This window comes from Phocoena sinus, chromosome 14 (assembly GCF_008692025.1).
Source record: "Phocoena sinus isolate mPhoSin1 chromosome 14, mPhoSin1.pri, whole genome shotgun sequence".
Lineage (NCBI taxonomy): Eukaryota > Metazoa > Chordata > Mammalia > Artiodactyla > Phocoenidae > Phocoena > Phocoena sinus.
The window spans coordinates 259,001-489,612 of NC_045776.1; the positions used below are offsets into that span (position 1 = coordinate 259,001).

Genomic DNA, 230,612 nt, shown 5'->3' on the forward strand with positions numbered 1-230,612 from the left:
GAGAAGCCCTTAACGGGACCTGATGGGTCTTTGTTAACCACTGGCCTTGGACTGTGTGATGCTTTGTTGCATCTTTTCATCTCCTCCATACTGTTTATCCCGGATGTCTGAGCCCCATCTCCTCCGAGGGGGCTCCTGAGACCCCATGACCGGCTTAACCGGGTGGACTGCGGCCGCAGCTTGGGAATCTCAACATAGGAGGTTATAAGGAGTCCACACCTGAGAATCACACTAAGCTTCACTTTCCAGAATGAAAACAACTTGTCAACATTCAGCTTCCTGTTCGGGTTTTACTCAAGTCTAGTGCTGGATGGTATTCAAATTAATGCAGAAGAGACACACAGGGGTACTCATGTTCCAAAGGCAAACCCTGAGAGAGAAGGCTGTTTGTGCTTCTGCTTTCCCAACAGGATTTTGGGGTTGCAGAGATGTTGGCGTAAATAGGGCTCTTCAGGTGTATCCTTCGTGCTCTGGGTTCTGATCAACACATTTCACTTCTAACAGGCAGACTTTGGTCTCCTCCTTTCACCTTCACGTCCCAAAGACACGAAAACCCGGCCACGTGTACAATTCAGTCACGTCTGTGGGCCCACCCTGCAGAGGCCCAGCCAGCTCCAGCCAGGGCACCTACAGTCCTGCTCTGCACATCCTCACAAGGTAGACTGTGCATCTCCACCAAAGGACATGACAGAACCAACTGCCCCCCCCAGTCCCTTTGTCACTGAAACCAAAGCCCTAGGAAGGCAGCATCAAGAACTGGGACTCATGGAGCACATACCATGTGCCAGGCTCTGCTAAGTGCTGCCACACGTACCACCCAGGCAGTCCTCCCAGTGACCTCTGAGGCAGATGCTACCAGTATCCCGACCACGGAGAAAACGGAGCAGAGGCCACTCAGCCACCAAGTGTCAGATCCAAGCACTGAACCCAGGGCAGCAGGTTTAAGAGTCAAATGGCCGAAAAGCCCTTCTCTGCAGCACCATTGCCTCTTCCGCCTGTCAGACCTGGATGACCCGGGGCTCCACCCTCCTTGTATGCAGAGAATCGTGTCTCGTCTTCTTTCCGCTTCTCCCACTCACCCTCACACCCAGATTTTTTCCAGTGATCCTCATGCCCACTGTCTGTCTGCTTTCTTGGCTCCACGTCTGTTTCTTCTCTGCTTTTCTCAGGCGCAGGGGGAGAAAGAGCCTCAAAGCCACTCCTGCGTTTGCTGCTTGTCTTCTCTTCCTCTGAGCAGCAAGAACGTCTGTCTGCCTTCAACCTTGGGGCAAACCTCAACAGCAGTCCACTGCTGGCGGATCGACACGCGCTTCAGCCTTGCCTAGCGGGTCTCGAGGACCGTGGCTCTCCCTGAGAGGCTGACGCTCACATTTCAGGGCCTTGGGGACTGGGTTATGGGCATGTGCGCTCTCCACCAGGAGAGGCGGGAGCAGCGGGACGAACGTGAGCCCTGATGCGGCCACAGGAGCAAGCGCAGTGAGGCGCCGGGAGGGGAGGCTGTGCGCAAGCGTGGAACCCGCCCACAGGGCTGTGGCTTGAGTGGCCGCTTGTGCTGAGGGCTCCTGGAGAGAAGCAAGCCTGCAGGCGGGTGACAAGTGGGGGGCTGGGGAAAAGAGGGGTGAATGTGAGTCAAACACTTAGCAAGGAGCCCTTGCCTCTAACAGAGGTAACATCTCAAGGTAAAAATGCAGATCCAAAGCTGACCTGCAGGTGCCCCAGGCGGGGAGCTCAGGCCTCCTCCTCGGCGGCTGCCGCAGGTCTTGGTCTCAGCTCTCCTCTACCGCGGAATAACCTTGCGGCTTCCCCTGCGTGTCTCACAACAGACTTAGCCAGCCCTTCCCAGGGCATCATCCCCTACCACCGAAGTCCTGTTTAAACTCGGCTCCAGGGTCCGGTGCCAGAGTGACGGCCACCCCCGGCCAAGCCGCAGCTTCCATCCACAGCCTCAGCGGCGCGCCCGCCCCAGCTCGGCCAGAACTCAGTGGGACCGCCAGACCCTTTTCACCTAACCCACAATCCTGCGGCGTATTAACATTTTAAATCTCAAACATAGGAGTCTGTGTGTATTCCTGTCAAATTTCATCTGATAGATTTTGGTTCTTCATCGCGAACTGTCTTTAAAAGGCAAACTGGAGCTCTACTTTGTCACATGACGCATTATTCTTTCCAGTGTTCCATTCTACATAGCTCTGATAACCTTCAGTTAAGCGCTGAGCAAATTCTGAAACGCGACCTTTGGATACGGGTGTCCACACCTCTCGACAGACTGGCGTTGAGTCCACAGGCAGGCAGATGATGGGGCGGTTCACTTGCTCAGGCTTCCCCCATCTTTTACTCTAGAGCTTAGATACGTCACAGTTTTGATGGTGATGACTTAAATATGCTTTTTAAAACATATGATGAAAACTACTTACTTTTTATTTAAAAAAAACAACAGAAAACTATACGTATAACAAACTCTTGAACAGAAGATGCCGTAAGAAAATTTTAGGTATTCTGAACTTTACTGATAGGACTTGGAAGGCCAAGACATCAGAGGAAAACTCAAGGTAGAAAAACCCTTTTGAAGAACATGAAGTTTTTCAAGACTAAAAGTAACTTTCGTGGGCAGTGCTCCCCTGGAAGACTGTCAATTTTTCTTTCCTATTGGCTGTTTTTACATGCTTAATATTCGCTCATCTTCAGCTTTGTTCTTTGGCTGCTCAGACGGCCCTTTCTAAGATATCCATAGTCAGAGTCCCTTTGTTCTGTCTTCAGTAAGTTTAAGTTGTAGGACATCTGGTTGCTAATGAGCTCCACCTGCAGGTCACTGGTTTACTATGAAAGGATGTAACCCGGGAACAGCCAGATGGAAGAGGTGCACAGGGCGAGGGACCGGGAAGGGCACGAAGCTTCCCCGGATCTCTGAGCGGCCACTCCCCAGCTCCACGTGTCCAGCAGCCTGGGAGCTCCTTCCATGTGCTCTGAGGAAGCAAAGTTCTATGCCCTTTGAATGAAACGAAAGGTGAGCTGGGTGCGTCCTGTATTCAGTTTTGTCTCTTTTCACATTAAATGTGCAGCGTGCCTGCAGCTATTAGACGGCATCTGCACTTGTGAGGTGCCTGGGGCAGGTGCAGGGCTGTCAGGGATCAGCCGTCCCAGCACCGGCATTCCAGGGCCTGTGGAGGACATCCAGGGTCACGTTCCAGGCTCCTTCCTTTTACACCGTCTGTCTGATTCCTGGCCCCTCTTGTACCCTTACAAACCACTGTAACTCCCTCCTGTAAGAGTATGGAGCAAAACCCAAAACTGCTGGTCTGAGCAGAAAATTCCTGTTCCTGCCACTTAACCTCATAGAGAACTTAGGCTGGGGCACAGGCAGGAAGAAGGGCAAGCGGCATCGCGCACCAGCCTCTCCTACGGGCCCGGCTTCTTGCGCTCACAGGGCCAGTGCGCTCATCGCCTGCCACCATGCTTGCCCCTCGCAGTTTGGGATCTGGGCACTTTCTGCAGTGTAGGCCCAGACGCAGTCAGTGGAAAAGACTGCTCAGTGCTGTCGGGTATTAACCACGGTGTTTATTTTCTGTTATGTTCTGACATCCTGGGGGCCTGTGGGCTGGGGAGAGACCCCTCCGCAAGCTGGCTAGCTCCCCGTGAGCGCACCACTCACACGCAAACCAGCCAAGCCTGAGCCCTCCCCGGCCAGTGTCTCCTCTGCCCCAAGTCACCCCAGGGCCAGGGACTGAACAACTGGAAGCCACCCCTAGAGCCCGGAGCCTGCTGAAATGACCAAGCTGTCCGACCCCAGGCCTGCCCAGACGTGCTCACCCTACCTGGCCCACTCCGTCCTCCAGGAGCCACGAGACAGGTTCAGCCACGCTTCCTCCTCACCCTCGGCCTGCTGACAGACCCTGGCGCTCCTCGTGGGCCCCGTGCAGCGTGGTGCACCCCTCCTCTCGGGAGCTGTGAGTCAAGAACTCTTCTTTCAAGGTAGCAGTTTCCAACTCTGTCATCTTACCACACCTGATCAGGACACATCCCGTGTACATTTTAACACAGGTCAATCCTCCCTCTGGACATTTGTTCTCTGGTCATAAGCGGCTGTGTAAGCAACCCACACTCCCAATGCAGAGAGCCCACACACAGGCTACATGCACCCTTCCGGGGCAGGATCCCACAAGCACCACTCAAACAGCAACATGCCTGGAGCATCCACAGGGTGGCCCGTGATGCCGTCCCTTCAGAGGGGGCCACTGTCCCGGCAAAGACGGAGCTTCTTGGTGCCATATCCCTGCTGGGGCATCACACCTGGTCCCAGATGCCGACAGGGAAAGTGGCACTTGGGGCTTGCCACTGCTGCAGAGGCAAGGCAACGCTTTCCTTCCTGAGACAGTTTACAAGAAGGGAAATTACACTCCCTGAAAAGCCACGTTACAGGTTTCCTTGCTTTAGCTTTATAGTGTACCTTTCTCCAATCATCTGAACTTTATCATTTTCAGTGTTTCAAGGTTAATGATAGTTGGGAAACGGAGATGCCCCAAGCCCAGGACGACGTTTCTGTGTCAGCATTAAATGATTTATTTATTTCCTAACGAGGCTCATCTAACACGTGCTTTCTCTAGGAGACACATCACGGCCTCTTGCACTTAGGCACCATGAGTGAAATCTCTGTCAGAAGGCACTAACGTGGCGCTAACCCGATCAGAGAGGGTGGCTGTTCACAGCCCGAGATGAACAAAGCAGACAGAGCAGCGCCTTGTGTGACCACAGGCCACATGTGCATCCCACTGGTCTGTGCGTGTCCGAGAATGACCATGAAAGTGCCACAAGTATGGATCTGGGGGCCGTGGACAAACTCTAGTGAGCAAGCAAACATGCAAGCCTGGAACCCCAAATATGGAGGGCAGACCATACGCCACCGACCTAAGAGATTTCACACCCTCTCCACAGCCTCGCCCCGTCTCTCACTGCAGCACAGCAATAGGTCTGAAGGGCTCAGAGATGACACCCGCACAGCTCAGCCTGCACCTGCACAAGGGCATCCCGGGGGCACCAGCAGCACGGGTCTCTGTGTGCTCACGGGAGCGGGTCAGGACCCGCGATCCTTTCTCTCTGCCTCTAGTTCCTGCTCTGCCCCTGGAGCCCCCTTGCGTCCTGGGGTGTGCTCCTCGGGAAGGGCCCCGCCGTCCAGGGGCCCGTCACTCCCCGTCTCCCACAGGCAGTCCTTGGGCGGGAGGTCGTCGTCCATGCGGGGCCTGGCCTTCCTCTTCCTCATCAGCTCAGCCGTGGGCTCCAGCCACGCTGGGCCCACGCTCCCACGCCCCTTCTCTCTCCTCTTGTACTCCAGGATCTGCTCGTTGAGAGCCTCGTGGTCGATCCCACACAGACTCGAGGGTGCGGCAGGGCCCAGGGTATCACGCGGCGATGTCATGTCCAGGGCCTCGGGGGTGCTGGAGGGGAGAAGAAATCCACACCATGCACAATACTTCCTACAGCCGTTTGCTTGTGCACTGTCCTAGCACCTCTCTAAGGGAAATTGTGGAAACTGGACAGAAGGGGGGTTTGGTCTGGCGTTCTCCAGTCCAGAACCTCTCGGCCAGCACTCTTGGAGCCCGTGTGTGGCTCAGGCCAGCATACTTCTGGTGCAGCCATGGTGTACTGACATTAAATGCGTTTTCATTTTTTCCCCACTTAAACATGGCTAGTACACTAGGCTAGTTAAACAGAATTACTGGGGGGATGGGGGAGGGTTCTTTAGATCTGTCGCTCAGGTTACTTGATGAACCAAGAGAAGAATCTATTCTGAGAGCAAACCCAGAGCAATCTTTCCGAAACCCAAATCTGGCCACATCATGCCCCTAACCCCAACTCTCTGATCTGGAAGGGCTCCCCACCCGCCTCTCCCCACGTCCACTCACTGCTGATCTGGAACCCGGGGACCCACTGCCTCCTGGGGCCTCTGCTCTAGCTCAGGGGTCTGAGTGCTGCAGCCCATCCCCTGGCAGGCTGGCTGGGGGTCCCCACCCCGAGGCCCTGACGGTACCCATATGATGCTGACACAGTTGATCTATGGAACACAGGCCAGACACGTGGTGCAGCTGCTCCCTCACCTGGAATGGGGCCCCCCCCACCTCCGAATCCTCACGTCACCTTCTCAGAGGCCTACCCTGACATTTACTGTACACAGATGTTCCCTAAGTACGAGAACAGGGCCTGCCAGGCAGCAGTGTGCCAAGGGAGTGGAGAGGATGAACCGCTACTGACAGCACTCAAGAGTCCAGCCCCCAGCACTTCTGTGTGGACCCCCAAGGCCCTCCTGACAGCCTTGCCCAGGTGCTGGGTGGCTCACCAGTTGCAGGCCGACACCGGGCTGGGCCCCAGGGCAAGAGCCAAGCACACAAAGCAGGACCCGCTGCCCCTCGACACCTGGCTGGGGACAGGCAGGGCTGTGCAGCTGCTATGGAGACCAGCACGTCCACACCTGGGTGTCTGCCCGAATCAAAAACATATGCCCACACGCATCACCTGAGATCATTTTGCTCGAAGTCTTTTTCATCCGGGGGTCCAAAATCAGCGATTGCCAGTAACCGATCAACCTGAAAGGGAACAGACAAGAGGGTGGTTCTCGAGCCGCAGCACCGCTTGCGTCGGAGCCGCAAGCCGCTGACGCCAGCTGAGTGTGAGCACCCGCTGCCCGGGGCCAGCCCCACCATGGGCCTCAAGCCCGCCCGCCGCCCTTCCTTCCCGTGCCGCTGCCCACACCCGCTACCTCAAGCACACTTTCTCTGATAATGAACTGAGGCTTTTTGAAAACTACACTTAAAACTTGTAACTGTCAGTCAAATTTACAAAGAAACAGTTAAATATTAGTTGAATTACTAACGCTTACTGGTTTCTAACGAAGTTTCATAAAATGCTTCAATTCTGCCACAGAATTTGCGGGGAAACCCCCCAGTGCGGTAACGTGAGTGTCCCAAGTCTAGCGTGTGGCTCCGGTCCTGCAGGGGCTGAGGGGCCTACGCTGGGGGCAGACCCTGCTCCTCAGCAGGGCCCGTCAAGGGCCTCTCCACCTTCACGCGTCTCTTCTGACTGCCGCCAGGTCGTCCTACTGGGGCCACGCACTGAGACCCGACCTCCTGCTTCAGTGCAAGCCCCGGCGAGCCTGGTCCACAACCGGGCCCTGTCATATGCAGGAACTAAAGCATCATCTCCAACCGGTGACACACCAATCAAACCACAAAGGTGCAAAGAAGAACTGGAGACAAATCAGTCCACAGAAAATACCAGGAACGGGACTGACGATGCTACAAAACAAGGACAAAGTGGCCTCCTCCAAAGATAAAAGTGGGAGAAAATATTCACAATGAAGATTTCTGCCAACTGACTTGTACCAGGTATACAATGAACCCACACAACTCAATAATAAGCAAACCTTATTAAAAATGGGCAAGAGACTTTAACTGATCCACAAAAGGAGGAATGACCAGCAGGCACATGAAAAGACGCTCAACATAATTAGTCACCAAGAAAATGTAAGTTTAGGGGGCTTCCTGGTGGCACAGTGGTTAAGAATCCGCCTTCCAATGCAGGGGCTGCGGGTTCCATCCCTGGTCGGAGAACTAAGATCCCACATGCCACGGGGCAACTAAACCCGCACGCTGCAACTAGAGAGAAGCCCGCAACGAAGAGCCGGCATGCTGCAACAGAGACCCAGCGCAGCCAAAATTTAAAAAAGAAAAAAAGAAAATGCAAGCTTAAGCCATCAGGATGGCAACGCCAGGGGCTGGCGAGGGCGTGGAGGCCCAGGGACGCTGACGCTGCGGTGGGAGTGCCTACAGCACGGCCGTGGTTAAAGCAGCCTGGCAGTTTTCTGACAGTTAAACATACGCCTGCTGCTCCTAGGAACTGACCTAAATGAAACAAAACATACATCCACAAACATCTGTACGCAAACGTTCACAGTGCTTCACTCTTTATAGCCAAGGACTGGAAAAAAGACAAATGTCTATCAAAAAGTGAATGGGTCAGTAACTGCAGTACAGCTGTACAGTGGATACCGCTTACCAATAAAAAGGGAACTACTTACACAGGAAACAACGTGGATGAATCTCAAAAACACTGTGCCGAGCAAAGCCAGAGGCAAAAGACAACACCCCGATTCTATTCGTGTGAAATTACAGGGATCTCAGCAGGCAGAACCAACCTACAGTGACTGAAACCAGACGGTGGTAGGGGAGAGCTGACCGGGGTGAGCAGGGGTGGCGATGACACAAAGGTACGCGTTTGTCAAAGGAGGCACAACTCAACGTAATTAAGCCTCCGTAAAGCTTATTTTATTAAGAACCAAATCCAAACACAACCTCAAACTCTAACACTTTAAACACAGGCCGCCGGGCTAACTTCTTGTGTGGAAGGGGAGCTCTGAGCTCAGATGGTGCGGGCCAGACCATGCGCGGTGGTCACCGGCTGCCCGACCCCTGCTCTCGGAAGCCTGACGGTCAGTGGGGAGACGAGTGTGCACGTCCCACAACACTGGTGTCAGAGTTTACGTATTTCCCTTAAAAAGTCAGATAAAAAAGTTGTTTCCTCTATAGTTACAGTAAAAATCAACATTTTAAAAACCTCTTGACTGAAGTGCAACATCTATGGGAAAGGTACACAAACCATGAAGTGTAGCTCAGTGACATCCCACAAATTGAACACACGTGTGGGCACGGCCGCGACACTTAGAAGGTGAAGCCCACAAGCCTCCTCAGGCCCCTCCTGCTCACTCCCCTCCCCGTGACAGCCATTACTCTTACTTCCAACACCAAGGATTAGCCAGGCTCTTCCTGAACGTTTATGAACAGAAGCTCTCAGCGCGTGGCCTTTCCTTGGCTCCACGGCCGGTGGGAGGTGGGCCAGGGGACTGTTCCAGAGCACGTGCGTCCATTCTGCTAACTGCACTCGCCAGAGACCCTGTGCCAACGTTCCCGGCCGAGTCCGTGGGTACTGCGGGGGGTGGGGGTGGGGGGCCTCGAGGGTCACAGACTCAGCTTCCCTGGGGACGGCCAGTCTAGCGGGGCACTGTGAGCCGCCCTCCCGCCGGCCCCAGCCCTCGGCGCTCGCACCCTCACTCCTGTAAGGAAAGCCCTCACGGAGGGGTGCGCGCTGGAACCCGGTTGAGCGCCTCCGCGTGTGTTTACTGACAGTACCATCAATATTGCTGAATTACTCAGGGTGCAGTTTGGACAGAGCTCATTACTAGTTCTCTTTCAAATGTCCGGACTGGTGACCTGAGGATGCAAGGTAAGCTGCTGAAACTGGCAACATGTTAGCAGTTGCAACTACCTGTGACTTTTGGTGCAACCAATATAAGACAGAAATAAATGGACTGATAGAAGACTCAAAGTTTCGTCCAGGACTCCCAATTTCAAATGTCTGTCTCTAGCCAAGTGCTTTATCAACAGCTGACTTTAAATCTATTAAAAACATACACAGTGTCTGAAAAACACTGCCCTGACTTACGCCAGGGGAAGCAATGACCATGTCCTCAAATGATCACCTACCCAAATCAGAAACCCCTCTGGTCCAGCCTTCACTTCTAACTACAGTGAGGCAGAAACTGCAGGACTCTGAGGCGCCAGCCGAGGCCTGACCGACCCTTGGCCCCCAGGTCAACAGCTGAGCTCTGGGCACATGCAGGACCCACCATCACCACATGGCACGTGTCCGACCCTTGGCCACTTCCCCGGAGCACACGGGGCAGGACAGACGCTAGAGGTCTCCAATGCAAACACCCATCAGCACGGCCTCCGGATCGGCCCTCCCAGAAACGCTTAAGCTCGCATGCACCTCCCTCCCTCCAGTGACTTTTTCTGGAAAGGAACCCACACAGCCAGGCAGGACCTTGCAGCTCTGAATTCTTCCTCCAGAGAGAGGGACGAGCCAGCTGAGGGCTCATCCTCTGAGACAGGGGGGTCCTCCCACCAGCCCCACCCGACGTGCCCGGGCATTCCTGCTGAGTACCTGCACAGCACACCCACGACCTAAACTCCACTTGAGCTGTAAGCGGCACTGCAACTTCACTCCTGTTCCCCTTTCTAGCTAGGAAATCACACATCTATCAAAGTTATCCACATAACGTTTTCAGTATCGCTTGTGTCATGAATAACAAAAGACAACAATGTACAATTAGACTTTTTCCCCTCTGTGAATCTGAATACTACCTAGTCCTACAGTGAGTAACAGCCACCTAATCATAATCCCGTAAATGCTACTGTTTTCTTCGGTAAACTTTTTAAAGGTATAACATACCTTAATAGCCACTAAGTAACCACCACCCAGATTAAAACGTATGTATGTTTTAACAGGTTTTTAACCTTTATAATTAACCTATACCTAAAACAAGGAACATAAGTATGAAACAATTACAGTTACAGGACAGAACGTAAGTGTGTCAGCCTTAACAGTGTAAAGTAACCATAGACAGACTGAAATCTAGGGAAGTGAGAGAAGGAGGTAAGCACAGGAGGGCAGCTCTGACTGCTTCAAGTTTGTAAACTGAGAGAGAGAGGGATCTGCTTTACTAGTTAGGGCTATACTGACAAGCATTAAAACATTAAAGCCATAAAAAGTGGTTACCTCTGGGGAACAGGGCTGAGAACAAGGCACAGGTGCCTTACTTTTCATCATCTGTACCCTTCTATTACCTTTTAAAAACTGTATACATTATCTTTTGAATATTTAAAAATTAAATGTAAAATCTTACCCATATAAAAGTATACATCATAAACAGGTAATTATGTAAAAGTCTTACCTCCACTACAGCTGCATTTTTTTTGTCCTGAACAAACACTATTGGCGGCATGTTCCTCAGGGTCTGCTGGGACATCAGAAGGTGCCTGGAGACAGAAAGAGATTTGTGCAGTCACAGGTGACACTTGGTGGAGGGGTGATGGTGCCAGAAACAGAAAACGTCATCTCACAAAGAGGTGAGGCATCATTTTTTTAAATTAATTAATTAATACATTTATTTATTTGGCTGCATTGGGTCTTCATTACTGGGCGTGGGCTTTCTCTAGTTGCAGCGAGCGGGGGCTACTCTTCGTTGCGGTGCACAGGCTTCTCACTGCGGTGGCTTCTTTTGTTGCGGAGCACGGGCTCTAGGCACGCAGGCTTCAGTAGTTGTGGCACACAGGCTCAAGAGTTGTGGCTCGTGAGCTCTAGAGGGCAGACTCAGTAGTTGTGGTACACGGGCTTAGCTGCTCCGCGGCATGTGGGATCTTCCCGGACCAGGGCTCGAACCCATGTCCCCTGCATTGGCAGGCGGATTCTCAACCACTGGGCCACCAGGGAAGCCCTGAGGCATGAGTTTTGCTTATCACATTCTTCAAAGATGAAAAGTCTTCCTTAGCCAACTGCCACATTTCAACAGGCATACAAAATGCATGATCACGATTGTTTTTAATTCTCTAAATGCAACTTCTGAGATCCTTATAAATAGTCTGACGTGAACTTGGGACATTCCTGGGCATCACTGTGGCCTTGGGCTCTGTGGTTTGGGCACCAACAACCTGCCAGCACTTCGTCCCTCCATCCGGCCGACACTCATCGGCAACAGCGCCACAGAAGTGTGGCTGCCGGCCGTGCTTCCCGGACGTCAGACACAGAAACGATCTTCATATTACCCAGTCATGCAATACATGCGGATCCAGGGGCGACAAGTATCCAGTGAAAATACTGCTGTGACACACAGCACATCTACTCAGTGACGCAGTTATGGGAAAACCTTTACACTAAACCTTGGTGATCAAAAGAATTGGGAAAAGGGACATTCTGTTCAACTGAATTTTCTGTTACCTAAAAACTACTCAGAAAACAGCAGGAACTCCAGTCCCGAGGGCTGCTCTGCCAGGTCTCTCTGCATCTTTAAGACTGAGGAGAAAACTGAGTAGCTTCTTTACTCTCAGCCAGCTCAGCGGTTCTCAAAATCCTTGGTCTCAGGAGCCCCTTTATACTCTTAAAAATTATTGAGGATGCCAAAGACCTTTTGTTTATGTGGGTTACATCTACCAATATATACCAGACTAGAAACTAAAGCTGAAAGTATGTATTTATTAATTCATTTAAAGTAACTTTTTTTTTTTTTTTTTGCGGTATGCGGGCCTCTCACCGTTGTGGCCTCTCCCGTTGCGGAGCACAGGCTCCAGACGCGCAGGCTCAGCGGCCATGGCTCACGGGCCCAGCCGCTCCGCGGCATGTGGGATCTTCCCGGACCGGGGCACGAACCCGCGTCCCCTGCATCGGCAGGCGGACTCTCAACCACTGCGCCACCAGGGAAGCCCACTACTATATTTTAAAAGAAATTAATGAGAAGAGTGGCATTGCTTATGTAGTTGCAAATTCCTTTAATACCTAGCATAATGGAACAGCTGGATTCTCATCTCTGTTATCTGTATTCAATCTGTTATTTTGCTTAAAATAGAAGAAAATCTGGCCTCACAAAGATCTGTAACTGAAAAGTAAAGAGTATATGAACAGCCTTTCAGAAAAGTGTAGATCTTCTTTGATGCTACACAAGAACTCAACAAAGAGTAGTTTATTAAAGATTGCAATGTGGAATCTGAAACCAGATCCATGAACAGCATTCTCTGTACATGAAAATCCACTGGCCCTCTTGCCCTTTGAATCGATCTCTCCCTGTGTGTGATTTTGTAACCTCATGCCTTGGTCTTTTAGAAAATACTGGTTCAGCAGGTCACACAGATTTTCAGAATGATGATGTATTTTACAATACGTCACCTCCAATCTCATCAAAAGGGTCTTATGTACCATGAGGCTGTCAAACTCAGAGTGGTGGATACAGTTTTCTAAAATTCTGATTTTCACTGAAAGCTTAAATTTTACCACTGGCAACAAATATGGTCAGTTGTGCCCCTGAAGTGACAGGTTCACTTTGCTCACTTTGGAGAAAATGTCTGTCCTATACCCACATCCGAATAACCATAGTTATGAATGGATAAAGAAGATGTGGCACATATATACAATGGAATATTACTCAGCCATAAAAAGAAACGAAATTGAGCTATTTGTAATGAGGTGGATAGACCCAGAGTCTGTCATACAGAGCGAAGTAAGTCAGAAAGAGAAAGACAAACACCGTATGCTAACACATATATATGGAATTTAAGAAAAAAAAATGTGAAGAACCTAGGGGTAAGACAGGAATAAAGACACAGACCTACTAGAGAACGGACTTGAGGATATGGGGAGGCGGAAGGGTGAGCTGTGACAAAGCGAGAGAGAGGCATGGACATATATACACTACCAAACGTAAGGTAGATATCTAGTGGGAAGCAGCTGCATAGCACAGGGAGATCAGCTCGGTGCTTTGTGTCCACCTAGAGGGGTGGGATAGGGAGGGTGGGAGGGAGGGAGACGCAAGAGGGGAGAGATACAGGAACATATGTATATGTATAACTGATTCACTTTGTTATAAAGCAGAAACTAACACACCATTGTAAAGCAATTATACCCCAATGAAGATGTTAAAAAAAAAAAAGAATAACCATAGTTGGTTCACTTGTTCTTTGAAGTGAAGTGTCTATTTTGGGTCACAATCAGCAGCTGCAGTGTTCCGAGACAACCACCAGAGCTTCTTGCACACTTCCCACCACAGATACTAAAAAGATGTGCCAAAGGGTCGGGATACGCGTCACGGACACCCTTAAATAAAGCTGGCAGTGCACTAGCACAAGCATGAGCGGAAGCTACAACGACCCAGGACATCTGGGCCAGCAGCTTTACCCCCACAGCTTCAGTACAGAATGTCAACGCGGTGGGGACGGAAAACCACACCTCATTGTGAAGAAGCTCTCACTTCATCAACCTCCCCCTACAAAGGACCCGGGATCACACTTCAAGAACAGCTGACCTAGGTTATGGCTTATATGAAGGCGTAAGTTCTGCTCTGAAATTCAAGAAAATGCTTCCCAAATTTTCCTTAAAAGCAAAAATAGTGGACAAACCAGCTGGAAGGCAGGGTCAAGGAGAGGCCTCACCTCATGTGCGCAGCACTCCTCTGCAGGACGGCCGCCACGTTTGCGTTTTGAGCCTCAGAGACAGTCGTCCTCCAGAACACGCGGCAGGTGGAGAAGTCTGAAGTCAGAGAGACCTGAGCCCAGCCCCAATTACTCTCAGCTCACCTGGGCTCCTGGAGACGGAGCGCGTCAGGAGAGGCGCACTAACTCATGGGCAGTCCTGGCTTCAGGCTCCCACTGCCAGGGCCAGTGCCCCAAGCACACCGCTGGGGACGGGGGAAACGTCCCCTTCCCTGGGCGGAGCCCAGCCTCAACCCACGCACAGCAACGCGTCAGCTGCTGCTACTGCCCCTCGTCCTTTCCCTCTGGCTGCACGCACTCTGCTCTGGGGGCACAGACGGCAGAAGCCGCCTCCCGTGTCTTTACACCAAGATGAAGGCAGATCATCCACCGCTCACCTGACCCCCAGACCTTCAGACGCCCCACTTCATCACTTACTGGGCTCTGAGCACCCTCGGTGCTGTCTGGCCAAACACCACCCGTGCAAAGCAAGACACCTGCTTTTGCACCCCACAAGCACCTTCCTCTCCTTAATACCCAGACGGCCACACTGAGCATCCCTTCCGCCTTTTCTAACTGTCAGGCGACGACAGAGGCGCGAGGCCCGCAGTCCCTCCCTGGCCCCGAGGCCTACCTTGGACAGCTCCACATTCAAGTCGCAGAGCTCCTGGCTCACTTCCGGGGTGCACAGCAACTCAGTCAGCGCTTTGTAGAGGAGGCCGTTCAGGGCCCTCAGGCGCACGTGGTCTTCCCTCCTGGCTCTCTTGGAGGTGCTCTTTGTCAGGGATGCCAACTGAGACGGCTTGTGAGTCTCCGTTAAGAAGAAAGGCAGACACACAGGCAACATTACAACTGTACATAAACTTGTACTTACTGAGGGTAAAGGTCATTCTCGGCCATCTTAGTTTTCATGAAGATACAGTTTCTTTTACAGACCAGGACCCTTCTAGATTTTACCTACCATGCCTTAAAGATCAAAAGTATTGCCAAGCATATATTTTTTTCCAAAAAAAATTTTATTGAAATATAATCCACACAGCATAAAACTCTCCCTCTTAAAAAGTACAATTCGAGGGCTTCCCTGGTGGCACAGCGGTTGGGAGTCCGCCTGCCGATGCAGGGGACACGGGTTCGTGCCCCAGTCTGGGAGGATCCCACATGCCGCGGAGCGGCTGGGCCCGTGAGCCGTGGCCGCTGAGCCTGTGCGTCTGGAGCCTGTGCTCCGCAACGGGAGAGGCCACACAGTGAGAGGCCCACATACCTCAAAAAAAAAAAAAAAAAAAAAGTACAATTCGAGGGGCTTCCCTGGTGGCACAGTGGTTGGGAGCCCGCCTGCCGATGCAGGGGACACGGGTTCGTGCCCCGGTCCGGGAAGATCCCACATGCCGCGGAGCGGCTGGGCCCGTGAGCCATGGCCGCTGAGCCTGCGCGTCCGGAGCCTGTGCTCCGCAACGGGAGAGGCCACAACAGTGAGAGGCCCGCGTACCGCAAAGAAAAAAAAAGTACAATTCGGTGGTTTCTAGTATATGCAGTGTATTTTTTTCTATCAAGAACCATTCATTACATAAACTCTCACGGTACAGGTATATCTCAGAGAGATTGCAGGTTCATTCCAGGCCACCGCAATAAAGCAGATATGACGATAAAATGAGCCACATGCATTCTTCGGTTTCCCAGTGCGTATAAAAGTTATGTTTACACTATACTGTAGTCCACTGAAGTGTGCAGTAACAATGTCTCAAAACAATATACATACCTTAATGAAAAATATTGCTAAAAAATGCTAACATCACCTGCTAATGCAGGGCTGTCATAAACCTTCTGTTTGTAAAAAACACGGTATCTGGGAAATGCAATAAAACAAGGTATGCCTGTGTATCTACACATATTTATTATACACACACAAACTGAATGGACATTACCACATTAGAATTTGATAACAGATACGACATCCCGTAAATTTTGTTTTCTTTTTTCTTCGGCCGCACGGTGCGGCATGTGGGATCTTAGTTCCCTAATCAGGGATCGAACCCACGCTCCCTGCAGCGGAGGGTTAACCACTGAACTGCCAGGAAGTCCCCTAGTGTAATTTTTTTTTTAAGGTAAAAATTCTGTGGTTCCAGTGTATCTACTCCCATCTCTACAGAACTTGTCCCCTCCAATATTGAAATGGAAGGGCTGGAGAGCTGCCGACGTTTGGGGCCTCACACCCACCGAGATTCTCAAGTGGCTCATCGCTACTACTCTATACTTACCAAGTGAGAGCCCAAGGAAGGACCTTCATACCAAAACTTCTTCCTATGGGGAGAAGATAAGAACTATGCTGGATACTGACGGCAAATAAAATAAGAAACAGTTACAAAAGCTAACATCATAACTGTTTCTAAGGGGCTAGCCCTGGACATAGAAATTAGGTTACTAGGGGCCTAAAAGATTTAGATACCCAATGAACAGCAGCACGGGCTGTGGGGACAGACAGACAACAGTTTCAGTTCAAGCTCGTAACTTTTAACCGAAGTCTACCTCCAGTCCCAAAGGTAGAGAACGAGGACCTTAAAAACACACCCGCCAAACTGCACGTGACCACTGTCCTCTACTGAATAAAGCTGTTTCCCAGGGGAGGGTTAACGACTGATACCGCCACACACCAACTGGGACTGAACAGCTAAGTAAACAGAAGGCGGACGGGGGATCCAGGCCCCTCGCTACTGCAGACAAGCAAGGCAAGGAAGTGAGGATGGTTCGCGTGCTAGTGGATTAGGGCTGGAGATCAGTAAACTCAAGTCTCACTTACTACAGCTACAGGTGGTGACACACAGAAACGTTTGTAGATAAGCACAGACACAGGGATTAACATAAACACTATTTTTTTTTTGCTTTGCCAGCTGAAAGGGTCTAAAAGACAGACACCCCAGTAGCAATAAACATACTAAGCTCTCAGATCATGGTTTCTGACCCCCGTTTCCAATAAAGAAACCAGAGCTCCTTGGAGAAATGGCGGATTCTAGGGCCGAGGCAACCTGTGGTGCCAGAAAGTAAGGAAGTGCTAAAAAAAAAAAAAAAAAAGTTTTCTAATTGAAAAACTACTCCAAAACCCCACAACAGGGTGTGTCAAAGGGATATAGGAGCCACCTGAAAGAGCTCGCAATGGTCAAAGCTGGAACAACTCGAGCAAAATTAAGTAGTACTGGATTATAACCCGTGAGTCCATCCTGATGAGTTAATAAATGAAGAGACACATCTCCCCTGCAAAATTTTGAATAATTCATGAATTTCGAATAATTCCCCACTCCTTAGGTGTGAGCTGCATACGGTGACTTCCCCCCAAAGAAGACAGTATGGAACTGGGGGGCTGGGCGGTAACTTTACAGTGGCTAAACCTGACAGATACAGATGACCTCAGTCAGTCATCAAGACCAACATCAACAGTGATACACCATGTTGAGAGCATGTGTGTGTCCACAGGATGTGATGAAAATGGCACTTTACACCTGTGGTCTTCCTCCCCCAAACCAAACCCCAGTATACTCAAGAGAAAAACATCACGCCAATCCCAACAAAAGGGCATCCTACGAAATATCTAACCGGTACTCTTCAAGCTGTCGAGGTCATCAAAACAGGGACAGTTAGAAACTGCCACAGTCAAGAGGCGCCTAAAAAGATGACGACTAAATGTAATGCGGCCCTGGATGGGATACTGGAACAGAAAAAAGACGTTAGGGAAAAACTAAGGAAACGTGAATAAGGCATGGCCTTTAGTTAATAATAATGTATCAGTGCTGGTTCATCAATTGTAACAAATGCGCTGCACTAACATAGGAGGTTGACAGAAGGGAAACAGTGTGCTTATATGGGAACTCCACTCACCTTTGCCAATTTTTCTGCAAACCTCAAACTTTTAAAAAAGTGTATTAAAACAAAAACATACATATATACATATCTACAATTGAATTAAAATGATATGAAGTCAACATATTTTATTATACTTATGTCTCGTCATAAAAAACCTATCGTGACAAGCTTTCTTTATTCCTCAAATTAACCCCACAGAAAAAGCACTAATACGGAAAGGAAATTCTTCCTTCTCTCTTTATGTGATGCAACTACTCTCCCGAAAAACGCTTCTAGTAACAAGAATCATCATCCTTCAGTATCTGTGGGGAATTGGTTACAAGACCCCCAAAGATACCAAAATTGGAGGATGCTCAACGCGCTGTATTTGCATATAACCTCCGTACACCCTCCCGGATACATTAAATCATCTCTAGGTTACTTAATGCTACGTAAATAGTTGCCAGCAAGGCAAGTTCAGGTTTTGTGTTTTAGAACTTTCTGGAGTTTTTTCGGAACATTTTCAATCCGAGGTTGGTTGAATCCGAGGATTGGGAACCTCGGACCCAGAGTGGACTGTAAATGTATACATCACTTTGCTTCATAAATTCATAATGCACTCTTAGCTTTTAGGAGACTTAGAACTTTACCGTCACAGCTGTGTGAAAGAACAGAAAAAAGGTTGGGTGGGAAAAACGTTAACTGTCAGAGGTGGGCTCCCTGGTGAGCTTTCAACAGCCATTAACCTAACAGGCAGCGGCTGCGCTTACTGACGCGGCCGGGAGCTCTGGCGCCGGCCAATGCGCCGGAGGTGGAACCCCTGCGGACCCCCCGCCCCGCCGAGCGCCCCGCTCCACGGAGCCCCCCGCCCGCGGACGCCCCGCCCCGCCGAGCCTCCTGCCCACGGAACCCCCCGCCCCGCCGAGCTTCCCGCCCGCGGAGCCCCCATCCCGGACCACCGTCCCCGGAGCCCCCGCCCCCACTCGGGTAACAGTACTTGGTTTTCGAAGCAAATTTCTTGAGTAGGTTCTTGCCGCAGGAGACAGGCGAGCTGTGCAGACCTCGAGCGCCGCCCAGAAGGAGCCCCACATGGAGACCCCCGGCCCCGCCGAGAGCCGCCCACATCTCAGCCGAGCGACGGCCTACCGGGTGCCGCGAGGCGGGCTGAGGTTGACAGTGAGACGTGGGGCGGGGAAAAGCGGGTCGGAAAGACGTGCAAACGGAACGACGTGAGGCGGCTCGGGGCGACGTGGGGCGAGGCGACGTGCGAAGTCGCCGGGAGACTGTGGGCGGGACGAAAGGACGAGGAGACATCTGGAGGACAGGTAGGCGGGACGTGAAGCGGCGGGGCGGAGCGACGTGCGGCTAGGGCCGGGGACAGGCGTGACGACGCGTGAGGGAGGGGTGGCTAGACACGGCGTGGGTGGGGTAGTAGGCGGGGCCGGGTGACGTAAAGGACGGGACGCCTGTGGGAGGGGCCAGACGACACGTGGTGGAGAGCGGGGCCTGATGACGTAACTGAGGAGCGGGGACGGGACGTGATGACGTTTGTGCGGGGGCAGGGCCAGCTGGTGCGTGGGCGGAGCGACTGGGCCACGCACCCGTCGTACTCCCACGGCGGGCTGGGTTCAGCCGGATGCCGCCGAGTGCAAGGCAGGTTGCGACTCTGTGGTGAGGAAGCGCACAAACCACCCGGATGCCGAGATTGCGGAGCGAGGAATACACTTTACGGAAACGCACGAAGCTAACAGAGAAGGGTGCATTTCGACTCCCTTGCCACGGAATATCAAATGAAGAGCAGGGAGGTAAGAGGTCTTAACTGGGTGGGCGTCCCGGAGCAGAGCTCCTTCTGCCTGCACCACTAGGAAGGACTCGAGTTTCTTCCTCTTTACGCTGCCAGTTCGTTTGCTCACTTCCTGTAATACCTCCTCACCAGTCTACGTGGAGAAAGACACAGCTTCCAAACAACTCCAGAAAGGAGGCATAGTCACCTCAGACCCCTCTTCATGGTCATCCCTGATAATTCCATACTGGGCATTGACAGTGGGGACTTTTTTTCCTATAGCAGCCCCAGGACTTGGCACGTAGAAGGTGCTCAGTAATCCTTTTTTTTTTTTTTTTTGAATAATTGAAACAAATGGATAGTGATTAGAGTATCAGGGGGACTATGTAATCCAATAAAGTATCAGAATTTATCAGGATCGAAAGCAACATAGCTCACTGGGAAATCCGTAGACCTAGTGCAGGCTTTTGGACTTTGGACAAGTAATTCTCTGTGCTCAGTTTCATTACGAATCATAACAACATAACTTCCCTCATACAGCTGCCTTGAGGATGAAGTGAGAGTGTAAGGAAAGCATTTAACAAACTCTCAACGGGTGGTAACTATGATTACTATTCCTTAAGTTTTTCATCTAAGTAGTATTAATTCGATCTATATAATGGACTCTTAACATACAAAGTAAGTGTTTTTTGTCCATTTAATCTGCCATGTTTTCATCCCATTGAATTCTCAGCCCACATAAATCATTTAAATAGCACTTCATTAGGAATAGGAAGGCCATTGAGAGAAGCCAGGATGCTTTCAACCAAATTTTCCATTGTCTGTCGTCTTGCTTGATGAGTTGCACTTCCAATGTGAGGTGTCAGTGTGACGTTCTTCAACTCCAAAGGATGATCTCTGAAATACAGATTAATTGAGGTAAACTATTCAGAGTTGTTTCGTTTCTTTAATGTCATGTTATGGTTTCATATCCCCTACACTGAGATGGGGAAGGCTGTGGGAGCCTTATGGTGTACTCTTAATGACACCAAGGTATGACCACTGCTCATCTAACCCTGGTTTGGGTGACCCAACATTTCTGGGTGTAAAATACATATCCTAACTGCACCCAGGCCATTAGTTCACAATTGCACAACATGCATGATGGATTAAATGACACTGACCCACAGGACAAGAAAGGGCCTTGGGGAATTAGGCATTGATCTAGGCATCATGGGACAAGCTGAATGTGCCTTTAATGGGAATAGCATTCAGAGGGGAAAGATTTATTAACTAGAATTAGCAGATCAGAGGGAGCTCTCGTCCAGGAAGAAGGCAAAGGATGGGAGTTAGCCTGGAAAGATAATGAGGTTTTAGTGAAGTGGGTCAGGCAGACTCAAGCATAATGATGGATAATATTAGCACCCAGGATTGGGAAAGTGCTATGACCTGGCCCAGCGGGCACCCTGACTATTTTAATAGAGGCCAAAGTAGACATGTGGCAGTGGTCCCCCATCATAGATAATGAGGCTCAAGGGGCACACCCTTGAGAATCTTACAGACCCCCAGACCTATGGAAGTTCTCTGGGGGCACCTGTAATTTATATCAATGCAGTTTGACTGCCCTCACCTCCAGGAATGACTGAAGTAAGACATATCCCGTGGTACAGTTAGCAGTGGTAGAAACTATTCTGAAAAACACTCATCCTCCCCTTATGAAGGAGGTGGGTCCTACTATATAACATCACACGCTGGAAAACAGTACAAGGGTGCGAACTGAGACAGGGTGACTGGCTTTGTCCCAACTGACTTGGAACCCAGAAAGAACTGAATCACGGCCAACTGTACAACACCTGCCCATAATAATATCTGGTGTATAGGCAAGAGACAATTTTGTTGAGAAGGCATAGCAAATACCTCTGCAATTGTTATCGATTTGTTATGTAATGAAACTGCATTGTACCACGACAATATTGCAATATGGTATAACACTGGCGTTGTTGGTAAGATTTAAGTACCTCATGTAAATAAGTCAGATGATAATACTGACATTGACGAGCAATGGGAAATGACTGGCCTGAGGAATGCTGGATTTAGGTCAATACCAGCTAATTTATATACTAAATAGTGCTACACAAGTTCATCATAATGTACAAATAGTGGTAGATCAAGGGGTTGGGGGGAACAAGTAATCATGTTGGTACAAAAATACAATGGGTTAGTTTCTTTAAATCTATCCCTGCCCCACATTGGCTCCTCCAAATGTTAGGCGAAGTCATACTGTATGTGTTTTATAAATACTGTAATAAATGTAGATAATCCAATAAAAATCAATTTGCTCTGAGACAGCTAAGACCAAGGGCCAGTGGCTGGCCTGTGTAGTAAAGAATTAACTCAGCAGGCAGGCTTGGAGTTCTGGAACCCTGCACATTCCAAAGACAGGACTGGCCTTTGACTGGCCTCTGGAAGACAACCTGTGAGCCCTTGAGATATACTGCCTGGTAAGAGTGTCTTATACTTGGGGCCTTGAGCAAAGCCAGATAGTTTATGCTAGTGATTTAATTTGTGGTGAATACCTGTTTTTGTTCGCCTAGGGCTCTGGGCCAATCTGTATCAGTTTGACCTCTGCAGGGTCTGGAGACTATGAAGCTAGCGTCGGACATGTGGGCACTCCACACCTACATGACTGAGCCCCTGATACCAACGCTGGGATGAGCTTCCCTGGTTGGAAATACTTAACGTGTGTTGTCACACACCATCGCTGGAGGTGGTAGCACTGTCCACACAACTCCATTGGGGGGACAACTGGAAGTGCAAGCCTGGTTCTCCTCGACTCCCCTATGAGTTTTCTCCCTTTGCTGATTTTAAACTATATCATTTCACTGTAATAAACTGTAACTGTGAGTAGAAAAGCTTTTCTGAGTTCTGTGAGTCTTGCTAGCAAATCATTAAGGCTGAAGGTGATCTTGGGGACTCCTGGCGCTATTGACAAATGAATTTTTTCTTTTTAAAATAATATACAGGGGGCTTCCCTGGTGGCGCAGTGGTTGAGAGTCCGCCTGCCGATGCAGGGGACGCGGTTCGTGCCCCGGTCTGGGAGGATTCCGCATGCCGCGGAGCGGCTAGGCCCGTGAGCCATGGCCGCTGAGCCTGCGCGTCCGGAGCCTGTGCTCCGCAACGGGAGAGGCCACAACAATGAGAGGCCCGCGTACCGCAAAAAAAAAAAACCACAAAACACAGTAAATCCTTTTGTAAAGCAAAGAATACTTATGTAGTATGACTAAATAGCCACAGGTTTCCTACTTTTTAAATTACTTTTTTCACAGTAAGTGGCATCAGAATGTCTCCCTGAAAAACCAGGATGAAAACTCAGACCTATCTGATGAACATACAGATTAGAAATTAACATGGGATCTGAATATAAGTTATTCATAAAATAGTTGTTAAACCTCTTGGCCACAAAAATGATTTCACATGGGACACTGGGAGCGCATCGCCTATGAGAATAAACTAAGCTTTGGGCTATAACCCAAGTATTTGCCTTGTGACTTGTGAGTAGAAGTTCATTTTAGCAGGCAACGGGGCTGATAACGTGACTTCTCCGTTTTTCAGTAAGTTGACAACTGTCTAAAATGGTCATGCTTCTTTATTTATATTGAAATTTTTTGTTCTAGACTAGTGGCTCTCTTATTTGGTCTTTACACTCTTAAAAATTGAGAACCCCAAAGAACATGTGTTTATGAGGGTTATGCCTATCAACATTTATTGTATTAGAAATGAAAACTGAAGAAAATTTAATACAGAAGCACACATTTCATTAGCCGTCAGAGTAATGATGTCATCACATGTCCTTAAGTCTCTGGAAGACTCCACGGTACACTTGTGTGAGAAAACATGAGTGGAAATAAATAACATCTTACAGTATCATGAAAATAGTTTTGACTTGGGAGCTCCTCTCTACTTGCTAGAAAGGATGCTGCCTGATTCATGAATTATCAAATAAATCCAGTTAGACCTTTAAAAAGAAAAAAAAATTAGTTTTGACTTCACAGACCCCCTGAAAGGGTCTCCAGACCACATTTTGAGAAACTCTGCTCTGAATAAATGATTGTTTTTCTCAGAAATGTCTGTAAGTTCTGTGACCAATCTTGATAAACTTAGGTATTAAATTTGGTCATAATGTCAAACATTCATCTGACAGTAATTTGCTTACTGGATAGAAATCAAAGCTGGAGGAATCAAAGTTAGGAATAGCTGGTTTAATGAATGACAGCATCAAGATTCCAAATAAGTGACAGACCAAGACTCCAGTCCCAACAGGCTGGATCACTGGGTCAAAACACACAAGCAAATGAAATTAAATACAAGTAAATGTAAAATTCCGCACATAAACTTAAAAAACAATTGAGAGAATAACAATTTCAATTTTAGCTGACTAAAAACTTAACGAGTTAAAGGTGCAGCGAGGCTTCGAGGAAGGGTGCTGTCAACACAACCTTTGTGTGATTTCTCTACAGTGGTCAGGCCACAACATGAATACTGTGTGCCATTCTCAGGAGCACATTTTCAGAGGACTGTAGAATCTAAAGTCCTGGAAGGCAGGGTGTCTGGAAATGACATCATTTAGGCTGCAACTGGAGGATATGAAGATACTTAGCCTCAAAAAAAAAAAAAGACTAAGATGAAATGTAGTGGTTGTCTTAAAATACATGAAGGTTTGTAAAGAGAATAATCAGAGCTCGCCTTTGACGCTGCAGAAGGCAAACCAGGGTCGGTGGGTAAAGGGAGGACTACTGGGCTTGATCTGAGAACGGCTGTCCTGTGCAGTCTCCATCCGCGGCGTCTGGGGCCCGAGGGCCCCGAGCACCCTGTCCACGGAGGTGCTGAAGCAGAGGCCTGACCCACTGCAGAACTGGACAGGTCACCAGGGGCCTGCTCAGGCCCCTCCAAGGCCAAGACCCTACACGATCACAACACGTGGCTCAACGTGGCCGCAAAAGCCAAAAGCAACAGTTGTCTGAGGACTGCCCCACCTGGATCGAGAAAACCGTAGATCCTGTGTGGCCTTCTTACCTGGGCAGGGGTTCTGGGTACGTCACATCCAGCACTGCTGCTTTAATGACCCCGGTCTGAAGGGCTTCCACCAGGGCGTCTTGACCAACTAACAGACCTGGGTGGACGAGACCCCTCCTCGGTAAGTCCCACAGACAGTGCACTCTCGTCACATTCACTACTGTTCAAACACGTCTTGATCTTGTCACAGGTTTGACAGCACGTGAACTTCCTTCTGCCACTTCGTTCTCAGACACTGAGAGCCTGCTGCATGCCAGGCGGCGCACGAAACCCTTTACAGATGCTGTCTCGCCACCTCCTCCACTTACCCAGCAAAAGTCAATACTCTTTTTACACGTGAGGCTTGTAGGTTACATGCTCAGCCAAAGTCACGTGCTTCTAAAGCATCTACCCAGATCTGAGGCCAGGTCTGTCTGACCCTGAGCCTGGGCCCTGCCACTTCACCACACCGCCTCCCAAAGCCACCGCCGGGTTCCGGGAAACAGCCCCCAGATAGTAGTTTTAGGTACACATTAAAAAACCAAACAGCCACAAACACCACCCATAAGTGCATTTCAAATACAAGATAGCAGCAGCAGCTGAGAAGGAAACCCCTTCCTCCCAGCAGAGACCTTCACGGAACCTCCTTCCCGCTGGTGTGCTGAGCCGCCCTACAGGCCAAGACACAGCACCCAGCCTGCCTGTGCTGCTGGTGGAGAAACCTAGTCCCAAGCTCCTACCTGGGGTGTTTGTTTTTCCAGAATCTTTACTTCGTCACCGACCTCTGACATTACCAAAAGCGTATAATGCACTGGTCCTTCCTGCTCGTCTACAGGGTCTGAATTTTCAGAAAACATTCAAGCGTACTAGCTTGGCCCTGTGGGGTTTCACGGCAAGCCCTGTTTTCCTTGTTTTACAGATGAGACACAGGTGGTTGCTGGTGACGCCAGCTCTCACATGTCTTCTGCCCCCGATCCCAAAGGCAAGCCGCCTGCACGTTTGAGGCCAGCACCGATCCTCACGTGTGCTGGCACCCCCAGCGTCGAGCACTCCCACGCTTTCTTCTTCACAAATGCCACACCAACCCACCAGAAAATCTGGTTATCGCGCGGGGCCTAAAGCCTCCTGTATGCAAACACACAAAGCTCTACGGAAATGTCAGAGAACCAACCAAACTAACACAAAGTTATTTTTTTAAACTGAGGCTCAGAAAATTCATCCCCATAAATTTTGCTTGATTATACATGGAAGGTCAAACTGTGATTCTGCTACCCAAGGAGATGCCCATACTTGGATCTGAAAACCCCACAGTGTACGATTCTCATTCTTTTTATTACTAATTTGAGGTTCAAAATGATGTGAAGACAAAAATCAGATGTATTTCTAAATATAAAGTAAAACCCCTTTAACTCACCACCCAGCCGTCTAAGTGGATTTTTCAGACCATTCAGGGAAAAGGTTTCCTGGGAATGCTGAGAGGATGGCCATGGCTGGAGCCCCCCAGCCTCCACACAGCGGTGGAGCACGCACCGCTGCCGATGTTGAGAGAATGGCAGTGGGCTCCATCCCACTCAGCTCGCGCCTCCCGATCAGGCCCCGGGCCTGGGGCGTCAGGCTCACAGCCAACATCACAAAGTCCGATCGCTGAAGCAGGTCATCCAGCCTCTCACAGTAAGTGGCCCGACTTCCTCCTCCGATTTTCTATGAAGGGAACAAGGGAGAAAAACCACGTTCTCTAGTTAGAAATTCATCAACTCCCGGAAGGAGTTTCTGAGAGGAGCCATGGACTCAGTCTGTCCTCCCGTGGGCCAGACCCCCACCTGGGTCCAGAGGCAGCTGGACCCCGAGGCCAGGGCTCACCCATGGAAACGCCGTGGGCGTCTCTGGGTGCTCTGAGCCCCGTGTCTGTGGGGTGTCACACCAGACTGCAGGCCCCTTGAGGTCAGGAGCTTCCTCTCACTCAACTTCGAGCCCCCAGAGTCTGGTACAAGCCCGATAGTGTCAGACATGCTTTCGGTGACGTCCAGCATTGCTGCATATGGGCAAACACATCTGAATTTCCAAAGAAAAATAAAACGGGAGAGAGCCTGGGAGTGCCATCTGTTCAACAGAGAGCGAGGATCCAAGGGTCCGGTGCAGGCAGGATTGAGTGCTGTGTTTTGGGTCCAGTCCTAACTCCTGCTCTGGGCACCCAGACAGCTGATTATTCAACAGAAGTTCCAAGCTCCAGGAGGTCACAGCATCCCTGGTAGCCACTACTGCCCCACAAACATGGAATACAAAAATATATGAATTCTTTCTACACATCTTGGCCAGCAGAGCACCTGAGGGAAAGAGGAACGGCCAGCACACGCTGCCACTGTGAAAGCCCTGCCCACCTCACACGCCTTGTCCTGGCCTCTGCGGCGGCCCTCACCGCACTGGGAGCTGTGACAGCTACCGAAGCCTCGCCACTATCCACTGTGCAAACAGGGTGACTGAGAAGGGGGCAGTCCTGATGTGAAGTCTCCCAGCTCACCCTGCCTCTGGGAGTGGAAATCTATTCCGCGGCAACAGAAGCCCCTGAAAGGCTGCGAACAGCGCCATCATCTGGCCGGTCTGCAGACGGGGCTGAAGTTCGAGAGCAGAGAGCAGCCCCTTAGAGGGCAGGCACTGCAGGTGAGAAAGGCCGGGGCCTAGGCCGGTGGCAGGTGGCAGCGATGAAGTGAGAGTGAACAGGCAGGTCTGAGGGTTGTTTTGAGACAAAATTAACAGGACTGGGTGTTGGGCTGAATGCTGCTGGTGGAGTATGAGGAAGAGGGTTTCAGACTGAATACTGGGGGGTGGGAAGCATACACCTGTGTGTTCCGTGCGTTCAAGTGTGGACAGCATCTCCCATGATCAGAACGAATCACTGTACAAACTGAAACAGAGCACAGCCGTAGGTGAGCCAAAATCTCTTTTCTCTCTGGTGAAATGTTTTCAATGAAGAGAAGATGATCCGCTGCGTTTCTGGGTGATCGTAAAAACACCAGAGTCCCTCCCTTGGTCATCAGTCCTTTTTGGAGACACAGAGCAGGAGAACGGTATGAGAGGCGGAGGGCTAATATACCTAAGCTACATCTAAGGCAGCGACGCTGCAAGCTCTGCTCGGTCAACTGCAAGTCCACCTTCTGAGTTTTACCTGCGTTTCCTACTGTGGTAGAGAATCTCCATTTCAAATGCTCTGGCCCTCCGAGCGATCTTACAGCCAATGCGCCCCACGCCGATAATTCCCAGAGCGGTCCCTGTCACTTCTTAACGCATCCAGTCTGTAGAAAAGTTCTCCGTATGTGGCGAAATAGCCAAATGATGACCTAAAGTAAACACGATGCAGAGTGGGCAGTGTGGACAGCACCACACACAAAATCCCCACAACCCTCACTGGGCCGCCTGAAGGGGGGAGACGAGGTTACAGGAAGTCCAGGGCGGACCCTGGGCGCTCACTCCTTCCTATCCGACAGCAAAATGTTTCTGCAAGGGAAGAATGACAGGAACAGGGCAGTTTCCTCATAACAAACCCCAGCCTCCTGGCAGAATGCTTTAAAAGAGCAACTTCTGGCACTTCCCTGGTGGTGCAGCGGTTAAGACTCCAGGCTCCCAATGCAGGGGGCCCGGGTTCGATCCCTTGTCAGGGAACTAGATCCCACATGCATGCCGCAACTAAGAGTTCATATGCCACAACTAAGGAGCCCATATGCTGCAACTAAGGAGCAGGTGAGCTGCAACTAGGGAGCCTGCCTGCGGCAACTAAGACCTAGTGCAACCAAATGAATAAATAAATATTTTTTTAAAAAAACCCAGCAACTTCTTTCACATTAAGGGAGGATTCCTGGTTAAAATTTGTTGGTTTTGGTGTGTCCAAGTGTCTGTACATTTGTGACTACATGTATGTGTATGTGTGTGTGTGCGTGTGTGTGTGCGTGTGTCTGTGAGTGTGCACATGTGAACCAGCAGTCAGGAACAGAACCGGCTCTGACTTCCCTGGTGGCGCAGTGGTTAAGAATCCTCCTGCCAATGCAGGGGACACGGGTTCAATCCCTGGTCCGGGAAGATCCCACATGCCGCGGAGCAACTAAGCCCGCGCGCCACGACTACTGAGCCTGCACTCTAGAGCCCGCGAGCCACAACTACTGAGCCCGCAAGCCACAACTACTGAGCCCGCGAGCCACAACTACTGAAGCCCACGCGCCTAGAGCCCGTGCTCCGCAACAAGAGAAGCCACCGCAGTGAGAAGCCCGCGCACCGCAGCAAAGAGTAGCCCCCGCTCGCCGCAACTAGAGAAAGCCCGCGGGCAGCAACAAAGACCCAACGCAGCCAAAAATTAAAAATTAAGATTAAAATATTGGGAAAAAAAAAAAGAAACAGAACCTGCTTGGTTCTTGCCTCCTTTCCTCAAGCCCCTTCACCTCAGAGCTGCACCAGGACGACGGCCAAGTGCTGAAGTGCTGCGCTGCTCCTCGCGGGGCGGGCCCAGCCAGGTCCAGTGTGTGGGGAGCTGGGGTTCTGCCTGCTCACTTGGGGGCCTTCACCCCAGGGTAGCATGCTGACCGGCCAGTGAACTACTCCAAGGGCATTTCCACAGTGGTGTTGAAAGTACTTCACACATTGCGTAGTGAGTGGAATTTGGTGGAGGAGAAAACAGTGTATCGGACAGATCACATGGACTGCATGTGCCTGGGTGCCAAGCTTGGCCCTGACTAGGCTGAAACAACCAAAAGTGGCTCCAAGTCCAGGGCAACAAAGTCCTGGACACAGTGTGAAGAGATCAGGGCCTTATCAGGTGTGATATTAAGTATCTGTCATCTGATCTCTAGAAAACAAGCGTCTCCCGGCTGTTTACCTTCCACGACTCTCCGACTCTCCGAGCTGCAGCCAGCAGCAAGGCCATCCCCAGGTCTGCCGTGGGGTTGGAAACGGCGTGTGGCGTGTTGGCCGCCTTCACACTAAAGCTGGCAACAAGTCCCGGGTCCAGGTGGTCCGGCCCCGCCCCTACGCCAGCGACGATCTTCAAGCAGGGCGGGCTGCGCAGCTCCTGGCTAACGGCCGGCCTTCCGCCCCAGACGTACACGGCTTGGGTCTTTGGACCCAGCTGTGTTTTATTTTCCAAAAACTCTTGCATGGTAATGAGATTAAAGCATTTCTGCAGGTCTCCAGCATGCTCTTCACATATACCATACTGTCCTTCAAGTCCAGACACCAAAACTCCAGGTAGGTCCTGATCGCCCGTGGCCTGCAGAAAGACAGATGCAATTTCTGCTGTCAGAGTCTTCAAGAGAACAACCCATATGCTCTTCTACTGCTCTTTAGATTTTCTAAATTACAACAGGACTGGAATTCATTTTATTTCCTGGAAAAATTCCTGTAAAACCTGTAACACAGCAGAGCTGGACTCTGAAGGTACCCATGCTCCCATCACTGCCACTTTCTTCCCCACCCGACGGGGGTCTTTATTTCTGCCCTTCGGCTGCGGTGGCAGCCTCTGGGCCCCCTCCGACGGCACTCCTCGTGATCAGGCCCTCGTGAGACCCTCAGCCTGGAGTGCACTTCTCGTGAAGAGAATGCAGCAGAAGCGAAGGCGGGTCCTGCTCTCCCCTGCTCCCCCCTCTCCCGGGGGGCCAGGGCCATGCTGGGAGGCAGCCCTGTGCCAAGGCCCAAGTGAGTGAGAGGCAGGACTTAAGAGGCTGGCCAATGGCCTGGGAGCCTGGGGATGACTGCAGCCCCGGCCAGCGCCTTGACTAAAGTTTCCCAAGGGACCCTGAGCCAGAACCGCCCAGGTAAGCCACTCCTGGACTGCGACCTGAAGACATAGCGGGTAACAGAGGTTTATGATTTTCAGCCACTAAAATTTAGGGTAATTTTATGCAACAATAACTAACAAATAAAACTGACCATCTTTTACTGTGAAAGTAAAAGATACTTTTTACTGTCTGTCAAACAAATTAAATAATGTTTTACGTTCTTTGTTCCTAATTAAAAAGAAGATATCTTTAACATTTTATAGCTTTCTTCCAAAAAGAAAACCAGTTGCTTTCAAGAGTTGAGGCTAGTGAATGTATTTTATCTTTGGGTCACAAACTTAGCTAAAAATGTTTACAGTGTGTTCAAAGCTCAGAGCATGATGGGCTAAAAAACTTGTTTACTTTTTGGACTTTCAGTAAAAGATTAATAGAGTTTCGTTCAAGGTAAGATCTCAGTTATTTTGATAGAAAGGAGTCTCAATTCCTGGCTGCTTTAACGTTGGTTATGGAGCAATGACACACATCCATCACACCATTATTGTCAGTGGTCGTACATGGAAAAGATCCAAGATCCTCCAAGTGACTCGTGGCTGCTCCACGAGTGAAGAGGGAGACGGTCCCAGCTGGGGCAGATAGACGCAGCAGGGATGGGAGCACCAGGCACATTCAACAGCTTGCTCCATCCTTGGGCTCTGTCTCTTGCTCTATAATTCCTTTCACGAGCACCAGCCTCTGACCATCTCCACTCACAGCCAGGAGTCCAGCAAAGGAGCACGAGACCGGAAGTGGGACCCACCGTCAGCAGCTTCCTGAGAAGGAGCGTGGGCCCTGTTCGCTGCTGATGCCGAGCCCTGTGCGCAGAGGAGCGGGCAGGGCCGCAAGACGAGAACTTTGGCTCCCGCACAGCTCTGTGGCTGATCAAATGTCTCCCGGGCTTCCTGCGTTCTTGGTGAAACCGGAGTGATATCAACAGGTAGTGCTTTATAGTTGCACCGTAAGATCACATTTCATTCTCTTCCCCTAATTTCTGCATAAAGAGAGCTAAGTGGACATGCCTCTGGCAGGTGTCCTTGCACGCACAGTACTGACACGATGGTTAGGTTGGGGACATTCTGACAACAAAGGAACTCACCACAAAGTAGGTGTATTTTTACACAACTGCATTTCATCTAAGTCAAAAGATAAACCCATGTGTGAAATTTGGAAAAGTCAAAAACTTTACAGCTTTGTTTTTGGTTAACAGAGTGATAGTTCGGACATGAAAATGTAGTTAGACTACGTCTTCTAACTGCTATGTGCATTCTCCTTACACTGTTTAATTTGAACTGCTAGCACAGATTAAAAATTAGTTCTCTCCTTGCGAAATGATTGCTTAATTAAAAAATAAAAGACTATGTATTAACTTTGTGGAAATTGCCTTCAACACACCCAAGGCTCTAAATTCAGGATTTTCTTCTTTTAAAGTCCCTGTAAAATTGAGACCCAGAGAGAAAAATAAAGTAGAATGAACTTCCAACCTCTTCTTTCAAAGGAAAGTAAGACTGATGTTTGTATAGCACTCATGAGAGGGAAGTGTGGCGGAAGGCATGCAGACCCGTGACCAGTGACTGTGACTGCCCAGCTGGACTCTGGGCCCAGAAGAGGACAGGGCAGGAGGAGTTCTGGGGTAACACAAGCACAGAGAGAACAAATTCAAATCACAGAAGGGGCAAGGACGGGGGCAGGCAAGGGGCAGGGGAGTAAGGAAGGTATTTTTAACTTAAAAAGCAAAAATGAAAATAAAAACCAACTGCAACCAATAAAAATATGTTTTAGTTTTTGGGACAGAGAGAAAGAAACAAAGACGGGGTGAGGGCAGCAAGAGGACAAAGCAGGACCGAGTGCAAAGGAGGAGCTGGGCATTGGGTTCAGGCTGCTCGGCCTGGCTGTGCTTCCCTCTGAAACTCACTATCCTCCAACGTAAAGTGAGGGGAACAGACAGCCTGGCATGGTGGCCCTGACAGTGGAAGAGAACATTCAGAGCCTGGAGAACCTACTGCAAGCCTTCAAAGAATGGGCGTTGCTAATGTTTAAATCTGAACAACAACTTAGATATTTACCCAAGTGTCTAGAAACAAACTTACACCAAAGAGGGAGACTGAATTCGTACAACACAGTAACATTTCTTAAAATCCTATTTCCTCATGAAGCTTCCTCTCTTAATATTTGAGAGGTGAGCCCAATACCACCCCCATCATCCTCACATACCCAACGTGCCAAGACTTGCTTCAAACTGGCACCAACTGACTTTTAACTTCTCTCCCTGCCACTCTGTCCTCTTATCCTCTCTGCAATCCCTTTCAAAGTCTATCCTCACCTCACCTACCAAGCAGTTCTCTGCCCTGTCTATGGGTATAAAATTAAAGTTGTTTGCTTTTTGTCCTCTACAGATCCCCAGCCCAGATTCTGCTCCAAAGAGGCTCAGAAAACAGCCTGGAAAAAAAAAAAAAAGAATTCTCCGTAATGAGGGGTAGGTGACGCCATGGTTAGCCCCTCTGCGTTTATAATCATCCTTAGCTTGATATTCTGGATTTGCTGGAGAACAATCTGTTCACTCATGACTAGATATGAGTACCTAAAAGTTTAAGATATACCAAAGGGCATATCCTTGAGGGTGTGTTTGCTAGTTCTAGCTTAATGAAAACTGCACTGTTTACACCCTTTATGTGAGGTTTCTCCAGTCACCAGGTATCAACAAATCCAATGTAATTTAAAACCAATACTGTCACAATGTGTCTCGGCAAAAACAGTTGCTTCCCTCCTAAGAAATGGTTTGTCAGGGCCTGCTAAACATTAAGGGAAAGAAAGACAAGATAAAAAAAAACCTAGGGACTTCCCTGGTGGCGCAGTGGTTAAGAATCCACCTGCCAATGCAGGGGACACGGGTTCAAGCCCAGGTCCGGGAAGATCCCACATGCCACGGAGCAACTAAGCCCGTGCACCACAACTACTGAGCCTGCGCTCTAGAGCCTGTGAACCACAACAACTGAAGCCCGTGCGCGCCTAGAGCCCGTGCTCCGCAACAACAGAAACCACCACCGCAGTGAGAAGCCCGCGCACCGCAGTGAAGAGTGGCCCCTGCTCACCACAACTAGAGAAAGCCCACACAGCAATGAAGATCCAAAACAGCCAAAAATAAATATATTAAAAAACAAACAAACCTGGATTCATGCAGGGGAATAAACTATAAAATCTGATGTGGATACCTGAATCTATTCATTTAAAGCTTAATCTGCCACGGCCTGGAGCTTAGAAAAAAGTACCTGTCCAAAATGATCTTTAGATTCTGGCAGTGTCTGAAGCCGCCTTAAGTCTTCTCTCGAACAAGGCAGGTACAAATAACAACAATGTATTTTCCTTATTAAATTCTTCAGGATCGTGCCCTGCGAGCCCAGAAGGGTCTTAGGATTCTAATGCTGCCCACCTGCCCCAGGTGAAGTTCGAGGTCAGTCACACCACGCGGCAGAGCTCAATCCAGTCTGCCGCCCACACCGCGACATCCGGGTCTTTTAAAAAGACCCCAGATTTAAGGGACGCCCCAGCAGGCCCAGTCTCCCAGGCAAGACCCGGACAGCGAAGGCGCGAGGTCAAAGAGCGTAGTGCCCCCGCCCCAGTCCTACGGCCAGCCACGCTAGAGCCAGGCCCCAAAGCTCGTCGACCACACCTCCCAGCCAAGCCCCCAAACCGCCGGCCACACCTTCCAGCCACTCCCTAAGCCCGCCTGCCGGGCCCAAGGCCACGCCCCAAGCCCCACAGCTTCGTCCTCGTCTGGTAGCCCCGCCCAATCAACTAGGCCGCGCCCACATCTCCGGCGTTCGGTTCGCGGCCGGTAACTCTGGGCGCCAGGAGTGCGCATGCGAGAAGCCACCTGGAGGGCAGGTTGCCGAGGCCCCGCGCCTGGCGGGCGGGCTTAGGGTGGAGCCTCCTTCGAGAGCAGAGTCCGGGTGGTCGAGTGTGGGGACTGTGTGGTGGGGAAGGTTGCTGGCCTGCTTCAGTGTGAGTGTGAAAATTAATACACAGAAACCTCATTTAAGATGGAGCCGGGAGTCCAGAAGGGATAGCTCTGGCACCACTCCCCCTCGATTGGAGCTCCAGCAGGAAAAATGGCACAACCTCGCTACAGGCGGGGAAGGAAGCCTTTCTCCGAGTCTGGAAACAGCCCAGCCAATGGGGAGCTACTACACTTCCAACTCGGGGTTCCCTCCAATGGGCTCTTTGTTTATAACAAGCAGCCACGCCCAACTCCCCCTTCTCTTCTATAAAAGGGTTTCCCCTGCGTTTTTCTTTGCCCTTGCCTGTGGTTTGCTATAGGTTGAGCGTTTTAAATTGCAGTTTTTTGCTGTTCCTGAATAAACCCATTCTGCTGGTAATCAGCTATTTTATTGTTTTAGGTGGTCGGGTGGGGGGACCTTGCGGGAACGCATTTTTGGGCAGGGTCTGCACGCTGGCGCCTGGCTGGCTTCTGTAAAGAGCAAGTCTCACCCTGAGATCAGGACTGCCTTCTTCCCGGGAAAGTGGGCAGTGGATGACGCAGGCCCTCCCTGCGGCAAGAGGCCTCCTCCTTTTTGGCGCTGCCTAGGCCCTGCTCTAAGTCACCCGCGAGGGTTTACTCCTGTGTCTCCACGGTTCTGGGTCAGTGTGTCACAAATTCAGTCGTTTTTCATAGTCACACACCATCTGTGTTGCTATTTACTCATTTTCCCCCCTAAGTAAATTAAAAATCAACTCAAGTGTTTACTTACCTAGTCAAAAATAATACTATCTGGGGATATCTCTGGTATTTTTAAAATTAGACTAGATGGTACTACTGAGAACAGGTAATGAACAGGTATAGTCCTCTTTAGGAAACACTGATGAGCGTTTCATCCAGTGTCCTGGCTTCACTTGCTGCCTTCTACTCTGATGGCTCTCAAATTTTTATCTCCAGCCCAGAACTCCTCTCTGGCAGCTTTCATTACCCTGAGGCTAGTCTCCCTACTTCCCTCTCTTCAAGTACTCCCTTTGCAATCCTTTCTCCTGTACATGGCAGTCTATATGCCTGAAGGACATATAAATCTGACATGTTAATCCCCAGCTTAAAGCCCCTTGGCAGCGCCTTGTTCATATGGTAAAGTACAAAATCCTAAGCACAGAGGTCCCATTATCTGGCCTGTCCACCCAGCAAACCACTTGTGTGTGCTGATCATTTCAGCTGCACATTTACCCAAACTGCCACGCTCCTGGCACTGGACTTGTTCCCTGGCTGCCTGGACTGGACCCCAGCTCTTCCCCTAGTTCTCACTCATCTTGCAGGTCCCCATTTAAGCATAATATCCTCAAGGAAGCCTTTCCTGAACTCCTTAAACTAAGTGTGTTCCTGCTAAATGTTCTCTTAATACCCTAAACTCTTTACCTGTAGGACTTTGCTGTGAATCCAAATTCAGTGTACGATCTTCTGTGCAACGTCAGGCCTTCTGCTAGACTGCACTCCATGAGGGCAGGGACTCAGTCTTGCTATTGTCCTATTTCTCGATAACAGCACCGATATCCTGTCTGGCACATGTACATGCTCAATAAATATTTATTGAAAAACTAAAGAATAAATAAAATACAGATAAGGGAGGAAAGCGTCTTAGAACTGTTTGGAAAGTCTAGACTGAAAGAGGATGTAGAGTTTTACTATTCTATCTCAAGATCATAAAAAAGCTCTTGAGAAAGCATCGCCTTGCAAAAGTGAATACTACCTGTCACAAAAGATTATTTGGAGTTTTATTACCATCCAGCTACCTAGCCAGAGGGCCTCTATTGAATTCGGTCCAGCAAGAAGAATTCACAGATTGCCAGAATCCCTGCTGTGTTCAGTTGGGAGTAAATATAATGAAAAAATTAGAATTTGATAAAACTGGCCTTAATTTTTAAATTAAACACACGTTACAAATACACAATGTTATAAAATACGCATGTTACGAAAACAGCAATAAAATGAGCCCCTGGTTATATACCACCAAACTTAAGAAATATACCATTACCGCTACTTTTGAATTTCCCTGTGCCACTCCCTGCTGCTCCAGATATAACTCCTATCTTGAATTTTATGATATAGATAGATAGATAGATAGAAAATTTGCCTAAATAATATATTGTCTGGTTTGGCATATTTTTGCATTTTATGTTAATGGAATTATACCTTATGCAGTCTTCGGTAACCTGCTTTTTTTCTAAGCTTGTCAGTATGTGAGATTCATCCCCGTTTATACATGGAGGTGTAGGCATTCATCTTTACAGCTATATAATATCAATAAATACACCTCAGTTTATCTATTTTTCTGCAGTCAGATATTTGCATTGCTCTTAGGGTAAGTAAGGTTGAGCGCTGGCCACTTTCAAAGAGAGCACACTGCATAAATTTGAGGGTTTCTCCCAAGAGTTCAACTCTGGTCCCTTTAGCAGGCCTGGATGTAGAAATTTCTTCAGCTAAGCATACAGTCCTGGGTGACAGGGTCTTTTGCCTCTTGACCATTTCCCACCCAAAGTGAGGGGTTCTTTTAGAGCTCCTTTGCTTGGCTTGAGGCAGGATGGAAGCATCCCTCTCTTTCCCAAAGAGAAGAGAATGAGAATGGGACTGGACATCACTCCATAACTTCCTCCAAAGAAACGATGTCACAGTTTTTCCCTAACACATTTTCTTACCTCCTCTGCAAAATCTGGAAAAAGCTGGTCTGCCTTCTTTATTTGGAATATGGCATTTTAAATCATTTAATCTTCAATTTGGGGCCTCTGCTGAAATTTGAGAGGAAAGTCTCACTGTAACATTGTCTTACATACGACTTAAAACATTTCTTCTTTTATTTTTATTTTTATTTTTTGCGGTACGCGGGCCTCTCAGCGTTGTGGCCTCTCCCGTTGTGGAGCACAGGCTCCGGACGCGCAGGCTCAGCGGCCATGGCTCACGGGCCCAGCCGCTCCGCTGCACGTGGTATCCTCCCAGACCGGGGCACGAACCCGTGTCCCCTGCATCGGCAGGCGGACTCTCAACCACTGCGCCACCAGGGAAGCCCCATTTCTCCTTTTAAAAATGCAAATCCCTCTAGAAAAGTTATAAGCCTCTCCAGTGATTTTTTTATTAGTAACAATTAGTTCAGTCAAATTGCCTTCTTCTCAACTTAACTCAAGCCAGTTGCTCTGCAGGAATGGGCACTCTGTTTGGACATGTGTATCCTTTCCCAGTTAGGAGACACAGGGACATCTTCCACCAAACATCTGTCTTGCTCTTACTTGAGAACATGAGACTGCATTATTTAATTCTTATGTTTAGTCATTTTTTTAAATGAAGAATTCAATTTCTAAAGACAAAATGTAATTCAAGGAACTTCCCTGGGGGTCCAGCGGTAAAGAATCCGCCTTACAATGCAGGGAACAGGAGTTCAATCCCTTGTCAGGGAACTAAGATCCCACATGCCCAGAGGCAACTAAGCCCGTGTGCCGCAACTACTGAGCTCTAGCACACCTCAACTAGAGCCCGCCTACCGCAAACTACAGAGCCCACAGTCTGGAACCCGCGCGCCACAACTACAGAGCTCATGCATCCTGGAGCCTGCGTGCCACAACTAGAGAAGAGAAAACCCGTGCACCACAACCAAGAGCCCGCGCACCTCAATGAAAGATTCCGCATGCTGCAAGGAAGATCCTGAGTGCCGCGACGAAGACCCGACGCAGCCAAAAATAAATAAATAATAAATAAATCTTTTTAAAAAATGTAATTCAAGAAGTTTGATTAACTCAGAGATGATTTAGCCTATTTATTCCCATTTTCTAAATGATCAGATACTTTTTGAGGAAATGGAAGTAGAAATGCAGAGTCTTGGTCAAATAATCGATTTTTCTTGTCTGGGCTGGTGACTTTTCAACTCATTCTTTGAGGCCACTATTATCAAAATCAGACAAAGATACCACAAGAAAACTACAGACCAATATCCCTTGTGAGTTACAGACACAAAATCTTCAATAAAATACTAGCAAACCAAACCCAGCGACATATTTTGAAAAGTTACTGTGACCAAATAGGATTTATCCTAGGAATGCAAGATTAGTTTAACATACAAAAATCAATGTGGTACCCCATATTAAGAGAATAAAGGACAAAACTCACATGATCATCTCAACAGATGCATTAGAAAAAGCATCTGACAAAACCTAATAACCTTTCATGATTTTAAACAAACAAACAAACAAAAACACTCAACAAAGTAGGAACAGAAGAGAATTTCCTTAACCTCATAAAGGGCATTTGTGAAAAGCCCACAGTAAATATCATAATAGTGAAAATCTGAATGCTTCCCCCCTAGGATCAGGAACAAGACAAAATGTCTACTCTTGACACTTCTATTCAACATTGTACTGGATGTTTTAGGGCAGTTAGACAAGGAAAAAATAAAAAGCAACCAGATTGGAAGGGAAGAAGTAAACTGTCCCTATTTGCAGATGATATGATCTTATATATAGAAAATCCCAAGGAATCCACTAAAAAACTATTCAAAATAATAAATGATTCAGCAAGGTTGCAGACTACAAGATCACTATACAAAACTCAATTGTATTTCGTGATATACAGAAATAGCAAATCACTATGTTGTGCACCAGGAACTAACATAGTGTTGTAGGTCAATTATACTTCAAAAAACACACACAAAATTCATGGAAAAACAGATAAGATTTGTGGTTACCAGTGGCGGGGGGTTGGGGGGAGGGGGAATTGTAAGAAGGTGGTCGGAAGGTACAAACTTCCGGTTATAAGATAAGTACTAGAGATGTAATGTACAACATGATTAATATCATTAATACTGCTGTATATTATGCATGAAAGTTGTTAAGAGTATACATCCTGAGTTCTCATCACAAGGAAAAAAGTATTTTTTCTTTTTCTTTTCTTTTGCAGCTATATGAGATACTGGATGCTCACTAAACTTATTGTTATAATCATTTCATGATGTACATAAGTCAAAGCATTATGCTGTACACCTTAAACTTATACAGTGCTATATGTCAATTACATCTCAATAAAACTGGGAGAAAAAACAAAATAAATTTAAAAAAATGAAAAAATCGATTCTATTTTGCAGTCTCCATATTACTATGTTTTTTCAGTGTGATAACATAGATTTGTAAAATCTACAAGCATGCAAACATCACTTTCCATATACATTCAAAGATCTTCAAATTGACCTCTACCTAATAGATTCTTAGGAGTAACTGCATTTCTTCATTCTCTTCACAAACCAAGCTGAATGCTCAAGCGGCTCCCTATACATCTGTGCATTTTTGCTGTCACCAGTTGAATTATATGTGATCGAATTTAATCCCAAACCAGTTTATGCAAATTTTGTGGATTATTGAAGTTACATAATTTAAATGTCCCATAAAACTATGAAGTATGAGCGCAAAAGGCATGGAATGCTTATATCTATGACGACTAAGTTATAGGCTTTAGAAAGGCACTAAAGATGCGTCACTAAAAATTTCCATTGAATTATGTGTGGTTGATACAACTTTAAAAGATTCAAAAAATAAAATAAAAATAAAAAATTATTGTTCCCTCCCTCCTCCAAAAATCTATTCTATTTCTATACACTGATTACAAATAATCTGAAAATATTTAAAATAACAATTCCATTTAAATAGCATCAAATGGAATAAAATATTTAGGAATAAAATTAATAAAAAGGGCAAGACATGAATACTGGAAACTATAAAAGTCATAAAAATTAAAGAAGGCCTAAATAAATGGAAAGACATCCCATATCCATGGATTAGATGACTTACTAGTGTTAAGATGGCAATACTCCCTAAATTGGTGTACAGATTCAACACAATTCCTATCAAAATCCCAGATGCTTTCTTTTTTTGGCAGAAATTGACAAACTAATCCTAAAGATCATATGGAAATGCAAGGGACCCAGAATGGCCAAATCAATCTTGACAAGGAACAAAGTCGGAGGACTTACACTTCCTGATTTCAAAACTTATCACGAAGCTACACTAATCAAGCCAGTGTGGTACTGACATAAGGCTAGACATACAGATCAATGGAATTGAATTGAGACTACAGAAATAAATCCTCATACTTAAAGTCAATTGAGTTTCAACAAGGGAGCCAAGGCAATGTGATGGGGAAAGAAAACTCTTTCCAATAAATGGTGCTGGGACACCTGGATATCCACATACAAAAGAATAGAGCTGTCAATCCCTGGTGGGGGAACTAAGATCCCACAAGCTGCGTGGCACCGCCAAAACAAAACAAAACAAAAAACCAAAAGAATAGACTTGGACACCTACCTAACACCGTCCATAAAAATGTATTCACGACGATCATAGACCTAAAAGTAAGAGTTAAAACTTTAAAAGTCTAAGAAGAAAAGAGGAATAAATATTCATGATCTTGAGTTAGGCAATGGTTTCTCAGACACGATACCAAAAGCACAAGCAACAAAGGGAAAAACAGATACCTTGGATTTAATCAAAATTTAAAAGTTTTATGCTGCAAATGATACCAATAAAAAGTGAAAAGTCAATACATAAAATGGGAGGAAATATTTTCTTATCTGATGAGGAATTTCTATCCAGAATATATAAAGAACTCTTCCAACTCAATAATAAAAAGACAACTAATCCACTTTTAAGTGGCCAAAGGAGATGAATAGACATTTCTCCAAATTGCCAATAAGTACATTAAAAGATGCTCTATATCTCTAGCCATTAGGGAAATGCAAGTCAAAACCATAATAAGACATCACTTCACAACTACCAGGATATCATTGTAAAAAAACAAAAACAAAAACACACAAATAAGAGTAGACAAAGACGTGGAGAAATCCAACCCCACCACATTGCTGTTGGAAATGTAAAATGGTATAGCCGCTTTTAAATACCGTGTGGCAATTTCTCAAAACAGTAAACATCACATGATTCAACCATGCCACCTGCATACCCAAGAGAAAGGAAGACTTAAAATCCATACAAAAACTTGTACACAAATGTTCATAGCAGCATTGTTCACAACAGCCAAAGAGTGGAAGCAACCCTGATGTCAATTAACTGATGGGGAGAGAAAATGCAGTATATCCAAACAATAGATTAATCAGCAACAAAAAGGAACCAAGTACAGCTGACCCTTCAACCATGACCCTCTGTGAAGTCAGAAATCCACGCATAATTTTCCAGTTGGCCCTTCGTATCCGCGGTTCCCCATCTGCAGATTTAACCAATTGCAGATCATGTAGTACACATAGTACATGTGTAAGTTCAAACCCCTGTTGCTCAAGCGTCAAGTGTGCTGATGCCTGCTACAGTGTGGGTGAACCTTGAGAGCATTAGGCTAAGTGAACGAAGTCAGTCACAAAAGACTACATACTTATGCTTCCATTTACATGAAATGTCTAGGATAGATTAGTAGTTGACAAAAGCCAAAGGGATGGGAGGGGTATGATACTCACTGCTAATGAGTACAGGATTTGGGGTGATGAAAATTTTCCATAATCAGACTGTAGTGTTCCACAACTCTGGGAAAAACCATCTTATTTGAAATGCGGGAATCACTTTACGGTGTGTGAATAATACCTCAACATAGCTTTTTAACAAAAGAAGTATTTGGAGTGGTGATGGCTGTACAAGGATGTCAACGATGCCACTGAACTATATGGCTAAAATGGTAAATTTTATATTATATATATTTTACAATAAAAAATGTTTAGAAATACTAATTTAAATAAGTTATTTGGGCGCGTGTGAGTCTTACCAGGACTCTTCTGTTAATTACTTGCTTTTGACAAGTAAAGCAACTGTGTTTACGTCTGGAAAGCGTGACCGCCAAAATGATTAATTTGGGGGACTTCGTCTGGGGGTAAACATCTGGGGCCTCTCGGAAGACGAGCCCTTCCTCAGCGATGCCATCCTCTCCGTCCACCCCGGGCCCCGGTGGCACCGTAGGAGATCAGACTCCGATGGACCAACCGGAGAGGCAGCAGGTCTGGACCAGCCCTACCCAGCCGAACCGCCTCCAAGCCTCTCACTATAAGGACCTCCCAGCCACGCCCGTCACTGCGGCGCCCAGTCGGCCCCCAGGCCCCCGCCCGGGGGCGCGCGCACGCACTCGCCGGCGCGCACGCACTGCGGGCGTGCGTACACGCCCGGAAGGAACGCTGAGCCGCAGGGCCCAGTGTGCGTGCCGGGCCGGGCGTCGGAGCGGGTGGCGAGGGAAGCGTGGGTGTACGACCCCCAAGGGTCCCTTCGCCCTGGGTTCTGGGCCGCGGGGCGGAGGCGATCCGTTGGTGGGGTCGGTCGGGGTCTGGGGACGAGGTGGACGCGGGCCTGGCCTTCCCGGCAGCGCACCGACTGCCCCGCGGGGTGAGGCTCCGTGGGGTGGGGGCCCCGCGGGGTGAGGCTCCGTGGGGTGGGGGCCCCGTGGGTGCACCGCGCTGGAGCTGGGAGGAGCTGGCCGGTGGTTCCCTCCCGCAGACCCGTCGGCCCCAAGATGTCGTACATGCTCCCGCACCTGCACAATGGCTGGCAAGTGGATCAGGCCATCCTCTCGGAAGAAGACCGCGTGGTCGTCATTCGGTTTGGACACGACTGGGACCCTACTTGTATGAAGATGGACGAGGTTCTGTACAGCATAGCTGAAAAGGTAACGCAGCCCCGCCTCACAACGCGTCCCGCCTTCCGTTTGGTCATTTCATCGTGTTGGATTGCTTTGCCGGTAAGATTTAAAGAAGAACCTAGGGGTAAGACAGGAATAAAGACACAGACCTACTAGAGAATGGACTTGAGGATATGGGGAGGGGGAAGGGTAAGCTGTGACAAAGCGAGAGAGTGGCCTGTACATATATACACTACCAAACGTAGAACAGATCGCTAGTGGGGAGCAGCCGCATAGCACAAGGAGATCAGCTCTGTGCTTTGTGACCACCTAGAGGGGTGGGATAGGGAGGGTGGGAGGGAGGGAGACGCAAGAGGGAAGAGATATGGGAACCTATGTATATGTATAACTGATTCACTTTGTTATAAAGCAGAAACTAACACACCATTGTAAAGCAATTATACTCCAATAAAAAAAAGAATAAATGTAAAAACTAAAAAAAAAAAAAAGTGCGGCACGTTCACCGGCGAAAGAGAAGCAGTAGGATTCACAAACGGACAGCCTTCCCTTGGGATGTGAGGATGGGCTCCCTGAAATTGGTCAGAATAGCTTATGTTCTTTTCTGGGAGAATTTTCCATATATTTTCAAATTTTTAAGAAGTTCATGATCTCTCCCCCCTAAAGAAGTTCATAATTCCTATTAACTTACAGGGGTTTTAACTGAGAGGGTGTTTTCAAAAATTTTCATCTGTAGTGCCCAGAGCAAAACACATTTGCAGACTGGCAGGAGCTTAGGAGCTTACTTTGAATAGCTTAGTTTAAAAGGATTGTCCTTTTTTTGGTACCATGTTTATTTGTTGCGTTTATGAAGCAGAACATTTATGTTGATAGCCTAGTAGATCCCGTTCTTCTTGGGGTCGGTTCTTTACCCCACCGGTGCTCTTAAGTGACTCGATTTATAGCTTAGAGTGACTCAGGTGCAGGAGACAGTGGGAGAAACTAGAACTATACTTGTTAGAGCTAATTTTCCTAATTCTTAAACTCAGTACACTGGATTGTCTGTGGCCTTTGTTTGCTGACAATCAAGTGCAATTGTAGGGCACTGTTGAATAACCAGGGCTTAATTCTTTTTCTATAATTGTCTCATAGGGATTCTAAGATAACTTTGATTTAGATTTTTGCAGGTGTAGCAATAGGGCAAAAGGCAAAAGGATGCTAATAAAATATTTAACTTATTAATATTCCATAATAATTTGAGAGGTTATTCATTTTAATGAAGAGTAAAAGTAAGAAACATTGAAGCCATCTTTTCTTTCACAGGAGTAGGATATGCTAATATGGGCTGAGTTAAAATAACGCCTTTGAGTAAAGAGTAACAGGTGTAAGGATATATTTTGTATTTAGGAAAGGAAAAATGATCTGACCTGCCATCGGTAATTTCCTCTGTCTCCTATTTGGTGGGACAGGCAGAGTTGGGGGAGGTGGCCTCGTGAACATTAGGGACCATCCTTCTGTGTCTGTCAGTGTAAGTATCGCTTGGGATACCAAAGTGCATCTGAGAGATCCTGATTCTACAGGTCTGCGGCGAGGTCCAGAAACGGCTTTTTAAAGAAGCTCCCCAGGGAATTCTGACTTGCCTTTCAGAATCCCCTCAACGAGGTCAGGGTCAGAGTAGGAGTGCTGTGATTATAGCCGTTCCCCTCTTCTTCCTCTTGGGCGCCTAGACATTGAGGGAGCTTGAGGAGGTGCCTGGGGAACTCAGGAGAGCAGGGTTCTCCCCCGGGGGTCCTCCCAGTCCCGTCAGAGGTCAAGAGTGAGGTGGTGTCGGGGACTCGTGTCTGCGTGGCTTAAGCTACAGTAGTCAAGGGCAGAGACTGCAGGCTTCAGTGAAGAAGGGCAAAGACACTGTTCAGTAAGCGAATCACTGCTGTGTTGACTCTGAGGTAACTTAGGTGTGTGTTCTGGATTCTGCCTTGCAGGTAGCACCAGGGCATGTCCAGACCCGGTTGCCCCCAGCACGAGGCTAGGATGGCAGAGGTGTGAGGGTTGTTTGCTCTTCATATCTGAGCAAAACTCAGCAAGATACTCTTAGCTAGGAGGCAGATTTTGTGTCAGTGTAAGTTTTTAGGGAGTTTTACCAGAACTGTTCCTTTCTAATCCCTATATACCAGTCAGAGAGCAAATCGCTGTAGTACTAGCAGACGCGCTCTTTTGGTACAGTTTAACTGGGCTCACTTTGAGTGCTTTTCTTTGGTCTTTTAAGTTCTTCCATTTCTTTTGTCCAAAACTTGGATTTCTATTTTAATAAACTTTCAATACTATATTACAGTATAGTTATTCAGAATGCAAGCTTGAAATGCATTACAAGACTATTAATGTTTTATTTTCTACTTAGTATAAGGGCAGAACATGAGTTTATAATTCTGGAAGCCCTTTCTGGGGAAGCACAATAGGAATTTTTGAAATTTAAGGTTTTAGTATAAAGAACAATTTAACTGTCTATCTCCCTCTGCAGAAACGGCAGATAATGGGGGATCTTCCTCATCTTGTTGCGAGCCCTGTTTGGATACCCCAGCTGTGTTAAAGTGAGTAAGAGTCCCAGTGCTGAGGCTGGACTTGACCGCTCTGTCCCTCCTGGAACAGGACTCACCGACTCGCTGCTTGGTAGCTCCAGCCCCGCCACATGCTGCGCTCGTTTTGCGCTGTACGGAAAACCTAGAGATATGTTTAAAGATTTGACAGATGCCTGGAGTTTGGTAGAGTGATGACCAAAATAAAGGTTCCCGTTGAGTGGGTGATTTTACGCACAGCTTCGAAGCGAGACTACTTTGTGTACTTCTGAGCTGTCTTGCCATTTTGTAGGAACGCACTTTGCCACAGCTCACCGTTTCTAAATCCCATTGTATGTAAGAATAAGTGGGATGTTTAATTTTGGTCTGTTTAAAAAGCTCATACAGATAGAGTTTAAAATATGCAAAACCTCAGTGATACTATCTCATAGCCGTAAGTGCTAATTAGATTGTACATAACGTAAATGTATTCATGGAAGTACTTAGGAGTGACTTCAGGGGGTCACTCTTAAGCATGAAATAAAGTAGGTTGAATCAGCAGAAATTTATGCTCAAATGAGGAATGTCATAGGAACCGACAGCCAATCAGGGCAAACAGTAATTTGAGAAAATGAAGTTATCGTGCATTTTTTTGATGGTTTTGAAGTGAACTATAAAAATGTAAAAATTGACACTTCAAAAATACATAGTGCCAATTGACAGTCAGGAACATTTTTTCCAGAATCTTAGGTGGGTTCTTAGCTAGTGGAGGAGCTCTGTACAGAAGGGTGGAAGCGTGGCTGGCAGCACCGACGGCCTTCAGCCTTGGTGACTTGCACGAGTTACATTAACCCGGAGGCACCTGGCAGCATGCAGGACCAATGAACTGTGTAATCACTGACTTGCTGAAGAAGCAGCCTGCTTGTAAAATGTGTGGCAGCAGGGTTGGAAAGGACAGCTACTAGTTTAGACGATCAAAAGAACATATACTAGAAAACAGCTTGATAATAGAAGGGAAATTTGTACATCTGGTTCTTGATTTCAAAAAAAAAATACTATTCCACAGCTGCTTAACATTACTGCAGATCTAGTGGGCAAAATATTGTAGATACTGTAGACTCCTGCAGGCCAGCTTCAAGTACCATTTAAAAAGGTAAGACCCCTGTGGATAAATGGGCACAGAACTGGAAAAAAAGAGGAAATTCCAATGGTTAAATAAACTTCAAAGAAGCACACGTTAAAATAGTGTACTGTCATTTTTCAGGTGTATCAAAGGTCTAACTCTTAGGGCGTACGTTGAAAGCAGATCTAACGCTCAGGCAGAAGTGAAGCTGGTACCGCCCCTGGGAAGCAGCTCGGCATTGGGTGAAGAGCCCTAAAGACAGCCGTGCCTTAGGCTCCCCGAGACTCTTGCTGTGATTGATAGCAAAACTGGAAAGAACCGTGATGCCCAGTGAAGAGGGAGCATGCTTATAACCGTAATCCCCAGTGTGTGGCACGTAGGCCCGTCACGGCGGGGTGGGAAGTGGACTCCCGGCGTGGTCCTCACGGCAGCTCCCCGAGGCAGGTGCCATGAAGCAGTTTGTCCGGGCTCAGAAATGGGGCGTTAGGATTTAAAGTGGAGCGTCTTCTCCCCTGGATGGGATATTATTTGACCATTAAAAATGATTTCCTAAGAGCTTTATTTAGTAACGTGGGGAAACTGGTTAATGACATTAGCTGGAGAAAAGCAGAATGTATGCAGTTTTCTCACAAGAGAACATGTGGGTCTGGGGAAAGGGAAACATTTACTTTTCATTTTTAAAACACTTATATACTATTGATTTTATTTGACTGTCATATACTTTTTTTTTTTTGGCCGGGCTGCGTGGCTGTGTGATGTTAGTTCCCCAACCAGGGATTGAACTCGGGCCCTGGCAGTGAAAGCACTGAGTCCTAACCACTGGGCCGCCAGGGAATTTCCTGATTGTCATGTACTTTTAAATTATATAACTTGTTTTAAAAATACTGGGCTGGAAACAAAGCAGTGATGTTTCCATTCCATTTCTATGTTTTCAAAATGGGCAGTTTTTAAATGGAGAAAAGATCATAGACACCTAGCTTATCTCAGTTTTATATAAAAAATACACAAGGGTTATAGTTAATTGCAGATTCATTAATGGATGTGAAACATTCAGGAGAAATAGTTCAGCCCTTGTAGAAAGCATCATGATAGAATCCGTGCAACCGCCTTTAGGACAAGCTCTTCCAGAGGAGAGAAGCTGGGAGGGTCACAGAATTAGAGAAAGGCCAGCTGGTGCTGTGGGCCTTCTCCTCCCAGAGCTGCAGGGGCTGGAGGACCCGTCAGGGCACCTCCTCTAAGGAAGAAGCGGGACCAGACCATCTCTTAATGCAGGTCTGTTTGAACTCAGGATTAGGTAATTAAGTCCATAATGACAATAATATATTTCCTGAATTTTGAAATATAGGTTTATTTCTGAAGTTCATTCTTTAATAAATATCGCAGGTGTGGTTCCCGACCTTGTGAGGCGTCACGTTTACCATGATGTGGTTTACGTGGAGGGAAGAGAAAATGAAATCCTGTCGTGTCAGTTGTTTTTTGCTTCTGAATGAGCTACGGTTTTCTTACTCATCACTGAAGGCAAAAGAAAATAAGGCCTGTTTAGAAAGTCTCACATAAAAACCAGTGTTTACAGTGTGAAAATTATAGACATTGAGTTGGGATAGTTGAATGTCTTCATACGTGAACTAGTTGAGATATATTCTAGTAACTTTTAAGAGACTGTGGTTTCTCCGGTCGATTTCTGCTTTAACTTGGGAGATTTGGAGGTTCTAGGAAGCAGAACCAATTGGCTTCCGTTGGATTGAAAGGTGTCTGGGACTCTTGCTGGATTGTCATTTTATGCTTTAGGAGGCAGATGTGTGTGTGTGTGTGTGTGTGTTTGTGTTTGGTTATACTGTGATGTTAGTATCTATCTTTTTAATTATAATATCTGTTTTATATATAATGTGGGAAGAAATAAAATATGTCTGCTTAGTGAAATTGGATGTGGGCAGAACCTTAAACACCAGCGGGGTAACTTTTGCAGGAAGCAGCTCCGCCAGCGCGTGGCTGGCCTTGCCCAGTCCTCCACCTCGGCGTCCACTGTGGCCACGTGAGCACCTGGTGCTCAGCCCACTGTCCGCCTTCTGCAGGTGTGTTCTCTCCTTTCACCAGGAAAGGGGCATGCGGCTGGGAGAGACACCTGTTCTTCCCTCCCTCAGCACCGAGGTCTGTCCTCAAAAGGAGAGCCCACTAAATGTAAACTTCCTTCCCTCCTTTTTCTGGGTGATGGTGGTTTAAATTTCCATATTAAACGCTTCTTCATATTCCCAAGTAAAGGGGAGAGAACAGTGAATCCCTCTGTACCTGCTGCAATCACCAATACTTGGTCAGTCTTGTACACTTTCCGTGCTGAAGTATTGAAAGCAAATCCCAAACGCCGCATTGTTTCATCTGTAAGTTAGGCTTTTAGAGTTAGTTCTATATGAAGAAACGTTGTGCATTTTCTATGAATTTCCGGGGGCTGCTGGAGCAAAGCGCCACAAACCGGGCAGATTAAAACAACAGAAATTTATTACCTCACATCCTGGAGGTCAGAAGTCCGAAATCAAGGTGTCAGCAGGGCCGTGCTCCCTCTGAAACCCTCAAGGGAGAACCCCCTCTTGTTTCTTCCAACTCCTGGCGTCTTCCGCGATCTGTGGCACTCCTTGGCTTGTAGGTGTGCGTCACTCCAATCCTCCGTGTTCACGTGGCTTCTCCCTTGGTGTGTTTCCACATGGCCCTTTTCCTATAGGAACACCAGTCAGACTGGATTAGGGGTCAGACTCCAGTATGACCTCGTTTGACCTTCACTGATGAGCTCTGCAGGCACCCTTTTTCCAGATCAGGTCACATTCTGAGTACTGGGGGTCAGGACTTCAGTATATCTTCTTGTGGGGTGAAAGGACATAATTCAACCCATGATATAAATCGGTATAAGCTTTCTAAAAGGCGTTGAGACCGTATTTACAAGGAGCCTTTAAAATGTCATGTCTTTTGTTCTAAAGATTCTATTTTAGGTGTTTATCCTTAGGAAATGATGAAGTATGTATTTAAGGGTAATAATGTGCACATGTGAATAATTGATATCAATGAAAATCTGAATTATTTATATTCATGAAAAGTCAAAGAAAATAACAAAAGAATGGTAAAAATAATGGCATAGCCACTTGGTGAACTGTTATGTAGCCATAAAATTTTGTTTTTCTCTTACGTAAAGTATACGATTCATATAAGAGGATGCTCATAATTAAAGCAGGATGCAAAATCTTGTAGTGTGATCACTCTGTGATCACATTTGTTAAAAGAGTATAAACATACATACCAGAAAAAATGGGAAAGGATATAGTGAAAGTATATTCTCAGCAGTCAGCTCTGCGTGTTGGGGTTGAAGGTTGTTTTATTTATGGTTTTCTGGGTTTTCCAGATGTTCTCTGATGAGCTTGCAGCTGTGGAAGAAATGAAAGAACCTTAGTTACCTGCAGTGTGATTTGGGGTGTTAGGCCGTTAGTCTGTGCAAGTGTCCAGACCTCAGTAAGAGGGGAGTGTGTGGCTGAATTCCAAAGGCATGTTTTAAAGCAGTTGTTTAATGCGTGTAATTCAGTATTTGTGAAAGTCCAAATTGGAAAAGTTCACATAGATTATTACTAGATCAGCGTGAATAATGTATCTGTGGACGTCTTCTGCAGGATTCTCATAACTTGCTGTTCTGAAAAACATTAAACGACATGTTAATGGACAGTTGCTCAGGACCCTGATTCTCTTGAAGTAATTTCCTACATGGCAGCTCTACTGGGAAAAAATGTTGCAGAGTCAGTTTGAAAATTGTCCTGTTATACACAAATTCTTCTGTTTTTGTTTTTGAATGTGCTTTTACAGAATAAAAAGTTGATTTGTTATTTTAGTTTTTTTCCCCCAATCTCCTTTACTTTTAGGTTAAAAATTTCGCAGTTATTTATCTTGTGGATATTACAGAAGTACCTGACTTCAACAAAATGTATGAGTTATACGATCCGTGCACTGTCATGTTTTTCTTCAGGTATGTTCTCTTATCTTAAAGTTGTTGTTTAAATTGAATAGATGGTCTGGAAGTTTAATGAGATCAAGAAATCTTTAGATTCTTTTATTTAGGAGGAAATCAGTTATGCAGTCATATTATAATATAGTTTGTATCACCAGGCAATCAATCTTTTAAATAATTTTCAAAGTAACAATTCCAGTTTTAGCATTTACTCAGTAACAAATTACCGTTTTGAAATAACTGCCCAGGAACCTAGGGGAAGTGTTATTAAATGGAAGACATTCTTACTGAAATTTAAGATACCTTTAAATTTAATCTGTTGATGAAAAATGTCTTTAAAATAACTCACTTTTTAAATGTATCAGTGACTCTATTTAGCATCCTTTTGTGATATCCAAGAGGAAAACCTGTACTTAATTACTTTGCTTATAAATACAGAATCTCGTAAAAAATCTTTTATCAGCTGAAAAATTCTATTGTGTACCCTAGTCAGTCAGTCATGGGCTCAAGGAACAGACTTTCCCTAATCACCTTAAATTAATTTGTACCCATGATTGGCAGGCTTTGCATGAAAGGAAAATGCGGAGTTAGGTACACAAGAGTCTGATGCGGACGCAAATACCTTTGATGGTATTTATATAATAAAGTTAAGTAACATCATGCGTGAAAAAAAAATTCTGTTGTGGAGGTTTAGTTTGGAAAGAAATCACCATTTTTTTTAAAAAAATCACTGTTTTTACTTGTCAAAATTTCGTACTGTTTGTTGTTACTACAAAAGTTAGTGAGTAGCAATATAAACATTAGGCCATACTGCAGAAGCAGAGCTCCCTGATGGTCGAGGAAGGTCTGGGTGGAGTGTGCAGGGTGTGTATTCGGTTTCTATTTTCTGTAACAAACTTGGTGGCTGAAAACAACACCATTTATGAGCTCAAGGTCTGTAGGGCAGAGTCCAGGCAGGCTCAGTGGGTTCTGCCTCGGGGTCTCACAAGGCCAGAGTCACGGGCTGGGCTGTCATGTAGGCAGTTGGTCAGGGAAGAATCCACTTGGCTCACCGGGGCTGTGGGCTGGGTCCATCTCCCGGTGATTGGGGGTCTGAGGTCTGTTTCCGCCAGGGCCGCTCTCTGCCTCTAGAGGCCCCTCTGTCTTCGAAGCCCTGAGCAGTGAGTTGAATCCTTTTCGTACAGCTGCTCCGACTTCCTGTTCTGCTTTCAGAGGGCGCTTGTGATTGGATTAGACTCACCCAGTAATCCAGGAGAGTCTCCTTATTTTCAAATGAACTGAGGAGTAACCTCAGGGACATCTGCAGAATTCCCTTTGCAGTGTAGTGTAACTGATCAGAGGCATGGTGTCCCATCATAGCACCGTCCCAGAGATTAGGGCGGGAAGTAGCAGGGGTTATTTTAGCATTTTGCCTACTGCAGCCTGCCCTCCGGCTCCCATAGATTCATATCCCTCCCATGTGCAAAACTGGGTGTGGATGAGGCTTCCCAGGTGACCCATTAAGCACAGCTCCTGGACACAGCTCCGTATCTGTGGCCCCCTCTCCAGGACGCAGTGTGGGACAGGCACAAGAAGCGATTTGGGTTCACCGTGGGGCGTCAGGGTTCGGAAGGGGGCTCTGATGCGGCACTGGGACCATAGTCCTGGCCCAGTGCCTCCCCCTGGGAGGGTTCTACCCAGTTTTTCCTGCCTTTTTTATGAAAGCCATTTGCAGCTGGTTCATTTTTCAACCTGCTTCCTGCCAGCAGCATCTTGGGGTTGCATCAGCCCCTCTCACTGCGTGCTCTGTCCCTCTTAGCCTGAGCCAGCCGGGTTTCTGTCCTTGGCACCGGGGCTGCCCTCTGTCCGATGGCTGCTTCCTGGGGGAAGATCCTGTCCTGTGACTGAACCTTCTGACTTTTAGGTCTTTACTAGGTTTCAGCAGAAGGTGGTGTGGCCTCTGTGTCAACAGCTCAGCAGCCATTTCTGGATTTCAGCATCTTTTGCCATCTGGAGAGGCTGAGAAATCTTTTGGGTTAACGGATCTTACTCCGGTTTGTCTCCCTCCTTTTACTATAAGCAGTACGAACCCAGGCAGCGCCTTCAAGACTTTGCTTACGTGTCCTCGGCTGGTATCCACGCTCATCACTTTGGCGCGTCACAGACATTCTGCCGCTGTGCAGCAAGGATCCCCTTCTTCCACTCCCCGAAATGCATCCCCACCTCCTTCCAAGCTACGTTTCCGCTAACAGGCTGTTTAAGGCAGTCTCGGCCTTTCCTGCCGTGCTTCTCACGTTTTCCCAGAACCCTCCAGGTGGGCCGTGGGCACTGCCCTATGTGGGGCCCGCCTGGGCGGGGCTGCCCTGACGGGGAAGGAGGTTGCAGAAAGGAGTCGAGTGGCGCTGCGGCCACCGTGTGTTTTGATGGTTTAGGACTGATGCTGCACTTGGAAAAGGGGACAAAACCTACTGTTTCTGTGACCCGGGATTCCAGGATTCTAAGACAAGTAGTAACAGTATTTTAATTAATTTATTCACCAAGTATATATACGTATAGAGTCCTGCTGTCTAGTGCTGGGACATTCAGTCAGATAAGACAGGCTTCCTCCTATCACAGACCGTCATCTGATGGCGACAGCTGAGTAACTTAGCACAGGGAGCCAGGGAGATGCAAGGGGACAGGTGATAAAGGGGTTCCCGGGCCCAGTTGCAACGTGTGTGCGTGTGTGCAGGCTTCCCTACGCCAACAGGCGATTCTTGGGCACCCTGCTGGTGGGATCTAGAAGTCACCTTCATTAGCAAACTCACTGTGACAGAAAGGTGCTTATGCACCCGTTTCACCTTTATGGCCCTAAAGTGTCTTCAGGAACGGAGGACTGGAGTCCAAATATCCCATCACTCTTATTGCAGGAAATTCCGAAGGTTTTGCAGCTGTGAGCCAGGATCTGTGGGTGAAGACCAAAGGCACATGAGAAATATATTCTTCTGAGTGACCAAGTATATATTTTTCCTATAAATCACAGTATTGCAACAGGGGTTTACAGAGGCACAAACACTGAGCGCAGCAGGGCGATGGGGAGTGCCCAAAGGCTGCTGGGTAAGGTTGGCATGAGCCACGTGCATCCCAACGGGCGAGCGCAGGCAGGGGCACAGGCCAGCGCAGGCCGCACGTTTGGGGACCTGCGGGGATGAGGGAGGACGGACAGGTGAGGGCTGGGGAGTGGCGGGTGCTCAGGGGAGAGCGTGGCGGGGCCCAGATGCCCGGTTTCCTGGGCCAGTGTGTGGACTTGGAAGGTTCCTGGAAGTGAGTGTTTGCAGCAAGAGAGAAGCATCAGGTCTGCCTTTTGGAAGCTCGCCCTGGCTGAAAGGAGGCCACGCTGTGACCTCAGGATGGATGGGGCACGCACCGTGGAACAGCAGCCGGGGGCCAGACACACAACCTTGCAGAAACAGGAAGCTAAATTGATAAAAGTGCAGCTGGTGCAAGAAGCGTTAATGTCTTTCTTTTATGCAGTGCCCGTATAACTTCATTTCAGAAAGAAGCGTCTCGAAAGGTCAGTCTACGAAGAATTATAGAAATGCAAAATATCATTTATTTCACAGTTAGTATGGCTTTCAATAAAATTTACACCAAGTGCTCATAAGAACACCATGACAAACGCATACATTGCCTTTTTCAGGTAAATTAGTGCAGCCCTCTGGAAAACCGTTTGTCTTTCCAGGTGACTGAAGCTGTGTCCTTTGGCCTTGATTGCCCCGTAGGTTTTTTGTCTTAGGGAGTGCAGAGCACGCGGAAGGAGCTGTGTGTCTCTTTAAGCAGCATTTAGGTGGTTTCCAGCCTGCTAAACAGTGGCGGACCCCCTTGATTGTGCGTGTCCTCGTTCGCAGTGGGAGATACAGGTATGTTTTCCATGGGATTCTGCTTCAGAAGCATTTTCATGAGCACTGACCCCCTCTTGCCCACGTGCAGGAACAAGCACATCATGATCGACCTGGGCACTGGCAACAACAACAAGATCAACTGGGCCATGGAAGACAAGCAGGAGATGATCGACATCATCGAGACGGTGTACCGGGGGGCCCGGAAGGGCCGCGGCCTGGTCGTGTCCCCGAAGGACTACTCCACCAAGTACAGATACTGAGCCCCCGTCCAGTCCTGGTGCATGCAGTGCCGTGGGGTCGTTCTCACGCGGAAACATTTTCAACTATTTAAAGCCTGTGAGAAAGCGTTTGGGAAAGTACACAGAGCTCAAGGAGCTGGAGGGTTCTGCAGTGAGGGTGGCATTGCCTCAACTTCCAGTCTGCCTGGTCCTTGTATTTTTGTATCAGCAAATATCTGTAAATATCTAGCTGAAATAAATAAACTACATGGTGATGGGAACAGTCAAAATCATTTCTTATGAAAAGTAGTGTATAGATTAGTGATTTTGGTAGTCAAGAATTAACTCTTCACTGTCGAGTGAGGTTCAGGTGTGGGTCCCATGGGGCTGCTGTGGTTTGCACACTTGTCAGTGAGAGTCTGTCTGAGTTTCCTGGGTCTCCTGTAATTAGGGACCTCAGACTGGTGACTCGACACAGTTCTGGAGGCTGGGGTCAGGTCCACGTGTCGGCAGGGCTGGTCCCCCGGGGCCTGACGGGGCGTCTGTGCCCACCCCCTGCCGGCCCTGGTGGTTTCTGGCATCTTTGGGTCCCTTGGCTGGCGACGCCTCCCCCCAGGCCCAGCATTCGCCTTCACGCGGTGTTCTCCCCGTGTGCGTGTCTGTGTGCAAGTGTCCCCACGGGGTGGGGGCCACCCTGCTCCAGCATGACCTCATCTCGACTAGTTACACCTGCAACAGCCCCGTCTCTAGAAAGGGCACATTCTGAGGTCCTGGGGGGAGGATTCCCAACATGTGAACTTTCAGGGGGCACAATTCGACCCACAGCAGAACCAAAGGCTTGAGTTCAGGAAAGGGGAAAAATCATCTTTTATTCTTCTGGTTATAAAAACAGTGCAATAATGATTTTTGGACTCCCTTTAAATATAAAAAGTAAGAGGTGTTTCCCATTCCTCCTAAGATTGTATCTAACGCACTGAAATGCATCGTATTTTCCACAGCAACCGTGACCCTTCAGTCCGTGTAGCTAGTTTCCTTATCACAATCTCAAGTTTCTCTCCTGAGTCTCTTACCCCAGCAGCGTGTTTGGTTGGGATCTTCACAGGCACATCTCAGGGCACACAGCCTCTGAGGTGAGAGAGGGGGCATACGGCGTGGAGGCAGCCCGGGGCCTGTGGGGGGCACACCCTGGAGCCCCTACCTGGTTTCACAGCCAGGCTCTGTCGTTACTGAGGACCTTGGGCGAGTGGCCCCCAGAGCTCCGTTTCCTCCCATGTGAAGGGGATGATGGTGTCTGCTGTCCGACCTGTGTTACACGCAGATCAATTAGAACAGGGCCGGTGGGCCCTCCGTGGTGTGAAAACACCCACTGCCTCGTCAGATTGACTCGTTGTTGAAACATGAGGAGTACATACCAAAGAATGAAATTAACCAATACAAGAAAAGCTACACACTCACACGAAGGACTGTACTTTTAAATGGATATAAAATTCAAATGTAAATCTGCAGTTTAATATCTCCAGCTTTAATTTTCCCATTTACAAAATAGTATAATACCATATCAAATGAAGTGCTAATGAAAAAAGTCAACGTGACCCCAAGTACCTGGCATATAGGAGACATTCAATAATATATTTCCGGGACTTCCCTGGCGGCACTCTGCTTAAGAATCCACCTGCCAATGCAGGGGACACGGGTTCGAGCCCTGGTCCGGGGAGACCCCACGTGCCACAGAGCAACTAAGCCCGTGCGCCACAACTACTGAGCCTGCGCTCTAGAGCCCACGAGCCACAACTACTGAGCCGGCGCACCTGGAGCCCGTGCTCTGCAACAAGAGAAGCCACCGCAACGAGAAGCCTGCGCACCACAACAGAGAGTAGCCCCCGCTCGCGGCAACTGGAGAAAGCCTGCACGCAGCAACGAAGACCCAACGCAGCCACAAATAAATAAATAAATTTATTAAAAAAAAATAATAATATACTTCCGACACTTACTCAAAACAAATACTGTAGCCAGTAATCACCTGAAAAGACGCTCACCGTCATTTCTGTGACTATACCAAAAATCATTGAATTGGATGCTTTAATTGGATGATTGTATGGCATGTGAATTATATCTCATTGATAAAGCTTTATTAGCTGTTAACAAAAAATAAGCAAGCAAAACGGTTACACCTCACATTTGTAAACTTACTGTATATTTATTGTAAATTTAATTTATAAGTTCATTCACGTTTGACTTTAATAACTATCTTTTTCACTGGTGCTTTGTAACTGCAATATTGTTGAATTTATAATGATTTGGCCTCTTCATTCCAAGTTTATATCTTATTGTTATAAGCTGATCATTGTAGTAAGAAGCTTATATCTTATTACTGTCTACCTCACCCTGAACCAAGTAACTTATAAGCCATTTTCTCAAATCCTTCCAAGCACCTGCCAGGTAGATAGTTTGCAGAGAAGGAAACTAAAGCATAGATTGCCCAAAGTTACAACCAGTCGCAGAGGACAGGAATTCAAAACCTAGATCTGCGGGGTTACCAAACCTTACCTCACTGCTGTGTGCATATTGCTTGAATCAGATTGAAATTAACTGGCAGAGAAAGTATGCTGATACCCCTGGTTCTCTGGGCATCGAGTGACTTCTGTTTCCCAAGCTTCCCAGGATGGCTTTTATGCAAAGTCCAGGAATTAGACATGGCAGCTGACACAGAGGCAACCAGCCTAGGAGGTACAGAATATATTCAGGACTATAGTAAGTTATCAGGTATACTAGAGAGACTGACATACACACAGCAGACATGCAAGAGTATTCACTGCAGCATCATTTGGAAACCAATGGCAAAGAGTCAAAGGACTATTACACTGAAGTTAGTTACGTTGTCTAGACCTATACATATCAACACAGGCGAATCTCAAACTGCTGAATGGAAAAGCCAGGTCCGGAGGACACTACGGCATGATGCCATTCATATAGTTTTAAGACATCGAAAACAAGATCTGAGACAGTAAGACAATCAGCAGGCTCCGTGTTCGCACTAGGCTGTTACGTAGGTGTCCGAGGGTCTGTGGGCTTGACTGCCCTATTCTGCCCGCGCCGAGCCCGGACGAGACGGGGAGCTTGGGGCACCAACAGAATCAAAGCATCTCCCATGTAAAACTACCCTAGAAAACCGCATCACCGATGATTCCAAAGACCACCCTGAAAGTTTGCTTTCTTGGGTTGCTCAGTTAAAATGCAGGGTGTTCTTGTGACCTCCCCGGATTGCCTGGGAAAGTCCGAGGCCTTGAAAATCAGACCAGGACATTTTGGAAGACTTGCTTTAAGTGGGTATCATTTTGAATTGTTTTTCCTACATTGTTTTTATGAATGGCTTTTAAAATGCATCTGATCGTAGCATTCTTCTGTGGCGTTTTTACATTTATCATCAAAGGTTCTATAAGAACAACCGCAGCTCCCCCAGGAGCTCGGCATCACCTCCCCTGCTCTCTGGGGGCCACATCACACTAGTCTCCTCCAGTCATTGCTGTTGTCCCCAGCCCTCCCTCTGGCCTCCGGTTTTCTTGCTCAAAAAGTGGTCAAGTTTTCACGCATCTCCATGGACAAAAAGATTGCAAAGTATTCTGAAACTCTCAAAATTCATTCATTAATTCAAAGAAAATGTTTGAATAGCATCTGGGCACCTGGGGTGAACAAAATCAATCGAGTTGCTGCCTTGTGGAGAAGACAAATGATCACATAAAAGTAAAATTACAACTGTGATAGTCAGCAAGAGATCCCATAAAATTACTTCAGACCCGGACAGGCGCTCAAGGAAAGAATCTCTGAGGAAATTATTTTCAAGCTGAGATCAGATATAAAAAGTGCTAACTAGGCGCGCGTGCACGTGTGTGTGTGTGTGTGTGTGTAACTCCATTCCAGAGGGTACCTCAGGAGCCAGTGGTGGGAGGTAGCGGGGCTCGTCTTGCGGGGAGAGTGTAGTGGGATGCGGGGGTGGGGGGAAAGGGGGCTGCTGGCAGCTGCGGAGGCTTTGCTTGGGGAAGGAGGTGTAAGGTGATCGAACTTCAGTTCTGAAAAGATCTTTCTTGCCCAAGCTTGGAGCGGCTGAAGGGAGATTTGGGGGGAGTTAAAAATCTATGGTAATAGATCGGGCAATTGTAAAAAAGGAAGTGAAATGTGAGAATTTAAAACTTCAGACAACTGCACCCAGAACTTCTGCCTTATAGATTCATCCCTTTATTATTAAGCTTTATGCTTTCATAAGTTTCATAACAGATACATGAATGCAGGATTGGATATTGAAGTGACTCCATTTTACTTAAGTATTCAACGAATACACTGCTTTCTACTAAAATGTTGTGTTAGTCCAATTTAGATTAGAATAAGAGTATTTAAGTACATGTAAATCCATCTGTTACTTTCCCTCTTTTCCTTATGAAAACATTCTCGTTTCTTTTAAATATATGTAACAGGGTGCTGGAAAAAAGCAATTCTTTATAAAAACATTAGGAAGATATAGAAACAGGTATGATATTATGAAATGCCAAATAATCTCTTTAAAGTTAGATGTCTGTGGTTTGAGTGAGTAATTGAGATGTCAGTCAGATGAGCCAATAAAAGGGGATCAGCCTGGGACTTTCTTTAGAAAGAAGGTAGCATATTTTTGACAATATCAATGTTTTTATTTTAGTTAATAACTGATAGAAGCTCTCTTTTCTACTTAAAGTCCTTAAAAATCCTGGACTTTAAAATTGTGTTCTATATTACTGATGAAGGCTCAAATCTGTTTAGTTTACTTTAATTCAAGTATTTGCCCCAGTTTCTACTAAAATTATAATTACGGCTAAGCTGCTTTGAGATTTTTCACATAATCAAACGGAAATGTCGTGATTTTAAACCACCAAGAATATCGAATTTAAATGATGCTATTTTAAAACTTTGGGTTTGCATCACTGTCGGGGGTGTGAAACGACCCTTCCTTTCTTTCCTTAGGTGCATTCTGTTCAATGTGCTTGGCCTGTGGCCATACCTCTGGCCCTAGTGAAATGTGCAGAGAATTCGTGGATAACACTGCTCATTAAGGCATTATTTATAATAGCAAGGAAGTGAGAAACAACCTCAAAGTCCAAGGAATAGTTAAGGGGATGGTTAAATTATTTCAACCACATAATAGAATATTAGTAACCATAAAAAGTGGGTATGAAACTTTCACCTGGGGAAAAGTGTTTACGATATGAGAACAGGATATTAGATTATAAACAATATGATCAGCTACATAAAAGTGCCTGCCTAGAAAAAAGTATTGACAGTGGTTAATTCTAAATTGTAGAATTGTGAGTGATTTTGACTTTTGTATAAAGAGTATGATTTATTTTATATGCAGGAATAATGTTATTCTTTACAATGAAAGCCTTTTTAGGCGATCATAGCTCTGTTTGTACTTTGGCTCAGAGACAGGTGAATTGAACAATTGTTTGAAAGCATCTCTAACTGACAAAGTAAACTTAGGTGCAATCTTTGTGCATATCCTTGGTAACTACCTCTATGGGGGCTGGAGCGGGTGAGGGTGTCCCAGGAAGCAATCAGGGGGCTCCTGCATCACCTCTTTCTTTGGCTGTCCTTTGATTGGTTTCCTTTGGTTTGGAGAACATACTGTTAGAATTTGCTTGGACTGGGCAGATTAAACCAAGTCTTCCCCAAAACTGTGACTGGAATTATTGAATTGGAATGCAGTTATTAAAAAAGCAACTTCTGGGATTTCCCTGGCAGTCCAGTGGTTAAGACTCTGCACTTCCAATACAGAGGGTGTGGGTTCGATCCCTGGTTGGGGAACTAAGATCCCACATGCTGCGGTGGCCGGAAAAAAAGCAACTTCTATCAGAAAACTGCTTGTGGTATTTTAAAGAAGGATCTATATAGAACTTAATTCTGGAAAAAAAATTGACCTAATGTAAGTCGTGCTTTTCCTCCATGATTTACAAATATTAGGTGTGCATTGAAAAGTGCTCTGCCATTTTACAACCAGCTTTGTTAAGTGGTTAATCACCTCCTTAATTACATTCTTACTGCATTGCCTTTGTTCTTTTAATCCTTTATTTTACTAAAATGAATTCTTAAATACTAAAAATAAGAACTCGTGTTATGTAGATTATTACTCAAAAAGTACAGTTTTCACTCTTTCACATTTTCAAATGACTGGTCTACTGTCTTCAAGTCTGTAAGAAAAAAGTTGAATGAAGTAACGATTGATTTATATATCAATTAATGTACAGTTACGTAAACTGGAATCCAAAGCTATCAATAAAATTAGCTTACTTTCCCGTAATTACTAGAACAGTTTTGTGCAGGAAAAATTTGGAATATAGAAAACCCTAAATGTTAAATGATGTTCATTTTAGTCAGATGGAGTCTGTGTGGATTCACAGCTTAAGGGGTGTGTTCTTCAAGTGACAAAGCATCACTTTGCATCAACAGTGTGGAGAGGTTCTCCTCAGACAACAGCGTGCCTGCTTCCTCACAGCAGGAAAAGGGTTCAGATGTCGGGGCGGCGGGCCAAATCCGCTGGAATACGGAACAGTAGCTCCTACCATCTGGGGGTCATGGACTCCCCTCCCCACAGCAGGAACACAGCCAGTTTAGGGGGTTTGCCGAATCCCCTGAAATCCACAGCACTGTGCTAGGAATCCTTGACCCAGCAAAACCAACAAGCACAGATTTAGCCAAACAGTTTTAGACTCACTCAGGTCCTTCTTTTAATTTAAAAGGCATCATCAGCTTTTAAACGCACTTTTAGATATCTGACCTTCTCTCATGCTGCTTTAAATAATGGTTGTACGTGCATCAAAAAAGTGAAGTTTTGGGGCCTCCCTGGTGGCGTAGTGGTTGAGAGTCCGCCTGCCGATGCAGGGGACACGGGTTCGTGCCCCGGTCCGGGAAGATCTCACGTGCCGCAGAGGGGCTGGGCCCGTGAGCCATGGCCGCTGAGCCTGCGCATCCAGAGCCTATGCTCCGCAACGGGAGAGGCCGCGACAGTGAGAGGCCCGCGTACCGCAAAAAAAAAAAAAAAAAAGTGAAGTTTTGATACCTACTCATCCATTTAATTTGATGCCTAATATATGGTGGGTTTTGACCAAATTTAAAACAGCCAGCTGGAGTCTGGGTGATGACAGGAAGGAACTAAATTACTGGCCGCCATCCCCTTCCTGGCAGCGTGCCCAGAGCTGGGCTTGGTGCCCTGCAGAACCTGGTCCTCAGCACCCAGAGGGTGGAGGGAGGACAAGGCTCCAGGGCAGGTGGACCCGTCTGACGCAACCTCCCTCGGTAGAGCTAAGTATTCATCCTGCAGACAGAACTGGAGCGCCCTCCCTGAGATCTGCAGCTCGTGTGTGCAGGACACAGATTCCAATTACCCTTTCTACCAGAACAGCAGATGCAGAAATTTATAAATAAGTCACTGACAGGTGAACTCACTCTGATTCAGCAGGATAAGCACGGATGGTCTGCCAGCTGACTTGGGATAACAATTGACAGAGAAATAGGAAAGCAAGGAAAACAGCAGCATCTAATTGTTCAACTAAAATTAGAATGTGCTCATAGAATCAGAATATTATGTCAGTGAAACATGCTTGAGTATCTTCACAAAAGACAAAAGGTTTGTGTCTCCAGGTATGTCACACAGATACATATTCAGTCCAAGACCCGAAGCCAAGCATTTATCTGCATCTTCAAGATGAAGTGCAGAAAAAAACCCAAAAACACTAATTCGAAAAGATACATGCACCCCAATGTTCATTGCAGCATTATTTACAATTGCCAAGATATGGAAGCAACCCAAGTGTCCATCAACAGATGACGGATAAAGAAGATGTGGTGTGTATATACAATGGAATACTTCTCAGCCATAAACAAAGAATGAAATTTGCCATTTGCAGCAACATGGATGGACTTGGAGGGCATCACGCTAAGTGAAATAAGTCAGGCAGAGAAAGCCAAATACTGTATGATTTCACTTATATGTAGGAAATCTAAAAAACATAACAAACTAGTGAATATAACAGAAAAGAAGCAGACTCACAGGGCTTCCCTGGTGGCGCAGTGGTTGAGAGTCTGCCTGCTGATGCAGGGGACACGGGTTCGTGCCCCGGTCCGGGAGGATCCCACATGCCGCGGAGCGGCTGGGCCCGTGAGCCATGGCCGCTGAGCCTGCGCGTCCGGAGCCTGTGCTCCGCAACGGAAGAGGACACAACAGTGAGAGGCCCGCGTACCGCAAAAAAAAAAAAAAAAAAGCAGACTCACAGATATAGAGAACAAATTAGTGGTTACCATTGGGGAGAGGGAAGGGGGAGAGGCAACTAGGGGTAGGGGATTAAGAGGTACAAACCATTATGTATAAAATAAGCTACAAGGATACATTGTACAACATGGGTAATACAGCCAATATTTTCTAATAACTATAAATGGAGTATAACATTTAAAAATTGTGAATCACTACATTGTACACCTATAACTTATATACTATTGTACGTCAACTACAATAAAACCTTCAATTAAAAAATAAAACTAAGACTAAAAATTAAAAATAAAATAGTAAAAGAAAAAAGATGAAATGCAAAATTCCACTGGAAAAGAAATATTTGCATTCTGGGGGGTGGGGTGGGATCCTCAGGAACCACTCATGAAACGGGGTGAGAACCTAATGCACATGTGTCTTCTTTAAATCCTTCCATGAACGTCTCAAACAGAAGCCACTAGTTGTCATCCCCAAGCACTCATTCATCATGACTTGTGTTTTGATTGAAAACTAATTTGAGGGATGAGGGTGAAAAGTACTTTAACAAAATCCAATTTTTAAATAATAGTTTTCCTTTAAAATGTGCACTTTTTAAGGAACAACGACAAAGAGTGTTTCTGTTCTATTTAGAAAAGAGCATTTGTGAATTTTTTTTATTATTCCTGAAGGCTTTTCATGTAGTGCAGAAGCAGTAGTTCCCTCAGTGAACAAGTATGGGCTTAAATGTTTCAAGATGAAAGCAGAAGATATGTAAACGGTGAACACCTTAGTGCCTTAATAAGGCCTCGCCATTTGCTCTCGAGCGGAACTTTCAATCCCAGCTTGCACCATCAAGTCGTTCACATTCTTCTGCAAGTCTTCAATGCGACCTCCCATTTCTTCCAGTACGAGGTTAAGGAGAACAGCACATGGAACACGGGCACCCACCCAGGTCCCTCACAGCCTCCACGTAAACTGCATCACCAGGGCTGATAAAAATGCCCTGTGGTGCATCTAAAATGAGGGAATCAAAGGCAGCGGATGTGTACTAACACCTTAAGTCAGTGCACGTGAATCACATCCCTGAGGGTCTGTACGTGCCTTTAATCTTTGCACTGTGAGCCCGGTTCTGAAACCTTGGCTCCCTTTCTGTGGACATGGATTCGGGGAGATGAGGTTGTCTGGTATGTTTATGTTTTAATCAAACTCTAATCAGTATGTAAATACAATGAAAATTAACTGTGTTTAAAACAAACTTTGCTACTGTTTAATTTTATCCTGTTTCAGCATCTCTTTTTCCCTGTAGGAGCCCATCTACAGGATCTCTCTGCAAACAATTTGCACACATTTTAAGACAGGAGTTTAATTGTGTGAAGTGAGTTCACTTGGGCAAGTCTTAGGGCAAGTGTCCCCTTTTCTGGATTTTCTTAAACCGGAAACAAACATTCCACCTAACTCTGTTTGAATCCATGGCTTACCAAATGGCGAGCTGCTGAAGTTACAAAACAAAACAAGGCAAGGAGAGCCACACAGCGTACCCTGCGCTGGAGACCTAACCAGTACCTGTGCAGGGTTGACTGTTTGGGGGAGCATAAAAGCTATTTAGCAGACTAACCAGATTTCTTTAGGGCTTCCTGGGAAGCCCCACTGGGTAGTATGTATTGTTCGTGTGTCCTTGTGTTTTATCCTTGCCTCATGAAATGCCCTGTATTGCTGGTCAAGCAGGAAGTAATTACCTGTGAGCGGTAATTAATACATCAGGATGCCATGTAAAGGCGCAGACGTAAACACCAGGAAGTCTTAGGTCAACAATTATCCACTAATACAGAAAACAACAAGATAGTCCCCGACAGTTCATAGTCCAGAAGCAACTGCAGTATTTGTTATGAGACAGAAAAGGATATTTCTCAGGTTTAACGTTGCAGTCAGAGCTTGAAAGTGTTCTTGAAGTTCCTGAAATAGATTTTCTGCCTGAAAAATGAACCACAAGTGAATATATATTTACCTGTGATGCAGAGCCTTCTAAGCGCCATGGAAGAGAACCATCTATATATACAATTAGTTGGTTCCTGACAAGGTGTTAAGGCCTTCCCACTCAAAGGGTAAGGAAGGTCTATTCAACCAACAGCACTGGAACAGTGCTAGCCAAATTCATAACTCACTAAATAAGCAGGCCCGACCTTTACCTCACACCATTCACAACAATTAACTCAAAATGATCATACACTTAAATATAAGCGATAAACTATCAGACATCTAGATAACGTAGGAGAAAGTCTTATTAACCTTGGGCTCCTCAAAGACTTCTTGAGAAGGCCTGAGACAATCACCAGACACACCCACCGTGGGCCTCTTGCCTCGCCCACACTTGTGGGTATTTATTAGCTGGGATTGGGGTTGCAGAAATGGGTTACCAGGCCATACGGATATATCATCTATGGTGACTGACAGCAGGCGGTATTGTAAGTCGCCTTACAGTTTACAGATTTAAATCTCATACCATTTACGACACAGTTCACTCCTGGCACCCGTGTATTATCTCCATTTTAGAGCCCAGGATATAGAGGCGGATCTCCACCTGGAGCCTGCGTTTACGTATGAAGAAGGCCCTCTGTCAGGAGCTCTTCCCTTCAATCATGTCAGGAAAACGTGGATTCGAGTGTGCACAGCTAACCAATTCTCTTTAACGAGGCAAACTGATCAGTCCTGACCACTGGTTGTCTCCTCTCCGGCGCTGCGGCTCCTTCAGCGAACGGGAAGCAGGACCGCTGGCCTCCCGGCGCTGGGCGGGGTGGGAGGTGGGGAGGGGAGGGGAGGGAGGGGAGGGGAGGGGAGGGAGGGGAGGGGAGGGGAGGGAAGGAGGAGGGGAGGGGAGGGGAGGAGGGGAGGGGGGAGGGGAGGGGAGGAGGAGGGGGGAGGGGAGGAGGTAGGGGAGGGAGGGTGTCCAGCCCGGGAGCGAAGCTTGGCGCGCGCGGGGTCCGACTCACCGCGTCCCGCAGCGCGCGCCCGCTGGGGGCTTCGGGGCCCCGCGCGGCCATCGGGGTGTCCCCCGGGTCCGGGGTGCGGGGTGTCCAGGTGGGTCGGCTGGTCCCGGGGCCGGTGGCTCTGTCGGCTCCGCTCCGCCGCCCGCGGCTCCCGCGGCGATGGCCGTGGATCCACCCGCGCGGCCCGGGCTGTGCGCCCGAACCGGGCCGAGCAGCCGGGCACGGAGGTGAGGCCGTAGCGGGGCGCAGGTGGCCGTCCGGGCGGGGCGGGACCTCGCCGGACCAGCCGATCCCAGCTACGCTGTTGGCTTCGTTTTCATTGCGTCAGAGCTCAGGGTGAGCACGACCTTTTCATTATCATTGTGGCAAAGAACACACAACCTACAAGTTGCCGTTCTCGCTGTTTTTCAGGGCGCGGTGCGGTGGCGTTAGGTACGTTCACACTGTTGTGCAAACCACCCCCACCCCCCCCGCCCCCCTCCGCGACTTCCTAACCTTCCCACACCAAGCTCTGCATCCAGGAGACACCGGCTCCCCAGCCTCACCAGCCCCCAGCACTCGCCCTTCCCCTGTGTCCCGTCGTGTTTTTGCAAGGCTGTCACCCGTCTAATGGGGGATCCTGGAGGCAGGGGTGGGGATGGAATGTGGCTGCAGTCACCACACAGCCCAAGTTCGCACCGCGGTCCTGGGACCTGTGACCATCCATCTAGGAGGCTCGGCCATCTCTCCGGACCCCTGCCATGTCTGCTGTCAACTTTGAGATTAAGAATATTTATGCTCTGGGACTCCCCTGACGGTCCAGTGGTTAGGACTCCAAGCTCTCACTGCCAAAGGCCCAGGTTCAGTCCCCAGTTGGGGGAATTCAGATCCTACAAGCAACACGCTGCATGGTTAAAAAAAAAAAAAAAAAAAAGAATAGTTATGTTCTGTGACCAACTCCAACAGGCTGCCAACACTCGCATCTCTGCTCTGATTTTATCGAAGATCTGGAAGGAAGGCCTCACTGTGACTTTCCCTCCCTCAGATGCCCTTTAGGCCTGTCTGGATTGTGGCTCATGGGGCACTTTATGAGTGATGTCCCAGGACCCTGTTCTTAGCAAGTACCTGCTTTGTTTACATGTCTGTACCCCTCTGTGGGGCAGGGCTGTGTCTGTCTGGGTCCTGTCAACATCCCGGGAGCCCAGCCAAGTGACTACGTGGGGACACCTGGTTGCTGAATGTGTGTGAAATACAGCCTTGCATGCAGAGAAACCCAACATCCTTAGTCATCATGAGAATGCAAATGAAAACCGCCACAAGATCCACTTCACATGCACTGTGATGGCTAAAATCAAAAGAGACAATAACAAGTGTGGACGAGGGTGTGGCAAAGTTGGAACGTCACACGCTGGTGGGAATGGAAAGTCGTGCAGCTAGTCTGGCAGGTCCATAAAAACTTAATAGAGTTACCATAGAATCTCAGTTCTACCTCTAGGTATGTACCCAAGGGAAATGACAGCATATGTCCACACAAAAACATGTACACAAATGTCTACAGCAGCATTATTAACACTAGTCAAAAGGTAGAAACAACCCAAATGTCCATCAACAGACGAATGGATAAGCAAAACGTGGTCCCTCCCCTCGATGGGATATAATTCAGGCATAAGAAGGAATGAAGCCCTGACACATGACACAACATGGATGAACCTTGAGAACGTGATGCTCAGTGAGAGGAGCCAATCACAAGAGGACACGTGGCTGGATTCCACTCATGTGACGTGTCCAGACTGGCAAATCCACGGAGACAGGAAGTTGAGGGGGAAGGGGAGAGACTGTGCCATAGTTAAGGGGTTTCTTCTTGGGGGCAAAAATATTCTAAGATCAAATCGTGGGGGGACTTCCTTGGTGGTCCAGTGGATAAGACTGCGCTTCCACTGCAGGAGGCCCAGGTTCGATCCCTGGTTGGGGAACTAGATCCCGTATGCTGCAACTAAGAAGTCCGCATGCCGTAACTAAAGATCCCGCGTGCCACAATTAAGACCTGGCTCAGCCAAAATAAATACTTAAGGTCAAATCGTGGCGACGGTTGCACAACCCTGTGAATATATTAAAAATCATTGAATTGGGGCTTCCCTGGTGGCGCAGTGATTGAGAGTCCGCCTGCCGATGCAGGGGACACGGGTTCGTGCCCTGGCCCGGGAAGATCCCACATGCCACGGAGCGGCTGGGCCCGTGAGCCGTGGCCGCTGAGCCTGCGCGTCCGGAGCCTGTGCTCCGCAACGGGAGAGGCCACCACAGTGAGAGGACCGCGTACCGCAAAAACAAACAAACAAAAAAATCATTGAATTGTATACTGTAAATGGGTGGATTGTATCGCATATATACGTGAATTACATCTCAATAGGGTTGTTAAAGTTGTAACTTTTTTATTGAAGTATCGTTGAAGTATACAATATCGCGTTAGTGTTCGGGTGTACAGCAAAAGGCTTCAGATATCTACCTCTATCTCTATCCTAGATCTAGATCTATATTCAGATTCTTTTCCATTATAGGTTATTCAAGATACTGAATATAGTTCCCTGTGTTATACAGTGAATCCTTGTTGCTTATCTGTTTTATGTATTGTCGTGTGTATCCGTTAATCCCGAACTCCTAATTTATCCCTCCTTCCCTTTCCCCTTTGGTAACCATAATTTTGTATTATATGTCTGTGAGTCTGTTTCTGTTTTGTATATACATTCATTTGTATTATTTTTTAGATTCCACATATAAGTGATGGCATATAATATTTGTCTTTCTCTGATTTACTTCACTTAGTATAATAATCTCTAGCTCCAACCATGTTGCTGCAAATGGCAATATTTCATTCTTTTTATGGCTGAGTATCTATACCTCTGTATATCTATGTCTCTCTATACAGATCTCACATTTTCTTAAACCAGTCATCTGTTGATGGACACTTAGGTTGTTTCCATGTCTTGGCTATTGTAAATAGTGCTGTTATGAACATGGGTGTGCCTGTATCTTTACAAATTAGAGTTTTCATCTTTTCTGGATATATGCCCAGGAGTGGGATTGTTGGATCTATTTTCAGGTGTTTTTTTTAAGGAACCTCCATACTGTTTATCAGTGGCTGGCTGCACTCATTTACATTCCCGCCAACAGTGTAGGAGGGTTCCCTTTTCTCCACACCTTCTCCAGCATTTATTATTTGTAGACAGTGTGAGGTGATAACTCATTGTGGTTTTGATTTGCGTTTCTCTAATAATTAACGACGTAGAGCATCTTTTCACGTGTCTGTTGGCCATCTGCATGTCTTCTTTGGAGAAATACAATAACTTTTCAAAAGCATGGCCGTCTTGCCACTTTTCTGTGTGGCAAGATGCTAAAAAGAGCTGTGAGGGCTGCCCCTTCCCTGGAGGGGCCTCTCTGTGTGGCCACCGCCTGGCCTGATGTTCTTTCAGTTCAAGCTTCCAGAACAGCTTGACCAGGGCGACTAGCATCAGGTGTGCACAGCGGGCCACTGGGGAGGTGGATTCACCTGTGGAAACAAAGCCCCAGGCCCTCGCCCAGAGTGGGTGGAGGTAGGGGTGGGTGACAAGGGTCTCCCCAGGTGGATCTGGCGGAGACGGCCGAGGTCCATCCTCGGGGAGGCACAGCCTCGGGAACGCCTGAGGCTGAAGCCTGGCGGGCTCCCTAAGAGCGGGAATCAGGATGCCGCAGCACTTCCTCAAGAAATCATACAGTTACCATATGAGTCAATTCCACTTCTGGGTATAAACCCCAAAGAAGTGAAAACAGGGACTTGAACTAATATTCGTACACCATGTTTATAGCGGCATCATTCACGATAGCCGAAAGGAGGAAGCAACCCGTGTCTATCGATGGATGAGTGAATGGATAAATAAAATAATATATATACAAGTTATTTTTAAAAAGGAAGAAAATTCTGACACATGCTGCAAAATGGATGAGCCTTGAGGAATTATGCTAAGTGAAAGAAGCTGATCATAAAAGGGATCGATTTTGTATGATTCCACTTATATGAGGTCCCCAGAGCAGTCAAATCCATAGAGATAGAAAGCAGACGGTGGGTGTCAGGGGCTGGGGAGAGGGGGATAATGCATTAGTGTTTAGTGAGTGCAGAGTTTCAGTTTGGAAAGATGAAAAATTCTGAAGATGGATGGTGGTGATGGCTGCGCAACAAGTATGAATGTCCTTAATGCCAGCGAACTGTACACTTAGAGATGGTTAAAATTACACCTGAAACTAACACAATGTTGCAAATCAACTGTACTTCAATAAAAAACAATAGATGGTAAATTTGATGTTATGTATATTCTACCACAATATACATATATTTTAAGTACATCACTCCAGCTTCAAACCCTAGGCTAAGAATTCCAGGAGCTAGGAAACCTGTTACTCTCTTTCCCTACCCCTTTGTGTTTTTTAGTATGTGTCTATCTTTCTCAACTGTAATCTCTGTGGTCCAGTGGAAACCTGTTAGACATTCTCTGATAACCCTGAGAACCTAATCTCTAATGGAGAAATAGAATCTGTCATTCTACATCTAGCACCTGAATGGTTTTTCATTTGGATTTGACCTATGCTGCCTAATTAGGGATCAAATTCTTAGTTCTGCATCTGTGGGGGACAAAATCATTAATATGGAAGCAAGAATCACTCAACAAAAATTCATTTTGTTAAGGATATTAAATTTCAGGAACTAGGTTCAGGGGAAAAATTCTCGAATGCAATTCATCTTGCAAATCTACAATAGGAGAGTATTCAAGTGTGCTGTGAAGCTGCAGAAATTAGATGCTGTTTTTAATGGTGCCAAGAGAGTTTGGGGAGGAAAATAGAGTCTAGGTAAGAAGTACATAATGGAATCAAAGACACAGACCACAAGAGCAGCAGCTAAATATGAAACAAAACTTTAAATTAGAAAAGTAAAATTTTAACTTTGATAGATGAGATTATAGGGTGACCGAATGTAAGAGGAAGTTCTATCCTGTGAGGCGTGAATGCCCGTGGAAGCGCCCAGATGCTCCTTTGATTCCATGTGAATGGCTTCATTTCTAAGGCCTTAAACCTAAGACGCTGCTGATTTTAAGATGCACCATTATTGCCAAGAAAGGGAGGAATGCTGGTGATTAGACGGTGCTGTTTTTTATTTTATATTCATTAAAAGAGCTTTTCTATAGTTATTGGTGCTGGGTGATGGATACATGGAATTCACTGTGCTACAATCTCTACTTTTGTGTATGTTTGAAATTCTCACTTAAAAATTCTGTAAGCAAAGAAGGGTTCTTTCAGGGTACTGATTTGGACAGACAGATTTGAGCATAGAATTTTTTGCTTCCTTTTATTGATTCTAAAATTGTTGCAATGTTTTCATAATTTTAACTTTTTTGTGTTTATTTTATTTTTTTTTTTTGCGGTACGTGGGTCTCTCACTGTTGTGGCCTCTCCCATTGCGGAGCACAAGCTCCAGATGCGCAGGCTCAGCGGCCATGGCTCACGGGCCCAGCCATTCCGCGGCATGTGGGATCTTCCCGGACCGGGGCACGAACCCGTGTCCCCTGCATCGGCAGGCAGACTCTCAACCACTGCACCACCAGGGAAGCCCTTAACTTTTATTTTTAATGCAACATAATTAACTATTTTTTTAATGCACTATTTATTATGCAATTCTGGCCCCATTTACAGTAAGTTGCCTTTCCCAGAAGCAATTATCCTGAGTCATGAGGACTTCCGGTACTAGTTGTGAATTTTAAAACAGTGGCTCTCAGACCTGGCTGCACGATAGAGCCACGTAACATTTGTCAGCACTCTGGACGCCTTGGCATTTGTGGTTTTTAAGCCCTCCAGGGGTTTCGGTGTGTGAACAAGCGGTCAAAACTGCAGAATGAACAGATTGAGGAAAGCAGAAAAGGAGGAACTGGCTTAAACCTCCCCAAAGGCAGAAAGGGTCTTCATTTTCTCAAATTTGGACATAGACCAATGTCTTACTGCCAGCTGTTTAGAACTTGAAATAAGATAGATTTTTGAAAGATTCTTTCTTCTGCCTGCTCAAATCTGCCTTTGATTTCTCTAGTGAGTTTTTCATTACAGCTATTGTACTTTTCAGCTCCAGAATTTCTTTTTGGTTTCTTTTAGGTTTTCTCCCTCGTTACTGATAGCTCCACTTTGTTCACACATTGCTTTCTCAACGTTCTATGTTCCTTTAGTTCTTTGAGCATCTTTAAGGCAGTCGTTTTAAAGTCTTCGTCGAGTAGATCTGTCATCAGGTCTTCTTTAGGGCCAATTTCTATTAATTAATTGTTCCCTTTGAACAGGTCATACTCTCCTGTTTCTTTGTATGCCCTGTGATTTTTATTTTGTTGTTGCTGAAAATTGGACATTTGAATCCAATAATGTGGTAACTCTGGAAATTGGATTCTCCCCCTTCCTCAAGGTCTGATGCTTTTTGTTATTGTTTTTGTTCTTTGCTTGTTGTAGGTCGTCTGAACTGAGGCTCATCCTGAGGTGGAAACTTAATGTCTGCTCAGGTCTTTCCTGAGCCTTTCCTTGGGCATGTGCAGTCACTTTGTAATTTTCTCCTCTGTGCAATTGTTTTTCAATGCCCTAGTCTTTAATGTCTGGCTTGAAAAGGGGAAAAAGAGAAAAACAAAGGGGGATAAACGGGGCACTCGCGCTTGAAATCCACTTGGTGGGGGAGGGGTTTGCAACAAGGGGGGAGGTGTGGCAGCAACAGCCAGCGGCCTCTTTGGCTGCATCTCTGCCATCTTACGCAGCATCAGAGCACAGGTTCCTGATATTGGAGGACAAGGTCCTTCTGGTCCACCCTGGCTGGCTTCTGCAAGCTGCTCTAGAAACACGTGTATGGCCTCCTGCCATGTGGCTGAGGGTGGGACGGGTAGGTGCTACGTGCTAAGACCTGAAAGTCACCACAATTGACTGCAGTAACCATCCAGCGCTTCCCCTGGAACTTGCAAGCCTTAACCAGCTCTGGATTCTAAATTAGTTACATCAGACAGATTCTGTCCCTGTAGTTGTGGTCCAGGTGGGGGCCATGCCCGGTGCTTCTTGCTCTGCCATCATCCCAGAGTCCTCTCCAACCTAAAAACTTCTTTAAAAGCTTTTAAATACTTACTTCCAAGGTTGCCCCAACTCTTGCTCTGACCAGCCCAGCATCTGGTTTTTATTCTGCATTGGTCAGTGTCAGTGTTGGTGTTCCCACCACTCCAACAACTCCTCTCAAAGGCCACCCCAAGGAAAATACACAATGAAGAAACAGCTTTCTTTGCCGAGTAAAAATAAAATCAGCTCGGCTTTTTCCACTTCAGGAAAATCAGTCTCTTGCTGTCAGCCCCTCAGAGGTAGAAACTCTGGGGCTGGGGGCTGGCTCCTGGCCACCCCCCACCCCATGTTAGCATTCACAGGTACTTCTGAGCCTCTCAGTGGGCACCTGTCTGTGGCCCACAGTTGCCTTGGGAAGAAAAGAAAATCCAAAGTCTGAGTTAAAAATGAAGTTGCTTCTTTTCCAGGTAAACAATTTTATCACGTCACAATCTTCCGTTTTTTTCTGCCGCACCACGTGGCTTGTGGGAGCTTGTTCCCCAGCCAGGCATCAAACCCAGGCACCCCCCCCACCCTCCCCGCCCCCCGTAGTGAAAGTGCTGAGTCCTAACCGCTGGGCTGCCAGGGAATTCCCTGTCACATCACAGTCTCAATGAGGGACCTCAAGGAAACACTTGCATGAGCTTTAGAGAATGTGTCCAGCTGGACGAAAGTGTCCAGCTCTCTGGGGAGCCTTGGGTGCTTGTTCCAGCCCCAGCGAGGAGTGAGGGCCCAGGAAACTCTCAGGCAAGGTGGGGGGAGGGAGAGAGGGAAGGAGGGAGGGAGGAAACATTCAAGAAGCCTCTGGGTGATTGGTTGCAAGTTAATGCACACTTTGTATTTAAAAATTCTCTTTAGTACAGTCTATTTTCCCTTTACTGTATGACTTTTCAAATAAAAAATTGTGCTTTTTGCTACTGGTCAGGTTACAGTCTTAAGAGGTAAGATACTTGAGGAAATGTGAATGACAGAAAACTTAAGTCGCCTGACACGTTTCTGGAGCTCAAGCACATTAATTATCATTTAAAAAGCAGGCCACCAGGCAGGCGAGCAGTAGGGGGCTCCGGGGGCCCCTGGAGGGAATGAGCACCCTGCACCCCTGCTTCCTTGGTGTAAACACGATGCTGGCAGAAGCAGCAGACACAGGCCAGCATCGTGTGAGTCCATTTTCTGAAACGTCCAGAACAGGCAAAGGCATAAAGACAGAGAGCAGACTGCTGGTTTCCAGGGCTGGAGGGGGCAGGGGCTGGGGAGGAACTGCCTAAGAGGCGTGAGGTTTTATTGGGGGACGAAAATGTTCCAGAACCAGATGGAAATGGTGCTCCCACCACACTGTGAATGTACTGTATGCCACTTGTTCATTTATGAATGTACTGTATGCCAGTTGTTCATTTAACAGAGCTAATTTTCTGTTGCATGAATTTTGCCTCAATTAAAAACAAAGACGAGGGCTTCCCCGGTGGCGCAGTGGTTGAGAGTCTGCCTGCCGATGCAGGGGACACGGGTTCGTGCCCCGGTCCGGGAAGATCCCACATGCCGTGGAGCGGCTGGGCCCGTGAGCCATGGCCGCTGAGCCTGCGCGTCCAGAGCCTGTGCTCCGCAACGGGAGAGGCCACAACAGTGAGAGGCCCGCGTACCACAAAAAAAAAAAAAAAAAAAAAAAAACAAAGACGAGGAAGGTTCACAGGCAAAAGCATGCGCTTCTGGAGTCGGGATCGTGCGTGTGTGCTGTGTGCTCTCGAGGGCACCCCTCAGCGTAAGCACTGCTGTTCTCGGCTGACTGGTAGTAATCTGCACCTCGAGCCTGCATTCTGCATCTTCTTTCCAGCAAGAGTTCCTTTCGCTGAATGAGTGAGTGGTGAACCCCGATGACGCGGCCTTTCTCTCCGCGAAGCCACCTCGAATTCACAGGCGATGCTGCCTCTGGACGCCTCCTCCATTTCTGCTGTCAGCCCTCACGCCCTCTGCTGCCGCCTCCAGCTCTGTCCTCGTCTTTCCCTTCCTGAGTCAGTCCCCTTTGCAGAGTCATGAACTTCTGCTATTAGAGCTTGTTGCAAACCACTGCTTTTTGTTTGTTTTTGTGCTACAAGATCTTGCATTCATTTTCAGTGGATTTTTAGCCAAACACAGTGAACAAAGGTCACATTCCAACTTTTTTGTTTTTATTTTTCATCTCACAGGTAGCTGAGATCTAATTACCTGGTTTGAATTTGAAATGGTTTCTATTCCAACTATTAACAAAGAATTTTGAGCACGAGACGCCTTCATTTGCCTTCTCTCACTTTCCCTGTGCTCACTGGCCACCTAGTCTGCTGGATAAACCAACTGCACGGAACTTCCGTGTCACTTTTTAAAATAAGTGAAACCTTTTCTGGGTCTTTTGAGACTTCTGATGTGACCCCATCAGTCCTTTGAGCTCTGCACGTTGTTCACATCTGGACTGTTCTTTGTCTAGTAACTGCACACGCTTATTCTGGTCTTTTCTTTTTAGATGTGATCAGACCTCATCTTTACTCAGTTTAATTTCACTACGGGCTTTTTCTCTGCATGTTTTACAAAATAATTCCTTGATGAAACTTGTAACTATGTAGTTCCATAGCCTTCTAGCCTTCCTCTAGTCTTCAACCTATGAGCAGATTTCCCACTAGCATTTGTTTAGTTTCTTCAAACTGCAGTTTTACCCCCCAGCTCAGCCTCTTTTTCAGAGAGCACCTTGTTCTGTACACACTTCCGGCCTCCCGCAAGGGCGGCTCACTTAACCAGGGGATATGACATCGTTGCCACAATGCTCCTGGCTAAACTGCAGACGTTAGATCTGTCCAGTTTCACAGGCACGTTGCTTATTCACTTACTTTTGGTGCATAAGGCTACCATCACCCGACAAATTTTAAGAATTGCATCTATTTCTCTGAAGGTATTTAAAAACGTTCGCACACCCTGCTGTTCAGTCGCTGGCGTCTTTTGCACTTTCTGGAAAGTGAAGTTCCCAGAAGAAAAGTGGCAAAGCAATCGATTCCTGACAAAGCAGTGAGGGTGCCAGGCGCCCAGGTACTTCATGAAAACCGGGCTCAGACTCCCGTGGGCAGCACCGCCAGGGCCCCCGGGCGCTGCTGCACTCGTGACTCTCAAAGGTCTCCGACACCAGCCTCTGCACCCTTGCTTCCTACTCGTCTCTTGGAGGCCGACGGGGCTCTAACTAGTTCCCAACCTTCCTACCACCCGCCTCTCAAGCTGGGGGCTTGCTCTGTAATTCGGGGCCCAGCCGGTGGTCTCCTGGCTGCGGGACACCCCTGCCCCGTTCACTTTGCTCAGGTGGTGTCCCACCTCTGTGCTCGGGCAGCCGCCCCACGTGCTGTGTGGTCTTTGGTGTTTCTGCCGCCCTCCTGATTTCACTGCAGGTGGAGTCTGCATTTCCGTGTAGGGGCTCCTCACTGCTTTGGGGGAGGGGACATGTGCATCTAGGCTGGTGCTCCGTCTGGCCGGGCCTAAGGCCCAGGAGCTCTGTCTCCATCTCACCAGGGAAACCTTGGGGCTTCACAACCAGGAGCCGGACAGGACACCTCTCAGGATGCACATCTTTCCTTTCCTGCTTTTAAAAGAATATTTTCTCCCCTTTGTTGTCCTTTTATCTTACTTTTGTGTGTTTGTCATTTAAAATCTATAGAGGTGACAGTGTTCTTGTGTAAGGTCCTAGCAGTCCATCGGCTACATGACATTCCTGCACAAAGGCTGAGGTGGGGGGCCCTCCAGCATGGGGCTCTGGAAGGCAGAGGCAAGGCTGAGAAGGGTGGTCATATCCTCGACCTTCGAGGATGTCCAGGGCCTGAGCTGAGTCCAGTAGAGGCCAGAGGAGACCTGGAAGGGTGACGGCCTGTCCCAAGCCCTGCGGAGACGGGACATGCGGCGGGTGCAGGGGCTGGAGCACAGTTCTGTGCTCTCTGCAGGTGTTCTTCACCTGCAGAACCATTGTTCATGGAGCAGTTGCAGAGCCGCTGTGCTTTCAATGAATATTGATCCTTAATGAGAGGCGCCATTTATGTCTACCGCCTGCTCTGTGTTGGGCCGAGTGGCAACTCGGGTGGGCTTGCAGTGGCTCCACAACTTGGGGACACAGGTGTCAGTCTGGAAAGTCAGAAGTGGGCTGATGTGGGTGGTTAGGGGCCATTGGTCTGGGGGTTTGTGTAGTATGGTTGACTGTTGTTAGATGCCATTTGGGAAGTGCTAAAGTTGTGGACACTTCAAAATTTGTGTGCGTGTTAGGGGAAGTGATGCGCCTTTGTAATGAACGATCCCTGTTCCAGTGGTCGAGCCCGGCGACATTCTCATTGGTGTCACAGTCCGAGGCCGGCAGGCAGGAACTGGGCCATGCCCTAGTGGAGCTCTCTGCTACCTTGTTCGCACCTGGCCAGCAGGAGAGGGCGAGCAAGGAGGGTGGGGTGGAGACTGGTGGGGCCGGGCACTTCCACCCAAGTCACTGGCCAGAGGTCAGCCACACGGCCGCCCCGAGGCACGGGGTGGGCCTGGGGGCCAGCAGTGAGCCCGGCCTCACATGGTAAAGGTACGAGCTCAGGATACAAGAAAATAGACATTCGCCAGGCAGAAGCCAAGGCCGGGTCCATGATGCCCTGCAGCTGCCCTTCCCAGCGGTCCAGCTCTGCAGCCTTCTACAAACCTCAGCGGGGTGCTTTGTCCACAGCCCCTGGATTCTATTTTGTCTACATTCAGAGGCAGAATGAAGTTCTCAGAAACAACCGGTAAGCACATCCTCCGACAATGGGATGCATGGACCCTCGGGTGACTCTCAGCCCACGTGCCCTCATCGTGCCAGCTCAGCACAAGCCCTCAGCTTGGTGGTCTCAGTGACTTCGGTGAGAGCTTACCTTTCTTGGTGCCGTTTCCATATTCTCGACTAGTTCCAAAAATAGCACCTGTGAGCTGAGGAGAAAGTAAGAGCTCACACCTGGAGCCCATCTGTCTCAGCTAGAGCCTTGCAATGGAGCCCACAGGTATCCAAGAAGTGGCATGTGCTTGGCTCAAGGGCAAACGGGGGACACGTTTGGATGCCACATGACCCAAGTGTGGGACGTGGCCTTTCACTTCTGGGGAGAGGTAGCAATGCAGAAACTCGCCTTTTCTTCTGGTAAAGTGAAGCCATGTATTTTTTTCAATTAGAAAAGTCATATAGGGAATTCCCTGCTGGTCCAGTGGTTAGGACTCCGAGCTTCCACTGAAGGGGGCGCGGGTTCGATCCCTGGTTGGGGAACTAAGATCCTGCATGCTGTGTTGCAGCCAAAAAATAAATATTCCCCCCCAAAAATCATATATACTCACTGTAAAAAATTTAAGCCAAGGATTTCCCTGGTGGCTCAGTGGTTAAGAATCGGGGATTCTGCCAATGCAGGGGACATGGGTTGGAGCCCTGGTCCAGGAAGAGCCCACGTGCCGCGGAGCAGCTAAGTCTGTGCACCACAACTACTGAGCCTGTGCTCTAGAGCCCCTGAGCCACAACTACTGAGCCCATGAGCCACAACTAATGAGCCCGAGCCACAACTACTGAGCCCACAAGCCACAACTGCTGAGCCCGCGTGCCACAACTACCGAAGCCCGCGCGCCTAGAGCCCGTGCTCCACAAGAGAAGCCACTGCAATGAGAAGCCCGCGCACTGCAACGAAGAGTAGCCCCTGCTCGCTGCAACTAGAGAAAGCCTGCACAGCAAAGCAACAAAGACCCGATGCAGCCAAACATAAAACAAATTAATTAGTTAGGTATAAAATAGTCATATGAGAGATAAGTATTAAGAATTGAGGCTTTATCTGCTCAGGCTTGTTTCCCATGCACTTACTCATATACGTGAATAAAGTACTAATGGTCTTGCTGACGCTCCGTCTTTTTTGCAGCATAGAAGCAATTCCCTTGGGAGGGCGGAGGGCCAGCATCATTGCCTGAGACAGCTGTTCCTGTCACCCATCTGCTCACAGACCTCTGTGGTCCTCTTCCCTGTATTTCCGCTGCACAGGACACCACATACCCCAGGGACAGTGTCGCTCGCGGAGGCTTATTTCTGAACCTCACCCAGCCTGACAATCTCTGTCTTTTAACTGGTGTGTTTAGACCACTCACATTTAAAGTGGTTATTGATATAGCTGGATTAAAATTTAGCACTTTATAATTGTTTTCTATTCATTGCATTTATTCTGTTTCCTTTTCCTCCTCACTTTCTGCTTTCTCTGGTTTTAACTGTGCATTTTATACAATTCCATTTTTATCTCATCTCTTGGTGTATTATTTATGGTTTAAAAAAACTTTTCTAGTGGTTGCCCTAGGGTTTACAATATATATTTTAAAATGATCTAAGTTCACCTTCAAATAACATATACTGCTTTATGTGTAGTGCTGGTACCTTATATGAGAATATTCCCCAATTCCTCCCTTACATCCCTTGTCATTCATTTCATTTATCCACGTGCTATAATCACCCAATACACTGTTACTCGATTGCTTTAAATAAACACTAATCTTTTAGATTAAGAATAAGAGAAAAAAAAAGATTTACCTTATTTATTCTTTCTCTGAGGGTCTTCATTTCTTTATGGAGATCCAATTTTCCTTCTGACTAAATAACTTATTTTAACATTTCCTCCAGGGTTGGGGATTTCGCTGGTGGCGCAGTGGTTAAGAATCCGCCTGCCAGTGCAGAGGGCATGGGTTCGAGCCCTGGTCCGGGAAGATCCCACATGCCACAGAGCAGCTAAGCCCGTGCGCCACAACTACTAAGCCCGTGTGCCTAGAGCCCGTGCTCTGCAACAAGAGAAGACACCACAATGAGAAGCCCACGCACCACAAGGAAGAGTAGCCCCGCTCGCTGCAACTAGAGAAAGCCGCAGCAACGAAGACCCAACGCAGCCAAAAACAAAACATTTCTTACAGGGTTGGTCTGCTGGCAATAAATTCCTTGGTGCCATGTTTTTCTGAGAAAGTGTTTCTCCTTCGCTTTATGGATTCTATATTGGTTTCCAGTGGTTTGCTGTGACAAATTGCCACAAGCTGGGTGGCATAAAACTGCAGAGATTTATTCTCTCACAGTTCTGGAAGCCAAAAATCTGAAATCAGTTTAACTGGGTCAAAATCAAGGCGTTGGCAGGGCTCTGCTCCTTCCAGAGGCTCCTGGGAGGATTCGCTCCCCGCCTCTGCCAGCTGCTGGTGGCTGCCAGCATTCCTGCGCTGCATTACTCCAACTTTCAAGGCCGCATCTTCAAACCTCTCTGCTCCGTCATCTCATGGCCTCTGTGTGTCTCAAGTCTCCTTCTGCCTCTCTCTTATAAAGATACACGTGATGGCATTTAGGGCCCACCTGGGTAATGCAGGATAATCTCTGCATCGCAAGGTCCTTAACGTAATCACATCTGCAATTTCTTTCTTTTCACAGAAGGTAATGTTCACAGGTTCCAGGAACTAGGATGTGCTAGTTCTGGGTTTCATTTTTCAGACTGCACAGTTTGGCCGGCTTCTTTTGTTTGTAAAACAGGAAGCCAGGTAATGTGCAGCAGCCGACATGAGCTCTCTCCTTCTGCTTGAGCGATGGTTCTGGACCAGTGGGTGCCCCTCTACTCCAGACAGGTGGGGTTCAAAAGGATTACAGGCCCCTTCTGTGGGGCAAAATCTTGGATCAAGAATGCAAGACTGTACGCACTTCGCAGGACTCTGGAGGCGCTTGCTGTCCACACTCCACCTGGCACAGATGATGGGTCCAGGGCAGCAGCTGGCTATGGGCTGGCACCACTTTGTCCACGTGCTCCAGGACAAACGGGGCCAGATGCAGTGGCCTCAGATGCTCCAGTGCGTGGGGAGGGAAGACTATATCCCTACTCCAACCTCCACCATAAAGAGGACAGAACATTCTGGAGCTCCAGAGCTCGGGGTAGGATCTGGCTAAGGAGGAACAGCTACTTTTCTTCTCCAGCCTCTCCAGGACTTCCTTTTCCGCCTGTGTTTTATTTCCTTGTACATTTCTGGTGCTGTGTTCTTGGCCTTCTCTGGTGGATACTCAGAAGTACACTGGCCTCAGAGGCTGGAGAGGATGAGAGCAACCTGTGTTTCACGGAGAGCTCTCCTTATCCCCAGGCTCGTTTGGGAGTTGCTCTAAGTGAGGTTGTACCTGTTCTTAGGATTTCCCACGAAGCATACCAGGTAGGAAGCTGGCTGGCCGGTTGTGTGCCCCTGGGGACCCCCCTCTCTCACCCACCAGGCCTTCCCTTTTGGGGTGATTTGGGCTTGCTGTGGTGGAGGTGGGAGCCCTGGGGGAGCTCCTCTGTAGACAGAATCCTGGGGGCCTGCAGGCGGTCTTTTCTGCTCTGAGCCCGCCTGCACAGGGTCCAGGGCGGGCTGGCTGGCTTCTCACGGGGCCCTCCCTGACCCCCACCCCTCCCTCGCCCACCAGCATCTGGGTTCTGAGCACCTACCTCCCTCGAGCTCCCGAGGGCTCCCCTTGGTCAGGTGACACACTCAGGAATTCCTGTTTTCTCTCTCAGTGAGTGCTAGAGTTGTGCGCTCGAGATGAAGCACGTACCCTTCGCAGATCCGAGCTCCACCGGCCAGCACTGTCTTCAGTGACAAGGAACCTAACGCACTTGTGGACGGCAGTCCTGGCTGCTGCCTCCCTGGGCCCCGAAGTGGACCTTCAGAGGCTTCAGGCTGCGGGTGGGCTTTCGCTTCCCCGAGGAGTCGCGCCCCCGGCCCCCGCGCCTGGCCGAAACTGCCCTGGCCCTCTGCAAACTTCCGAACGCCGCTCCTCAGGGACACGCCCCGGCTCAGGATGAGGAGCCCCACAGACCCGGGCAGACCATGAACGGTGGAAGGACCCCTGGAATCACGGGGCGCTCAGACCCTGCCCGAGTCCCCACGAGAGGGGCGTCCCCAGGCCTCGCGCTGACCCTCGGGGCGGCGACAGGACCCGGTCCCCTGCTCCCGTTGGCGGCGCGCCGCGTCTACAAGGCAACTCGCCGCGGGACAGATGGCGCCGGGTCCACGTGGGCCCCTGGCCCAGAAGGAGAGGCCCCGCCAGGCAGCGATTTCCTAACCAGGGCCGGGTGGGCCCACGGAGCGCCCTGGCCACGACCCACGACACCCGGCTTCGCCCCGGGTCCCGCCCCCACCTCCCCGCCCACCGGCGCGCTCTAGGACCCAGCGGCGCCCGCCCCTCCGCCCGGCGCGGGCGGGGCCACGTATTGTGACGTCACGCCGAGGCGGGGCCCGGCGCTTGGACAGACAGAAGGAGGGTGGACTGACCGCTGGGAGCCGCCAGCGCGGGTGAGTCCGGCGGGGTCAGTAGTGTGCGTGGACGCGAGCGCCGCGCTGGGCTGAGCGTCCACCCCGGGCCGGGCCCCCTGGGCAGTGTCTACCCTCTTCCCCCCTCCTCCTGTCCCTCCGATCCCCAGGCTGTGCGACCCCCTCCCCCGGAACTGAGCCCCCACCCCGAACTGAAAGTCCACCCCGGGCCGGCGACCCGGAGGAGGGGGTCGTGCCCCAGCCGCGAGCCCGGCGGTGCGCCCCCCATTGGGCGTGGAGGCCCGGCCCGAGTGCTTTACCGCTTTTCCTCTCTCGCCAGGCCCCGCGACGGAGGACGGCTCAGGGCAGCGGCGGCATGTGAGGGTGACAGCGCGCGCGCCGGGAGCCCGAGAGCGCGGAGCGCGCGTGGGCCAGGTGGACGTCAGCTTGCCGGCGGGGCCGCCGGGCGCTCGGGATGGACGCAGAAGGCTTGGGTTGGCTTTTGGTCCCGCTGCAGCAGCTGGTTTCCTGGGGGGCAGCTGGGGCCATGGTCTTCGGAGGGGTGGTGCCGTACATCCCGCAGTACAGGGACATCCGGAGGACTCAGAACGCCGAGGGCTTCTCGACCTACGTATGTCTGGTGCTCCTGGTGGCCAATATCTTACGAATCCTCTTCTGGTAGGTTGAGGGCTTTCTTACTGTGGGGTGCTCCCAGGGAGATGGCTTTCTCCTTTTCTGGGTGAGGCCGGGGGGGCGGAAGTGTCTGCACTTCCTGGGAAGGAGCTGGTGAAATGGATGAGACTTTTTCCCAGGGAAAATGGTGGGATTGAAGTGGAGAAGCTCACATAATCTGGGATCTGCGTCTTCATTTTCGGTGGCTCGTACATGTACTGGATGCTTGCCCAGGGCCTTTTCTGTGGTGCTGTGTCCTAGGACTGGGTCCATGCCCTTAGGAATTTGGGTGAGGTTTGGGGGTAGTGGAGAGAAAACGAAGGGAATTAATGAATACCGGTAACAGAAGGTGGTCAGCATAGGAAGGACAAACCACTGGCCAGTAAAGGCTCTCAGGAGGGAACCAGACAGGAAGGAGTGCTGTGGGGGTGGTCTGCCTTGAAGGGTGGTCCCTTCCTGCCTTCCGCCTTGTGTGTGCGGGTTTGTTTTTGTTTGTTTTTTTTAACAGTAAGTCAACTTTCTGGATAATACTTAAAAGACTTTTTTTTGCTCCTCTCAGACCAACTTCCTCTTATTATCATTTGCATTCTGGTCAGGAACTTGAAGTTAATTTTAACAGTTGTTGAAGCCAGACATAATTGGGAGGGTACACTTTCAGAGGAAGTGAAAAGAGGTCTCGCGGCCTCGCTGTAAGGCCAAAAAAGCCTGCAACTTTCCTTCCTTCTAGACGGTCCCAGGCCCCTCTGTGAGCACAGACAGGACAGCCTGGGACCGGGCAGCTGGCTCCTCCTTTTGCCTTTTTGGAGTAATCGTGCTTTCTTGCTAATTGAGTTTAAGTCAGCCTTACTGAGGCGTGATTTACAGGGAAGAAAGTCACCCGTTGCACGTGCGCAGTTTGATGAGTTTTGGCAGATGTCCCCTCTGCGGTCATCAGGGTGTGAGTCCCCTGAGTCCAGAAGTTCTCTGGTCCTTCACCTTCTGTCCACCTGGCCTAAGGCAGCCCTTGGTCACTCTCACTGTGTTTTTGCTTAGTCTGAGGTTTTAAAAGGTGAGCTGGTGAGTCGACCCCTTCTCCTGGAAGAATTTGTCACACCATGAGCCCTGTCTCTGGGCCAGTCCGCTTCTGAAGGAGGGGTCAGAGGGCGCTTATCTTTTAACTTGTTTAGCACAAGTTGAAAAAGTGCATTTGAAGACTCCTCCTTTCCCTGTGGCTGAGGATAGCACTCGGCCGCTGCAGCAAGACCCTCCCCTTCCCTCTCTCAGCTGCCCCTCACTAGGTAGGGTTGCACAGAAGCAGGTCCCAAGCTGTAATCGTGTGTGACACTGCTGTCAACCCTGAGCACCCTGGGTGTGGCCTCCGGAGCTCCCAGCCCAGGCCCGGGGCGGTAGGTCGGGAAGCAGCATTTCCTCTAGGCAGTGGCAAGTTTTCTCGGAGGAGTGGCGGAGGATTGGCTGAGGTTGCGTTTCTTACGGGAAATAGTTCCTTTGAGAGGTCTTCCCCCCCAGCCATGCTTATCATTCAGAATTGCAAAAAGAAAATAGGATATCTAATCTACCTCTAACTATCTGTTTTGGAGAAATCAGAAATTAAACCAGTTTCTTGAATGCCATCTCGTCAGTGCTTCTGGGTTTAACAAGCAAGCATTTGATGCGTTGGGACTGGGAGTTCTCTCTCCATTGTAGGGCCTGAGCCTTTGAGAAAGAAAGAGTCTTTGGTGGAATTCTGAACTTTGTGCACTGGCACGTCTATTTCTGCACATCTCATTGCCCCTTTCGCACAGCATCAGCTGTGTGAGCTGTCCTGGGTCCCTCCGTGAGTTCAGTGGCTGCTGTGTGAACACACAGGGCTGCCCTCAGCCTGGATTCCAGAAGACTGTGGGACCCTATGGGAAGAAGGGAGGGCTGGCAGAGGTCTCTCCTCCAGGATCCCTCTGACCTGGGGTTGTGCTTTCCCTGTGTTTCACACCTGGCAGTACTTTGTAGTTCACGTGGTAAAGCCCAGCAGACAGGCCGGGCTCCGTCTATGACTTGTAACAAATGCACGCGTCTCCTCCCACGTGGTCCCAAGGCCCCACTGCTCTGAGGGTGTTGCCTGTGCTTCCTTTCCTTCCTTTCTCTGGAGCCTCCAAAGCCCCTACTCCTGGGTCCCCTAGCAGCCCATTTGATTTAATAGGTTTTTCAGGGTTTCCCATGAGCCAGACACTGGGCAGATGCTGCAGGGTTAACGCTTCAGCAGAAGTGCTGTATGGAACGTGCCAGACACGTGTATATGGGCGATGGGTGGTGGGGAGGGGGAGAGCACCGGCTGGGAGCTGTGGTGGGCTCCGGGTGGGACGAGAGCAGTGATGGACTTGGAGGAAGTGAAGAGTACGTTTCCCAAAGCTGGCTGGGAATGCAGTCTCCGGAACTCCAGTCTGCCTGGGAAGCCACCCAGGGAAATGTGTGGTGTGAGGCATGTGAGAAGCTCTGCAGTCCTGGGGGTCGGGGGTGGGGTGGGGGAAGGCTGACCAAGCTGTAGAAACCCGGCGTTTCTGTACCTCACGGAACTCTAATGCCTTTATTTCTTGCGATTCTTCCCATCCTTTTGCAGAACCAGCATTGAGCAGATCATACAAAATGCTGACGTGCAGGATTTGGCCTTTGTGGTGTCGGAAGCCAGAGGGTGGAGTGATTCTGTAAATGAGAAGGGGAGGGAGGGGGCCAGGGTGCAAGGATGGTGCTGCAGGGCCATCTGACCCAGGGCCTGAGGCATTCACAGAGCTAGTTCTCCAGCCCCATCCCTATCTGATCAGAGATATGGTGACACTGTACCGGAGACGGAGAGACGTGGTGACATTGTATTGCAGGTGTAGTAAAATTGTATCGCAGATGTGGTGACACTGCACCAGAGGGCTAGTGACACTCTGCTACTCGAGAAGCCAGTCAGGGAAGTAGATACACAGCTTTTCTTCCAATCGAGCTTTTCTCTGCTACTTTGAAGACGCGTAGAAGGTGTTCCTTGTGGGAGCTTTTGCTCAGGCTCGGTGAGGCAGTGCACGTTCTCTGCCACGCGTCTCCCTGGGAGCGAGACATGTGCACTGCACCGGGGGACGGCGCCTCCACTGGCTGCTCCAAGCAGCAGGCCACACGCTCGTCTGCTGGGCTGTCCTGTCCTCTGCTGCAGACCAGGCTTTGCCAACTGCATTCTCAGGGCGGGGGAGGGAGAGGTGCCCCGTGACACCTCTGCCAGCACAGACTATTAGCGTTAAAGGCAGTAGTTTAAGTAACTTGATAAATGAAAAATAGTGTCTTTCTATTTTAATTGGCTTTTAAAAATCACTAATAATGTTGAGCTTTGTGTCATATTTGTTTTGTCCCTTGTGTATCTTCTGTGGAAAGTTGTGCTTTTTGAAATTTTCTGTCTTGTTCAGCTTGTCTTCACCCTAAAAGCAGTTTAATGTTCACTCTGCCCCCCTTACTTCACTGTAAATACTGAATTTACCTAGATTCGGTTTTCGGTGTGTGGTATAAGGGGAAGCACAAACCTTCATCCCTCGCCCCCCCGTTTTTCTAGTCACTCATTGTTTCTGTTGAAAATAATGGAAGTGGCCTTATTACATAAAGGCCCACATCCCGCGTCTTCAGCCTTGTCACTAACTGGAACTGAGCTTGGTCCCTAGACTGACTGACTTTTTGTGATGCCCGCCCGCTCGTCTCCTCAGCCTGGCGCGGAACCTGCTCTGTCTTCTCCTCTGGACTACCTGTTCATTAGTCAGCCCCCCGGGGTCAGTCAGGTAACCAGTGGGGACTAGTTCCTAGAACTGCTAGAAACGTCCTCAAGCAGCTATTAGGGTTGTGTCCGCACTTTACGGAAGAGATGAAGCCCGGAGGTGGTGGGGCACAGCGAGAAGGCCGGGGGGCAGCGTGCTCCCCAGAGCCAGCCTGTGGCGGAGCGCGTGTGTGGCCCCATCAGCCAGCTGTCAGGGACCCTCTCCTTGTAGGGGCGGGTGTGAGAGCGAGGCCAGGGGAGGTGGGCCGGGCCGTGTCTCCTGGTTTCCAGGAGGAGCTGGAGGTCAGACTGCCATCCAGGACCTCCCGACTGTGACCTGTCGGCCACTGACTCAGGCTAGGGAGGCCCCGTCAGGCCGCGCTGCAGCTGGTTCTAGCAGGATCTCGGCTCCGGAGCAGCCAGGCTGCTTTGAGGGTGCTCTGCCCGGGCCTCGCCGTAGAGGTGACACTTCTGCAGGCCAGTCCTGTGACGCTGGTGGCCACGTTTGAGACCCCAGCTGGTGTGCGGAGGGCAGCGCTGTGACCGGCCCCTGGGCCGGGGTCTTCTGATGGGCCCAGCGGTGCCACTCACTGGGCTGTGGCCGTGGCCTCCAGGAACTCTTGGCTGAGCTGCTGAAATGCTCAACACACTGGAGGAGAGTCAGCAGGAAGGCCCTGGGGCCTATGGCTGGGAGGGCTGGGCGGGCTGGGGCTCGGAGAAGAGAGTGGACGTGGAGGCGTCCGTGCGGGCCAGCCAGGCCTGGTCGGGCATCAGGGCTTGAGGCTGGCAGTGCGGACCACGCCCTGCCTGCCGTCTCCTCCTCTCTGGTGAGGGCTGGGTGGCCCGGCCCCCCACTGCTCTGCTCACACTGGGGGCCGTGCTGGCCTGCAGACCCGACTCCCCATGGCCAGGGGCCAGGGTCGCCGTCGGTCTCCAGACTCTGGAATGAGCCCTGGGGAGGCAGGTGTTCCAGCACCTGGGCTTCTCACCTGGCGGTGGCTGGGCCTCCGCAGGAGGGCGGCGGTCAGCTGGCCGGACTGGGGGTGGGGGGGCAAGGGCAGGAGACCCACTCCCACCGGCCCTCGGCCCTGGGAGGGTTGCAGCGGCTCCCGGGGGGGCCTGCGGCACGTGGCGCAGCCTGCCCGCGACTCGGCTCTGGGGGGCGGTGGAGGCCCGGCCAGCGCCCCCCTGACGCCGCGGCCCCTCCCCCGCAGGTTCGGGAGGCGCTTTGAGGCGCCGCTGCTCTGGCAGAGCGTCGTCATGATCGTGACCATGCTGCTGATGCTGAAGCTCTGCACCGAGGTCCGCGTGGCCAACGAGCTGAACCTGAAACGCCGGGTCTTTGCAGGTTGGTGACCCGCAGCTTTGGGGATGAAGCCCAGCGACTCGACGAGCAAGGCTCGGCTGGAGCTCTCGGGGTGGGGGGCCTCCACCCAGTGCCACCCCAGCAGCGCTGGCTTCGCCAGGTGGCACGGTGTCTGTCGTGACGCCGGTGTTCGCAGTCAGCCAAGTGACACCGTATCGTGTGAAACTGGAACTCGGGCGAGTTACGACCTGTTCTTACCGTGTCCCTCGCCGTGGCCGTCGTCACGCGGGCCCGTCAGCTGGGGCAGGAGGGCGGCACTGCTGGTCTGTTTCTGCTCAGGCCGGAGCCAGATGTTTCCTGCAGAGGCGGTTTTCTCTCTGACCTTGTGTGTGGCTTGTGCACCAAACATAGCCTCTGTTTTTCCCGTCCCCTGTGGCTGAGTCAACCGGCATCTTTCTCACATACCTTGTTAGACATTCACCCGACGTCGTGCTCTGTGGGCCTCGGGTGGGCACGTGGGGTCCGCGAGCTCGGGCAGGCGAGCTCCGTGCTCAGCCCCTACAGCTTTTGGCTGGCTCGGAAGATAGAAGGTGCTCCTCCTGGTTTTGCCTTCTCCTTTGAAAACGTTTCTTTCGAGCCAGTGTTCTGTGTTCGACCGCGCGGGCTGGTGGGCTTCTCTGTGCAGGAGGGTTGAGGCCGTACTTCTGGTTTTTCTAATGACTGAATCTAAGACCGCTCTCCCCTTCGACGTTGTCTGGGAATGTGGGTGTGTGCGATCTCAGCTACTGCTTAGAGAAGAGTTTTCTCTGGAGTTTGTTTAGTTATGGGACTCCTGCAGACTTGAGGTCTTGCCCAGCTATTTTTTCCTTGGTGGTTATTTTCTCTCCCTTTGAGCGACTCCTCTCCTCTTGTGTAGCTTCTGTTTCTAGAGTGAGAGTGAGTGTGTGCTAACTTCAGTCTTTGTAGAAATGGGTCAGCCTCAGCTCCGATGAGGAGCCTGGATCAGTTAGGGTCACTGAGATGATAAAGAGGATCACCCGCCACTCTGTTTCCGGTGTGTTTTTGCTTTTTCTCTCCCGTTAACGCCATCCTCCGAGCTGTGACTCAGGAGATCCACCAGACGTGCTGCCGCTTGTACCGCTGCTCTTGCCTAGAAAGCAGGGCTCCTGGATCCTGGACCCCTCATGAGTTGAGGAGCTGGCTCTTAACTTTCTCTGAGTCGAGGGCTTTCTGCCCGAGCGGCTTCTGCCCCTGCCCTCTGTGGTCTGTGCCCTTTCGAGCCTCCCCTTTAATGGGTGCAGGATCTCACAGCCGAGTGCAGAGTGGGCCGCGTGGGGAGGTCAGTGGTGTGTCTTCACCCAGGGCGGGCGGAAGGCCTGGAGAGGACACCCGGTGCCCTGGTGGCGTAGTGGTCCTGCCCCTCAGGCTCTGCGGCGGGAGACCAGGCTTGTGACCTTGTTTGAAACTGTGCGTGGGTCGTGAAGGCGGAGGGTGCCAGATACAGCAGGTGTTGAGGCCTCTGGGTCACGCGGCAAACTTGGAGTTTAACGTTGGACATTTGATAGCAGCTCACGGTGATGGCCGGCCCTGGTGGAGGGAGCACTGTGCCTCCTGACCTCTGGGCCCCCTCCTGACCCCGGCCCTCCCCCACTGGGTCCCCTGTGGCCTCAGGGAGAGTCGTCTCCTCAGCTCCGCCCACACTGGCTGAGACTCTGAGCATTCAACACTTGAATCCAGATCGGTTTACATGTTTCCGTGTCTACTGTTTATGAGACACACAGGTCTCACCACCCCACTATGGGAAGCTTTTAATGAATGTGTGGGTTTATTTCCTTTCATTTGCCAGAAGTAGGCGGGTGGGCTGTGAAAAAGCCAAGCGGTTCGGGCCTGGAAGCTCTGAGAGCCCGTGGGCCGCTGTGCCGCAGCCCCCGTCTCTCCCCCCACCCTCCGTGGCAGGTGGCTGGCCTCCGCTTCCCGACGTGTCAGCTGAGGCCTCGGGACACAGACTTCTTGGGGAACTGACCATGCACATTACAGTAACTCTCCAGGAGAGTCTGGGGAGCTTTGTTTCATGGTTCTCATAGGATGGCCAGGCAGCCTAACAAAAAGCTTAAATATTTTCCAGCTATCTTTTATAGAGGTTTGCAGTTTTGAAGGTCACTAATTCTACTTGAAAGTTAAGGTTAAAGAAACGTAGATGGTGGTGAGGAGAAAAAGCAGGTTACTTAGAAAATTAAATATCTAATTTGTTATCTGAAGAGCTGCATGTGCTCATTGTAGACGTTTTAGGGAAGACAGGATATACAGTAGGAGTAAAAAGCCTTCCGTCCCGCCACCCAGAGGTGACTACTTTGAACATTTTGTAGACGTTTTAGGGAAGACAGGATATACAGTAGGAGTAAAAAGCCTTCCGTCCCACCACCCAGAGGTGACTACTTTGAACATTTTGTAGACGTTTTAGGGAAGACAGGATATACAGTAAGAGTAAAAAGCCTTCCGTCCCACCACCCAGAGGTGACTACTTTGAACATTTTGTAGACGTTTTAGGGAAGACAGGATATACAGTAAGAGTAAAAAGCCTTCCGTCCCGCCACCCAGAGGTGACTACTTTGAACATTTTGTAGACGTTTTAGGGAAGACAGGATATACAGTAGGAGTAAAAAGCCTTCCGTCCCACCACCCAGAGGTGACTACTTTGAACATTTTGTAGACGTTTTAGGGAAGACAGGATATACAGTAAGAGTAAAAAGCCTTCCGTCCCACCACCCAGAGGTGACTACTTTGAACATTTTGGTATAGTTTTCCATTTTTTTCTTTTTTCTTTGTTAGTCTCCTGTCACAAAATTGGGATCATTTTCAAAATTAGGATCAAACGTTTTCAAACCTCTCATTCCACTGGCAGCTTTTCCATGCCCTTGTGTGTAGTGGGGGCAGGGCCAGGGGTGTGGTCCCCCTCCTCGGGTTGTCCCAGGTGAAAAGGCATCCACCGAGACCACGTGTTTCACGGAGGAATTGGCTGGAGACACTAATATGCACCTGCTGTTTAACTGTGAACTAGGAGTGAAGTGTGGTGTCCGTCTCGAAGGTGCCGTGTTTTTCCTTTTTCGCTTTTTATTGTAGAGAATTTCAAGCACGTAGAAGTAGGGAGAGTAGCATAACGGAGCTCCGTGTGGCACCATAACCACCTCCAGACCCCGTTCACATCTTTCTCCTGCAGTTTCTGAAGCAAATCCTAGTTGTAGCCTCTTTATAGATAGTCTGTAACGTATCTCTAAAGAAATCGTCACCCATAAGAAATCAATGGTTCCTTATCATGAAACCACCATCTGTGTGTGAGTTTCCAGCTGTCTTGTCCGTTTCCTGGCTTTTTGGCCAGTTTGTTTCCTTAAATCAGGATCCAGCACACACTGTGATTGGCTGGTGTCTTTGTTGTTGATTTGTCTTTTTAATCTATAGGTTCTCCCTAACTCCCCCTTCTCCTTGGAACTTATCTGTTGTTGAAACGGGTCGTTTGCTGTGAGCTGAGCGCTGCACGCCCAGCACAGGGTCAGCAGACCAGCAGCAGTGTTCAGAGCGAGTCAGGCCCACGGGATCTGGACGGAATCGGGCTGCTGAACCAGGTCTGTCTGGGACGCCCTGCAGAGAACATTTTAAAAGATAACTGGACCCAGGTCTGGCCCTTTGTCTTTGCAGGACTGTTGCGTCCTTCCTCTGGGAGGTGTGGCTGTCAGCTGGCCCCTCTGGGTGGTGGCAGCCACCGGGGCCCAGGGCCCAGTCTTGACAGTCAGCCCCAGGCCACCAGCCCCAAGGCTCCGCCGTCTCAGCTTCTGTAGAGAAACTTCCCCACAAACGCTACTTGGTCTTCCGACGGTTTGATTTGTAAAGGAAGGCAGGTGAAGGCCTATATTTGCCTCTTTTCAAAATTGGTTCCCAGCACCTTGCAGCGATGAGCACGTTTGTTTGTACGTTATCCTGTGTTTCATGAGGTGGAAGCCCCTTTACCCACCTCTGGCCAGGGGGAGCCTCTGCCACCGGCTCTTTTTTTTTTTTTAATAGATTAATTAATTAATTTATTTTTGGCTGTGTTGGGTCTTCGTTTCTGTGCGAAGGCTTTCTCTAGTTGCAGCGAGCGGGGGCCACTCTTCATCGCGGTGCGCGGGCCTCTCACTGTAGCGGCCTCTCTTGCTGCGGAGCACAGGCTCCAGCCGCGCAGGCTCAGTAGTTGTGGCGCACGGGCTTAGTGGCTCTGCAGCATGTGGGATCTTCCCGGACCAGGGCTCGAACCCGTGTCCCCTGCATCGGCAGGCAGATTCTCAACCACAGCGCCACCAGGGAAGCCCTGCCGCCGGCTCTTGATCTTTGACCTTTGGTCCTGTGGACCCCGGACACTGGTGCGACAAGATGCTCTGAGCTTGCTGTCCAGTTTCCTGCCCCAGACCTGCAGTCAGCCAGGTGTCCGAGGAGCCTGGTCTGGAGGTTTCCCAGGAGACAGAGTGCCCCCTCCCAGGCTGGCCCTTCACGGGGCCCTGGTCGGCTCTGATCTTCCCACTGCAGCCCAGGGACCCAAGAATAACAGAGCGTGGCGTCTCTACCAGGCACCTCCCTCATGGCTCCTGGCCAGGTTCCGTCATGAGGCCGGCCGACAGCGAGGCTGCTGAGAAGTTGTTTCCTCGGGGATCCTCAGGGCCACACGTTCCTCCCGCCAGATTCCCGTGTTGTACTGTCACTAAGAATAGTGCCTCCCAATGGGTGTGTCACCAACCGGCTGCAGGCGTGAATTCACCTGAGGTTTGCCCCACATCTCAGCACGGGGGTGGCATTGGCTGGGGAGGTGGACGGGAGGGGTGACTGCTGAAGGGGACAGGTTTCCTTGTGAGGTGATGCAAGTTCTAAAATACCGTAGCGGTGGTGGCTGCACCACACACCTGTGGGTGCCCTGCACACCGCTGGGAGAGTGGCTCTTTGATGGTGTGTAGTTACAGCTCAGTAAAGCTGTAAAAACACGCCGGGTGGGGAGGGTCACGTGCCATCCTGAGACTGAAAGCTGAGGACGCCCCCTTCCCCAGGAAGATGTTTACCCGCAGACCGTCCTGCATTTTCAAGGGCTCCGTTGTGCCCTCGGGCATCAGGCTACGATCCTGCTTCAGTTCAGCCCGCTGCCCCGAAGCTGACACAGGGCCTCCTGTTCCCGTGTTGCCGCCATCCCTTCCACCACACACAGGCACCGTTGCCCCTGCGTAGTCTCTCCAAGGTGCCCCCAGCAGTGAGTCTCAAAGTGTGACAGGACTAAAGCCCCTGGGGCAGTTGAGGGCCTGCCTCTGGTCCACCCCGCAGCCTCCTCCTGGCCACCAGAGGCTGACTCTCCCGTCTCAGCTCCGCTGGAACTTCTGCCTTGTCATCTCGGCTTCCTGTCTCTGGGGCTGCTCGACGAGTGACCCCAAAACTTGATGACGTGAAAGGACATTTTTGCTTCGGACTCCACAGTTGGGCTGTTTGCTCGAGCTCCTCTCTCACTGTCTCATTCGCTCTCTCCCGTCCCCCCCTTTCTCTCTCTCTCTGTCTCTGTCTCTCCCTCACTGTCTCTCCCCCTTACCCCCTCTTTCTCTGTCTAGCTTTCTGTCTCTCGCTCTGTCTCTCCCTGTGTCTTTGTCTCTCTCTGTGTCTCTCTTTCACTCCTCTCTCTTGCTCTGTCTCTCCCTCTGTCTCTGTCTCTCTCTGTGTCTCTCTTTCACTCCTCTCTCTTGCTCTGTCTCTCCCTCTGTCTCTGTCTCTGTCTCTGTCTCTCACTGTCTCTCCCCCTTACCCCCTCTTTCTCTGTCTAGCTTTCTGTCTCTCGCTCTGTCTCTCCCTGTGTCTCTGTCTCTCTCTGTGTCTCTCTCTCTTTCACTCCTCTCTCTTGCTCTGTCTCTCCCTCTGTCTCTGTCTCTGTCTCTCACTGTCTCTCCCCCTTACCCCCTCTTGCTCTGTCTCTCCCTCTGTCTCTGTCTCTCTCTGTGTCTCTCTCTCTTTCACTCCTCTCTCATGTGTCTGGGTTGGTGCTGGCTGTTGGCCGGACCTCAGCCGGGCTCTGCTGGAACATCCCTGCGTGGCCTCCTCGTGTGGCCTGGGCTTCCTCACAAGGCGGCGCTGAGTTTCAAGGGGAGAACCGGGTGGACGCTGTATCTTTTTAAAGATCTAGTCTTGGAACTCACACAGCATCACTTCTGAAGACCTGCAGTCTCAGGCCACCCATAGTCAAGGGGGCAAAGACCCGCCTCCTGGTGGGGGAGGGGAGGTTCTGAGGACAGTGTGGTTGTGTGTTTTTTTAAAGATTCAGTTATTATTTATTTATTTTGGCTGCGTCGGGTCTTAGTTGCGGCACGCAGGATCTTCGTTGAGGCACGCGGGGGGATCTTTCGTTGCAGTGTGCGGGCTTCTCTCTAGTTGTGGCGTGTGGGTTTTCTCTTCTCTAGTTGTGACACGCAGGCTCCAGGGCTTATGGGCTCTGTGGTTTGCAGCATGCAGGCTCTCCAGTTGTGGCACGTGGGCTTAGTTGCCCTGTGGCATGTGGGATCTTAGTTCCCTGACCAGGGATTGAACCCGTGTCCCCTGCGCTGTAAGGCGGATTCTTTACTGCTGGACCACCAGGGAAGTCCCAGTGCAGTTGTTTTGGAACCTTCGTGCCTGGCGTGCAGTGTGTCCTCAGTACAGCTCTGTGGAAGCACATGATGGTTGAAAACATTTCTAGCGTCTCTCAGCTTCAGAGCCCACTTTCTTCCATCTGTCTTGTGCAAAGGTGTCTTTTCTAAAACGTAGATCTGATCATGTTGCTTTCCAGCCAAGGAACCTTAGGTAGCTTGGCGCAGTACACAGGGATGTGACCTTCCCACCCAACTTACCCAGCCCTCTGCTTGCCGACCCCCAGCTCTGCACCCGCGCACTCTGTGTGTCTCCCAGCCATGCCCGGTGCTTCTGCATGTGCGAAGCTCTGCTTGTCAGCTCAGTGTGATCAAGCCTGGAGAGGAGAAGGGAAACGGTGTCTGAAATGCACAAGTAACTGAGTTGAGCGCTCTCTCCTACAGCCTCCCTCCTCTCCCCTCCTTCCCTCTTTTGATCTGTAGAGGAGGTGCCCATGAATGGTGAAATTGGTCTGAATCAAATAAATAGAAGCAAAAAGCTGAGAGAATCTGACCAACTCTGAGGGGTCAGAACCCAGAAGGTCCAGGAGGGGGTGTTGGGGAGAGGGGTGGGGTGAGGAGAGGAGACTGCAATTTGTGTTGGTTTATAAACCACTCCCCCTGCCCCAACCCTCCAGCTCCTCCGGGTCTAGGCAGCAAGTCTGGTGTTTGCTTTTAGTTGATTACATGCAAAATTTCCATTTTGGGGTAGAGTGAACATGGCCTGGGGCAGGTAGCACACGACCTTTGGTCTTGCCTCTGCTTTCTGACCTCAGTGACTCTTCTCTTTAACTACTGTCCATCCCAAGCCCCACCTGCAGGTGGAACCCAGCTGGAGGTGCTCTGTCTTCAGGGCCTCTGGTCGGTAGGTCAGTCGGTCATTGTCCTGGGGTGGCCCAGACTAGGGAGGTCTCAGGTGGGGTGGGGTGCTCGGAGGGGCAAGGTACCTGGCAGTTGAATTGTCGCACAGTGGGTCAGGTACTCCTTCCTGGGCCACAGTGGAGACAGCTGCCAGACCTGCTCCCTGACTGGGTGTGATGTCCGAGGGCGGTCAAGTTCACGTGCTGAGCTAGCTCTCCGTTTATGGCGGGAGTCCTGTTGAGTGTCCTCTGAAAACAGCTCTATTGAGCAAGCTTCTGGAGAGTTTGGACCCTGAGACAACTACCTTGCAACCAGGGCTTGCGTACAGATGAGTTCCCAGGGGAAAGTAGAAGGAGGGTCTGCTGTATCTCTGTCAGCACCTCTGACCTTAGAAATTAAATGAAAATGAGGTGGCTTTTCATTTTTTTCCCTCTGTCCCAAGCACTTATTTGGAGGAGGGTAGGTTTGGAGAAAAATGGTTCAGAAAGTGTATTTCCTAATGCACAGAAACTAAAAGCTCGCTGTCTTCCTGTTCCATTGTTTTCTGTTTTTTTTTAAAGAAATACAACAAGGACTTACCAGTGTTAAAACCAGTCTGTTTTTGTCTCTTCTTCCTTCCTGTTTTCTCTCTCTCTGTCTTTAAATGTAGCTGCAGATAATAAAGATGAAGCCAGAGCCCCCCCCAGGCGGTCATATCTGGGTAGGTACCACGCTGCATGAACCCCCCCCCCAGGCGGTCACATCTGGGTAGGTACCACGCTGCATGAGCCCCACCCAGGCGGTCACATCTGGGTAGGTACCACGCTGCATGAGCCCCCCCAGGCGGTCACATCTGGGTAGGTACCACGCTGCATGAGCCCCCCCCAGGTGGTCACATCTGGGTAGGTACCACGCTGCATGAACCCCCCCCCCCCAGGCGGTCACATCTGGGTAGGTACCACGCTGCATGAGCCCCCCCCAGGTGGTCACATCTGGGTAGGTACCACGTTGCATGAGCTTCCTCCTCTGCAGCTCGTCCCTCTCTGTCTCTGCTCCCATCTGTGCCGCATCCTCACCTTGCATGCACATCATCCACCCAGTGTGGCCAAGGCTCCAGCCAGCCAACCAGCCACACCTGCTGTTTTTGAGCATGAAGTAGCTCCTAGAAACCTGCCCATTTCCTGCGTGTGTGGGAGCGGGGAGAGGGAGGGAGGGGCATGGAGAGGTAGAAAGAAAGAGAAATGATCAGAACACAAGTTTTGGAATTCTTTCGTTAAATTTATTCCAAAGTATTTTATTCTTTTTGATTCTATGGTAAATGGAATTGTTCTCTTGATTTCACTTTGGTTTGCTCATTGTTTCTTTGTAGAAATAAAATTGATTTTCACAAATTGATCTTGTGTCCTGCAACTTTGCAGAACTCATTTATTCTAATCATTTTTTAGTGGATATTTGAGGCTTTTCTATATGCAAGATTCTGTTACCCGCAGATAGAGGTAGTGTTACTCCTTCTTCTCCGATCTGGATGCGTTTCATTTCTCTTTCTTGCCTAATAGCCCTGTGGCCAGACGTGGGAGAGCAGGTGTGCTTGTCTTGTTCCTGATTGTAATGAGAGGGCATTTAGTCCTTGACCATTAAGTATGATGCGAGCTGTGGATTTTACAGAGATGCCCTTTATCAGGTTAAGCAAGTGCCCTTCTGTTCTGAGTTTGTTGAGTTTTTCCATCATGAAAGGATATTTAAGTTTGTCAAATGCTTTTTGTGTCTGTTGAGATGATCGTGTGGTTTTGTCCTTTATTCTGCTTTTACAGTGTATTACATTGATGGATTTTTGTATGCTGGACCAACCTTGCATTCTCGGGATAAATCTCATCTGATCATGATGTATAATCCTTTTTATAAGTTGCTAGATTCTGTTTGCTAGTATTAGGTGGAGGATTTTTGTGTCCATATTCGTAAGAAATATTGGTCTCTTTTTTTCTTTCTTCTTGTGATGACTGGTTTTAATATCAGGATAGAACTGGCTTTATAAAGTAAGTTAGGAATGGGAAGTGTTCCTTCCTCTTCTATTTTTTTTAATTTTAAGACTTTGCTATCAGTTTCTTATTAATTAAAATGTTTTAATTGAAATATATTTGACATATAACATTATGTAAGTTAAATGTGTGTATGTTAATTTGATACATGTATATGCTGTGATATGATAGCCATGGAGTGATAATGAACACCTCTATTGTGTTACATAATTATCTTTTTTTTTTTAGTAGTTGGAATAATTACTTTTAGTCTCTTAGCAAGTTTGATGATTATAATTCAGTGTTGTTATCTGTATTCAGTCTACTGTGCATTAGATCTATGGGGCTTATTTACTGCTTGTTGCAAGTTCACCGATTCTTTTAAATGTTTGGTACAATTATCCAGTGAAACTCTCTGGGCCTGGGCGTTTTGTGGGAAGTTTTAAAAGTACTAATTCAGTCTTTTACTTGTTATAGATCTATTCTGATTTTCTATTTCTTCCTGAGTTAGTTTCAGTAGAAGTTCTTTCTTGGAATTTGTCCATTTAATCTGTTATTTAATTTGTTGGCATATAATTGTTCTTGGTATTCCCTTATAATCTTTTCGACTTCTGTAAAGTTGGTGGTAATGATCTTTCTTTAATTCTTGACTTTAGTAATTTGACTCTCCTCCCTTTCTCTCTCCTTGTTTTGGTTCTTCCAGCTCAAGGTTTGTCCATTTAATTGGGTTTTTTCCCCCAAAGAGCCAACTTCTGGTTTTGTTGATTTTTCTCTATTGTTTTTCTAGTCCCTATTTATTTCCACTGTAGTATTTATTATTTCTTTCCTTCTGCTTATTTTGGGTTTAGTTTGCTTTTTTTTTTAGTTTAAGATAGAATTAATTTACTGATGAGGTATTTCTTCTTTTTTTTAAATTGATGTATAGTTGATCTTCTTTTTAAATATAGCATTTACAGCCATAATTTCCTTGTAAGGAATGCATTAGCTGCATCCTGTAAGTTTTGGTATGTTGTGTTTTTGTTTGCATTTTGGTCTTAAAATATTTTTAAATTTCCTTCAGGATTTCTTCTTTGACTCATTTGTTATTTTTGAGTTTGTTGTTTAATTTCCACATATTTGTGAATCCCCCAAATTTCCTTCTGTTATTGATTTTTAATTTAATTCCATTGTAGTTGGAGAACATATTTTGTATTATTCCAGTCATTTTATTTTATTTTATATTTTAAAAAAATGTATTCATTTTTGGCCGCATTGGGTCTTTGTTGCTGCTTGCGGGCTTTCTCTAGTTGGGGCGAGCGTGGGCTACTCTTTGTCGTGGCGCGCGGGCTTCTCATTGCAGTGGCTTCTCTTGTTGTGAAGCACAGGCTCTAGACATGTGGGCTTCAGTAGTTGTGGCACACGGGCTCAGTAGTTGTGGCTTGCGGGCTCTAGAGCGTGGGCTCAGTAGTTGTGGCGCATGGGCTTAGTTGCTCCTCAGCATGTGGGATCTTCCTGGACCAGGGATCGAACCTGTGTCCCCTGCATTGGCAGGTGGATTCTTAACCACTGCACCACCAGGGAAGTCCCTATTCCAGTCATTTAAAATTGAGGCTTGTTTGATGGCCTGGCTGACGGTCTCTCTTAGAGAACGTTCCATGTGCACTTCAGGACGATGTATGTTCTGCTGTTGTCAGGTGGAGGTGGAGGGGTGTCTGTTAGGTTTGTAGTGTGGTCAGGTCTCCTCTTCCCTTTTTCCTCTGTCTAGTTGTTATGTCCGTTACTAGAAGTGTGTATTGAAATCTTCAGCTACCTTTAGATTATTTGTTTCTCTTTTCACTTCTGTCAGTTTTTGCTTTTTATATTTTGGGGCACTGTTGTTAGGTGCATACGTTTATCGTTTTATACTGACAGATTGGCCCTTTTATCATTATAAGATTTTCCTTCATTTCTAGGGACTTTTTTGTTTTAAAGTCGATTTTTTTCTGATAGTAGTGTAGCTACTGAAGATCTCCTATGATTGCTGTTTGTATGGCATATCTTTTTCCACTTTGCTTTTGACTTCTTTTCATCTTTGAATCTAAAGCACGTCTCCTGTGGACGGCATATAGTGGATCATTGAAACAAACTCATTCTGGCAATTCTGCCCTTTGATTGGATTGTTTAATTCATCCACATTGAATGTTATCGTGATATGTTTAGATTCACACCTGCCATTTCAGTTTCTGTTTTGTGCCCTCATGTCTACCCTAGCCCCCAACTGTTCCTTCTTTACTGCTTTCGTTTGTATTAAGTGAACATTTTCTAGTGTAACATTTTAATTCCTTTAGTGAGCCTTAAATATATATATAGACACACATACATATGTATGTGTGTGTGTGTGTGTATACTACATTATATCACACTATATTATATTATATTATGTTATTTTCTTGGTGGTTGCTCTAAGGCTTATGATACGCATCTTACCAGAATCTACTTCAGACTTATACTAACTTAATTATTTAATCAGTTAAGAGAGGAAAGGAGAAGAACTATGCACATATACTGTCTTTTATAATTACCTGCATAATTACCTTTACCTATACTTTTTGTTTTCTCAAGTGGATTATAATTATTGTCTGATGTCTCTCTCTTTCATCATGAAGAACTTATTTTTTGTATTCCCTGTAAGATGGGTCTGCTAACAAGAAATTCTCCCAGTTCTTTTTTATCTGGAAATGTCTCTATTTTGCCCTTGTTTTAAAAAAAAATTTTTGCAGGAATTCCCTGGTGGTCCAGTGGTTAGGACTCCACGATCTCGTTGTTGAGGGCCCGGGTTCAGTCCCTGGTTGGGGAACTAAGATCCCACAAGCTGTGCAGCCAGGATAAAAAAATAAAGTTTGCTGGATGTAAGAATCTTGCTTGACAGTTTCTTTGCTGCATTTCAAATATGTTACTCATTATCTCTTGCTGATTTCTTTCTTTTTTTTTTAAGTTAATTTATTTTTTAAATTTTGGGCTGCATTGGGTCTTCGTTGGTGCACACGGGTTTTCTCTAGTTGCGGTGAGCAGGGGCTATTCTCAGTTGCGGTACGTGGGCTTCTCATCGTGGTGTCTTCTCTTGATGCAGAGCACGGGCTCTAGGCACGCGGGCTTCAGTAGCTGTGGCACGCGGGCTCAGTAGTTGTGGCTCGAGTGTTCCAGAGCGTGGGCTCAGTAGTTGTGGCGCACAGGCTTAGTTGCTCTGCAGCATGTGGGACCTTCCCAGACCAGGGCTGGAACCCTTGTCCCCTACATTGGCAGGCGATGCTTAACCACTGCACCACCAGGGAAGTCCCTGATTTCTTTCTTCTTTTTTTATTTTTTGGCTGTGCCACTCGAATTGCGGGATCTTAGTTCCCTGACCAGGGATTGAACCCAGGCCCTTGGCAGTGAAAGCATGGAGTCCTACCCACTGGACCGCCAGGGAATTCCCTCTCTTGCTGTCTTTTTCTTTGGCATTCAACATTTAGACTGTGGTATTCCGTGAGGGTGTAGTTCTCTTTGTACTTACCCTTTCTGGAACTTGTTAAGCTTCTTGGGTGTGTAGACTGATATTTTCATCAAATCTGGGAAGTTTTCGGTCATTATTTCTTAGGCTGTTTTCCTCTCCTTTCTCCTCTCTTCAGTGCACCCGTCACACACATGTTGGTGCACTGACTATTATTCTGTGTGTCTCTGAGGCTCTGTTCAATTTTCTGAATTCCATTTTCTCATTCTTCTTCAGATGCATGATCTTTATTGACCTGTGTTCAAGTTTGCTGAATCTTCCGCTAGCTCAGCTCTATTGTTGAGCCCCTTATTGTGCTTTTTTTTTTTTTTTTTACCTCAGTTACTGGACTTTGCAACTCCAGAATTTTCATTTGGCTCTTTTTAGTAATTTCTACCTCTTTATTGCTATTCTCTGTTTGATGAGACATTGTCAGTATACGTCTTCCTTTCATTCTTCATGTACGGTTTCCTTTAGTTCTTTGGACCTATTTGTAATGGCTGCTTTGAAGTCTTTTCTGCTGAGTCCAATGGTTCTGTCCCTTCAAAAGCAATGTTTCCTTTTCTTTCTTCTTCTGTGTATGGGCCACTTTCCATACATACTTTGTTGAAAACTGGCTGTTTGAGGTAAAATACTGCAGCAACTCTGGACGCTGACCCCACCCTGCTTGGGGGCCTGTTTGGTGTCTGTGTGTTTAGTGACTTGGCTGGATGGCTGCCCTCTTAGAGTCCCTCCCCCGCCAGGCTGGCTGTGGACCTGCTGTCTTTGACTCTCCTTGTCCCCCCTGTTAAGCTGCTCCGGGGTCTGCCACCACTGATTAACAACTGATTGCTCTGTTGGTTTTGATAACGGCCTAGGCCACGCAGCGCTCTAAGGTCTGATCCAGTTAAAGTCAGGCAGGGGTGGCCTGAGGCCCGCCTTTGACAGTTGCTGTGTCCAGGAGGGCTGCTCTTGCTGTCTTTCTGATAAACCTTCAGCTTCCCCTCAGTTGCCCTCCGACAGGTTACCTATTGTGTTTGTCTGTGCCCTTAGGCTTGAGCCTGTTCCAAGCAAGGTACCCCTCTGGGGGGAGCGGTGGAGCGCTCTGTTCTCACCCCTCCACTTCCAGGGCAGACCCTCTGAACCCTTGCTCTGGAGCTGGAGGCCGGGCAGCGGTGGCCCTTGTTGGGGTGACTGCAGTGCTTTAAGTGCAGGCACTGGGGGTTGTAGCCCCTGGTATTTCCCGGCTTCCCCTCCAGTTGTGGGACCTCCACCCCATGAGCGCACTGAGGCAGGAGGGATATTCTGTACCTGCTGCTCCTGGGGGCTGCGGGGAGGGGCCCCTCTGGGCTGCCCCCACCTGGGGTGATGCTGTCATCACTCGGGGGCAGGGCAGGAAGCAGGCCACGTCCAGGCTCTTTTCCCAAATAGTTGCCTCTCGGTTCCAGAGACTCACACCAGGGGGTGGAGAACCTCACGCCCCTGTCCTGGACGGCCCGTCCCCTCGGCTGCGTTTCACCCGACGGAAGCCCTGCTGCCGAATTACAGAGGGTGTTTCGGGCCAGGAGGGCACTAGCTTTTCCGTGTTTCTTTACTTACGGGTGAACTCAGGGCACTTGAGCATCTCTGTGGGTTTACCGTCACGTGGGCGCTCTGGAAGGTCCGCCTTACCGGAAGGCCATGTCCTCTCTTCCCTTTGAGCAGTAGCCTTAAAGCTTCACTTTTAAAGTGAAGCTGCTGTCTTGATTTGGGGAAAACGATTTATCCCAGTCTGCCTGGGTCAGGGCCTTTCTGGCGCTCGTCCAGCTGGGTACAGCCATGTGGGTGCCGTGGTTCAGCACAGAGCTGGTTCGGTCAACCAGTGACCAGCTCGCTGGGCAGACTGGCAGAGCAGGGAGCACAGGCCGTCAGCCTCTGGCCTCTCTCGTTGTCCGAGCAGAAGCTAGCAGTGGGGCCTGGAGGTGTGAGGGGACACGACGAAAAGCCTCTTGCAGCCAGGAGCCAGGAAGGCCAACCAACCAGCACCCACGGGGGGCTCACCCTGCCCGGGGCCGCCTTGGGACGTGATGAGCTCACCTCCCAGGTAGCACTTTTGAATGAGGGGTGTGTCCCCTCTCAGTGGTCAGTCCTGCCCAGCTAGGGGGTCGGTGGGGCCTTCGGCTGGGTCTCTGCGTCTCTGGGCCGTGGCCTGCCTGCTTTGGACGAGGACATACGGAATGAAAGGTGGGTTCGAAACGTGAGCCAGGCTCTGTAGGCTGAGAGGGCATTTATACTTGTGCACCAGATCGCTGGCTACCCTTGCTGAGTCCTGTGTCGTCCCTGGTCATTTGGATAAAGTGAAGCTGGGGGCCAGGAAGGGTCCGCACCTGGGTGGGCTTCCCTCCAGGTCAGCCCCTATCTGGAGCCCAGCCGGGCCGTGCCCTGGGCCTTCTCAGATGGCCCTGTGCTCCTATGGGGGCTGGCACACCCTCTTTCTTTGCTGGAGGGTGAGCCCTGGACATGGGCTCGGAGGTCAGGGCTGCGTCCCAGGACCCAGCGGGCACTTCAGAGTCATAAAAACAGGTGAATGAGACAGCGGTGGGGTTAAGAGCCAGGTTTCAGTTTGAACCAGGGCTTTGAAGGGATGGAAGGTTGGCACGTGAGGGTCTTCTGAGAAAGGGGCCATCCCGAGGGTGGCCTTGTCCCCGGGAGTGGGGCGCGTGGGGAGCCCCCTTGGTGGTGTCCCCGCCCCGGGGCTCGCGCGTTCTCCCCACGGGGCCGGGGCCGGAGCGCACGGGGCCCTCCGGCGGTCACTCGTGTCTTCCCGGGAGCGGGTCGCACGGGGGCGCGCGCGGGCCGCCAGGCCAGGATTGAGCGTCGGTTGCTGCGGAGCCGTAACTGCCCGTGGTTAATAGGGTCTCGGCTTTAATGGGAGGGGCGGGCCCCGGGCTGTGGGCGGGACGGGTCCGGGCCCCCTTGGCGGGCCCGGGAGGCGGTGGTGCCGGTTGTGCCGGTTTTCCATGGCCTTGGACGGCGACGCGAGGAGCGGACCCGACAGCCCAGTCCGGTGGCAGCAAACCGGCCTCGGCGTCAGCCGTGCTGCCGGCCAGGCCCAGGCGTCCGGGGTCAGAGGGCAGTGCCCACAGCGTCCCCAGAAGCCTCCTTCCTCTTTGAAATGTGACCTCACGATTTGAGAGGACCAAGTTGTTGCATTGAGATAGGTGAGCGGTTTGTGTATTTTAAAAAAATCAACTCCGTGGAGGTGCAGTTTACATACAGCGGAGCTCCACTTGGAGGGAGTGCGCTCTAGAAAAGTCGCTGGGGGCGCAGGGGGCTCCTGGGCCGGCCGGCTGGTGCGTGTCCCTCGCAGGTACCCGGTGAGGACCCGCGATCCTGCCTGGGGAGGGCCCCGTGTGCCGGCCGGAGCAGAGGCCCAGGAAGGGCTGCCCGGACACGGCTGCAGGTTGCGTGCGGCGGTACCTGGGGTGTCTGCGCGCTGTTCCTGCTTTTCTCTCGCTAAGGAAAGCACCAGGCTGAGTGCGGCGACCCAGGTCGGCTCCGTGGCGCAGCGGCTTCTGTGTCTGGAGCCGCATTCAGAAACTTCCCCTGGGTCTCTGCTCTTCTCACCGGTGGCCGGTCTACACCCTCTTAGGCCAGATGTCTTCCATATTCGTTTGGAGCATAAAAACACAATCCGTTAAGAAACCGAGTCTTTCTTGCCACTAGGACACAGTCTCCTGGTGCAGATTCTCCAAATGGTAAATCACGTCTTAACCCAGAAGTGATGGGACTGAACAAGGAAGGGATGGATTTGTGGATCCAGGGAAGCCTCAGACCTTCTGAGTAACATTTCAGTAATTGGGAAGCTTCAGGGATGTGCTCTTCGCCATCAGGTGTCTCTGGAGGCAGGTAGGGAGCAGCTGAGCTGGATGCATCTGAGGCCACACGCGGCTCGGCCCCCAGTCCTGGGCACCTCCCTTCAGCTCTCAACGCCTTGCCTTCAAGTCTTGCCTTTTTGTCTGGAAACCCCCACATCCCGGGAGGAAGCATATCCTGCCTGAGTTTGGGGCTCGCTGCGGAAATGGTGACGGGGTGCAGTTTATGTTAACACCTCCAGTTCCTCGGGCCTCCTCCTGGCGGTGTTCTGCCCGTGTTCCTGTTCTCTGAGCACCGTCTGCTCACGCCTGCGCCTGCACTTGACAGTCCCCGGCACAGCAGGGGGCGGGGGCCCCAGGGGAGGAAGGTGTGGCTCCTTTTGAGGAGTCGGGGTGCCCGCCCTCCCCTGTCCCTGGGCTAGCACCACTTTTTCTGAAAGGGAATCCAGACCTCCCTTGTTTCTTAGCTTATTTTTTTTAATTATTAATGAGAAAATCTTCTGACATAGGAATTCCTAAAGAAGTAGAAAAAATGTTTGGTCGCATCTGATTACAGATCAGGAATCTACGTTTTATTAAGCCTTCTGTGTTCCTCTAACTTTTTCTGACTAAACTCTGCAAATTTCATTTCATGCTTTCTATATCTACCCAGTGGTATCTTCAGCTGACGTTTTTCCTTATATAATTCCTACTTTTTTCTCCCTACTGCTTGATTTAATTCACCGCAACACATCAGTTACAGTTGATGGGTAGATGGGTCGCTAAATGGATTTTAAGTTGTCCAGGATTCCAACGACAGCACCTAAAACTTGAAGTTTAAAAGAACTATTTTTAATTTCAGCATTACAAAATATATTTACTAAAGTGGGTATTTACGTCTGTATCTCTCTATGAAAAGCAAATCATATATATGAAAAACTTTATTACACATTAAAATTTATTTTTAAGATATAATTTACATACCATAAAACTTACCCTGAAAAATTTTAAAGTTGAGGTAAAAGTGGCACAAAGTAATCCATTTTAGCCGTTTGAAAGTATACAATTCAGGGCTTTTAGTGCATTCACGGTGTTGTGCAATCATCGCCACTGTCTAATTACAGGACGTTTCTATCACCCCAGAAAGAGACCCCACACCTCCCAATTTCCTTACGCCAAGCCCTGTCAACCACTCAACTGTTCTGCCTGTTTTGGACACTTCACGTCAGGGAATAATACAATATGTGCCTTTGTGTCTGGATTCTTTCACTCAGCATAATTGTTTTAAAATTTGTCCAGGTTGTAGAGTATATCAATAGTTCATTCCTTTTTATTGTTGAGTTATATGGTTGCGCTACAATTTGTGTGTTTATTAACTGGTTGATGGAAATTTGGGTCGTTTCCAGTTTTTGACTGTTACAGATGAAACTGCTGTGAATGAACCCTTGCGTACAGGTCTCTGTATGAACATATGCTTTCTTTTCTCTTGGGTGTATACCTAGGAGTGGACTGGCTGGATCATGTGGTAAGTGTACGTTTAATTTTTTAAGAAACTGTTGCACTGGCTTCCGAAGTTCTGCACCATTTTGCATTCCCACCAGCAGTGTGCGAATTCCAGTTGCTTTGCATCCTCATCAATACTTTGTATGGACCTTTTTAAAAAAAATTTTTAGCCATTCAGATAGGTATGGGGTGGCATTTCATCGTTGTCTTAACTTGCATTTCACTAATGATGTCGAGCATCTTTTCATGTGCTTGTCACCCTTATATCTTCATTGGTGAAGTATCCAAATCTGTCAATTTAAAAATTGTTCTTATTGAATTTTGAGTTTTTCATGTTTGGATACAGGTGTTTTTATCAGATACATGGTTTGCAGTATTTTCTCCCAGTCTGTGGTTTGTCTTTTCATTCTTTTAGTGGTTTCTTTTGACAAGCAGAAGTTTTAAATTTTTATGAAGCCCAGTTTATCAGTTTGTTCTTCTATCGGTTATGCTTTTAGTGTCAGGTTTAAGGCATCTTTGTCAAACTCAAGGGCACAAAGGTTTCTCCCTATTTTTTTTTCCTGGTGGTTTTGCAGTTTTAGGTTTTAAATTTAGATCTGTGATCTAATTATCTGTCAGTTAATTTTTGTTCACAGTGTGAGGTATGGCTCCAACGTTATTGTTTTTGCATATGGATGTCCAAAGACCGTCTTTTTTCCCCACTAAATCACCTTTGCATCTTTGTCAGAAATCAGCTGTCTGTGTGTGGGGTCCTTTTCTGGACTCTGCTCTGTCGTATTGATTTATTTCTCAATTCCCGTGCCAGCACCGCACTGTCCTGATCGCTGTGGCTTTTTTGGTGCCGAGTCTTGGAATCAGGTAGTGTCAGTCCTCCAACTTGGTTCTCTGTTCTACGTGCTTTGCATTTCTATATGAATTTTAGAATCCATTTGTCATTTTCTACAAAAAGCACGGTAGGATTTTGATTGGGATTATCTTGAATCTATAGATTGATTTGGGGAGAATTGACATCTTTATGATTGTGCCGAAAGTGTTAACACAGGAGGCTTGGGACTGCTGTCCTTAGGAAAGCCCGCTTGCCAAGTTGGCCCCTGGCTGATGTCTGGGAACTTGGAGTTTGGCATACTTCCCGTCATTCTCAACTGATGAGAGCGGCTTTCTGTGCTTCAGCTGTCTGGACACCTGCTTTCCTTCTGGAAGTCTGGGATTTTGGTGTGTGCTAGGCAGAGGGTATCTACGTGACCAGCCCCCAGTAAAAGCTCTGGGCACCGAGTCCTTAATGAGCTGCCCTGGTCATCGTCCGTTGCTGGAGGAATCAAGCTCATCCGAGGGAGGGTCCTGGGAGAGGCTCCCGGGAGCTCACACCTGGAGTTCTCCAGACGCCGCCCCATCTGCCCTTCCCTTTGTGGATTTTGCTTTATATCCTGTGGTACAATAATCACGGCTGTGGCTCTGGAGGCGTGCTGGGTGACTCCTCCTGAAAGATCATCGGACCTGGGGATGGTCTTGGAGACTCGTGACACAGCAGTGTTGAGACGCCAGCGCAGAAACACCGTGTAGGTGTCCACTTATGTCTGCTTTCATTTCCCTCAGCAATGTTTTGTAGTTTTCAGTGTGCCCATCTTGCACATTGTCAGATTTATCCCTAAGTATTTCATATTTTTCATTACCGTATCATGTATGGTATTGTTTATTAAGTCTCAGTTTCTGATTGTTCACTGCTGGTGTGTAGAAATGCAATTTACTTTTGTATGTTGATCTGATAGCCTGCAACCTTGCTGAACTCATTTATTCATTCTAATGGATTTTAGTGGGTTCCTTAGATACATAATAAATAAGATCATGTCATCTGCAAAAAGGGATAGTTTTACTTCTTCCTTTCCCACCTGGATGCCTTCTATTTCTTTTTTGTTTTTTTTTTGCCTGGTTGCTCTGGATGGAAACTCCAGCACAGTGTTGATTAGAAGTGGTAAGAGTGGGCATACTTGCTTTGTTCTTGATCTTAGGGAAAAGCATACTTTTGTTTATCCCCTGCCTACCTTAGAGTAATTGTCATGCAGTTAACTTTACATGTGCTAAAGCCCCATGCTACATTGCTCTTATTTTGTTTAAATAGTCACTTATCTATTAATAAGATTTAAATGATAAGAAAAAAAATCGTATATATTCACCCACTTATTTACCATTTCCAATGGTCATTTTTTTAAATTGATTTATTTAATTTATTTTATTTTTGGCTGCATTGGGTCTTCGTTGCTGCACACGGGCTTTCTCTAGTTTCAGCGAGTGGGGGCTACTCTTTGTTGTGATGCGCGGGCTTCTCATTGCGGTGGCTTTCTTGTAGCAGAGCACTGGCTCTAGGCATGCAGGCTTCAGTAGTTGTGGCACGTGGGCTCAGTAGTTGTGGCTCGTGGGCTCTAGAGCACAGGCTCAGTAGTTGTGGTGCACGGGCTTAGTTGCTCCGTGGCATGTGGGATCTTCCCGGACCAGGGCTGGAACCCTTGTCCCCTGCATTGGCAGGAGGATTCTTAACCACTGCGCCACCAGGGAAGTCCCCAGTGGTCATTTTTGATTGGATGCCAGACATTGTGAATTTTACTTTGCTGGGTGATGGGTATTTTTGTGGGCCTATACATTTTTCTTGAGCTTTGTTCTAGGGTGCAGTTAAGTAACTTGGAAACAGTTTGCTCTTTTTATTTTAAAAAAGATTTATTTATTTATTTATCTTGTTTATTTTTGGCTGCATCAGGTCTTAGTTGCGGCACGCAGGATCTTCGTTGAGGCAGGCGGGATGTTTCGTTGTGGTGCACGGGCTTCTCTCTAGTTGTGGCGTGTGGGTTTTCTCTTCTCTAGTTGTGGCGCGCAGGCTCCGGGGCCTGTGGGCTCTGTAGTCATGGCGCATGGGTTCCGGAGTGCGTGGGCTCTGTGGTCGTGGCGCATGGGTTCCGGAGTGCGTGGGCTCTGTGGTCGTGGCGCATGGGTTCCGGAGTGCGTGGGCTCTGTGGTCGTGGCGCATGGGTTCCGGAGTGCGTGGGCTCTGTGGTCGTGGCGCATGGGTTCCGGAGTGCGTGGGCTCTGTGGTCGTGGCGCATGGGTTCCGGAGTGCGTGGGCTCTGTGGTCGTGGCGCATGGGTTCCGGAGTGCGTGGGCTCTGTGGTGTGTGCAGCTCACGGGCTCTAAGTTGAGGCGGGTAAGCTCAGTAGTTGTGGCACGCGGGCTTAGTTGCCCCGTGGCACGTGGGGTCTTAGTTCCCCGACCAGGGATCGAATGTGCGTCCCCTGCACCGTAAGGCAGATTCTTTACCTCTGGACCCCCAGGGACGTCCCAGTTTGATCTTCTTAGATCTTGCTTTTAAGATTAGTTCAGCGGAACCAAAGCAGTGCCCAGTCTGTTCCCTGCTGCTGGGGCAAGTTGCCCCTGTGGTCTGCCTAACGCCTGTGTGTTTTGAGGTTTCCCAGGCTGGCTGGGGTGAGGGATGCCAATGTGAGCCCTCTTGGTTCCCTCGCTGGTGGGGGCCCCGCCGAGTCCTTGAGGGCCATTCTGCAGGCCCTTGGCCCCCACACGGCCCTCCCTCCAGCTCCGAGACCTGCACACCCCACCTGTTAATTCCCAGACCAGCTCGTTCACCCAGGCTGTCTGCCGGCTCGGCTGTGAGGGGCCCACTTCCTGTCCCGTGTCCTGGGAACTCGCAGGGTACAGCTGGGACAGTTTGGGGCGCACCACGCCTGCTTCCCATCTCAGAGGTCACTGTCCTTCATGCCCAATGTCCAGGGTCTTACTGGGAACTCGCAGGGTACAACTGGGACAGTTTGGGGCGCACCACACCTGTCCCATCTCAGAGATCACTGTCCTCCATGCCCAATGTCCAGGGTCTTACAAGGACATATTTTGCCCATTTTGGGTCCAAAACTCCACGTATTTTGACCGTGTTTTGGTTGTTTGGGAGAGTAAATGTGGCCCCTTTGCCCCATCTTGGCTGGAAAGAGAAGGGGCAGCTCAGTTCTTACTTTTCCGGCCTTTGTATTCTTCTAAGCACCGCTAGCCGCTTAGGTGTAAACGCCCAGCTAGTACGGGTTTTTGTTCCTGTCCTACAGCCTGGGATTTGCCAGAGTGGAAGGACGATTAACCTTTCTCCTCAGGGCGGTGGTGACGGTGACGGGCTGTTCCCTCCACTCCTTTGCTCTGTGTGAGCTGCCACTGTGGGTGTCCCAGGGAATCCCCACGCCCTCCGCTAGGGGCACCAGCTGTCCCCCTGCTGCTCTGGGGGGCCCTCCTTAGATGGCTCCGTTTGTGGTAAACGCATGAATTGAGGTGGCTTAGGGTGTGCTCGGCTTACCGGTGCCTATTTTTTAGGAAGGCCCTGTGCCTTGATTTTCAGTGAACATCGTAGGCTGAGTGAGTTGACAGGCTTGGATGGGGTTGGATGGGCCACAGAGAGGGACAGTGACCGCATCTGAAGCCCACGCGCATCAAGTCACGCTGTTGCCATGGAAACACAACTGGGCATCTGTGGGGCTCTCGTCTTTTTTTTTTTTAATTAATTTTATTTATTTTTGGCTGCGTTGGGTCTTTGTTGCTGCGCGTGGGTTTTCTCTAGTTGCGGCAACCGGGGGGCTACTCTTCATTGCAGTGCACAGGCTTCTCACTGCAGTGGCTTCTCTTTTGCAGAGCACTGGCTCTAGGCGCGCGGGTTTCAGTAGTTGTGGCACGCGGGCTCAGTAGTTGTGGCTCACAGGCTCTAGAGTGCAGGCTCAGTAGCTATGGCGCACGTGTGGGATCTTCCCGGACCAGGGCTCGAACCCGTGTCCCCTGCATTGGCAGGCGGACTCTCAACCACTGCGCTGCCAGGGCAGCCCAGCTCTCATCTTCTTGATCTCAGCACACTTTGCCTTCCTCTTTTGTCTCAGATACGTGGTAACTTGTGGAAATGCATGTGAGCGTCCTTTTTCCTTCCTCTGGAAGTTCACTGCTGTATCTCGTAAAGGGCCAGGTGCTCCCGGGTGCTGGCACGTTTCCCTGGAACTTCAGAAACAGTGGTCAACGCAGCTCCTGGAAGAGACGATTCCCCTGCCTGTGATACAGGCAGAGACAGACTTCTGGGAAGTGGGCATCGATCATGACAGGTACTCTGTCCCCGATGACTAGCTCCTATCCCACCTCCTCTGAGCCACACTTCCTCCTGCCCTTTCCCGTTCTCAGGGACCTTTGTCCTCACCCCCCGGAGGGCGTGCGGCGGTCCCTGTGCGGCAGTGGCTTCGGAGGCACCGACCTCTTGGATCTCATTCTCTGAGGCGGCCGAGTGCTGTTTGCCAAATGAGCGTTGAATTGGACAGCTTTCCACCTCGTTCGGAATTCATGCTTATTGATGATGACGCCTGTTACAGTCATTCGGGCCTTTTGAGGAGACACCTTGAGTTACTCATTCAGAACATGCGTATTTGGTCCCAGCTCTTCCTGAGCATAGACCTGTGAGCAAGTCATGCAGACTTTTTGTTTCCAAGCCCCCCGCACTCAGACGCGGGGCCCGGTGGCGCTGCTGGGCCGCCCTCACGTCACCCCCCTCCCCCCCACGCCTCTGCGCCCGCCCGCTTCACTCGCCCGGGCTGCCGGCCGGTTCCGAGTGGGGTCCTTGCGCGGGGACAGCACTTCAGCTGCAGCAGGTGGGTGCGGGTCTCAGGCCGGGTTTGCTGAAGGGGCGCGTCCCAGCGACCGCAGTGGCTGCGGTGGGCAGCCCGGAGCCTCATCACCACCACAGCAGTGGATGCTCAGGCGAGGGGCTGTCGGATGAGAATCTGACAGCTGTGATGCCCGAGCGCTGCTGTCGGACTCTGACCCACGTGGTTGAAGTTTTACAAACCTGAACGGCAGGAATTATGCTCATTTCCACAGGTCACCACAGTGAGTCACGGTGAAAAGGGCCGTGTCTCCTAGGTTCTCGAAGTGAATTGTTGGCACCTAAGCCTTCGGAGGGGGCAGTTTCCTGAGCATCGAGTCCAGGGAGCTGGCGCGCGCTGTGCATCCTGCCGGCTCGCCCGCCCAGGGCCCCCTGGCTGGTGCCAGGCTGATGGGAGGAGTCCGATCCGTCTGTCATGCTGGGGGCTCGTGTGCCGGTACATAGTCCTTGCTTTCAAAAGGAATTCTTTACAAATGTATCCAAGAGGCTGTGTTTTCTGCCACAGATGAGCTTAATTCCGTAAAATGCAACTTTGTGTTTTCGAGCGTAAACGCAGATTGCTCGACAGACTTGGTACAGCCATGTGCTCTGGCGAACGGCAGCCATATGAGCGAGCTCTCTGGAGGTGGCAGCGGGGCTCCCGGCCCCTCCGCGCTCCCACGGACGCCGTCCCCCCCTCGTCTTGACCCGCTTCTGGTCCTCGTGTCCCTCCTGGGAGTCCGTCGTGGTGAACGCAGGGAGGGGTGCTGTCTTCAGCGTCAGCGGAGCAGGGGGCTGACAGGATGCGGACTCCCCCGAGCGCCCGTGGGGTGACCTCGACCTTCGCTCTGCCGTTTCTGGCATTTGTGTGGATGGTTTTTTGGCTACAACGGCTTTGCAGAACCTGCCTGTGACACAGCGGGATGTGGACCGGCAGCCCAGGGGCCCGGGATGGCCTGAAGAGAGCTAGCGAGAAGTCGGAGGTGGCCACGCGGGCCCCCTGCGGCCTCCCTGAAGCCAAGGTGAAGCCCCAGGCCTGACCCTCCCTGAGGGTGGGGGGCGGGCAGAGATGCCGTGGCTCTGGCCCAGCCCCTCTCTGGGCACCATTCTTCTGTCCAAGCTCGCGCTGACGTCCTGTAGCCTCAGGACTGGGTGTACAAATATCTTTTCGAGTACGTGTTTTCAGTTCTTTTGGGTGTATGCCCGGAAGTGGAATTGCTGGATCATACAGTAATTCTGTGTTTAATTTGTTGAGAAACTGCCGTCCTGTTTTCCGCAGCGGCTGCGCCAATTTACATCCCCACCAGCAGTGCACGGGCTCCCTCTTCCCACCTCCTCGCCAACACTTGTTATTCCTTGTCTTCTTGATGATGGCCATCCTGACAGGTGTGAGGTGACATCTCATTGTGGTTCTGATTTGCATTTCCCTGATGATTAGTGATATTGGACATCTTTTCATGTACCTGTCGCCCACTTGTATGTCTTCTTTGGAAAAACGTTTATTCAATTCCTCTGTCCACTTTTTTATTTTTTAATTTATTCATTCATTCATTTATTTTTGGCTGTGTTGGGTCTCCGTTGCTGTGCGGGCTTTCTCTAGTTGCGGCGAGCGGGGCTACTCTTTGTTGCAGTGCACGGTATTCTCATCGCGGTGGCTTCTTTTGTTGTGGAGCACGGGCTCTAGCACACAGGCTTCAGTAGTTGTGGCTCGCAAGCTCTAGAGCGCAGCCTCGGTAGTTGTGGCGCACGGGCTTCAGTAGTTGTGGCTCGCGGGCTCTAGAGCACAGGCTCGGTAGTTGTGGCACATGGGCTTAGTTGCTCCATGGCATGTGGGATCTTCCCGCACCAGGGCTTGAACCCGTATCCCCTGTACTGGCAGGCAGATTCCCAACGACTGCGCCACCAGGGAAGTCCCATTCTGCCCGTTGTTAATGGGGCTGTTTGTTTTTGGATGTTGAGTGGTCTGGTTCTGTATATATTTTGGATATTAACCCCTCATAAGATAGGAAATATTTCCTCCCATTCCATAGTTTGCCTTTTTGTGTTGCTGATTGTTTCTTCTGCTCCGCAGAAGCTTTTTCTTTGTTTCTTTTTCCATTAAATTTTTAAAGGTTGCCCTCCATTTACAAAGTATTGGCTATATTCCCTGTGTTGTACAGTATATCCCTGTAGCTGATCTTACACCCAGTAGTTTGTACCTTGCACCCTCCCACCCCTGTATTGGACGCACCCCCCCCCCACCGTAACTACTAGTTTGGTTCTTTATATCTATGAGTTGCAGAGGCTTTTTAGTTTGATGTAATTCCACTTGTTTATTTTTGCTTTTGTTGCTTGTGCTTTTGGAATCATATCCAAAAAATCGTTGCCAAGACCCATATCAAGGAGCTTTTTGCCTAGAAGCACAGAAGTTTAACATTTTGATGTAGTCCAATTTATCTGTTTTTGCATTCGTTGCCTGTGCTTTTGGTGTATCTAAGAAATCACTAACAAACTCAGTGTCATGATGCTTTCTCCCTGTATTTTCTTCTAAGAGTTTTCTAGTTTTATCTAGTATGTTTAGTCTTTGGTCCATTTTGAGTTAATTTTTGCACATGAAGGTAGGGGCCCAACCTCGGTCTCTTCTCAGAAACTTATTGACACGGGTTTTCTGGTAGTCATTTGCCAACTGGCTTGCTCCCCGAGAACCTAAGATAGAAAGGCTTCCGATCGATTGACCACAGACCCCGCTTTCTGAAGTCCCCACACACTCACCTGCTGTCCTTGGCCGTCCCTGTCCTGCCCGAGCTCTCAGCCCTGGCCGTGTTCTCCCTGCTCCTCGGGCACAAAGACAGGACCTAATTCGGCAGGCCTGCGCGTCCTGCCCTGCCACACCCTCTCGGGCCCTCTGTCTGGGATGCCTGCGTGTGGGCCCGCTGTTCCGTGTCCTGCGCCCACACACACAGGGCCACACACTGTAGCCGGGGCCTCTTCAGGGAGCAGCCAGGCTCAGGACCCTGAGGTCCTCGGGGAGGGGACCTCAGTGCCACAGGCCGTGTTCATTCCGCCTCTGGCGCCCCTGCCTGCCCTCCCCCTTCCCAGCTCCGATGCCCACAGTGTCCTCACGTGGGGTTAGGTAGTGGGAGACCTGGATGTGGGGGACAGGGCGTGTGGTGCAGCCTGGACCCTCCCCCACGGCACCTCCCGGCCCCCTGGACGGCCGACTCCTGGTGGCCTCGCCCGTGCTGGCAGCCCTTGCTGGGCCTTTTCCCGAAGGGGTGCTGGGCTCTGGACCTTACCAGTCTAAGGACGGGGTCAGGCTCGGCACGTCACGCCCTCCCCGACTCCCTCCGTGTTTATCCCCATTCCCTGACCTTCCCGGCCACCACGTCTGTGCCCAGGACCCCCGCGTGTCTCTGCCCGAGCCCAGGAAGCTCGTGTGAACTGCTCATTTGTGTGAGTGCTTGTGAACTTGGTGTCGGCAGGACACGCCTGTGCGGCAAATGATAACATCGTACCAGCTGAGTGTGTGGTGATGTCGTACATTTTTACTGGGCCCTTATTAACCCTTATTATGGGCTGGGTACTTTTGAGATTCATAAGATTAACTCATTTAACCAATAAAACAACCCTAGGAGGTAGGAACTATTGTTCCTCTATTACATCTGAGGAAATGGAGAAACAAAATTAATCCAAAGTTGCAGAGGGAAGGAATGGGGATTCTAACCAGGAGAGAGGTTCCAGAGGCTCTGGACCAGCCCGCAGTACACTATCAGACTATTTAGGAAGAATTTAAGGATTTAGTGTCTTTTATGTGGAGCTAATATCTGTATCAAGGCTCCTTCAGAAATGCCGTAATGGAGGCAGATGGAGCCCACAGTTTACGTCCTCCTCTCACTGACCTCGACCTCCCCACTCGGTCCTATCCTCCCCGCACTGACCTTGACCTCCTCACTCGGTCCCGTCCTCCCCACACTGACCTTGGCCTCCTCACTCGGTCCGTCCTCCTCTCACTGACCTCGACCTCCCCACTCGGGTCCTATCCTCCCCCACTGACCTTGACCTCCTCACTCGGTCCCGTCCTCCCACACTGACCTTGACCTCCTCACTCGGTCCCGTCCTTCCCACACTGACCTTGGCCTCCTCACTCGGTCCCGCTCTCCCCACACTGACCTTGGCCTCCTCACTCGGTCCTGTCCTCCCCAACACTGACCTTGACCTGCACACCTCATTCACGTTTCTCTCCCTTTTGCCCTAGACTTCGACCCCCAGCACTTTTGGCACTGGAACAGCTTTGGGGACTACGTGCAGTGTGTCCTGGCCTTCACCTGTGTGGCGGGCTGTGTCACCTACCTGTCCATCGACTCGGCCCTTTTCGTGGAGAGCCTGGGCTTCCTGGCCGTGCTGACCGAGGCCATGCTGGGCATGCCGCAGCTCTGCCGCAACCACCGCCACCAGTCCACGGAGGGCATGAGGTAGGGGCACGGCAGGGACCTGTGTGCAGATCTCTGCTTCACTTTCAGTTCTGCTGGGAAGCTACCAGTTCAAGAGCAGCTTCGGGCTAGGACGCTGGTCTTCTGACCTCTTGATGTACAAGCAGGTGTGTTCCTGTGCGACAGGTGAGGGGAAGCCGAGACCCTCCCGTGAAGCAGCTCACTGCGGGCCACGGACGGGAGGCGGGGTCCGCAGATGTCTCCTGAAGGCAGAAGGTTCAAGCCCTTTAATGTAGGAAACGACGCGGCAGCCTCCTCCCCCTTAGCACGAGAGGTCTCAGGTGCTCCCCGCCTCCCTCAGGCACAGTTCCATTTATGAGAACATCAGAAAGCAAAAAACGCTTAGGAATTAACTTAACCAAGGAGGTGGAAGACCTGTACAGTGAAGCAACTACGGTGAGATGCCACCTCTCACCCGTTTGGATGGTGACTGTCAGAAAAACAGAACAGCAAGTGTTGGTAAAGGATGTGCAAAGATTGGAATTCTTGTGTTCTGTTGGTGGGAATGCAAAGTGGTCCAGCTGCTGTGGAAAGCAATATGGCATTTCCTCAAAAGATTACAAACAGAATTACAATGTGACCCAGCAATTCTACTTCTGGGCATATAACCAAGAGAATTGAAAGCAGGGTCTTGAAGAGATATTGTACACCCATGTTCATAACATAATAGCATTATTCATAACAGATAAAACATGGAAGCAACCCAAGTGTCCATCAGTGGATGAATAGATAAACAAAATGTGGTCTGTCCGTACAATGGAATATTACTCAGTCTTAACAGGAAGGAAGTTTTGACACAGGTTACTTCATGGAATCGTGAGGACACGATGCTCAGTCACAAAAGGACGGATACTGTATGCTTCCACTTATACGAGGGACTGAGGGCCATCAGATTCATAGACACAAAGTCGAATGGTGGTTGCCAGGGGCTAGGAAGAGGGGAGAATGGGGAGTTATTGTTTAATGAGTATTCATCTGTGGTGTTTTTGAGTGGGTATCTCTCTGTATAGATTTTTTTAGTGAAGTGTAAAAACTCTACCTCCCTTATGATATTTTTAATGTAGTATATTTTATAGATGTGATGTTTCCCTCCACTTATAATTTTCTTAAATATTTCCTCTCTTCGTATTTAGAACCACATCAGATAACATTACAATTTTTGCTTCAATCAGCATAATGCACAAAACTGAAGAGGATAGGAATGTCTATTGTTTTACCCTTATTTTTCCTTATGATGTTCTTCCTTCCTTCCTGCTGTTGCAAGATGCCTTCTTTCCTTGTTTTCGTTTTTGTTTTTGTTTTTGTTTCCTGTTTTGAGAAACTCCTGTAACTAGCCTTTAAGGGTATTTCAGGTGGTGGCAGATTTTTTTACTTTTCCTTCACCTGAGAATGTCTTGATATCCCTTTCATCTCTGAAGGACGTTTTTGCTGATATAGGTTGAACTAGGTTGATAGTTCATTTCTTTTAGCCCTTCCTTCTGGCCTCTTTGGCTTCTGAGGAGAAACCCACTGTGATGTTTGTTTCCTCTGTAAGTAAGGTGTTATTTTGCTCTAGCTGCTTTTGAGATTTGTGTTTTTGGTCTTTGGTTTTCAGAAGTTTGACTGTGTCTTGGTGTGGATCTGTCCTGTTTGGGATTCACTCAGCTTCTTGAATCCCTAGGTTATACTTCCTGCTAATTTGGGGAAGTTTTCAGCTGTTATGTCTTTGAGTACTTTTTCAGTCCTGCCCTTTACCCCTCTTCTCTAGGACTCTGATGATGTGGAGTGTTAGGTCATTTGCTATGATTCTTTTGTTAAGATCATTTCTTTTTTTGTTATGGTTCACTGGATCTTTCCGGTGTTCCAGCCACTGTGCTCTGAGAGCCCATTTACTGACTGTTTCCTTGGTTATTGTATTTTTCGATACAGTAAAACTTACATTTGGTTCTTCTTTACATATTTGTTTCTTTTGTGAAGCTTTTTGTTCTTTGCTGAGACTCTCTTTTTTCGTTTGTTTCAAGCATATTCATAATTGCTCACTGAAGCAGTTTTAAAGTGGCTGTTTGAAAATCTTTGCTTTTTCTCACTGTTTTGGCATCTAAACACTGTCTTTTTAAAATTTTGTTTGAGATCTTTTTGGTTCTTGATATGACAGATGATTTCCAGTTTAAACCTGGACATTTCCACGTTATTTATAAGACTCTGTGTCTTACTTAGACCTTTGGTTTTAGCTGGCTTTCTTGACACTTCCCTGGCGGTGGGATTGGGACGCCTGGCAGGAGTAAACGTCTAGGATTTCCACCCTTCTCTGCTATCACGGGTGGTGGGGGGGGCTGCCTTTTTTTCTGTTTTGTTTGGAGTAGAGCAGTTACTGGCTAAAGTTGCCTATTCTGCCAGGCTGCACCCTTCCTGGTCTTTTGCACAGAGAACAGCCTGTTCCTGGGGCCTCCTGGCATTTCCTGCTTCTTCAGCTCCAAGTCTGGCGTTCCTGTGGCCTTTTCCCCACCTTTGAGAGTCTTGTGTTTCTGCGTAATGTCCAGGGTGTATAGGGGAGGAACAGGGGGACGATTCTGTCTTCCAAGAAGCTGAAGTTGGTGTCACACCTGATTTTAACTAACCCTTTGTTTTTGTGTGCGATCCTCTTATCTTGGGTACGGGACACATGACTGCAGCTGTCTTTTAGGCTGACCTTCTAAACCTCCTTTTATTTGACCACCGTCTCCATGTTTCTCCAGAATTATCCTTGCCATCTGACAGTGATGCGCAGATGTTTTAATTTGCCCAGCTCATCTACTTGACTGACGGCCTTGAAGGCAAGAACTGTATCCCGTTTCTTTCTTTCCCCAACATCTGACAATGTGCTTGGAAAATTACAGCAGTTCAGTTCAGTAAATATTTATTGAATGAACTCATGAAGGACTAAAATAGTTGATTCTCGAAATCACTTTCGGGAAAGTGACAACACTTGGGGAAGCAGGCATGAATGTGGAAGATTTACCAGTGTGGGTACCTAGCTGATCGGGCTAATTCTTGGAGAATCTGTGCACAACAGCAAAAGTTGCAGAAGGCCCCAGTGGGAATTGTCCCTGGTGGGGCTGCGGTGACTCAGCCAGCAAAGGCAGTGTCGGAAAGACGCCAGGCCGGACCGTGCAGGTCTGTGCCGCTCTGCGGGAGCGCGGCCGTGGGCGTGGCCGTGGCCGTCCCCCTTCCTGTCTCAGGGTGACCTCGGGAGTGACGGGATGCGCAGAAGGCCCTGGTACCTGGGGCGTTGGACCTGAAAGGAGGAAGCCCGGGTCGTGCACGTGCTCCTGAGGTTCTGACTTTAGGGCGGAAAGGATGCGTGTGGTCGTCAGCCTTTGGTGACCGCAGCCCCTCTCCCCCAGTGCCCTCCCCCCCACAGACCACCCGCCTGCCTGGTGGCACCGGGTAAAGGAGACAGAAGGCAAAGGCGGAAGGGAAGGGAAGGAGACTGCGGTCAGTGCTGCGAGCAGGTCGCGAGAAGGCCCGGCTGCGCGGGGACGAAGACCCGCTTCATGCCAGCCGGCGGGGCCCGAGCAGGGCCCGGAGCCAGTGGGGGGGGGCAGTCTCTGTCACGGACATGGGCACGGGCCGCTAATTCAATCAGCTTGGAGTGCAGGGTCCTCTCGAGAGCCCCACTCATCCTCGTTAAGAAGACTAACCTAATCGTGGGCCCTGCCGCTTCGGAGCCGGGCTCTGGGTGGAGGTGCAATTAGGTTAGGGGCCTGTTCAGTGTTGCTGTCGTGGCGGGGCTCCATGGGTGGGTCTGCAGGGCCAGGCCGCTGGGGCCCAGCTGGGCCCCGAGCTGAGGCTCTGCTCTCTGCATGTGGTGTGGGGTGGCATGTCCTGCAGGTGGCCGGAAGTGATGGGAGGGTCACAGGTTCTCTGCTCAGCTGGAGTTAACAGAGAGGTGACCTTGCTCTGTGTGTATCTAAAGGGCCAACACCCTTTTTCTTAGCGGTGAGCACACACTGAGTGCTGAGAGAGAGAGTGAGTGCGGGGCTGGAGCCTGGTTACAGTTCTGTTTCCTGTAAAGTTTGTGCTTCTTCGAAGAAGTCTGTGTAAGAGGAACTCTAAGGTAAAGGAATTTTCACGCCGTGACGGATTAAACCTGAAGCAGGTGCGTCAACGGTGCAACGCAGGCACAGGCCTCTCCCAGCACAGCTCACAGGCACCCGGGCCTCCGCGCGTCCCTCTTCTGGGTCTTCCCTCAGCCCCACCGCGGTCTCTGCTCCATCCCTGCCAGGCTCCGTTTTGTCACTTTGTCCCCAGGGTGGGGCCTTCTTTCCTTGCTCAGTGACGTGTCTTCAGAACAGCTTGGCTGTCACACGTCAATAAATCCGACTCCACGATCCTGAAAATGAGACTCTTAGGTATCCCTGTGCAGGTCGGGCTGGTCTGACCTGCATCTGACCCTTCCCTCGTCCCCAGGGCCAGCACGATGCCACCCATGTGTTCAGGGAGCCTGGATGCCCGCTCGAGCCTGAGCTGTGGCGAGCGTGGTTGCCCCCGCGTGTCCAGCCTGTCACGTTGTAGCCTGGTTCCTACGGGGTGGATCGCGGGCTCCTGGGTGGGGCGAGGAGGGTGGGGCTGTGAGGAAAGCGCCACTCGCGCTCTCCACATCCCGGCCTGGAAGAGAGAGGCTGGGGCTCCCTGTGTGCACTCAGCCCAGCACTTGCCCCGACACGGGACCCTCCGGCCGGCTGCGTGGTCAGCCCCCCTCGGCGTGGACACCGGAGCGTCCCGAGGTTGGTTGCTCCCGTCCCAAGCAGAGGACCAGAGGCCTTCCTCCCTCTCCTGCACCCGGGCCCGGACGCAGGACTTGGTCTCAGGGCTGCCTCTGCCCCTCGTCCCCACTTCCAGCAGCGCCGCCCTGCGCGGCCTGACCCAGCACCCTCAGGCGTCCATCCAGGGAGCCCGCCGGGAGGGCTGCTTCATCCCCGACCTGCTCTATGACGGAGAAGCCCCTGGACCCGCTGGGACCTGGGATTCTCAGAGCCTGTGGTCAGGGCCACCACAGACCTGCTGCAGGACGCTCAGCCTCAACTTGCTTCAGACAGAAGACCGTCAGGAGGTGTGAGAAGGGAAGCGGCTGTGAGGTCCTATCCGGGGGCCAACTCCGTCTCCTGCGGACCCACGGACGCCTTTAGAGGGTGTGAGCCCACGCGCACAGGTGTGCACACACGCGCACACGCAGATTCTCTGACACACATGCACATATGCTCACGCACACACATGCACACATTTTCACACACGTACATTTCTTGGAGGAAATGCAAGAGATACTTGATGATTTCCCTTTACAAGATGTTAAGTGACTGTTCTAATGAACCAGTAATAGAAAGTGCCGTCGCTTTTGAAATCATGTTACTAATTAGTGCAGAAGTTCCCTCCTCCTTCCTCCGCGTTCTGCCGGATCGGAAGATGTTCCCCAACAAGTAATTACGGGAGAGCCTGGGGGCGGGTGGGACTGGAAGAGGAGGCCAGCTGTGGAGAAAACCATCCGGGGAACCGGTTACGATTGAGGAGGGGGAGGGGCAGGCGGGAAGCCCGGGGGCGAGCAGGGGCCACGAGAGGAGGTCGTGTGTACGCGCGTGCGTGTGTGCGTGCGCGGCCCCCCGTGGTGTGGTGGGGATGCCCCAGCCCGCTGCCTTTGTCCCAGCGGGGACAACTTCCTGCCTTGACAGGAAGCGTCCGGGAAGTGTCCACCTGGTCCGGCTCCGGCGTTGCCCTTGAACCTGGAGCTGGGCGCCTGGAGCCTTGCCTTGGCTGCTCGGGAATCAGGGCGGCGTCTCCCTCGGGGGCTGCACGTACGTCACTTCTCAGCCCCCCACTCATCTTCCTCTGTCGTCCTTGACACGTAATCAGCCCACAGTGGTGTGAGCGGAGAATGCCGTGCACGTGGTAACAGCGCACGCCTGGGCTCCCACACACGCTTCTCCGCCACAGTACACGCACGCACACGCCACACCCAGGGTCCAGTCGGTGGACGAGGAGGGCTGGAATTACAATTCAGCAAAAGCCCTGGAACTTAAAGAAAAAAAAAAAACTGCATTGAGATGTAACCTACCCACCATCGCCATTTAAAGTGCGCAAGTCAGTGGATTTTAGGACTACCACAGAGCTGTTGCAGCCGTCACCCAGTCTAATTTTTAGGGCATTTTCGTCACCCAGGAAGCAGCCTCATACCCGTCAGTACTCCCCATCGCCCCCACCCTCGCTGCCAGGCCTGGGCAACCACTGGTCTGCTTTCTGTCTCTGCGGCTCTGTGCTCGGGGCACGTCATGTAAATGGAATCAGGCGATGCGAGGTCCTTCGCTGCGTTCACTCTGCATGATGTTCCCAAGGTCCGTCCACGTACGATCTGGCAGTGTCCATCTTTTCTAAGGTTGAATAATATTTCAGTGTACGGACAGATCAAGTTTTGCTTATGTCTTCTTCAGCTGGTAGACATTTGGGTTCGACATCTGTTTTTGGCTGTTCTGAACAGTGCTTCTGTGAACATTTGTGTACCGGTTTTCGCGTGGACGTATGCTTTCCTTTGTCTTGGAATACACCTAGCAGTGGAATTGCTGAGTTGGTGGCTGCACTATTTTCCGTTCCCACCAGGGGTGTTCGGGGGTTCTGGCTTCTCCACACCCTCACCAACGCTTGTTACCCTCTGACCCCTTGATTGTAGCCATCCTCGTGGGTGTGAAGTGGGATCTCCTGTGGCTTTGATTTGCGTTTCTCTGGTGACTAATGACATCAAACACCTTTTCCTGTGATTATTGGCCATTTATGTGTCTTCTTTAGAGAAAGGTCTATCCAGATTCTTTGCCCATTTAAAAATTTGGTTAGCTGCCTTTCTTTATTGATTTGTAGAGATCTTTAACTGCTCTTGCCAGGTATATGATTTGCAAATATCTTCTCCCAGTGTGTGCTGTCTTTTCACGTTGCAGCGCAATGGATTTGACTTGGATGGAGTCCAATGTATCATTTTAAAAACTGCTATGCTTTGGATGTCACACCCAAGAGACCACTGTTTCTTGTGACCCACGGTCACAAAGACCTACTCCTGTGGGATGTGTTCTGGGTAGGGTTTGAATTTCGGGGAGCTTTGGATAGGCGGACAGGAGGGTAGGTGTGGCCCGGGCCGGGAGGTGGGAATGAGGCGCGGCCGGGGAGGTGTGTGGGCTGCTGGCGGGGCCGGGGTAGGCGCAGGGGTGAGGCTCTCACCTCGTGGACACTGGCCGGGCGGAGGCTTTCTGGACGGCCGGATGGGGCGAGGATGAGGTGAGAGGTATTTTAGGAATAGTCATCTGCCTGCTCACTTGGAGAGGAAACATGCTGGAGCCAAGAATGAGGTACCGGGGGCCCGGATTAAAATAGCAGGAGGGCGGGGAGGGCCAGGTATTTGAGGCAGCAGCTTGGGGTGGGGCCCGGTGTGAGGGGGGACCTAGAAAAAGGAATCCAGCTTCCCGGCGCCCCCTGAGCTGGAGGAATGCAGCCTGGGGACAGTCTCCCCTCCCACCCAGACCGGCTTCTGCAAGGTTCCGAGCCCTGCGCCCCCCACATCACTGGAGCCCTGGGCCAGCTGAGCCCTCTGTCGAGGAGGGGTCTTCCTGGAGACCCAGCCGTGCGCAGCACGCGAGCTCCGGACGTGGTGTCCACGAGGACGTCCCTGGCCTGCTGGCCAGTGGTAGCCAAGCCTCGGGGCTCGCCCCACCCAGTAGCTGTTGAGGGTAAAGGATGACCTAACACCCGTGTGGGGAGAATGGGCCTGGGCTCGGCACACGTCCACAGGGCACCGCAGGGTCTGGGGTGACCAGAGGGTGCGAGGCACGAGCTTGTATGTCCAGAGCGCCCTGCACGAGGGCTCACATCGCTCAGGCTGGCACTGGTCTGCTTAGACGGGCCGGGAGCAGCTTGATTAATATTTGCCCCGAGCCCTCGACACGTGGGGCTGGTGGTGGGGCCTGTCGGATTCCTGCCCCCGGGGCGAGAGCTGACTGTGGGCCGGGCCCGGGGAGGCGCCTGGGCAGCTAAAAATGTTCGTGTGCGCCAGGCAGGGCCCAGCTCTCTGCAGTTACCTCACGTCTCCACTTGTGGGGGCAAGGTGCACCTGTGCCTCCAGGGCCCAGAGGGACACCAGCCCGGGACAGGCTCCAGCTGTGCCTTCTGCCGCCCCCTCCCCAGCCCTTCCCACAGTGTAAGGCACTCGCTGTGTGCCCTTGGGCAAGCCACCTGACTTCTCTATGCCTCAGCCTCTCCTCCATAAAAGGGGCCGCACAGGCCACTCCGTGTTGTTTGTTTTTTGGGGGGGGGGGGGTCTTTGGATCTCCTATTAAGTTCGGGTACCTCTGGGGGAGACTGTGCCTCAGCTCTTAATTCTGTAAAATGGAACTAGACTCATTTATGACTCGTTGGTTCTCTTCCTGTCTTCGTGGCCTTTTGCAGAAATAGCGGTTGCTTGTCAGAGCTTCTCCTTGAAATGCTTGCTCTGTGGGTGTGGGTTTTCCTTTGAAATGGAGGTGCTCCGAGCTGTGGAAAGCTGTGAGCAGCCTCGCTGGCAGGCCGGGCATCTCTGTAGCTCAGATGGGTGGCTCTGGTCTGCCCAGGTGCCCGCAGCCTCCTGATGCCACCCGGCCACACTGGTGCCCAGTCCCCCCGCGCACACCGCTCCCACCACAGCTGTCACTCTGGTGCGTTTCTCCACCGTGTCATGTGCATCTCCCTCCCGCCCAGCCTCTGCAATCCCCCCGGGGTTCTACGTGTGCAGGTTGACCCGAGCTGCTGCTGGGCAGCCCCTGTGCTCCCACCCGCTGCTCTTTCCAGATACCGCTGTGGGCGGCCCCTGTCCAGTCCCCTGTGTCCCCGAACCGTGATGCAGAGTCACCCATGGGCCATTTTTCACACCACTGATTCACTAAAATTCCGAGTTGGTGCACCAGAGCAGGACAGAATCCAGACGGAGAGACAGGCACAACTTTGCAGCGACAGACGCCACGTAGAAGAGATGACAGCAGTGAGCATTCTCCCTGCTGCTCCTCAGCCATCGTCCAGGGTCTACTAGGTCAGGTGTCCACAGGGACCAGTCAGCGAAGGCCAGCAAAACTTGGGACGGGGCACAGGGTGGCCAGTGATGGAATGCTACTAATCTCAGATCTTTTCCATGAAGGGCCCGTCTTTCCCCTTGGGTGCAGTTACAAATCTGGACAGGACGGATGGGGCAGCTCTGGGTGCTGGAGCAGACGGATTGACGTTTTGTTTTTTCACATCTGCCAGCCTGGACTCCAGCACAGCCCCAAGTCCAGAACGGTGTGCTGGGTAGAAAGCTCCGAGAGAAGCCTCTCTGCCTGGTCTGAGGGGCAGGAAGGGCTCTCCTCCAGGACCTGCGGGGCAGACCACCACCCAAGTCCCCGCCTGGCCACCGAGGGCTGCCCACACAGTGCAGATACGAATAGCTTCGCAGTGCTTTTGAAAACTGAGCTGAAATTGAGCCGTAGCCCCTGAAAACCACCCAGAACTTGCAGCGTGAACTCAATTTAACCGCGTCGGTTCCCTGGTAGAACATAAAACACGACGTTCTCCACAGGACTGAAGCAAGACAGTCTCCTTACGGAACGTTAAAAACGTCTAGGATATAAACCCAAGTTACTCACCACGAAGAATAGGAAGATCTCAGCAACTCTCAAAAGACAATCAACAGACAACAAAGAATCGAGAAACAGTCAACTAAGGTGACACAGATACTGGAATTATCAGATTTTCAAGGCACTAGTGTGACTGTGCTCTAAAGGGCAACAGCAGACGCTCTTTAAATCAGTGCAAAGACAGACCATCTCAGGAGAGAAATAAAAGCTGTAAGAAAAGCCAGCTCGACGTTTTTAACTTGAAAAATACAGTAGCTAAATAAAAACTACACTTCAGTAGTTCAGTGGTAGAATGGTGATGACAGAGGACGAATCAATGAACTTGAAGATCAATGAGAGTCTGAACAACAGAAAAAGTGAAAGTTTGAACGACAGAAAAAAAATCGGGGGAAAAAAAGAATAGACTCAGGGACAGCACCATGAAATCTAACATTCGTGTCACCTGAGACCACAGGAGAGGGGAAAGGCTGGTGCAGAAAAGAATGCTGGAGAAATAATGGTTGAAGACCTCCCAAATTTGATGCAAGATCAACGTACAGATTTAAGATATTCAGCAAGTCCCAAACGTGCATTACATCACAAACTGCTAAAAACCAAAGGCAAATAAATGTTGAGAGCCAGAGAAAAAGGACTGATGATATATAATAACCTGGATTTTTAAATGCAGAGTTAGTTATCAGCTAATTAAAAACAAAAGTCTTTAAACGCCATGTGGGTCAACACGACAAGCCAAGTGAGACGCACGGGACTGTTCAGGTGGGTGGGCCGGCCGCAGGGTCGACGGGAACCAACCTCCTGGGCCTCCCCGTGCCCTGAGTCATTCTCCTGATTAAGGATCATGGAAGCCTCCAGACGCTGTGGGTGCAGGTCAGGGGAGCTGTCCACTTCCTGTCCCGTGACGTGAGCGATAGACGACACGGGGCCGCTCTGTGCCACACGGACCGATCTCAGACTTTGGGAGTGGCACCGATGACCAGGAATGGAATCGCCCTCAGGCTGTCTTTTGAGTGCGGAGCCTGGCCTGGAGGGGATTCCCAGGAGAAGCCCGCATCACCCGGCTTTGCCCGGCAGCCTCTGGTTTCCTGCTCAGCACCCCTGGGTGCAGGTGTGGGGGGCAGAGGGCCGCCCCTCCCAGGCCAGTTCTCATGCTGCAGGGTCAGCCTGTGGGACGCGGCATGAGGAGGTGGCGGTCTTCCCTCTCCCATCTGAGGCCACAGCACGTCTCCCGAGGGACACACGCCTGATGTGCCTGCAGCCAGGAAGGATGGGACGTTTGTGAGGCGGTGTGGGCTCAGCCCCTGTGCCAGCCCCTCCCCTGCTCTGGAGAGCTGAGGCTGCTCCTGCCGAAGGGCCTTCCTGTCCTTGCGGCCATGCACGCGGTGGCTTCATGGCCAGGACAGGAGGGATGGGAGGGTGGGCCGAGGCCTGGCATGGCCCCTGGCCCCTGGGCTATGTCCCCTGGCCCCTGGATTAGGACCCCTGACCACTGGGTTATGTCTCCTGACCCTGGGTTATGTCCCCTAACCACTGGGTTATGTCCCCTGACCCCTAGATTTTGGCCCCTGACCCCTGGATTATGTCCCCCGGCCCCGGGGTCGTGACCCCCGACCACCGTTCATGTCTCCACAGCATCAAGATGGTCCTCATGTGGACGAGCGGCGACACCTTCAAGACGGCCTACTTCCTGCTGAACGGCGCGCCCCTGCAGTTCTCAGTGTGCGGGCTGCTGCAGGTGCTGGTGGACCTGGCCATCCTGGGGCAGGCCTACGTGTTCACCCGCCACCCCCTAAAGCCGGCCCCCCACGCAGCGCACCCCGCCAGCGCCAAGGCCCTCTGAGGCAGCCGGGAGGATGAGGATGTGGGACCACGGGCCGTGGGCTCCGGCCAGGCCACCTGTCCTCCCCGAGTGGGGCAGGTGGGTGCTGCGGCCCCGAGACAGGGTCCCAGCCGTCGGGTCTTGCTCAGCTTCTGTGGCTCTCGGGGGGTGATGGGGGCCTGGGTGCCGACATGGTGCTCTGTTATCTAGGACTCGTGTGAGCAGGTTCTCCCCCCAGGCTGGCGCTGTTCTCAAAGTGACGGAAAAGCAGGTCTCCTCTCCCACTTTGGCTCAAAATACTGCTGGCTGCAGCCTGGGTCATGTTCACATACCAGGAGGAGGCCACCCTGGGCCCTGCAGGACCGAGGACCTCAGGAAACCTCCACATCTCAGCCCCCGTGGCCTCGACGTGGCCGAGGGGGCCTGCAGCTGGGCTGGGGAGCCCCAAGATGGGAGAGACGGGGGGCAGGAGTGAGAAATGGCACCAGGAGAGCCCAGGTCCCAGCCCACGGAGCCCGCAGCCTCAGACTGGCTGGGGGTGACTCACGGCAGGGTTCGGGCCCGGGACACGTGGGGGTGAGGTACCGAAGCATTGCGGGGCTCTGGTTGCGCAACCCCAGGTAGGCGCCTTTCCAGGGCCCCCGGTAGCCTCGCTGCTCTGCCGGCCCCTCCTGGGCAGGCTGCTGTGGACCCACCATCTCCAGCCGGGCTCTGGCCAGTGTGAGCCCCGAGGTGTTGGGAGCGGGGCCTGGGTTCTCTGTGGGTGCTGGGGCGTGGCGGGTGCAGCAGCCCCTGGGGCTGCCTGGGAAGGCCGAGGGCCCGGGCCTGGGGCCGGGCAGACCCACTGGCCGTCGCCACGGCGGGCTACGGCACAGGCATCCCTTTCCTCTGGGAACCGTGTGCTTGCGGACATGGCCTTAGGCGTCTGTCTTCCAGGCCTGGAGCTGCCTGCGGGTCAGGGCAGGGGACAGCGAGGCAGGTGTCCCCCACGCTGTGCGGGGCATCCCTGCCGCCACCCTCCTCCCGTGCAGCCCTCCGCATCGGCTGTGCCTGGTGGTGGTGGGGTGCTGGTCTGACACTGGTCCCCCTTCGGTTTACACGAGCATCTCAGCCGTGCCCAGCGGCCCTGCTCCAACTCCGGGCCCCGCAGGGCAAGTGTTCAGATGCTTCCACAAGGCTCCCGCAGGCGCTTTTCCTTCCCCCAGGCAGAGGGGTGGCTCTGTAGTGTCCACGGCCCTGGGGCTGGTGCCAAAGCTGCAGCGTCTGCTATGGCCAGTGGAAGGCGTGCGGAGCCGTTTCCTCCTCCTGAGTTTTCCTCAAAAACTCCTGAATGTTTGAGGATCCTGCTTAGTTCTCTGGCCTGCAAGATGCTTTGAAAACGTTTACTTTTTAAAAATGAAAGGAGATGTCTGTAGCAGTCATTGCCTCCAAATTGAAACATTACCAGTTGCAGGGGTGACCTACATGCCACGTGTGGGAGCACTGCTGATTCTGTCAGGGTGGCTTTAATTCAATAAACTGCTCGTGGATCCAGCGTGGCCTTGTGAGTGGAGTCGGAGTGGGGGGTCCAGGGCAGAATAAAGGACCGGTCTCGTCCTCATTCACCTCAGGGGACCCCAGGGAAGGGCTGGGCCAGCGTCTCCTCCTTGGGGGACAGTTGTGGCCCCTGTGAGACCGGGGCTGCTCCCTCAGGTCCCCCGGGGACAGTGAGCGTCCTGTGCCAGCAGGGCCAGGCGGGGGGAGGTGGTGGCGCCCTGGTCTCCGCCAGTTCACACAGTTCCCTTAACAACGGGATGCCTCAAAAGGTTGGGGAGTGTCTCCTTTAAAGGCCAAAAGAAGTGTTTCAAGGAAAACCGGTAATTCTGTATAGCAAGTAGGGTTGGATCCCTTTGTACCGAGCAGTTTTTTTTTTCATGGAGAGTATTTCTGCTGAGGGCAAGAGCAAAAGAATCAACAAAGTCGAAATACGCGGAAGTGATATATTTTACGTTTTTTCAGTGAGTCACCCCAGTCTGTAGCGCTGGCCTCGGAGAGTCTGAGTGAGCTGATCAAAGGTGGTGACATCCGATGTGGCCGCCCCAGGCAGCAGGGAGCCTCGGTGTGGACCCTGGAGCCCATGTACTGAATCACGCAGGACAGGGGTCCTGCTCTGGGGGTAGATTTTGTTTTCCTTCTGATAATGTGTTAATTGAAAATAACTTACTTTAATTAAAAAATTAATGCCGTAGAAGTTCAAATACTAAAAAAAAAACCATGAAGGTGCCTTTTGGGGACTTCACTACTGAGCCGGGAAACGGCACTGAACAGGCTCCTGTGTTCCTCCGGGGAGCGAGCCCTAGAGCTGCGCTTCAGACACAGAGAAGAGAGAGCTGTTTCACAGGCCCAGCTGCTGCCCCGGCCGAGAGAGCTCTGAACCCCGAGCTCTGGGCACAGCCATCCACCGGGGAAAGGGCAGACGTTTTTAATAGCCCCACGAGAAGTGGGGCTTCTAGTGAAAAAAATACATGAAGGTCACTTTCCCCCCCAAACCCTAAATGTCCTATTTATTTTTATAGCTCTTCCTCTCAACGAGGATAGCATTTTGGAAATGGGAACAAAATGGTGCTGTTGCCCCAGCTCCTGGGGTGCGTGAGAAAGTTCATCTCGTTCAGTTGAGCTTCTGAAAGCTCTGAGCAGATAAAGAGCTGCGAACGGTGCCGGCACCCTGCCCACGGCTCTCGAGCTGCCCTCACCACCCCAGCCCTGGTATCCAGCTGGCCAAGAAGAAACTATGTGTGTGTGTGTGTGTGTGTGTGTGTGTGTGCGCGCGCGCGTGCGCGCGGGCAGGGGCGGGGGATGCATTTTCCCCGAAGATAAGGCGTGCAGGAATTGGGGCTATTTTGGGAGCAAATGTGGGGGTTTCCAACCCTCAACATTGACAGTGGAGCATGTTCAGCCCTGGAGCTGCCCTGTTCAGTCTGAGTGGCACACGCGGGTCAGCTGGGGGGTGGGGGAGGGCCTGTCGGGGCCCAAGGGAGGATGCACAGCCTGTGCAGAAAGCAGCCCCGAGGGGAAGGGGAGCGCTGGCTGATTCCTGGAATGGCACAGCACAAGTCACCCCCTAAACGCTTTGCAGACGTTTTGGGGTCAACCAGACAGCTCTGGCGGGGACCAGGATCCTGCATGTTGGGGCTGTGGAGCCAGAGGGTTCTTCGGGATCACTCTGGTTGTACCGATGGGGAAACTCAGGTGCAGAGGGGGGTGCCTGGCCCACGCAGCCTGCCCACTGGTTTGGTGGCCAGAGCAAACCCAGTGCCCCCGCGTCAGCGAGTCGTGAGTCGGCGGGAACTGACCTTGGCTCTCTGCACAGCACTTGGGGGGTTGAGACAGCTGCATTCGCGAACTCAGTCTCCTGGCCTCCCTCCTGCAGTGCTTTCGAGCGTTTTCAGCAGGTGGCCAAGGAGGCAGCGATGGCAACACCACGTCTTGCAGGAGACGCACAGAGCTGTCCCACAGGGGTGCCTCCAGTCTGGGTTTCCTTGGCGTGCATGAGGGAGCAGGCCGGCGGGGACCTGGCCAGTTCCCGGCCCCCAACCCAGATGGGCAACCGAGGCCACAGCTAGCGGAGCCTTCCAGAGCGCAGCCGGAGGGACGGTGGGGGGGGGAGGGTCGGGGGTGGCGGTGGGGAGACGGAACAGACAAGCCAGCGGCTGGCGCTCCGCCCACGTGGTGGGCAGTGGGTGTGCTCCGCCCCTCCCCACACACCCGCGGTTCCCAGCAGGATGGCCGACGGGCACCCCATCCCGTGACTCGAGGTGGCCTCTGGTCTTGCAGGGTGCCTAGGTGCCCTCAGAGCCACTGCAGCGCGGGGGGGGGGGGGGGGGCGGGGCGGGGAGGACAGGGGACAGCTGCCTTGGGTTACTCCACCGCTGACCGAACCCTTGCAGGGAAAATCGGCAAGGCCTCCCCGCCCCACAGGAGGAAGCGGTTCTTCCCGGACGACCAGCCGTGCTGGGTGACGAGCGATGTGACGAGCATAGATTCCTCTGGCCTCCAGAGAAGCAGCTCAGTCACCCCGGGCGGGGCGCCCGAGGGGAGGGTGGGGCCGGCTGATGTGCAGGCCTTCAGCTTTGCCGGGCATTTTCAGGGGCGAACAGATGAGGAGGGATCCCGGAAGATCCCCACGGAGCTTGTGCTGGGGAAGGGAGGTCAGAGGTCAGGGCTGGGACCTCCCTCCCCTGAAGGAACTGGCGTGCTGTGAGCATCAGTGTCACACCTCTGTCCCTATCGCTTGGCAGCGATGTGGGCTTCTGCAGTGGGTGACACGGCGGGCGCAGGAAGGGACTGCGCCCCACCCCCACTGCGTCCCACCAGTGACGCGCAGGGGAAGGTCAAGGTGAGGCCTGGGGATGAGCTACAGGCTTGGAGCTTCTGGGATCGCTGAATTTACTTTTAGCTGGCCATCACGGAGTCAAAAGTCCAGAGACAAAAGGAAAGCGGACGACAGGCTGGTGACGCTCCTTGGAGTTCAACTCTCTCAAAGCACAGGATGGCTGTGATCCCCGATTCAGGCCGGGGTCAGCCCCGGGCCAAGTTCTGGGCTGTGCGGGGCGAGCAACATGCACGGCAAAGGGAGCCGGGCCCCCAAGTCGTCCCCGTCCCTCCGTGCGCGGCGGGAGGCGAGAATGCGGTCTGGTCCTGGAGCTCCAGGGGAGCAGCCTCTTCGCCGGTGCCGCGTCCCCGCCGGGTCAGGGCGGCCCCGCGGATGCCCACAGCCCGGCCGCGGAGTCCCCGGCCGGGCCGGCACCGTCGGGGCCCTGCGAGCCGTCGTCCTCCGCGGCGGAGGCGCAGGCAGAGGCGGAGTGCGTGCTGTCCTCGCGCAGGGCGGGCTCGGGGCTGGCGGCGCGCTGCTGCTGCTGCTTGAGCTCTGAGTAGGAGCGCGAGAAGGTGTGGAAGATGGAGGTGACCGGGAAGGCCATGAGCAGGATGCCGCTGAGAATGCTGCTGAGCGCCACCACCTGCCCGGGGAGGCTGCGCGGCACCATGTCGCCGTAGCCCACGGTGGTCATGGAGATGACGGCCCACCAGTAGCTGGCCGGCACGCTGGAGAAGTCGCGGCGTGCGCCCAGCTCGCGCTCGGCCAGGTGCACGAGTGGCGCAAAGAGGGCCATGGCCACGCAGAGGAAGAGCAGAAGCAGCCCGAACTCGCGCGCGCAGCGGCGCACGGTCAGGCCGAGCGAGCGCAGCCCCAGCGAGTGGCGCGCCAGGCGCATCACGTAGAGCACGCGCAGCGCGCGCAACAGCCGCAGCACCAGCCCCGCGCGCTCCAGCAGCTTGTTGCCGCCTGCGCCCGGCCGCGCCGCCAGGCCCACGAGCAGCGACACGTAGAAGGGCAGGATGGCCAGGATGTCGATGATGTTGAGCGGTGTCCGCAGGAAGGCACACTTGCTCTCAGCCTGCAGCGAGCGCAGCAGGAACTCGAAGGAGAACCAGGCCACGCACACCGTCTCCAGCACAAATAGGTTGCGGCACTTGGGGGAGCACTCGCCCTGGGGGGGGGAGAAGGGGACACGTGTTGGGGGCAGGGAGGCCTGTCCCTCCCGGGCTGCCCTTCCTCCTGACGCCCACCCGTGCACATGTGCCACTGTAAGGGCAAGGGTTGTAAACCAAAAAAGCCCAATTCCTGTAAAAAGAAAAACAACACAAAAATTTACTGGGAGGTTGGCTTCCCACAGGAGAGCAATCAGAGCTCAGCTGACCAGCTCCCCAGCAAAACCAGAGAAAATCGTTAAAAAACAACCACTTAAAGTCTCTGGAAACACTTCTAAGGACAGAAGAAAATGAAAAATGTATTCAAGAAAATCTGTGGAAATTGGTTTAAAAAGGAGAGTCTTTGGTATTTGAACCGAGACTCCCCCAGCGTCCCAGCTCAGCGAGGAGGCGGCTCCAGTCCAGAGGCTGCAGCCATCAACGCGGGGCTCCCTGTCCCCGTGGGCTGAGTCCCCGGAGAGTGCAGCTGGGAAGAGGGACACCTGCTCCCACACAGCCCCTACTCCTGCAGTGGAATGGAGGCTGTACCTTGAGGACGCCGGGACCCCCAGAGCCCTCGCCCCAGCTTGTGAGGGTGGTTCCATGCCAGGAGAGACGACGGAGAGGACCTCAGCCCGCTGGCTCCCCGTCTCTCTGCAGGGCACTCAGCTCAGAGAATGAGGGTCACCAAGGAAGGAGCTTGCCACTGCCCCACCCCCAGGCACAGAGCCCTGGCACAGAGATGCTGTGTAGCGGAGACGCAGACTGTAAGTGAGATGCCCCTAATCACTTCCCAGAGGAACCGACTTCATTTGCAACAGAAAGTGGTGAAGTTCAAACCCAAGGGTGCTCTCAAGAGTGGTAGAGGTTGCAGTGAAGGAAAACAAGAGGACGTTTGTGGACCTAATGAAGACACAGCCTAGGCTGTGGGGTGGCCAGTTTGCAGGAGAGAACTGGGGTGCAGAACTGGAGGAGCCCTCCTGGGGTCAGCACTGACCTCAGAAACTGTTCCATCCTGAGAGCCGCGATGCGGCTGGATTGGCTGCTAGAGGAATTTATGCCCAAGGGCAGCTGAAAACAATAGAGCAGTCAGCCAGCAATTAGAGGACTTTCAAAGTTCCCTCAGGGAAAGAGACCCAAGTGCTACCAAAAGCAGTGTCCTCCCAGAGTGACTGGGAGGAGCAGCGCCAAGGGCTGAACATGTGTGCCTGCGTGCGTGCGTGCGTGCGTGCATGCGTGCGTGTGTGTGTGTGTGGGGGGGGGGCAGGGGGCAGGGCAGGAATAGACTTCACTAAAATAATCCAACCAATCACTAAACAAGCAAATGACAGTAATGTGCCCCGAACTGGGGGGCAGGGGAAGGCAATATCCAGTGTTCCTAAATTGTATTGTCTAAAATGTCTAGTTTTCAATAAAAAAATCATAGTGCAGGCAAAAAACAGTGAAGTATGACCCATACATCAGAAATCAGGCAACAAAAACTGCCAATGAGACCAAACGTCAGATTTAACAAAAAGTTTCAAAATTGCCATTATAAATACATTCACAGAACTAAGGAGAACTTGATTAAAGAAGTAGTGGAGGGGGCTTCCCTGGTGGCACAGTGGTTGAGAGTCCGCCTGCCGATGCAGGGGACACGGGTTCGTGCCCCGGTCCGGGAGGATCCCACGTGCCGCGGAGCGGCTGGGCCCGTGAGCCATGGCCGCTGAGCCTGCGCGTCTGGAGCCTGTGCTCCTCAGTGGGAGAGGCCACAGCAGTGAGAGGCCCGCATACCGCAAAAAAAAAAAAAAGAAGAAGAAGTAGTGGAAGGTATGATGACAATCCATTCCATCAGATGGAGAATATCAATAAAGAAAAATTTAAAAAGAACCAAGTGGAAATTTTGAAGTTGAAAAGTACAATAACAAAAAATTCACTATAGGAGCTCAGCAGTGGATGTAAACTGTCAGAGAAAAGGTTTGGTGAACTTGAAGATCGACTGGTGACGATTACGCAGGCTGAAAACAGAGGGACGCAAGGATCGTGCTGGAACCAAGGAATCCAGGTACCAGCAGGAAGGGGAGAGGAGAGGAGGAGAAGAGTGTTTGAGAAACCGTGGCTGAAAACTTCCAAATCTATTGAAAAACAAGGACCTACACACCCAGGAAGCTCACTGAGCTCCAGCAGGGAAAAGACATCACAGGAAAAATGCTGACCACCAAAGACAAGGAGGAAACCTTGGAAGCAGCAGAGACAGCGATAGGTCACCTGAGAGCTCACTCTGGTGAGATTACGCCTACATCTCAGCAGAAAGCAGTGGGCAGCGTGTTCAAAGTGCTCAGAAGACACCCGAGAATCCTACATCCAGCAATGCTGTCATTAAAAAATGAGGGTGACATAAAGACTTGCCCAGATAAACAAGACCGAGAGCTGCCTTACAAGAACTCGAAAGGAAGGTCTTCAGGCTGAAAACCAGTGACCCCAGAGTCTTCTTAGATGTGATACCAAAAGCAGGAGCAAACAAGATAAAAAAGATGAATTAAACTTAATCAAATTTAAAACGTAATCGCTTCCAAGGACACTGTTATGGCCTGAAATGCTCCTCTTCCAAACCCTTCTGTTCAAGCCCTGACTGTTAGTACCTCAGAAGGTGACTTTTTGGAGATGAGGTCTTTAAAGACAATGCGCAGAATGGGAGAATATATTTACAAATCATATACGATAGGGACTTGTATCTAGAATACAGAAAGAATTCCTACGACTCAACCATAAAAAAGACAAACAACCCAATTAAAAAAATTGGCAAGGGATCTGAATAGACCTTTCTCTGAAGAAGATACACAAGTGGCCAAGAAGCGCATGAAACGGGGCTCAACACCGTTAATCATCAGGGAAGTGCAGATCAAACCCACTCGAAGGTCCCACTTCACACCCACCAGCACGGCCAGAATGACAGCGCAGACGACAAGTGTTGGAGAAATTAGAGCCTCGTGCACTGCTGATGGGAACATGCAACCGTCCAGTCACTTTGGACAAGAGCCTGGCTGTTCCTCATACAGTTCCTCACATGACCCTGCAATTCCACCCCTGCCGTGAGCCCAGAGAAGTCAATATGCACGTGCACAAAGAAACTGCACACGGATGTTCGTGGCCGCATGACTCACAAGAAGTGGAAACAACCCAAATGTCCATCCGATGATTAATGGATCAACAAAACTTGGTAGCGCCATACGATGGGACATTATTGGGCCACGGAAACGAATGAAGCGCTCATTCCTGTTACAACACACACGAACCCTGAAGATAGTTCAGAGTGAAAGGATCCAGTTACACAAGACACGTGCTGGGTGGTTCTGTTCTTACGGATCCAGAACAAGGAAATCTATAAAGACAAAGTTGATCCGTGGTTGCTTGGGGCTGGTGGGGGGAGAGATGGGGCCGGGCAGTGAGTGCTGAAGGCACTGGGTCTCTTTTGCGAGGTGGAAATGCTCTAAAATCAGACGGTGGTGATGGCAGCACAACCTGCGAACGTATGAAAACCCGCTGAATCGTACACTCAAACTGGGCAAATTGTACAGCGTGTGGATTATATATCAGCAAAGCTTTTGTTTAGTTTTGTTTTTGCAGTACGCGGGCCTCCCACTGCTGCGGCCTCTCCCGTTGCGGAGCACAGGCTCTGGACACGCAGGCTCAGCGGCCATGGCTCACGGGCCCAGCCGCTCCGCGGCATGTGGGATCTTCCCGGACCGGGGCACGAACCCTTGTCCCCTGCATCGGCAGGCGGACTCTCAACCACTGCGTCACCGGGGAAGCCCAGCAAAGCTAGTTTTTAAAAAAGACTTATTAATTAATCCCAGAGTGTGGCTGGCTGGGTGTGGACAGTGAGCGAGGACCCCGGTGTCGGGGCTCCGTGTGCAGGGGCGTCCAGAGCGGAAGCCAGAGAGCGTGCAGACCTCCCCAGCTGCCCCCGTCTGGCCACGTCTCACCTTTGCCCCCGAGCCCCCAGCCAGCCCAAGTCCCCTCCCCAGGTTACCTCTATCACTGCTGAGGAACAGAAGGAAAGGTCAGGGGAACACACCAGACTCAGCGGACGCCCCTGATGCTCTCTGCTGTCAGTCTCGGCACAGCTCACACGGCGTGAGGGGACCCGGGGCCTTGCACCACCCCCACCTGGCTCACGTCCCTCTGAGTCCCCGCCCAGCAAGAAGTGGTGAGCTTCCATCGCCACGCGGACCGGAGGTGAGGACCCGCCTGGTGCTCCCAACGGGGGGCAGGTCGTGGTTCAGAAGACATTTGCAGCACTGGCCTCGGTGTCCTGAGGGCACAGAGGTGGGCAGGACCCCGCAGGGCTGCTCCCCAAGCCGGACACCAACTTGTCAACGGGGAACCTGGGGCACCCCGACTCCCGCTAACCTCTCCGATTTGCACTTTCTGAGCCAGCCGCCCAGTGCCCAGGGCGCTTTACGCGTATCGAGCGGAGCCTGGCGTTCTCATTAATGAGCTGTCTGAGCCCAGCGCCTTGGCCTCGACATCAGTCACCCTCCCGGTCGTGCGCCTGGAAAACCCTGCCGTGTGCTTACTTCCCCGCGTGGCCCCGGACATAAGGGTGGGCCCCGGGGAAGGTCACAGCTTTAGGATAAAGCCCTGAATGTCACTGGGCAGGTCCATCCTCAAACAGAGGTGATGGCGGCTCCAGCTGGACGAAGGGCTCCCACCCCATCTCGGTCTCGGACCCGCTCGTGGGGCGCACAGGTGGAAAAGCCGAGTCCACTCCCGAGCAGCGGGGGGGGGGGGGGTGTGTGTGTGTGGGGGGGTGGGCGCTCCAAGCTTTGAGGGTGAGCCTGGGGCACACCCTTGTCCGGCTCTGAGAGGTTACAGCACCTCCCAGGCAGCGCTGATGCCCCGGGCCTCTGACCACCTGGCACGGGCCCTGGACAGGAGCCAGCAGGGGTGTCCCGCTGGGCCTGGGGCCTTAGGACAGAGCAGCTCCAGGATTTAGGCAGGAAGACGCAGCTGGGGCCGCGGGGACTGACAGGGTTGGAAACCTGGGTGGGGGAAGGGGACCTGCTGGTCAGTGAGCGGGAGAGGAAGGTGGAGCCCCAGGTCGTACCTGCCTCACCTGCTCGGGACTCTGATGACCTCAGCCCAAGGGGTGCTTGGGGGTCCCGTGACCCACCGCCCCAGGAGCACCCCCGACGACGCCCGTTCGTCCAGGCCGACCTGGGGCTCTGGGTCCCCCGTCATCCCTGGGCCAAGTGCAGCCGCTGGCCCCCTTTCAGGTGGGCTGCGGCCACGTGTGCTGGTGGCGGGGAGGGACAAAGGTCCCCCAGTCCGCCCGCCCCGTGCTGGAGGAGCGACCTCAGCGCTCCGGCCTGGAGCCAGACCCATCCGGTGGGTCCGGGAAGAGGCACGTACTGTGAGCGCCTCCCCTCACCCCCTTCAGGACCAGCCAGGAGGTTCACTGGAGGCAGCTCTTTCTGGAACTTTTAGTCCAGAAAATGACGCTGATTTATCATAATTTGACACATCTGGCCTATTTGGCCAAAACTGGGTCAGCGGTAAATCTATGTTTCGCTGGTTCACCCACTTCTGAAGGCCCCACTGCCTGCACTTTCACTGACGCCGGTAATTAGGCCATAGCTGCCCCGCACGGGCTGCTGTGCGCCGGCCGCGGGGCGACGCCGCCCCTGCCCGAGCCGAGAGGACCTTTCACACCCCGCCTGCCCGGCTCGAGGCTGGGGGCCCCAGTCGTCTGCTCTTCGTGCCCTCCGCTCCCTCCGAGGGCTGACTATCGGGGCCGGACGGGGCGTCTGCTAACGGCTGCCGCCCCCCTCAGCTGTCGGGGTGGGAGGGGAGGGCTCGGGTCTCAGGGGCTTGTGGGGGACACGGAGACTCCGGAGCGATCGTTTCTGGAGGGAGAGAAGGTGGACCCTACACCCTGGGACGGTCGCGGGCAGTGGGGGACCTCCGTGTCTGGTCTCGGTGGGTGGGACCCTCTCACCTCCACACCACCCTTCGCGTCCCCCGGGGGTGTTCCCATGAGAACCGCAGGGCCACCTCTGACCCCAGGAAGACGGCCTGGAACGTGCCAGAGCCACTCAAATGGACCAGCGACCCCCAGAGCCCAGGGAAAGGGCTCCCCCTTCAGAATCACAAGCACCTTTCGGCTCCACAGAGGAAACAAAGGAGCAGCAAAGGGAATCCCAGGACCCAGAGCCCCTTTCTCTGGCTGGGCCGCTACCACACTGGAGCCCTGACCCCCTCTCGGCCCCTCCGCCTCCGGCCACCCGTGGGTGCGGGGAGCTGAGGGCGCAGCATCTGCTGTAAGGAACCCCTGGGCTCCGCAGGCTGGACCACGCGTGACCATCGCAGGCCCGCCACTCACCGGGACCAGGTGCGGGGGGTTCTCACTGGGGGTGCAAGAGCCGGGCTGGGGGTGGGAGGGAGGGTCCCGCACAGTCAAGGGGGTTCCTGAGGAGCGGGGAGAAGGGACAGGGAGGTGCGGGTGGCCCAGAACTGGCCTCGGCGGCTGCGGAGCCCTGGGGTGGCCCGGTCGTCCTCTAGGGCAGGAGGCCAGAAGCACAGCTGTGGGGCTGAGGTGGCAGCTGGATGGGGGTGGGCAGGGCCCCCAGCACTGGAGGCAGGGCCTTCTCCCCAGGCTGCAGCTCCCCCGGCACAGCCTGCACTGGTGCCGCTCATGGGCTCCGCCAGGGCTCCCGTGAGGCACCGCCACCTCCCCCAGGGCCCTGGGTCCTGCCTGGTCCCACGGGAGACTTCCCTTCCCAGGGAAAGGCCACAGGACGCCGCGCCCCCTCCCCCGGACGGGATCTCGGTACCAGCCTGAGAGTCTGTGCGTGATGCTCCAGCAGGCGTTGCCCTGGGCGCTGGGTTCCTCCCCTCTCCTTCCGAAAGGGTCACTGGGCATCCTTCAATTACCTGTGACTCAAGAACCAAAGGCCGGCTGCCCCCAAGGAAGCAGCTCTGTCACCGCGGCGTCGAGTCTGAGCTGACCACAGACGTGGACGCAGGGCAGTGGGCTGTGTGGCCACACCGTCCATGTCCCCGCACATCCAGAAATGTCGAGGCCGCACATCAGATTCCGTGCCGGACTGCAAACCTTACGTGAACGCTATTAGCCACCGTCACCGAGAAACCAACCAAATGGAACCGCCAGCGTTCCTCCAGGGCTGTGGCAGCCTCGGGCTGGCAGACAAGAACGTATTCATGTTTATCAGAAATTGCTGAGCTGTTCGCCTCAGGAGCTCCATGATTCACCCACTTCCCCACCAGGCCGGGGTCACGGGGGCCCCTGCCCCAGGCCAAGGATCGAGAGGAGCCCAGAACACTGGGCAGAGTATATACCGGCACGAACGTCTCACAGATACATCTGAAAAGCCTTCAAGGGTCCGCACCCTTCGACCTGGAAAGCCCGTTTGGGGAGTGGGTTCTCAGGGACTGTAAGACACGTGCCCACAGGCTGACGCGGAAGGATACGCACTCCGGTGAGGCCGGGGGTGGAGCTGCGGGGCCACCGCTACCAACCCCTAGGCCCCCGCACCGCTTCTTTACAGCCAGGCCGCCCCCACCCCAACCTGGCAACCACGGATCCCTCTGCCTTTTCCAGACGCCTCATAAACGGACTCACGCCGCGTGTAGACTTTCGAGTCTGCTTTTCCCACGTCGTATCCTGAGACTCGTGCTGCTTTGTTCTCTATTGCTGACGGCTTGTTGCATGGATGTGCCAGTTACCCCTGCATCCGTGGGTGTGCATGGCGGTGCTTTCCAGTCTGGGGCTGATGCAAGCAGCTGGGGGGCTTTCGTGGAGACACACTTTCATTTCTCTCGGATAGATAACACCTGGGGGGTGCTGACTCACTCATTCATTCTACAGGCTTTTTGGTGGATTTCCTGGGATTTTTTGTGTGTTCGTAGTTTCGCTGCTTCCTTTCCCATCACATACTTGTCTTTCTTTTTCTTGCTTCACTGCACAGAGGAGGACTTACAGAACGATGCTGAATAAATAGGCTTTATTCCCAATGGCAGGGAGGAAGCATTGTCATTTATCTTTCTCCTTACGCAGGTCATCAGCTGTAGGTTTTTTAAAATAGGTGTTCTCCACCAGGTTAAAGAAATTCCCTCTATTTCTAGAATTGAATGTTTTTGTTTTAATCGTGAATGGGTATTGAATTTTGTCAAACGCTTTCTCGACATCTATTGAGATGACCAGATGGCTCTTCTTATTTTTTTTTATTTTTAGTTTTTTTCCGGTACACGGGCCTCTCACTGCTGTGGCCTCTCCCGTTGCGGAGCACAGGCTCCGGACGCGCAGGCTCAGCGGCCATGGCTCACGGGCCCAGCCGCTCCGCGGCATGTGGGATCCTCCCGGACCGGGGAACGAACCCGTGTCCCCTGCATCGACAGGCGGACGCTCAACCACTGCACCACCAGGGAAGCCCCAGATGGCTCTTCCTCTTTGCTGTGTTAATACTGTAAATTACACTGATTGATTCTCAGAAGTTGAATCAGGCTTGCTTTCCTGAAATTTCCGCTTAGTCATGGTGTGCGGGTCCCCTTTTTATACATTGCCGTACTTGGTTTAGTAACATTTTGTTGGAGTTCTGCATCTATGTTCATGTGAGACACTGGTCTGCGGTTTTTTTCTTTCCTTGGCGTCTTTGTCTGGTTTGGTGCCAGGATAATCCTGGAAGTGTCTACTTTCTGCAAGAGATCGTGCAGGACTGGTATCATTTCTTCCTTAAACTTTTGGTAGAATTCACCAGTGAAACCATCTGGGACTGGAGTTCTCTTTTCGGAAGGTTTTAAACTATGAATTAAATTTCTGTAATCAGCATAAGGTTATCTACTCCTTCTTGAATGAGTTTTGGTGACTGAACATGTTTTTAATTATTTTTGTTTTACGAACCAAAAAAGATAGCCTTATAAAGGAAGAAACAGTATTCCTACCACGACCCATCTCCCAGGGGCAGGAGTTCTCAACTGTTCCTTCTGCTACAGTTACTTCCATACTTTTAAGTAACGTGCTTAGCTGGCTTATTGATGGAGTAACTGTACACATTTCTATGACTTTGTGTAGCTGAGGATTCGGTTCTCTGACACCATCCCCACCACATCCATGATCCCTTTCCTCTAGAAACAGGGCTGTCACGCTTTGAGGTAAAATCTGGAGCTACTAAGATAAGGTGGAGGTGCTTCACTGCCGAGCCAGGTTGTGGGCTACACTGCATTACATCTTTTTCCCTCATAAAATGTTTTCTTTTTTCCCTCAAGTTTTATGGCCCCGTTCTAAAGTTGCTTAGCTTGCTGTAAATCATGGTGTATTTTCTCCAGATTGAAAACACACCGGACGGTCCTGTTTCCTTTCCAAGGCCTGCCTCCCCTTGCAGGGGCCTCTGCCCTCCTGCTGTGCCCTGTGGTCCGCAGCGGCTCTCAGCTCCTCTCTGGGGCTCTCCGTCCACCTTGATGCGCGGTGTCTCCTCCTAAGTTTACTCCATTTTCCTGCCAAAGCGCATCCTCTGGTACCCCCCTGAGAGGAGGTACGCGGCGGGTACGTCTTTGAGCCTTTGCATGTCTGGAGAGTCCTGACTCCACCTCCATGCTTGACTGCTCTGGCCTGATGTAGGCGATGGGCAGAAAGTCCATTTCCACTCGGAAGTTTGACGGGGCTGCCCCATCACGTCCAAGCTTTCAGTGTTGCTGGTGAAGTTAGCACTGACAGGGAGAAGTGCTTAAACCTCAGTCAATGCATTTCCAACCGAAGGGACCGTGTAGCTGGCAGAGGTCGGAACCCGAACATGGCCAGCTGGGCCTCCCGAGCCTGCCACCCCGAGGCCACCCAGAGTTCCTCCTCGAGGTCCATCTGAGGGCCACCCCCAGGCCCACTCCACCCCGAGGTCTGCCCCAAGCTCCCTCGCCTGAGGTCCGGCGCCGTGGGGACTGACAGTTCACCCATCACGATTCCCTGTCTCGCGGAAGTCCTCGGCTATCTTCTCGGGGCTGGTCAACCTAGGACCCGGGCCCTCGCGTCCCAGAGACTCGGGGGGTCCCCATGTCCTCCTCTCTGTCTGCTCATCGTGATCTCCTCCCAGTGACGGCTGCCCTCCTGGCTCGACCCCTGACTCCTTCCCTCCCCCGACCTCTCCACGTCGTCTCTCAGCACCCCCTAGACGAGCGCCAACCCTTCCAACCAGGCGCTGCGATTACATCTCAGGGCCGCTCTCACCCCTCTTGGCTCTGTGGACGTGGCCCTTCCCCTCGGGCCTCCACAGGGACCAGTGAGGCCCCTTGGGGTCTCCTGTTTCCTTCAAGCTCCACCTTTGCCCGTCTTTGCCGTGGGCTTCTTTTCCCAACAGGCCTCTCCTCCTCCGAAGGCCGAGGCACCATGTGGAAGCTGCCCTCACCATGGGCCCATCGGCCGCCAGGCTTTGCAGGTGAAAAGCTGGAGCGGCGGCTGCGTCGGGGTCCCGATGCCGGCCGGTGGGACTCCACCCGTCGAGAGCGCTCGTCCAGGTGCCCGCGGCGGGGTGCGGGATGGCTGAGGTCGGTCATGGCAGGCTCTCCCACACCCTACGCGGCTGCACCCCAAACCCGCTCCCGGGCTCAGGGCTCTGTGGGGGGGCCAGGCGGCCGGAAGCAGCACCGTCGGGACAGTGGGAGCACAGGGGACAGGTCAGGCTGGCTCCACACCAGGGGCTTCTGGACACCAAGTGGTTTTGGAACTGTTCTCGGAAGGTGTGGCCTCCACGGCCCGGCCCTCACTCAACACCGACCCTGCTTTGATTTCCTAGTGAAAATAAACAGCCGGCCGGGTTTCTTCAGTAACAGAGGCTGAGGGGTGGCCAGTGGCTCGGTGGGCCGGCAGGGGGGCAGCAGAGGCCTGGTCTGGCTGCACCTCCAGCCCCTGCTTCGTTCTCATTTCAGAGCATCAAAGATTCAGCGGCATTCGTCCTGCTAAGGCGCCTGCTGCCCCTATTAGACTGCGTGCAACCACTCTCCGTAGATAAACCCAGGTGTGAGGGCGAGGAGAGGAACAGGGGCTGGGCTGCGGCGGGCGGGACTCGTAACTGCGAGGGCAGCGCTGAGCTCGGCCTGAACGGCTGTCGCCAGCCTGAGGGATCCAACCCCAGGGAGCGTTCCACCGAAGACCCCGAGGCTTGCAGGCTCCCCCTGTGTTTATCTAGGGTGCGATTAGACCCTTAAAATGCTCACGTCCCTTTGCTGCCTGTGTGTGCTCTGGACAGATTCTCGTCCCTCCATCCATCCACCGCGGACCTTGTGTCTGGCAAAACAGCGAAGCCAAGCTGTGGCCCGCAGCTGGGGCACCAGCAGGGTCACGAAGCCACCCCGTCACAGACGGGACACTTGGAAGGGTAAAGGGCTCGTCCTCACTCATTGAGCTGGTCGCTCGTTAACAGCTTCGCGCGCGGATCTCCCTCGTGCCGCCCGTAATAAGTACCTTAAGGAAAACACTTATGAACTCATTTCACCAACTCCAAATTTATAATAGTTTGAGCTGAACTGAGGTTTATTTTTTCCGGTTACCTACGGTAACAGGCTCTTGTAGTACAAATGGATAATTAGGGGAAGGAATATTAAATCCACTTAAGAGAACCAATGGTTAAAAAGATCAAACAGTCATTTACATAGAAATAATGAATGTACTCATTTCGAATTGTCTGCCCTGAAGCAGCGCTGTCAGTTCACTTTCCTGGCAACAGCCCACGAACCAGTTTTGTGGGGTCCCACGGAAAGAAATGAAGACACCTTGGTTACGAAGTACTCCACCCTCTGCCTGGCTGGAATGAGCCTGTCTTCCCGTTGGACCCACCCGCATCTTCTGGTCCCTCCTGGGAACGACGTGCCGGCCCAAATGCTGGAGGGGTTCAAGAACCAGACAGAACCGCAGCCACCAGCATCTTGACACTCGGTGCCCCGAGGAGTGAGGTCGCTCAGTGCTCACAGCTGCGAGCATGTCTGAGCTACAGGGTGTTCACTCATCCCTTCCACCAGGTCGTTGAGTGTGAGCGCTGGGCACCCTGCCCCCAGGGCCCCGCCATCCTCGCGGGAGCGACCCACGTGAGCCACAGACACAACGAACGACATGGTCACAGACAGCGCCGCCGCCCATGAATTAGTGAAGAGGGTGTCCGTCTCAGGGGAAAACAGTCCCCTGCCAGGAACCGGAATTCCATCTGAGTCACAGGCAACAGCACGAAGTGGGCAGGCGCTGCCCTTCGTTTGCTCACCAAGCTTAGTCCTTGTTCCTAGGGAAGCCCTCCTGCAGGGGTGGGCGTGCTCTTTCCAGGGAAACAGGCGTGCTTCCTCCTCTCTGTCCCGTGCCGGGCTTGGTCCCACCTGTCCGTGCGGCACCCCTGACGCACAGTTGTGCGAATCCCCCTTAGAGCCCTTGGCAGCAGCGACTTGATCGCACCCTCCTGGCTGCTGGGTTCAGTCGCGGCCCCTCCGAGATGCTACGCACAGGGCGCTCGCCCCACGACGCTTTCCGGCTCCTGTGACCCGGGCAGGAGGCGGCTCCTGTTGCCGACCAGAAGGGCCCTCGTGCCCTGGCTTCCGTGCGCTTTCTGACTGGCTTCAGCAGGAGGTGATTTTTCCTGGGAAAGCAGCCCCTCCCTGCCGACCTCAGCATGTCCATCTGGCAGCTAAAGGCACAAATGCACAGGGCCAGGGGCAGGGGCCCTGCCCATCATGGCCACCGCAGCAGCGGCAGCGCTGTGGACCCGCAGGACCAGCCAAGGTTTTCTGCAGGACCCAGGGCCGTGCCAACACTGCACGGACATCCTTGGGGCAGAGGACGGAGGGTCAGGCGGGCAGGGAAGGCTGAGCGGGGGCGTGCACGGCGGGGGACCCCGGCCGGAGGCTGGCAGCCCCTCTCGCTCAGGAGGGGGGCAGTAGATGTGTGTCATCACACCGGGGGAATGTCCGCAACGCACACACCGAATCAAGAACAAACAACCCAAGGCAGGTGGATGAAGAAGGAAATCGTCGGAAGCGCAGATGCAGGTGGAGATGTGAAGAGAGGACAGCCTGTAGTGAGCGAATGCAAACGTAAAAAGCCAGGCAAACTGTTATCAGGTCGCCCAGAACTGGCCGGGCCCAGGGTCCAGGGGCTGGAGCCCACGAAGGCATCGCAAGGGCCCCTTGGGGCAGCGTTCGGGGCGTGGGCTCACAGCCCCGCCCCCGACGGGTACAGCTGAGGACCTAATGAGCAGAGTGGTCGAGCGGTGGGAGATCCGTTAGCAGATGTGATAGGAAGGGCTGGAAACGAGAGCTGCAGGGAGGGAGCGCTTAAAATGACCAAATAACAGGACCGCTTTGACGTTACTGTTACGGGAGCCAAGTGGCTACAATGCACTACTGTACCACGTTTACAGTTTCATGAAGAGGCTTCGGGAACAGAGGCAGTGAAATGCGTTCAGGCTTCAGCAGCCACCTCTCATTTGATTTTCACTTTGTTCTGTACACGGCTCTGTACCTGCCACGCTTCCGTAAAGAAGGAGCAGCACGTTTACAACCAGGAGAACACTCTGAAGCGTGGGTACGCGTCAGGCCGGTGGGAGCAGAGGGACAGGCCGTCTGGGCAGGCGCGCTGGGCGGGCGAGGGGCCTGGCTGACCGCGTCCGGGGCAGGATCTGCGGTGTGGTGGCTGTTTTCTCCCAGCTCTGCACCCAGCTGAGCCCACGTGGCCGTTCTCACAGGACCTCAGAGTTTATTTCTCAAGATGCTCATTGCCAGGTCACATCAGAAAACAGCAGCTCTCCCAATCCCCCCAGTCTCCACTGAGACCTTGCTCCTTGGGGCACAGCCCGCTTCCCTAGGAGCTGCCACTGTGGGGATTTCACAAACAAAGCCGACCCACTGGAGTAACCCTGACCCTCACTCACCGAAGATCTTATGGGCATTGATAAATTAGAATTTGGGGTTCTGAGAACAGCCAGTTTGCTGAATTACAACAGTTAACGTCTTCTCATTAAAAAATTCCTTCGTGTTATGTGCTCAGGTCTGTTCCCGCTAACTGGCTGGTGCTGGATGAATTCTGCTGCCTTAAACAGCTTTTAAAAAGGCCTCACGTACACTGGGAGACACCCTTGATCCCCACTCATTTCCAGGCACGTTCAATGTTCTCACAGCTGCCCCGACACCAGCTGCCGTGGAGGAGCGGGGCACGGGGTCCCCTGGCACTGACTGCAACACAAGGTGACGCCCATCCCCCCTGCCTGGGCCCAGGGAGGGGCCTCAGTGGGGACGGGCTGGGTGGGGGACGGGCTCAGGGAGGCCCGCTGGGCTCCACCGCTTTCTTCTCTGTCCGCTTCTCTCCCCACTCTGTCCTGGAGCGAGAGACTGTCCGAGGGCCCGATCGAGGCGGCTGTGTCGGGAGACCAGGACTCAGGCCTCCTCACTTGAAGCCGAGGGCAGTGGCCAGTCTCTCCCCTGGAGGTCGGAGGGGGTCAGTGCAGACTTGGGGTGCGGAGATGGCATGGGGACCCCCGGTGGCACCAGGAGGGAGGGTGGGGAAGCGACCAGAGGGCTGTTTCCTGGCACAGCGGCTTCCCAGTCGCCCTGCCCCGTGGTCTCCACACCAGCTGGGGAGACGGAGGCCCCCGCCCTGGGCCCGGGTCACATCCTGAGTGCGATGGGGCACCTGCTGACAGCCATGCAGGGGCCGGTCGTCTGATTCCCCAGCTGCCCCTTCGGCCTGGCTTTCCCTCTGCTCCCACTGCGGACCGACAACTCCCGCTGTGTCGTTTACAGAAACCAGTGTCTGGAGAAGGAGAGTCAGTGCCTGGACGCGGCCTCGTCGCCGCCGCCCACCCCGTATCCCGCACGTGCTTTAGCATCTTGTTTGCAAAAGGGTAAAAAGCTGTCACTGAATTCTGTGTGCAAAGCACCGTCCACAGCAGTTTCCAAGCATTATTCAGTTTAACCTCAGCAGCTCTGACGTGTCTGCATTTCACAGACGAGGAAACTTTGGCTCTGAAAGGACATGGAAGTGTTGTCAGGTCTTCAGCAGTGGGTTACCAGAGCTGGGGCGGGAGCCCTGGTCTGCATTTAAGTCTGAGAACTTAACCAACACCCAGTTTTGCCTCTTCCGGTGACAGAGAAGGTGAACCAAAGGCCTTGGCTAGATTATGACACAGAGAACCTTGGGACCGGCTTCCAGTTCTGCACGTCAAGAGCTTGGCAGTCGCTGCTCCCTCCAAACAACAACTGAAAAGCTGAACAGACTGAAGAGTCAACACCTCTTCTTGGGCCGTAAGAGAGGTGAGGTCACAGGGCAAATCACTGCCCCCCAAGGACTGGAGAGACAGACGGGTGAACGCAGGGAGTCCAGCTTCCTGGGGCAGAGACTCGAAGCTGCCATGGGAACCGGTGCCAGGCAGGAAAACCCGACTGTGATTTTTCAATTGCTGGAGGCTCAGTGTGAACAAGTCTGAGAGTCAGAAACTCCAGGGGACCCTGTCAGGGAGGCCCTCAATACTGTGAGATTAACCACCAGGAGTTCGATGAGGTTCTCACAGTAAATATGGGAGCAGAGAAAACATACAGGGCATTGGTTCAAGATGGCAGAGTAGAAGGACGTGTGCTCAGTCCCTCTTGCGAGAACACGGGGATCACAACTACCTGCTGAACAGTGATCGACAGGAAGACACTGGAACTCACCAGAAGAGACACCCCACGTCCAAGACAAAGGAGAGGCCACAGTGAGACGGCAGGAGGGGCGCAATCACAATAAAATCAAATCCCGTAACTGCTGGGTGGGTGTCTCATAGACTGGAGAACGCTTAGACCACAGGAGTCCACCCACTGGAGTGAAGGTTCTGAGCCCCACGTCAGGCTTCCCAACCTGGGGGTCCGGCAACGGCAGGAGGAATTCCTAGAGAATCAGACTTTGAAGCCTAGTGGGAATTGACTGCAGGACTTAGCAGGACTGGGGGAAAGAGACTCCACTCTTGGAGGGCACACACAAAGTAGTGTGTGCATCGGGACCCAGGGGAAGGAACCGTGACCCCAGGGGAGAATGAACCAGACCTACCTGCCAGTGTTGGAGGGTCTCCTGCAGAGGCGGGGGGTGGCTGTGGCTCACCTTGGGGACAAGGACACTGGCGGCAGAAGTTCTGGGAAGTACTCCTTGGCGTGAGCCCTCCCAGAGTCTGCCACTAGCCCCACCAAAGAGCTGGGTAGGCTCCAGTGTTGGGTTGCCTCAGGCCAAACAACCAACAGGGCGGGAACCCAGCCCCACCCATCAGCAGACAAGTGGATTAAAGTTTCACTGAGCTCTGCCCACCAGAGCAACAGTCAGCTCTACCCACCACCAGTCCCTCCCATCAGGAAACTTATACAAGCCTCTTAGACAGCCTCATCCACCAGAGGGCAGACAGCAGAAGCAAGAACTACAGTCCTGCAGCCTGTGGAACGAAAACCACATTCACAGAAAGATAGACAAGATGAAAAGGCAGAAGGCTACGTACCAGACGAAGGAACAAGATAAAGCCCCAGAAAAACAACTGAATGAAGTGGAGATAGGCAACCTTCCAGAAAAAGAATTCAGAGTAACGATAGTGAAGGTGATCCAGGACCTCGGAAAAAGAATGGAGGTGAAGATCGAGAAAATGCAAGGAATGTTTAACAAAGACCTAGAAGAATTAAAGAACAAACAAACAGAGAAGAACAGCACAGTAACTGAAATGAAAACTACACTAGAAGGAATCAATAGCAGAACAACTGAGGCAAAAGAGCGGATAAGTGACCTGGAAGACAGAATGGTAGAATCCACTGCCACAGAACAGAATAGAGAAAAAAGAATGAAAACAAATGAAGACAGCCTAACAGACCCCTGGGACAAGATTAAACGCAACAACATTCGCATTACAGGGGTCCCAGAAGGAGAAGAGAGAAAGAAAGGACCCAAGAAAATATTTGAAGAGATTATAGTCGAAAACTTCCCTAACATGGGAAAGGAAATAGCCACCCAAGTCCAGGAAGTGCAGAGTCCCAGGCAGGATAAACCTAAGGAGAAACACGCCGAGACACATAGTAATCAAATTGACAAAACTTAAAGACAAAGAAAAATTATTGAAAACAACAAGGGAAAAACGACAAATATCATACAAGGGAACTCCCATAAGGTTAACAGCTGATTTCTCAGCAGAAACTCTACAAGCCAGAAGGAACTGGCGTGATATATTTAAAGTGATGAAAGGGAAGAAACTACGACCAAGATTACTCTACCTGGCAAGGATCTCATTCAGATTCAATGGAGAAATCAAAAGCTTTACAGACAAGCAAAAGCTAAGAGAATTCAGCACCACCAAACCAGCTCTACAACAAATGCTAAAGGAACTTCTCTAAGTGGGAAACACAAGGGAAGAAAAGGACCTACAAAAACAAACCCATAACAATTAAGAAAATGGTAATAGGAACATACATATCAATTATTACCTTAAACGTGAATGGATTAAATGCTCCAACCAAAAGACACAGGCTCGCTGAATGGATACAAAAACAAGACCCATCTATATGCTGTCTGCAAGAGACCCACTTCAGACCTAGGGACACACAGAGACTGAAAGTGAGGGGATGGAAAAAGATATTCCATGCAAATGGAAATCAAAAGAAAGCTGGAGTAGCAATACTCATATCCGATAAAATAGACCTTAAAATAAAGAATGTTACAAGAGACAGGGAAGGACACTTCATAACGATCAAGGGATCAATCCAAGAAGATATAACAAGTATAGATATATGTGCACCCGACACAGGAGCACCTCAATACATACGGCAACTGCTAACAGCTGTAAAAGAGGAAATCGACAGTAACACAGTAATAGTGGGGGACTTTAACACCCCACTTACACCAATGGACAGACCATCCAGACAGAAAATTAATAAGGAAACACAAGCTTGAAATGACACAACAGACCAGATAGATTTAATTGATATTTATACGACGTTCCATCCCAAAACAGCAGATTACACTTTCTTCTCAAGTGCACACAGAACATTCTCCAGGATAGATCACATCTTGGGTCACAAATCAAGCCTCAGTAAATTTAAGAAAATTGAAATCATATCAAGCATCTTCTCTGACCACAACGCTATGAGATTAGAAATCAATTACAGGGCGAAAAATGTAAAAAACACAAACACATGGAGGCGAAACAACACGTTACTAAATAACCAAGAGATCACTGAAGAAATCAAAGAGGAAATCAAAAAATACCTAGAGACAAATGACAATGAAACACGATGATCCAAAACCTACGGGATGCAGCAAAAGCAGTTCTAAGAGGGAAGTTTATAGCAATACAAGCCTACCTCAAGAAACAAGAAAGACTTCAAATAAACAATCTAACCTTACACCTAAGGGAACTAGAGAAAGAAGAACAAACAAAACCCAAAGTTAGTAGAAGGAAAGGAATCATAAAGATCAGAGCAGAAATAAATGAAACAGAAACAAAGAAAACAATAGCAAAGATGAATAAAACTAAAAGCTGGTTCTTTGAGAAGGTAAACAAAATTGATAAACCTTTAACCAGACCCATCAAGAAAAAGAGGGAGAGGACTCAAGTCAATAAAATTAGAAATGAAAAAGGAGAAGTTACAACAGACACCGCTGAAATACAAAGCATCATAAGAGACTACTGCAAGCAACTCTGTGTCAATAAAATGGACAACCTGGAAGAAATGGACAAATTCTTAGAAAGGTATAACCTTCCAAGACTGAACCAGGAAGAAATAGAAAATATGAACAGACCAATCACAAGTAATGAAATTGAAACTGTGATTAAAAATCTTCCAACAAACATAAGTCCAGGACCAGATGGCTTCACAGGTGAATTCTATCAAACATTTAGAGAAGAGCTAACACCCATCCTTCTCAAACTCTTCCAAAACACTGCAGAGGAAGGAACACTCCCAAACTCATTCTATGAGGCCACCATCATCCTGATACCAAAACCAGACAAAGATACTACAAAAAAAGAAAATTACACACCAATATCACTGATAAATACAGATGCAAAAATCCTCAACAAAGTACTACCAAACAGGGCTTCCCTGGTGGCGCAGTGGTTGAGAGTCCGCCTGCTGATGCAGGGGACACGGGTTCATGCCCCGGTCCGGGAAGATCCCACATGCCACGGAGTGGCTGGGCCCGTGAGCCATGGCTGCTGAGCCTGCGTGTCCGGAGCCTGTGCTCTGCAACGGCAGAGGCCACAACAGTGAGAGGCCCGCATACTGCAAAAAAAAAAAACAACTAGCAAACAGAATCCAACACATTAAAAGTATCATACACTATGATCAAGTGGGATTTATCCCAGGGATGCAAGGACTCTTCAATATATGCAAATCAATCAATGTGATACACCATATTAACAAATTGAAGAAGAAAAACCATATGATCATCTCAATAGATGCATAGAAAGCTTTTGACAAAATTCAACACCCATTTATGATAAAAACTCTCCAGAAAGTGGGCATAGAGGGAAACTACCTCAACATAATAAAGGCCATATACAACAAACCCACAGCAAACATCATTCTCAATGGTGAAAAACTGAAAGCATTCCCTCTAAGATCAGGAACAAGACAAGGATGTCCACTCTTACCACCATTATTCAATATAGTTTTGGAAGTCCTAGACACAGCAATCAGAGAAGAAAAAGAAATAAAAGGAATACAAATTGGAAAAGAAGAAGTAAAGCTGTCACCGTTGTGGATGGCATGATACTATACGTAGAGAATCCTAAAGATGCCACCAGAAAACTACTAGAGCTAATCAATGAATCTGGTAAAGTTGCAGGATACAAAGTTAATGCACAGAAATCTCTTGCATTCCTATATACTAACAACGAACGATCAGAAAGAAAAATTAAGGAAACAATCCCATTCACCATTGCAACAAAAAGAATAAAATACCTAGGAGTAAACCTACCTAAGGAGGTAAAAGACCTGTATGCAGAAAACAATAAGACACTGATGACAGAAATCAAAGATGACACAAATAGATGGAGAGATATACCATGTTCTTGGACTGGAAGAATGAATATTGTGAAAATGACTGTACTACCCAAAGCAATCTACAGATTCAGTGAAATCCCTATCACATTACCAGTGGCATTCTTTACAGAACTAGAACAAAAAATCTTAAAATTTGTATGGAGACACAAAAGACCCCAAACAGCCAACGCAATTTTGAGGGAAAAAAACGGAGCTGGAGGAATCAGACTCCCTGACTTCAGACTACACTACAAAGCTACAGTAAGCAAGACAACATGGTACTGGCACAAAAACAGAAATATAGATCAATGGAACAGGATCGAAAGCCCAGAGATAAACCCACACGCCTATGGTCAACTAATCTATGACAAAGGAGGCAAGGATATACAATGGAGAAAAGACAGTCTCTTCAATAAGTGGTGCTGGGAAAACTGGACAGCTACATGTAAGAGAATGAAATTAGAACACTCCCTAACACCATACACAAAAATAAACTCAAAATGGATTAGAGACCTAAATGTAACACTGGACACTATAAAACTCTTAGAAGAAAACATAGGAAGAACACTCTTTGACATAAATCACAGCAAGATCTTTTTTGATCCACCTCCTAGAGTAATGGAAATAAAAACAAAAATAAACAAATGGGACCTAATGAAACTTCAAAGCTTTTGAAAAGGAAAGGAAACTACAAACAAGACGAAAAGACAACTCTCAGAATGGGAGAAAATATTTGCAAACGAATCAACGGACAACGGATTAATCTCCAAAATATATAAACAGCTCATGCAGCTCAATCTTAAAAAAACAAACAACCCAATCAGAAAATGCGCAGAAGACCTAAATAGACATTTCTCCAAAGAAGACATACAGATGGCCAAGAAGCACATGAAAAGCTGCTCAACATCACTAATTATTAGAGAAATGCAAATCAAAACTACCATGAGGTATTGCCTCACACCAGTTAGAATGGGCATCATCAGAAAAATCTACAAACAACAAATGCTGGAGAGGGTGTGGAGAAAAGGGAACCCTCTCGCACTGTTGGTGGGAATGTAAATTGATACAGTCACTACGGAGAACAGTATGGAGGCTCCTTAAAAAACTAAATATAGAATTACCATATGACCCAGCAATCCCACTACTGGGCATATACCCAGAGAAAACCATAATTCAAAAAGACACATGCACCCCAATGTTCATTGCAGCACTATTTACAACAGCCAGGTCATGGAAGCAACCTAAATGCCCATCGACAGACGAATGGATAAAGAAGTTGGGGTACATATATACAATGGAATATCACTCAGCCATAAAAAGGAATGAAACTGGGTCATTTGTACAGATGTGGATGGATCTAGAGACTGTCATACAGAGTGAAGTAGGTCAGAAAGAGAAAATCAAATATCGTATATTAACACATATATATGGAACCTAGAAAAATGGTACAGATGAACCAGTTTGCAGGGCAGAAATAGAGACACAGATGTAAAGAACAAACGTATGGACACCAAGTGGGGAAAGTGGTGGGGGCGGGGGTGGGGGGTGGGACGAATTGGGAGATTGGGATTGACATGTATACACTGATGTGTATAAAATAGATAAATAATAAGAACCTGCTGTGTAAAAAATAAATAAAATTCAAAAAAAAAGAAAACATACAAATGGCAAATAAGCACGTGAAAACATGCTCCACATCATATGTCATCAGGGAAATGCAAGGTAAAACAACAATGAGACACCACTCCACACCTATTAGCATGGGAGACACCACTCCACACCTATTAGCATGGCCAAAACCCAGAGCACTGACAGCATGAAAGGCTGGCGAGGATGTGGAGCTACAGGAACGCTCATCACTGCTGGCGGGAACGCAAAAATGGTGCAGCCACTTCGGAAGACATTTTGGGGCTTCCTTAAAAAACTAAACATAGTTTTACCAGACGATCCGGCAATCGCACTCCTTGGTATTTATCCAGAGGAAACGAAAACTCATGTTCACACAAAAACCTGCACAGAGATGCGTACAGCAGCTTTATTCATGACTGCCAAATGGAAGCAACCAAAGGATGTCCTTCAGTGATGAATAAACTATGGTGCATTCAGACAATGGAACATTATTCAAGGCCAAAAAGAAATGAGCTACCAAGCCATGAAAAAAAGATGCAGAAACCTTAAATGCATATTACTAAGTCAAAAAAGTCAATCTGAAGAGGATTTCAACTATAGGACCTTCTGGAAAAGGCAAAACTATGGAGAAAGTAAAAAGATCAGCGGTGCCAGGGCCTGGGGAAGGGGAGGGAGGGATGCATACGGCGGGGGGCGGGGTGCACAGAGGATTTTTAGGGCAGTGGAACGATTCTGTGTGATGCTATTATGGTGGATTCATGTCATTTTACATTTGTCCAAACCCACAGAACGTACACTACCCAGAATGACGCTCATGTAAGCCCTGGGCTTTAAGTGATTATGACGTGTCAGCGTAGGTTCATCATTTGTAACAAACGTCCACGCTCTGGGGACGCTGATGCTGGGAGACGCTGTGCATCTGGGGGTGGGGGGTGCAGGGGGCATATGGGAAATCTCTGTACCTTCCTCTCAATTTTGCTGTGAACTTTAAACTGCTCTAAAAAAATTGTCTTTAAAAAACAAAAAGAGTCTCGTAGCTTCTATTCTAGGCATTTGAGCACAAGTCTTTTTTTCCCCTCAGACTAAAGCACAAATTCAAAACAAAAATCCCCTGTTTTTCCTGCCAAATTTACATGGAAAGTAGAGGGAAGTGTCCTGAGCTCCATGTTTATCCCTTGGCACATCTGGCTTGGTTTCCAGTGCCTCTAAGAGCCTCGTAAGAGGGTCTCCCTTGAAAACAGGCAGTGGTCCCTCCAACGTGGCGGTCAATGACTGCTAGGGGCCTTGGACTACAATTCTGGGTGGCGTGGTGGGGACATGGTGGGGGGAGAAGGGACACGTCAGGGGGAGGGGCCAAAGCCTCGCCTTTCTCAGCAGCCTTGGAGCCATCATCCTCATTTTACAGAAGAGAACGACGATCAGGGTTAGCACCTGACCCAGGAACGTCTGGCTCTCAGATGAGGTTCTGCCCACAGCAGAATATCTGCCACCACATTTTGGTGGTTCCTGGATCAGATCTTTGCAAACAAGAAAATAAACCAGCCAAACCTGTTATCCGTTTTCAGTGGTCCTGGGAGCCTCTGTTCCCAGCTCAGTCCCTGGGGGCCCTGGGGTCACAAGGGCCCTCCCTGCAGCCCCAGGGCAGCTGTGCCAGCAGAGGCCGCTGGCCGGTTTCCATCCTTCCTTTTTCCTTTCAGCTCCACTGGGCCCTGTGGCCACCAGGTCAGGACAGCACCACCAGTCCGTTCGCATGCGTGTGACGATGGGACACAGAGGGTCACGGGCCGCGTTTCCACAGGGAAGCCACCTTCCCCTGCTGGGTGGGGACCGGAGCCTCCTGGGACGAGGTGGAGGTCACGTGCAGCCCCAGTGCCCAGCGGATGCTGGTGGGAGAGCCCCATGGTCCGGCCCTGTGGCAGCGGCCCGAGTGCAGCATTCTTACGCGTCGTGGACGGGAGGCGCTCTGCCAGGAGCTGGGAAGAAGCCCAGGCTCAGGGGCTCCTCTGCCGCTGGCGCAGTCCGTTAGTGCTGCTGCCGGGGCTGAAACAACACATGTTCGTCCTTCGCAGCTCTGGGGCCAGACGCGTGGGGTCCAGGCAGAATCGGTGTCTGCTGAGGACCTGCTCCTGGTACGTGGACGCACCTTCTCACTGTGTCCTCACGTGGCGAAGGGGCAGGGGAGCTCTGCGGTCTCTGTTACGGGGACACTAATCCCATCGCGAGGGCTCCACCCTCATGACCTCGTCGCCCCCAGAGGCCTCCCGGCCCCGGCACGCTGGGCGTTAGGATTCAGCATGTGAATCTGGGGGACATGACATTCAGCCGGTAGCACTCTGCACCCCACCACCGCCAGTTCATGTCCTTCTCCCCTGCACTCCATCCAACAGCCCCCAAAGTCTAAATCACTTCAGCATCAACTCCAGAGTCTAAGGCCTGACATCATCCGAGGCTGGCCGGGGGCGGGTGGTGGGGGACTCCAGGCCGAATCATCGGAGGCAAAATCCCTCCAGCTGTGAGCCTGTGACCAGACGGTGCCGTGCTTCCACACACCACGGTGGGCCAGGGGTCCCACAGGCGAGAACCAAGGAGAGACAGCCCGCTGCGCTGGTTCCGTTTGTTTCTCCCGGGAACCCTGACTGACACAGCTCGGAAGCAGCAAAGCTCTCACCCCAGCTCCAGGCTGGCAAACTCGACGTGTGTGTGTCTGTGCCCACACGCAGCAGAAGCTCTGTCACCAGCTTCCGATGCTGTTGCCAAATGTCTTAGTGAATTCAATACTTGAAGTCCCAGTCATGAAATCCATAACTAATTATGTGGGTCTTGATTTAATCATACGAGCTTAAAGGAAAAAATCGACTCGCAAGCCAAACACCAGCCTCCGTGGAAAGGAAGTGCTGGCTCTGAGCGCAGCCTGCGCGAGGACGGGCTGTTCCCCCCAGGCCGGTTCGCAGCCCGTCCCGACGCAGCCAAGCTCTGCACTGTCTCCAGGCAACGACGGCCGCCACCGCATGAAGGAATCTGCGAGCTGTTTGCTGAAACAGAGGCTCCTGTCCCATCCTCCCAGCAGCTCCAAAGGCCTGTCCTCAGCATCTGATGGCTGGGCAGGCGCCATGGCGTGACTTCCAGCACGGGGAGGGCCCCGATGGCACGACCTGTCCCCGTGGTCACCTAACCACGCCCGACAGCCTTAGGAGGATGGATTACCCTGCAGCAATCGTGGGCTCGGGGATGGTCTGGTGCCCGATGGGGGGTGGGGTGGGGAGGGCTGGAGAAACACTCTATCTCCTTCACAGAGCCCCCAGTAACCTAGGAGTGAGGCCAGAGGCCCACTGGAGCCCCGAGGCAGTGGGTCGGGGACCTCGCCTCCCGTCTGGCTTGGGGCTCCCACAGCGACTTGTAGGTGGGGTCTGGGGTCAGCCCTGGAGCTGGGGCTGCCTCGCCGTCCGCAGGAGCTGGGGGGCGTCCCTCCAGCACTGGCCCCCCGCCTCACCTCACCGGGTCGGGGGGCACAGACCCCTCTCTCTCCTTCTGAGCCTGGCATTAAAACTTCTGCTCGCGTGCCAAGGGGAGACGGGGGGCATCTTGGGGTGGTGACCGCTGTGATCGTTTCTCCCAGGAACCAGGCAGTGCGTTAGCTCAGAATGCACTCTTGGGGTCACAGGAGTCACGGTAACTTTCTGTGGCCACGGTGTTTAGGGGTTTGGTATTACTCATCTTCATCTCTGCAGACAAGGTGGGGCTGCCGAGCAGACAGCCCTGAGGCCTGGCCACGAGACCCGCTGGATGCCAGGGAGCCTTTCCTTCCCACATGGATGGTCCCGCCGTGGACCAGACACTGGGGACTGAGCCCACTCCGCGGGGACCTCCTGGGGCAGGACAGAGCGGGTCCCGCATGCACGCCCCCAACCCCTGCCCCTGGGTCCTGCAGGCGGAGGCAAGAGCAGCCATGGCTCCAGAAGTCTGGGGGGAACACTGGTGCAGCAGTGGGGGGGCCCCCGCTCCTTCTTCGTGCTCCTGACCCGGTAAACACCCGAGACGCCACAGCAACGCTCCTAAGAGCTGTTGCCAACACACAGTGAACGCTGTGCTAAGATAACTCAGGGTTGGCGTGCGTTCCACGGGGCTTCCGGGTGGCGGTCTCCTCTTCTCTCGCTGGCCAGCTTCTCGCCCTGCAAACACCTGTCTTCATCTCCAAAGCAAAACCAGCGTCCGGGCCTGGAGATTTTGCATGGACAACTCCAATGTCACCTGGGGTTTCGAACCCTCGGAAGCCCTCAGACAGGGGCGGGATCCTTACGTCTGCCGGGCCTGAGGTTATGAACACGACACGGAAAGGTGAGGACAGGCGTCCACGAGGGCAGAGCTGAGCGCTGGAAGGGGCTCCTGGCTGAGACCTCAGTGCAGGAGGGAGACAGTTCCCTGGCAGCGCCGGCGTGGCCCCGACCGGGGCAGGGACCTGGGGACACGCAGCAGGAGTCTCGCCCTCGGGTGTTTTCATGACGGTGGTCGGCCACATAATGCCTGGAAGACATCCACGTCCTGGTCCTCAGGCCCATGGCTGCGTCGCCTCTGATGGCAGAAGGGACTATGGAGGGTGGGATGACGGCGAGGCTGGAGCCGGGAGCAACCTGCTTACGGGGCCAGCGTCGTCACAGCGTCCTTCCAGCCCATCAGGAGGAGGGGACGGTGGTGGGAGAGGAGAACCAGGTGACGTGCTGGGAGGACAGAGGAGGGGCCGAGGGATGAGGGAAGGGGACAGGTCCCCCGGAGCCTCCACAGGAACCAGCCCTGGACGTGAGGCCCGGGTCCCACCGGGACCTCAAGGGCGAGTCGTGCCGTTTCATGAGGCAGTTCGTGGTGGTTTATTTCACGGCAGCAGGGGACACACGCAGTCCACGGCGGAGCCGGAGCCATCAAGGCCCCACCACGAACAAGGAGCAGGCCTAACTGCTCACCGTGTCACCTTCAGAACGGCAGGAGCCAGAGGACGGGCCGTGAGGGTCCCGCGGGTCCCACCCCGAGGCCGAGCCCAGCCCTGGGCTGCCCCACAGACGTTCCTGGGGACCTGGCCCCCACCCACGCACTGACCTGGACACCGAACGGCCATGGAGTCGGAGGGGCGGCTCTGCCCGGGGCGCCCCCCAAACCTCGACGGGGGCACAAGAAGCAGCAAGGAGTCCCGGTGTGGCTGTGGGCCCTGTGGCCTTTCCTGCTGCAGCCATGCCGGGTCTGCCCGGCCCGGGGCCGCCCTGCTCTCACTAAGCGTGGCGGGGGGGGGGGTCCTGGGACCCGCCTGGCCGAGGGTCCTCAGGGCCTCCTGAGTCGGTCGGACGCACCGGAGCCCCAGCTGCTTTGACTTGGGACGGGCTGCGCCCTGCGGATCACTGCGGCCCCCACCCGGCCCGTCCACACTCCGACTCCACGGATCTGATGGCTCTAAGTGCCTCATACGAGTGGAATCAGACAGGATTTGTCCTACTGAACTGTCAGTTGGCTTGTTTCATTCGGCAAAACGTCCTCAAGATTCGTCCCGCGGGTATGCTTTTACCATCCTTCTTCCTATAAACTGTGAAAAGCGGAGACCTAGGTCTCACTCAGTTACAATGCGTGAGAGCAAATTCTGGACGGAGCCACCACCGGGCACAGGGACTACCAGGGCACCGAGGAGACACAGGGGACACAGCAAGAGCCTGGATTCTAGGGGAGGGCGGACCGCAGGGACGCCCACCCCCAAGCACAAGGTGCCTGCGCGGCCTCGGGGGCACAGGGACTTTGCACAGCTCTGCCCGCCACCCTCGGGCTCAGGCCACGTCACCAGCCAGAGGGGACCTGGACGTCTGGCTGCAGAGTCTGTCCTGGGGCCAAGACAAGAAGGCAAAGGGAGCTGGTCCCTGTGCCCAAAGGCCGCGTCCCGGCCACACTGGAGCCGGGGGCTGGGATTTCTATGCAGTGGGGGCCTCCTTCCAGCCCAGGCGGGGGCCTGGCCACTCAAGGGGTATTTCATGGATTGGCAGCAGGAATCAACTTTCCTCTGAGTCCCTGAATAATGGAGGATAATAATCTTTTTCTCCCTTGATGCTTTTCTGCACCTACACACAAAAATAACCACCAATGCCAGTGCTGCCAGAGATGACAAGAGATGTCACCAGACAGACTGATGACAAGGGAGCCGTACCAGCTCACCTCTGATTCTTCATGACACTCCCTGCTCCCCCAAGATCGTTTTTCAGGAGGGAATTGGGTGCATTTAAATGGAGTGCTAACTAGAACGTGGGTGCATTGGGGAAGCGTCCCTGCTTGTCACTGATGGAGGATGAGGACCTCAGGCCCACGGAGCTGTCGGTGCTGTGCCTCTCAGAGGATGCTTTCTGGAGCCTTCAAGAGAAGACGTGAAATCTCACAAAGAAGTTCTTTAGCCACTTAATTAAATCAGAGATCACACAGAGATAATACTTCAGCCTTGTGACTTTCAAGCTAAATTCTACTGGAGGGCTTCCCCGGTGGCGCACTAGTTAAGAATCCGCCTGCCAGTGCAGGAGACACAGGTTCAATCCCTGGTCCGGGAAGATCCCACATGCTGCGGAGCAACTAAGCCCGTGCGCCACAACTACTGAGCCTGCGCTCTAGAGCCCGTGCTGCGCTACAAGAGAAGCCACTGCAATGAGAAGCCTGTGCACCGCAATGAAGAGTAGCCCCTGCTCGTGGCAACTACGGAAAGCCCGTGTGCAGCAACGAAGACCCAATACAGCCAATAAATAAGTAAATAAAATAAAATAAAAATTTCTACTGGAAAAACCCCAACAAACAAGAAAATAATGAAGGATTCCATGCCCTCCATCCCTGATGCCTCGTGCCTGGAAACTTCCGTGGTCGGACCGTCAAGGGTGCAGCTGCAGGGGACAGCAGGGAGGCTCCCCGCAAACGTAAACACAGAATCACCACAGAATCCAGCTAGTGCACTCCTGGGATAAACCCCAAAGAACCGAGGGCAGGGACTCACCAGATGTTTGTGCCGTGTCCACGGCAGCGTTATTCCCGACAGCAAAAGGAGGAAGCGACCCACGTGTCCACGGGCGGATGACGGATGAACAAAGTGAGGCGATACATACGCGGGAGTGTTACTCAGCCCCTAAACAGGAAGGGGTCTGACACCTGCTGCATCACGGATGAACCCAGAGGACACTGTGCTCAGTGAAACAAGACAGTCACAGAAAGATGCTGCCTGTGTGAGTCCACTTAAATGAGCCCCTGAAGTAGCTGAATTCACAGAGGCAGAAGGTACAGGCTGGGTTCCAGGGGCTGGGGAGTTAGTGTTTAATGGGGACAAAGTTTCAGTTTGGGAAGATGAAGATTTCTAGGAACAGAGGGTGGTGATGATTGCCCAGCACTGTGAACGTACTTAACGCCACTGAACTGCACATAAAAATGGCTAAGATGGTGGATTTTATGGTTTTTTTTTTTACCACACACACACAGTTGACGAAACATAAAACTTCTTCCTTCCTGTGGCAGTGACAGCACCTACTGTGTGCAGTGGGCCGGGGCTTCGTAAGCACCCCTCACGAGCACATGGCCACACTCACCATGTGCTCACCGACACTGGGGTCCTTACTTCCTAATCTGACGACTGATTTGGTGAGACAGCACCTGGGTGGTGTGAAGCAGTGTTTCTGGAAATGGGGAAGAGGTGGGTGACGGATGTGAATGGTGGGTGACGTGGGGACCAGATGACGCCTAGAGGATTCTCAGGGTCAGCTCGACCTCCGGTGACGCTGTCATTGGTTGACATAGGGAACTTCTGTTCCCTGATCCCTGTGGAAGTGATTTCCCCCCTCGGATTGTATGGAGTTACTGCTACTGAGGAAGTCCAAACATGTCGAGTGTCTTTACAAGCAGAATCCCCAGCTGGGGCCTGATTAAGACAACTGGAAATGACAGCTCAGGAGTCAGACACCCAAACGATGAAGGAGAAGCCAAACCAATTTCCTAAAATTTACATTTAAATCTAATCTGCAATCAGGATCCCCAGGCTCGTGGTCAAGACCGCTCACAGCTAATGTTCCAGGAGAACAGAGCTCCGTGTCTCTGAATAATGAGCTGACGGCAGCGGGCGAGCTCGGGCTCTACCCCGGACTGCGGAGGGGCTCTGACGGAGAGGCTGACATGAGCTCTGCCCTGCTCTGCCTGGGGCCGTGGGGTTCAAGTCCGAGCCTCTGCCACCCCTGGAAGCTGGAGCTGGGGAGGTTAAGGCAGGACGCCCCTGCCACCCCGTGAGAAAACACAGGCAATGCTTTGAAGGCAACACGAAGCCACATCCTTCAAATACCGCAGCATCTCCTCTCGTCTAAGCCCGACCCGCACGACACCCACTCAGGCCTTCCCCGAGTGTTTCCGAGACATTCCGTAGGGTGTGCATCGCACAAACGCTGCTGAGCTCTGGGTGACATCCTGACCCCAGGATGACACTTCTGCCCACTGCCTCACGGGACAACAGAGGGGGCAGGAACAAGCCCCAGCACCTCCACAAAGCCGGCCCTGGGTGTGCCAGAGCTGGGCGCCTGGAAGAATTCAGAGGTCCTGTCCCTGTGGTCCAGGACGACGGGACTTGAGTTTAGGACACAGCACTCTCTAGACTGCGTGTTTTAACTCCAAGCTGTCCAAGCCTCAAGGCCTGGCCGTCAGAGCGGTTCAGCGAGAAGGCCCGCTGGCCCGGCAGCCTCGCCGAGTTCTTGAAATCGGCTGGAATTCGGAGCCTCTGCTGGCAGCGCAGCGGGCGGCCTGAGGGGGCAGCCGCGCCGGGGGCTCACTCCCAGCGAACCTGCCCTGGGCGGGTGCAGGGGGGCCCAGGGCCTGCAGTTTCAGCGACCAACGGGGTCGCGGGGCCTAAGACCACCACCCAGAGGGCGCCCCACGGCCCAGCTGCCGCCGCCCCTCCCCAGTTCCGTCCCAGCCGCCCCAGCCCTGCCCGGCCCAGTCGCCCCGGCCCCGCGCTCACCCTCTCCTCCTCGGCGCGGATGTCGGGCATGGTGCTGAGGCAGAGGCCGACCGCCGTGACGGCCACGAAGGCCACGGACACGCAGGCGAAGAGCTTGCCGGCCGGGCCCGAGCGCGGGTCGTCCAGCACGTCGCGCAGGCGCCGCCGGCCGCGCGCCAGCCGCCCGCCGCCGGCCCCAGGGGGCGCAGGCCGGGCTGCCGGGGCCCCCGCGCTCCGCCGGCCCCGCGCGCGCCTCGGCGGCTTCCTCCTCGCGGCGGCGCAGGCGGCGCAGGCAGCAGCGCTCCAGGCGCGCCTCGTCGATGCCCCAGTAGGCCAGCTCGTCGCGGAAGGCCAGTGCGCACGCGCCGCGCAGCAGCCGCAGCTTCCCGGCGCGCAGCAGCGCCACGATGGCGCGGAAGGCGCACGGGCTGCGGTCGAAGAAGAACTCGTCGCGGCTCACGTCGTAGTCGTCGCACACGCGCAGCAGCTCGTCGTGGCCGCGGCAGGCGCGGAGGCGCTCGAGGCGCGCCAGGGGACAGCGGGCCAGCGCGGCCCAGGCCAGGCGCACCCTGCAGCCGCCCACGTTGATGATGACGTGCCGGGCGCGGGCCCCGCCAACGCCGCCGCTGCCGCTGCCGCCGCCGCCAACCGGGGGCTCGGGGCCCGGGGGCTCCGCGGGCCCGGGGAGCAGGGCCATGGCCCCATGCGCCACACCAGGGTCCGGAGGCTGGGCCTGCGAAGGAAGGGAGCGCGCGTTAGGCCGTAGACCGGCCGGGGAGCTCTGGGACACCCCCGCCCTCGCATGACCTGGGGCTTGGGGAGCGAACCAAACCGAGGGCTCCATCGGCCCAGTCGCTCGGTTCTCCTCTCCTGCATCCCTGACGCCTGTAGGTGGTCCCAGGAGCCCGCCCCTCAGCTTTCCAGCAGGCCCCGCTTACAAGGGACCCGCCTTAATTTCTTGCCTGGAGACTAGGGACACGGCCAACGCGGGGCAGCACGAGGGAGGAGGGCGGGCCGCCCTGGAGATGCTGCCTCTGGAGATGATGGCAAGGCCAGACCTGGGGGGTTTCCGGCTGGTTAACAAGTGGGGGCCGGGGGACGGACTGCTACGGATGTATTGATCCTTAAGAAGCGTCAGCCAAGCTGCCACAGCAGCCTGTGGACGTTGTTTGCATTCGGATTAGAGGGAACCAACTATAAAAAGACATATAAGAGTAACTAAGAAAATCCCAGCACTACCTACGATTTTAAAGCCTTCTTAAGGCATGAGACTAGTACTGCACTCGTGAAAAACAGGGCGTTTCGGCCCGTAGAGGCCCACAGTGAGGTATTCGCGTGAAATGAGGTCTGGGTCTTCATTAAGCACATCTTTCTCAAGGTGGTGTGCAGAAACACTTCATCTGCTGCTGGAGCCCGGTGATGAGAACACTGGGCCATTATACTTTCTCTCTGCTTTTACATACATTTACAAACGTCCCTAATAAAAACAGGTTTGTTTTGCTTTTTAAAAGCTTCCAGATAATTCTGCTGCACAGCTGGGTTTGGGAGGCACTGATGTAGAGAAACTCACGATGCTTCGGTTGCCTTGATTCTCTAAACCAGAGGTTCTTTATTTATTGTCCATGGGAATTCTTCAGGATCTACGAGCCTTCTAAAATTAGATGCAAACTTGTCTGTGTACACATTTTTCTAATAGAGGATCCTCAGATTCTCAAAGGGATCTCTGGCCTCAAAGCTTAATGAAGCTCCAGCTCCAAACATATAAGGGAGGGAAATATCTCTGTAGTGTGGGGATTGCTAGCCTGGGTCCCCTTTAAAATACTTTGAACGTGGGTCACCCACACTAGTTGGTGGGCATGTACACTTTGGCATTCGTTGTCGGATGCCTTCTTAAGAATGCTTGGGCAGGGGTAAGATTCCAGGTGAGTTTCTTATATGAATGATTACTTGTTTTATTCTTTGACCAGGGTTCAAGAAACTCACAAAAGAAATCATATTCTTCTCAGTGAGCATCTCATCATAGCTCGTGCGTAGACCAGCAACCAGAATTCCTAAATGTGTTGGTTTACTTGGCACTTGTTAAAAGGACGTGTCACAAAATATGTTACTGAGACAAAATCATTTTTGTCCTGAATGTGGACATTTAAAGTTTTGTGGCGTATTTACCCACAATTGCACCTGACATTCCTTCCTCTGCCCAGAGCTGGGTCACCCCTTAACGTCTATGTATCTGTTTGGAAACAGGGTCCCTGACTCAGGAACCACATCAGAAAGGGTCCATAAGTAACACTGATGACTGTGTCCTTTGCAGAGACTCGCGTGGGTTCTTTCCACGCCGCTGAGGGCGGTTCAGTTCCTCCAGATCCTGCTCAGGATGGCCCCCCTTGACTCGTTAACACGACGGGGTCAGCGCTTCGGCACCACGCACTTCTCTACACTGTGGCAACAGTGACAGAGCAGAGAAAACAGGCAGATACCAATCCGGGGACATAAACTCCAAAGGTCCATTTACCAGGGAGTATATCTTAGACATTGGCTAGGCAGTAATCTGCAGGGGAGGGACAGTCCCCGTTTGGTTCTCAAAGTGTAGACTGAGGGCCAACAGCACCAAAATTATCAAAAGAACCTGCAAAAAAAGTATATTCCTGGCTCTACACTTAAAATTCTGAGGGACTGGAAAACTGCACAGTAAGGACCCCCAAACATCCCCCCATTAAAGCAATGAGAAACCGGCAAAAACCATCAGAATCAACTTTTTTGGAACTCTGGACAGTAACCAAAGGGTAGCAGCAGCCAGGGGAACACTTGAGTAAAAACAGCTGAGGCTTCCTTGGTGGCGCAGTGGTTGAGAGTCCGCCTGCCGATGCAGGGGTCGCGGTCCGTGCCCCGGTCCGGAGGATCCCACGTGCCGCGGAGCGGCTGGGCCCGTGAGCCATGGCCGCTGAGCCTGCGCGTCCGGAGCCTGTGCTCCGCAGCGGGAGAGGCCACAACAGCGAGAGGCCCGCGTACCGCCAAGAAAAAAGTGAGCTCTTAGCATTTTATTTAACCTGCTTCTCAGCTCAGCGTTCGCCTTGAAGATGACAGCCTGCGTTCCTGGTACCAGGACTGGTACTGGAAGAGAGAGTGGACCCGATTCAGGAGGAACCGTAATTATTTGGACCTTCTGGTGGCTCCCCCGAAAGACCCGTCAGAAGGCTTGCCTTACCTCCCCTAACTCGGGACTCTCCCAGGGCTAAAGTGGCCACCCGGGCAGTTTGTGGAAATCACTTTCCACGAAAATGTTTGCTGAGGCAATGGATGAATATTATTGTTGGGGCAAAAAATAGACTAACCAGAAAGCTTGGGAGAAGAGGCTGGGGAGTGAGACTCTTTGGAAATGTTCCAACACACTGCTCGAAATCTAGAATGCTCTAGATTTCGCTCCTGGGGCCATGTGCGCGCTCAGGAGAGACCTGAGAAGGCCCTACGCTCTCCCCCCGCCCCGCCCCCAGCAGACTGCACAAGCAGGAGGCGAAAGGGGGAGGCAAGGGACAGGCCTGCTGGGTGTTGAGGGTGCCCTGACACACAGGGCCCGTCTGCAAAGACTGGTCTGTTTTTGTTTTTGTTCCAGGCATGTGAGAATCTCTGTCCAGTCACTTGCTGACCATTAAGCTAATGGGACAGAGATATCAGTGGCCACACAAGACAAAAACATACAGACTTTGCCTAATTCGTCCAGAAAAGTCAAACAAACAACAGCAATTACAACAAACCCTGGGGAGCGGAAGAATCTGATTAGAAGAACGCAGGAGTAAATCTTCATGGCCTTGGAGTAGGCAGTGGTTTCTGAAATACAACAGAAGCATAAGCAACAAAAGGAAAATAAATAAACTGGGCTTTGTCATACTTAAACTCTTCTGTGCATTAAAGGACATTATCAAGAGAATGAAATGATAGCTCATGGGATGAGAAAAAATTTACAAACCATATATCTGACAAGGGTCTAGTGTCCAGAATATATAAAGAGCTCCTACAACTCAAAAACAAAAAGACAAACAACCCAATTAAAACGTGGGCAAAGGATTTGAAGGACTTCTCCAAAAAAGATACAAAAATGGCTAATAGACACTTGAAAAGATGCTCAGTGTGATCGGTCATCAGGAAAACGCTAATCAAAACGACTTGGTACCACTTTACGTCCATTAGCTGGGCTGCGACCAAACAAATGGAAAAAGGAGTGTCGGCAAGGGCGTGGAGAACTCAGGACCCCCGTACTCTGCTGGTGGGAATGAGAAATAGTGCAGCTGCTGTGGAGAACAGCTGGGCAGTTCCTCAAAAAGTTAAACATAGACTTACCATGGGATCCAGCAATGTTACTCCAAGAGAAATGAAAGCCTAGGTTCACGCAAAAACGTGTACGTGAATATTCAGAGCAGCATTATTTACAGCAGCCAAAATGTGGGAATAACACAACCGCCCATCAGCTGACCAATGGATAAGTAAATGTGCTCCATCTACACACCGGGACACAAGCAACCACAAAAAGGAATGAAGTGCTGACACAGGACACAGCACGGATGGATGTTGAAAACATGGTGTAAGTGGAAGAGGCCGGACAGAAAGGAACTGTCCGGAGCAGGCAAATCTGCAGAGACAGAAGGTAGGTTAGTGGTTGCCAGGGGCTGGGGGCTGGGGGTGGAGGAGTGACCGATTAATGGTGACAGGGTTTCTTGTCGTCATGAGGATGCTCTGGCATTAGGTAGTGGTGAGGGCTAAAATACTAAAAACACCGAATTGTACACATTAAAATGGACATTATCATTTCAATTAAAAAAAATTGACATCTGGTTCTGTGCATGTCAATGAGCAGGTGTAGTGCACTAAAGCCCGAGAACCACTGCTTCAACTGCCAAAATCAAGACCTTTCGTTGTTGTTAAGGATTTGCTGCTCTAACCAGGCAAACCTACCACCAGGGCCACTCACGAACCGTAAGGCGGGGGCGCCCGAGGGGTGTTCGGCATGCAGCCCGGATGCCTCACTGACCCTGAGATTTGGGAGGGGGAGAAAACCAAATAGAAGGGGCCGGGGGGAGAGAGCCAGCGTGCCTGCCCAGTCACTGCAGGATTTGAGGGCGAAGGCGCTCCGGGCTCAGCTGTGTTGCTGATGCCTCGGAGTCGGCGTTTCGTGCAGCAAACGTCAGTAACATCGGCTGGTGCTAGACACGTGATGCTGGAGCTCATGGCGGTGGGGGTGGGGGGCGGAGCCGGGGGCGCGAGGCTGGCTCTGCGCAGAGGAGAGGCTGCCCTGAGGGCTTTGCAGGCTCGCCGACCCGGCAGGAGGTTGGGGAAATCTGAGGAGGTTATGCTGAGGAAGAAGATCCTACTTTCCTCAAACGCAGTCAGTTGTTTAGGTCGCGGACACTTGTTGCAGAGATCCCCCAAGCTGCCGCTTCTCATCGAGGACCCAGGGACAGCGGCTCGGAGTTCCACATCAAGGATGCCAGCGGCTCACAGCCGACCTCCTTCCCGGGCAGCTCGGAGGAGGACTCAGCATCTGCCCAGGAGGCGGGCGGGGGTCCTCACGGGAGGCGCCCCACTCTCTGGAGCCGTGCGAGGCCACCGGGAAGGATGGAGCCTCCAGGGCAGGCTCACAAGTTTCTGGGCTGAGGCCGAGGTGTGCCCGAGGGAAAGTGCCACGTGACCTCACGTCCTTTTCCCGTAACTGTCAGAACCAGAGCTGACGGCAGCTTCTGCCTGGAATACCGTGAGGGGCAGAGACAAGTATGGAGTGGGAAAGCCCACCTTGCCTACGCTAGGCTGGGGTCCTCCACGTCTTCCTGTCCCCGTGGAGCCAGTGACAAATCCGTAGCACAGGTTAATCAAGTCCTTTTGTACCCACATCAAATGTGTGCTCCGAATTCTTTGTAGGTAGGGGTGACTGGTCATTAAAATAACGGGTAATCAGACAGACCCTACAACTTTCCTGTAAAGGGTTTTCTTCCCCGGAATATACATTTACAAACATAAACATAACTTACATGTTACTAAGTGTTTTTAAGTCACGTTCTCTCTTAAGAGACTGACAGTCACTGCTGAGAGCCCTGAAGTGCGTCCCTATCCGCTGTGTGGGGCATAAGAGGCATTCAAGTGCCGTGGATTTTAAGAAAAAAACGGACAGCTCAATAGAAAAAATGGGCAGATTGTCACAGAGTTTACAGTAAAGGGAAAACACAGACTTTAAATATATGAAAAGATGCTCCAGTTCATTTCTTTTTTTTTTAATTTATTAATTTATTTGGCTGCCTCGGGGGTTAGTTGCGGCACGCAGGATCTTCCGTTGCGGCAAGAGGGCTTTATTGTGGTGCACGGGCTCTCTAGTTGTGGCGCATGGGTTTTCTCTCTCTCTAGTTGAGGAGCGCAGGCTCAGTAGTTGCGGCGTGTGGGCTTAGTTGCTCCACGGCATGTGGGATCTTAGTTCCCCGACCAGGGATCGAACCCGCGTCCCCTGCATTGGAAGGTGGATTCTTGACCCCTGGACCACCAGGGAAGTCCCTCCAGTTCATTTCTAATAGCAAAAATAAACATCTCAAATTACTACATTGTAATGTGGGAAGGTTTGATGACACACTTTATTGCCAAGGATGTGGGGTCTCTCGGACGTGTTCATTTCTGATAGATAGTAAACTGGTAAACCATCATGACAGGAGGTGGAGGGTTTGAACTAATCCTACAGGAAGCACTGATGTTTGTCCTTACACCCTAGTGAAAGGGTAAACTAGAAAAAAATCTGCCTATGGGATAGGAGGATTACAAGATTTCTCTGCCTGGCTGTACAAGAATATGTGTCGAAAAGCCTACCTGCACAATGGATTTGAGGTTGAAACTTTTGTCTCTGAAACTCAAAGCTAGGGAATTATCCCCCGTGAAAGGTGGTCCCAGCTTGGCAATATCCTGGAGACACACATAATCAACTGGGGTGACTCTGCCCCCGGGACACCTGGCAAGGCCCGGGACATTTTTGGTTGTCGTGATTGGGTGTGACTGGCATTGGTGGGAAGGAGCCAGGGGTGCCATGAAACCCTACAGCGCACGTGCAGGACACCCCAGAACAAGGGCAGACCCAGCCCAATGCCATCAGCACCCCTGGTCTAGAGGGACGACTCGCCACTCAAGCCTCATAGCTTCCCACTGATGAAGCCTCGACCGAGATGAATTTACAAACCGAAATTATAAAATACACAGGGCAAAGCCCCACCCGAGCAAACACCTGCAGACACAGGAATAAGAGGATCAGGCTCCTGGGAACTTGAGATGATAGGATTTTCAAAAATCTTTACAGACATCAAAGAAGGAATTAAAACCCCAGAGGAAGAAAGACATTATCACAAAGTCCAGGAGGATCTGAATGAGAAAGAGAGTTTCCAGAGGTGAACAGATGAGACTGAAAGCAGAGTCTGTCGGGTTAGGGTCGGGGTGAGGTCAGGTTGGGGTCAGGGTGAGGTCAGGCTGAGGTCAAGTTGGGTCAGGCTGAGATCAGGTTAGGTCAGGTCGGGTCAGGTTAGGTCAGCTTGAGGTCAGGTTGAGGTCAGGTTGGGTCAGCTTGAGGTCAGGCTGGGTCAGGTGGAGGCATTCTCTCCCAGGAACCCTCCAAAAGGGGTCAATGGAAGACAGACGTCACAGACAAGGACACATAAAGCAAGCAAAGGAGAAAGGAAAATGATCAATTCTGTTTACAGGAATCCCAGGAGAAGAGGTGAAAATAAACCAAGTGACGAAAATGTGGTGAAGATGGAAGACATCCAGCTGCAAAGGCTCAGTGCGCAACAGGACGAGGAGATTCCACACCTGGCGCTTTACAGGGAGACCTGGGGGCTTTAGTCCTCAAAAGGAATGTGTGCTGTGGGACTTGGCTTCGTAGCTACTCTGGGGAAAGACGCCCCCGTGTCCGGCACAGCCTCCCTCCCTCTCCCTCAGCTCAAAGCCCCGTGACACTGTAACTGGGGCTGGACACACTCAGCGGTCACCGCAGAAAGGGCCAGGGGCCTGGTCCACTGCCTCCAAGGCAGCCGTGGCCAGAGGAGAGGGAGCGTCTGCCCATCATGCTGTGCGCCCGTCGGGTCCTGCCCCGGCTGGCACCCCCGCATTCCGTCCCTGGGCCCTTGGAGCCGCGGGCAGGAGGGGGGCCGGTTAGGGATGCATCTCCTGGGGGGCCTGCAAGGGAGCGCGGCAGAGGGGCGTGTGTGAATGAAAATGAAAAGGGGGAAAAACACACATGATTAGGAAGAGGTTCTCAAATACCAGGTCAACCCACGGTGGAAGAAATATTTATTCTGTAGCTGAATTTACCAATTTAGGCTTAAAAACATGAACTGGAACAGACTAAAACCTCTTTAGCAGAGATAAAGTTTTTGGTGTCACCAAGCAAAGTATTCTCTAGGAGAGATTTCTTTCCTTGTACAAAACAGACAGCTTCTTACTTGGAGAAGGTGACCTTTAAAATGAGACCCCTGGCTGTACCTGGGACGAGGGATCCATGCTGTTGGGCACCCCGCACCCCCCTGTGGCCCCCACGTCCCCGGCCTGTGCACACGCTGGTGGACTCACAGCTGTCAGCACCTGTCTCTTTGCCGGACAGGCCACAGATGCTTGAGCCTTCGTGCTCCCCGGGGCAGCTCTTGCCATGGTGACAGGAAGCCCCTGAGCCCCGGTCCCCGGATGGGCCTCAGTGCAGACTCGGGGTTAGGGGGTGGGGCGTGGGGGTGGGGGGTGGGGTGTGGTATGGGTGGGGCATGTGGGTGGGGTAGGGGGTGGGGCGTGGGGGTGGGGTGGGGTAGGGGGTGGGGCATGGGGTGGGCTGGGGGCTGGGGGGTGGGGACTGGGGTAGGGTGAGGCACGGGGGGAGGGTGGGGGGACCAGGCACCCCGAGGGCACAGGAGGCCCCCAGATGCGTCCAAAAGGTGGGCGTTTGATCTCAGCTTAAAAGCCAGTGGCTTTAGGATCTAAAACATTATTTCACACCGTAAATGTTGCCAGATAGTTAATCCAGCGATGAAAGGCTCTGATAAACTGTTCCCTGCCTCAGTTCTGGTTCGGAATCTTTACAAGTTCAGTTCACACGCCACCTCCTCCCTCACCTCTTCTCGCCCTCAGCCGCCCGGTGGTTTGCGGGAAAAGGGGGCCGTGACCCGGCCCTTCCACAAAGACCATTCCAGCCTCTCGGCAGGTCTCTCCTTCCAGGTACCTGCTTTGCTTTACAGCTGAAATGCTTGACCTCTGAGCTGACACAGGTTCACGAGAACGAACACGTAAAACAGGCCATGTGACAGTATGGAAAAAGTGATCTAAATAAGAAATGCTTTTCTCCAACCAGCCAACTAGCAGATGACTGCGGCTGAGCTACTTTAAAATAAAAATGCATCTAACCTCCTGACAATAAAGAGAGCAGAGGTTAATATTTCGTGAGCCACTGCATCTTTTGTTTTTCAATTCTTAGTGTCCTACCAAGACAAACATCATATGAATTAAGATAAACATCATCTATGGGTTAAAAACAAAGATCCAAAGGCAAAGAACTAATTTTAAATAAAACATGATCCTTAGGAAGCTTCAGCCTTAAAGGTAAGTACTATTAGGATCATTCCTATAATTTCTTTCCAGTTGTTAAACTCCAGTGTGTTCAACTATTTTGTTTCGAAATGCATTTATATTCTATATGTCAACGTTACACAAATTACAAAAGGCTTCTAAAGTGTATATATGAACAGAACTCAAAACTTGCTGATCAGATCTATCTAATTTTTAGCCATGTTGTTGACAGAAAGACTGATGATTACTTTTCAGTTATGATTTATGAGAACCACATATAATCTCCAAATCTGTAAGACACATTGACATTTGGTAACTAATAACTCTTATTCACAGAGCATGATGGATATATACAGCAGAGCTGCATATAATGGCCCTGAAGATTTTTCTTAAATTAAACTTTCAATTTTGAGCTTGAAGAGATCCTTTTACCCAATTCGTCCAGTGGTAGCATCTCGCAAAACCGCAGGGTGCAGACACCGACACAGTCCAGACACAGAGCATCCGTCACCACCACGGCCCCCGCAACCCACTCCAGCCCTCCCGGCCCCACCCCCAAACCTAACCCGGCCACCACTGGTCTGTTCTCTGTCCCCGTACTCCTGTCATCCCGAGAATGGTGTATAAAAGGACCTGCGCTGTTATGTAACCTTTGAGGATTGGCTCTTTCCACTCAGCATAATTCTCGGAAGATTCACCGGGTTGTTGCCGTATCAACAGTTCACTCCACGAGCTCTCGTGGTGACGACGCTCACAGCTCTTTAACCGCCCACGAGGTGAAGGACAGCTGGGTTCCTTCTACGATTTGGCTGTTATGAGCAAAGCTGCTATAAACATTTCCATAAAGGTTTTTTCCCCTCTCCTGGGTTAAATAGCCAGTGGAGCAAAAGATTTTACTTTTTTATTTTATTTATTTATTTATTTTTGCGGTACGCGGGCCTCTCACTGTTGTGGCCTCTCCCGCTGCGGAGCACAGGCTCCGGACGCGCAGGCTCAGCGGCCACGGCTCACGGGGCCCAGCCGCTCCGCGGCATGTGGGATCTTCCCGGACCGGGGCACGAACCCGCGTCCCCTGCATCGGCAGGCGGACTCTCAACCGCTGCGCCACCAGGGAAGCCCCAAAAGTTTTTACTTTTGATAAAGTCTAATTTACATTTCTTTTTTTCCTCACTGTGCTTTTGGTATCAAGAATGATGTGTATGATCCAACCATCCCAAAGATTTTCTACTGTTATTTTTCTAAAGTAATAGTTTTGCATTTTACATTTAAGTCGGGACTTAATTTGACTTACATTTAAGTCTGACTTAATTTTGTATAAGGTGTGGGACTTAGGTGCTCAGCAGGAAAATACGTCTACACCATCTTCCCGGAAGTGGAAGTCCCCAAAGATTTTGAAATCAAGCTATAAAACGTTCGCTAATCTTGTGACTTATAATAGAGTCATTTACAAGGAATTCTGCCGGCTCTGGAAACAAGTTACAATAAAATAAAACCAATGTAATTTTTTCCTCTAAAATTTTACAATTTACTTAAATGATATGCTTGGAGCATCTAGTGTGTCTTCACGTTCTAGCTGCTCAGTTATCTTACAAATTTTTGGAAGCTGTGTCTACATATAAATATGTAAACGGATGTTTCAGGTGTCCATTGACTCTGATTTCTAAACAAATAGTTTTTCTAAAATTATTCTTAGAATAGCAGTCACTGAAAGTGCTCTAGTCTCCCCAGGATGACTCAGAATTTTAATAGCAATCTTCACCTACATTCCACCAATTCTGAGGGAACACCTGGCCTTGGTTCCAGTAGCTTGTGACACCCACCACCCACCTTGTACCGGTGCCCGGTGGCAGAAATGTGCCAGTTCTCTCAAACCCCTCTGTTCAACCTTTGCCTTTTGGGGATTTGAAATCATAAGCCTAGACTGGGTTAATTTACCTCTAAGTGTTTATTAAGCTTCAGAGAGTTCTGCTGAATAAATAGGAAAGAAATATCCGATCTGCTCAGAGCGTGGACACGAACACGCCCAGCATAGCTTGTAGGTTCGTACAGCTAAACGCTTTCTCTTTCTACTGCAATCCACTTCACCACCTGGGACCACATCTTCCCACTGAAGAGCCGTTTCTCACCAGAAGCGGCTCATTTCCGATGGGAGCAGGCCAGGTCCAACGTGAGATCAGGCACCGTGTGCCAGAAAGCAAAGCAGAGCTCCAGTGTCAAAGGGCATGTGTGGAAGGTCGAGGGTGGCGCAGAAGGGCTCCTTCAGGCAGACTTTGAAAGTCTAAATACATAGTGACTGGACTTAACACACGAGTAAGTAAAGCCCTCAAGTCTATGGTACATACAATATACACAGTGACAAAGAGAGGAAGAAAGAGAAAAATCAACTCACCGTCGGAAAACAAGACATCCGCACGGTGCTGGCTACCAGGTCATCGAGAGGGAGGCGGGCTTCACGACGGGTGCGAACCATGTCCACCCCTAATCTCGTAGCTGAACTTGGTGCCAAGGGTCTGGGCTGTGGTGAAGGTGCAGCGGTCAGAGTCTCCAGCAGCCGTCCGGCTCTGCCCTGGGCGAGGACGAGCTCCAACAGGTGTCCAGACCCAAGTCCCTGCAATCCGGAGGATACGGGAAAGAGGGAGAGACAACTGGGGTCTTCAGAGTCAATGACCAGGGAAAATAAAAGGTGGGAGGGATGTTCTAGAATGTGGGGTAAAGGAGATCAAGAGACATAACCAAATGAAGTACATAAACCTTGATTAGATTTTATCCAAAAAACCTACAAGACACAGTTTTGGGACAACTGGGGACATCTGAATTTGGACCTGAAATATTCATTATTGTTAACTTTCTTAGGTGTTACAGTGGAATTTGGTTACAGAAGAGAATGACCTTATTTTTAGTAGATGTATGCTTAACTATTCAGGGATAATTGTCTTGGTTTCTGTAAACTACTTCCAAATGGTTCATACATTTCATATATATATGGACACACACATATATATATATACACACATTTCATATATATATATATATATATATATATACACACTTCCACACAGATGGCTAGGTTTTCACTGCACTACTCTTTCAACTTCTTCGTATGCTTGAAATTTTTCACTTAGAAAGAGCTATAGGAAAGGGGCTTCCCTGGTGGCGCTGTGGTTGGGAATCCGCCTGCCAATGCAGCGGACACGGGTTCGAGACCTGGTCGGGGAAGATCCCACATGCCGCGGAGCAGCTAAGCCCGTGCGCCACAACTACTGAAGCCCGCGCGCCTAGAGCCCGTGCTCTGCAACAAGAGAAGCCACTGCAGTGAGAAGCCGCGCGCCGCAACGAACAGTAGCCCCCGCTCGCGGTAACCAGAGAAAGCCCGCGTGCAGCAACGAAGACCCAACGCAGCCAAAATAAAATAAAATAAATAAATTATAAAAAGGAGCTAGGAAAAAGCAGCCCCCTGCCAAAACCAACTAAACGTGATTCCTAATGACGTCACTTTTCTCCTCACAAAGCAGGATGCAGAGCAACATACGCCTCCACTTTTATTGAAGGAAACATTAATAATGGTTATGCTGTGTCAGCTAGGCTGGGCCATGGGCTGCCCGATATTTGGTCAAACACTTTCTGGGTGTTTCCGCCGAGGCGTTTTTGAATGAGATTAACATCTAATCTGTAGGGTAAAGCAGACTGCCCTCCCTGATGTGGGTGTCTTACATCTATGTCTTAGCGTGAAGGTTTTTAAAGATACAACCCTGCTATGTAGCCAAACCCGCTGCCTCTCGGCCCTGCAAGGTCCCCTCTCCCGCCTCCACCGACGGCCGACGCCGGGTCCCTGCCCCTGCTGCTGGTGGCGTTTTCTGGGCTGGCAGCTTACGTCGGCTGTGGGTCACCCCACCTTCCTTTCCCTTCCTGGCATCTGCCAACTGCGCTAGGACAGAGCCCACACAACCCTCCGACACAGAGGCCCCCGGTCAAGGACTCAGCTTTGCTTGTGTGGATCTGCCTTTGTGCTGTTTCAGTCAGAACCATCACTCAGAACCGACCACACTGGTCTTGACCACGTGGGCCAAATGACTCTTTTATACATATTGACTTGTCCATCATTCATTCACTTTTACAGCACACTTTGACCTACTCCCAATGGCTCCTGTCCATCCGTGGGGAGTCTGCAAAAGTTTGTTTCTTTTAAGATACTGTGGCCACAGATTTGGGTTTTGTTCTATAAACTCGTCCTTACTAATTCTCACTTTGCAAACATCGCTCACACCGTAGGTGTCGAAAGAAAAGCAATTAGAATCACAACGGAAATTCCCAAGGACCGTAACAGTCACATCCAACGGCAGCAGGAGAGATTTAGGTACGTGGCGAGAGAGCCTCCATTCATTATAAGCTTGAGAACACTGAGAAAAGTTATACAACATCCCGGCCAGTTCTTAAGGAAATCGGGCCTCTGCCTGCCACACCGACGGGGGCGTGCCAGCTGGCAGGAGAGCAGGTGAGGCGGAACCGTCCCAGCTCTCGCAGGGCCGGCATGTGCTGCAATGGGGGGACAAAGCCAAGACTGTGTTTCTTTGAAAACAACACACGTAAATGTGTGAACACCTTGTAAGCCTGCCAGATGCTGCACACAGCGAGATTCCCGCATGTAGGCGGGAAAACCCGGGACGGAGCCAGAAGCCAGGTGCCTGGGCCAGTTACTTAGAAGTTACTTAAAATCTCTCAGGGTCTCAGGGTCTGGTCGGTGAATCAAGGGATTGGATGAGATGATCCCTAGGCCTCTTCCAGACTCAAGGTCCATAAATACCAGATAAGAGTGGAAAAGATGGAAAGCCTGGCCTCTTGGAAAAAAGCCAAAGAGAGCGGGAAGATGAGGGGGGCAGTAGCAGCAAAGCCTGAAGAAGAGAGAGACCTGGGCAGGTGGGGGACACCTGGCGGCAGGTAGACACAGTTCCACCGGGGGGTTAGCACCCTCGACCACCAGCCCAACTTTCAGTCCGGGTCCTGGGACGAAATGATGTTCCTCTGTGGCCTCCGTGTCCTGGGGTGAGGCAGCCCCGAGGAGAATGAGGTCGGCTGGAGCCTGGGGCACCCAGGGGACAAGGATGGGAGGGGACAGTGGACACAGGCTCTCTGGGGGCCCCGAGTTCTTCATTTTGCCACCACCCCACTCTTCCTCTACTCAGAGCTCCTCGTGGCCATCTCTCTTTGTCTTTGTCTCTGTCTCTCTCTGTCTTTCTCTCTCTGTCTCTATCTCCCTCCTTCCTCCCAGCACAGCCTCAGGATCCGGGGAGCTGTCCGGTGGGGACAGGCGTCCGAGTGGCTAGTCCATGCCGCTGGTTCTTTCCCCAAAGCTCTATCCCTCCTCCCTCTTGTGCATTAACCTCTGAGGAAATCGCTGTTTTCAGGTGTCCACATGTTGAGACTCTTTAGGCGATGGTTTTAATTCGATGAGCCCATTCTCCCCGGGGGCGTCTGGGCCACACGCAGGACCCTCTTACCGTTGGCTGGTTTCCCCACGTCAGGGTTCATCCCAGGGAGCCCTCTTCCAGAGCTGCTGTCTCCCAGGCCGTCTGGCGGTGCTTCTCCAACCCCTGAAACGACAGGTCGGCCCTCCTTCAGGGCGCCGTGTCTGGACGTTGGTTGGTCACGGACTTCTTACAGAATCTGGGAAACACGGTCACTGCCTCATAAAGCACACGGTCGGTCTGGGGTCTGAGGACCCTCTGAAGTCTGCCGTGGTCACGGGGCCCCACGGTCCCGGGGGAATGTCCATGTTTATTCCAATTACCCGCTTAATGACATTGTGATGGTCATTGTACTTTGCCCCAATCAACGTTCTCACTCGCGTCTCCAAGGTGCGCACATGCTCTGAGTGCAGGGCTTTGACAAGACAGATGGAAACGTAATAGCTTCTCAGAACTTGTTCTTTCTTATCTCCTCTCGGTCTCCCATCAGCGACCCTAGACAGACACTCGGCGTATCACTCTAAAAATGTAAGAACTGTCACCTCCAGGCCTCAAACGCAAGGCCCCTGACCACGTCTTCCCTGTTTTCAGGGAGAGGATTCTTTCCGGAGGCCAGTGTGTGTCCTGTGCCCTCATCCCGCCTCGTCTCCCCAATTATTCCCTCTTCCAAGCCCCCCGTGGGCTCTTTCTAATCAGCAGAAGAGCAATTCACAGAGGGACACCCCTGCCCCCAGTGCTAGCCGCTTCCGGCCCTCCCTGCTGGGCGAGAGTCTCCACCGCGCGCACCTGCCCCGGCCCCACAGAGCGCTCGGGGGATGAACAGCGCGTCCCTCTGGAGGCCTCCCCTCTCTGGGCCCACCCGGGGCTCCCCAGCTCACCCTGCTGCCCCCACAGGCCCGACGCCCTCCTGGACGACCGTGAGGTATGCCCTTGCACGTCGTAAGTGAGCTGTCCCCGAGTGGAGGAGCCGCTGGGGCAGAAGCCCAGGGCTCACCAGGGCTCAGGCCACCCGGCCACCACTCCCGGCCGCCCAGAGCCCAGCTGACCCGTGTGTGCACTGCAGCACCTGCCCGTGGCCCAGGCCTCCGGGCGCGCCCAGGCCCCGGGCTCTGTTGCGTGATTCACAGGACAAATGATCACTTCAGAGGCGCCTGGGCCTCACCCTCCGCAGGGTTAGGGCCTCTGGGATCCTCAGCACGAACCTCCTTATGGGCTTCAGTGCGTCTCCCTGTGCCCGTGAGCCTACGGGCTGGAAGGAAGCATCTTGCGTTCCAGGACAATCGTAACTGCTAAGTCTGCTTCAGGGTATAGCTGAGAGGATTATAATTTAGCACACCTGTATGCAGATGTCTGTTACATCCATTGTTTTCTCTGAAATAGCTATTTGCATAGGTGCTTTTGCTTCTGGAGCCCAAAGGAGAGGGGCTTCCACCCAGCCTCGGAGCTGCGGCACCAGCGGGGGGAAGGGAGTCGCCCCATCCCTTACGCGTGGATTCCTGGTTTCCAGCCTGGGATTTGGAGGAAACATCGCCCCGAGGGAGGGGTTCACACTGGCATTCTGTCTCTCTGCAGCATTTCCCAAATCCATCCTGAGCATCTCTCGGGGATGGTGGATGCACCCTCAGTGTGTCAAGGGGCCCCCAGTGGGTTTGCCCCCACCCCTATCAATTTCTAAACCCACATAATAAAAGCTCTTGAATGGTCTAAAATAGACCGCGGAGTTTGAGAGCCGCTGTCCTGAGCTAGCGAGCCCTCTGGCCCTGCCCCGCTGCTGGGGGCCTGAGCTCTCGCTGGGCCCCGGGGCACCTCCTGAGCTAAGAGGCTGAGTCTGCGGTCCAGCCTGGCCCTGGACGCCGACCCCAGAGCGGATGTTTGTACAGGACGGAGCTACCGAAACTGCAGTGAATGGAAAGATGGTGGTTTGAAATTCTCATGGGTCACGGCCGCTACCTGCTACCGCCTCTGCCCATCACACAGGGGTCGGGGTGGGGGGGCGTCCCTGTGTGGACCAGTATCCCCAGCACCCAAGAGGAGGGGCTGCAGCTTGAGGGCACAGGGCTGGCCCGGACCAGCCCCCAGACCCTCCAACTCCAGCTCCGGGGCCCCTGGACTCTCTGGGGCCTTAAGTGAGGGTCCCCAGGCTGGTCCCCAGAAGGAGGCCCAAGGCCTCCACCGCATCCCCATAAAAGACCAGAGGCCCCCAGTGATCCCAGTAAGAGCAGGCGGCCTCCTCACAGGCTCCAAACATCAGATCTCAGCTCCCTGAGCAGGAAGTGAACAAAGCAAAGTTTCTAGATAATTGAATTTTTACTTTTTAGTCAGGACAATTCTTAACTGGTAATTCCTTTTCAAATCAATTTTATTAAACAAGTAATCATTCCCACACCTTCTGCAACAGGATTTGATGCACGTAACTGGACCTCCGTGGGAGCCCCGGCGAGGCTGCGGGGCACCGCTGTGCCGTCACCTTCTCCAGGGAGTCCCAACAGCAGGGGACTCCTGTGCACCCCGAACCCCTCACGGAAGGAGCCGCGCGCCTCAGGAGAGGGGGTGCTCTCTGCAGGAATAAGTCTTCAACCCAAGTCTGAAGCGACTGCCTCACTGTGAAGACCTCACGCACCAGAAATTCTCTCTCCAGTTCGGCGCGGTGTCTCTGCAAATTATCAGAAACACCCCAACTAACTGCCCACGTAGAGGAGAGCGACCGAGCAACTACCACAGTCCACACGGTGAGCGACCAGCCGCTGCAAGGAGAACGAGGAAGATGTCTGCAGCCGGGCGTGACGACTTCCGGGACGTGTGCTCAGAGGCACATCTGGAGACGCACAGTCCAGTGAGGCAGGGGCATATAACACGCACAGGGCCTGCCTGTGCAGGCGGCATTTAGGAAGGAGAAGCGGAAACCACAGGGACTGGTCCCCGGCTGGGCGGGTGGGGAGGACAGGGCGGGGCCTCCCCTGAGCTCCCGGAGCCGCACGCTCCACGTCCCCTTTGCCACCAACGACCAACAGCCAGGTGGGAGAGAAAACAGTAGGAGCCTCACTGTAGGGGTGGGAGGAAGAGAGAACCCGCCCGAGAAGCCGTGGGAAACAGCACTGATGGCTGTGAGCCCACAGACAGAAGAGCTGGGCGTGCAAGGCTGTGCCGAGTAGGTAAACTCTCAGGCTGAGAACATCCTTCTGCAGTGTCAGCAGCTCGATATGCAAAGAAAAACCGGAACTTGCAGACTCAGGAGATGGAGGCTTCAGCGCGGTCACCGCGCAGGACCAGCGTTGATTCCCTGTGTTTTTTGCAGAAGATCTTAACAGGAGGGGAAGCTCGGTGGGGATACAGGAGAACTCTGTGCTAATTTTTCAGCCGTTCTGGAAGTTTAAAATAGTTCAAATAAGAAGGGTTTTTTTAATCTAATTTTTTCTGTTTAAACCCTGAGGCACTGGAATGAAGAGCACCTTGAGTCTGAAGTTGATGAGTTTCACTTCAGCCTTCACACCCCCTCCCCAGGTATCAGCGCTGGGATTTCCTCAAAGGCAAAACCCCCAGACACTCAGCCCACTTTAGTGTGGCCTCCGACGCTTTCTGCAGAAACCAAAAACCATCTAAAATTCCCATGAAACACCAGAGACTCGAACAGCCCATCTTACGAAAGAAGAACAAAGTTGGAGGACTCACGCTCCAATTTCAGAACATACCACAAACTGCAGTAACTAAGAGGGTGGTCCTGGCACACGGGCATCATTGAGAACCCAAGACAAAGCCTCACGATCACAGTCAGTTGATTTAGACACGGGTGCCGGGTCCACTCAATGTGGAAAGGACAGTCTTGTTAACAAATGGTGCTGGGAACACCGGACAGTCACGTGCAAAAGGATGAACTTGAACCCCTACCTTACACCACATGTAACGCTTCACTCAAAATGGGTCAGTGATCTACATTTAAGAGCTAAAACTATAAAAATTAAATAAGAATGGGGTCAAATCTTCACGATCTTAAATCTGGCAATGCTTAAATATAACACGAAAAGCATACACAACAAAATCTAAAAATAGATCAATTGGACTTGATTAAAATTAGAATTTGGTGCATTGAAAGACTCTATCAGCAGAGTGAAAAGACAACTCACAGAACAGGAGAAAATATTTGCAAATCACATACCTCATCAGGGTTTAATATCGAGAATATATAAAGAGTTCTTACAACTCAACAACAAAAAGAGAAACAACCCAGTTTTAAAACAGACAAAGCACTTGAATAGGACATTTCTCCAAAGAAGGCAAACAGCCAAAAAGCACATGAAAAGATGCCACACATCCTTAGTCCCTGGGGAAATGCAAACCAAACCCACAGTGAGATACTATGGGGACGACTTTAGTCAGACAGACAGACAGTGGCAAGCACTGACTGGAATGTGGAGAAACTGGACGCCCACACAGCACTGGTGGGAATGTAAAATGGTGCAGCCTCGGTGGAAAACAGTTTGATGGTTTCTCAAAAAATTAAACACAGAATTACCATATGACCCGGCAATTCCACTCCTAAGTATATACCAAAATAATCGAAAGAAGGGACTCCAACAGTTATATGTCAGCCAATGTCTGCAGCAGCATTATTCCCAATAGCCAAATTGGGAGCAACCCTCAACAGAGGAACAAATAAACAATGTCGTCCATCCACGCAAGGGGATATTTCTCAGCCACAGAAAGACATGAAGTACCTACACCTGCTACAAACATGGATAAGTCTTGAAATCGTTGTGCTAAGCGAAATAAGGCAGACACAAAAGGACCAATATTGTATGAAACAGCTAGAAGAGGCAAATTTGTATAGACAGAAAGTAGACTAGAAGTTACCAGGGGATGGGGTTTCCCTGGTGGCACAGTGGTTAAGAATCCGCCTGCCAACGCAGGGGACACGGGTTCGAGCCCTGGTCCGGGAAGATCCCACGTTCTGCGGAGCAACTAAGCCTGTGCGCCACAACTACTGAGCCTGCGCTCTAGAGCCCACGAGCCACAACTACTGAAGCCTGCAGGCCTAGAGCCCGTGCTCCGCAGCAAGAGAAGCCACCGCCATGAGAAGCCCACGTACCCAACTAGAGAAAGCCTGCACGCAGCAACGAAGACCCAACGCAACCAAAAATAAATAAAATAAAAATAAATTAAAAAAGAAGCTACCAGGGGCTGAAGAAGGGAAACAGGGAATTATTGCTTAATGGGCACAGGGTCTGTTTGGGGTGATGAAAAGATCCTGAAAATAGTGGTGATGGTCACACACACGGTGAGTGTAGTTAATGCCACAACAGTACAATTTAAAATGGTTGAAACAGCCAACTCTACGGTTTACACGGTGGGGGGCCTCCAGCTGTGGCCTGAACTGACTCGTGACCCTGACCGGTGACACGGCCCCGACGCGGCCCAGCCAGAGCAGACAGCAGGTACCAGCTGCAGATTGCTGTGTGGACCGTGTGCTCGGCGTGGCACCCGGTGCGGACCCACATCCGTGAGTGACGGGGCCTGGGGTGTGTATGGAGGAGCCCTCCCCATCTGCTCACACGCTGTGGCCTGAGCCCCAGCTGTACCCGATCGGCCAGCAGGGAAGTTCCCAGGACAGTGAGGCCGAGTGTCCTGCCCCAGGGCAGGTGCCCGGGACAGCCAGGCGGTGCCGGCGGCGGAGCCGTCCCAGGCAGCCATGGCCCGCGGGGTCCTGCCTGCCTTGTCCTGCCCGGCGTCCCTCTGCCGGCTCCTCCCATAGCCAGTGCCCTGTGGGTATGTGGCCTCGTCCGCTGGCCTCCCACGTGGCCGCTGCCCCTCGCTGGGCTCGGGTCAAGGGGGTCTCCCCTACCCCTCTCTCCGCCACGGCTGTAACCTCTCTGCTCTGCTTGCTTTGCTTCTTTCATCTCTTGAGTATTTGCAGACGCCTCAGTTTCTTGTTTGACACACGGTCACTGAGGTGCTATATCGCCAGGCACCGGGCTGGGCCCTGGGCTCCGAGGGGCTGGACCGAGAGTCACAGGTGATCCCAGCAGCCTGGCCAGACCTCGGGCTGCTGGACGCCCACCCCTGCTCCCTGGGAGCGGCTCGCCCTGCAAGTGGCACAGAGAGCACCGCGCCAGCCCTCCGGAGTCTCCAGGACAAGGTTCCGTCTGGGTACACAGAGGCTCGGCAGGTTCGGGCTGGCTCAGCATCGCACGTCCCCAGAGGCGATGATTTAGCTGCTCTGGCAACAGCCCACATTCTCCGTAATTAGGACCCCTTAGGAGACGCCTGCGCAGCCCTTAAGCGATTTTGAGGGGGAGCCCCCGCTGTGACTTCAGGCTTCAGAAAACAACATTTTTAGAAGAAATGCTGCTTCCTGTCAGCAATGGGAAGACTTTTTCCCCCTTCTCCTTTATCCACAGCTGCTATAGATAAAAATGGGTCAAAATAAGTAAAAACTGACATCCTGCTCCTGCAGTCACGAGGGCCCCCTGCCGCGTGGAGGCCCCTGCCGCGTGGAGGCCCTGTGCGCCCCCTTCAATGGGGCGCCAGCCATGAGGCTCCTGAAGGGACCAGGCATCAGTCAGTGATGGGAGACCCCTTCCTGGGAAACATCTGTGTTGGTTACATTTTCTCCTCTGGGAAGTCAGTTCCTCGGAGGCAAACGGCACTAGCAGTAAGGATGTGTCCCAGTCGTGGTCCCACCTCACTGGACAGGGTTCACCGGGGACATGGCTGGACCAGAGGCGAAGCGGGGCTCCATCCTCAGTGGAAGCCCAGAGGACCTCCAGACAGAAGCAGCAGGCGGGGGCTCGGCAGCAGGGCCCCAGGAGGTGGGGCGTGTGTGGGGAGGGCCGGGGATGGGGGCATGGGCGGGGTCACAGTGCCTGAAAGGGCTGCTGGTGTGGCCCCTGCTTTACAAGCTGGGCTGTGTCCAGGCCCGGCCGTTGTAAATGAAAGAAACTTCCATGTACAAGATACTTAGGGATACACCCGACCAAGGAGGTAAAAGCCCGTTCCCTGAGAACTACAAAAGGTTGTTAAAGGGAATGAAAGAAGACACAAATAATTGGAAATATATCCCATGTTCATGGACTGAAAGACATAATATGATTATGATATCTACACTACCCAAAGCGATCTGCAGCTTCAGTGCAATCCCTGTCAAATCCCAATGAGGTTTTTTGCAGAAATAGGAGAGCCATCCTGAAGTTCACGTGGAACCTCAAGGGCCCCGAAATAGACAAAACAATCTTGAAAAGGAACAAAGGTGGAGGCCTCACCCGTCCTGATTTCAAAACTTACTACAAAGCTGTAGCCAACAAAACAGTACATCACTGGCACAAAGACGGTTTATGACCAACAGAATGAATCGAGAACCCTGAAATCAACCCTCGAATACACGCTTAAATGGTGCCAAGACCATTCAATGCAGAAGACCATCTTTGCAACAAATGGTGTTGGGAAAACTGGATATCTGTATGCAAAAAAAAAAAAAAGGAAGTTGGATCCTTACCTTACACCATATAAAAAAATTAGCTCGAAATGGATCAAAGACCTAAACATAAGAGCTAAAACCATAAAACTCTTAGAAGAAAATGGAGCTTTTCTTCTAAGCTTCATGACATTGGATTTGGTAATGATTTCTTGGATATGACATCAAAAGCTCAAGTAAAGAAAGGAAAAGTAGATTAACTGGATTTCGTCAACATTAAATAATTTTGTTCACCAAAGAACACTATCAACAGAGTGGGAAGACAGCCCACAGACCAGATGATAAGGAGAAAATATTTTCAAGCCATATATCTGATAAAGGACTGGTATCTAGAATATATGGAGAACTCCTACAGCTCAATGACAACTTAAAAAACCTATTTTAAAAATGGACAAAGGACTTGAATAGATATTTCTCCAAAGAAAAAAAATATAAATGGCCAATAAGCACATGAAAAGATGCTGTAACAACACTAATCATTACAGAAATGAAAATCGAAACCACGATGAGACACCACCTCACATCCAGTAGGGTGGCTATCATAAAGGAAAACAAACAGAAAGAGCATTGGCGACGATGTGGGGAAATTTGAACCCTTGGGCACTGGAGGTGGGAATATAAAATGGTGCAATCACTGTGGAAAACAGTACAGGGATCCCTCAAAAAATTAAAAATAGGGCCTTCTCTGGTGGCACAGTGGTTGGGAGTCCGCCTGCCGATGCAGGGGATACGGGTTTGTGCCCCGGTCCGGGAAGATCCCACATGCCGCGGAGCGGCTGGGCCCGTGAGCCATGGACACTGCGCGTCCGGAGCCTGTGCTCCGCAACGGGAGAGGCCACAACGGTGAGAGGCCCGTGTACCGCAAAAAAAAAAAAAATTAAAAATAGAGTCACTGTATGATCCAATAATGCCAGTTCTGTGTATCTACCCAGAAGAATTGAAAGCAGGGACTCGAACAGATACTTGTGTGCCCACGTTCACAGCAGCGCGGTTCACAACAGCCAAAGGTGGAAGCAACCCAGGTGTCCATCAGCCGACGGGTGGATCAGCTGCAGGTGGTGATAGACACAGGGAACGTTATAAAAAGGAAAGAAATTCCGCTACAACGTGGACCAACCTTGAGAACACCGTGCTAAGTGAGAGAAGCCAGTCACAAAAGGGCAAACATTGTAGGAGGTCCCTTGAGGAGTTAAATTCAGGGACCGAAAGCAGGAGGGGACGGGGGCTGGGGGAGGGGAGGAGTGAGTGCTTCACGGGGACAGCGTCACCTGGAAAATGAGGAAGTTCTGGAGACGGAGACGGGGATGGTTACACAAGAATTCAAATGCATCTAATGCCACTGAACTGTGCACTTAAAGATTGTTAAAACGGTACATTTTACGTTACGTATAGTTTACTGCAATGAGCCACGCAGTTGCCTAGATCTTATCACTCATTAGTTTTCAGATTACAGGGATCATGAAGAAAGCACTGCTTAGACGCCCAAAACATGAAACTTCGGTCATGTTTAAGGAACCCTGGCCGTGGCACCTGTACTTTCCTTTTGGTACACCCGGTGGTTCCTCACGCTTTCCTATTTCCACTCTTTTTCCTCAGCTGAAATGTCCCTCTCAGAAGACTGCTTCGGAACCCCCGGAGCAGACTGCACAGTTCACGTTCTCAGTGATGGGCACTAGATTCCTGGAAAAACCCGCTGTCTTGTGTTGTGAGGTCACAAGCAGGGACTCTCAGCCTTCCCAGAAACTGACAACTACCCCCTTCCCAGGGGGCCGCCCCACTGCTCTCCTGGGGGCCTCGCAAGCTTGCGGCGTCTGAGGGGCGCGAGGGTGTCCCCGTGGGACCACAGCTGGCAGCTGGGCCACTTCTCCCAGGAGGCAGTGGGAACCGGGGCTGGAGGCTGACCTGGACTCAGCACAGAGGAGGCTATTCTGGGAGGCCTCAGGGTCTCCCGCATGGGTCAGCCTGCCGACAGGTTCAGCTCCGGTCCTCCTTGGCCTGCACCCCGAGACCCCCTCCTTCCCCTCCCGGCTGTGTCCCCCTCCCCAGGTCACACTCCTGCTCCCATTGAGGCTGTGCTCAGGGGCCCTTGGGGAATTGCCAGGGTCGGGCACCTGCCCAGATACTTGAGCTTTAACCTGTGGGATTATCCACAGATGAACGTGTCAGCCCCTTCACCACGATCCCTACAGTCTGAATAACTAATCAGTGACGAGACCACAAGCACCCTCTTCTTCTGAAATTATTCAGGGTAAATAATAAAGGAGTGCAGCTGATAAAGCCACAGAAACCAGAGGCCCCGAGTCTCCACCCTCCGTCTGCTCCCAAAGCTGGGCCGCCACGGTTCCGCAGGCGTCACACCTGCTGTTCCTCCCATCAAGGTCAACACCTGCCGCTCGGTTCCGGAAACCCAGCCAAGAAAGACTTAAGGGCTCTTGCCTCCAGCCCGGGGTCCGAGGGTCGAGGCCTGTTCCTCGAGAGCTATGTGACATTCGCAAGTCAACTGCCTACCCTGTGTCCGTTTCTCCACCCGCGACGGCGAGTGGCAGTGACAGCGCCCGTATCACCGGGTAGGGAACCAGCGAGGCCATCGCTGTTCCTTTCAGGCAATGCCATCACCTTCCTGCAGCCCAGATGTGACCATTTCTACGATGACAACAAAGCCCACGTGTTTGCCTGTGAGACTGCAGGCAGGTCCTACCAACGGGCAGCCGCTCTCCGATGGCCCAGGGGTACCCAGGCCCTCGGGCCAGTTCTGCATGAGGCGTCCAGATCAGGTGAGGCTTGTGTGGAAGCACAGCAGGAAACTCCGTTGACTGGGGAGGGGCTGCCGCACACGATGATTTACTTGGGGTGACTGGTATCATTTAATTTTTATACAGCTTGCTGTTAACAGAGGCCCCAAAATAAACAGTTGTGCCACTTGTTCAAGAACATTTTCTCTTTTTGGTTCAAATAGTTTCTTTTAAAATATATATATATATATATATATATATATATATATATATATATATTTAAAATTTATTTATTTTTGGCTGCGTTGGGTCTTGGTTGCTGCACACGGGCTTTCTCTAGTTGCGGCGAGCGGGGGCTACTCTTCGTTGTGGTGCGCAGGCTTCTCATTGCCGTGGCTTCTCTTGTTGCGGAGCACGGGCTCTAGGCGTGCGGGCTCAGTAGTTGTGGCACACGGGCAAGTTGTGGCGCACGGGCTTAGTTGCTCCGCGGCATGTGGGATCTTCCCGGACCAGGGCTCGAACCCGTGTCCCCTGCATTGACAGGCGGATTCGTAACCACTGCACCACCAGGGAAGGGAAGCCCCCAAATAGTTTCTTACCTTACCAACGCACACTTGTTCTCAGAGGTCGGGAGAGCTGGTTGGGGGGCGGGGATGAAGAGGAAGCAGGGCGCGGCTTAACAGGCCCAGGGCAGCCCCGAGGGAGGGGACTCCACGACCCGGGCGCCTCACCTGTGGGTCCCACCCAGCGGGTTCCATTGGCACCTCCGTAGGGTGGCCCGGATGGACCTGGGGTGGGAGAACAAATGGGGGTCCACTGCCCCTCGCACTCACGACTGGGATGACAGCCAAGGAGCGGCCGAGTCTTCCTGGGGGTGTGTGGCAGAGGCAGCGAGCAGGTCTCTCGGAGCAGCCGCAGTCAGGAGGGGGCAGGGGTCTGGGGGCCGCTCCTGCCAGAACCTTCCTTCAGGGAAGAGCCCACAGCCTGATCCTAGCGGCTTCCTGGCAGCCCTTCCGGCACTGGGCCTTTCCAGTGGCCGCCTTCCAGGGGACACGCAGGGCTGCCGGACCCTGTCTCGGGTATGTGGTATCCTGGGCGTTGCAGGGTCCTAAGGAGGTTCCGGACTTTTCACGGGAGGATGTGAATGTACGTGGTTCCCAGCATCCCGGTCCCCGAGACGACACGCCCCGCCCCTGAGCCCCCGCCCAACCCACCCCATGCGTTCCAGCTGCTTCGACGGGACTAGAAGGTTAATTTCGCCCAAACAGAGCCTACGATCCCACTGCGATCCAGCTCCCAGCAATGAGGGAGGCAGCTGTTCCCGTCCACCCTGCAAAAGCCCCAGGTGTCACCGGTCAGCTGCTGGATGCAGAGGAGGGGCTTTGTCAGAAAGGCGTGGGACGAGACTTCCCACCACGGACGCAACACTTTTCTTTTCAGCCACGGGGAGGATATGTTTTGATGTTTCTTATTCATCTCTACATTAATTTGCATAAATGAGTCTTAGAAGTTCATCTTCATAAAGAATAATGTTCCAAGTATAAAACTAAGCCATGGCAAAAGTGGAAAATTGGACAGTGCGATAACATAGAAGGAAGAACTACCTTTAATCCCATCACAACTGACAGCCGTCGTAGAGCTGGGGGTCCGCCCCCACGTTCTTTCCGTATTCTGACACAGGTGGCTGAGTTGACCTCCGGCTGCTGGCAGCTGCAGTGGGCATGGTGCCCGGCGGGGAGGGAGATGGACGGGTGGGTGCCTGCAGGCCCTGCATCCACAGCAGGAGAGGCAAGAGGGCCCCCGGGGGAGCACTGGAGCTCACACGTCCTCAGACTCCACGGTTCTCCTCTTTGCTCCCTCCCAGTCAGACAGGAAGGCTGAGCAAGGCTTCCACACAGGGGTCTGGCTGGTGGGACGGGGTCGGTGGGCAGCGAGGGCTGTAGGGAAATGCCCACATTTTCGCTAAATCGTGGTTCTCTCCTTGGCACCGGGAACCCCATGGAAATAGGACGTTGGCTCTCCTTTGATGCCACTCCAAGTCCTACCTAAGCTCTCCTGACTGCCTGTAAGCGTGTGGGTGGACACTGGGGAGGGGTAATGGGCCATTACTCTCCCTCAGCACTGCCCTATCACTGGACACTATTTCACTGGTACTTTGCAGCTAGACACTCGTATGAAGGCTGCAGAGAACACCCCTTTGCATATTAAAGTCATTTTCTCTGAGAAGACTTCCCTACCCCCAATAGAAATCTATATTAAAGTATATTACTAACTAACACATATATAGATTTTTCATTGTAAAAAGTGTTCTTACTCAGCAAATTCCCCGGAGATTCATCCAAGCTACGCGTGTATCAATAGGTCACTCCTGTTTTATTGCAAGTAGCATTTCATGGTGAGGATGGACCGTGGTTAACCATTCACCCGCAGAGAGAATCTGGGTTGTACCCGGTTTTTGATGACCACAAACAGAACTGCAATAAACTGTCGTGTACAGGCTTTTATGTGAACAGAAGTTGTCATTTCTCTGGGATAAATGCCCAGGAGTGCAACCGCTGGGTCATATTGTTGTTGCATAATCGATTTCATAAAAAACCGCCAAACAAATTTCCACGGTGATTGTACCATTTTACATTCCCACCAGCGAAGTATGAGAGACCATTCCTCTACGTCCTTGTCGGCATTTGGTGTATATTTCCACGGTGATTGTACCATTTTACATTCCCACCAGCGATGTATGAGAGACCATTCCTCTACGTCCTTGTCGGCATTTGGTGTATATTTTAAATTTATTTTGTTAAGTGTGTAGTGAAACCCTTTTGTGGCTTTAATTTGCTTTTCTCTAATGGCTAACGATGGTGAACACCTTTCATGTGCTTATTTACCATCTTTATATTCTCTTCAGTGAAATAACTGTTCATGTATTTTGCTCATTTTCAATTGGATATTTTTGGTTTTGTTGTTGTTGGCTATTGAGTTCTGAGAATCCTTTATATACTACAGATTTGGGTCCTCTATTGGATGTGTGGTTTGCAAACATTGTCTCCCACTCTGTAGCTTTTCCTTTCATGCTCTTCAAAGGGTCTTTGGAAAAGCAGTTTTTAATTCTGACGAGGTCCAAGTTATCAAGTCTACCTTCTACAGACCATGCTTTTGGTGTCAAGTCTAATAACTTTTTGCCTAACCCTAAATCCAGATGATTCTCTCCTATTTTTTTCTAAAAGTCTTACAGTTTTACATTTTACATTAAAGTCTGTGATCCATTTTTGAGTTACTTTTTAAAACATATATTTTACTGAAATATAACTGATTTACAGTGTTGTGTTTGAGTTGATTTTTTTTTTTCTTTTTGCGGTACGCGGGCCTCTCACTGTTTTGGCCTCTCTCGTTGTGGAGCACAGGCTCCGGACACGCAGGCCCAGCGGCTCACGGGCCCAGCTGCTCCGTGGCATGTGGGATCTTCCCGGACCGGGGCACGAACCCGCGTCCCCTGCATCGGCAGGCGGACGCTCAACCACTGCGCCACCAGGGAAGCCCCTGTTTGAGTTGATTTTTATAGAAGGTGTGAAGTTAAGGATGAGTTCTTTTTTTCTCCTGTGGATGACCAACTGAACTGCCATTTGTTACGCTTCCTCCACTGAACTGGTTTTGTAACTTCGTTGAAGATCAGTTAGGTGTACCTGTGTGGGTCCACTACTGGGTTCCGTGTTCTACGCACCTGTCTGTCCCTCTGCCAGCATCACATTGTCTTATTACTGGAGCTATACAGTGAGCATTAATATTGGGTAGAGTAATTATCCACTTTATCCTTCTTTTTCAAGATTGTTTTAGCTATGTTAGAACCTGTGCCTTTCCGTATGAATTTTAGAATAAGCTGTACATGTCTACAAAAATTCTTGTTGGGATTTTGATAGAAATCGTATTAAACCCATAGATCAGTTTGAGGAGAATAGACAACTGTACTGTGTAGAGCCTTCTAATCCGTGGACATGGTATGTCGCTCTATTGTTCAGGTCTTCTTTGATATCTTTCATCCGCATTTTATAAATTGTAGCATATGGACCCTGTAAGTGTTTTGCATTATTCATACCTAAGTATTTAATTTTCTTTCAAGTGACTGTAATGGTCTTGTGTTTTGAACTGGTTTCACATGTTAATTGTTGGTATACAGAAACGTGAGAGATTTTTGTGTCTTAATATCTTACCCTGTGACCTTGCTGTATTCACTTACTGGTTCTAGGAGCATTCTTGGTACATTCCTTGGAATTTTCTACACAGATAATCATGGCACCTGCAAAGAGGGGTAGTTATATTTCTTCCTTTCTGAACTGTGTGCCTTTTATTTCCTTTTCTTGCTTTATTTAACTTTCAGTACTAGGTTGAGATGGGACGCCCTTGCCTTGTTCCTGATCTGAGGGGGAAAACATTCAGCCTTTCACCATTAAGTATGATGTTAGCTGTATGTTTTTTTCAGGTGGTCTTCATCAAATTGAGGATCTATCTCTACTTTTCTGAGAGCTTTCATTATTCGTGGGTGTTGTATTTTATCAAATGCTTTTTCTGCATCAGTTGATGTGATTATATATCTGTTCTGTTGATAAGGTGGATTATACCGACTGATTTTTGAATGTTGACCCAGACTTGCATACCTGGGTTAAATCTCACTTGGTCCAGGAACTTTATGCATCACTAGATCCAAAGTGCCAATATTTTGTTCAGGATTTTGTGTCCAAGTTCATGAATGGTATTGATCTGTAGTTCTCTTTTTTGTGTGTTGTCTTTGTCTAATGTGGTCTCCAGGTAATGCTAACCTCAAAGAGATTTAGAAAGTGTTCCCTCCTTTTCGTTAAATGTTTGGTAGGATTAATTCTTTTTTGAATGTTTGGTAGAATTTTCCAGTGAAACCCCCAGGACCTGGAGATTTCTTTTTTTTAGGAGTTCTTAAAGAATTAACACAATTTTAAAAGTTATATGATTGATATAGTATCATATATAGAGATCTTTCCTCTTTTCTAATATAAGCATTTTAGTGCTATCAATTTTCCTCAGCACTGCTTTGGCTGCATTCCACATATTTTGATTTGTTGTGTCTTCATTTCCTTTCAGTGCTATATATTTTAAAATTTGAGACTTCCTTTTTGACATATGAATTGTTTGTGTGTGTGATTATTTCTCAAGAATTTAGAGATTTTTCTGTCGTTTTTCTGCTCTGCTCCTTGAGTCTGTAGGTTTGTATTTTTTGCCAAGTTTGAGAGGTTTTCAGGCATTCTTTATTCAAACACTTTTTCAGTCCCATTCCCTTTCTTCTCTCCTTCTGAGGCCTGATGATAAAAATGTTGATATTTTTGTTATTTTCCCACAGGTGCTATGACTCTGTTCATTTTTTTTTTCAGTCTTTTTTTTCTCTCTGTTGTTGAGACTGGTCAGTTTTGATTAATCTCAGGTGCACTGATTTTATCCTCTGTTATGTCCTCTCTACTTTTTTTTTTTTTTTTTTTTTGGTACGCGGGCCTCTCACTGTTGTGGCCTCTCCCATTGCAGAGCACAGGCTCTCGGGCGCGCAGGCTCAGCGGCCATGGCTCACGCCCAGCCGCTCCGCGGCATGTGGGATCTTCCCAGACCGGGGCACGAACCCGCGTCCCCTGCATCGGCAGGCGGACTCTCAACCACTGCGCCACCAGGGAAGCCCCTGTCCTCTCTACTTTTGACCCCATGCAGCAAGTTTTTAAATTCAATTATTGTATTTTTCACTTCTATAATTTCTTTGTATTTGTTTTATAACTTGCATTTCTTTGCTGAAATTTTCTGTTTTTTGTTTGTTTGTTTGTTTCAGGAAAACCCATAATTGCTTGGTGAAGCATTTTTGTGAAGGCTGCTTTAGAAGGCTAGTCAGATAATTCCAACATCTGATTCATCTCAGCATTTATTGATGGTCTTTTTTCAGTCAGGTTTTGATATTTCTGGTTGCTGGTATGATGAGTGATTTTTTTTTTTTTTTGTATCAGAGATACTTTTGGACATTCTTTTGCATGTTGAATTCTATTGTTCCAGCTCCATTTGTTGAAGAAACTATTCTTTCCCCACTAAACGGTCTTGGCTCCTCTGTTGAAAATCAACCTCCACAGATTTTGGGGTTCATTTCCGGACTCCCCACTCTATTCCATTAATCTATACATCTCTTCTTATGCCAAGACCACACCACTTTGATTACTGTTGCTTTGAAGTAAGTTTCAATAAGTAGTAAGTGTGAGTCCTCCAACCTTGTTCTTCTTTTTCAAGATTTTTTGACTTACCTGGGCCCTTTGCAATTCCATATGAATTTTAGGACCAGCAATTTCTGCAAACAGGAAGCAGTGATTTTGACAGGGAGCATACTGAATCTGTAGGGCAGTTTGGGGAGTACTGACACTTTGACAATATTAAGCCTTCCAATCCATGTACACAAGATGTCTCTCCGTTTATTTAGGTCTTTAATTTCTTTGTATTTTTCAGTGTACAAGTACTTCCTTGGTTAAATGTATTCCTAAGTATTTTATTCTCTTTGATGCTGTTATAAATGGAGTTGTTTTCTTAATTTCCTTTTCAGATTGTTCACTGCTAGCGTATAGAAACACAACCAGCTTTTGAGTGTTGTTTAAGTTCTGGTTTGTTTTTATAACAGTCATTGCTGACGGATATCACCCACCGCTTCTGAGGTTGGAAAGTCCTGTCCCTCCAGAGACGTTAAATAGTAACTTCTAGATTTTTCTAGTTTGTTTAAAAATGTTTGCTTTCTGTATGTACTGCCTCTACTCAGTATCTGGTATTGGGTGACATCGAAGTCGGTCTCCTCTTACTGGTTGAGCCACACCCCCAGCATCCTGGTCAGCCTGCCCTGCTCCCTAGAGTGCTAGGATGAGCCTCCCTCAGTGCCATGGTGCCCCATCCCATGTCCCAGGAGAGCCTGTGCCCCATCACGAGTGCCACATTCCCGACATGGGCGTCTTTCTCCAGCCTCTCCTGTCTCTTTCCCAACGCTTCCTTTTTCTAAGTTTCTCTTTTTGTCCCTCTTTACTTTGATTTTTTTCTTTTAGACTATTTCCAAGTTCCTCCTCTTTTTGAAATACCAGCTTCTGCCCTAAGACAGAAAGGCCTTTTACCTAAGAAGCTCCACACTGGGTGCCGACAGCGCTTCCTGCCTGCTCTCCTCCCTGCAAGGCCATAGGGGTTGTTTCCACGCCACAGACAGGGACAGCAGTCGTGTGAGCAGTGTGGGACCAGACTGAACCCGGCCACAGGTGCCTGAGTGACATGGACACTGGCCACCAGCTCAGCGACCTCACGACCCCTGGAGGCTGGGCACCCATGATGCAGGAGGAGGGGTTGGACACCACAGCAGTGAGTCACAGAGGCAGGGAGGCTGGGCCCCAAGTCGGCGGGCATTCGGCGAGACTCCTGTTAACAGTGCCTGGGAGAAGTGAAGGCTTCTGCTCTAGGCTGGGACGTCTAGAGGTGCCATCTGGAGGTGTCATCGGTGGGTCCGAGTGCCCACCCTGCTGTGAGGGAGGGATGGCAGGGATGCCCCGTCAGGTGCCCATGTGCCGGGGTGTCTGCGTGGGGCTGGGGCCGCACACCAGGCTCTCAAGTGCAGACTCCAGCCCGGGTCTGGGGCCTCGCAACCACGGACGCTAGAAAGGATTGTGAGTCAGAAAATGTGAGCCTTGGCCCCTCAGTCGGGAGCTGTGTGGCCTTGAGCTCATCACTCAGATGTTTCTCACCATCCAATGGAGCAAACGACCTGCCCAAGGACCTCTGGCGGCAGGGCTTGTCCCCCCAGCAAGAGGACATCTGGGTGATGACATCCCCAGGGAGACGGAGCCCCGAGACGCAGGAGTCACATGGACAGTGAGGACAGACAAGCCCCGGCGGGCACAGACCTCTCAAAACACACCCCCAGAGGCCCCGCTGTTGGGGGAGCAGAGAACGGCCGCCCGCCTGCCTGCAGACCCCAGGTGCCGACCCAAGCTCAAGGTCTGAGCCCAGGGCTGTGACTGATCGCGGGCAGGTCAGCTTCCTTGTCCTTGGGGTGAGTCTCCCCGAGTTCTTTCCAGCTCAACACCTGGGAGTCTCAAGTGGCCCAGGTTTGGGGCTAATTCTAATATTTAAACATGAAAAAAGGTGAGGGAGTTCAGCCTTGAGACTCTACACGGAGCCTAGACCCATGGGGAGGGTGAAGAAAGAAAATGCTGCAAAGCTCAAGTCAGTAACTTCTAATTCTGCCCCGAGCCAATGACAGTTTTGCAAACAGATGCCCACACTGTCCTGTTTGCTCTCCATGAACGTGGCCTTCACCTGCCTGAAACGAGGCTTGTAAGCCCTTATTCTGGTCTCACCACCAAAGGGACAGCGGGACGTCCCTTCCCAGGCCGGGGCAGTGGGGGAACTGCGTGCCAAGGCCTCCTCCCCGCAGCCGGGAATGGCGCCAACTGACGTCCGATTCTGGGGTCCTTCTTCTCCAGGCCGAGTTAGGCGGCGCGTTGTGTGTGTGGGGACAGAATGATTCCTGTTCCCCGGGGCCGCGGCGGCGGGAGGGCAGGCCGCACCTGGCCCAGGGCCGCACGGGCTGCAGGGCAGGTGCAGTGAGAGGCCGACTGAGTACCGAGCGCGGACAAAGGGCCTCGCTGGGCAGCCTCCCTGCGCTGGGGGTGCGGAGTGGAGGGGGACGGGGGGCAGCCCCAGGGCAGGTGTGTGGTCTGAAGACGGCCGCATGCCGCTCAGTGGGGACACGTCTCAAAGTCGCCTACATTCCCCCCACGTACCGACACCAAGAAGAGGTCTGTGAGCCACACAAGCGCACACGGGCCACCCAGCTCAGAGCCCCCAACCCCCGGGCGCCGCTCCAGGTCTCCAGGCCGCGTGGCTCACGGGGCGTTGCCTGGCGATTTCTCTAAGGGTCTCCCCTGCCCGCCAGGCTTGTGCATGCGTGTGTGTGTGTATATGTGGGTGTGTACGCATGTGGGTGGGTATGTATGTGTGTGTAGCTGCGTCCATCCTCCTGTATCTGTATACATCTCCTCCTCCACAACTGGACTCCAGATTTTAGAGGCCCAGGATATTACTTTCTGCTGCTCAGCACAGAACCCAGCTCACCGTGAACACTCAGAGACGTCTGCGGGCCCTGCAGCACAGACACAGCCACGAGGCCAAGGCCAGAGGGCGGGCGCCCAAGTGCCGGTGCTCGCACGGCTGGTGGCCCACTGCAGGGCTGGAGGGAAACGCAAACAGCGTGGGCAAACGGTGGTCCGGGAAGAAGAACATGCCAAAAACGGGAGAAGCGAGGCCGCCACAGAGAAGCAGAGGACAGGAGGAAAAGGCGGCGGGGGAAGAAGCACAGAGAAGCAGAGGACAGGAGGAAAAGGCGGCGGGGGAAGAAGCACAGAGAAGCAGAGGACAGGAGGAAAAGGCGGCGGGGGACGAAGCACAGAGAAGCAGAGGACAGGAGGAAAAGGCAGAGGGGGAAGAAGCACAGCCTTCCTGGGAGACAGATGGGACAACCGAGGCAGCAATGACCCCTGAAAACACACGCAGGAAACCAGGCGTCTCCCGGTGCGGGACATGCAGGGACATGCATGACAAACAGCCCAGGAGCCGGCCAGCTCGGTGGCAACACACGTCCCGATTCACACTTTCTCCTGCGCGAGTGTTTTGTAACGACCCCGTGGTACCTTCCGACAGAAAGACCTTGGCATTGGAAACGCAGAGATTAAGATTCGAAATGTGATGAGAGTCAAGGTGATGTGCAGGGAACTCCAGTACAACTTTCCCGAGAAACCATCTGGCGTCATGTATGAAAAGCCTGAGAGCTCATGCACTGTGACCAAATGAAACGCCTTCTGACGATAAAGATGTCTATTATAGAATATTGAGAAACGAGGAACAACCCACATGGCCAACAATAGAAGGAAACACAAACACATTTTGACAAATCCACCCAAAAATATTCAATTTAACAAGTGAAAACATGAAGACATAAAATGATCCCAAATGCTTGTGTGAGAGTGTGTGTACATGGGACTGTGGGTGGTAATTCTGTATATAAACCCTGAAAGAAGGACATATCCTAACAAATCAGTAGCCGTTCCTCTAGGAGTGGAATTACACAAGCTTTTTCTTAAACTTATGCTTCTCTTTAATCTATGTTTCCAGTTCCTCTATGATAAAAATGTACTTCTTTCATGGTGAAATAGCAGGTATTTTTAGTTGCATTTGTCGTATCTGGAAACGTGAGGTGCCACCTTTCCACTTGCTCCTCGGGCTTGGAGCGGGCTTCTTTTTGGTCGCGTTCCCTTCGGTGTGAAATAATCTCTTCACATAAAAGGACGTCAGCCCAGATGTGACCCACCCATGACGCCGCTGAGCAGAGCGGGCCCCTCTCCCTCCCAACGGCCTGTCTGCCTGCAGCTCTGCTCCGGTGGACGCACCGGGCACCCCCCTCCCCGGGGACCAGGTGTGGGCTCAGATGCGTCGCGGCCCCCAGCCGGCCGGCAGGTGTTTGCCGGGAGTGACAGCCCCTCGGAAGCCTCTTACTTGCCAAGCCTCCGCCCCCCAGTTGTAGGTTTCTTGTTAAAACAACATGTCAGGATTCCAGGAGATGAAAAGCCACCTTGTTCGTCGTGCTTGTTGCCCCGCACACCTCTGCGTTTTCTTGAGACTCTAGAATTTTTCTACTTCCAATTTGGTGAGTATTCAAGAAGCCAACGATACATATTTCCTATCTTTCTTCATCTAAAATATGTCTTTTTTTTTCTTTTGGTGGAAAAAAAAAAAAATCAAGGAAATTTGTTCACAGTCAGAAGCGGTCATTTTCTTGAAGCAACTATGAACTAGCTAAATTCTCCAGAAAGGGGCCTCACAACAGTACAGCACCACAATCAAACATCAGAGGCTGAGAAGCAAGACCGTTCCCTTCCCAAGACTAAGTAGCTAATCTACATAACGGGCATTAATTTTTAATGCGTTTTATTTCACTGAAGCGTTACACTCCATTGCATTAATTGCTATGATGTTACATAAAACATTCGGATTTAACACTTGTCATGCACTTTTCCCCATGTTAATCTACACGCCTCCTCGACCCCCGGAAAGGAAAGGAACCCTCTTCCCGGCTGTTACCAGACTCCATTGGGCCGCTGTTTGTTCAGGGAGACGATCTGAAATCAGCTTGGCCTGGAGGTCGGGGGCTCAGACAGCGCACGGGGACTCTGCCCCAGGAGCCGGCGGCGGTACCCTTGTGCGGGTGGGACTCCGGGACCAGGGAGTCCGGCAGGTGCCTGCTTAGCACGGGGCGGGGCCTGAGCCAGCGCCCCGCCCCCCCGGGCCGGCCCCACCCCAGTGCGCAGACCTGCGCTCTGCTGTGAGCCTGGCCGTTCGGCTGCCCGGCTACGCTGAACTCAGCGGGGAGATCCGGCTTCTAGACACACATTCTGGGCAGGGCCTTTCCGTTATTTTGAACCCGTTTAACGTTGTGACCCAGAACACAGAGAACTGCACTCATAATAGGTGACATGCCGGTACTTTCTGTTTCACTCCTGCTACAAAGACGCCAGTCAGAGCCCACACACCAGCTTCCCACTGCCCCAGTGACGGGAATCACCTGGACTCCGGCTGAGGCTCCGAAGCCCAGGCCCCATGCCAACCCCCGGACAGAACCCGGGACGGAGGCAGGCACCCTCTGGGGATGGGAGGGGTGAGGGTGCATGTGGAGACCCCCGGCTGGGAGTGCACAGGCCCCAGGAAGCCACGCCAGCGGGGGGCAGACCCTCCGTCCACACACACCCTCCCTGAGTCCTGTTTGGGCCGGGTGGCTGCAGGCCGGTGAGGGCTGAGTCAGAAACACGGAGATCACAGCCTTTCCCACCGGAAAAGGCTAATCCTTTACAAAAATAAATCTGCGTCTTCAAGCTAGAATTTAGTAAAAACCCAACATTCGTATCAGCCTGAGGGTTTCTGAGGCTCTGCTGGGCCCCATAATCCTAGCCTCGCTTTTCATGCGCCCAACACTTCCCAAGTCTAATCTGAGGTTTAAACTCCATCGTTTAAATATCTGAGAAGGTTAAAAATATCCAGGAAGGTCATTAAATTCTGGGAACTGCAGCCCAGGGTTCTGGCTCTGCCACCACTGGAGCTTATCTGCTCCCTCCCCGGGAGGCTTGTCTAGGGAGGAGGGAGGCCAAGGCGGGCGGACAGAGCAGGTGTCGGGTGGGTGAGGCGGGGGCAGAGCGCCGTGGCCCAGCCGGAGCCCCTTGGCAGCAGCGAGGGCGTCGGGGGCCCAGGGCGCCGTCTGCCCCTCGGTGTACGCGGTCTGCTCTTACCTCTTAGCTTCATTAATTTAAAAAACAACGTAATGTCTCCTGTACTATTTATACGTGACATTTCAATTTGTCTTCTTTCTAAACAGACAATCAAATTAAAGTGTTGGGAGTTTCTGCGTGAATGTATGCCCGGCTCTGTTTCACAGAAACGAGTTTTCCCCCGAAAGTCAGAGAGCTGGCATGGTTCAGTGCAGCCTTCTGGTCTGACACGGGAGGGATCAGGAAAGATAAAGCAGCAGCAGCTGAAATGTTTGCCCTGCGGCTACGATCGAGGAGGCCCAGTACGCGTGTGTCTGGCCTCACAGCGACGCGCACCCGTTCCTGCTTGGGTGCGTTAATGGCACGGGGCACCGAGTAACCGTCTGTACCTGGCAGGTGCCCACAGGTGCGACGCCGAGTGGGGAGCGGGCCTCTGTCTCGTCTGCTTCGGCTGAGAAGTGCTGAAGCTCTCAGGAGAGCCACTGGGAGGTGACAGAGACACGGCTGTTTCTTTCTTTCTTTCTTTCTTTTTAACATTTTTATTGGAGTATAATTTCTTTACAATGGTGTGTTAGTTTCTGCTGTATAACAAAGTGAATCGGCTATACGTATACGTATGTCCCCATATCTCCTCCCTCTGGCGTCTCCCTCCCACCCTCCCTATCCCACCGCTCTAGGTGGTCACAAAGCACCGAGCTGATCTCCCTGTGCTATGTGGCTGCTTCCCACTAGCTATCTATTTTACATTTGGTAGTGTTTATATGTCCATGCCACTCTCTCACTTTGTCACAGCTCACCCTTCCGCCTCCCCGTATCCTCAAGTCCGTTCTCTAGTAGGTCTGTGTCTTTATTCACATCTTACCTCTAGGTTCTTCATGCCTTTTTTTTTCTTTTTAGATTCCATATATGTGTGTTAGCATACGGTATTTGTTTTTCTCTTTCTGACTTTCTTCACTCTGTGTGACAGACTCTAGGTCCATCCACCTCACTACAAATAACTCAATTTCATTTCTTTTTTATGGCCGAGTAATATTCCATTGTATATATGACACGGCTGTTTCTTGAACGCCCAAGCGGACCCCCTTTCAGCTGTGACATGCAGAGTAATCACCCACTGAAAGGCCGGCTGGGGCCAGCGCCTGAGCCCTGACCAGCTCCGGGGGTGATGCTGCAGGCTCCAGGCCGTCGTGGGGCAGCGAGGGAGGGGTTGCCAGGGTGCTGGGGTGTGAGCGGCTCTCACCCGGCACCCTCCTCCACCTCGGCCTGGAGCTACCCAGTGACGCCCTCTTCAGTCTGACCCTGAGTGACCTTGCAGGCAGTGCGGGCTCTGCGTCTCAGTCCTAAAATGTCCCTGTTCCTCAGGAAATTGCCCGTTAGGACATGGTGCTCAGATATTCAGACGCACGTGGCCATTCTCCCCGGACCCCCTGGGCCCTCACATCTGGCACCGCCTCATCTGCTCCCCTTCACTCCCACCCCTCGCGTCCACGCTGCCGCGGAAGCTGAGAGGCTGCCCCCCACTCCAAACGCCCCTCAGCCCGCCCTGCCCTCCTGGTGCCCGGGTGGGAGAGCTGGGGTAGGAGCGGGGCTGCCCGCACCCGTGGCTGTCAAACCCTCCAGGGACACAGAGCCCACCTGCTTTTGCCAGGGCAAAACCCAACATGCTATCATTTCCTACCAACCCACGTGTTCCACACAACCTATTAGTCATCGCGCACACACCTGTAATTACGATAGTGTAGGTCCCAGCCATACCCTGGGTGGAAACTCTTAATTAAACTCAAACAATGAATCAACCAGCACATATTTTCTGAGCATCTGGCGTGCGCAGGCCTCAGTGCCTGGCGAGAACTCGTGTCCCTCCTTTCCTCTCATGCCTACAAAAACATCCAATTGTTTCCGTAAATTATGGAAATCTCAAGGTATTAAAAAAAAAACTTTTGCAAAGTGGAAATACACAAATTGTAAGATGAAAAGGATCAAGACACTTGGCACTGGCCTTGGAAGGGGTCTGGGAGTTTTCTCCTAACTTATCCCCGGTGAAGGTGCAGATACACTAGCGTTTCATTGGCAATACTGTGTAATCCTTAGTGTGTGTGTGGCTGGTAAGCAACGGGGATCCACAGCAAGGGGATTCCAGCCCCAAATGAGCCACCACGCTCCCCCCGCATTCAGTTTAAGGGAAGCCAGAATGAGTCCATCCATTGACTAACGGGGAATCATAGATGTGGTGAAGCCTCGGGAGGCCTGCTGTATATACAAGGCACGATCTAGAGATTAGGGGTGGGGGAAGGACGGCGCCCTCTTCTGCTTAAACTGCCTGGGTTGTGGGATCGCCCTGGAGGTCGCCGCAGAGACGGAGGGTCTCTGTGCTCTCACCCCTGGTGGACAGGGAGACCTTGGGGGTTCTCCTAACTGACCCCCTCGGCAGCTGCCCCGGGGAACGAGTGGGGGCAAACCAGCTGCCACCGCCGCCTCCGCGAGGCCACCTCCCAGCGGGGTCACCGCCACTGGCTCCAAATCTTGGCCTTGAGTACAGGACTCAGGAAACTGGCATCTTTGCAGCCCAGCGAGAGGGAGGAGAAGGGGAGGCCCAGGCAGGGAATTCCAAAGGCCAAGTAGAATCCACCGAGGCCAAACCCAGCTCTGGGCTGGAGTTTCGGATGAGGTGACAAACCGTGACAAAAGGAGACACAGCCCACGATCAGAGCCCTGCCCAGAGAGTCGGAAATCAGAAACTGAGTCTGCTGGGACCAGCGGGCTGGGAGGGGGCTCCACCGGTCACCCGAAACCCCTGGAGAGCAAACCCGCGCGGGCGCAGGGACACGGCAGGGTCCCCAGGGACTCGGGAGCTTGGGGGAGCATTAGGGGCGCAGAGAGACCCCAGCTCGCCCTTCTGGACGTCCTTGTCATCCCTGCCGAAGCCCAGGACCCCCTGAGCACCCGCCCCCCTCATTTCTGGAGCCACTATCCGGACCCCGGGCTGCTCTCTGAGCCCCCCAGCCCCGGCGCCCGATCTGGGCTCAGAGGGCGAGTGTGGGAGACCCCTGGGCTCGGCTCGGATGGGGAGGGCGCAGGGAGCGCTTGGGATCCTAGCTGGCAGAATTCGCAGACCCTCTCCTGGGTTCAGGTCCGCGCCCCGGCTCCGCGCCCGGGCCAGAGAAGGCAAGGCTGGGAGGGCGGCCGTGCGTGCGTGCGTGCGTGCGTGTGTGTGTGTGTGTGTGTGTGTGTGCGTGTAAGGCTACCCTTGCGCGCACCGCTGTGTATACGGGGCGACGTTCCCCTCTGCACAGCAGGGGCAGGCAGGAAGGGGCGAGGAAAGGGCACCCGCGCGCCGGGGACTCGCCCACGTCCCGTGCCCTCTTCGCGGAGCCGGGTGCGCCCACAGCCAGCCAGGGAGGGTGCCTGGGAGATCCCTGGTCATCCCACTCTGGTGCCCCCACCCCGATCTCCGCTTAGGTCACCGCCCCGCTCCCGGTCGCGGACGCCGCTTTGTCCCACCCCTCCGTCCCCTCACCTGGGCTCCTGCAGATCCGACACAGACAGACGGGGCGGCAGCTGGAACCAGGCTCCGGCCAAGGCCGCCCAGACCTCCATGAAAGCGCACGAAACTGGCGGAGCCCGCGCGCGCCTGCGGCCGGGCGCCGGCCCAGCGCGGGACTTGGAGCCTGACGGGGGGCCGGGGGCGGCGCCCAGCCCAGCCCCGCCCGCCGCTCCGGTGGCCGGGGGGTGGGGGAGGGGCGCTTAAATGTCCCTCCCGCAATCTCCTTGGCCCCAGCCCCCCGCGCAACCGAGTGGAGACCGCGCGCGCCGGACTGTCGCCGCTCTGGGACAGGTGCTTGCGCCCCCGTTGCCCTGGGCCCGCCCAGACGCTCGGGTGTAGACCCCCGCGCCCCTCCCGCCCCCGCCCCAGGATCTCACGGTGTAGACACCCTGTCCCCGCTACGGCCCCGGGAGACTCCAGCGTAGGTCTCTCTCCCCGCCGCGTCCGCCCCCCGTCTCCCCTCTGGCCTCGGGACCCCCCGGTGTAGATCCTACTGCGTCTCCTGTCCCCGCTCCGGCCCGGAGCCCTCACTGCAGAAGCCCCGCGCCCTTCCGCCCCGCTCCGGCATCGGCACCTTCCAGTGTGGAAGCCCGCGCCCCCGGCCCCGTTCCGGCCCCGGGACCCTCCCCTGTGGGTCCCCGGCCCCACCGCGCGCGCAGCTTCACCTCGGGGCCCCCGACTCCGCGGGCTGCCGCTCGGCTCGCCGGGCCGGCGGCCTCCTCCAGGAGGAGCGCGGCGTCTCTGGAGCCCGCAGCCCGCGGAGTCCGGCACCGCCCCGCGCACCGCCCCCGGCCCGGCCCGGCCCCGGCGATCCGCCCGGCTGCTGTGGCGCGGCGCCCCCTCGCGCCCGGCCGCGGGTCCTTAGGGCGAGCGGACCCCTGGGCGCGGCGGTCCGGCCGGGAGCCCAGGGACGTGTCCACTCAGGGCGAACTCTCGGGGGCGCACGAGGCGCGGACCCCGATCTGCGCCCCGGGCCCACCGACGCAGGGTCGGCTCCAGAGGCGCAGAGACCCTCGCCCCCTCCATAACCACACGCGGAAGCGGCCCTTGCGGAAAAGGGGCAGGCGAGGGGCTCTCCAGTGAGCGCGGTCGCGAGAGCCCGGAGGAAGGGCACTTGAGGGGTCTGGAGACGCTCGGCCGGTCACCAGGAGAGCCTGCGCTTTGCGGGCTGGCACTGCCAGATGCGTGTGTAGTGTGTCTTGAATGCTGACGGCCTCTGTGAGGGGCTGTTTCACCACGTGCATTTACACGAAGAACGTGTTCCTCTCCAGCTTGAGCCTGGACACCGAAACCTTGGAAAGAAGGCTTTTTTCTTCATAGAAACACTCACTGAATATCAGAGCCGGAGAGGCCTGGCCACCTCTCTGTCCCTGAAAGGCCACCTCTCCCCCAGGAGGCGATGGCTTCTTGATGCTGGCCGTCCCGTGTTTTCCGGACAGTCTGTCCTAGGCTGAGCAGAACCTGTTATGGGTGGTGGGGCGTTTGCCCCCTGGGGATGGATATTGTAGCTGCTGCGGCAGAACTAGGTGGAGGATCCCTTTAACACAGAAGCCCTCCAACTCTAGGAAACACTGAACAATAAGTGAGTAAACAAGGCGGCTTATGGAAATCTCTGGCCCACAGCGAGTGCCCAGCCTCTGGGTTACATAGGTCTGAGTGTGGATGGGTATGTATGATTTCTCAGGCTAAATACTCCCCAGCCCCTAACCCTTCATGGGAGGAAATTTCCAGCCCCAGCTCCACCGCGGCTGCCCCTTCAGAGCTTGTGCCGTGGTTGTGATGTGCAGAGTGGCACGAGCCCATCCCCCTCCCCTCTCCAGACACCATACCTCTGTGTATCCGGCCGAAGCACTCACTAGCCTTTCCTGGCACCACGTCACGTTCTCAGTCAACCCTGCATTTTCAGTCCGCAAAAATCTCTCCATCTCCCCCAGTCTCTACTGGTGCCGTTGTTCTTGGTTTCTCCTGATCTGCGGTTTTTAGCTATTTGGTTCTTTAAAATCTAGGTGCAGTGTATTTGTTTCTATTAAATTGTGTGTGTTCATTTTCACTAACCTCTTTGGTGAGCCTGTCAGGTATTTCAGAAGCCGAATTCTATCATACAGTGCCTTAGATCTGTCCTCACCTTGAGCTGGTGGAAAAGCGGTAACTCAACGTTCTCCAAAGAGGAGGACACCCAGGGCCCCGGGGCCTCCACTGAGCTGTGCCTCTGGTGCCGACTGCAATCAACTTGCCTATCGTGGTGCCAGGGACACCCTACCCCCCTCTAGACTGTTCTAGCAATGCACATTTTCTGTTTTTCTTTGGGAGACTTAATTGAATGCCTTTCTGAGATAGAAGCAAAACTCATTAGGCATCTGAACTGCTAAGTCTACCAATTTTACAAAAACGAAAAAGAAAGGATAACACGCATGGTCTGCTTAATTTCACTTGGTCGTGATGGAGTAACCGTCAGCACTTTGTTTTAGAAGCAGTGCACTGTGAACTTGCTGGTGGCGGGTGCAAATCCTGTCCCTCACTTAGTAGCCTGAGTGCATCTTTGGCCAAATCACTTAGCTCTCTGTGGGTCACTTTCCTTGTCTATAAAGTGGAAATAGCAGTAGAACCTCCTTCACTGTTTTGATGCTTAAATGAGTTAGCGCTAGGACACATCTGGGCCATAGCAAACAAAACCAATTATCATCATTATTTTAGGCGCTTACAGAGCAGTAACCATCTAGAATGTGGTAGGAATGCTGAAACAAGAGACTGAGCACGTCTGCAAACCGAGGAGCTTTGAACTCCGGGCCCAGGGACCCTTGGGGAGGACACGCAGTCCAACCTCCGCCCGTGGGCTGCCTGGCACCCGCAGATGCGATGGGCACTGTGGGCCTCCTTCCACGTGGGCCAACTCCTCTCCCTAAAGCAAAGCAAATAGTTCAGCATGTCGGAGAGGGACAGACCATTCTCAAACTTCCTTTTTAAGTACTCTTCTCGTCTCTCTAAGCCCCTTAACTTCCTTCATTCCCCTTTATTATTTTCACTGCTTTGTTTCTGGACTTCTGAAGGTTTTGCTCTGTATTTCTGATCGTTTTGAAGCCACTGTTAGGCAGCGTCAGTGAGGAGCGAACGCTGCGGGTGTTGGACCCTCTGGCAGCCACGTGCCTGGGGGTCCAGCACTGCAGGGATTTTATAAATTCACTGCTGGTCCACAGGACGGGAGCCAGGGACAGGGTTGCAAAAGACAGTACCATCAGCCCCAGTAGACTCGTCATTGCTCTTTCTGAATAATATTAAATGCATTGCTGTTTGATGCATTTGCACTTTTCGTGTAGCTTCTGTTTTAGGAAAGGAGCAAACATTTACAACATGTTTTTTGAACGTAATACGTGCTTATTGTTGAAAATCAGTAAACCTTCTGTGAAGAATACAAAGGAGAAAATAAGAAATCCCTGTACTTCCCATCTCCACCATTCAAACTTGACCACTGTTACTGTTTAGGACCCATTTTGGTACCAAAACGTTTTGGACTTTTTTAATGTAAGAATATATTTTTGTTTGTTTCTATACAAAAACAGCATCATAGTAGCTCCTGGGTTTTCACTGGATTTAATAGCAAATGAACATCTCCAGTGTTTTCCAGGCTCCGACATCATTTTAAGTGATTGCACAGGATTCCTTCTTGTGGCTGGTACCAAACTGTCACTGAGACTCTGTTGTTTGACATCTATGTTTTCTCCAGTTTTCCACTAATTATAAAATACTTCTGCCAAAACAGCTTTCTAGATATATCTTAACCCACTTTCTTGACTATAGTAGCATATTAGTAAATACTGACTGACATGTTATTAGTGGAAAATCCTTGCTGTGAGTGAAATCCTTTTCTTGAAGAAATAGAAAGTTTGCATGTGCACTTATTTCTCTCTCTCTCTTAGCAGATAGCAATCCCCGTGTGCAGGGACATTTCTATTTTCGCTTCTTTGTCCTTAGCGTAGATGGGACCTGGCGCCCATGTGTGTGTTTGGAAGGTGTTTACTGTGAGTGTATAAGTGCGGAAGGGTGTGAATACTGTTATGAACGCACACGTCTGATTACATTCTTTACCAGCATTTTCCAAGTAAGTACTTTTATTCTAGGTACTTAACTAAAATTTTCATGAATTGGTTCCTTTTTGAGACGAGATGATACATTCCCTCCTCTTTTTTTGGTGACAGCTTTACTGAGAAAGAATTCAGGTACCGCACAATTCGTGCCCTTCAGGTGTGGATTCAGTGGATTTTAGGATGCGCACAGAGCTGTACAACCGTCACGGTCAGTGACAGAGCACTTTCACCTCCACGTAAAGAACCCCGGACCCTGGTGACGTGAACCCACTTTCTGTCCACCTGTCCCTTTTGCGTGCAAGGTGCTCAGAGCTCCGTTCGAGAGTCTGTCGGCCTTTCAGACACTTGCATTCTTTTGTTTGTTTATCTGCCTGTTCTTGGCTTTCTTTTTTGCTGTCTCTTCTTGTTCGTGTCCGTTTCTGACGTGTGTCACCCTTCCTCTCTGAGTGCTGCGGGGAACCAGCCGTCTCCCTGTCAGTGGCTCACTCAGCTGCTACTTGAGAACATTCCTCTTTCTGCCTTTCTGTTCTCTGATTTTTCTTTCTCAGGAGCGTTTGCAGCATTTCACGTGTTCTGGTCACTTTGTAGTTCCCGCAGATGCCCATGATCTGTGCTCCCCCACCCCCAGGCCACTGGTGGCTGTCCCACCCTGTGTCCACCCCATCTTCCCGCTTTGGTGGGTCACACGCCCCCCACCGCCACCCCGTCACGGGAGGCCGGGCCTTTGAGCTTCCCCAGAATTCCCCCTTTGTTCATCCCTTTCATCGTCTACCCCCACTCCCCTGCTCTGCACTTCTCTTCTTCCATTTCCTCATCCTACTTTGAGCTCCACACAGGGACACCACCTACTAAAAGGTAGATCGTTTGCCTCAGGGTGTCGTCCAGGAGGCGCTGGGCCTTCTCCTCGTGCCTGTGGTTCAAGAACAGGACGGTGTTTCACTCAGGAGAGAGATGTCCTTCTGAAACGTGCACATCACTTTAGGGTGGGCTCTGAGGACAGGGGCCTGCGGTGGATTCTTGCCAAGTGTAAGCAACTAGCTTGCCTCCGCGGTTGGGGGGTGGGCGGCGCACACGTTTGAATTCTCTTAACCCCACGCATCTAAGGAGCGAGGCTCTTCCCGGGACTGGGTCCTCCCCTCGTCCTAACGAGCAGACACACTTGTGGTCCAGGCCCGTGGGCCCGGCTCCGCTGCTTTTGATCTGTGAACTTCAGAATCTGTGCCTCAGTGGGCGGCTCGTGCAACACTTCTCAACATGGCTTTTGTTATTACGAGACGTTCGCGATCCCAGAAGCGCAGCAGGGTTTCTACAGGAGCCGCTCATCATTTAATTTAAGCCTACGGTGGGATGCAAGGCTCTCGCTGCCTCTCTCGGTTTCGTGCGGTCTCACTCGCGTCACGCTTCTCGAAAGCGGCCTCAAATTTGACGCAGTAACATTTTAAATTGTTTGAATTGCCTAATCCTGTACAGAATACTGAGTAAGGGTCTGGCTGATTGGGACTTGCTTTTTCCCGAGTTACTTGGCATCAGCGACACTTTGAAGAGAAATACTTCTCTTGCCTTTGTGAATAGGGCAGAGCCCTCGGCGGCTCCAGTGTCACGGGACAGGCCAGTCACCCTCATCCAGTTCAGTAAATTCTCCTTCACACCCGATCGGTGCCGGGAGTGCTGGGCACTGCAGCCCGAAGGATGCACTGGAACCAGCCAGAAAAACCTTGCTCTGCGGTAGCTGTGCGGTGGGCGGGTGGGAAGAACCTGAATGTTGACACGCAGGGCTTTTCCATCCTGGCTCAGCCTATAAATGAGCTTTAACTTTCTCCCCCACAAACGGGAACCCACTGCGCTCCACCGGCAAGCTCTGCCGAACAGTGGTGTCTCAGATCACAGAGGCCAGGACAGTGGTGAGAAAGAAACAGAGAGACACAGGGAGAAGCTACAGCCTGCCCCGCACCCACGGCACCCACGCACAAGCCCAGACAGAGCGAAGAGCCGTTCTGGGCTCCGGACAAAGCAGTAGCAAGCAGCAGGCCCTTGATGGCCTGTGCCGGAGGTAGGCGCCTTCCTCAGATAATGATGAATGAATCAGAGGAGGCGCACGGAAGGATTTCCTGCAAGTGATAATAAAAGCGGTGCAGGAGACGCTCGGAAAAGGGTTAGCAGAATGGGTGCGACAAAAATAAACACAGACGCCGAGCAGTGACATCCCAGCCGCCCTTGACCGTACTTTCCTCCGTCCCTCAGAAGGAGGGTGACCGTCCCCGTCAGGCCCAAGCGCGGAGCAGGGCTGCCTCCCCGCTCCCCACGCTGCCCTGGCCGGTCAGCCACCTCTTCTCGCTGGGGTGGTGGTTAGAGCTTCCTAACTAAAAGGCAGGCAAACAAATACATAAAATCCAGCCTCCCTCGGCGCTGTGACCCTTGCCTGCCCGTACATGCTGCCATCAGGGCCTAAGCTGGTCTCCCCGAGTCCACTCAGGTGCCCGGCTGTCCAGGCGCCAAGGTCAGACCTGCCGGTGGCCTCGCCGCAGATCCCGTCCGTCCATGGTCCTCACTCACGACGCTCACTCCCTCCTTCGGACGACGGACTGCCATTCATCACGCACGTTCTTCCTGTACTTGCCTTTTAAAAACTCGGGTCCATCTCCCCCCAGCACACAGCAAGACCACTGCTTGTAAGAGCGTGTTGCATTTCAGGCAGAAATGCCTGTTTGTTGGCCTTTTTCCTGGGTAAGTTTTCAGCCTCGCACCCGTGCTAACAGTTCCCTCGTCCACCTTCATCCTCACGACATCTAGGGTGGGTGCCTCAGTCCGCCTGGTCGTTAACTATCGCCCGAGGGCCGTGGCCCTGGGGCGTTTGATGGCCTTGGCAGGGCTGCAAGCTCCGTGCTCCCATGCTGGCTTTGGGGTTTTTCTTTGCTGAGGAATAACAAGGCCCGATCCTAATTACAAGGAGTCCCCACAGTTCTGACAACACTTCCATCTGTGGCCGTCCTGCTCGCATCTGCCGCAAGAGAACAGAACGCCCACGGTGGTTACACGCGCGAGGCGGAGCTCCTGCCCTGGTTACGAAACAGCCAAGTCATCTAGGATTTCCGGGCTTCCTAGCGGGGCTGGGAGTCTGGTCACGCCCCCTCGGACAAGATGAGGGCCCTGGGCAGCCAGCCCGTGTGTGCACCCGTGAGGCGTGTGTGCGCCGTGCCGTGGCAGGCGCTAGGTGCACGCGCTCAGGGAAGAACACGGAGCTTCACGTGGGAAATGCCGGGGTTCCTTCTGTCCTGACGGCAGCCGCTCCCCTCCGTCCCCCGCCCCTCCGCGCCCCTTCCCAGTCCTGGGGGAGGAAGCCTCCGGGATTCAGGGATGCTGGGCCTGGTGTGGGGTGCAGGGCGGGCCCCTGAGCGTGAGCACACCGCGGACCTCCTGTCCGGGAGCGGCTGAGATGGGACGAGCCCTCCGGAAGGACGGCCCCACGTGGACCCCGTAAGGAGCAGAGGTGGGCCAGGCGGGAGGGCGGTGGAGTTCCCCTGCTTCCGGGGAAAGTCTGCATCTGCCCCTCCGGCTCGGGGGCCCCCCGGGGCCTCGTGGCGAAGGAGCGGGGACACAGGTGGGGGCTACCAGGGCTGTGGCTCTAGGGCGGCGAGGGCGGGGTCAGCCTCTGGGCAGAGTTCGGTCTGTCCTCCCCCCGTGGAGCGCGGATGTCGCCAGGCGCGGAGGAGGGCCCACGTGGTGGCCCAAGGAACAGCCCCAGCCGTCTGGAGAGCTTTTCCTGCACTGGTTAACGGACTGGCCGGCCTCTGGCGCCCTCGGACTGGACCGGGCTCCTGGCCGTGGCCCCGGTGCTGGTGGCCCCTGCTCCCAGCTTCTCTGAGAATCGAGGTGGTGGCTCTTCACCCCCAGTTTCCCACTGAAAAGTAGTAAACCAGCTCTCTGTTCACCAGAAGGGCTGCATTACTTACCTCTCAAGGCAGACAGATCTTTAGTGTGAATTTCTAGAAGTAGCAGGTCCCGACCCTATGTCCTGTGACCGGCTTGATGGCGACCTCGGGTCGCGTTTGGTTTCGGGGACGAGAGAGCCCTTCCAGCAGGGTCCTCTGTGCAGGTGGGGGAGGGACACGGGGACGGGGGGTCGGGGGACAGCTCAGCCCCATCCCGTGGAGACTGCGACCTCCTCGCACCTCACGGGGCTGCTTCCCCTGCAGGGGCAGCCGTCCGCTCAGGGTCCAGGGGATGTTTTCATTCGGTTTGTTTGCTTCCTGGGAATAGCGGCTCCTTCCCAAGGGACCAAAATGAAAGTGACAAAAAATAAAAATGTCAACAAACATTTGGAAGAACTGTTTAAGCTCACTTATAAGTAAAAACTGCAAGTTGAAAAGATGCCGCTTTTCCTTATGAAAAGAAATATCTTCCAATGGTCCCAGTCATCCTGTCCTGAAAAACCCCTCTGAAGGAAACTGGCTGGAGATGGAAAAGTTGGGGTCTAAGAGTGTTTACAGGAGACACATTCATAATATCGGGAAACGGGGATTTACTCAGCGTCAAGCTCAGATTGCCCCGAGGATCCCAGCTCGTGGAACGCGCGTCGGCGTTTGAGAGCACCTGTTTTCGGGCCAGGATGTGAAACTGTGTGGAGTGGACGCGAGGCGGGGCGTCTGCTCCGGAGAACAGAGGACGGAAACCTCGGCGCCCCTGCTGCGTCCTGCGTTTGTGGGACTTTTATGCATTTTCCTTGTTTCCTGCAAAGAATTTGGGTAACTTTCATAACCATAAACGGTGGGAAATGAACAGCACGTAGGGGTCCTCCCTCAGTGTGAAAAGCCTGTGCTTTAACCTGGAAAACCGGAGGATTCCCCAAGGTTTACTCCGGGAAGGCCTAGCCCTGCTTTGACAACAATTAGGTAAAAACTGAGGATCGAAAGTGCTTTTTCTAACCATAGACCAGCCGAGCGAAGAAAAAAATGTTCAACAGAGAAAAACCGAATGTGTTGACTGCCTCACATTAAAAAGGGAAGAAGGAAAGAAAACTAATTCTGGTGGAGAATCCCATTTGCCTCCTTACTGGAAACAGTTGTTACATAGGTAAGTGGGCTGGCGCGAGCCCCGCACCTCACTTCCTCTCAGCAAAGGACGTGAGCCGAGGCTTCAGACGGTGTCTCGGGGCCCACGTGTCTCTCTGGTCTGTGCCCTCGGTCTGCTCCCGGCAGGACTGCACCTGAGCCAAGGCCCTGTCGGCTCCAAGGGGAGGGAAGGTTCTGGCAACACTTCCAGGAGGGATCTGGGTGGTTAAGCTCGGGTCACTGCGTCCAGAGGCATGGATTCCTGGCACATCAGGCCGGGACCATGGGGAGGTGCGGGCCAGGGCCTCGCTCCCTCAGCTTCCGGGGCGGGTCATCCCCGGGGTCTTGTGGCTGAGGTTCAGCACATCCCCGCCCCCGGCGCGAGATGCAGCGCCCCCCACCCCATCGTGTCACCCAGGCTCTCCAGCTGCTGCCGAGTGTGCCCGCGGAGGGGCGGCAGAGTCGCCCCGGGTGAGAGCCATCGCGAATTCTCTGTTAGAATGAAGCGAGGAAATCGCTGTTTCAGAGCAGCAGTCGGTTCTGAGTTGGCTTGGACTTGATCTCAGAGGTCGTTTGGGCCTGCTCTCACAGGTGAGGAAAGGTTACTAATGTCAGAGGTCGTTTGGGCCTGCTCTCACTTACAGGTGAGGAAAGGTTACTAATGTCAGAGGTCGTTTGGGCCTGCTCTCACTTATAGGTGCGGAAAGGTTACTAATGTCTGAGGTCGTTTGGGCCTGCTCTCACTTACAGGTGAGGAAAGGTTACTAATGTCTCAGATACAACTTAGAGGAACAGATAAGGCAAACCCTGGTTTATTTTCATTGTTTCAGGGCTGACTATTCACTGCAACGAATGGATGTGAGCACACGAGAAAATAGGGGCAGAATGTGTGGCCACATCAGGAGCTGCCCTGTGTGCCCCTCCCGGCTACTCACAGCCCCCCATAGTTTTCCAAAGCCCCAAACCTCAAAAATGGGAGTTGCAGGAGCTAAAAATAGACAGGTTCCGGTAACAAATGCAGCCTGTCTCCTTCCTTCTTCCAGCTAAATATCCCAGCTCTGTTACAATGTTTCATAAGCCCTCTCCGCCGCCAGGTACCCGCGTGTGCGGCTCTGGATGAAATGGCCCCAAGTCCTCCCTCTGGCTCCCAAGCTGTGGGAGTCCAGGGCTGAGCCAGCCCCCGAAGTGGGTCCAGTCGGCTCGAGGCCCCGGGAGGCAGAGAGCATGTAGCATCCAGGAGCTGTAGCTGAGCGTCTCGAGGGGAACTTGCCCTGCGCGGCGTGGCAGGGGGCGCGGTGCCAGTCCTGCGGCCGCAGCCCACACGCCCTTTACCAACAGCGACGCCCTTACCTGGGAGGCTCCCATTTCCTATGCAACTGACCGTTGGATCCACAGTGGAAGCACCTGTTGGTGTGCGTGGACACTGTCCTTAGTTGTATTTTCCATTCTTGTAATCTTTTCTCTCTCATTTATGAACTTTCCTTAATTACCCTCTCGGCGCTGGGTCTGTGCCAGACGCTTGTCATGCATAGGGTTCCTGTGACCAAGGAGCTTCTGCTCTTGTCAGGGAGACAGACCTGTAGACAGGTGTCCGATGTTATGGTGCAGGTAGACATGTGTGACATTGCAGGTGGCCAGGTGTGATGCGCAGGTAAACCGGTGTGACCATGTGGGTAGTCAGGTGTGACTGTGCAGACATTCGGACCACCGGGATGCCCCCGCCTTTGTCACACGCAGGCCTTGGTTCAGTGTCTCTCCTCCAGGGCGGGGAAAGACATCTGTTAGCCGACCCCTGGGAGAGCTGGCCCCTGGCCAGGCAGGAAGCTCTTTGAGGAATGTCTGGAGGGCCTTTGAGTTTACAAGCAGCGAGCAGTGCCGCTTCCCTTTCATTTGGGCGGGGCCATAGGGGGGAGGGGAAGGGGCACCCTCCTGCTCCAGCCCTCACCCCCGCCTTGCTGACGCTGCTCTGGCCTGCTTAACGAATGCACCTCTCTCTGCACGTCCACATCTTTCCGCAGCTGCCTCATGATTTCTGACGGTCCTGTGCCCCTTGCTTCACGCTCTCAGAAGTTTCTGGGCGATGCCCAGTACAGCGGTCCCTCTCCCAGCCTCTGCCCCAGTTCCGAAGCAACAATTTGCTGCAAGCGGGGCTCCTCCTGCGTCCTCAGCATCCCAGAGTCCAAGGAGACAGGCTGTCCGGGGTCAGATGTGCCACTGTCGGTAGAGTGCTCCTTGGACGCTGTTTGGACCCGGGCGGGACTGGGTGCTCCTCTCTGCACCAGGCATTTTCAGGGCCTTTGTGAACGTGTGAATGGGCTCGAGGCCTCTCAGTTCCGGCCGCCGCACCAAGTCATCACACCAAGTCCCCGTGGCCACCTGACAGGGGTCGCCGGGTCCCGAAGATCCCAGGACGAAGCCCTCCCGGGCAGGTGAGTCCCTCCCCCGCTCAGCACCCCAGGTCTCACAGAAACTCGGGTGCCTGCAGGGCCCGGGGCCCCTCCCAGCTTCCACTCTCAGAGGAGCACGTGTGGTCTGAAAAAGCAGGGTCCACAGAAGACAAAACAAAACAAGAGCTATGGTTTTCCTTACAGATGGCCCCAGGAAGCAGAGATGCTAGAATGTTCTCAGCTGGCAGCAGACACAGACTGAGCCCCAGGCCCCTGGTCCTGGGCTGCAGGCGGGGACATCACAGGGTGTGATGCTCATGGTCACGGCGCTGGGGTGCAGAGCGCAAGGCCCAGACCCTCTCTGGGCTGGGCTTCCTCGGTGGAGAGCAGTTCGTGCATCCACAGGGAAGAACTCGGCCCGGGGGGGACGGCCCCAGCCGAGCCACGTGTAAGAGTGGGCGCCGGGCTCGGCTTGCCTCCCGGGGGACACGCCCTGGGCAGCTGCCGCGCACAGATTCAGGACGGTGACACTGCCCACTTCCGAGGGCCGGGACCATGGAGGCCCCAAGGTTGGTGCCCCCCAGGTTCTGCCACGGGCTCCCCCGCTGCCTGCCGCGTCTGTGTCCTTTCTCTGGGATGAAGCACAACCCCGAGCGTGACAGCCTTCTGTGGGCTCGAGTCCGGCCTGCGGGTGGTCTTCTGTGGATGCATCCCCCCACCCCCGAGCTCCCAGCTGGGACACCGTCGGACGCTGAGAAGGCCTCTGGCCCTGGCACCTCTCGTCCCCCCATCCTCTGCTATGAGGACACATGTAGGGCACACCCAGTGGTGGTGGGCTGTGTATTTGGATGAAGGGTCAGAAGGGTCATTTCACGACACGACAGGACGGAGCCCGATGGGCCCCGGGTGTCTGGGGGGCGGTGTCCTTGGGGGAGGCCGAGTCTGCAGGACAGAGCAGCGGAGGTGGCTCTGGGACCCTCGTGGAAAGGAGGGACCTGGTGACTCAGACGCTGAGGTCACATCTCCCCCTGCAGCTCTCTGCAGAGTGCTGGACTGGTGGTCTAAGGGGCAGGCAATGGGCCTGTCACTGTGGGACGTCAAGTGTGACATCATCACCCACGTGATGTCACAAGCGGAACAGGCACGCTGTGAATGGGCGGTGCTGCCGGGGGCGGGGCAGGGGGCAAGTTAGCCTTAGGCTGGCTGCACGCTGTTTCTACTGCCCTTGGATTCGCTCTCTGCCCACGCGCACCCTCCCTCCCCCAGTGGGGTGGATTCCTACTTATTATCAGAAGTGGGAAAGATAATTACCAGGCGAGGGATCATAGGTAACAGACAAGGGTGCTGGTTACAAGTTTGCTTTGGGTAGAAAGTTTTACTTGTTTGGCAGCAAGATGACAAGCGTTGACAGGACATCACTTTTTGGAAAGACCTATTTGAAGAACATTGGAAAGGCTTTCTAGATGTTTCCACCGGCTCTCAGCTGGCCCCCGACTCTCTGTCCAGCTCCGGGCGGAATGGACGGGCTCTAACAGCCAGGCGAGTGATGCCCTGGGCACGCCTCCCTTCCTGCAAGGCGTGTCGCTGCACATGACCTGGGGGGTCTGCTGAGTGCGGGGGAGCAGGTGTGGCATCGGGGCCCAGCTCTGGGTTCAGCCTGCAGCTCCCAGGTGCCTGAGATGGAGCCCCGGGCGCCCCCAACCCCCACTGGCCCGAGCACAGAGAAGTGAGTCTCCCACAGCGACCTCACGGGCAGGAATCGGGGTCAGTGTCACAGGAGGGGTGACCAGGGCTCGAAGAGACGAGGGACCAAAGCGGAGAGAGAGGCCAGCCCCTCCCGCCTGCAGCCATGCGGCCCGGGGGTCCCTAAACCCAGCCGTCCAGCGCGTGAAGGCGTTCTGAAAGGGGCTTTTCTAGGAGAGCGTCGCTTTGTTCAGGTTGACCATGAACACTCGCTGTCCCCTCGTTTATTCTCTAAGGCAGTTTCCAGGGACCCATCCATATTCTCTAAGGCAGTTTCCAGGGACCCATCCAGGGCTGCTCGCTGGGACTGATTCAGCGGCTGAAAGACAGACCCCCGCCTTCAGGGGTCTACGGCGCTGGGGCGTCCGTGGTTGACCCCACCTTGGTTGGTACGCAGCTCTGGCAACACAATTCGGGAACAATCACGGCCCTGCAGAGGCTCGGAAGGCAGAGGCCCGGTACTTGAATGGTTACCCCGCTCGCTTATTTTCCTGTATTTGCCGTGGAGTGACTGGAAAATTCCCCATCCCTCAACGCCTACGAGCCAGAGATCACCAGAACCAAAAATAAAAAGATACCCACAGCTTTTCAAAGAGGAGCAGCGAGGTGATTGAAGGCTCCCCCAGGCCTCCTCCACCGGCCCCATCAGGGGCTCCAAGACAGCCAAGCAATTAGAGAGACAGTTGCTGTTGGGGGAAAAGTACCAAATGCTGCTCGCTTGAAATCCTTCTTTTTATCAGATTGGACTCTGGCCACTTTATAAAGCTGAACATTTAGATTTTAGAAAGAAACGCAACAGCCCACGGGTTCAAGAGTGATACCAGGTCTTGCAGAAGACAAATGTTATGAAACACATACAGAGAGAAAGAGCCCTCATTAGGAATCGTACCCTGCGCTGTTTCCACATATAAGCAGCGCATAATTTAACAACTTCCCAGCGTTATTACCTTCATCACAACAGCAGACGTGCCCGGAGTCCACGCCCCTACGAGACAAGAGCTTGGTGGGGAGTCCTCACGCCCGGAGGCCTCCACAGGCTTCCCTGGAGGATGACACATCCACTCACCCGCAGCTGAGGCTCTGAGACAGAGATCGTACCTGGCTGGTCCTGCCCTCATGCCCCAAGGAGACCAAGGGGAGGGTGTCGGTCTCAGCTTCCCCAGCGGACGGAGCCTGCTCTGGCCTGGACGGTGTGCAGCCAGAGGCCAGTGTCAGGAGTGGACGCAGAGCCTGCGAGGGGCAGCTCAGCCAATCGCAGAGCGTTAGCTTGGACACAGAGGGCTGCACACGGGGAAACTCATGCAGCGGGGTTCTCGGGGGAGGCCCTGGTGCTCGGGGCCTCTGGGCCAGGACGGATCGGTGGCCGTGGGCAGAGGCAGGGCCAAGAAGGTGGCTGCAATCCGAGGCTGGAGCAGTGCCCGTGCTGCGTTCAGCGAGGGGCGGGGGGTGGTCCGCTCAGCTCCAGAACGGGGACGTTTGCCGTTTGATAAACCGCAGGCCGGGTTATTGCCTCGTGGTGATTGTGAGAAACGGGGCCAGAAAGGCCAGCACAGCTCAGGCCCAATGGTGGCCGTTCCCGAACTGTCCTGACAGCACAGTCCAGACACCTACGTTTCCCCAGATCATTGCTGGGGGGTGAAACCCTGGAGAGCGAGTGTCTGCAGGCTCGGAGCCCCACGGGTTACTCCGCGGTGTGGGGCTGCACATCTCACGCTGTGTTATTACGTAGCCAAATTTCCCCGGGGGGTTCTGTTTACAGAGGGATTTCTGATCATTCTTGAGGTTTGCTTTGTGTGTGTGTGTGTGTGTGTTTGTAGGTGAGTGAACTGAAAATAGCCGAAAATCTGTAATAAGTTAGAGGAAAGGCAGGCAGGCAGTCCAAGCAGCTGGCAGTACGATTTGGGGGAAGTTCTGGACTCTCTCTGGATGTGAAACGAATGGACTGCAGCCGCCCACGTGTGGTCTGCACAGGGTAGGCCTGCACCCCCGGAGCCTGTTGGAGGTTCAGGCTCAGGCTCCGCCCCGACCACGGGTCAGAATCTCCGTTTTCTAAGGTCTCAGGCCGCTCATCCGCGCGCAAGCACGTGCCGGAGGCTGGGCCTCCCCATCTCTGAAGTCCGTCCAGCTCTGCGTTATTTGATTCTCTGGAAAGAAGGAAGGCTCTGAAGAGGCCATAAAGGGACCAGCGGAGACAGAACCTCTCGCCGAAGGGCAGCAGCCCAGCGCTGCTGAAGAACCCTCGTGTTTAGTGTTCGTGCAGGGGAAGCGCAGGTGGCCCCGTGCAGCGGTGCTGTCAGTAAAATTAACGTTTGTGAATTGACCATTTAACGTTCGCAGCCTGACCATGAAATAACGTATCACAGAGCAAAACGCATCAGTTCCTGACTGCTGTCCTGCTTTGTCTCTTGGGTCGCTTCCGTTGGGTCTGAAACCAGCCCCAAGTGGGAGTACTTGCAGCACGGAGACGGCAGATGCCACAGACCAGCCCCAGTGGATCCTGACCCGTTCCCAGCGCCGGGCGTCTGTCTGTCCACAGTCTCGCTGTGAGTGGAGGGAGAAGGCTGCTTCCAGCGAGATGTGGGAACTCCAGTGCCTGGTCTCAGACAGAAGGCGGGCGGGGTCACGGGATCCCTTGGGAGCAGCCCGGGGCTCTGCGTGTGCACCTTTTTACTTGGATGTGATTGACTTTTGCACCAGAAGCCAAAGGGGGCTCGCCCTGCCTCAGCAGGAGCTGCAGGACGCTGGCTGCGGAGCTGGGAGATGGCCGCGTCGCCCCGGGGCAGGCGGAGCCGCTCCTGCCGGGCCCCACCTTGCCCTCCACCGGGCCCGGCCAGCTGAGTGATGACCACTGCAGCGTTCCTTCCCTGGAACCATCCTGCCGCGCTTCGTGGCTGCACCTCCAGTGTCCGGCGCACTGACCAGCACCAAGTAAATACGTGTTAAATGTGCGAATGAATAAGAAAGCAACCCCGCGGGAGGGGCTGTCCTGTCCTGTCGCCGGCTCGCTGGCGCCTTCTGACACGCGTGTCAAAGGGCGCGCTGTTGGGTGAGCGGCGGGCGTCCACGGATGCTCCGTGGGCTGGCGCAGCTGACGGGCGTCGGAGGAATCTTCGGCGAGAGCTCAAAGCCAAGCCTCATGCCCGTTTTCAGGGCCCGCTTGTCCCCCCGCCTATCACTCGAAGGCGGCGGGATGACTCAGAGGCCCAGAGGGTCTGACCGGGACCCGCTTCGCACCACGGAGGAAGGTTCATTGACTGGGGGGGCCCGCCCCCCAGGCTCTGCGTTTGGGCCGGGTCCAGGCACCGTTCTTTCGATGCACATATGTGTTTACAGTGGAAGAAACGCAAACAAAAGTTCAGTACATGCGCGTGTGGGTTCCATGTTTATATTTTTCTGTTGCAGAAATGAAACTCCTGCTAAATGTGTTATACGTACATAGAGATAAATAAATCATAAATGCACGGATTGTGTTGTCTCCAGCGTATTTTTATATTTTATCTTTTTAATATACTTCAGACAACATTGATGTTTGAACAGTGGACAGGAAGGAACCCCTACGGTGGTTCTTCTAGAGCTCGGGGTCGGATTTTCCTTTTTCCTCGTGTGCTCTGTGTAGAGATTTCCCCTGAGCATCGCTGGGCAGCTGAGGCCCCGTTGCGGGACAGGCTGCTCCCGGGTCAGGCGGAGTCCAAGGGGCCCGAGGGGCTGCCGCACCGGGTCTGCGGCTCACAGATCAGAGAAGGTGGAGGTCAGTAAAAGCTGCTGTCCCCGCAAAGCCTCTTAAATGGGAAAGCGCAGGCTCCGCGTCAAGGTGACAAGGAAGTCCTCTGGGCCCAACGGGCAGCTGAGTAACTGTCAGTGGAAGCGAAACAGAGAAGTACAGGCTTGTGAAATGAGCCAGTTGGTCTCCTGGAAGCCGGGCGCAGACAGGAGGGGCCGGCGAGGCTCCAGGGCACGGAGGCTGCCGTCCAGGGGGCAGCCCTCGCCCCCCGCCGGCTGCAGAGACCCCAGATCACGCTAAGAGAAGTGGAGGCTCCCCCGGCCCTTCTGGACACCACACACATGTCCCTCTAGAAGTGTGGCCTGGCTTCTGCGGTGGGGACCACGACCAGGAGGTCGGCTACGGGCGGAGGCCGAGGAACGGGGCCTGAGGGGTGGCCTGCGGAGAGGTCAGCCAGGAGGGGAGGGCCCACAGGAAGCGGTCAGCACGGAGAGGCGGGCAGAGTGGGCTCTGACCTCTGGGGCGCAGGCTTCGCTGGGTTTTCTCTCCAGCACAGCTGAATATTTTTGTGTCCTCAGGACACCCCCCCGAAGGCGTTAGAGGCTCGACGGCGTGTCTGATGCTGGTCACCAGGCACTGGTCTGACTCTACGTCCTGTGTGTCTGCCTATCCTTCTGGAAGTTTCAGGGCCCCCTTGTTACTCCTTTGATGATCCTGTTTCCAGAGCCGGCTGTGCAGGGACCAGACTCTGAGGTTGCCATGTCCGTCCTCGGGGAGGGGCGTCCACCGGGGCTGCCAGTTTTCAAGCCCTCGCGCGCCTTGGCCTCGCAGGCCCCGATTTTAATCCCGCCTTAATCTCGTTCAGTATATTCCGCCCACTTTGCTCTCACCACTAAGGCACGTGGGGCGAAGCCGGGCCCAGGCCGTCTGTCCCAGCAGTGAGGGCTCTTGTAGGTGAGTGAGAAGCCCGTGTCTCCCCCGCTCTGGGTGTCCCGAGGCCCTGCTGATTCTTGCCGTCATCGCCTGGGAGGTCCTCCTCGTGGCCGAGTCCTCCGTGGTTCCGAGCACGCCCTGGAATTCTCAAAGGCGCAGTTGTCAGGGCCCACCTCGTCACGTCGCACGGGCTCTCTTTCTCCGGGGCGCGGCGTGTGGGACAGATCTCTGCACTGTCGCGGCATTGCGTCTTTAGCGTCTTCACCCGGGACTGGTCCTCACAGCCGCGGAGCTTGCCTCCTGCCTAGAGCAGGTGCTGCCGGTTCCAGGGTCCCTCGGGCGCTCACCACGCGGACAGCTGGACCCGCCTTGCGGATGGAGGGTCTGGCCCGACGTTCAGGAAATCTTGCAGTGTACGGCTTGCTTGTTCACTAATGCCGCTCACCGAGGGGCGAGGGTTAAAATAACACAGACAAACCAAAAAAGAATTTAAAACCTCCTCTATATAGCTCAGCTATTAGGAGGTGTAAGTCTAGTTTTCCCTGATCAAAGCAAATACGACTGCTCGTTCCTTCACTTGGACGGTATTTCTGAGGCTCTCCTGGGTGCTGGAGGCCAGCACTGTCTTTTAGCCTGTGTGTTGCTGTGGTAACCACCACCAGCCGGCCGCGCCGCGGCCCAGCCCACCCCCAAGTGTGCCCAGACCTTGGGTGGGCAGGGCCTCAGGGGCCCGTGGCTGCTAGAGGCCCCCGGACAGTGGGCTGGGCCTCAAGGCCCCCTATGTGGCAAAAACCAGAGCAGTAACTGTTGTTAAGACCATCCACGGCAGCAAAAATTAGCACAGAAGCTCCGCGATGGGCAGGGTAACTGCAGGTCTCAGAAACTGTTGAAAGCAGAGTAGAAAGCTGGCTGCCGCTGCTCTGACTGCAGTCCCGACACAGGCTGACCGGCCCCCCCCAGGCGTGATCCCGGGAACCTGAGAAAAGCCCACCTTGAGGGACTGTCCGGGAACCCCTGGCTGTGCTCGTCAAAAGGTCTGGGTCGTGACAGCAAAAGACTGAGGACCTGGAGGGGATGAGGGGGCCTGACGACCGAGGAAACGCCGGAGCCGGGCCGGACCAGGGGGCAGACAGGGGACCCTAGGGGACAAGCTTGTCCCCAGGGTGTCAGGCGGCCGGGCCGCTGGCACGAGCTCCTCACCCACTGACCCCGGTGACACACAGCCATGGGCCGCCAGGGCCCCGCGGGGACAGCACGAGTAGGTGGTGGTAGCTGGGGACACAGCCCGCTGCCCACACCCGGCCTGGTTCTTCCGAGTGGATCACGTCGGCTGGGGGTGGTGATCGAACTCGACCCGCCCTCCCAGGCTTTCAATCCCAGAGTTCACGTCCTTGCACCGCCCGGCGAGGTCGGCTCTGTGTGGGCCCAGGTGAGGGTTTGTTTTCTTTGCGAGGTGCTCCTTGTAGGCGCTCTGGGTGTGGGCGCTGTTTTCTCTCCAGTCACTGAGTGCAGGTCGTGGCACTCTGGACGGACGACCCACTTACGACACTGCATTGACCAGAAACGCTCGTCAAGACCAACACCCGTTATGCTGAGTGCTGGTCTCCCCTGGGTTTGCATTTTCACATCAAGTGACTTTTTCAGCAAAGGAAAAGGTGGTGTCTCTCGTTTTTTTTCGGTGCTGAAAGTACCTGTGAGGGCATTAAGTCAGTGACGTTTCAAGCATTGCTATTCCCGTTGTTGTTCTGATCACTTATTTATTTAGCAGGAAGCCCTTTCCTCGCACTGTGTCCTGGGTGCAGACCTGCACGTGAGCCGACAGAAGGGCAGCGGGTCCTTTCCGGAAGGGCACAAGCCGGGCCTCCTCTGGGGTCCCAGCAAGGCGCCGTCCAGGACCCATCGGTCCAGCCGACACCCTCCCCGAAGCCAGAGGCTCCCTTTTTGCCGTCGCTGCCATTCTCAGACACTCGACAGACAGGGAGCAGCCACTGCGCCCGCCAGGTGCTCATGGAGGCGCCATGGGGCGGCACAGGGGCCCGGGAGCCGTGGGGGGCGGGGGGAGAATACAGATGCTCTTTGCTGCCGGGAACCCGCTGGGTTTGGAGCAGCAGAAGGTCATGGGGTGCTGCCTGGGCCCCGGCGGGCGCCACTCAGGGCTCAGACGGGGGCTCCCGCATCACTTCATCCGGGGACACGGGTGGAGCCGCTTCCGGGAGCTGGGCTCCTTTCATCCCCGGGGGCCCGTGGCTTCACTTCGTTTCTAACGATAAATTGGCTGTGGACTGGCCCCCCTCGTCCCGAGGGAACAGAATCCACGACATACTTGCTGTCGGAGTGAATCTCGGAGCAGCGGGGTTCGGTGCTCGCCGTGCCGGTCGAGGTGGCGACTCTCTTGGGACAGAGAGGAACCAGGGCCGCACGTTAATCTCAGCCCAGAGGCGGGGGGCTGCCTCTTCTCACGAAGTCCACGAGGAAACCCTGGGGTGCTTGGGGGGCATCACCGTGGGCAAGGAGGGGCTGCCGGCTCCGCAGCCCCGGGTCTTTATCCCGGGACCCTCCAGGGGTCAGAGGCGGAGCTGCCCGCAGAGTCCGGGGTGGCCCCTGGAGACCCTGGTCCAGAGGCGGCTCCCGCCTCCCCGAGGGCAAGCAGGATGGCGCCCATCGGCTTTGACCTGTTTCCTTCTCAGCAGACGTGACGATGGCGATGGCGGCCGAGTGCTGGGTGGCAGCTCCGCCCCCTGAGATGCAGCTGGACGGGACCTGCCTCTGAGCCTCTCCCCAGCGACCGGAGCCTCTGCAGAGGGCAGGGGAGAGGCCGAGACCCTGACGGGCTCTGAGGGGGCCCCTCACAGGGTGAGCAGGCCGGGCCCCCAGACTTCACGGGGGGCTCTCTCTGCAGGGCTGACCCAACCTGTCGCGGCCCCTCGTCCCCCGTGGCGTGAGCCGGGGGTCCTGACCGTGATCTCTGCAGCACACACAGGAAGCCAGGACGTCTCCAACCTCGAATCCAGGCCGACTTTTCTGGAGCACTGTCGCCTTGGGGGAGACAGAGAGCCTGGAAGCAGCTGCCCAGAGAGTGCTGTGGAACTCGGTCCAGCCTCTCGGGTGACACGACACATGGTGACCTTGTCAACTCGTGTTGCTGCTTGGAGCTCAGACTCTAAGTCCAGGTCCTTAGGGGCCTTCGTCTCCGCACAGATGGTCCCTGGTTGGTGCCAGGACGCGGCGGGCGCTCAGCTGTTAGAGAGGTCAGAGCCCGCGGGAGACCATCTCCCGTGGATGCGGCACCAGTCAACCCTGAACGGTGGCGTGTGCGTGCACGCACACCGTGTGTGCACACGTGTGCTCCCACATGTACGTGTGCGTGTGCCTGGGGGGGGTCATACGCTCAGCAGGGCTAAGCGAGCACTACAGCAGGTCCAGCGTGGGCCACAGACATTGCTGACCTCAGGCCCCAGGGGACCCTTGGGAGGAAAGCCGACAACGGGGGCCAGCCCAGCTGCCCACCTGGGGTCTGGGACGATTGGGGCCTGGGTCTGCAGCCTGGGGTGTGGGACCAACCGAACCGTCCTTTCATTACAAAGCAACTGGCCTTGTTCTGTGCATCTTTAAAACTCAGACCGAGAGACTTTATTCATGTTGTTGTCACTTTTTATTACAGAAAATTCCAAACACATACAAAGTAGGCAGGACTCAAGCTTCTCCAGTGAAAACTGCACTGACCTTGCTCCCCTCCAAGCCTCAGCCCGCCCGCTGTGCCTCGTACTGTTCCAGTGCAAACCCCCGACATCATGCCATTCCATCATAAATCTTTCAGTACATCCTCTTAAAAAGGGGGCTCCTAAAAGAGCTACACTTCACCTAAAGTAAGTGAACAATATTCATTGATGTCACACGTGTGTTCACGTTTAAACTGCCTGTTGTCACGCTGTGTCTGTTACTTTCAGTTTGTGTGAATTAGGACCCAAACAAGCCCACGCGCTGCGATTGGCGGGCGTGCTTGTCTTTAATCAATAGGTTCCCCTCCATCTCTTCTGCTTTTCTCGCTAATTATCTTTAGAAGAAGCCAGGTTGTCTCACGGAGCCTCCAGCAGCCTGCCTTTTGCATGCTGGATATCGACGATGAAAAGACATGGAGGAGACGAGGAGACGTAAACGCGTGTTGCTAAGTGGAAAAAGCCCATCTGACACGGCTGAGCACTGTGTGTCCAACTACGGGACATTCTGGAAAAGACAAAACTGTGGACCCGGGGAGCAGATCAGTGGTGCCGGGGGCTGGGGGAGGGGGGGAGATACAGGGGGAGCACAGAGGATGTTTACGGCAGTGAAAACACTCCGTATGACCCCATGATGGTGGACACGTGTCATTACACATCTGTCCAAACCCATAGAATGTACAACACCCAGAGTGAATTTTAACATAAACTGTGGACTGTGGGTCATGATGTATGGACATAGGTGCATCAGTTGTAACAAATGTCCCTTCTGGTGGGGGTGTTGATAGTGGGGAAGACCGTGCACGGGCCGGGAGGGGGTGTACAGGAAGGATCCACACCTCCCCCTCGACGGTGCTCTAGCCTTAAGCTGCTCGAAAAACTAAATTCTATTAAAACAATATGCATAAGAAACTAAAACAATACATTGAAATGCTAATGTGGTTAGATCTGGCGGCAGGATTATAGCAATCTTTCTTCCTCATCTTCGATGGGGTCTATGTTAAAATTTCACAATTAGATTAATTTTAAAAAGCCAGGCTCATGACCGCAGGAAAGGACTGAACGCTGAATGCGACCGTCACCTCTGGTGGGGTGATGAACGGCCTGTTTCCTTTGTTGTACTGGAAAGTTTTTCCACCTGGGCAGCACTTTCAAAATGGAAAAGCTTTATGTAAAGCCCAGGCTGCAGCTCTGAACGTGTGCGCGTGTACACACACGTGCACACGTGTACATGCACACGCCCAGCAGTCCACGCTGGATTGAATCTGACTTTGCAAATACAAGGCGTGTACCGTGAAGCTGGCCCTTGTGGCGCACGAGTGGGTGGCCCTGGTCATCAGGCTCTTCTGCTCATGTGGGGCAGCCCGGGTCCTTGCAGGGAACACCAGTGCCCCCGCCCTGACACCTGGGCAGCCCCCGGCCCTGACTCGGGTTTCCGCGTGGGGTGGGCCCACAGACGGGTCAGACTCACACGACAGGTGTCCCCACGTCACAGCTTCACGGTTGTTTTAAAAACGTGAAAAAACATGAAAAACTCACATGGGACATGAGCTCCAACCACGTTTACACAAAATTTCAACATTCCGCTTCTCAAGGAAGAGGGTAAAATTTCACTACATTTCCAGCGCCACAGACTTTTGAGTGTTTGTAAAAAGTGGCTTAAATTTATGATCTGCTTGTGCAAAGATTTCTCATGGACAGAAGGGATTCTCTCCCAATTCCTGGTCATGAATTTTCAGACAGCTGTCTTAAGCATAAAGCCTGACATTTAAGTTACGTTCAGGATGGCAAGTTCAAGCTTCCTATTAAAATTTCTAGAAAAGATGTCACTTGGAGGAGTTGCACAAATTATCCAGCATCTCCCTGACTCGAGCGCACTTCTCTCTGTGAGACAGCACGCAGGTCCCCCAGGCAACCCTCCCCCAAAGGTGGTGCCACCTCCTCAGGAGGCTCAAGGGGCCCTGGGGACCTTCGGTGCCACCCCGGCCCCCGGGACGGCTCAGCATTCCAAGCACATGCCACTGAGAACAAGGCTGCAAGGAGACGTGTAACTACCCCCAGCCCTCTGAGGGACACCCACCCGAGGCTGTGTAACTAACTACCCCCAGCCCTCTGAGGGACACCCACCCGAGGCTGTGTAACTACCCCCAGCCCTCTGAGGGACACCCACCCGAGGCTGTGTAACTACCCCCAGCCCTCTGAGGGACACCCACCCGAGGCTGTGTAACTAACTACCCCCAGCCCTCTGAGGGACACCCACCCGAGGCTGTGTAACTACCCCCAGCCCTCTGAGGGACACCCACCCGAGGCTGTGTGACTACCCCCAGCCCTCTGAGGGACATCCACCCGAGGCTGTGTGACTACCCCCAGCCCTCTGAGGGACACCCACCCGAGGCTGTGTGACTACCCCCAGCCCTCTGAGGGACACCCACCCGAGGCTGTGTGACTACCCCCAGCCCTCTGAGGGACATCCACCCGAGGCTGTGTGACTACCCCCAGCCCTCTGAGGGACACCCACCCGAGGCTGTGTGACTACCCCCAGCCCTCTGAGGGACACCCACCCGAGGCTGTGTGACTACCCCCAGCCCTCTGAGGGACACCCACCCGAGGCTGTGTAACTACCCCCAGCCCTCTGAGGGACACCCACCCGAGGCGCTGTGTTGGGTTTCAGCGGGAAACCTTGAGATCAGTCACGTTCCCGGTTCTGTCTTCTCCGTTCCTGCCCTAGTACAGACCCATCAGAGGGGCCTCCCCCTTGCTGCTCCCCAGGAATGGTTCTGACCGGGAATCCCGGAGCCTCACACCGCTGTTGTGGAGACTGGCAAGTACACGAAGGCACACTCACCTTGGTGAGGAAACTAGGCGGGGACTGTGCCTCGATTCCTGGCGTCTGGTGGCCACACCCGTCCCATGTGCGTCATGATTCCCCCCCACCCCCATCATCCGGAGGGTGGGTGGCATCTGACCATCAAAGAGAGGACAAACCATGGGAGGAGGATTCAAGTTCCCAATGACACCTGAGCATTTGGTGAACACCTGGATCCAGCCGTACCTGAAGCTCCACCCCACTTCTCAGACAAGCCAGTGGATAGATACAGGAAGACAAGCCCACTGGAGCTGTGGCTGTTACCTGCAACTGAAGAGTGTGAAAAGGACACAGCCTGAGCCTAACACTCACTTTTAATCCAGTAATTAGCCCAGAAAATGCAAAGAAGAACGTTTGCTGTGTGCTGAGCTAGAGTTGGAAGGGGGCACACCTTCTGTGTCTTGGTGATCCGGCAGCCCAGGGGCTGCCCCTCCACACAACAGGAATGCAGCATCTCAGGCACACCCCGGGCTCTGCTCCCTCCACCGGCAGCCTGACCTGGAGGGATCACGCAGGAAGGACCAAGGGGCGCTCTCAGAGGAGGCACGAAGGCAAGTTCACCAGCGTTACCGCCCAGGGGTCTCAGGTCAGCAGTACTGGGTGGGGTCTTCCTGGGGTTGCCCGAGCACACGGGGCCTGTGGGTGAGACCTGAGACCCCAGGGGTGGGACCACGCGTGGCCATGCTGTCTGGCTGACACACCGAATACGGTGTTTCACACCCTGTCAGCACTGAGCTCCCAGGTCAGAATCGCCTCTGGTTTCCTTGGGTGTCTTGGGTCAAATTATCATAAATCTAGTGATTAGAAACAACACCGGTCCTTGG

General features: G+C 51.9%; 6 protein-coding genes and 2 long non-coding RNA genes across 24 annotated transcripts; 2 read left to right on the forward strand and 6 right to left on the reverse strand.

Moving 5' to 3' along the window:
- Positions 1-4,533: 4,533 nt before the first annotated feature.
- Positions 4,534-19,141, reverse strand: RBFA (ribosome binding factor A). The gene is made up of 7 exons (XM_032603576.1): positions 18,889-19,141; positions 16,316-16,358; positions 14,695-14,871; positions 14,022-14,134; positions 10,778-10,862; positions 6,505-6,575; positions 4,534-5,429 (listed from the first exon to the last, which is right to left on the reverse strand). Exons 1-7 carry the CDS (start codon positions 19,014-19,016, stop codon positions 5,069-5,071), a joined length of 978 nt encoding a protein of 325 aa, XP_032459467.1. The 5' UTR covers positions 19,017-19,141; the 3' UTR covers positions 4,534-5,068.
- Positions 19,142-20,483: 1,342 nt separating this feature from the next.
- On the reverse strand, positions 20,484-34,359 carry LOC116739020. The gene is made up of 5 exons (XM_032603061.1): positions 34,258-34,359; positions 33,767-33,886; positions 29,567-29,956; positions 26,120-26,406; positions 20,484-20,571 (listed from the first exon to the last, which is right to left on the reverse strand). The coding sequence occupies exons 1-4, from the start codon at positions 34,357-34,359 to the stop codon at positions 26,131-26,133; spliced, it is 888 nt and encodes a 295-aa protein (XP_032458952.1). The 3' UTR covers positions 20,484-20,571; positions 26,120-26,130.
- Positions 34,360-42,588: 8,229 nt separating this feature from the next.
- On the forward strand, positions 42,589-55,132 carry TXNL4A (thioredoxin like 4A). Of its 12 annotated transcripts, XR_004345517.1 has the most exons (5): positions 42,670-42,743; positions 42,993-43,233; positions 45,629-45,698; positions 50,679-50,782; positions 53,653-55,123. XR_004345517.1 is itself a non-coding variant. In XM_032603578.1 (4 exons), exons 2-4 carry the CDS (start codon positions 43,009-43,011, stop codon positions 54,882-54,884), a joined length of 501 nt encoding a protein of 166 aa, XP_032459469.1. In that variant the 5' UTR covers positions 42,589-42,695; positions 42,993-43,008. The 12 variants fall into 12 exon arrangements, 9 of the variants coding, with proteins under 9 accessions (XP_032459469.1, XP_032459474.1, XP_032459470.1 ...); XM_032603578.1 differs by lacking the exon at positions 45,629-45,698 and having other exon boundaries at positions 42,589-42,695; positions 54,713-54,884; XR_004345516.1 differs by having other exon boundaries at positions 42,630-42,695; positions 50,679-55,123.
- On the reverse strand, positions 54,710-62,953 carry LOC116739287. Of its 3 annotated transcripts, XR_004345520.1 has the most exons (3): positions 62,914-62,953; positions 56,834-57,562; positions 54,710-56,225 (listed from the first exon to the last, which is right to left on the reverse strand). It is a non-coding gene; the product is annotated as an uncharacterized LOC116739287 (long non-coding RNA). The 3 variants fall into 3 exon arrangements; XR_004345519.1 differs by lacking the exon at positions 62,914-62,953 and having other exon boundaries at positions 54,710-56,145; positions 56,834-62,695; XR_004345518.1 differs by lacking the exon at positions 62,914-62,953 and having other exon boundaries at positions 56,834-62,695.
- A 43-nt stretch (positions 62,954-62,996) lies between these two features.
- On the reverse strand, positions 62,997-66,535 carry HSBP1L1 (heat shock factor binding protein 1 like 1). Of its 2 annotated transcripts, XM_032602407.1 has the most exons (4): positions 66,096-66,535; positions 65,013-65,079; positions 63,895-64,013; positions 62,997-63,056 (listed from the first exon to the last, which is right to left on the reverse strand). In XM_032602407.1, exons 1-3 carry the CDS (start codon positions 66,144-66,146, stop codon positions 63,904-63,906), a joined length of 228 nt encoding a protein of 75 aa, XP_032458298.1. In that variant the 5' UTR covers positions 66,147-66,535; the 3' UTR covers positions 62,997-63,056; positions 63,895-63,903. The 2 variants fall into 2 exon arrangements, with proteins under 2 accessions (XP_032458298.1, XP_032458297.1); XM_032602406.1 differs by lacking the exon at positions 62,997-63,056 and having other exon boundaries at positions 63,744-64,013; positions 66,096-66,532.
- A 13,415-nt stretch (positions 66,536-79,950) lies between these two features.
- LOC116738736 lies at positions 79,951-81,786 on the reverse strand. The gene is made up of 3 exons (XR_004345347.1): positions 81,659-81,786; positions 80,125-81,267; positions 79,951-79,997 (listed from the first exon to the last, which is right to left on the reverse strand). It is a non-coding gene; the product is annotated as an uncharacterized LOC116738736 (long non-coding RNA).
- Positions 81,787-82,803: 1,017 nt separating this feature from the next.
- On the forward strand, positions 82,804-129,606 carry SLC66A2 (solute carrier family 66 member 2). 3 transcript variants are annotated; one of them, XM_032602403.1, is made up of 5 exons: positions 82,804-83,141; positions 88,098-88,231; positions 96,356-96,406; positions 116,390-116,606; positions 127,886-129,606. In XM_032602403.1, the coding sequence occupies exons 1-5, from the start codon at positions 82,939-82,941 to the stop codon at positions 128,091-128,093; spliced, it is 813 nt and encodes a 270-aa protein (XP_032458294.1). In that variant the 5' UTR covers positions 82,804-82,938; the 3' UTR covers positions 128,094-129,606. The 3 variants fall into 3 exon arrangements, with proteins under 3 accessions (XP_032458294.1, XP_032458295.1, XP_032458296.1); XM_032602404.1 differs by lacking the exon at positions 96,356-96,406; XM_032602405.1 differs by lacking the exons at positions 96,356-96,406; positions 116,390-116,606.
- Positions 129,607-132,254: 2,648 nt separating this feature from the next.
- On the reverse strand, positions 132,255-164,901 carry KCNG2 (potassium voltage-gated channel modifier subfamily G member 2). The gene is given in 4 exon segments (XM_032603656.1): positions 132,255-133,600; positions 164,218-164,382; positions 164,384-164,822; positions 164,873-164,901. Coding segments are annotated over 4 exon segments (1,434 nt in total). The 3' UTR covers positions 132,255-132,799.
- Positions 164,902-230,612: the final 65,711 nt, after the last annotated feature.

Excerpts from the sequence above, each read along its gene's own strand:
- RBFA (XM_032603576.1), bottom strand. The coding sequence starts at position 19,016 with ATGTGGGCGGCTCTCGGCGGGGCCGGGGGTCTCCATGTGGGGCTCCTT. Across the intron at positions 6,576-10,777 it reads AAAATGCAGCTGTAGTGGAG|GTTGATCGGTTACTGGCAAT; the intron begins GTAAGACTTTTA and ends GTTCCCTTTCAG. Across the intron at positions 5,430-6,504 it reads TTCGAGCAAAATGATCTCAG|CACCCCCGAGGCCCTGGACA; the intron begins GTGATGCGTGTG and ends TCTCCCCTCCAG.
- LOC116739020 (XM_032603061.1), bottom strand. The coding sequence starts at position 34,359 with ATGCGCACTCCTGGCGCCCAGAGTTACCGGCCGCGAACCGAACGCCGG. Across the intron at positions 33,887-34,257 it reads TACCAGACGAGGACGAAGCT|GGCACGATCCTGAAGAATTT; the intron begins GTGGGGCTTGGG and ends CTGGGCTCGCAG. Across the intron at positions 26,407-29,566 it reads GAGTCGGAGAGTCGTGGAAG|AAAATCGGAGGAGGAAGTCG; the intron begins GTAAACAGCCGG and ends TTCCCTTCATAG.
- TXNL4A (XM_032603578.1), top strand. The coding sequence starts at position 43,009 with ATGTCGTACATGCTCCCGCACCTGCACAATGGCTGGCAAGTGGATCAG. Across the intron at positions 43,234-50,678 it reads CGTGTTGGATTGCTTTGCCG|GTTAAAAATTTCGCAGTTAT; the intron begins GTAAGATTTAAA and ends CTTTACTTTTAG. Across the intron at positions 50,783-54,712 it reads ACTGTCATGTTTTTCTTCAG|GAACAAGCACATCATGATCG; the intron begins GTATGTTCTCTT and ends GCCCACGTGCAG.
- HSBP1L1 (XM_032602407.1), bottom strand. The coding sequence starts at position 66,146 with ATGGCCGCGCGGGGCCCCGAAGCCCCCAGCGGGCGCGCGCTGCGGGAC. Across the intron at positions 65,080-66,095 it reads GGCGCGCGCTGCGGGACGCG|GCAGAAAATCTATTTCAGGA; the intron begins GTGAGTCGGACC and ends TTCATTTTTCAG. Across the intron at positions 64,014-65,012 it reads TGCAACGTTAAACCTGAGAA|TGGAAGAAATGGGAGGTCGC; the intron begins ATATCCTTTTCT and ends TTAACCTCGTAC.
- SLC66A2 (XM_032602403.1), top strand. The coding sequence starts at position 82,939 with ATGGACGCAGAAGGCTTGGGTTGGCTTTTGGTCCCGCTGCAGCAGCTG. Across the intron at positions 83,142-88,097 it reads ATCTTACGAATCCTCTTCTG|GTTCGGGAGGCGCTTTGAGG; the intron begins GTAGGTTGAGGG and ends CCTCCCCCGCAG. Across the intron at positions 116,607-127,885 it reads CAGTCCACGGAGGGCATGAG|CATCAAGATGGTCCTCATGT; the intron begins GTAGGGGCACGG and ends ATGTCTCCACAG.